The sequence below is a fragment of the Bufo gargarizans genome, chromosome 5, assembly GCF_014858855.1.
Source record: "Bufo gargarizans isolate SCDJY-AF-19 chromosome 5, ASM1485885v1, whole genome shotgun sequence".
Taxonomy (NCBI): domain Eukaryota; kingdom Metazoa; phylum Chordata; class Amphibia; order Anura; family Bufonidae; genus Bufo; species Bufo gargarizans.
This window is the reverse complement of record NC_058084.1, coordinates 328,833,106-329,121,463: the sequence shown is the minus strand read 5'-3', so window position 1 is coordinate 329,121,463 and position 288,358 is coordinate 328,833,106. Positions and strand designations below refer to the sequence as shown.

The 288,358-nt window shown below is 43.6% G+C and overlaps 1 protein-coding gene across 6 annotated transcripts; it reads right to left on the bottom strand.

The window, feature by feature from the left end:
• Positions 1 to 107,643: 107,643 nt before the first annotated feature.
• Positions 107,644 to 275,814, bottom strand: HIVEP1 (HIVEP zinc finger 1). Of its 6 annotated transcripts, none has more exons than XM_044292939.1 (9): positions 275,320 to 275,441; positions 243,740 to 243,888; positions 167,784 to 167,837; positions 153,204 to 158,890; positions 151,950 to 152,074; positions 151,372 to 151,547; positions 138,372 to 138,473; positions 117,106 to 117,581; positions 107,644 to 109,386 (listed from the first exon to the last, which is right to left on the bottom strand). In XM_044292939.1, the coding sequence occupies exons 2-9, from the start codon at positions 243,777 to 243,779 to the stop codon at positions 108,253 to 108,255; spliced, it is 7,794 nt and encodes a 2,597-aa protein (XP_044148874.1). In that variant the 5' UTR covers positions 243,780 to 243,888; positions 275,320 to 275,441; the 3' UTR covers positions 107,644 to 108,252. The 6 variants fall into 6 exon arrangements, with proteins under 6 accessions (XP_044148874.1, XP_044148876.1, XP_044148875.1 ...); XM_044292941.1 differs by lacking the exon at positions 275,320 to 275,441 and adding an exon at positions 244,843 to 244,866; XM_044292940.1 differs by lacking the exon at positions 275,320 to 275,441 and adding an exon at positions 244,114 to 244,253.
• Positions 275,815 to 288,358: the final 12,544 nt, after the last annotated feature.

Here is a 288,358-nt window from a genome sequence, read left to right as displayed (position 1 = left end):
TACCGAACAGCAACGCACACACCCGCGAATTCGCCGGACCCAAACACAAAAAATCATCTAAATAGTGAATGATGGATGAACAACCTGCTACATCCACCACTACCCATTACAAAAACGAACTAAACCGCTCAAAAAACGTGCAAGACACCGAACAACCCATAGGTAAACAATGATCCACGAAAAACTTCCCTTCCCAACAACATCCCAACAAATGAAGGCTATCTGGACTAACCGGCATCAGGCGAAACGCTGCCTCAATGTCCGTTTTAGCCAATAGCGTCCCAGGACCCAACTTCCGCACCTAGCCCACAGCCGCATCAAATGACGTATAAACCACCGAACAAATGTCGGGGTCAATACCGTCATTGACCGACGCCCCTTTCGGAAAGGAAAGATGGTGAATCAACCGAAATTTATTCGGCTCCTTCTTCGGTACCACCCCGAACGGTGAAACCCTCAAATTCTCTAACGGAGGTGCATCAAAAGGCCCATCCATCCTTCCCAACCGAACCTCCCCTGCCAATTTATCCGCCACCACCTGGGCGTGCTCTAACCCCGAACGCAAATTTTTTCCCCCCCAAACCGCCGGCAAAGGATCCGACGGAATTACAAAACCCACCGTAAACCCCTCCCGCAACCATTCCGCCACCTCCCGGCTAGGGTATCTATCTAAGAACGGACCCATCCTTTCCACCCACACTGGCGTCTGACCCTTTTCCAGCACCCTCTGTGGCGAAACCAACCTCGCCACGGTGTTTTGGAGGGGGCTGTTTGCCAGCCTCCTGCCCTGGGATTATGGTCCCTTAAGTTATTGGGTCTTAAGGCACTTGGGACTGAGCCCTTTGTCCCTGGATTGCATCATTTGCCTTACTTGCTTGGATTTTACTATTCCCATGGTGAGAACAATGGATGAAGCACATAGTGAGAACGATAGATAGCGGCCATTTTAACTCACAGACACTGTTCTGACTTTTCAACACGGTGCTATCTTGCCTGTATTTGGTGCACAGAGACATCATTCAGTAGTTTGAAACTACCAAACAGAGGACACATTTATTAGTGACTATTTTCTGTATAACTTGTACATTTTCAGTGTAACTGGCATAAAACTGTATCTTCCAAACTACTGAACGGATGTGGGTGAATTTTGGATATGTGGTTCACCCAGATCCCCCGGTTCCGAGGATATATTGGTTATGGGGTTATTGCATGTTTTGGGGTTCCTGTGATATGTTTTATAATACTGTATTTCTCTGCCTTTGATAATTATATTCGCCAGTGTGTTCAATAATCATCATCGGCAGAGGGGAGGATTTTGTGTGGGTGTGTTTCTATTGTCCCATTGTGTGTTTAAATGGTGATGTCTGTCCTGTTGTCTCCACATGTGTATTGGCGATCTCCCTTTTGTCCTGAGAGATAATTGGATTGCCCTCGGTTGTCTCCGGGACAGAGAGGAGGAAACCATGATGCATTGTGGGGATGTGTTGTATCTGTCCTGTATTTGCAAAACTGTAATAAAAACCAGGCTGGGTGTGCCAGCACGTCAGACCACTGCTGGACCCTCAACACGGAGCCTTGTCTCGTCATTGGGGGGATTCCCTGTATGCTGTTGGAGACTGATTGCCAGGAGTGTAAGCTGACTGTATGCTTTTCCTGTTCGTCTGCTGGCAGCTATTCGCGAGGTTCCAGTTTGGAGTGCTATTTTGTATCCAGTTCGGGAGTTTGGTGTTCTGCAGTAGCTGTGCCAGTCTCTCAGAAAGGGGCATATCGCCTAAACGGATCTTAACCCCTTGTCTGCTGAAACGGTCCGTTACAATTGGTGGCAAGCAGCGGGATCGTTCCTACAGCCAGAAGGACAGCTACAGGAGACACCATTTCTTTGGAGTTTACAACTTAAGGGCAACGCATGTCTCAGTACAGCACCCTAAAAGCACCAGGATGGAACCAGCAGTGGAGTACAGATACTCTGTTGAGGAATTTGACCGTATGATGTAGTTGCGGCTGAACTTCTTCGGACCCAATCCAGCTGAGAAATACGTGAAGTTCGTGAGGAGTCTAGTGTTCAAGACCCTACTATACCGGGCAAAAGGAGACGGTCAGCTGCCACGTTGGGTGGACCTCCATTGGAAGTTACAGTTGCGGGACAGAGGGAGCCCAGTCTCCATTCCCCAGCAGCAGTGTGAAATGCAGGGAGAGGAGAGCAGCGTCCTCCCTCCCCAGCGGCAGACTGAGTTACAGGGGGCAGAGACAGTTGGTCCTGTCCCCCAGCAACAGAAGGATTTGTTGGGAACTGGGAGCCTAGTCTCCATTCCCCAGCGGCAGCTTAACGCACCAGGGGGAGACAGTAAGCCCCACAACTGTGCAGATGGGACCGTGGTCTCTGCACTCACAGCACAGGGAGTAGGGACAGTCGGTCCTGTCCCCCAGCAACAGGGCTGTTTAGCCAAAGAGGAGACAGTTGGTCTCCCCCTCAAACAACCAGATCTCCAGCCATCTCCGCAGGGATACCAGGAGGAGGAGGTAAGCGAGCCCTCCCCTTCCCAGCTACTTTCCAACCGAGTTCTGGGGGCAGGGGATGAGCCTGCAATACCCACTGATCCCTTCCCAGCGGAAGAACTGGCATCAGGGCAGAGAGCCGCTAGCCTCTGCTCCACCGACCCCCTTGTTACAGGACTGGCTTGTACCCCCCTCACCCCAGCGGAAGAGCTGGCATCTGGGCAGAGCGCAGTCGGCCTCTGCCCACCAAGTACCTACAGCTCCAAGCTGGAGAACCACAAAGCAAGGAGTAGCAGATGCACACTCAACAGCTGGGGACCTACAGAACAGAGCCAGGCCCCAAAATTCAACAGGTCCAGTATTGGGTTGTGGGTGGGCTGCCAGACTAACTCAGGTACCGACCGGCGTGAGGTCAGGTATCTGGTTAGTCTTCCCTGGGGGGGGGAGATGTGTGGCGAAACCAACCTCGCCACTGTGTTTTGGAGGGGGCTGTTTGCCAGCCTCCTGCCCTGGGATTATGGTCCCTTAAGTTATTGGGTCTTAAGGCACTTGGGACTGAGCCCTCTGTCCCTGGATTGCATCATTTGCCTTACTTGCTTGGATTTTACTATTCCCATGGTGAAAACAATGGATGAAGCACATGGTGAGAACGATAGATAGTGGCCATTTTAACTCACAGACACTGTTCTGACTTTTCAACACGGTGCTATCTTGCCTGTATTTGGTGCACAGAGACATCATTCAGTAGTTTGAAACTACCAAACAGGGGACACATTTATTAGTGACTATTTTCTGTATAACTTGTACATTTTCAGTGTAACTGGCATAAAACTGTATCTTCCAAACTACTGAATGGATGTGGGTGAATTTTGGATATGTGGTTCACCCGAGGATATATTGGTTATGGGGTTATTGCATGTTTTGGGGTTCCTGTGATATGTTTTATAAAACTGTATTTCTCTGCCTTTGATAATTATATTCGCCAGTGTGTTCAATAATCATCATCGGCAGAGGGGAGGATTTTGTGTGGGTGTGTTTCTATTGTCCCATTGTGTGTTTAAATGGTGATGTCTGTCCTGTTGTCTCCACATGTGTATTGGCGATCTCCCTTTTTTCCTGAGAGATAATTGGATTGCCCTCGGTTGTCTCCGGGACAGAGAGGAGGAAACCATGATGCATTGTGGGGATGTGTTGTATATGTCCTGTATTTGCAAAACTGTAATAAAAACCAGGCTGGGTGTGCCAGCACGTCAGACCACTGCTGGACCCTCAACACGGAGCCTTGTCTCGTCATTGGGGGGATTCTCTGTATGCTGTTGGAGACTGATTGCCAGGAGTGTAAGCTGACTGTATGCTTTTCCTGTTCGTCTGCTGGCAGCTATTCGCGAGGTTCCAGTTTGGAGTGCTATTTTGTATCCAGTTCGGGAGTTTGGTGTTCTGCAGTAGCTGTGCCTGTCTCTCAGAAAGGGGCATATCGCCTAAACGGATCTTAACCCCTTGTCTGCTGAAACGGTCCATTACACCCTCTCCACCCCCCTCTGTCTAACCCCCTTAAAACACTTGTTAGTCCCATGATTCCCCCCGCAACTGGCACATTCATGTTTGAATCTACACTTTGCGCCAAACTTACATCCCCCCCTCGTTAAACAGGAAGCACTGTCCCTTTGCGGAAGCGGACGCCAAGGTAAACTGCCTAGACCCCCCTGACTCCCCCCGAAAGGGCTGCACCTGCCTCCCCGGCGCCGTCACCCTCCTCCATAATCCAATATCCTTATGGTCCCACCGCATATTTTGGCGGACTGCCTTCCGTTGCCGAAACTGCTCGTCGTACCGTAACCATCCGACACCCCCATAAACGCAGTAAGCTTCCCCTATCGCATCCATGTAACAGAACAACGCCGAGCAGCACTCCGGATTCTTCTGCCCTACCACGCTTGCCAAGATTGCAAACGCCTGCAACCAATTCCCAAAAGTATGCAGTATCAATCTGTACCGCCGCTTCTCATCCTCATCCTTCCTCTTCTTGTCTTTCCGCTCCCTATCTAGATTAAACCGCTCCAGCGGGAGGAGAGAAAAAATCTCCACGTATTCGCCTTTCCAAATCCTATCCTTCACTTCTTGTTTCAAATGCGCCCCTAAAGGCCCTTCAAAACACACATACACCTCACCCTGAGCCCCATCACCCACCTTCTCCCCCACCTTTTCCCCCCTGCCTGCGTCTGTACAGAAACCGCCCCACTATCCCGTGGTGCCACCTCGCCAGCCCCACCACCACTCCCTGCCCCGACCCCCCATCCCTGCAACGGGGGCCTACCCGCATTACCCAACCCCGCCAGGCTACCCAACAACTGTCCCAAACCACCAACTAACTTTCCATGCCCCCCCCAAGCCCGCCCCCCCCCCCCCCCCTTGGGCACTAAACAGCGAATTCAGGGATCCCCACAGGTTCTCACCTTGCTGCCCGGATGCTGTGAACCCCGCAGTGTAACTTCCTGCATCCTCATGTTCATCATCCATCTGGGCCATTACACTCCGTCTTGGGACTTGACAGGCGCTGACACTCTGCACCCCAGCAGTCTCCATGCTGGGTGCGCTCCTTTCATCTCTTCTGTTCACCAGGGGGAGCTGGAGAGACGCAGATCTTCCCGGCACCACTTCATCCAGAGGCCTGCGCTCCCCACCATCTTCCTGCTGCGCAGCCTCGTGTGCCACATGCCTCCCGTCCATCCCTCGCTAAGCAGGCCTCCTGACCCCACTAGCAGTGAGGATCCCGCCGTTCCCACTCCAGATCCATCGATGCTCGCCCTGCGCTGGGTGCCGCCTGCCACATGGATTCCTCCCACGCCGGGAGGACGAGGATGCAGACTTCCCAGTATTCTCCCGAGGTGGAGGGTCCCCGGAGGGGCTCCTGACCCGGCGCCGCACCCGGGGGGTCTCACTGGGACTCAGGCGCGCCGGCGGCCGTAACCGCCGCAGCCGTCTACCTTCCGGCGGCGAGCTAACGGGTCCCGCCACCTCCCCCCTCAGTATGCCGGCCATCTGGGAGCTTAACCATTCATGGCCCCATTCCTCCGCTGCCTCCCTGAGCCTAGCCAGCATATCTTCAACGGTAAGTGTCTGGGACATCTTAGCAGTTTTTCTCTGTTCACAAAATGGCCCCCTTCACCTCGCAACACCCCCATAAATAGCCCCCCGAACTCCTCCCTCCCTAAGCGACGCACCCCTCCCCTAGCTACCCATTCAATCTCTTAGCCCCTAACCTCCCTGACTCTCACAACCAACCTAATCATGCTGGCCTCCCCTTAGCTGCGCCCTAGTCTGGCCATACTTGACTGCTGCAGCCAATCACTGCCATCAGCGTTCCACCGCTGAAAACAGTGCTGGAGAAAGGGATGAGTATAAGACTTTTTTTTTTTTTTTTTAAAGCATTGGTGATGTGCACAGTAATATGCCAGGATATGTTTTGTGACAACTGCAGCCAATCACTGTCCTCAATGTTTTACCACTCAGGACAGTGATTGCCTGCAGCCGTGACGTGCCTTTCAGACACACTGCAATAACAGCAATTGAACAAAAGTGAATAAAACCATGAGACACGGCTCATGAAAAGGCTTCTGTTTTTCATGGTCTACCCTATATACAGTATGTATATTAAATTCTTAGTTGATGTAATATGACATTTTACTAAAATGTAATCTAACCTTTACAATTCCTCTACATGAAGAAATGAAATGATGATGTTAACAAGCGGAATCTGACATAGCATCTTAATCATTTTGTGAGCACATGTTACTAATAAACATGTTTATAGATTACTGCAGCACAGCAAAATAGCTCAGATGCTTAATTCTTTGTATTTTTAAGGGTCATAATAGCTGGAATTCAGTGACTTTGTCTATCTTCTGGTAATGGAAACAGATGGGAGAGATTTCGAGAGATCATGCAGAAGGCCCGGTGCATTTGTTTGTTTGCAGAGATGTTACAAGGAATAAGCAGTTACATTTTTCCCGTGTCTGTATAGAAGACCATACACGACAGATGTTCCCACTTTGTAAACATTTTACAATAGGATAATCTGTTTTAATTCCACAGGTATTTGCTGTGATAACATAAATCATAAAGAACTGATGGCATGCATATGTGTCATGGACAATTTCTAAGGAATTCTATCTCAATTCAGCAAAAATTAATGGAAACTTATGGAATGCTTTGCTTTTAATAAGCCTTGTGCAAAATAAACTAATCTATCCTAAAGTCAAACACATTATGTGTACATTTTTCCATTGCTAGAAGTTTGGCTTAGAATATGCTATAAGTTCCACATCTTGCTGTTCATTAACCATCTCTTTACTTACTGATTTTACATTGAAAATTTCTCCCTGGAGAACAAGGTTTAATTAGAATTCATAGAGTTTAAAGGTGACATAGTAGAGGACCCAAAGAAAGGAAAACTATAAAGAAAAAAATGATACTTCTCATCTCTTTTCTATCCTCTCCTGTATTTAGCTCAAGAAACTGCATAAAAAACAAAAAGTTTGAATCCCACTAAAAAGACATCTATGGTACATTTCTATCTGACCTATGTCAGAGTTTACCTCGCATCACTATGAAGGGCTGTACTGGGCGGCTTGCCATACCAATCAGACAAACCCTGGCTGGTGGACCTATCAGTGTGACTGGAAACTGAGCCAATCAGGTTTCTGTCTCTGTGTCCCATCCTACCTCTAGAAGGGACATTTAAGTCAGCTGTGTTTTATCGTTATTGCCTGTGATTGCGCTTTTCTTCTCTAGGCTCCGTACTGTCCAACTGACTACAGTCTTCTCAGTTTTTTTGTTTTGTGTATTGATTATCCTTTTGGCTGCTGATTCTAATTAGATATACTTTCCTGATATTGACTCTGGCTAGTCTCTGGATTTAAGCTCTTGTGTACTGCATTCATTGTGTTTGTCTGTTCTGATTTTTTTTACCCTACTTGCTGTCTTCTCTCGTCATTCTAGAAGGTCTGCTACTAGCGTGCCATCACTAGTATTCTTTTATCAAGCTCTGCAGACATATCCAGTATTCTTTTATCAAGCTCTGCAGACATATCCAGTATTCTGTTATCAAGCTCTGCAAACATATTCAGTACTCTGTTATCAAGCTCTGCAGGCGTATCCTGGGTCCCTAGCAGCCAAGTCCATCCTGCCTCATGGAGGGCTCTGGTGAATACCTAGAGTATCCATAGTTTCATACTACCCGGAAAGGTTTTAAAAGGCTAGTAGCAGATTTTGGGTTCACTGGCGGTGGTCTGGATGGTGACTTAGGTTAGGTTTCTCCAGTCCTATTTTTTTCTGTCAACTACTTCATAGGGCTTGTTCCATCCGGGGCCTCCATGGCAGATTCCATGAAAATGAGCAGACAAAATAGTCTTTCACTCAAAATTTTTGTCAGCTAAAAGAGTACTTCCAAAACTTAAAGGAAACCATTAGAATCAATGGAATCTGTTCAGCACTATTCATTTCAGTTATGTGTCGGCTACAGCACTTATGTTATTTTTATTGTTCTGATCCTGTAATGGAGCAGAACAACAAAATGCACTAGAAGCAATGTGAACAAGCCCTTGCTAGTATGCGCTTCTGTCAAAAGGGAGTTTGACAGATGGAGAAACAACTGAAGGTTTGTTTATAGTTTGTAACCATGAACATACATAGGCCAGGATAGGAGCTGTAGACACAAAACTATAACTACTATATCTATCAGAGATTAGTGATTTTGTAATTACTAATTCATCTTTTTCTGGCTCACATACCTTGCACCACATTTATTAACAGTTTTAGACACTTTTAGACACTTCTTCTGCTTTGTTTGAATAGAGAGCATGAATTAATGGAAAAGAGGTGAGGCTTCATGGAAAATGGCTATGAGGACTATGAATTACAGTTACGCCCTTGCGCTTTACTTTAGTATTGTGCATCAAAAAACACATCAAAAAGATGACAAGTTTTTGAAGTAAAACTAAGCCAACAAATAGGGTGTATAAAGTCAGAGTAGACAAGCTAAAGATGCATCAGATGCAACATTTATCATCGAGTATCAGTCACTATGAAAAATTTGTGCAATTAAAGACTGTCTAAGTTAACACTCTTTCTATTAGGGCTCATGCTCATGACTGTTGTTTTTGTCCACATGTCCAGATGCGGACCCTTTCATCTCAATGGGGCCGCAAAAAATGCAGACAGTACACCGTGTGCTGTCTGCTTCCATTTGTTCGTTCCGTTGCACACTCAAAAATATAGAAGATGTCCAATTCTTGTCCGCATTACGGACAAGGATAGGACTCTTCTATTATGGGCCGGACATTCCGTTCTGCAAAATGTATTTTGGAATACACATGGCCAGTAATTGCGGGTCCGCAATATGCGGAACACAAAAACGGCTAAAGCCGTGTGCATGAGCCCTTCGACAGTGTATGTGGGCCATTTGTTTTTATAAAAATATCTAATCCTAGTTACCAGTGCTACAAATACTAGTCTATGGGACTCCCCACAATCTGAAACAAGAAATAGCAGACAACAGCAGCACCTTAAATTGAGACTGGGGGAAACATATTATTACTGTCCTAAATTTAGACAGATGTGAGGAATACAAATTGTAGGCCAGCTTTCGGAGAAATCTGAGCCAGGATCATTTTGGTTAGTAAATATTTCGCTCATGGGGTGCATTGGTGAAATTTAACAGAAAAAGTAAGACTCTATGGGATGATAAAAAAAATTCACAAGGAAAAGAAGAGAATAAAAGAACGGTATATAATATAGGAGTAAGAGTGCTAAAGGCCCTTTTACACAGCAGCTTATCAGGGCGATTATTGGAAACGATCGTTCTTAAGAATGCTCGTTCCCGGTAATTGGTCTATATAAACATTTATTCACTGGCTGATCATATCTTTAGCTGGCACCAAAAATCCATGTTTCTGGGCAGCACATCGCTTTATGTAGATAGAGATCTGCTGCCCACAAAAAATGAATCTGTATAGAAACAAATGATCACAGTGGCGACGATTCATCCCCATACAGGGGAGGTAATTGCTGCATGTAAATGCAGCTCTCCCCTCTGCTCAATGATCAGGCAACTATTGGGAATGAATGGTTCATTTCCAATAATTTCCTGTGTAAAAGGACCTTAAGAGCAGACCTGTTCTCTCACCTGAGGTGTGCTACTCAGGCTGGTGGGACTACATAGCATGTCATCTATTCTTTTTTTTCCAATCTAGTAGCTCATCATATTCAAGACGATCTTCACTTTCAAACACACTATGATTTTAACGTGTCTGAATAGTGTATTAATAAGGCTTGGTTCTATCTCATTTTTTTCAGCCATGTCCTATATCGGAATGTATTGTGATATAATATGCTGGTCTATTTATTTATTCCATATTTAGAAATGTTCACAGTCATAATGATCTGTCTCCTGAGACTTGTGCAATCTGATATGAAACCTGAAGAATTCTTGGGCATCCTGCCTTGAACTAGATTTGTCATCTTCCATTTCACGCACCTGGCCACAACTAGCATAGCTTCTAGACCACTCCTCCTGAAGGTATGAAGCGACGTGCTCAAACTAATTACTACTGTACAGATACAAAGAAGTGACTTCATTATCTTGCATGTCTGCATGAGATACATTTTTTATTCACTGGTGGAATATGTATTATACTAAAATAATACCGTACACACAATATATACAATACTACACTTAAGAACCTATCATAGTATTGTTATATGTTCATATTACAATGTACATTTCTTTTATTACAGAGGTTATACCCAAAAGCTTCATAAAATTGTTGTGTTCACCATGTTATAGTAATAGCAAAGAGCAAATAATATTTTAAATAGGCATTGACCTCACCAAAACCTCTTCAACATTTACTTTACCATCTGAAAATATTACTGATATACAGTAATATTCCTTTAATATGACATCCAATAATCCAGAAAATCTGATAATCCAGCACTCATTGGTAGTATAGGACTCTAATATAGTATTGGAAGATCGAATTGAACAAAGTGAATTGTATCTGTTTTTATTACACAAGATCACATAAAGCTGGTTGCACCTAATTATAAAGACAATTTAGGTGATTATTGTATACAGTTGTATGATTTATCATTGCCATACATAAATTGCAGATATATACACTACTTTTATATAGCTATAATATAGTACAGCTATTCATAGTCTCCGGGTACATGAAACATACAGGTGAAACTCGAAAAATTAGAATATCGTGCAAAAGTCCATTTATTTCAGTAATGCAACTTAAAAGGAATCGCAATAATGCGGCTTAAAATTAGAATTTTGTAAAAAGGTTCAATATTCTAGGCTCAAAGTGTCACACTCTAGTCAGCTAATTAATCCATACCCGCTGAGCAAAGGGTACTTTAAAATTGTGACTTTGGGGTTTCATAAGCTATAAGCCATGATCATCCAAATTATAACAAATAAAGACTTGAAATATCTCGCTTTGCATGTAATGAGTCTATCTCATATGTTAGTTTCACCTTTTAAGTTGCATTACTGAAATAAATAAACTTTGCACGATATTCTAATTTTTCGAGTTTCACCTGTAGATTCATTTTTCCATTGCAGCTATATAACTTATTTTCTCCACTAGGGGGTGCTTTGCTTTAATACAACCATCCCAAAATGTTATCAGCTATGAGAAGAATTTTATCGGCTAACAGGTGTTCTACTACAACAATTTCTTAACTTTTTTGTGACTAGCACAAATCATAAATCTGAGATAGCATGAAATGTTCTGTACCTTTTTGCAAACCCTCGATTCTATGTAACACATAAAAAGTTCCTTTTACTCTGCTCAATTTACTTTGACTATTTGACTATTGTAATTTATTGTAGATGCTTTGATTTTACTACACAATTTATAGAGCAACTTTTTATTTTAAAATGTGTTACAGGTCAGACCAGACATACATAGTTTTTTATGCATTCAATACATATATTGGTTTACTTTACTCTGATTTACACGTGAGGGAATTATTCATAAACCATTATAATTGCTGGTATATTAATGTGAAAGCTTTTTGTTACTGCTATATATGTGCTGCACGCCAATGACTTACTTTGGACAGGCATACTTTAGTTATTATATTAAAGTATGCCTGTTACAAGCAATTTTGTAAAGAGAGCATAAATCCTACAAAAATGGCAGTATGCATGTATATACATATGTGTGTGTGTATATATATATATATATATAGTTGATATAAAAAGTCTTCACACCCCTGTTAAAATGTCAGGTTTCTATGATGTAAAAAAATTAGACAAAGATAAATCATTTCAGAACTTTTTCCACCTTTAATGTGACCTATAAACTGTACAACTCAATTGAAAAACAAACTGAAATCTTTTAGGTGGAGGGAAGAAAGCAAAAAAAAACTAAAATAATGTGGTTGTATAAGTGTGCACACCCTCTTATAACTGGGGATGTAGCTGTGTTCAGAATTAAGCAATCACATTTAAAATCATGTTAAATAAGAGTCAGCATACACCTGCCATCATTTAAAGTGACTCTGATTAACACCTTAACGACCCAGGACGAGAATGCTCGTCCTCAAACGTGGGCACTTAGCGCTTGAGGACGAGCACTCTTGTCCTGCAGTCGTTCCTCCCCCCACAAGCGGTCCCCCCGGTCAGCAGCAGAGATCTGGCGGTTACTGACAGCCGATAACGCCGATGCCAGTGGATTAACCCCTCATATGCCGCGGTCAGCACTGACCGCGGCATATGGGAGGTTTACGCTCCCTCACCTGATGCATCGGGTTCCCGCTGTGCTGTGGCGGGGACTCGATCGTTACCATGGCAGCCCAAAGCCATTCCGAGGCTTGGGGCCTGTTATCTACGGAAGCCTAAGAGGCCCAGCCCCCACGCTGGGTCTCCTAGGCAACTGTTAGCGTCTTACAGTGTAAGACACTAAGGCTACGTCTACACGACGACATTTGTCGCTCGACAATAAGTCGTGCGACAGATAGGGCACAACTACACTGCAACATTTGTAGCGCAACATTTTGTTGCATTAATGTCGCGCGACAATTTTTATAATGGCAGTCTATGGTGTCGCACTGCAACATGCAACATGCTGCGACTGCGACGCAACAGTCGCAGAAAAATCCATCTCGAATGGATTTTCTGCCTAACAGTTCAATACAGCACAATACAGGATCAGACCCTGTCCCATAGTGGGCCAAAAAATAAAGTGAAAAAAAAAGTTAATAAAATTAAGGTTTCACCAAAAAGTAAAAAAAGTAAAAGCGTCATTTTCCAAAAATAAAGTAAAAAAAAAAATTGTTAAAAGAATAGGGAAAAGACATATAGACATATTAGGTATCGTTGCGTCCGTATCGACCAGCTCTATAAAAATATCACATGACCTAACCCCTCAGATGAACACCGTAAAAAATAAAAACTGTGCTAAATAAACAATTTTTTTGTCACCTTACATCACAAAAAGTACAACAGCAAGCGATCAAAAAGGCATACGCCGACCAAAATAGTACCAATCTAACCGTCACCTCATCTTGCAAAATATTAGCCCCTACTTGAGACAATCGCCCAAAAAATAAAAAAACTATGGCTCAGAATATGGAGACACTAAAACATCATCTTTTTTTGTTTTAAAAAAGCTGTTATTGTGTAAAACTTACATAAATAAAAAAAGTATACATATTAGGTATCGCCGCGTCCGTATCAACCGCCTCTATAAAAATATCACATGACCTAACCCCTCAGGTGAACACCGTAAAAAATAAAAAATAAAAACTGTGCAAAATAAACCATTTTTTGTCACCTTACATCACAAAAAGTGTAATAGCAAGCAATCAAAAAGTCATATGCACCCCAAAATAGTGCCAATCAAATCGTCATCTCATCCCACAAAAAATTAGACCCTACCTAAGATAATCGCCCAAAAACTGAAAAAATTATGGCTCTCAGAATATGGAGACACTAAAACATGATTTTTTTTTGTTTCAAAAATGATATTATTGTGTAAAACTTACATAAATTAAAAAAAGTATACATATTAGGTATCGCCGCGTCCGTATCGACCGACTCTATAAAAATATCACATGACCTAACCCCTCAGATGAACACCGTAAAAAATAAAAACTGTGCTAAATAAACTATTTTTGGTCACCTTACATCACAAAAAGTGTAATAGCAAGCAATCAAAAAGTCATATGCACCCCAAAATAGTGCCAATCAAACTGTCATCTCATCCCGCAAAAAATGAGACCCTACCTAAGATAATCTCTCAAAAACTGAAAAAACTATGGCTCTCAGACTATGGAGACACTAAAACATGATTTTTTTGTTTCAAAAATGAAATCATTGTGTAAAACTTACATAAATAAAAAAATTGTATACATATTAGGTATCTCCACGTCCGTGACAACCTGCTCTATAAAAATACCACATGATCTAACCTGTGAGATGAATGTTGTAAATAACAAAAAAAGAAAACGGTGCCATAAAAGCTATTTCTTGTTACCTTGCCTCATAAAAAGTGTAATATAGAGCAACCAAAAATCATATGTACCCTAAACTAGTACCAACAAAACTTCCACCCTATCCCGTAGTTTCTAAAATGGGGTCACTTTTATGGAGTTTCTACTCTAGGGGTGCATCAGGGGGGCTTCAAATGGGACATGGTGTCCAAAAAAACTGTCTAGCAAAATCTGCCTTCCAAAATCCGTATGGCACTCCCTTCCTTCTGTGCCCTGCCGTGTGCCCATACAGCAGTTTACGACCACATATGGGGTGTTTCTGTAAACTACAGAATCAGGGCCATAAATAATGAGTTTTGTTTGGCTGTTAACCCTTGCTTTGTAACTGGAAAAAAAAATGCTAAATCTGCCAAAAAAGTGAAATTTTTTAATTATATCTCTATTTTCCATTAATTCTTGTGGAACACTCAAAGGGTTAACAATCTTTGTAACATCAGTTTTGAATACCTTGAGGGGTGTAGTTTATAGAATGGGGTCACTTTTATGGAGTTTCTACTCTGGGGTGCATCAGGGGGGCTTCAAATGGGACATGGTGTCCAAAAAACCAGTCTAGCAAAATCTGCCTTCCAAAAACCGTATGGCATTCCTTTCCTTCTGCGCCCTGCCGTGTGCCCGTACAGCAGTTTATGACCACATATGGGGTGTTTCTGTAAACTACACAATCAGGGCCATAAATAATGAGTTTTGTTTGGCTGTTAACCCTTGCTTTGTAACTGAAAAAAATATATTAAAATGCAAAATCTGCCAAAAAAGTGAAATTTTGAAATTATATCTCTATTTTCCATTAATTCTTGTGGAACACCCAAAGGGTTAACGATGTTTGTAAAATCAGTTTTGAATACCTTGAGGGGTGTAGTTTATAGAAGGGGGTCACTTTTATGGAGTTTCTACTCTGGGGTGCATCAGGGGGGCTTCAAATGGGACATGGTATCCAAAAAACCAGTCTAGCAAAATCTGCCTTCCAAAAACCGTATGGCATTCCTTTCCTTCTGCGCCCTGCCGTGTGCCCGTACAGCAGTTTAGGACCACATATGGGGTGTTTCTGTAAACTACACAATCAGGGCCATAAATAATGAGTTTTGTTTGGCTGTTAACCCTTGCTTTCTAACTGGAAAAAAAATATTAAAATAGAAAATCTGCCAAAAAAGTGCAATTTTGAAATTGTATCTCTATTTTCCATTAATTCTTCTGGAACACCTAAAGGGTTAACAACATTTCTAAAATCAGTTTTGAATACCTTGAGGGGTGTAGTTTCTTAGATTGGGTCACTTTTTTGGAGTTTCTACTCTAGGGGTGCATCAGGGGGGCTTCAAATAGGACATGGTGTAAAAAAAAAACAGTCTAGCAAAATCTGCCTTCCAAAAACCGTATGGCATTCCTTTCCTTCTGCGCCCTGCCGGGTGCCCGTACAGCGGTTTAGGACCACATATGGGGTGTTTCTGTAAACTACACAATCAGGGTCATAAATAATGAGTTTTGTTTGGCTGTTAACCCTTGCTTTCTAACTGGAAAAAAAAATATTAAAATGGAAAATCTGCCAAAAAAGTGAAATTTTGAAATTGTATCTCTATTTTCCATTAACTCTTGTGGAACACCTAAAGGGTTAACAATGTTTGTAAAATCAGTTTTGAATACCTTGAGGGGTGTCGTTTCTAGAATGGGGTCATTTTTGGGTGGTTTCTATCATGTAAGCTTCACAAAGTGACTTCAGATCTGAACTGGTCCTTAAAAAGTTGGTTTTTGAAAAGTTCTGAGAAATTTCAAGATTTACTTCTAAACTTCTAAGCCTTGTAACATCCGCAAAAAATAAAATATCATTCCCAAAATGATCCAAACATGAAGTAGACATGTGGGGAATGTAAAGTTATAACTATTTTTGGAGGTATTACTATGTATTATAGAAGTAGAGAAATTGAAACTTAAAAATTAGCAACTTTTTCCCAATTTTTGGTAAATTTGGTATTTTTTATAAATCAAAAATTTTTTTTTTACTCCATTTTACCAGTGTCATGAAGTACAATATGTGACGAAAAAACAATTTCAAAATGGCCTGGATAAGTTAAAGCGTTTTAAAGTTATCACCACATAACCAGATTTGCAAAAAATGGCTTGGTCCTTAAGGTGAAAATGAGCCCGGTCCTTAAGGGGTTAACCCCGAATAAAGTTCAGCTGCTCTAGTTGGTCTTTCCTGAAATTTTCTTAGTCGGATTCCACAGCAAAAGCCATGGTCCACAGACAGCTTCCGAAGCTTTAGAGTTCCCTGGTATTCAACATGATATCTGACCTGGTTAAGTATAATTGTGACCATTAGGTGTGGATTGGTAGGTTATTTATGTGGACAGCATCCACACCAGATGTGATGCAGTAATTATTAATACTGTGAAATCATAGTTATAGTGTCAGCATATACTAATTTTTGCATTTGCACCTCTTACGTGTATGTGATTACAATTGACTATGGCAGCTGAGAGGGTACATGTCTACTATCGGCATCATCGACGATCACAGTCATTTGCTTAAGGTGCCTTCTGTGTTAAACAGCTGACATTTGCGCCTGCTCGGCTCCTGAGCAAGCCCCATATTTAAAGCCCCTGTTTCCACCATATATAGTCGTAAGACAGTAAGGAAGTGGTTAAAAATGGCTGCACTGTCTTTAGCAGAAATACCTATGACCAAACATTTGCAAACAGGCATTGTAAACCTATCAAACCATTGAAGCATTATCTACAAATGGAGGAGAATTGGAAAAGTGATAAATGACCCTAGGAACGGCTGGTGTATTAAAATTACAGCAAGCATAGTGTGACATGTCATCCAAGAAGCCACAAAATATTTGAAAATGCACCTCCAATGAACTTCAGATTTGTCTTGCCTCAGCATAGGTCAGTGCCCATGACTAGTGATCTCTCTAAGCCAAAACAGAGAAGACCCACTTGTAGTCCCATATTCCCTTGCACCTTTGTCATGAGCTGCACAAACGTCTACAATAAGCAACATTTCAGATGTCTATCTCCAGGTTAATAGTCATGAAAATTATTCAGTGATGCAATGAGCCTCCAGCAAGACAGCAACAGTAGAAGATTTGTTACTATAAGAAGAAAGTAGAAATACTCACGTACTACATATGACAAAAATAGCAACCACCTTCCAGGTTGTAGAGATGCAGTTTGCTGACACCACTAAGCATTTTATTTTCCCAACCCATAGATGAAGATAAGTGTCTCTAAAAATAAGGGTATTCAGAGATATTCTTCATTTAGAACTTATCATAGGATAAATGAGGATGTACACGTACTGCACACTCCCGGCATATCATGTAGTCACATATTCACAGTGTCAGCTGTTTAACCTTTCAATAATAGTCCAAAGGGAGGTAGATAAAAAACAGTAGAGCTGAGCTTCTACTTCTTTATTAGATCTCAGACGTGCAGACAAAAACAAAACCACCATTATTTTGCTAAAGAAGCTTCCTAGAAACTTATAATTATTTTTATTACTAGTGCAGTGACCCACTGAGGAGTGTGTGGAGGATGGGAGTGGTGGCCCTGAGGGTGGTTGTAGTACTCACAGATCACGGTGGTAATCTCCCCTCTGGCTCTCCCCTTATGCAGTTACTTGAGAGTGCACCTTTTCTTCCTTCGGGGTACACCCTGGTGGTAGTTGCGGTGCCCTTGAGGTTAGGTGTTGGTTTGGGTGCAAGGCAGGAAAGTAGGTGCAATGGCCAGCAAATGGTGGAGCCAGTAACCAGGCCAGTTGGTATCAACAAACAAGTATTTCTTTACTAAAGTGCAGAGTAGGATAAGTAGTACACCTGACAATAACATGACACAGTTCTAAGTAGATCACAGTGCAATTCCTCCCAATAACAGTGTATGGACAACAGCAATGATGGGAGTTGTAATACAACTTCTCCATGTCTCTCTTTCGCTCTAAAGACTCTCTCTGCAGAATCTTAGGCATGCAATGAGGTTGTTAACTGTTTCTGCATTTCCAGGGCTGAAGGGTGCATATTTAAGATATGGTTGGCCAAATCGTCTGGATGCATGGAAAGGTGAATTAACAATGTTCCCCCCCATAGCAGCAAAGTATCTCTGCCTTTAACATTCACATTACTTTGCTGACTGACTTCAAAGCACAGCCGTGCAGATTCTGGACCTTCTGATTTCCATCTATCTGGAGCACTTTTGATGTTAAAGTAGATGAAGTTTCTCTGAGCTCAAGCCTAGATCTGAAGAGTGTGCACATGTAGGTCCTGCTTGATTCTCAGGCAGAAGTAGACTCTCCATTCACTGACCAGGGGGAGGACCTAGGTCCATCTCCTGGCAACCTAAGAGGATGAGCCAAGGTGGTACACTGTCCATACAATGCTATTAGGCAAACAAAAACAACAAATCAGAACATTTTACTTAACAATATAACATTACAGCAATTACCCAGTAACCCTGTTCTGTGGTACTGTACCAGTATACCTCATTTATCTAAATTACAGCTGTAGTAATTTTTTTAAGGGGTTTTACAGGAGTGAGATGTTGAACACCAAAAAGGAAGAATGGGTGGCACAAAAGAATATGGATAAGTATAAACTTTATTGAGGTCTCAACGAGACAATGAAAATAAAATACAGATAAGAAATAATATTGAGGTGGATACAGAGCACACCGGAAAAAGTATATACATATAGACACGGCACCACTGATGTATAAACACGTACATATATAAAGGAATATCCGGACTAATAAAATCATCCAAATAGCGTCATAAATAACATGAACCGGATAGCTAAAAAATATATATTAAGGCAAAGCCACACTGACAATCCAGAATGGAGATCCAGAATGATACAAACAATATAAAGTGCATAGTGCAACCATATATAAAACCTGGATAGCTACAGAACAACTGCCCACAAAGGAGCCATGGCATAAGTACCTGAGTGGTGAACCGAAACCCCAATGCGCGTTTCACGTAAAGCTTCTTCAGGGGGAGAAGGTATATGTGTGTAGGAGGAGCTATTAGGAGGGCTTTTATAGCAAAATAATTGAGTAGAAATTGGGTAAATAGAAACACGTGTGGCCACACATATGGAGGTGATCCGAGTGCGTTCCAGCCTGGAACGCATCGCATCACTTCCGGTAACCGGATAGAACGCACAAGCGTCGTGGAACGCAAGGCGTCACTTCCGGTACATCGATATGCAGAGCAGAAGACCTACATCTCCGGGAACTGGAGTGCATGTAACAAGTAGATGGGAAGGTAACATAAAGGGGAATGTGAGTGACACCAAGGTGGACCGTGTAAAAAAGAAAAAGAATGTGAGAATCGGACAAACCGGAAGTGCGTGTCATTTGTTGGGGGAGGAGTGAGATGTTATTGACCTATCCTTGGGATAGGTCAGCAATATTTGATCGGTGGGGTTCTGACACCCAGCACTGCCACCAATTAGCTGTTTGAAGATGCCACAATGCTCCAGTGAGTGCCAAGGCCTCTTCACAGCATACCAAGCACAGCACTGTTTATTTTATAGCAGCTGTACTCAGTATTGCAGCCCAGGTCCATTCACTTGAATGGGACTGAGCTGCACCTGGGCCATGTGATCGTGACATCACTGACCTAGTTAGAGTGACCACTGAGTGCCTCTTCCAATAGATGATCAGCACATGTGCTAACAGTCAGACCCCCATTGATTAGATATTGATGAGGATATGTAATCAATATTTTATTTCCAGAAAATTCCTTTTAAACTTGACACAATGCAACAAAAGCTATTTTAAAAATCAAGTGAGAGTACTGCCACACATTTCTGTCTTTACCCCTTGACGACCCAGGACGAGAATGCTCGTCCTCAAACGCCGGCACTTAGCGCTCGAGGACGAGCGCTCTCGTCCTGTAGTCGTTCCTCCCCCCCGCGTGGAGTGTCCCAAGACATTCCAAGGCTTGTGGCCTGTCATGTATGGAAGCCTAAGTGGCCCAGCCCCCAGGCTGGGTCTCCTAGGCAACTGTTAGCATCTTACAGTGTAAGATATTAACAGTTCAAAACAGAACAATACAGATGTATTGTGCTGTATTGAAACAAGGATCAGACCCTGTCCCATAGTGGGACAAAAAATAAAGTGAACAAAAAAAAGTTTATAAAATTAAAGTTTTACAAAAAAATTAAAAGTTTCAAGTAAAAAAATAAAAAGCATCCTTTTACAAAAATAAAGTAAAAAAATTTGTAAAGAAAAAATAGGGAAAAGGCATATAGACATATTAGGTATCGTCGTGTCAGTATCAAGCAGCTCTATAAACATTTCACATGACCTAACTGCTCAGATGAACACCGTAAAAAATAAAAAATAAAAACTGTGCTAAATAAACTATTTTTTGTCACCTTACATCACAAAAAGTACAACAGCAGGCGATCAAAAAGGCGTACGCCCACCAAAATAGTACCAATCTAACCGTCACCTCATCCCGCAGAAAATGAGCTCATACCTGAGACAATCGCCCAAAAACTATAAAAACTATGGCTCAGAATATGGAGACACTAAAACATAATTTTTTTGTTTGTTTTAAAAAAGCTGTTATTGTGTAAAACTTACATAAATAAAAAAAATCTGCCTTCCAAAAACCGTATGGCATTCCTTTCCTTCTGCTCCCTGCCGTGTGACCGTACAGCAGTTTATGACCACATATGGGGTGTTTCTGCAAACTACAGAATCAGGGCCATAAATAATGAGTTTTGTTTGGCTGTTAACCCTTGCTTTGTAACTGGAAAAAAAATATTAAAATGGAAAATTTGCCCAAAAATTTAAATTATGAAATTTCATCTCTATTTGCCAATAACTCTTGTGGAACACCTAAAGTGTTAACAATGTTTGTAAAATCAGTTTTGAATACCATGAGGGGTGTAGTTTCTTAGTTGGGGTCACTTTTATGGAGTTTCTACTCTAGGGGTGCATCAGGGGGGGATTCAAATGAGACATGGTGTCCAAAAAAACAGTCTAGCAAAATCTGCCTTCCAAAAACCGTATGGCATTCCTTTCCTTCTGCGCCCTGCCGTGTGCCCGTACAGCAGTTTATGACCACATATGGGGTGTTTCTGCAAACTACAGAATCAGGGCCATAAATAATGAGTTTTGTTTGGCTGTTAACCCTTGCTTTGTAACTGGAAAAAAATATTAAAATGGAAAATTTGCCCAAAAATTTTAATTCTGAAACTTCCTCTCTATTTGCCAATAACTCCTGTGGAACACCTAAAGGGTTAATGACGTTTGTAAAATCAGTTTTGAATACCTTGAGGGGTGTAGTTTCTTAGATGGGGTCACTTTTATGGAGTTTCTTCTCTAGGGGTGCATCAGGGGGGCTTCAAACGGGACATGCTGTCCAAAAAAACAGTCTAGCAAAATCTGCCTTCCAAAAACCGTATGGCATTCCTTTTCTTTCTGCGCCCTGCCGTGTGCCCGTACAGCAGTTTTATGACCACATATGGGGTGTTTCTGTAAACTACACAATCAGGGCCATAAATAATGAGTTTTGTTTGGCTGTTAACACTTGCTTTGTAACTGGAAAAAAACCATTAAAATCTGCCAAAAAAGTAAAATTTTGAAATTGTATCTCTATTTTCCATTAATTCTTGTGGAACACCTAAAGGGTTAACAACATTTTTGGGTGGTTTCTATCATATAAGCTTCACAAAGTGACTTCAGACCTGAACTTCTAAGCCTTGTAACATCCACCAAAAATAAAATATAATTCCCAAAATGATCCTAACATGAAGAAGACATATGGGAAATGTAAAGTAATAACTATTTTTGTAGGTATTAATATGTATTATAGAAGTAGAGAAATTAAAACTTGGAAATTTGCTAATTTTTCTAGATTTTTGGCAAATTTGGTATTTTTTTATAAATAAAAATGATTTTTTTTTTTACTCAATTTTACCAGTGTCATGAAGTACAATATGTGATGAAAAAAATATCTCAGAATGGCCTGGATAAGTCAAAGCATTTTAAAGTTATCACCAAATAAAGTGACACTGGTCAGATTTGCAAAAAATGACCTGGTCCTTAAGGTGAAAAATGGCAGGGTCCTTAAGGGGTTAATACATTCTCTCCTCCTATGATTTTGGCTTCAAAAACGGCATTAAAAAACAGCACTTCTGATAGCACCCTTAAAAGGGTTGTCTCATATCAGCAAATAGCATTTATCATGTAGACAAAGTTAATATAAGGCACTTACTAATGTATTGTTATTATCCATATTGCCTCCTTTGCTGGCTTCATTAATTTTTCCATCACATTATACACTGCTCGTTTCCATGGTTATGACCACCCTGCAATTCAACAACGGTGGTCCTGCTTGCAAATTATAGCAAAAAGCAGCGGCTTATGCACATTCCCATGGTCCCAGCCACCAGAGGGGCCGGCTCCTATAGTGTGCAAGCGCGGCCACCACTGATGGATAGAAGGGTGGTCATAACTATGGATACCAGTAGTGTATATATAATGTGATGGAAAAATGAATAAAGCAGCAAAGTAGGCAATATCAACAATCACAATACATTAGTAAGCGCGTTGTATTAACATTTGCTGCAGCTGTGTATTTAACAAGTGTGGGGATTTGCTCTGGTAGACAGGCTTGCGGACGCAGTACAGAGGCAACCACAAAGTCTTTAACTTAAACAGTTCAGTGTTTTATTCACACATAAGGGAAAACAAAAAGTAATGGTTTGCAGTCTTGGTGTTTGTTCACACCATAAAAAGTCCACAGAACAAAATCCTTCACCTGGTCAGCAGTTTTTCCACCCGCAGTCCACAGCAGGCTTTTGGGCTTGTTTCCCAGCAGGCGTATCTTAGCCCTTTAGCACGGCACAAGTTCTCAAACACACAGTGACTGACAGCGCTCCACTGTCAGAGAGGAGTAATCCACCCACAGCTGAAACTGCTGGCCGGGTTAATATAGGCCAGTAAAGACCCGGCCCGGAAAGTAGGGAGCAGCCACCCACCCAGCACTTTGGCTACTCCCAGTAAGAGCCGGCCCGGATCGGCTTTACAGCTATACTAACAGCAAACAGTGTCAGCACTAGCTGCCACTGACCCTTGAAATTACTGGCTCTTACCTCACAGAGGCAAGGAACCTCGGTGACACATACCTTCCGTCAATGACGGCCCCTTGAGCCTTCCTACACAAGTTATAAAAAAAATCACCAGGATGACTACATAACTGGGTGCTTAAAGGGATAGTATTAAGTTTGGCCCTGGGCCTGGTTTTTCAGTGTCTTTTCTGAGATTGATCAAACAGTATTCCAGATAGACAATCAGAATCTTACATTGTATTGATGATGAGCGACAACTCTGCAAAAGCATGGTCTCTAAATGTGTGTTTCTGATTTGGCTGAAGCCCAAGTAATAGGTACACTGCATTCACAGTGTTTAGCTTGGAGGCTTTTAACCTGGTCACCAATCCATAGGAAATAAAAATCCAAGCCACCTGAACTTCAGTAAAACATTGATTTACAGGAAAGGCACCTTAGAAACAGTTTTATTTTATTTTGGAAGATTGATTTCTTTTTTTTTCCAAAATCAGTGGCACTCTATTTTAGCCTTACTCCTGCGAATAACAAAATTTTCTTATAACTTAGTATCAGCCACATACAGTAAGCTGTGGCGTATATTTATACCTTGTTACGTTTAAAACAATATTGAATACTAAGAAAAATTTGGATGCTGCTTAGTTTCCTGCAGTTCTGTTGTATCCCAAAAACAGCCATATATCGCCTCCATTTATGATCCAACTGTGTGAACCTAACTTATGATGCCAAAGGACAGACTACACTCACATTACAAATTATAATACCAACTCTGATCATTTCTAATTCATGGGAGCAGAAACCCGGTACTAATCTCTGTAAATTTCCTTTGCTTCCAGCATCGGAATTCACAGCTTTTTTCTACGGTTAACTGTATTTTCTGTTCAGCTCAACTATTTTCCCTAGGGTCTTCCGGAGAATTGCTGAAAACACATTTTAGACTGTGTTCTAACTTGAATATAATAAATTTAAAGGATATCTTATTGTATTACATGTGGCGCTTGTATATCAGGTATCAGTGTTATTGTAGCAGTATAAAAAAAACACGGTACACCATAAAGTACTCTCCTACCTATTCCAGGAGACCCCTGAAGAAAAAAGAAAGACATCTGAATCTACGGTTACTTATTTCTTCTTGCTCCCAACGCTGCTCCCTTCTAGCTGTGCACTGCTCCTCCTGTTCTATAACATGCTTCTGGTAGATCAAACTGCATATTCAATGTTACAGGCTTCATTTAAGTGTTATAATATAGGCTTGTTCAAGCCATTTGTACCCAAAGAATTCGGGCCCCCCAAGTGCATAGGATAAAACATTGTTTCAATGCTGCGCCTGTGGATGGGGTTGGAGGTGTGTGCAAGCGAGCACAGAATTAGCAGTGAGACCTGCTGTGAGAATGGGCAGAGGTCTGGGCCTAGGGAACAACAGAGGAGTGCACTGGGTGGCTCTAAAAGAAAGAGGCTGGGGAGTGACTAAGGTCTCTTTCACACTTGCGTTGTCCGGATCCGGCGTGTACTCCACTTGCCAGAATTACACGCCGCATCCGGAAAAACGCAAGTGTACTGAAAGCATTTGAAGACGGATCCGCCAAAACGACGTTTAGCTTAAGGCCGGATCCGGATCAATGCCTTTCAATGGGCATTCATTCCGGATCCGGCCTTGCGGCAAGTCTTCAGTTTTTTTGGCCGGAGCAAAAAGCGCAGCATGCTGCGGTATTTTCTCCGGCCAAAAAACGTTCCGTTCCGGAACTGAAGACATCCTGATGCATCCTGAACGGATTTCACTCCATTCAGAATGCATTAGGATAATCCTGATCCGGATTCTTCCGGCATAGAGCCCCGACGACGGAACTCTATGCCGGAAGACAATAACGCAGGTGTGAAAGAGCCCTAAGGGTACTTTCACACTAGCGTTATTCTTTTCTGGTATTGAAATCCGGTAAAGGGTCTCAATACCAGAACGCTTCCGTTTTGTCCCAATGCATTCTGAATGGAAAGCAATCCGTCAAGTATGCATCAGGATGTCTTCAGTTCCATCCCTTGTACGGAATTTGACCTGACAAAATACTGCAGCACGGATTTCCGGATCTGGCAGGCAGTTCCAGCAACTGAACTGCCTGCCGGATTCTTCTAGCACTAGTGTGAAAGTACCATTAAGCCTGAGGAAGAGTGAGCTCCACCTGGATACTGAGTGAACCAAACGTTAGAGAGATTGGTCCTGGAACCCTCAGAGGAAACACAGATAGAAAAGAACTGCAGATGCTGGTGACCTATAGTAAGAGAACCAGTGTTCACGTAACATCTGGAGGCCCCAACAAGTTTGGCAGTAAGACTGATTACACACAGCCTAGAACAAGGCTAAAGGGGTGCTGGTTGGAGCTAAAACAGTAGTTGGTAGCTCTCAGATGCCTTATTGGTAACGGAACGGAGAGGCACTACTCCAGCTCACCAGCATGGGAATGTGTGCATGGCTAGGTAATCCACCTGGGTGGAGAACAGAAAGTGTTTATTAGGTTGTTTCATTCCTGTCAAGGAGTGGAGTGTGGCATTCAGCCTACTGCAGTAGCCACCAGTGTGCACAGATTCCTGAGAGAAGGGCTGTGATTGCAAACGAGTGAGAGGGCTATGCTGAAGTTGAAACCGATAGCCAGGAACACGTACAAAACTGAGACAGACTGTGGCCAGACATTGAAGACACATTGACAGCCAACACCTCCTGCAAGGAGACTGCTGTAAGAAGCTGTGTGTAATGTTCAAGTCTTGTTGCCTCTCCAAGAGATACTGGATAAGTCGATAAACATCTGCTGCTCAATAAAGTCGAGTCTCATTTCCTAGCAACTTGTCTTAATGTCTACTTTCCTGAAATTGTCATCAAGTCATGGACCTTAGCACGAAAAAACACGGGTGGACAGCACTCCTAAGTAAAAATGCTGCGGGTGCTCGTCTCCAAGGGAGGTGGTAAAAGGCCCCCCAATATTAACTACTTGTAGATGTCCAAAAAAAAAATTTTTATTTTTTGGACATCTACAAGGACCTTAGCACGAGTTAGCACTTTTGAGCCTCCCTCTTTTACAAATTTACAGTGGCACACAAGTTCAGGAAAAGGCAATCAGGCATCCTTTGTGCAACTGGACTATTAGGCATCACCAGAGAATGTACAGTTGTTTTACTTATCAAGTTTATTTACCCATCAAGTGTAATAGAAACTATCACGCTTCTGTACCTCTTCTAGAGACTGTAACAAATCTGCCTATATATGAAATAAAAGTCTCAGTCATGGTTAAGGGTATTGTGACTAAAAATAAATATTTAAATAAAATGCTACGCCTTTCAAGCAGAGCTGCAATAATCCTGTAGAACTGTAGTAACTCTGTAACAACCTGGGAGCAATAAGCAAGTAAATGACCATTGATGACTAGATACAAAACCCCTTGGATACTATAGGAGTTGTTCAACACTTTATTACCTAGAGAAGATCTGATCAGCAGAAGTGCAGCATGTGAAATCCCTACCAATCAGATAGTGATCCTGATGATAGGTCAACACTTGTAAAGGGTTGGACAACCCCTTTAAGCAATGCGCTTTAAATACTAGACATCAAAGTACTGGAGACTCAGGACTGGACATTAAAACAAGTTCAGTATGGACTTGTGGTAATGATTTATTTGCCTTTGACATTGATAGAGTTTGCCCCATATAGGAAGAAGGAATTTGTACAAGTACAGTTGCTATGACCTGTTCATGCTTAAAACGGTTTTGAATGTTGTTTCTATTTTAGGAATCACACACATAAAATAAAATGTTTTCTTTTGACATAGCTAAGATTTAATGTAACAATATATCTTGCGTTCCTATGAAGCCAATAATGAGAAAAATGTAGCAGTGCAGAAAACATTAGCAGTCATTTTGCTTAGTCTTTCTCATATTCTCATAAAGGATTGGACCCTCTAAAGCAGACATAATTAATTAGACCACTTAAAGGCAGCATTATAGCAAGCAATCAAATCTTAATAAGTGAAAATTGTAAATGATTCTTTAAAACATGTATCATTTCCTTAGTCACCCCTTTTTTCCCAAGAGGCTGAATAATTATAAGTAAAATGCAATTAAACAGTTGTCATTTTGAGGTTGCCAGGCAAGGTGACTATGCAGAAACCTGGCCCTGTCAATCAAGGTATTAATATATATCATACACAAGATTTAGATTCACCCTTTTTTGCATGTGATATCTAATCCTACATAACATTAATGACAGCTACAAATGTATGGCTTTTTCCATTGTATAATATTAGTTCTGATTGTAAAAACTCTGGTGATGCTTACACCGAGATATCCCATTAACTTGCACATCTAATAAACACCAATCAAACCTGCCTAACTGTTAGAGAGTACTTAAGTCACCGTCTGGACCACAGCCAGTGACCCCCAAAATTGCTACTAGTCTTCCAAAACCACTCCAGATGGCAGGAAACGAAGGCTTCCCCTAAGTTCTTTAACAGAGCCGAGGCTGGATGGACTTTGCTACTAAGGACCCAGGTCACATCTTCAGAGTTGATAAGTTTTGACAAAAAAACTGGTGACCTTCCATAATGACTAGGGAGGTACAAAGGGGAGTAAGCAATCCGGGTCAAAACAAGGAGAAACAGACATAGTCAATGCAGTAAGGTTTATCCAGAGTCAGGCCAAGGTAGGTTACCAGGAGAGTCAATATAAGCAGGAACAGCAGCCACAGGTAAATGGAAAAACAAGCTAGTAGTCGGTTCACCACAAAAGTCAATAGGAAGTTGCACAGTTTGGAGCCATGATACAAATAAAATCGTAGCCAAGCCAAGCAAGAATCAGCATTCTAAAATACCCTGCCTAGCTTCTGGATTGGACACAGAGTCAGAAGCCTGATTGGCTTGGCTTCCAGTCACACTGACAAGTCAACCAACAGGGGCTTGGCTGGTTGGTACTGCAACTATCGCAGCACAGCAATACTTGGTTTGGCAGGATGAATTCCTGACACTACTATTGTATAGGTCCCTTCATGCCGCTAAAACAGCCCAGATCCGTCAAGGCGTGGACTCCACAATAATGTTGGGCTCAAATATTCGAATTTTAATAGCGAATATTGCCACTTCTAGAATTTGCGAACATTTAGAATATAGTGCTATATATTCGTATTCGCAAATATTTTAGTAACAGTAACCTTCCTTCTTGCTGTGGGCCAATGAGAAGGCTGCAATATCTTTGTCAGAGCTTAGCAACATCCCTAGCAACCAATAGGAAAGTTGCCGACCCTTTACTATATAAGAACCTCCCCAGCAGCCATTTTCTGCAGTTCTGAGAGAGAGCAGTGTCATTGCTGTGCTCTGTGCTTTATTGTTTAATTACATTAGATAGATAGTTAGCTTATATATATATATATAATACAGATAGTCAGTGTAGGTTAGATCATGATATCGTGTAGCTGAGGTTCTGCTGTCCATACATACATGCTACAGACATTGTGCTGTGATGTCACAAGTTCACAGCAATACTTAGTGCACCAATCAGTAATATGTAGTCAAACCTGCTAAAATGTGAAGTTGCATGTATTGCGCAAAAATATGCGCATCATTAATTGCCGATTTGCGCAATTGCAAATATATTGGAGCACTCCATCTGCATATAAAGCTATTGTAATGTTCTGCCATGCCAACCATTTTCTCCGGTGTCAGGAAACTTCCAGTTGCTTGAAAAATTTAGCAACAGTGACCCAAGCCTGTATGTGCAATACGCGCACATTACATTGCCGATTTTCGCAATCAAGAAAATAATCGCAAATTCTTGAATATATATGATGAATTTTCGCCCAAATATTGGCGAATCTGAATATTGCCCTTGCCACTCATCACTACTCCACAATACATTTGTGGTATCTGGCCCCAAGACAGTAGCAGAACCTTTAAAGGAGTTGTCTAACTATAAGGACCTATCACCTATGCACAGGAATCCCTTAGTGAATGGAGAGATGGTTGAGAAAGTGTGTTGAAGCTCCATTCATTCTTTATGGGACTGCCAGAGATGTGGTGCTATACTCAGCTATCTCTACATGTGTGACCACGCTCCATTCACCCCAGGACTCCATTCTCGTGATTGGTGAGGGTCCCAGCTATGAGATATTTAAGTTTTATGGTGGGACAACTCCTTTAGGTATTGTAATTTGCACCACATCCCAATGATGCTCAATCGGATTGAGTCCTGGGGAATTTGGAGCCCAAGTCAACACCTTGGATTTTTTTATTGATCACTTTTTTTACAGTGTAGCAGGGCACATCATCTTGCTGAAAGAGGCAACTGTCATTATGTTATACCGTTACTATGAAGCGTTGTAGTGGGAGGATAACAATGTGCAGGTAGAATGTTTCAAAATAACATCCATAAGAATGTCAGATTTCCTAGCAGAACATTACCCAAAGCTGGCTTTCTTTCTTCCCATACGGTAGTAGATGGGCAGTTGGGGCACAAACACTTCTAATATAGTTATTACTGCAGAAATTTGTGCCCCCAGTGTGCAGTGCTTCTTACAGTAGATCAATATGCAAGTTATGAGGTTATTTTGAGCAGATCTGTATTTACCACAGGATGAATTGATCTTCTGCAGTAATGCCACTGGGCAGTATTTAAAGTTGGAATTCGGCAACAAATTATTCCCCAGAAAATTCAGGTGAAACTTACAGAATGTACAGTAAGTTTCACTTGAAGCTGTGGGTGACGCCAGGGAAGGAGTTGTTTTATCTCAATCAATCAACTTTAATGTCATGTATTTTCTCCATGATTTTGAACCACAAACTTGTGTTAATTTTGGCAATAAGCCACAGTGTCACTGCACTGTCTGAATACTCTCTTTAGGGACAGAAAGGTGGTGCTGCTGGCGGGGGGGGGGGGGGGGGGCAATGCACTGTGCCCTCAGATATCTTTCTACCATAATTAACATGAACTTATTCAGTATTGTGTGCTGCATTAGCTCTTCTGTTGTATTGGAACAGATGGGCTAGTCTTGACTCCCCTGTGTATCAATGAGCCTTGAGCATCTATGACTGGCTCATTGGTTGTCTTTTCTTGGACTACTTTTGGTATGAACTAACCAATGAATTCTAGGAACACCCTACAAGACTTGCAATTTTGGATAAGCTCTTATCTAGTTCTGTACTTACCTGTCACAGTTGAGGATGGGGAAAACCCTCAGCCGTGCGATGCCTGATGATGGTAGTCACGACTCGGCCAGGAAGACAGAATTAGGGAGCAGGTCACCTCCTAAAGCTTCCCTAATCTGACCCTAACTCCTAGCGGCATGAGCCAACCTTGAAGGTAGGAGGACTCATGCTCCGGAACCTCGGGTCCCTACTAACCCTCCGCAGGTCCCTAAGCTAGGAGCTGGGTAGACTACCTGTTCCTCCTGGACATGGAGAAAGAGGAGCCTAAATTGGCCAAGCTGCAAATAAGGGGAAACCAATACAACTTATGGCAATGGCAGGTACGTGGAAACTAAAACCTCACCTAGCTGCCACAGACACACAGCCTGGAACCCATGTACAAGTGCTGTTGTCCACAATAACAGAAAGGACACAGCACACACCACACATCACACGGTAAACCAGGAAACCATAAGGTGCAATAAACAAGCAACCACATACACATCTGCATAACATCAGACAAGGTATTATTTATGACCACAAGGGTGGCCCTCACTGGCAGATGATATATAACCAGGAGGATGACTCCAGCTAACTACAAGGCTGGAGTACCCCTCAGACATCAGGTCTTAACTGAGGCTTTATAGCCCATGTAGTCACACCCACAATCAATTAACCCTTCTCACACCAGGGAAGGGAAGATAACCACTTAAAGGGGAAAGTGCACAGAAAACATGTAACAGCCCGTGCACACCGATAAAAGGCACACCTAAAAAGAAAGGTTGCCAGGTGCAACCGCATGCACATAGCAGCAAGCAGCCTAGCACCAGCTCAGGCTGCAATACTGCGACATACAAAATAACATGTTGCCAGCAGCAACCACAAGTGATGCAACATACTAGCGGCCCTCATCTGTGGTTGAACAACGAAACCAAACCGCCGGCAACAGCATGCGGTTCAGGAGTCACGACCATAACCATGGTCGTGACATTACCACTTACTGCAGCATGTCATATTGCTGTACTCTTCTTCTGCTGATCACCGTCATTCTGGTCTTCTCAGTGATGCTGGCAGAGGGTTTGGCTAGTCCATGCAACAGTTGACCTGGTTGCTGTGCCTGGTTCATGTGTTGTGCTGGTTTACTCAATGGATATCCTGTGATTTTGACCTTGACTTTTCTCCTGACCATGTCTTCTTGGCTCCTGGATACTTTATTGAATTAGCCACTATTTTGTCTAACTGTTTTTGTTTTTGTTGTTCTTCTCTGGGTACGACCCAGCTAGCTAATCATTGATCCTGATTACTCATACGTTCCTCTATCTTCGATGTACCCTTCTGATAATCCATCAGGCACTGAATATTTTGTGGACATAACCTGGGGCTCAACAGCAGTAAAGTCCATCCTGCATTGTGGTGGGCTCTGGTAAAAACCTGTTTTAGCCCTTAGAATCTCTGCTAACCAGAGTGTCCTGTGCAAAATATGTAAGTCTTACTGGGGGAGACTTATCAGACTGGTGTAAAGTAGAACTGGCTTAGTTGCCCATAGCAACCAATCAGATTCCACCTTTCATTTTTCACAGCGTCTTTGGAAAATAAAAGGTGGAATCTTATTGGTTGCTATGGGCAACTAAGACGGTTCTACTTTACACCGATGCAATAAATCTCGCCAGCTTTGTGTCACCACTTGACATGTGCCATTGTAACAAGATAATCAATGTTATTCACTTCACGTGACAGTGGTTTTGATGCTACAGCTGATCACTGTCCCCATGGATGTCTTTGAATCAGGAATGGCTGTGAAACCCCTCAGCAAAACCCACAACATAGCCGATTCATGTTTACCCTCTTAAAGGGGTTGTCCAGCCTTTTTTAAGTGATGGCCTATATACAGGATAGGTGATCACCAGCTAATTGCTGGTCAGCTGTTCTGTGTCGCTCCATCACCTGAAGTAGGCACTTCTGGTGCTGACTTCCAGAATGAATATACACAAAACAGCCAATATGCGGGGGTGCAGGGTGTTGGAACCCTGCTGATCAGCTAGTGATGGCCTATCCTGAGGAGGATAGGACATAACTTAAAAAAGGCTAAGCAACCCCTTTAACGCAATCTTACCTGCTACTCCTGATAATACGGAACTTGCTGTGTAATTCTTTGGAGAAATATGCACCATCATTCTGATAAGTTGACATAGTTCAGGTTCGTTCCAAACTTTGCGAGTTCCAGTACCAGGACCCGAAACCAGACTTTTTCACTGAAGTCCGGGTTTGGGTTTGGTGGATTTTATTATTTTTCGTTTTAACATGGTTATATCGGAAAATAATAGTATTCTTAAGACAGAATGCAAAACAATACAGCCATTTAAGGGTTAAAACAACAACTCACCTCATCCACTTGATTGCGCTGCAGCAGCTTCTTCTATCTTCACTGAACAGGACCTGCAATGTGTGCGTTGACGTCACCGCGCTCTCCCACGTGGTGACATCATCACAGGTAGGTAGCAGATCCTGTTCAGTGGAGATAGAAGAATCTGTTGCAGCGAGATCAATTGGATAAGGTGAGTTTTTCTTTTTAACCCTTAAATAGCCATATTGTTTTGCATTCTGTCTTAAGAATGCTATTATTTTCTGATATAACCATGCTATAACGGGAAATAATAAAGTGAAGTTTGGGTCCCCATTGACTTCAATGGGGTTCTGGTTCGGGGTCCGAACCCGAACTTTGACCTGAAGTTCGGCCGAACCTAGCAAACCTCCACGGGTTCGCTCATCCCTTTGGATTAATAGATGTCCAAATGACAACAGACCAGACAGAAAAGATCCAAAGCTCCATAGCCTCACTCTACATAACTTTCCTTTATAACTTACCATGAATTTTACTTTACAATGTAGTAGTAGTAAGGCATCTGCAATAATGGATTGCAGAGCAATGAACTTATTCTGTATTAAAGGGTTTATAATTCATTTTTTATATACTGTAGCTAATGCAGACTACATTCTCATCATGAAGTTCTTGACACATGCCACATTCTTGTTTTGTACAGCAAGGATCATATTTTCCTGTTGGATTGAACATTCCAATATTTAATCTCTCATAACTTCTTTTATTGGACTTTTGCTGCCAACGTGAATTTAAAGCTATCGCTGAGCTGGACCTCTATTATACCGTAATTTACATTATTCTAGGACATAAAACTTAATCTTCAATCAATTATTGGAGGTGGCAGAATATAAAAAGTCAAATGTCTTGATAAAAGGAGGCTTAATACATTATTTTTAGTTATTGACGCAAAAGTCACTTGTAAAAGTGTCAAAAGTATTTCTGGCTAAGTCAGGAACTCTGGTCTAGGCCCAGTTCTGGGAAAATATTGGTCATGTAGCCAGTTGTTTTTATATGTCTGCAACTCGGCTGGAACATGTGGAATAAAATACTTCAATGTTCTGAGATGTGCTGAAGTCATCTACAATTTACTCATTGTAGCAGCGTGCAGAGAAGCAATGTGAGTAATTTATGGTTATCCCAGGGTACTGGTGTTTCATGACAACTATCAGTGTATTCTAAGCATAAGTTTCAGTACAGATACTTATTGAAACAGGAAGCCTTGCAGGTGCTTGGAAAACAGTCTTTTTGTATAAAAAAAAGTCTCTGTGGAAAGTGTTCTTGAAAGAATAAGTTGACCGGTAATCGAACATACAGTTGAAACCAGAAGTTTACATACACTATATAAAAAGACACATATGTGTGTTTTTCTCAATATCTGACATGAAATCAGAATAAACCTTTCCTGTTTTTGGTCAATTAGGATTACCATAATTATTATTATTTGCCAAATGCCAGAATACTAAGAGAGAGAGAGAATGTTTTGAGGCATTTTTATTACTTTCTGCAAAGTCAAAAGTTTACATACATTTCATTAATATTTGGTACCATTGCCCTTAAACTGTATGACTTGGGTCAAATGTTTTGGATATCCTTCCACAAGCTTCTCACAATAGTTGGTCAGAATTTGGGCCCATTCCTCCTGACAAAACTGGTGTAACTGAGCCATGTATGCTGGTTGCTCGCACCTGCCTTTTGAGCTTTGCCCAAAAATTTTGATTGAGATCAATGCTTTGTGATGGCCAAAACATTGATCTTTTTATCCTTAAGCTACTTTGGAACTAGTTTGCAGTATGCTTCGGGTCATTGTCCATTTGGAAGACCCATTTGAGTCCAAGCTTTAACTTCCTGGCTGATGTCTTGAGATGTTGCTTCAATATTTGCACATAATCTTCTTTCCTCATGATGCCATCTATTTTGTGAAGTTCACCAGTCCCTCCTGCAGCAAAACAACCCCACAACATGATGCTGCCACCCCCGTGTTTCACAGTTGGGATGGTGTTCTTAGGCTTCCAAGCTTCTCCCTTTTTCCTCCAAACGTATCGATGGTCATTATGGCCAAAATGTTCAATTTTAGTTTCGTCAGACCACAGGAAATGTCTCCAAAAATGTAGGTCTTTGTTCCTGTGTGCATTTGCAACCATTAATCTGGCTTTTTTATGTTACTTTTGGAGTAATGGCTTCTTCCTGGCAGAGTGGCCTTTTAGCCCATGTTAATACAGTACTCGTTTCACTTTGAATATTGACACAATTTTACCAGCTTCTGCCATCATCTTCACAAGGTCTTTTGCTTTTGTTCTTGGGTTGATATGCACATGTCGGACCAAAGCATGTTCATGTCTGGGACACAAAACCCGTCTCCTTCCTGAGCGGTATAATGGCTGGACATTCCCATCTTGTTTGTAATTGCGCATAATTGTTTGTACAGATGAACGAGGCACCTTCAAGTATCTTGAAATTGCACCCAAGGTTGAGCCAGACTTGTACAGGTCCACAATTCTATTCCTGATATCTTGGCTGATTTATTTACACTTTCCCATGATGCTACACAAAGAAGCAGTGTGCTTAAGGTGTGCATTTAAATACATCCAGGTGTGTCTCTAATTAAGGCTTCATGCACACGACTGTTGTGTGCATCCGTGTCCGTTGTTCCGTTGTCCGTGATTTTCTGCGGACCCATTGACTTTCAATGGGTCAGTTGAAAACTCGGAAAATGCACCGTTTGTCACCCGCGTCCGTGATCCGTGTTTCCTGTCCGTCAAAAAAATAGGACCTGTCCTATTTTTTTGACGGACAGCGGTTGACGGACCCTTTCAAGTCAATGGGTCCGTGAAAAAACACGGAGGCACACAAGATTGCCATCCGCATCCGTGATCTGTAGACTACTTTAGCACAGACGGATACGCAGATCCGTCTGCATACAGCTTTTTCAGAGCTGAGTTTTCACTTCGTGAAAACTCAGATCTGACAGTATATTCTAACACAGAGGCACTCCCATAGTGATGGGGACGCTTCAAGTTAGAATATACTAAGAACTGTGTACATGACTGCCCCCTGCTGCCTGGCAGCATCCGATCTCTTACAGGGGGCTGTGATCCGGCACCTGAGGGGTTAATTGTGCGTATCATAGCCCCCTGTAAGAGATCAGGTGCTGCCAGGCAGCAGGGGGCAGACCCCCTCCCTCCCCAGTTTTTAATTCATTGGTGGCCAGTGCAGCCCCCCTCTCTCCCCTGTATTAAATTCATTGGTGGCCAGTGCGGCCCCCCCCCTCCCTCCCTCCCATGTATTAAATTCATTGGTGGCCAGTGCGGCCCACCCCCGGCCCCCCCTCCCCTGTATTAAATTCATTGGTGGCCAGTGTGGCCCCCCCGTCCCCCCCTCCCTCCCCTGTATTAATTGGCAGCTGAGAGTTCCGATCGAAGTCCCAGTTTAATAGTTTAATCGCTGGGGCTCCGATCGGTAACCATGGCAACCAGGACGCTACTGCAGTCCTGGCTGCCATGGTTACTTAGCAATTTTAGAAGCATTATACTTACCTGTGCTGTCTTTGACCGGCCAGGCGCTCCTCCTACTGGTAAGTGACAGGTCTGTGTTATAAGCAATGTGCCGCACAGACCTTTCACTTACCAGTAGGAGGAGCGCCCGGCCGGTCACAGACAGCACAGGTAAGTATAATGCTTCTAAAATTGCTAAGTAACCATGGCAGCTAGAACTGCAGTAGCGCCCTGGTTGCCATGGTTACCGATCGGAGCCCCAGCGATTAAACTGGGACTCCGATTGGAACTCTCAGCTGCCAATTAATACAGGGAAGGGGGGGGTGGCTGCACTGGCCACCAATGAATTTAATACAGGGGAGGGTGGGCCACACTGGCCACCAATGAATTTAATACAGGGGAGGGAGGGAGGGGGGCCGCACTGGCCACCAATGAATTAAAAACTGGGGAGGTGGGGAGGGCGGTCTGCCCCCTGCTGCCTGGCAGCACCTGATCTCTTACAGGGGGCTATGATGCGGCACCTGAGGGGTTAATTGTGCGGATCACAGCCCCCTGTAAGAGATCAGATGCTGCCAGGCAGCAGGGGGCAGTCATGTCCACAGTTCTTTGTATATTCTAACTTGAAGTGTCCCCATCACCATGGGAACGCCTCTGTGTTAGAATATACTGTCGGATCTTAGTTTTCACGATGTAACTCAAATCCGATGGTATATTCTAACATAGAGGCGTTCCCATGGTGATGGGGACGCTTCAAGTTAAAATATACCATCGGATTGGAGAAAACTCCGATAGGGACTCCTGACTTTACATTGAAAGTCAATGGGGGACGGATCCGTTTGCAATTGCACCATATTGTGTCAACGTCAAACGGATCCGTCCCCATTGACTTGCATTGTACAGACGTGGACAAAATTGTTGGTACCCTTTGGTCAATGAAAGAAAAAGTCACAATGGTCACAGAAATAACTTTAATCTGACAAAAGTAATAATAAATTAAAATTCTATAAATGTTAACCAATGAAAGTCAGACATTGTTTTTCAACCATGCTTCAACAGAATTATGTAAAAAAATAAACTCATGAAACAGGCATGGACAAAAATGATGGTACCCCTAACTTAATATTTTGTTGCGCAACTTTTGAGGCAATCACTGCAATCAAACGCTTCCTGTAACTGTCAATGAGACATCTGCACCTCTCAGCAGGTATTTTGGCCCACTCCTCATGAGCAAACTGCTCCAGTTGTGTCCGGTTTGAAGGGTGCCTTTTCCAGACTGCATGTTTCAGCTCCTTCCAAAGATGCTCAATAGGATTGAGGTCAGGGCTCATAGAAGGCCACTTTAGAATAGTCCAATTTTTTCCTCTTAGCCATTCTTGGGTGTTTTTAGCGGTGTGTTTTGGGTCATTGTCCTGTTGCAAGACCCATGACCTGCGACTGAGACCAAGCTTTCTGACACTGGCTAGTACATTTCTCTCTAGAATTCCTTGATAGTCTTGAGATTTCATTGTACCCTGCACAGATTCAAGACACCCTGTGCCAGACGCAGCAAAGCAGCCCCAGAACATAACAGAGCCTCCTCCATGTTTCACAGTAGGGACAGTGTTCTTTTCTTGATATGCTTCATTTTTTCGTCTGTGAACATACAGCTGATGTGCCTTGGCAAAAACTTCGATTTTTGTCTCATCTGTCCACAGGACATTCTCCCAGAAGCTTTGTGGCTTGTCAACATGTAGTTTGGCATATTCCAGTCTTGCTTTTTATGATTCGTTTTCAACAATGGTGTCCTCCTTGGTCGTCTCCCATGTAGTCCACTTTGGCTCAAACAACGACGGATGGTGCGATCTGACACTGATGTTCCTTGAGCATGAAGTTCACCTTGAATCTCTTTAGAAGTCTTTCTAGGCTCTTTTGTTACCATTCGGATTATCCGTCTCTTAGATTTGTCATCAATTTTCCTCCTGCGGCCACGTCCAGGGAGGTTGGCTACAGTCCCATGGATCTTAAACTTATGAATAATATGAGCAACTGTACTCACAGGAACATCTAGTTGCTTGGAGATGGTCTTATAGCCTTTACCTTTAACATGCTTGTCTATAATTTTCTTTCTGATCTCTTGAGACAGCTCTTTCCTTTGCTTCCTCTGGTCCATGTCGAGTGTGGTACACACCATATCACCAAACAACACAGTGATTACCTGGAGCCATATATATAGGCCCAATGGCTGATTACAAGGTTGTAGACACCTGTGATGCTAATTAGTGGACACACCTTGAATTAACATGTCCCTTTGGTCACATTATGTTCTGTGTTTTCTAGGGGTACCATCATTTTTGTCCATGCCTGTTTCATGAGTTTATTTTTTTACATAATTCTGTTGAAGCATGGTTGAAAAACAATGTCTGACTTTCATTGGTTAACATTTATAGAATTTTAATTTATTATTACTTTTGTCAGATTAAAGTTATTTCTGTGACCATTGTGACTTTTTCTTTCATTGACCAAAGGGTACCAACAATTTTGTCCACGTCTGTAAGTCTGGATGGATCTATTTGGCTCCGCACGGCCAGGCGGACACCCGAACGCTGCAAGCTGCGTTTGGGTGTCCGCCTGCTGAGCGGAACTGGAGGCCAAACGGTGCCAAACTGAGGCATTCTGAGCGGATCCGCATCCACTCAGAATGCATTGGGGCTGTACGGATCCGTTCGGGGACGCTTGTGAGAGCCTTCAAACAGAACTCACAAGTGGAACCCCGAACGCAAGTGTGAAAGTAACCTAACCTACTTACCTACTCCCGGGGCTGTCTGCACTGCACTTCTGTCAACATGCACATAGACTGGGTCATGCATACTGCTGCTGCCGGTGATGCATCCCATCACGTGCTGTTTGGGTACATTCATTGGCTGCCGTGTCACACGTCAGGACGAATCCGTTTGGCTCCGCGCGGCCAGGCGGACACCAAAACGACATTTTTTTTAAACTTTCCTTCATGTCTGGTGATCCTCCAAAAATCACGGAAGACACACGGAAGAAAAAACGGACACGGATCACGGAACAACGGAACCCCGATTTGCGGACCGTGAAAAAATACTGTCGTCTGCATGAGGCCTAACTCAGATGTTGCCAACAAACCTAACAGAAGCTTCCAAAAACATGACATCATCATATGGGCAGTCCAGAATTGTTAAACTTAGTGATTGTAAACGTTTGATATTGATGAAAGTAATAAAAAATGCCTTAAAACATTCTCTCTCATTAGTCTGGCATTTGGCAAATAATAATAATAATTACAGTTATCCTAATTGACCAAAAACAGGAAAGGTTTATTCTGATTTCATGTCAGATATTGAGGAAACACATGCCTATGTGTCTTTTTATATAGTGTATGTAAACTTCTGGTTTCAACTGTATGTCCACCACCGTGCCCTAAGCAGACAGCGCTATTTAATATGTTTAAAGAGGACCTTTCACCGATTATGACACTGTGAACTAAGAATACAGACATGTAGAGCGGCGCCCGGGGATCTCACTGCACTTACTATTATCCCTGGGTGCCGCTACGTTCTCCTGCAATGCCCTCCGGTATCTCCGCTCACTAAGTTATAGTAGGCAGAGATTTCAGTCACTAAGTTATGGTAGGCGGAGTCTGCCCTTGTTCTGCTTTAGCGCTGGCCAATCGCAGCTCAGAGCTCACAGCCTGGGAGGTTATTTTCTCCCAGGCTGTGAGCTCTGCAATGCGATTGGCCAGCGCTACAGAATAACAAGGGCAGACTCCGCCTACCATAACTTTGTGACCGGAGATACCAGAGGGCATAGCAGGAGAACGGAGCGGCGCCCAGGGATAATAGTAAGTGCAGTGAGATCCCCGGGCGCCGCTCTCCATGTCTGTATTCTTAGTTCACAGTGTCATAATTGGTGAAAGGTCCTCTTTAAAAGTCTAAATTAAAGGAGCTGTCCTGAAGTTTTTAAAATTGTTATGGAAGCATACAGGCTTAAGAAAGAAATAAATAAAAAAAGCCTAACTCACCTGCTAAAGGTGGGCTTCCAGTCCCCGTTAAAGCAGAACGCATGACATTATGTTCATTGTTCACTTGCCATTCATGAAAGGTGGATGTGATGTCATCAGTTCCAGTCCAAAGAGGACAGGACCCACAGTGTTGGAACAGATGGATCTTTAGCAAGTCAGTTAAAGCGACCCTCCAGTACAAAAAAAAATCATATTGACTAATGGAACACTTACCTGGCGCCCTCCATTTAATCTTTTTCAGTTGCAGATTCTCCAGTTCCCATGCTCCACTTCTGCCATCCCAAGATGGCCACACCGCTTCTCACACTAATGCATAGTATGCAAAACACTTCCTGCTGTCCTTGGATTGGCCTGGACTGGTCATGTGTGCAGTCTGGGCAATCCAAGAGCGGGGTTGGATAAGCAGGAAGTGTCTTGGACTACCAACTGTATCCATCAACTACAGTAGTCTCAGAAGTGGTGGGTCATCTTAGATGACAGAAGAGGAGCCAGAGAATGGGCAGAACAATAGCTGAAAAGATGATCACCAGATTAGTTTTCATTCCCTAATTATTGTTTTTTTTTTATTTTGTTTTTTCGAACCGTAGGGAGGCTTTAAGTTTTTGTTTTCTTTTATAAGCATGTCTGCTCCCATTAGAAATTTAAAATCTGTCAGACAACTTTACCCCGGATCAGGGTACTTTGTATAAAATATTAACAAGTTGCATAAATGGTGATTCCCAAATGTAATAGCATTGAAAAACATGCATTTAGGGGATTTGTAACATCACCCGACTGAGGTTTCCAATGTCTGTAGGCCAATAATGTTATTCAATGTTATCACATTACCTCACTGTAGATGAACCATCACTTTACAACTATTGCCCACTGATTTTTAAGGGCAGGTTTGGAACAACAGCATGTGCAGAGTTGCAGTCATTCCCTGCCCTCTCCCATAACAAAGCATGTCGAGGTCCTTTCACAGATCTTGCATTTTTTTCATTTTTATTTGGGATCCAGGAGCGTCAAGTTGAGCCTCTGCTTAAGGTATCCAATGAATAGCATCTAGGAACCTATACTTACACAAACATACACATGAGATAACTGAAAGATAAATTTTGACTGACAGCTATTTCTGCTGACTCCACCATAAACATACACACTTCTCTCCAAGTAACCATGATTGTTCCAATAGGGAGAGGAGAAAGTTTGACTTATCTTCTGCAAAAGAAACTAGGGATCTGCACATTCTTTGATAACCCCATTCAGTGTATCTCTTGGCATCTATCATCTATAGCGAGGTACAGGAGTATGGGGAGTAATATTTTGCTACTGAAAGTTTTTTTTTTCCAGAAAATCATTTGTAGGTAAATAGGGGGCAGATGAAATACAGAAATTATGTTGCTAGGCATTTGGCAGTCAGTTCAGATATCCCTGAAATGAGCTGGGATTTCCCTTCATTGCAATGTTTGTAGATAGGTCACAGAAATGTGCAGGTGCTTCTGGTAGATGTTGGTTTAGCTGGCCTGAAAGTGAGTATGGTCAAAGTTAAGCCTTGTGAAGCCATATTGAATTCTTACTTTACTAAAATGGTTGTTGAAAAATTTCTGTGAAATATGCTTGTCGTGAGTCTACAACTAACAATATTAAGTAAATATTTGCGTAATGTCAGAAACAGAATTCATGCCATTTTATCTATTGTGCTTTAGAAATTGCTGACGTATGTGAGAAGCTGGCATTCATCATGTAATGTTAACTCAACAAATAATTCTTTACATATTTATTTTTACACTGCGAAATGCAAATTTCAGAAATACTTTTCTTTTTTCTTAACCTTATTATTTTATGGCATATGGTACGCTATTCTTATCGTTTCAGGTAAGCAAGAGAGATGCAATCTCTGCTGTTATCTTTACGGCTTGTGTAGGTCTGTAACTTTATGCTTTTAGTGTAATGTATACATTTTTGTATATTAACCATGAACACAAAACTCTATCTAGCAATTACAAATATATGTTCTAATTAGTGAATATTACATGTTTTGCAATCACAATCGGGTACAATATTATTATTATTGTAATAATTTTTCAAGCGCAATTAATCCCAGGCATACATTATTCCAAATACAATAACTAACTGAATGACAGAATAGTAGGGCGAGAGGGCGAATGGACAATGAGGGCGAATTGACAATGCAGAGTTTGTTGGGAATGTCACTGTTCATTAAACGCTTGGTAATAGTGATCACAATATAATTATATTTCCCCTAAACTATAAATAACAAAATGCCAATTTCCCCAAGTTGAGGGTTGCATTTTAGGACATAAACTGGAAACAGGGAGCAGATGATAAATGGGTGAAAGCTATATTTTGGGTAATTATAGTTCTGCCCTTATTCCTACAGTTAATAAGTATAAACAACTAAAAGTAAACCCCATATGGCTTACAGCTACAGTTAAAAGAGCAATAAACAAAAAAAAAGGCATTTAAAAATAAAATCGGACCTGAGATCCCCGAACACCCCAAAGAGACACACCTTTGGAGAGGCTGGAAATGGCATCTTACAGACCTCAGATAAGGCCTTACATATCTCTCGCTAGTAGGAAGTAATCTTAGTGCAATTCCACCATAAATGGCTGTGAGTGCCTACGTTCTGTTCACATCTCCAACAGTTTGGGCTGCATTCAGGGAACATGCGGTTAATTCTTTGTGGCGTATAGTACCATTGAGTAAGTACCTTATAGCTATTCTCTTGTAGTTTGACACACCTGGACACCCCATGAGGAGCTTTCAAAACACTGTGTATTTCCTTCGCTGAAAATTGTACCGCCTTGAGCAGATAGCTCAATGGGAAGCCCGAACACCACACAGATTTGAGGCGATATGGAAACCTTGGAAGAATTATAGAGGTTTTTCGAACTGAATTGCATAGCATTATGGTTCTCGTGAACATCAAAGGTATTATTGCATTAATTCTTTGGAACAAGTCCTACCATTTTGCAACATGAGAGATGCTTTCCCCCCCCCCCCCCCCCCCCCCCTCCATCCCTTTCCTTCCCTCGGACCTTCCTATGTCCCTTCCTCTTTTTGTTTGTTATTCTGTGATGCGATTTTTCCCATTTGATTGTACTATATCAGATGCATTCTTATATTGGCGCCCTTGTAGGGCAAGTAAAGAATGTACGTCCTTACTGTTGTAAAACCAATAAAAAACTATTTTAAAACAAACAAAATCGGAGTAAGCTGAAGACTTTGAAAATAACAGAGCTTATTAAAATTTGTTAAAAATAAAATCTGCTAAAATAAAAAAATAGGTCACTAAAGAGAAGAAAACAAATCCCCCAAAATGATTTATATATGTAAATGTTAAAAAACAATAAGGTCAGAGGGTAGGTCTCCTAAATAGTGGTAGCTGGGAGTCATGGTCACTGGAGTTCAGGAAAAGGTTGAGGCACTAAATATTGTTGTTTTTTTAGCTATATATACAAAAGCAAAGAAAGGACATGTGCTGTTAATACAATAAATAATATACTGAAGTGGCTGAATGTAGATATGGTCCAAGCAAAGTTAAAGTAAATGTGAAAAAGGTTCCATGTCCAGATGGATTACCCCCAATTAATCTGTTGTGCCCCTGTTCATAATGTTTAGAGATCCTCTAGTGAATAGTACACTGCCAAATGGCCAGCACTAGGCAAATGTAGTACCCATTTTCAAAAAGGGTCCTAGGTCTTCCCCAAGTAATAATACACCAGTAAGCTTAACTTCCATTGCTGGGAAATGTTTGAAGAGCTAATAAGGGATTATATACAGGAGCATGTGACCATAAATAATATTCGGTATTAATATGGTTTTACCAAAGACAGAAGTCAGACTAACCTAATTTGTTTTTATGAGGGGGTGAGTAGAAGCTTGGACAGAGGGGTGGCTGTGGATATAGTATTCTTTGACCTTGAAAATACTTTTGATCAAGTCATTGAAACAATCAGTGAAACCAGTTTTAGATTAGCAATATAGTAACCAATTCACGATGAATAAGAATATAGGGGGTCATTTATGAATAGATATATGACAATTTTGCGGGCAAATTTTCTATGCCTAAATCTAATCCAGCAAAGGAGCTGGTGTAGATTTAGGCAGGTGGGGGGTGCACCTAAGTTATGTAGAGGCCAGTGCCAGTCTTAATAAATAACCCCAATAGTGTTAAAATATCTACCACTACTTTTAGAAGATCAAAATATAAGGCATATTCTGCAGGGAGGTTGTCAGGTGGTATATAGGACACCACCCACACTTGGGAATATGCTCTCCTCAGTACATTTGGGATTCCTAAGAGAAAGTTTACTTGGTTACAATGATAAGGCTTCTACAAATGTAGGACATGTACTTGTATGGTATGTCATTTTGTTCAAACTAAATGCAAAATTTAGATATTTTTGTGATTTAATGTGCTTGGTGCTTTAACAGTCTTAATTCTTTCAGCGCCTTATTCTTTAATTGCACAAACTGACACCAAAATAAATTATCAAAATTAGTTCCCTATTTAGCTTTGGCGATAATTAGGGATGAGCGAACACGAACTGTATAGTTCGGGTTCGTACCAAATTTTGGGGTGTCCGTGACACGGACCCGAACCCGAACATTTTAGTAATAGTCCGGGTTCGGTGTTCGTCGCTTTCTTGGCGCTTTTTGAAAGGCTGCAAAGCAGCCAATCAACAAGCGTCATACTACTTGCCCCAAGAGGCCGTCACAGCCATGCCTACTATTGGCATGGCTGTGATTGGCCAGTGCAGCATGTGACCCAGCCTCTATTTAGGCTGGAGTCACGTAGCGCCGCACGTCACTCTGCTCTGATCAGTGTAGGTAGAGGTTGCAGCTGCGACGTTAGGGCGAGATTAGGCAGTGATTAACTCCTCTAAAAGACTTCATTCAGTGATCGATCTACAGCTGTGGATCACTGAACTGCTGCTATTCAATTGCTCACTGTTTTTAGGCTGCCCAGAGCGTTTTTCATTCACTTTTTTCTGGGGTGATCGGCGGCCATTTTGTGTCTTGTGGTGCGCCAGCACAATAGTGTGGTTTAACCATCAATAGTGTGGTTATTTTTTGGCTATATCCTACATATGGGGCAAGCTGTCACCAAGTGCATTTAACCATCAATAGTGTGGTTATTTTTTGGGTATATCATACATCAGGGTCAAGCTGTCATCAAGTGCATTTAACCCTCAATAGTGTGGTTATTTTTTGGCTATATCCTACATATTGGGCAAGCTGTCACCAAGTGCATTTAACCCTCAATAGTGTGGTTATTTTTGGCTATATCCAACATATGGGGCAAGCTGTCACCAAGTGCATTTAACCATCAATAGTGTGGTTATTTATTGGCTATATCCTACATATGGGGCAAGCTGTCACCAAGTGCATTTAACCATCAATAGTGTGGTTATTTTTTGGGTATATCATACATCAGGGTCAAGCTGTCATCAAGTGCAGTTAACCCTCAATAGTGTGGTTATTTTTTGGCTATATCCTACATATGGGGAAAGCTGTCACCAAGTGCATTTAACCATCAATAGTGTGGTTATTTATTGGCTATATCCTACATATGGGGTAAGCTGTCACCAAGTGCATTTAACCATCAATAGTGTGGTTATTTTTTGTCTATATCCTACATCAGGGTCAAGCTGTCACCAAGTGCATTTAACCCTCAATAGTGTGGTTATTTTTTGGCTATATCCTACATATGGGGCAAGCTGTCACCAAGTGCATTTAACCATCAATAGTGTGGTTATTTTTTGGCTATATCCTACATATGGGGCAAGCTGTCACCAAGTGCATTTAACCATCAATAGTGTGGTTATTTTTTGGCTATATCCTACATCAGGGTCAAGCTGTCATCAAGTGCATTTAACCATCAATAGTGTGGTTATTTTTTGGCTATATCCTACATCAGGTTCAAGCTGTCACCAAGTGCATTTAACCATCAATAGTGTGGTTATTTTTTGGCTATATCCTACATCAGGGTCAAGCTGTCACCAAGTGCATTTAACCATCAATAGTGTGGTTATTTTTGGGCTATATCCTACATCAGGAGCAAGCTGTCACCAAGTGCATTTAACCATCAATAGTGTGGTTATTTTTTGGCTATATCCTACATCAGGGTCAAGCTGTCACCAAGTGCATTTAACCCTCAATAGTGTGGTTATTTTTTGGCTATATCCTACATATGGGGCAAGCTGTCACCAAGTGCATTTAACCCTCAATAGTGTGATTATTTTTTGGCTATATCCTACATATGGGGCAAGCTGTCACCAAGTGCTTTTAACCATCAATAGTGTGGTTATTTTTTGGCTATATCCTACATATGGGGCAAGCTGTCACCAAGTGCATTTAACCATCAATAGTGTGGTTATTTTTTGGCTATATCCTACATCAGGGTCAAGCTGTCACCAAGTGCATTTAACCCTAAATAGTGTGGTTATTTTTTGGCTATATCCTACATATGGGGTAAGCTGTCACCAAGTGCATTTAACCATCAATAGTGTGGTTATTTTTTGGCTATATCCTACATATGGGGCAAGCTGTCACCAAGTGCATTTAACCATCAATAGTGTGGTTATTTTTTGGCTATATCCTACATCAGGTTCAAGCTGTCACCAAGTGCATTTAACCATCAATAGTGTGGTTATTTTTTGGCTATATCCTACATCATGGTCAAGCTGTCACCAAGTGCATTTAACCATCAATAGTGTGGTTATTTTTTGGCTATATCCTACATCAGGGGCAAGCTGTCACCAAGTGCATTTAACCATCAATAGTGTGGTTATTTTTTGGCTATATCCCACATCAGGGGCAAGCTGTCACCAAGTGCATTTAACCATCAATAGTGTGGTTATTTTTTGGCTATATCATACGTCAGGGGCTTGGCTGTGCTTGCTATTTTATTGAGGGGTGAAATACAATTGCCAAAATAGCAGTACCCTAAATCTGGTGTTTCAGCTGTGGCCAGCCAATTGTAATACTGTCTGCTGTCTGGCAAAGGATATATTTTTGTTCAGGGTTGAAATACAATTCCCAACTTAGCAATTTCCTAAATTAGTGGTTTCTGCTGTATCAGGGCTACGTTAAATCTATTCATTAACCACTTCAGCCCCGCTAGGTGAAACCCCCTTCATGACCAGAGCACTTTTTACACTTCGGCACTACACTCCTTTCACCGTTTATCGCTCGGTCATGCAACTTACCACCCAAATGAATTTTACCTCCTTTTCTTCTCACTAATGGAGCTTTCATTTGGTGGTATTTTATTGCTGCTGGCATTTTTACTTTTTTTGTTATTAATCAAAATGTAACGATTTTTTTGCAAAAAAATGACATTTTTCACTTTCAGCTGTAAAATTTTGCAAAAAAAACGACATCCATATATAAATTTTTCGCCAAATTTATTGTTCTACATGTCTTTGATAAAAAAAAAATGTTTGGACAAAAAAAAATGGTTTGGGTAAAAGTTATAGCATTTACAAACTATGGTACAAAAATGTGAATTTCCGCTTTTTGAAACAGCTCTGACTTTCTGAGCACCTGTCATGTTTCCTGAGGTTCTACAATGCCCAAACAGTAGAAAAACCCCACAAATGACCCCATTTCGGAAAGTAGACACCCTAAGGTATTCGCTGATGGGCATAGTGAGTTCATAGAACTTTTTATTTTTTGTCACAAGTTAGCGGAAAATGATGATGATTTTTATTATTTTTTTTTTTTCTTACAAAGTCTCATATTCCACTAACTTGCGACAAAAAATAAAAAATTCTAGGAACTCACCATGCCCCTCACAGAATACCTTGGGGTGTCTTCTTTCCAAAATGGGGTCACTTGTGGGGTAGTTATACTGCCCTGGCAATTTAGGGGCCCAAATGTGTGAGAAGAACTTTGCAATCAAAATGTGTAAAAAATGACCGGTGAAATCCAAAAGGTGCACTTTGGAATATGCGCCCCTTTGCCCACCTTGGCAGCAAAAAAGTGTGACACATCTGGTATCGCCGTACTCAGGAGAAGTTGGGAAATGTGTTTTGGGGTGTCATTTTACATATACCCATGCTGGGTGAGAAAAATATCTTGGTCAAATGCCAACTTTGTATAAAAAAATGGGAAAAGTTGTCTTTTGCCAAGATATTTCTCTCATCCAGCATGGTTATATGTAAAATGACACCCCAAATCACATTCCCCAACTTCTCCTGAGTACGGCGATACCAGATGTGTGACACTTTTTTGCTGCCAAGGTGGGCAAAGGGGCGCATATTCCAAAGTGCACCTTTCGGATTTTGCAGGCCATTTTTTACAGATTTTGATTGCAAGGTACTTCTCACACATTTGGGCCCCTAAATTGCCAGGGCAGTATAACTACCCCACAAGTGACCCCATTTTGGAAAGAAGACACCCCAAGGTATTCGCTGATGGGCATAGTGAGTTCATAGAATTTTTTATTTTTTGTCACAAGTTAGCGGAAAATGATGATTATTTTTTTTTTCTCTTTTTTCCTTACAAAGTCTCATATTCCACTAACTTGCGACAAAAAATAAAAAATTCTAGGAACTCGCCATGCCCCTCACGGAATACCTTGGGGTGTCTTCTTTCCAAAATGGGGTCACTTGTGGCGTAGTTATACTGCCCTGGCAATTTAGGGGCCCATATGTGTGAGAAGTACTTTGCAATCAAAATCTGTAAAAAATGACCGGTGAAATCCCAAAGGTGCACTTTGGAATATGTGCCCCTTTGCCCACCTTGGCATCAAAAAAGTGTCACACATCTGGTATCGCCGTACTCAGGAGAAGTTGGGGAATGTGATTTGGGGTGTCATTTTACATATACCCATGCTGGGTGAGAGAAATATCTTGGCAAAAGACAACTTTTCCCATTTTTTTATACAAAGTTGGCATTTGACCAAGATATTTTTCTCACCCAGCATGGGTATATGTAAAATGACACCCCAAAACACATTTCCCAACTTCTCCTGAGTACGGCGATACCAGATGTGTCACACTTTTTTGCTGCCAAGGTGGGCAAAGGGGCGCATATTCCAAAGTGCACCTTTTGGATTTCACCGGTCATTTTTTACACATTTTGATTGCAAAGTTCTTCTCACACATTTGGGCCCCTAAATTGCCAGGGCAGTATAACTACCCCACAAGTGACCCCATTTTGGAAAGAAGACACCCCAAGGTATTCCGTGAGGGGCATGGCGAGTTCCTAGAATTTTTTATTTTTTGTCGCAAGTTAGTGGAATATGAGACTTTGTAAGGAAAAAAGAAAAAAAAAGAAAAATCATCATTTTCCGCTAAATTGTGACAAAAAATAAAAAATTCTAGGAACTCGCCGTGCCCCCCACGGAATACCTTGGGGTGTCTTCTTTCCAAAATGGGGTCACTTGTGGCGTAGTTATACTGCCCTGGCAATTTAGGGGCCCAAATGTGTAAGAAGTACCTTGCAATCAAAATGTGTAAAAAATGGCCTGCGAAATCCGAAAGGTGCACTTTGGAATATGTGCCCCTTTGCCCACCTTGGCTGCAAAAAAGTGTCACACATGTGGTATCGCCGTACTCAGGAGAAGTTGGGCAATGTGTTTTGGGGGGTCATTTTACATATACCCATGCTGGGTGAGAGAAATATCTTGGCAAAAGACAACTTTTCCCATTTTTTTATACAAAGTTGGCATTTGACCAAGATATTTCTCTCACCCAGCATGGGTATATGTAAAATGACACCCCAAAACACATTGCCCAACTTCTCCTGAGTACGGCGATACCAGATGTGTGACACTTTTTTGCAGCCTAGATGCGCAAAGGGGCCCAAATTCCTTTTAGGAGGGCATTTTTAGACATTTGGATCCCAGACTTCTTCTCACACTTTCGGGCCCCTAAAAAGCCAGGGCAGTATGAATATCCCACATGTGACCCCACTTTGGAAAGAAGACACCCCAAGGTATTCAATGAGGGGCCTGGCGAGTTCATAGAATTTTTTTTTTTTTGCATAAGTTAGCGGATATTGATTTTTTTTTTGTTTTTTTCTCACAAAGTCTCACTTTCCGCTAACTTAGGACAAAAATTTCAATCTTTCATGGACTCAATATGCCCCTCACGGAATACCTTGGGGTGTCTTCTTTCCGAAATGGGGTCACATGTGGGGTATTTATACTGCCCTGGCTTTTTAGGGGCCCTAAAGCGTGAGAAGAAGTCTGGAATATAAATGTCTAAAAATGTTTACGCATTTGGATTCCGTGAGGGGTATGGTGAGTTCATGTGAGATTTTATTTTTTGACACAAGTTAGTGGAATATGAGACTTAGTAAGAAAAAACAAAAACAAACAAAAAATTTCCGCTAACTTGTGCCAAAAAAAATGTCTGAATGGAGCCTTACCAGGGGGGGGGGGGGGTGATCAATGACAGGGGGGGTGATCAATGACAGGGGGGTGATCACCCATATAGACTCCCTGATCACCCCCCTGTCACTGATCACCCCCCCTGTAAGGCTCCATTCAGACATCCGCATGATTTTTTACGGATCCATGGATCGGATCCACAGAACGCATGCGGACGTCTGAATGGAGCCTTACAGGGGGGTTATCAATGACAGGGGGTGATCAGGGTAATCAGGGTGATCACCCCCCTGTCACTGATCACCCCCCCTGTAAGGCTCCATTCAGACATCCGCATGATTTTTTACGGATCCATGGATACATGGATCGGATCCACAGAACGCATGCGGACGTCTGAATGGAGCCTTACAGGGGGGTTATCAATGACAGGGGGTGATCAGGGTAATCAGGGTGATCACCCCCCTGTCACTGATCACCCCCCCCTGTAAGGCTCCATTCAGAAATCCGCATGATTTTTTACGGATCCATGGATACATGGATCGGATCCACAGAACGCATGCGGACGTCTGAATGGAGCCTTACAGGGGGGTTATCAATGACAGGGGGTGATCAGGGTAATCAGGGTGATCACCCCCCTGTCACTGATCACCCCCCCTGTAAGGCTCCATTCAGACATCCGCATGATTTTTTACGGATCCATGGATACATGTATCGGATCCACAGAACGCATGCGGACGTCTGAATGGAGCCTTACAGGGGGGTTATCAATGACAGGGGTGATCAGGGTAATGAGGGTGATCACCCCCCTGTCACTGATCACCCCCCCTGTAAGGCTCCATTCAGACGTCCGCATGATTTTTTACGGATCCATGGATACATGGATCGGATCCACAAAACGCATGCGGACGTCTGAATGGAGCCTTACAGGGGGCTTATCAATGACAGGGGATGATCAGGGTGATCACCCCCCTGTCACTGATCACCCCCCCTGTAAGGCTCCATTCAGACGTCCGCATGATTTTTACGGATCCATGGATACATGGATCGGATCCGTAAAAATCATGCGGACGTCTGAATGGAGCCTTACAGGGGGGTGATCAATGACATGGGGGTGATCAATGACAGGGGGTGATCAGGGAGTGTATATGGGTGATCACCCGCCTGTCATTGATCACCCCCCTGTAAGGCTCCATTCAGACGTCCGTATGCTTTTTGCGGATCCGATCCATGTATCCGTGGATCCGTAAAAATCATACGGACGTCTGAACGGAGCCTGACAGGGGGGTGATCAATGACAGGGCGGTGATCAATGACAGGGGGGTGATCAGGGAGTTTATATGGGGTGATCAGGGGTTTATAAGGGGTTAATAAGTGACGGGGGGGGGGGTGTAGTTTAGTGTAGTGTTTGGTGGGACTGTACTGACCTACCTGAGTCCTCTGGTGGTCGATCCTAACAAAAGGGACCACCAGAGGACCAGGTAGGAGGTATATTAGACGCTGTTATGAAAACAGCGTCTAATATACCTGTTAGGGGTTAAAAAATTCGGATCTCCAGCCTGCCAGCGAACGATCGCCGCTGGCAGGCTGGAGATCCACTCGCTTACCTTCCGTTCCTGTGAGCGCGCGCGCCTGTGTGCGCGCGTTCACAGGAAATCTCGCGTCTCGCGAGATGACGCGCCGATGCGTGACTGTGCGCCAGCCTGCCACCTCCGGAACGCACATGTGCGTTAGGCGGTCCGGAGGTGGTTAAAAGGGTATATAAAATTCAAGGTTATTAAAATTAGTTCCCTATTTAGCTTTGGCGATAATTAGGGATGAGCGAACACGAACTGTATAGTTCGGGTTCGTACCAAATTTTGGGGTGTCCGTGACACGGACCCGAACCCGAACATTTTAGTAATAGTCCGGGTTCGGTGTTCGTCGCTTTCTTGGCGCTTTTTGAAAGGCTGCAAAGCAGCCAATCAACAAGCGTCATACTACTTGCCCCAAGAGGCCGTCACAGCCATGCCTACTATTGGCATGGCTGTGATTGGCCAGTGCAGCATGTGACCCAGCATCTATTTAAGCTGGAGTCACGTAGCGACGCACGTCACTCTGCTCTGATTAGTGTAGGTAGAGGTTGCAGCTGCGACGTTAGGGCGAGATTAGGCAGTGATTAACTCCTCCAAAAGACTTCATTCAGTGATCGATCTACAGCTGTGGATCATTGAACTGCTGCTATTCAATTGCTCACTGTTTTTAGGCTGCCCAGAGCGTTTTTCATTCACTTTTTTCTGGGGTGATCAGCGGCCATTTTGTGTCTTGTGGTGCGCCAGCACAAGCTGCCACCAAGTACATTTAACCATCAATAGTGTGGTTATTTTTGGGCTATATCCTACATCAGGGTCAAGCTGTCACCAAGTGCATTTAACCATCAATAGTGTGGTTATTTTTTGGCTATATCCTACATATGGGGCAAGCTGTCACCAAGTGCATTTAACCCTTAATAGTGTGGTTATTTTTTGGCTAAATCCTACATATAGGGCAAGCTGTCACCAAGTGCATTTAACCATCAATAGTGTGGTTATTTTTTGGCTATATCCTACATATGGGGCAAGCTGTCACCAAGTGCATTTAACCATCAATAGTGTGGTTATTTTTTGGCTATATCCTACATCAGGGTCACGCTGTCACCAAGTGCATTTAACCCTCAATAGTGTGGTTATTTTTTGGCTATATCCTACATATGGGGCAAGCTGTCACCAAGTGCATTTAACCCTCAATAGTGTGGTTATTTTTTGGCTATATCCTACATATGGGGCAAGCTGTCACCAAGTGCATTTAACCATCAATAGTGTGGTTATTTTTGGGCTATATCCTACATATGGGGCAAGCTGTCACCAAGTGCATTTAACCATCAATAGTGTGGTTATTTTTGGGCTATATCCTACATATGGGGCAAGCTGTCACCAAGTGCATTTAACCATCAATAGTGTGGTTATTTTTTGGCTATATCCTACATCAGGGTCAAGCTGTCACCAAGTGCATTTAACCCTCAATAGTGTGGTTATTTTTTGGCTATATCCTACATATGGGGCAAGCTGTTACCAAGTGCATTTAACCATCAATAGTGTGGTTATTTTTTGGCTATATGCTACATATGGGGCAAGCTGTCACCAAGTGCATTTAACCATTAATAGTGTGGGTATTTTTTGGCTATATCCTACATCAGGGTCAAGCTGTCATCAAGTGCATTTAACCATCAATAGTGTGGTTATTTTTTGGCTATATCCTACATCAGGTTCAAGCTGTCACCAAGTGCATTTAACCATCAATAGTGTGGTTATTTTTTAGCTATATCCTACATCAGGGTCAAGCTGTCACCAAGTGCATTTAACCATCAATAGTGTGGTTATTTTTGGGCTATATCCTACATCAGGAGCAAGCTGTCACCAAGTGCATTTAAACATCAATAGTGTGGTTATTTTTTGGCTATATCCTACATCAGGGTCAAGCTGTCACCAAGTGCATTTAACCCTCAATAGTGTGGTTATTTTTTGGCTATATCCTACATATGGGGCAAGCTGTCACCAAGTGCATTTAACCCTCAATAGTGTGATTATTTTTTGGCTATATCCTACATATGGGGCAAGCTGTCACCAAGTGCTTTTAACCATCAATAGTGTGGTTATTTTTTGGCTATATCCTACATATGGGGCAAGCTGTCACCAAGTGCATTTAACCATCAATAGTGTGGTTATTTTTTGGCTATATCCTACATCAGGGTCAAGCTGTCACCAAGTGCATTTAACCCTAAATAGTGTGGTTATTTTTTGGCTATATCCTACATATGGGGTAAGCTGTCACCAAGTGCATTTAACCATCAATAGTGTGGTTATTTTTTGGCTATATCCTACATATGGGGCAAGCTGTCACCAAGTGCATTTAACCATCAATAGTGTGGTTATTTTTTGGCTATATCCTACATCAGGTTCAAGCTGTCACCAAGTGCATTTAACCATCAATAGTGTGGTTATTTTTTGGCTATATCCTACATCAGGGTCAAGCTGTCACCAAGTGCATTTAACCATCAATAGTGTGGTTATTTTTTGGCTATATCCTACATCAGGGGCAAGCTGTCACCAAGTGCATTTAACCATCAATAGTGTGGTTATTTTTTGGCTATATCCCACATCAGGGGCAAGCTGTCACCAAGTGCATTTAACCCTCAATAGTGTGGTTATTTTTTGGCTATATCCTACATATGGGGCAAGCTGTCACCAAGTGCATTTAACCCTCAATAGTGTGGTTATTTTTTGGCTATATCCTACATATGGGGCAAGCTGTCACCAAGTGCATTTAACCATCAATAGTGTGGTTATTTTTGGGCTATATCCTACATATGGGGCAAGCTGTCACCAAGTGCATTTAACCATCAATAGTGTGGTTATTTTTGGGCTATATCCTACATATGGGGCAAGCTGTCACCAAGTGCATTTAACCATCAATAGTGTGGTTATTTTTTGGCTATATCCTACATCAGGGTCAAGCTGTCACCAAGTGCATTTAACCCTCAATAGTGTGGTTATTTTTTGGCTATATCCTACATATGGGGCAAGCTGTTACCAAGTGCATTTAACCATCAATAGTGTGGTTATTTTTTGGCTATATGCTACATATGGGGCAAGCTGTCACCAAGTGCATTTAACCATTAATAGTGTGGGTATTTTTTGGCTATATCCTACATCAGGGACAAGCTGTCACCAAGTGCATTTAACCATCAATAGTGTGGTTATTTTTTGGCTATATCCTACATCAGGTTCAAGCTGTCACCAAGTGCATTTAACCATCAATAGTGTGGTTATTTTTTGGCTATATCCCACATCAGGGGCAAGCTGTCACCAAGTGCATTTAACCATCAATAGTGTGGTTATTTTTTTGGCTATATCCTACATCAGGGGCTTGGCTGTGCTTGCTATTTTATTGAGGGGTGAAATACAATTGCCAAAATAGCAGTACCCTAAATCTGGTGTTTCAGCTGTGGCCAGCCAATTGTAATACTGTCTGCTGTCTGGCAAAGGATATATTTTTGTTCAGGGTTGAAATACAATTCCCAACTTAGCAATTTCCTAATTTAGTGGTTTCTGCTGTATCAGGGCTACTTTAAATCTATTCATTAAAAGGGTATATAAGATTCAAGGTGCAGATAGGGTCATTCTCAATAACTTCACACACACGCTACTGTGCAATTCCAAGTCTAATTCTGTGTGTAAACGTATACCTGTCACCCAGCGCCTAAATACTAGGCCTCAAATTTATATTCATATAAATCTGTCATTATTGCTGAGGCTGGTCAAGTTATTTAGTGTCCGTCAAAGCACAGTTTTTGATCTGGGTTGAAATACAATTCCCAATTTTGCAATTCTCTAAATTAGTGGTTTCTGCTGTATCAGGCCTACTTTAAATCTATCCCTAAAAGGGTATATAAGATTCAAGGTGTAGATAGGGTCATTCTCAATAACTTCACACACACGCTACTGTGCAATTCCAAGTCTAATTCTGTGTGTAAACGTATACCTGTCACCCAGCGCCTAAATACTAGGCCTGAGGCCTCAAATTTATATTCATCTAAATCTGTCATTATTGCTCTAGCTGGTCAAGCTATTTAGTGTCCGTCAAAGCACAGTTTTTGTTCTGGGTTGAAATACAATTCCCAATTTTGCAATTCTCTAAATTAGTGGTTTCTGCTGTATCAGGCCTACTTTAAATCTATCCCTAATAGGGTATATAAGATTCAAGGTGCAGATAGGGTTATTCTCAATAACTTCACACACACGCTACTGTGCAATTCCAAGTCTAATTCTGTGTGTAAACGTATACCTGTCACCCAGCGCCTAAAAAATAGGCCTCAAATTTATATTCATCTAAATATGTCATTATTGCTGTGGCTGGTCAAGTTATTTAGTGTCCGTCAAAGCACAGTTTTTGTTCTGGGTTGAAATACAATTCCCAATTTTGCAATTCTCTAAATTAGTGGTTTCTGCTGTATCAGGCCTACTTTAAATCTATCCCTAAAAGGGTATATAAGATTCAAGGTGCAGATAGGGTTATTCTCAATAACTTCACACACACGCTACTGTGCAATTCCAAGTCTAATTCTGTGTGTAAACGTATACCTGTCACCCAGCGCCTAAATACTAGGCCTGAGGCCTCAAATTTATATTCATCTAAATCTGTCATTATTGCTGTGGCTGGTCAAGTTATTTAGTGTCCGTCAAAGCACAGTTTTTGTTCTGGGTTGAAATACAATTCCCAATTTTGCAATTCTCTAAATTAGTGGTTTCTGCTGTATCAGGCCTACTTTAAATCTATCCCTAAAAGGGTATATAAGATTCAAGGTGCAGATAGGGTCATTCTCAATAACTTCACACACACGCCACTGTGCAATTCCAAGTCTAATTCTGTGTGTAAACGTATACCTGTCACCCAGCGCCTAAATACTAGGCCTGAGGCCTCAAATTTATATTCATCTAAATCTGTCATTATTGCTGTGGCTGGTCAAGTTTTTTAGTGTCCGTCAAAGCACAGTTTTTGTTCTGGGTTGAAATACAATTCCCAATTTTGCAATTCTCTAAATTAGTGGTTTCTGCTGTATCAGGCCTACTTTAACTCTATCCCTAAAAGGGTATATAAGATTCAAGGTGCAGATAGGGTCATTCTCAATAACTTCACACACACGCTACTGTGCAATTCCAAGTCTAATTCTGTGTGTAAACGTATACCTGTCACCCAGCGCCTAAATACTAGGCCTGAGGCCTCAAATTTATATTCATCTAAATCTGTCATTATTGCTGTGGCTGGTCAAGTTATTTAGTGTCCGTCAAAGCACAGTTTTTGTTCTGGGTTGAAATACAATTCCCAATTTTGCAATTCTCTAAATTAGAGGTTTCTGCTGTATCAGGCCTACTTTAAATCTATCCCTAAAAGGGTATATAAGATTCAAGGTACAGATAGGGTCATTCTCAATAACTTCACACACACGCTACTGTGCAATTCTAAGTCTAAGGCTAGGTCTACACGACGACATTTGTCGCGCAACAAAAAGTCGCGCGACAGATAGGGCGCAACAGTTGTCGCGCGACATTTTGTTGCACCAATGTCGCGCGACAATTTTTATAATGGCAGTCTATGGTGTCGCACTGCAACATGCGACATGTTGCGACTGCGACGCGACAGTCGCAGAAAAATCCATCTTGAATGGATTTTCTGCGACTGTCGCATCGCAGTCGCAGCATGTCGCATGTTGCAGTGTGACACCATAGACTGCCATTATAAAAATTGTCGCGCGACATTGGTGCAACAAAATGTCGCGCAACAAATTTCGTCGTGTAGACCTAGCCTAATTCTGTGTGTAAACGTATACCTGTCACCCAGCGCCTAAATACTAGGCCTGAGGCCTCAAATTTATATTCATCTAAATCTGTCATTATTGCTGTGGCTGGTCAAGTTATTTAGTGTCCGTCAAAGCACAGTTTTTGTTCTGGGTTGAAATACAATTCCCAATTTTGCAATTCTCTAAATTAGTGGTTTCTGCTGTATCAGGCCTACTTTAAATCTATCCCTAAAAGGGTATATAAGATTCAAGGTGCAGATAGGGTCATTCTCAATAACTTCACACACACGCTACTGTGCAATTCCAAGTCTAATTCTGTCCATAAACGTATACCTGTCATCCAGCGCCTAAATACTAGGCCTCAAATTTATATTCAGCTAAATCTGTCGTTACTGCTGTGCTTTATTAGTGTAATACGGTACCTAAATAGATAGCCAGATAGTGTTAGGTGTCTGTAAAAAAAGGCCTGAATTTGAATTCAATACATTGGGCCAAATAATATTTTTCTTATTGTGGTGAACGGTAAGAATGAGGAAAACATCTAGTAAGGGACGCGGACATGGTCGTGGTGGTGTTAGTGGACCCTCTGGTGCTGGGAGAGGACGTGGCCGTTCTGCCACAGCCACACGTCCTAGTGTACCAACTACCTCATGTCCCAGTAGCCGCCATAATTTACAGCGATATTTGGTGGGGCCCAATGCCGTTCTAAGGATGGTAAGGCCTGAGCAGGTACAGGCATTAGTCAATTGGGTGGCCGACAGTGGATCCAGCACGTTCACATTATCTCCCACCCAGTCTTCTGCAGAAAGCGCACAGATGGCGCCTGAAAACCAAGCCCATCAGTCTGTCACATCACCCCCATGCATACCAGGGAAACTGTCTGAGCCTCAAGTTATGCAGCAGTCTCTTATGCTGTTTGAAGACTCCGCTGGCAGGGTTTCCCAAGGGCATCCACCTAGCCCTTCCCCAGCGGTGGAAGACATAGAATGCACTGACGCACAACCACTTATGTTTCCTGATGATGAGGACATGGGAATACCACCTCAGCACGTCTCTGATGATGACAAAACACAGGTGCCAACTGCTGCGTCTTTCTGCAGTGTGCAGACTGAACAGGAGGTCAGGGATCAAGACTGGGTGGAAGACGATGCAGGGGACGATGAGGTCCTAGACCCCACATGGAATGAAGGTCGTGCCACTGACTTTCACAGTTCTGAGGAAGAGGCAGTGGTGATACCGAGCCAACAGCGTAGCAAAAGAGGGAGCAGTGGGCAAAAGCAGAACACCCGCCGCCAAGAGACTCCGCCTGCTACTGAACGACGCCATCTGGGACCGAGCACCCCAAAGGCAGCTTCAAGGAGTTCCCTGGCATGGCACTTCTTCAAACAATGTGCTGACGACAAGACCCGAGTGGTTTGCACGCTGTGCCATCAGAGCCTGAAGCGAGGCATTAACGTTCTAAACCTTAGCACAACCTGCATGACCAGGCACCTTCATGCAAAGCATGAACTGCAGTGGAGTAAACACCTTAAAAACAAGGAAGTCACTCAGGCTCCCCCTGCTACCTTTTCTGCTGCCGCCGCCTCGGCCTCTTCCTCCGCCTCTGGAGGAACGTTGGCACCTGCCGCCCAGCAAACATGGGATGTACCACCAACACCAGCACCTGCGTCACCAAGCATCTCAACCATGTCACACGGCAGCGTTCAGCTCTCCATCTCACAAACATTTGAGAGAAAGCGTAAATTCCCACCTAGCCATCCTCGATCCCTGGCCCTGAATGCCAGCATTTCTAAACTACTGGCCTATGAAATGCTGTCATTTAGGCTGGTGGACACAGACAGCTTCAAACAGCTCATGTCGCTTGCTGTCACACAGTATGTTGTTCCCAGCCGGCACTACTTCTCCAAGAGAGCCGTGCCTTCCCTGCACAACCAAGTATCCGATAAAATCAAGTGTGCACTGCACAACGCCATCTGTGGCAAGGTCCACCTAACCACAGATACGTGGACCAGTAAGCACGGCCAGGGACGCTATATCTCCCTAACTTCACACTGGGTAAATGTAGTGGCGGCTGGGCCCCAGGCGGAGAGCTATTTGGCGCACGTCCTTCCGCCGCCAAGGATCGCAGGGCAACATTCTTTGCCTCCTGTTGCCACCTCCTCCTACTCAGCTTCCTCCCCCTCTTCTTCCACCTGCTCATCCAGTCAGCCACACACCTTCACCACCAACTTCAGCACAGCCCGAGGTAAACGTCAACAGGCCATTCTGAAACTCATATGTTTGGGGGGCAGGCCCCACACCGCACAGGAGTTGTGGCGGGGTATAGAACAACAGACCGACGAGTGGTTGCTGCCGGTGAGCCTCAAGCCCGGCCTGGTGGTGTGCAATAATGGGCGAAATCTCGTTGCAGCTCTGGGAATAGCCGGTTTGACGCACATCCCTTGCCTGGCGCATGTGCTGAATTTGGTGGTGCAGAAGTTAATTCACAACTACCCCGACATGTCAGAGCTGCTGCATAAAGTGCAAGCCGTCTGTTCGCGCTTCCGGCGTTCACATCCTGCCGCTGCTCGCCTGTCTGCGCTACAGCGTAACTTCGGCCTTCCCGCTCACCGCCTCATATGCGACGTGCCCACCAGGTGGAACTCCATCTTGCACATGCTGGACAGACTGTGCGAGCAGCAGCAGGCCATAGTGGAGTTTCAGCTGCAGCACGCACGGGTCAGTCGCACTGCGGAACAGCACCACTTCACCACCAATGACTGGGCCTCCATGCGAGACCTGTGTGCCCTGTTGCGCTGTTTCGAGTACTCCACCAACATGGCCAGTGGCGATGACACCGTTATCAACGTTACAATACCACTTCTATGTCTCCTTGAGAAAACACTTAGGGCGATAATGGAAGAGGAGGTGGCCCAGGAGGAGGAGGAGGAGGAAGAAGGGTCATTTTTAGCACTTTCAGGCCAGTCTCTTCGAAGTGACTCAGAGGGAGGTTTTTTGCAACAGCAGAGGCCAGGTACAAATGTGGCCAGCCAGGGCCCACTACTGGAGGACGAGGATGAGGTGGAGGAGGATGAGGATGAAGCATGGTCACAGCAGGGTGGCACCCAACGCAGCTCGGGCCCATCACTGGTGCGTGGCTGGGGGGAAACACAGGACGATGACGATACGCCTCCCACAGAGGACAGCTTGTCCTTACCTCTGGGCAGCCTGGCACACATGAGCGACTAAATGCTGCAGTGCCTGCGCAACGACAGCAGAGTTGCCCACATTTTAACATGTGCGGACTACTGGGTTGCCACCCTGCTGGATCCACGGTACAAAGACAATGTGCCCACCTTACTTCCTGCACTGGAGCGTGATAGGAAGATGCGCGAGTACAAGCGCACGTTGGTAGACGCGCTACTGAGACCATTCCCAAATGTCACAGGGGAACAAGTGGAAGCCCAAGGCCAAGGCAGAGGAGGAGCAAGAGGTCGCCAAGGCAGCTGTGTCACGGCCAGCTCCTCTGAGGGCAGGGTTAGCATGGCAGAGATGTGGAAAAGTTTTGTCAACACGCCACAGCTAACTGCACCACCACCTGATACGCAACGTGTTAGCAGGAGGCAACATTTCACTAACATGGTGGAACAGTACGTGTGCACACCCCTCCATGTACTGACTGATGGTTCGGCCCCATTCAACTACTGGGTCTCTAAATTGTCCACGTGGCCAGAGCTAGCCTTTTATGCCTTGGAGGTGCTGGCCTGCCCGGCGGCCAGCGTTTTGTCTGAACGTGTATTCAGCACGGCAGGGGGCGTCATTACAGACAAACGCAGCCGCCTGTCTACAGCCAATGTGGACAAGCTGACGTTCATAAAAATGAACCAGGCATGGATCCCACAGGACCTGTCCGTCCCTTGTCCAGATTAGACATTAACTACCTCCCCTTAACCATATATTATTGTACTCCAGGGCACTTCCTCATTCAATCCTATTTTTATTTTCATTTTACCATTATATTTCGAGGCTACCCAAATTTGAATGAACCTCTCCTCTGTCTGGGTGCCGGGGCCTAAATATATGCCAATGGACTGTTCCAATGTTGGGTGACGTGAAGCCTGATTCTCTGCTATGACATGCAGACTAATTCTCTGCTGACATGAAGCCAGATTCTCTGTTACGGGACCTCTCTCCTCTGCCTGGGTGCTGGGCCTAAATATCTGACAATGGACTGTTACAGTGGTGGGTGACGTGAAGCCTGATTCTCTGCTATGACATGCAGACTGATTCTCTGCTGACATGAAGCCAGATTCTCTGTTACGGGACCTCTCTCCTCTGCCTGGGTGCCTGGGCCTAAATATCTGACAATGGACTGTTCCAGTGTTGGGTGACGTGAGGCATGATTCTCTGCTATGACATGAAGACTGATGCTCTGCTGACATGAAGCCAGATTCTCTGTTACGGGACCTCTCTCCTCTGCCTGGGTCTAAATATCTGACAATGGACTGTTACAGTGGTGGGTGACGTGAAGCCAGATTCTCTGCTATGGGACCTCTCTCCAATTGATATTGGTTAATTTTTATTTATTTTATTTATATTTTTATTCATTTCCCTATCCACATTTGTTTGCAGGGGATTTACCTACATGTTGCTGCCTTTTGCAGCCCTCTAGCTCTTTCCTGGGCTGTTTTACAGCCTTTTTAGTGCCGAAAAGTTCGGGTCCCCATTGACTTCAATGGGGTTCGGGACGAAGTTCGGGTCGGGTTCAGATCCCGAACCCGAACATTTCCGGGAAGTTCAGCCGAACTTCTTGAACCCGAACATCCAGGTGTTCGCTCAACTCTAGCGATAATGATGATAATTTTGGTTGGCGTGGGTATTTTTTTAATTTATTTATATTTCATTCTATTTTATTAGATTTTTTACTTTTCTTTTTAATTTATTAATATTTTTTATTTTATTTTTATTTTAAGAGGTCATAAAAAGACCACTGGGAAAAATGACACTGCTGTAATGACAACGTCTTTTGTAGTTTTTCTACTGTAACTGGGGCATCCAGTTACCCAGGAAGAAAGCCCCTGTGGGGGCATTTGACACCGAAAATCACTGAAAATGGTGCACTTCAAATTGTAGATGCAATTGACAATATATGGCTATCCCTCATACTGATATTAAAATGAGACTTTGGACTTTGGTGGAAAAAGAAATTGATAGTATACGGGAACAGATACAACGGGCGGTACCAGCTAAAGCCTGTGCAGCATTTGATGGTGAATTGGAGGAGGATCTGGTGAGATGGGAAAAAGAAATCCAAGGCCTTAAGGTGAAAAAATTCCAGAGAGATCTGGTTGATTTTCAGAATAACAAGGTGTATCGGTGGCACATGACAAGAAGCCGTACACGAAATTCATCACTCTCTTTATCCACAACTTCCACAAACAGTCAAGGATGTGGAGAGCATTTTTTAGAGGAGCGTCGGGGATCCGGCGAGGGAGGCGGCAAGGAAAACTGGACCTCCCGCTTAAGAACCCCATCTACAAAGCGAAAGACAAAGCAGAATTATGCCCTGGGGAAACGAGCAAAGAGATATTAAAGGTAATAAATTTGTCAGATATCGTCCTCACACAGCCCCAGCTATCCGTCTTGCGGAGGGGTCTGACTTTTTCACCGACGGGAAAATTTGATTTTTTCCTGTCGGTGAAGGACTTGGAACACCTTCGCAAGAAAATTGTGTTTTAAAAAATATTTGAATAGGGGTGGGGATCATTCTGATCTCTCCCCTATTGACATACAAACTTTAAATGATTTACAATCACTATTAGACGAACAGGAATCTGATGTGTCCAAGGTTCCCGTGCACCTGCACCGCCGATCACAACATTGGCCCCCTACAGCCTCATGTCCAGCAGTTGATATATTTGTAAAATTAGTTAAACAATATCTTGAAAAATTATGCGATAATAGATCGTATGATAATCTCAGGAGAGAGTTACGACTGGCTCTAAAGGAACTCAAAAATATGAAAAATATTATCATAAAACCTGCGGACAAGGGGGGCAATGTTGTGGTCTGGCCGGTGCGGATGTACGAGAAAGAGGCCTTTCGACAATTGGGGGATATATCCTGTTATCAGAAATTGGAATCTAACCCTATGACACAATACAAGAGTGAGCTGGATGGCATCCTGAGGTATGCATATGACAAGGGCATTATTAGTGCGAAAATGTGGGAGGGTTTGACCACCGATTTTACGGTACTTTCCACATTCTATCTATTGCCGAAAGTACATAAGGATCCCAAAACACCTCCAGGCAGACCAATAGTGTCTGGGATTGGGAGCCTGTGTGAGACTGTCTGCCGCTTTGTGGACTTTTATTTACAAAAATGTGTAGAGACCCTGCCCTCTTTCGTACGTGACACCACTGACGTCCTTCATAGACTCAGTGGTGTACATTTGGACAAAAACATGGTTCTGGTCACGTGCGACGTCGAGTCCCTGTACACCTCCATCTGCCACGACCACGGGCTGCGAGCGTCACGATTTTTTCTAAATACAACTAAACTAGACAGCGACCTGGTTGATTTAATCATGACGCTGTTGGAGTTTGCATTGAAACACAATGCTTTTACGTTTAAGGATCGCTATTTCCTACAGCTCCGGGGAACGGCGATGGGGGCGACTTGTGCGCCCTCATACGCAAATCTTTTCCTGGGGCTGTGGGAGAGGGAGATTGTCTTGAATCTGGAAGGTCATGACGCCGTAGTCTCGTGGTCGAGGTATATTGATGATGTGTTGTTCATCTGGCAGGGCTCGACAGTCGCACATGGAGAAGTTTATGGGTGATCTTAACTCTAATGATCAGAACATAAAGTTGACGTGGCTTTATAGTGGCGAACGTGTCGATTTTTTGGATCTTGCGATTACTGTGGAGAATGATGGCCTCCTGGTCTTTGATATACATCAGAAGCCCACGGCTACAAATTCATTACTGTTCTCCTCCTCCTCGCATCATCCACAGGTCGCTCGCACTATACCCATTGGACAATTTTGCAGAGCAAGGAGAATTTGTTCCAGTGAAGTAAGTTTCGAGCGGGAGGCAGCGGATCTTTCTAGGAGACTCCGAGAGAGAGGTTATAGCCACAAAGTAATCAAAAAGGGCTATGATAGGGCCAAAAACTCCTTGCGGGATAGTTTGCTTAAACAATCCTCACGCAAAAAAGAAAAAGAAAAAGATTTTGGCTTTCCCAGGTTTATTACCAACTTTAATGCCCAATGGAGACAAATGCAGGATATCCTCCATAGACATTGGCAGGTCCTTCGTACAGATAGAGACCTGAAAAAGGTCATTTCGGATAGGCCGCTGGTTACTTGGAAGAGAGCTAAAAGCTTGAGAGATATAGTGACCAGGAGCCACTATGTAGCCCCTACAAAGGGAGGGATATTTGGAGATAAGGGCCCACAGTGGGGTTTCTTCCCCTGTGGTGATTGTACTGCATGTAAATACATGATTCGATCAGACAAATTTACTAACACCAACAGGGAGAAGGAGTACAAAATTGTGCATCACATCTTCTGTAAAACAGAGGCGGTGATCTATCGTGCTGAGTGCCCCTGTGGGCTGAACTAAATAGGTATCACCACGAGGGCACTCAGGACGAGAGTCCTGGAACACATTCGTGATATTAAGGCGGCTGCCGAGATTACGGAGTGTGATAAGCTTAGAAAGTTAAAACCAGTGGCAAAACATTTCAGGGAGGTGCATGTCTGCAACCCTAGGGGCATTCTCTTTAAAGGGATAGACCATGTACGTCTGGGGATTAGAGGGGGCAACATAAAACGCTGCCTCCGCCAAAAAGAGACAAAGTGGATGGTTCTGCTCAATACAGTGACTCCTCATGGATTAAATGAGGCTTTGAGTTTTAAATCCTTTATTTAAGGTAGCGTTGTTACTGAATTTTTCAGTAATTTTAACTGCTTTTTATTCTATTTAGTTTTCGTGTGGTCATGGTATGAGGAGGAGTGGAGGTGTGCGAGTAGAGGAGCAGTTTCCACATGGGCCGGAAATTCGGTGATGCAAATCAAAAAGAAGATATCAACATAAAGAAAAATCATGACATACGCACTTGAAAGGAGTGATATATGGGACTCTAAATACGCACACTTTGGGTATTTTTTCATTTATGTGGTTGGAGTCATGATTATTTGACAAGGAATCTGCTATGACATATGGGCTAGATTATTGTGGAATCTTTTTATTTTTATTTTTTTCTCTGAGGAATTGACTTTAAGGTAATGGATTCACATAGGTTGTACTTGAAACATGATACCTTTTAAGGTTTTTTGCACATTTTTGGGTGATGATGTGCCTGACTGGGCTGGTATAACCACCATTGATGGTACCCAGCTGGATTTGGGCACACCTATCACCCCTTAGTATGAATTATTAGTTTTATGCATATTTATTATTATGGAATTTGGAGTTTTTACTCCGATAATACTTTTGCACAGGACATGTCACCGTAGGTTGCAATACAGTCCGTATTAGAAGATGTTGTCGACTATTATGGTCTTTTTGTATGAGTATAGATGGTGTTTTTTTCACAATTATGGTTTTGGGATAACTGATTGTGTATGTGTCCAGTATTGTTGGGGCGTGACGATGGGCCCGACTGCACTGGACCCACTATGTTTAGGTGGGCCCAGTTGCACTCGGGTCCATCGATCATCCCCTGCAATGCTCCACATTAATTATGAATTTTCTCCTTCTGAATGGTTGTGGGATCTTTTTATGTAATGTGATAAATTGAATGGGTCACTGCAATCTGCTCTGAAAATATTTATGTGGGAGTATAACTCCATATGGTCTATGCAGATTTCTTTTGAATGGGCTGGATAGGACGCGACTTCTATCGAATAGGGTCTACACTTCTATAGAATGAATTGTTGAATGGGTCACTTAAATTTGTCTTAGATAATATTGGTATGAGAATAATATCACCTCCGTTTTTGGAAAATTATTGTTCTCCTCTATACATATACATAATTGATGTACACACATCATGTCTCAGAGGAAATATATATTATATCACATAATCATGCACATAATGTTTGTTGATGATAAATTGTTGTAATTTTGTATGGAATCATGGTGTCATGGATATGTAAATTTATTGTTAAAAACTATGGGATCCAATTTATATAAAATCATGTTACTTCCTATGTATAAATTCATCATGCTAAATTCTTGTAAACCTGTTAAAAATCATGGGTTTCAATTCATATAAAATCATGCTACCCTTTATGTATAAATTTATTATGTCAAATTCTTGTAAACTTGTATGAAATCATGGAACTGTGGAATTATAGTTTTACTATTCAAATCTCCCATAGAATCATGATACTACCGATGCATTAATAGGATTTTTTGCATGATTATGTGACCGTGGATACGTATAACCATAATTTAAACATATGGTGAGGATTTTCTGTTTACTTCTTGCTGATCTCTCCTTTTCTTTCTTTTCCTCCATTTCTCCCCCATTTTGGTTCTTTTTTATTATCCTTATTATGAGCTATGTGTACTCAGCGGTCCTGTGGCATTTCCGGACCTTATATACCCCATGTAGATTCCATTAAGGGTTAAAATCATTCCCCATATACTTGAATGGGCTCTGACATTTTCAGAGCCGCTTGGCAGGTTTGCCGGATGAGTTGATACAGCGCTTGGCCAGGATGCGCTGTGCACCGGGACACGTGGGGACGCCGCTGTGTTTCCTTGGGAGGCGGGCTGGAACGCACGTTTGCGTTCCACCCCTCCTCCTGATGAATGCGGCGCCTCCATGATGTCCTCGGCGTGCATCATCGGGCACAAGCGCTCGATTAATAGGTATCAGCTGAGTTATATCAACTATATGTGTAGCTACATGATGGGTATAAAGGGGGAGCCATGGCCACATTCTCATTAACCTCCTGACGAAGCTGAGGCGAAACGCGCGTCGGGGTTCTTGCCTGCCTTGTGTTCGGTGTCCTAGCCCTTCATCATGTCTGTGGGTATGTTCACGTTCCCAGTGGGTACTTTTGTGTAGGAGTTTGTTATTTTGCAGCCTGCTATTTATGATCTGTTGTATATGGGCATATCTCATCTGGATTTATTAAGTGGATGTTATGTGATTATGTGCTCTATAGTATTACTATTTTGGGCTGTATTATTACACATTAACCCTCCACTGGGCTGTGCAGTGAGTTGAACATCACAGTCACTTGTAGCGGATATTTACTTGATACTTTCTACTTGTGAATCACCTCACTGCATATTGCACAGACATGTATTCCATCTGTTTGGCGGGTTTTTGAGGCACCGACGGGGGGGACTACTGAATTCAGGTTGTTTTGCTGATTATTCTCCATAGTAATTCTGTGTAACATGTCTTATGAATTTTTTGATCAATTGATGATTCAATAAAGTATTTATATTTTTATTGGGCATTCCATGGTTGTTTTTCTAGCAACACTTTTGGGTTTATATGATTGGTTCTCTGTTTGCCCTTACTTACGGTATTATAGGGAGGCCTTTTTTCCTCTTTTTTCGGTTCTATGATATTAAAATGAGACTTTCGCCAATATATTCTTATATCAAGAACATAATGGAGCCCGCGCACCCCGTCAAGGTCTCTCAATATTGTACGGGACCTAATGCTAACCTACCTATGCCGTATGGACAATTTATGATAGGTGCATAAAATTCGACACACAGCCAGAAGCTAACAGTTACCTGCAGCGTGAAATCACACATACAATGAGAGGAGGGAGGAGGCTGCGAGTCCCACCTATAACTGGCTCATGTGATGCAGGCTGCCCAGCTGCACCTGAATGTTACCCATAGATCAAAATTAAGGCACATTCAAACCTGAGGTTGCCCCACCTCTCCAGGCATACATTTACAGACAAAATCACAGAATAAAGTGGTCTAAAAGGCAAAAGATGCTCAAAACCCTAAGTACTGTAGCGCATTTCTACCCGCATATGGGGTTTTGAGCATTTTCTGCTTTTAAGACCTGCTTTTAAGACCTGTGTACATGTCTTTTAAGACCTGCTTTTAAGACCTGTGTACATGTGGTCCGTTGCCAGCATTCTCCATTGTATGCATTTTGGCTGGGGATTGCTGTTATCAACGGATCACATGGGCAGGATTTGCTGCCCCGGGTAGAAATGCGCTACAGCATTTGGGGTTTTGAGCATCTTTTGCCTTTTAGACCACTTTATTCTGTGATTTTGTCTGTAAATGTATTCCTGGAGGTGGGGCAACCTCAGGTTTGAGTGTGCCTTAATTTTAAAATATATGGGTAACATTCAGGTGCATCTGGGCATCATATAAGCCAGTTATAGGTGGGACTCACAGCCTCCTCCCTCCTCCTATTGCATGTGTGATTTCACGCTGGAGGTAACCGGGAGCTGCTGACTGTGTGTCGGACTTTATACAATTATCATAAATTGTCCATACGGCATAGGTAGGATAGCGTTAGGTCCTGCGCCATATGGAGAGACCTTGACGGGGTGCGCGTGCTCCGGTATGTTCTTGATTAGTGTTGATCGAGCACCAAAGTGCTGGGGTGCTCGAGTAGAACACTAAAGAGCACCCGAGCACAATGGAAGTCAATGGGAGAACCCAAGCATTAAACCAGGCACCCCCTGCTCTGTTCATAGGAAAAGGTCAGAAATTGATGGAAACACCACTGAAATGGCTCGGGAACAGCATGGGGAGGATGTCTGGATGCATCTTGGACTCCCAGGTCGCTGCTGGGAATGATTTTGTCTGAGTAGTACGCTACTTTTACAGACTGACAATAATACCCACCAAACCGAATATAGATTGATAGATCAATTTTAGAGGAAAAATTATTTTCTTTATATTTAACTGTATATAAAGTGCAAGTGCTGCCAAAAAATACAAGGAAGAGGCACTCCGATACAACCTGTATATCACATAAAGAAGGGCATCATATACACCCTTGAAAAATTATGATTGGTGGCCTGCTGATGACCCTTGTAACAGATCTCCTAGCACCCCGACCGGGTACCTCCGTCGATAGATGCTCCTAGTGCTTCCAGAGATCTCCAAGCACTCCACTTGACACCGTAAGCGCTGCAGACCCCACGAACCACCGAAGCTTGGTTGAGGCCTCAGCGTCTCCTACCCACCCTGGACCTACGACAAGGCTCCAGGCTCCAGTGGGTGAACCTTTCCTACAGCCAGAGAGCAGGAACAGCTCTTACAAGAGCTAGTAGTTATGCCAGGGGAGTATAGCAAATCTTCAGCGTATAGCAATCCCCCAGTGTTGATCAGTTACCCAAACACCAGCCTCAACATGATGAAGGATAAAACAGGCACTCTTTATTGTGGGCTACCTGCCCGTATTTATGCAGGTCCCCATCTGGTGGACACTCCCCTAGGGGACCAGATGGAAGACTGTGACACAGGACAGATATGCAGCAATTCAGGATACACAGACACAATACATCCCACAATGCATCATGGTTTCCTCCTCTCTGCCCTGGAGACACCCGAGGAGTAATTGAATTATCTCTCAGGACAAAGGGAAATCGCCAATACACATGTGGGGACAACAGGACAGAAATCACCATTTAAACATACAATGTCACAACCCTTACAGTAAACACAGACATTTAACATATCCCCAGATAGCTCAAGTCTGAGTGCATATTATTAGGTGAATGGCACTCAGACTACATGAATACAATAAAATTAGCTATCTGGGTACCCTCACATAACATAAAATACAATTCCAAAGACAGATTTAAGCTGTGCGGCTGGTCTGTCTTATCCTTTAAAGTTAGTATAGGCCATAATCCTGAGGCAAGAGGCTGGTAGCCAGGCCCCTCCAAAACCCAGTGGCGAGGTTGGTTTCGCCACACATCTCCCCCTCCCAGGGAAGACTAACCAGATACCTGACCTCATGCCGGTCGGTATCTGAGTTAGTCTGGCAGTCCACCCACAACCCAATACGGGACCTGTTGAATTTTGGGGCCTGGCTCTGTTCTGTATGTCCCCAGCTGTTGAGGGGGCATCTGCTACTCCTTGCTTCCTTGTTGCTCTCTAGCTTGGAGCTGTAGGTACTTGGTGGGCAGAGGCCGACTGCGCTCTGCCCCGATGCCAGCTCTTCCGCTGGGGTAGCCTGTGGGAAGTCCGGCTCTGGAGAAGAGGATAGGGGAGGGCAGAGGCCAACTGCGCTCTGCCCAGATGCCAGAGCTTCTACTGGGGTAGCCTGTGGAAAGTCAGCCTCTGGAGAAGAGGATAGAGGACTACAGAGGCCAACTGCGCTCTTCCCAGATGCCAGCTCTTCGGCTGGGATGGGGTCAGGGAATCCTACCCCCAGGACCTTGTTGCGGATCAGCTGTGAAGAGGAGGGATCGCTTACCTCCTCCTCCTGGCATTCCTGCGGGGTTGGTGGGGACTCTGTACCGGCCGTCCAGCATCCCAGTAGGCCTGGTGCAGAGACTGCGGTGCCATCTGCATCATTGGAGTTAGGGGTGCTGTCCCCCTGTGGTTGGGGAGAGAGACCGGTTGTCTCCTCTCCCTTCAAAGTACACTCTTGCTGGGGAGCAGGACCAACTGTCGCTACTCCCTGAAACTCCGGCTGCCGTTGGGGATCTGGGCCGACTGCCCAGCATCTCTGTAGGGCCGGTGGAGAGACCTCGGTCCCATTTCCACCTGCCATATGGGGTTCCCCCCAGGACCAGTCTATGAGGTCCCCTACCTGTGTAGCTGGTACTGAAGCAGGGGATACTTCAGTCGGGTCTTCCCAGCAAACCTCCACAATATCCTCCCAGCTAAAGGGCTCTGGACCTGGGTCTGACCCTCTGCTCTCTCGCTGAGCCCTCTCAATGGAGTAGAAGAGATCTCTGTAGTCCTGCTCCAGTTCCCACTCCAGGGTCACTAGGTGAGCCAGGTCTTTCTCTACCTCGTGGGGGTCATACCAATCCTGCCTAGCCTCCCTCTCGTAGTAGATGTTCTGAAGTCTGGACTGTGCAGGGCTCCCGAAGTCAGGCTCTGCAAAGGACTCCCATAACAAGCCAGGACCATAAAACTCCTCTCCCTCTGGCTTGTCATGCTCAGCTCTCCAGGGTATATACTGTGCCACATACCACAAGAGCGCCAGGTAGGCCTCCTCCAAACATAGCTCCTGCCATACCCGGTGCTCTAGTTCCTTCACCCATTCCTCCAGGGGCTGCTCTCCCAGGAAGGGCATCCGCAGGGCCACTTGCTTCTGCAATCGCTGCTATACACTGGGGAGACTCTCACCTCGCTGGTATTTTACATTACCCAGGGCCTGGCAGCAGATGTCTTTCCTTAATGCATCCCGGCAATCCAGGTCTTCCTCATCGTAGTGGAACGCTGTTTGAAGACTAGTCGATTCCATCCTGCTGTAGCCAGGGGCGCTGTACGGATACTAGCGTTGCCCTCAATATACTCCACGAACTGTGTCTCCGAGCTGCTTCTCCTCACACTAGGACGCCATCCCACTGCTTGCCACCAAATGTAACGGATCTCCTTACACCCCGACCGGGTACCTCCATCGATAGATGCTCCTAGTGCTTCCCGAGGTCTCCAAGCACTCCACTTGACACCGTAAGCGCTGCAGACCCCACGAACCGCCGAAGCTTGGTTGAGGCCTTACCGTCTCCTACCCACCCTGGACCTGCGACAAGGCTCCAGGCGGTGAACCTCTCCTACCGTCAGAGAGCAGGAACAGCTCTTACAAGAGCTAGTAGGTATGCCAGGGGAGTATAGCAAATCTTCAGGGTATAGCAATCCCCCAGTGTTGATCAGTTACCCAAACACCAGCCTCAACATGATGAAGGATAAAACAGGCACTCTTTATTGAGGGCTACCCGCCCGTATTTATGCAGGTCCCCATCTGGTGGACACTCCCCTAGGGGACCAGATGGAAGACTGTGACACAGGACAGATATGCAGCAATTCAGGATACACAGACACAATACATCCCCACAATGCATCATGGTTTCCTCCACTCTGCCCTGGAGACACCCGAGGAGTAATTCTGTCTCAGGACAAAGGGAAATCGCCAATACACATGTGGGGACAACAGGACAGAAATCACCATTTACACATACAATGTCACAACCCTTACAGTAAACACAGACATTTAATATATCCCCAGATAGCTCAAGTCTGAGTGCATATTATTAGGTGAATGGCACTCAGACTACACAAATACATAACCCTCACATAACATAAAATACAATTCCAAAGACAGATTTAAGCTGTGCGGCCGGTCTGTCTTCTCCTTTAAAGTTAGTATGGGCCATAATCCTGAGGCAAGAGGCTGGTTGCCAGGCCCCTCTAAAACCCAGTGGCGAGGTTGGTTTCGCCACAACCCTCAAAAACATTAGGAGCAAGGGCCTGCTGGTGACTCTCTAAAACATTAGGGGCAAGGGCCTGCTGCTGATCTGACCATCTAAAAAATTAGGGGGTGAGAGTCTGCTGCTGAGCTGACCCTCTAAAAAATTAGGAATGAGGGTCTGTTGCTGAGCTGACCCTCTAAAACATTAAGGGTGAGGGTCTGCTGATGAGCTGACCCTCTAAAAAATTAGGGGTGAGGGTCTGCTGCTGACCTGACCCTCTAAAACATTAGGGGTAAGGGTCTGCTGCTGAGATGACCCTCTAAAACATTAGGAGCGAGGGCAGCCTAGTGAGCATGTTGATATGATGGAGGAGGACGAGAAAATTAAGATTGAACCATATACCCTTTTTTGTGGTGGAAGGGGTGCATGGGAATACAGTGTATTCAATACACCATAAAAGCCACATTTAAAGTGCCTATGTTCAGCTGCTTTTGTCTGGAGGAGTAGAGAAGTCAGGGGCAAGCAATCCAGGCCTTGTTCATTTTGATAGAGTCAACCTGTCAGCATTTTCAGTTGACAGGCGGATGCGCTTATCAGTTATTATGCCCCCAGCAGCACTAAATATCTGCTCTGACAAAACGTTGGCAGCAAAGCAGCCCAGCACCTCCAAGGTGTAGAGCGCTTTTTCGTGCCACGTGTCCAGCTTGGACACCCAATAGTTGTAAGGCACAGAGGGATCATTGAGGACGCTGACACGGTTTGCTACGTACTCCTTCACCATCTTCCAAAACTTCCCCCCTTGTGACAGTAGGCTGCGCATCAGGGTGAGGGTGCTGGCAGGGTGTCATGAAACTTTCCCAGGCATTGGAGGGTGTTGCCCTGCTTCTGTTGTAACTGCTGTGTGTTCCCCTTGGCTCCCCTCCTCGGTTGCCCAAGGAACTACATACTCTGCTGTCAGCGTTGTCAGCTGGAAATTTTTGGAGCAATTTTTTCACAAGGACCTTCTGGTATTGCACCATTTTGCTAGTCCTCTCCACCACAGGAATGAGAGCTGAGAAGTTTTCTTTGTAGCGGGGGTCGAGAAGGGTAAACAACCAGTAATCAGTGTTGGCCAAAATGCATATAACGCAGGGGTCACGGGAAAAGCAGCATAACATAAAGTCAGCCATGTGTGCCAGAGTCCCAACAGACAAGACTTCACTGTCCTCATCAGGAGGATGACTCTCAATCTCCAGATCCTTTTCGGCCCATCCACGCTGAACAGATGGAATAAACCTGTTATGGGTACTACCCTCTGTAGCTCCTTAACATCATCATCCAATTTGAGCTGAGAAGACGAACGGAGGGTGGTCTGGCTATCACCCCGTGTACTGCCTTCCCCCATTTCCACCTCTTCCACATTGAAAGCGTCCGCCTTCATTGTGAGCAGCGAGCGTTTCAGTAGACACAGAAGTGGGATGGTTACGCTGATAATAGCGGCATCACTGCTTACCATCTGTGTTGATTCCTCAAAGTTGCGTAAAACCTCAGACATCTATGCCCTGACTGGAAAGGCGACAACCATGTTGCAGCTGGTATTCCACTACTGCCCTCTGCTGCTCACAAAGTCTGGCCAACATGTGGAACGTCAAGTTCCAGCGCATGCTCACGTCGCACAACAGTTGGTGAGCTGGCAATTGTAAGCGCTGCTGCAGCATTTCCAGACTGGCAGCAGATGTAGATGACTTTTGGAAATGGGCACACACACGGCACACCTTCACCAGTAGTTCAGGCAAATTGGGGTAGGTTTTGAGAAACCGCTGAACCACTAAGTTGTACACATGGGCTAGGCATGGTATGTGTGTGAGCTCCAAAGCCGCCACCAAGTTACGGCCATTATCAAACACAACCATGCCTGGTTGTAGGTTGAGTGGCGAGAGCCACAGCTCAGTCTGGTCCCTTATACCCTGTGGCGGTGTGCTGTTTGTCACCTAAGCAAATTAGTTCAGCTAGGCCTGTTGCCACTTCTCCACTGCAGTGCTACACTGCTTCCAGCTATTGACTGATGGCTGACTGGTGCTGCAAGATGAGAATTCAGAGGTGGAAGTGGAGGAGAATGGAGGGTTGCAGTCACTAATGTAGGTGGTGGCGGAAATCCTGATGGAAGTAAGGCCCACAATCCTTGGCGTCGGTAGCACCTGTGCCATCCCAGGGTACGACTCGCTCCTGGCCTCCATAATGTTCACCCAGTGTGCCGTCAGGGAAATGTAGCGTCCCTGGCCAAAAGCACTTGTCCATGTGTCAGTCATTAAGTGGACATTTCCAATAACTGCGTTGGTCAGGGCATGGGTGATGTGACGGGACACATGCTGGTGTAAGGCGGGGACGGCACACTGGGCAAAATAGTGGCGGCTGGGGACTGAGTAACTAGGGATGGCCGCCGCCATCAGACTGCGGAAAGCCTCAGTGTCCACAAGCCTAAATGGCAACATTTAGAGGGCCAGCAATTTGGAAAGGTGTGCATTTAGTGCTATGGCCTGTGGGTGGGTGGCTTCGTATTTGCTCTTTGGTTCAAAGGCCTGGGGTATGAACATCTGTACGATGTGCTGGCACACAGAAGTGGATGTGCTAGCTGATGGTGCTTGTGAAGGACCAGGTACAGGGCAGAAGGCATCTGGGCCTGCATCTTGGACAGGGGATTGGCCAGCACACAAATTGTGAACCAAGGCGTTCGGCCCACCTATTAGGGTGCTTTGATGCCATGTGGCGGATCATGCTGGTGGTGGTGAGCTTGCTAGTGTTCAAATCCCTGCTCATTTTGGTATTGCACAGGTTGCAAATGACAATTCTTTTATCGTCCGCACTTTCCTCAAAAAAGGGCCATACTGCAGAACGCCTACCCCTTGGCAAGGGAGGTTGCCGCAAGGCGATGCTCCAGGGAACAGTTGCGGGCCTGTTTGGTGTGGTCCGCCTTCTCACTTTTGCCACCCCACTGCCTCTTCCAACCTGTTGCGGATCCCAACCCCTCTGTACTGCTGTCCTCGCTCGGCTTGCCACCTTCCCAGGTTGGGTCAGTGATTTCATCGTCCACCACCTCCTCTTCCTCACTCTGGTCATCCTCAGTACTTGTTTACCTAACAAGAACCTCACTTATTGACAACTGTGTCTCATCCTCAACCTCTAGAGACACTAATTGCATTTTACTTATTGGCAACTGTGTCTTATCATCATCCACCTCATGAAACACCAATTGCCGTTCTCCACCGTCATCTTCTTGTGACTGTGGATGCTCAAGAGTTTGGGAATCAGTTCACAAGATCTCTTCATGTCCCTCTTCAAGAGGGCTTGGCGAGAGACCCAAATCACGGAATGGCATTGAAAAGAGCTCCTCGGAATATCCGAGTGTGGGATCACTTGTTTGCCTAGACTCTTCATGGTGGGAGGAAGGATGATCAGGGTGAGGATTCTGTTGACCAGACTCTTGGAGACTGGACTTTGTGGAAGACAGGGTGGTTCCTAACTGACTGGAAGTTTATCTGCTGCAATCCAACCGACCACCTGGTCGCACTGGTGTGAGGTCGAGAGTGGTGTCCTTCGCTGCCCTGCAAGCTGGGACATGAAGCTAGGTATCGTGAGATGAGTGTGTTTCTTGTGCTCTGGCAGCAGGCACAGTTTCACCGCGCACAGGGCCACGGCCTCTGCATGCACCCTCAGCAGCACAGCCACTTCCCCGTCCCTTACTGTTCACTTTCAGCATATTAAGTGGTATATATGCTTGCAAATATATCACACGTACAGTAGCGTATGTTTTGTAAGTGTATGCGCAAATAAATTAGAGTGAATGTCACTGATATTTAGGATGGGCAAAGGTTATACAGGAGATGTAGCACAGGTAATGTCGCTGCCACCAGCAGTGAAAAAATTTGACTGAATGTCACTGATATTTAGGATGCACTAACCTTATGCAGGAGATGTAGAGCAGGTGATGTCGCTGTCACCAGCGGCCCCAAAAATTACACTAAATGTCACTGATATTTTGGATGTGCTAACGTTATACTGGAGATGTAGCGCAGGTAATGTCATTGTCACCAGCGGCCAAACAATTGCGCTGAATTTCACAGTGCAAATGTAACACAACAGATGTAGCAGAGGTTGTGTCACTGTCAGCAGCGGCCAAACAATTGCACGCAATTTAGCGCAGGTTGCGCTAATAATATATATGGCAGCCAGATAAAACAATAGTCCTTAAAAGGACTTTTGGGTCTATAACACCTATCACCAGTAAACCCTGCCTAAAACAAACAAACAATTCCTGTCCCTTCTGCTGCAGATCTCCTTGACTAAGACTGAGCAGAACCATGTGTCATCAGGTGCTATATAGCACCCGATGATGCGTTCCGGCCATCCAATCACTGTAATGCCAGTAGCCAACATGGCTACGGCATTACAGTGAGTACCAGTACCTCTGCGCACGTTTATTGGCTGCATAGCAGCCAACAAACGTGCGGGAAGGAGACTCGAGCATCGCGGCCGAACACCGCAATGTGCTGAGCATCGTGATGCTCAAGTAAAAAAGTGTTTGGCCGAGCATGCTCACCCAACACTATTCTTGATATAAAAATATATTGGCGAAAGTCTCATTTTTTTATTTTTATTATTATTTTTTGACCCTCAATGGTTTTATTCTTTCCTCGAACTGTCTTTATAAGCACTGTTAATAAAAGTCATACTCCAACTCTTCTGTTCTGCTTGGCTCTTTATTGCTGTCTTGGGCTGTTGAGTAACTCCTCCACACATCTCTACACTGCTTGTTCTTTTGCTTTGCTGTGTCGCCTTTTTAGTATTATCTATAAATGGGATTATATATGAAGATTAAAGATAAAAATAAAAACATGGCAGATGTTGCCCATAACAAATAAGTGCAGCATTCCTTCCTTAATTATGGCCTGGGTGGTAATATGGGGTGCCGGCACTTGCAGTTAAAGGAGTTGCCCCAATTGGCCTCTTCCATAGTGCGATGGGACTAAGGGCTCATGCATACAAACATAAGGGCTCCGTGTGCAGTCCTTGCTGTGGATGCAAACCCATTGTCTAGAATAGGTCCGCAACCCGCAAGATAGGGGCAAAGATGAGAAATGTCCTAGCGGAGCGGAGGCATCGATCGGAAGCCCACGGAAACACTACAAATATAAGAGATGTCCTATCTTTTGATGTATCTTGCTAATCGCGGACCCATTCGAGTCAACGGGTCTACAGCCGGTGCCCGTGCAGCACTGAGCCCTTACATTCGCGTGCATGAGGTTGGCCCTGGGTGGCTGGGTTCAAGGAAATAGCCAAGTGGCTTCCTCTCTTTCCGTTACTCCCATTGTAGTGAAATGGGAGCCACTCAAACAGCAAAGCAACTCACAACATTCGCTTCCTAAAAGCCGGTAGAAGTTCCCCGCTAGGATGGCTGAATTACTTTCAAATTACCCTAGCTCCCTTTCAAGTCAGAGAGTAGATACCATTCCGTGTATTGAAAGTTTTTCATAATCTTTTGAATTTTAATTTCGGAAAGCTGCTTACTAATGTAAATCTTCCACTTTCCAAAGAATTGTGATGTTTTACTAGACTTTTGTTTTTCCGCATCTAGTTGACCCATTAGCATAAAAAATCTCATTTGTACTTGAATCCCTGAGATTGTGGGAACTCTTGGTTGTAACCACGAGCTCAATAAACATCTAAGTGCCACCACCAAAGCTCCATCCAGTAACTTGGGTATCACCAATGTATCCGGGAATACATGAAACAAGACCACCAGAGGTTCAAGTGGCAGATCTATTTGCCATATTCTTCATATCCAAGCCAATGTTTCCTTCCAGAATATTTCTACCTGTGGGCATTCCCAGACACAATGGTTCAGATCCGCTTTAGGTAGATGGCACTTAGGACAGTCTGTTATCCTATCAGAAAGGTTGTCTTTGAAAGGAATGTTAAAGGCATATATCGCCCTGTGTAATAGTTTAAAGTGGGACTCTCTCCACTTTTCACACGTAACTGCTCTCCTTACTCTCTCCCATCCTCCCAAGAGTTTATCCCCACAATCACTAGAGCCCAAAAATGCTTTCCATCCCTGGAATATTTTGCTAAACATTTTATCATCCCCCTTCTCTCTTAAAATTCTATATACCTCAGAGAGTGATATTTTTATTTCCTTTCGTTTCAACAGAATGTCAAAAGGGTTAGAAACATACTCATATTGCAAGTCCTTCAATCTGGACCTGCAAAAATTTATGACCTGATAATATTGCAAAAATTGCTCCCTAGATAACCCAAATTTTCCATGAAGCTCTTCCAATGACGCATACCTATGGAGTAATATGATGTTTTATTCAGCCAGTCTCTACAATGTCTGAAAAGACATGCCAAGTTGTAGCTCCTCACATCCGGCAGTCTTAACCCTCCCTTGTTTATGGGGGCCCACAGTTGTTTTAGGGCTATACGTGGTTTCTTCCCCGACCAGATGAATTGAGTAAAGGCCTTATTAATACCTACCACGTCCGAATGTCTAAGTAAAATCGACATAGTCTGCATGGGATACAGCAGTTTCGGGAAACTAATCATCTTGATTAGGTGACACCTACCTATTACTGACAATGGTAACGATTGCCACCTCTTCAGTTCCTGCTTCACCTGTATGAATAATGGTGGGTAGTTAAGGTTATATAGAGAATGCGGCGTACGACCTATCTTAATCCCTAGGTACGTGATGTGACTTGTAACCAAGGATACCGGGCAGTTTCCTAGGACGAATTCTCTCCTACGGGGTCCCACCCCTAAAGTCATCAGTTCACATTTGCTTTGATTCACTTTGAAGCCTGAGAAGGAGCCAAAGTTCCTCATGACATCCAAAATGTTTTTAACATCCCTTTGCGGGTTTGACAAGAACATGATGATGTCATCTGCGAACAGTGAGAGTTTAATCTCCTGTTTGCCTATACGAATACCCTCATAGACATCTGTGGACTCCAGCAGTCTAGCTAATGGTTCAAGCGCAATATTAAATAATAAAGGAGATAAAGCGCATCCCTGTCTCGTCCCCTTTAAAAGTGGAAAAGAGGTGGATAAAAATCCTGGTATAGCAATCTGCGCCCTGGGGGATCTATACAGAGCATCGACATAAGTCCTAAGGACTCCTGTAATCTGCATTCTATCCATAATCTGCATTCTATCCATAACATTTCCCAATCAACTCCAGCTTATATTATCGAAAGCCTTCTCTGCATCAATAGTTAATAAGGCAGGTGACGATATCGTATTTTCCCTCCTGTTAACATGGTCCAGCACAGATAGAACTCTACGGATGTTGAACACCGCCGCTCTCCCTTTCACGAACCCCACTTGAGATTTTCCAATTAGCGATGGTAAAATACTGGCCAACCTGTCTGCCATTATTTTAGAAAGTATTTTGACATCTACATTTATAAGGGATATAGGGCGATAGGATGCAGGTCTTTCCCCGGTTTGGGCAGTAATTTGATATGTGCTAAATTGCTCGTTTCCGTCAGGTTTTGGCCACCTAATACATTATTGTAATTTTCTACTAGTATCTGTGTAATGTCCTCTCTAAGAATCTTAAAGAATTCCCCAGAAAAACAGTCAGGTCCCTGACTTCAGGTTTCTTATAGTGAACATCACTTCCTCTGTAGAAATAGCCTGATTGAGTGAGGCTAGCTGATCTGCCTTCACACTCGGAAGAGAAACCTTATCTAGAAAGGATGTTGGGGGATGAGGGGCCTCAGGATCTTTAGTGTACAACTTCTGGTAAAATTCTTTGAAGATCTCCACTACCTTCTTGGGTTCTTTTTGAAGGTGTCCCTGTGAATCTTTTAATATCGGGAGTCGGATGGGTCCTCTTGTCCCTTTGGCCAATCTTGCTAGTATTTTCCCTGACTTATTCTTTCCTCGAACTGTCTTTATAAGCACTGTTAATAAAAGTCATACTCCAACTCTTCTGTTCTGCTTGGCTCTTTATTGCTGTCTTGGGCTGTTGAGTAACTCCTCCACACATCTCTACACTGCTTGTTCTTTTGCTTTGCTGTGTCGCCTTTTTAGTATTATCTATAAATGGGATTATATATGAAGATTAAAGATAAAAATAAAAACATGGCAGATGTTGCCCATAACAAATAAGTGCAGCATTCCTTCCTTAATTATGGCCTGGGTGGTAATATGGGGTGCCGGCACTTGCAGTTAAAGGAGTTGCCCCAATTGGCCTCTTCCATAGTGCGATGGGACTAAGGGCTCATGCATACAAACATAAGGGCTCCGTGTGCAGTCCTTGCTGTGGATGCAAACCCATTGTCTAGAATAGGTCCGCAACCCGCAAGATAGGGGCAAAGATGAGAAATGTCCTAGCGGAGCGGAGGCATCGATCGGAAGCCCACGGAAACACTACAAATATAAGAGATGTCCTATCTTTTGATGTATCTTGCTAATCGCGGACCCATTCGAGTCAACGGGTCTACAGCCGGTGCCCGTGCAGCACTGAGCCCTTACATTCGCGTGCATGAGGTTGGCCCTGGGTGGCTGGGTTCAAGGAAATAGCCAAGTGGCTTCCTCTCTTTCCGTTACTCCCATTGTAGTGAAATGGGAGCCACTCAAACAGCAAAGCAACTCACAACATTCGCTTCCTAAAAGCCGGTAGAAGTTCCCCGCTAGGATGGCTGAATTACTTTCAAATTACCCTAGCTCCCTTTCAAGTCAGAGAGTAGATACCATTCCGTGTATTGAAAGTTTTTCATAATCTTTTGAATTTCAATTTCGGAAAGCTGCTTACTAATGTAAATCTTCCACTTTCCAAAGAATTGTGATGTTTTACTAGACTTTTGTTTTTCCGCATCTAGTTGATCCATTAGCATAAAAAATCTCATTTGTACTTGAATCCCTGAGATTGTGGGAACTCTTGGTTGTAACCACGAGCTCAATAAACATCTAAGTGCCACCACCAAAGCTCCATCCAGTAACTTGGGTATCACCAATGTATCCGGGAATACATGAAACAAGACCACCAGAGGTTCAAGTGGCAGATCTATTTGCCATATTCTTCATATCCAAGCCAATGTTTCCTTCCAGAATATTTCTACCTGTGGGCATTCCCAGACACAATGGTTCAGATCCGCTTTAGGTAGATGGCACTTAGGACAGTCTGTTATCCTATCAGAAAGGTTGTCTTTGAAAGGAATGTTAAAGGCATATATCGCCCTGTGTAATAGTTTAAAGTGGGACTCTCTCCACTTTTCACACGTAACTGCTCTCCTTACTCTCTCCCATCCTCCCAAGAGTTTATCCCCACAATCACTAGAGCCCAAAAATGCTTTCCATCCCTGGAATATTTTGCTAAACATTTTATCATCCCCCTTCTCTCTTAAAATTCTATATACCTCAGAGAGTGATATTTTTATTTCCTTTCGTTTCAACAGAATGTCAAAAGGGTTAGAAACATACTCATATTGCAAGTCCTTCAATCTGGACCTGCAAAAATTTATGACCTGATAATATTGCAAAAATTGCTCCCTAGATAACCCAAATTTTCCATGAAGCTCTTCCAATGACGCATACCTATGGAGTAATATGATGTTTTATTCAGCCAGTCTCTACAATGTCTGAAAAGACATGCCAAGTTGTAGCTCCTCACATCCGGCAGTCTTAACCCTCCCTTGTTTATGGGGGCCCACAGTTGTTTTAGGGCTATACGTGGTTTCTTCCCCGACCAGATGAATTGAGTAAAGGCCTTATTAATACCTACCACGTCCGAATGTCTAAGTAAAATCGACATAGTCTGCATGGGATACAGCAGTTTCGGGAAACTAATCATCTTGATTAGGTGACACCTACCTATTACTGACAATGGTAACGATTGCCACCTCTTCAGTTCCTGCTTCACCTGTATGAATAATGGTGGGTAGTTAAGGTTATATAGAGAATGCGGCGTACGACCTATCTTAATCCCTAGGTACGTGATGTGACTTGTAACCAAGGATACCGGGCAGTTTCCTAGGACGAATTCTCTCCTACGGGGTCCCACCCCTAAAGTCATCAGTTCACATTTGCTTTGATTCACTTTGAAGCCTGAGAAGGAGCCAAAGTTCCTCATGACATCCAAAATGTTTTTAACATCCCTTTGCGGGTTTGACAAGAACATGATGATGTCATCTGCGAACAGTGAGAGTTTAATCTCCTGTTTGCCTATACGAATACCCTCATAGACATCTGTGGACTCCAGCAGTCTAGCTAATGGTTCAAGCGCAATATTAAATAATAAAGGAGATAAAGCGCATCCCTGTCTCGTCCCCTTTAAAAGTGGAAAAGAGGTGGATAAAAATCCTGGTATAGCAATCTGCGCCCTGGGGGATCTATACAGAGCATCGACATAAGTCCTAAGGACTCCTGTAATCTGCATTCTATCCATAATCTGCATTCTATCCATAACATTTCCCAACCAACTCCAGCTTATATTATCGAAAGCCTTCTCTGCATCAATAGTTAATAAGGCAGGTGACGATATCGTATTTTCCCTCCTGTTAACATGGTCCAGCACAGATAGAACTCTACGGATGTTGAACACCGCCGCTCTCCCTTTCACGAACCCCACTTGAGATTTTCCAATTAGCGATGGTAAAATACTGGCCAACCTGTCTGCCGTTATTTTCGAAAGTATTTTGACATCTACATTTATAAGGGATATAGGGCGATAGGATGCAGGTCTTTCCCCGGTTTGGGCAGTAATTTGATATGTGCTAAATTGCTCGTTTCCGTCAGGTTTTGGCCACCTAATACATTATTGTAATTTTCTACTAGTATCTGTGTAATGTCCTCTCTAAGAATCTTAAAGAATTCCCCAGAAAAACAGTCAGGTCCCTGACTTCAGGTTTCTTATAGTGAACATCACTTCCTCTGTAGAAATAGCCTGATTGAGTGAGGCTAGCTGATCTGCCTTCACACTCGGAAGAGAAACCTTATCTAGAAAGGATGTTGGGGGATGAGGGGCCTCAGGATCTTTAGTGTACAACTTCTGGTAAAATTCTTTGAAGATCTCCACTACCTTCTTGGGTTCTTTTTGAAGGTGTCCCTGTGAATCTTTTAATATCGGGAGTCGGATGGGTCCTCTTGTCCCTTTGGCCAATCTTGCTAGTATTTTCCCTGACTTATTACCAAATTTAAATAACCTGGATTCTTTTTGGGATCTATACATGTCTTCCCACCTCACAAACCAGAGTTCGTACTCTTTTTTCACCACTTTCCATTTTAAGCTAGTTTCACTTGTGGGATTGGCCAAGAAAGAGACGTATGCCTTTCTCAAGGACAATGCATTTTCATCCAATTTTGTCTTAGTCTTCTTTTTTAGAGAGTGCACATAAGAGATAATTCTCCCCCGTAAAACAGCCTTCGCTGTGTCCCATAGCAGAGAGGGATTGTTTCTATGTTCAGCGTTGTCTTGTAAATACTCCATTACCCACCCAGTTAGCAAATTCCTAAAATTTTCATTCTCTGACAGGAAGGAGGGGAATCGCCAGATGAAGTCAGATCCCCTCTGAGTCTGCTCTTTTATATCTATCTGTACTGGAGCATGGTCGGAGATTGCAATATCTAAAATTTTGGAATGATGGGCTCTGTGTTGGACAGAATTTGTCACAAAGATATAATCAATCCTGGACCACGAATTGTTTGGCGGGGAATAAAACGTGTATTCTCTACCCTCGGGGTTTTCTAATCTCCAGAGATCCACTAGATTATTATCATTTACGAAGTTTGCTAGAACAGTGTCCCTAGTCCTTTGTGAAATTGCCTTCCCAGATGTAATCCTTCTATCCTCCCTACTGTCTATACCAGCATTCAGGTCTCCTCCCACAATGTACTGTGTTAAGGGATCTTGTCCCATTAAGGCACTCAACTCTCTAAAGAAAGATCCGTTTTCCCGATTTGGGCCGTACACATTAACCAAACATATTTCCCCCAAAGGAGATTGCATTTTCAGCTTCTGATACCTTCCGTTTACATCCGCCTCATGGTGCAATATTTTATGATCTAGGTGTTTACTTATCAGGATTAATGTACCCGCCTTCCCGGCTATAGAGGACGATCCAACTACTTTCCCGACCCACATCTTTTCCATACGAAAAAAGTCCCCTTCAGCTAAGTGGGTCTCTTGCAGCATAGCTATGTCCGGTTTGAGCCGGTGCAGACATTTAAGTATCATATTACGCTTAGCTGGGGAACGTAAACCTTTGACGTTCCAAGACACTATGCGCGTCATGGGATCTTCAGATGGAAAAAAAATATGAAGGGCCCTGCGATACACATCCTGAAAATAACAGTCTCATAATCCCCCGAAAATCCCCAAACAATACATAAACACTGCCTAAAGGCAACTAAGCAACATTTCCCCGTCTGGGAATACATTGAAAAATCTCTATTCCTCCCTCCAAAAATAAATTGTAAACTGACTTCACTTTTTTCCTGCCTATGTGCAATATTACACACAAAGTTTTCTCTAAAATATTACCTCTAAACTCGGTCCCTGACCTTTGGTAAATTACATGGCTATCTATAACCAAACTTTTAGAACTTTCTGCTAACCTGGATTATCTAGAGAGCTCCTCCTAGATTTTTAGTATCTAGACATGGCTATTTATACAACCCTGCAGCAAACAATAGGACTCCTTGTGCTAGAGTCAAGAATAAACAATACAAGGTATACTTAAGTCTCTTGTATCTTCATCCGGAGCCCTTGGCGGCACCATACTGATTGTCCAGATCTCTCCTTTGTCGACCCACGTATCTCTTCGGGCTTGCAGGGCGATCAAAATCCTCCTCCTTTCCCCTAATTCGCTTTCCTGGGCCCCGATCCGAGGAGTCCATCGTGATCTGTAAGACTTCAGCCGCCTCCTCCGGATTTGAAAAGGTCTGCGATGATCCGTCTCCCTTGAAGACTTTCAGCAAAGCTGGATACAATAACGCAAACCTGGTATGTCTCTGGTAAAGCTCAGAGCAAATGGCTACTCATTTTAATATCAGTGTGAGGGTTTAGCCATATATTGTCAATTGTATCTACCATTGTAGTGCACCATTTTCAGCGATTTTCTGTTTCTTATAGCCCCATCCGCACATGTGTCTTACATGTGGTCCGCTGCCGTCATCCTCCATTGTATGCATTTTTTCTGGGGATTGCTGTTAGCAACGGATCACAAGGGCAGAATTTGCTCCCCTGGGTAGAAATGCGCTACAGAATTTTGGGTTTTGAGCCTCTTTTGCCTCTTTGACCACTTTATTCAGTGATTTTGGCATTTGACACAGGCATAATTCTCATTGACCGCTATATACAGAAGAAGGGGGAGGCAGAAATGGTGATAAACTCCACCAGCTCCTGCTTAATTTCATGAGCTTTATTCCAGCACCGTACATGTACAGCCATCTAGATTAAGTTCCAGCACCAAGCGCGGCACATGTATGACTCTTGGTCGCTATCAGGTTAAATGCAACTTGGATTGTGTTGTGTATATAGTTGTCTGCATAGAATGTTAAAAGTTGTATGTAAGTTGTATGACGAGACGCTTGAAACCCATACTTTGGAACATTTGAATGATGTAGTCAATCCACAGAACTATAATATATCAAATACATCTAAGCATTTTATTAAAGTGTACCAAAACTTTAAATTAAACTTTATTAAAATGTATTCTAAATGTGTTAGGAAACAAAAAAAAAAAGAATATGACAAAATGTTTATTATGTCAGCTGTGTACTGGAATACAGATTCCACTGGTGCCGCACTGCGTTTAGTACTGTCAGGAGCAAAAATCGCTGCTCCAGCTTGTACCAGCTCCACTTTATAAAAGCTCGGCATAACACATCATTGAGTAGCGATGTGCTATGTAAGCTCCTGCCTGTCGTCACTCCACTCTGCTCCAAGCCTTTCGTAGTACATTGGTACAGGCTTTGAGCAGAGCGGGCTGGGCCAGGCAGGAGCTCACATAGCACATTCCTGCCCCAACCTGCGTAGACAACACTACAGCCTGGCATAATACATCGATGATGTGTTATGCAGAGGTTTAAGAGAGAGGAGCTGGCAGAGGCAGGAGCTACTATGTGTGTCAGCAGTATACAAGAGTACGGATTCCAAAGCACTCATTCATTAGGGTAATGGGAATTGAAATGGCGAAGAAACCATTTAGAGGGGGAGATCTCAAAACTGCCTTTCTCAGTCAAGAGGTCTATTGGACATTCATTTTGAACTCTAGGGCCCCATATATTTAAATATGAAGAGGGAAATTATGCTACATTATTGATAAAGGATGTATTTGTATTTGACAATAAATACTAAAAATACTTTGAATTGATCCACCCATATGTCAATATGTTCAGGTAGGATTACATTTAACGTTGCTGTCCATGTGATGTTTTCTTATTTTTGTAAGACTACAAATGGGAATATGATTATTGAACCTTTAAGGAATTGCTACTTCTTCCTTTTACCACATATAAGAGAAAAATTTAATGACAGCAATATGAGATACAGAGACATAAATGATAGATATGAGATGCACTGCAAAGCCACTTTATTACAGACACCCATCTAGTAGCTGATAACACATGACATCACAGCATTCCATGACATCATAATGATGTTTCTTGTATAAGAACACCAGACACTATTGTGGCTGCTGATTCCTTTGAAGTAGGGGAACCTTCGTGGTCAGAGGCTACAGTAGTTATGTATGGACGTTCTTCAGCTTCCTCTTCACGCACAGGACACACTGGGGGAATTTATTACTAGGGATAGATAGATACCGTAAAAATAATTCTATGGCACTCCCAAAAAAGTTCAGTAGCAGTGTTCTTTAATCGCAAGCAGTACAGTAAAAGTCCCAGTAAGAGGACTGAAACATTGTACTGGTGATGAAAGAACGCTACTACTGAACTTTTTTGTGAGTACCATGGAATTTTTCTCGTACTCATTTGGAAGCTTGATCACATCTGCAGCTACTGGCATACCATTCTTACTTGAACATAGCGGTGCAGCTCAGATTTTCTGTTTTTATACAGATAGATATGAGGTGCACCGTGGGGCATAGACACTTTATTACATGCACCCATGTACAGGTGAAAAATTTGAATAGCGTGCAAAGTTCATTTATTTCAGTAATGCAACTTAAAGGGAACCTGTCACCGGGATTTTGTGTATAGAGCTGAGGACATGGGTTGCTAGATGCCCACTAGCACATCCGGAATACCCAGTCCCCATAGCTCTGTGTGCTTTTATTGTGTAAAAAAACCCGATTTGATACATATGCAAATTAACCTGAGATGTGTCCTGTCCCTGACTCCTCTCATGTACAGGACTCATCTCAGGTTAATTTGCATATGTACCAAATCATTTTTTTTTACACAATAAAAGCACAGAGAGCTATGGGGACTGGGTATTGCGGATGTGCTAGTGGCCATCTAGCAACCCATGTCCTCAGCTCTATACACAAAATCCCAGTGACAGGTTCCCTTTAAAAGGTGAAACTAACACATGAGATAGACTCATTACATGCAAAGCGAGATATTTCAAGCCTTTATTTGTTATAATTTGGATTATTATGGCTTATAGTATAGTTTATGAAACCCCAAAGTAACAATTTTGAGGTACCCTTTGCTTAGGGGGTATGGATTAATTAGCTGACTACAGTGTGACACTTTGAGCCTAGAATATTAAACCTTTTCACTAAATTCTAATTTTAAACTGCATTAATGCAATTCCTTTCAACCCCTTAAGGACTCGGCCCTATTTCACCTTACGGACTTGGCCATTTTTTGCAAATCTGACCAGTGTCACTTGAAGAGCTGATAACTTTAAAACGCTTTGACTTATCCAGGCCATTCTGAGATAGTTTTTTCGTCACATATTGTACTTCATGAGACTGGTAAAATGAAGTAAAAAAAATAATTTTTATTTATAAAAAAATACCAAATTTACCCCAAAAATTTTTTTAATTGCAAATTTCCAAGTTTCAATTTCTCTACTTCTATAATAGATAGTAATACCTCCAAAAATAGTTATTACTTTACATTCCCCATATGTCTACTTCATGTTTGGATCCTTTTGGGAATGATAGTTTATTTTTTGGGGATGTTACAAGGCTTAGAAGTTTAGAAGCAAATCTTGAAATTTTTCAGAAATTTTCAAAAACCCAATTTTTAGGGACCAGTTCAGGTCTGAAGTCACTTTGCGAGGCTTACATAATAGAAACCACCCAAAAATGACCCCATTCTATAAACTACCCCCCTCAAGGTATTCAAAGCTGATTTTACAAACTTTGTTAACCCTTTAGGTGTTCCACAAGAATTCATGGAAAATAGATACAATTTCAAAATTTCACTTTTTTGGCAAATTTTCCATTTTAATCCATTTTTACCAGTAACAAAGCAAGGGTTAACAGCCACAAGAATTAATGGAAAATAGATAAAATTTTAAAATTTCACTTTTTGGGCAAATTTTTAATTTTAATAATTTTTTTCCAGTTACAAAGCAAGGGTTAACAGCCAACTCAATATTTATGGCCCTGATTCTTTAGTTTACAGAAACACCCCATATGTGGTCGAAAACTACTATACGGGCACACGGCAGGGCGCAGAAGGAAAGGAATGCCATATGGTTTTTGGAAGGCAGATTTTGCTGGACTGTTTTTTTTGACACCATGTCCCATTTGAAGCTCCCCTGATGCAACCCTAGAGTAGAAACTCCATAAAAGTGACCCCATATAAGAAACTACACCCCTCAAGGTATTCAAAACTGATTTTACAAACGTTGTTAACCCTTTAGGTGTTCCACAAGAGTTATTGGCAAATGGAGATGAAATTTCAGAATTAAAATTTTTGGGCAAATTTTCCATTTTAATCCATTTTTACCAGTAACAAAGCAAGGGTTAACAGCCAAACAAAATGTCCCATTTGAAGCCCCCCCGATGCACCCCTAGAGTAGAAACTCCAAAAAACTGGCCCCATTTTAGAAACTACGGGATAGGATGGCAGTATTGTTGGTACTAGTATAGGGTACATATGATTTTTGGTTGCTCTATATTACACTTTTTGTGAGGCAAGATAACAAGAAATAGCTGTTTTGGCAGTTTTTATTTTTTGTTATTTACAACATTCATCTGACAGGTTAGATCATGTGATATTTCTATAGACCAGGTTGTCACGAATGCGGCGATACCTAATATGTATACTTTTTTTTATTTATGTAAGTTTTACACAATGATTTCTTTTTTGAAGCAAAAAAAAAAATCATGTTTTAGTGTTTCCATAGTCTGAGAGCCATAATCTTTTCAGTTTTTGGGCGATTACCTTGGGTAGGGTATGATTTTTGCGGGATGAGATGATGGTTTTATTGGCACTATTTTGGGGTGCGTGTGACTTTTTGATCGCTTGCTATTACACTTTTTGTGATGTAAGGTGACAAAAAATGGTTTATTTAGCAGTTTTTATTTTTTACGCTGTTCATCTGAGGGGTTAGGTCATGTGATATTTTTATAGAGCCGGTCGATACGGACGCGGCGATACCTAATATGTATACTTTTTTTTATTTATGTAAGTTTTACACAATATCATTTTTGAAACAAAAAACATGATGTTTTAGTGTCTCCATATTCTGAGCCATAGGTTTTTTTTATTTTTTGGGCGATTGTCTAAGGTAGGGGCTCATTTTTTTTGCGGGATGAGGTGACGGTTAGATTGGTACTATTTTGGTGGGCAAACACCTTTTTGATTGCTTGCTGTTGTACTTTTTGTGATGTAAGGTGACAAAAGAATTGTTTATTTAGCACAGTTTTTATTTTTTATTTCACGTCATGTCGATACAGACGCGGTGATACCTAATATGTAAACTCCCCCCCCCCTATTTTTTTTTTACTTTATTTGGGGAAAATGACGTTTTTATTTATTTTTACTTGAAACTTTTAATTTTTGGGGGGGAAACGTTATTTTTTCAACTTTTTTTTCCACTTTATTTTTTGTTCCACTTTGGTACTTGAACTTTTGGGGGTCTAATCCTTTACAATGCATTCCAATACTTCTGTATTGGAATGCATTGGCTGTATGAGTAATACTGTGTGTATTACTCATACAGCTTCTGGCCTGTGAGATCCAGGGGGCTGGATCTCACAGGCTCGTCACCGGAAGGCAGCGCGCTGCCTTCCTTAGACATCGCGCTGCCTTCCATGCCATCGGGTCCCCCCCACAGCCCCATGGGGACCCGATGGCACCGCCCGCCGCCACCACCGCAGGTAAAAGCCGCAAACCGCAGGTCTGAATTGACCTGCGGTTTGTGGCGATCGCCGATACGGGGGGTCACATACCCCCCCCGGCGTTGTGACAGGATGCCCGCTGAAATGGGCATCCTGTTCCTATTAACCCCCACCGCGCCACAATCTACTTTTATACTTAGGACGTTCCGGTACGTCCTAAGTCCCTAAGGGCTTAATTTACTTTACTGAAATGGACTTTTGCACGATATTCACATTTTTTGAGTTTTAGCTGTAGTAGCTGGGTAGTAATTATATGGGTTTTCCACAGTTTAAAAGACAGAAGATTGCCTGCTGCATATGCAAATGACCCCATGACATAACAATGATGGCTATTGTATAAGAACACCAGACACCATAGACAACTCTACAAACCTCAGCATTGTGATTCCTGGGAGTAAGGGTTTTCAAATGACAGCAAGAGAGAGCTATAGCGTGTCTGAATTAACTATGATGCATTGCCCAAATAATTACAAATGTTGGAGTTGCTTTCTCTGAGAAAACTACAGTATATCTGAAAATCTTCCTTGTTTCTGGTTTTACTAGTAGATAGTTGAACATTTTTATTAATTGCAGTAGAAAATATCCATGTTCTGCTTATACTCTCATGTGACATGACAACATATTGACAAGAGTAAAACCTTGAGGCCCTCTCATTCTGTAAAAGCGCTTGGTTACATCCTGGCATTTGCCATAGAAAGCACTAACCTGGATATCCTTTTGCTTGTCTTATAACACGTTCAGCGTCTGCAAACAATTCAGCTTCTTCTTCTGTCTACTTTTTTGTGACCGGACCCCTGAAGCACTTTTCTTATCTGTCTGCACTCTCTCTTTCTTTGTGACAGAGTCACCACTTCTGGTTTCAGATGTCAACTCACCACTGATGAGATATAAATGTGTTTTTCAACACCCAGCTTTACACCTGCATTTTTAAAATAAGATCTGAGTAGCTTTTTACTTGCTATTCAGGGTTAAGCCATTATGAATGGAGCACTTTGCATCATACAGAGCTTCTGAGCAAGTAGCTTTTGTAGCACCAAACTCCCAATATAGATTTCCCTATAGATGACCAGTCAGTCACCAATATTACTCCATAACACACATCAATGGGAATGTTTCATTGACACGTCTGTAAATAATATCAGTATAAACCTCACATTCTGATGTCAGAACCTGATAAGGTGAGCACCACTACATAGGCCCTGCACATCTATTCCTCCAGAAGCAGTCCAACCCAGATTGCTTTTGAAGAAACTCCCTTGTCCAATGCCAACCACTGAATAACATGTAGTCCTCTGTCTTTATTTTTTTTTTTAAAAAGGGGGTTCTTCAGCAGTTCCACTATATATAATACAGAACTATGCCCTTGTTGCTCCAGAACATAATAAAGTAGCCACAGAGCTTCTACAATGGCAAGGAATCTTGCATGTTGCTTTTGTAGGTTCTACAGCAGCTTAAATATTAGGTGTGTTTTACAATGATGAAGATAATCTCTACTACAGTATATAATATAAGGAATATTAGAAGTTACGTGACCTGCATAAATGTACACAGTTACATGGTCAGAGACCTGCTCTTTTATTTCTAATAAGGGTACTTTCACACTAGTGGCACGGACCTCCGGCGGGTGAATAGCCTGTCGGATCTGTCCTGCCGCTAGTGAACGCGTGCCCCCGAACTACCACTCCAGCCCCATTGACTATAATGGGGGCGGGGCGGAGTTCCGGCGGCACAACGGTAGCGCATGCCGAGAGGCCGTCGGAATAAAAGTACGACATGTCGTACTGTTAATCCGGCGGCCTCTCGGCATGCGCTGCCGTCGGAACTCCGCCTTGCCCCCATTAAAGTCAATAGGGCCAGAGCGGTAGTCCGGGGACACACGTTCACTAGCGGCAGGACTGATCCGACAGGCTATTCACCCGCCGGAGGTCCGTGCCGCTAGTGTGAAACTAGCCTAAGGGGTACATAGTCCTATACAGTTGCAGCAGAGCTAAATTTAATGGTTAGAGCGTTGAGTAAAGAATGGCAAGAAAAAGATATCTAACTTTTCAATGGATTTCAATGGCTTTTGTCAAGATAACACTGTGCTTGGCTACAGCTGTATATCATTGCATTAGAATTTCAGGACCACAATGCCCTATATTCTTCCATATCTAAGTGTCATTCTTTGTCATCATGGAAATTATAACTTTCTTCTTTCATGGCTAATTCGATGTAGATCGTGTTCATTTTTCTAATCCTGGTTAGGCTTTAATTCAGTGTGCTGCCTCATTCCTGTATCTAAATACCTTAGTGTGGCTTATAGATGCTCCCTCAGGGCACCCACCTGGGACACATGCCTTACCAACACTTGCCTCCAGCTATGTTCCTGTCTGAAGGTTTTACTGCCATCCATATGTCTCTAAAGGTGGCCATACATATTAGACAGAAGTAAGTTAATGGATAAACAGCAGATGAACAATCTGGCGAACATTCGTTTCACAGAAACGGCCATACACATTTTAGTCTATATTAGCCGTTACAGTTGTTTAAACTGCGTATATGTGTTTAGTGAAACTGGGCGATGGACAAAAAAATTCTTTCTGGGAATGTTCTTTTACAGAAAGATCTTTCATCCGAGAACCACTTTTAACTTAAAGATCTTTCATCTTACTGTAGGATGAAAATTTCAAACATGGCCGACTTCTTTTCATTTGTCAATGGTCTGTCATCAGTCAGCTACAAAGATAGATTTTTGATAAATTTCACCCGACGAACAAGTGTTTTGATTAAAATGGTCCATTTTCATCAAATTTAGAGTAACCTGTATGAGTACCTTAAAGGGGTTGCTCAACCTTGGCGTGCTTTTTTTCAGACTCCCCCAACCAACATGGCCAGACCAATGATGGTGAGCTTATTTACCTGATCCCATCACTGGGTTCAAGCGCCATTGCTCCTGTTGTGGAGGTCACGTAAACCACATCAAACAAGATTTGGGAGACCCATGACTTGTGATGCCCAAGGTGTAGAGATGGAGCTGGAACCCAGCGGCAGGGATGGGGGGTGGGGCTGAAAAAAAATCACGCCAAAGGTTAACAACCCCTTTAAGACATGCCTATATTCAAACACATTTAATATGAAATGCAACCTCTGGATACACCAAAGGCACAGATAATAAAACATGTTCTAGTTTATCAACGGTAATCTTCATCAGGTAATTAAACAATGAGAACTATTTACATGAAATACTGTATATGTAACTATGATGATGCAAGAACTTACTATAATTTACTGTTTTTCTTACGGTTTAAAGCACGCTAAACACAATTCCCTTTGAAGATTCAATTAAACTAAGCTAAATTCCACTATTATACATCTAAAGGACTTAAAAAAGGAGAGTAAAGTTTGTTTTATCACCAGCTCTGCCACTGAATTAAACAGGTCTTAACATTTGACCTTGCTGGGCAAAACAAACCTGCTATTACCAAGGAAAACTAAGCAAGCCTAGCTAATTAACTGATCCTGGGCTGGCTTTTCCTTACATGACTGAGTCCCAGGAATGTACTGCTTTTCTGCTTTTTACAAACAAGAGGTATTTTAGACCTCCCATGATAGAAAGCTATGGGTTGCATTAGCTTTTTTTCGAGATCTTAAAACTGCATTTTTACATTTCACTTATTAACTTTGTATTGTTATTGTTGTTCTTATTATGCTGTAAATTCAAACTAAAAATTATAAAATGTTAGCTTAGCTAATTCTATTAAAATGTGTCACGTTGAAACACTTTTACAAGATGAGAATATACTCAGGGTTCTACTCAATTTTTGAAATCTGTAAAGTTTGTCATGTTGTACAACAAAGCTAAAAGTTAAAGTGATAACATTTGCTGAATGATTTCTGCCAGAATCTGTCCGAGTCTGGGCTTCCATTGATGAGATAAAGATCTGTCCATTGGCACCAACGACTTTCCAATGACAGCACCAGCAAAAACTGAAACATTCAATGCAGCAGATCAACCTTTAGACAGAAACTGGCATTCTCTAGGCATTTACTTGTGTCACAAAAAGGTGGTATTGGTAGCAAAAAAAATTGTCTAAATAGGTCTTTCAAAAGTCCTAGCGCAGTGATGGTTAACCATTTAGAGATCGTGTCCAAACTGCAACCCAAAAACCACTTATTCATCGCAAGGAGCCATTTAACCTGAATACTACAGTCCAATAGTATCTCTTCCATGTACATTATCATGTAGCTATAATAGGCCGTCTACATTCAATGCACTGCATAGTGCGCCCTGCACTGATAAATGGCAGGAAAAGGGTAAGGCTACTTTCAAATAGCTCTTTGGCTTTCCGTTTCTGAGTTCTGTCATGGGCTCTCACAAGCGGTCCAAAATGGATCAATTTTGCCCTAATGCATTCTGAAAGGAAAAGGATCCGCTCAGAATACATCAGTTTGCCTTCGTTCAGTCACCATTCCGCTCTGGAGGTGGACACCAAAACGCTGCCTGCAGCGTTTTTCTGTCCGCAATGTGGTGCGGAGCAAGACAGATCCATCCTGACACACAATGTAAGTCAATAGGGACGGTTCAGTTTTCTCTGACACAATTGAAAAAGGATCCATCCCCCATTGACTTTCAATGGTGTTCAAGACTGATCCGTCATGGCTATAGAAGACACAATACAACCGGATCCGTTCATGACGGATTCATGCGGTTGTATTATTGTAATGGAAACGATTTTGCAGATCCATGACGGATCCACAAGAAGCGCTGGTGTGAAAGTAGCCTAAAGCATATTGGTACACCATAGACTTTTTCCAGGGTACGGGTGCCCACAGACAGGGCTCTAATTGCCGCCTGTGCTATAGGTTTGCCACCACTGCTCTAGTATATGGCCAGATTAAATCTCTAGGTCAACAAACCATCTCTAATTATATAGTAACTATAACTTATTATTAAAGTTGTATTAAAAAGTGTACTCAATTATGAGTTCAGCAAAATTTGAGCAAAAAGTATAGTGATGTACAATTCTCATATGTATCACATAGATAGAGGGGGTACAAACATGTTAGATAGCAGTCCCTCAATGGCATTCAACTAACTGTCTCCCAGAACATAGTGGAAATATAAAATCTTACTTTTATTTCATATCCTATAAAACAACTATAATATATCATCCTGCATACATAAATACCTTTTATTCTACTATTTTCTGGTTGTTAGGGAAGGATAATTAACTATCACATGGATGATATACTTTTTGGATACCCTAATATGGTGGTTACAGTGACACTAATCACTATATTAGGGTAGACACAGAATATATTGTCCATTTGCTAGTTATCCTTCTCTAAAAAAACAGAACAAATAGAAAGAAAGGCATTTACGTGAGTGAGACGCTATATATGTTTTTTACGGGATATGAAAAAAAAAGTTAATTTTTATTGTTTCAACTACATTCTACGTGAGTGGGACGCTATATAAAAGTTGTTTTTTACAGGATATGAAAAAAAAGTTAATTCTTATTGTTTCAACTACATTCTGGGAGATTCGTATGTACAGTATAGTATGCCAGAAAGACACTCATTTGGTATATGTTTTACTAACGGAAATCTATAAACTGTGTTTTTTTTTTTTAAGAAAACAAGATAACATTTGGCAGAAGTAATTTGAAATCCAATCCAATATTAAAAACAAAAATAACTGCACTAAACTACTACTGATAACTGATAGGTGCAGCCATTACTATGAATATGTAAATCATTGTCTATATGTGGTGTATAGAAGCTTTCGGACTGAGTATTGACATGACATTAGTGCATTCACTGGAACATGATTGACAGGTAGAGTGAGCCCTGGCACAATTGACCGTGTGTAAGGTTGACCTTTGCCAAGCTAATTTTCTTCCTTGTCCAAATCATAATTGTACGAGTGAGTTTAAATTAGGTAGATCTGAGAACATTTTAGACCTGTCTCTAGGCCAATAGTCAAGGCAACTATCAGCTACTTAAAGGGTTTTTCCAGGATTTTTATATTGATATCCTCAGGATAGGCCGTCAATATCGGTGTGACACCCTGCCCCCCTGCTTATAAGCTGTTCCCAAATAGAACCGTCCAGCAGAGTGCCCACTGAAGTGAAAAGGATCAGCAGTGCAACAAACAGCTCTATCTACTACGATGATCAGTGGCCTAGGTTTCTATTGATGGAATGGACAACGATTAGGATGGCATGAATGGCTTTCCAAGCATTGGCCACTGTTGAAATTTTCTGAGAAATATTTTCAATCAGGCTGTGACACAGTATTTTCTATTGTAAAAAGACAGAGCGAATAAATTCTGAAATAAATGGCTTCATATGACAACATGAAATTCAAAACGAAGACCCTAAATGCGACCCAGGATAATTTCAAATTGTCAAATACAATAGTCTAAGGCTATGTTTTTTTTAATCTAAAACGTAACATTTAATGTGTATTTGTTTAAAATGTACAACCCAAAATAAATAAATAAAAATAAACAAAGTTAAAAATGTTAGTGACCTTATGAGTTTTTTTTGCTATGAGAGGCCAGCAGGGATACCATCTTCATATCCCCTTTGATCACTGTGCTGTGGCACACATAGGCGTGTGATTATTTTAATAAGAAGCCTTATAATCTGTGGCTAACATTGTTACAACTCAGTTTCCAACCTTAATCACACTGTTGTCGACAGCACAGTAACAGATTTGTAATATGTAGCTATTAATCCTAATTTGTCCTATATGACAAAATGACTATCAATTTGTCAACGTTGAGAGGGGGAAACCCACAATAATGAGTCCAAAGGGGGAGGCAGAACCACAGAGGGATTTCAGATGACACATAAAAAGGAAATACTTACTGCGGGATCATGGCTAATAAAATTATAGACATCCAGGTCTCCAGATTGTTTAGTCTAAAATAGAGTGGTATTATTTACTTTGGACATGGTATGTCTCCAACAAATTGAGAGCCAAGTGATGAACTACACATATGAAAAATGAATTGGTAATATAATGTTCATTTAGGCACACACAAGTTTGTTCTGTTCCTTTGTTGTTTGCAGCCAATTTGACATTTTCTTCGTGCACGTGTTTATTAGGACAGGTCTTCTCCCCGTTAGAAAGAAACGTCAACTTGACACTGAGGATAAATATGAAGTTACCAGAAATGTGCATAATAGCAATAGCTTTTCTGAATGTGAACAATGTTAAGAACAAGTTAATACCATACGTGAAAAATACGAGTATTTTGAATATTTCTTTCTTTTGCCCAGCAATCATTCTGGTTAATGATAATTTCACTGATAATGGGTACAAGGTGCTTTTAAAAAAATAAAAACAAAAACAAGGTTATGAAAACAATTTCGATTTTTCTAGACACAATCTTCCCCTTTTGTGAATTAATAGTTGGCAAGCCATGCAGTGACAAAAGGTTGTGTTAGCTAAATCCAACAGCCAGGCATTAGTCCAAAGCCTCAAAATGAAAGGCATTTCACAAAAGAGATTCCAGATCCACACATGGACAACACTTTATATTTAACCTCTGACATGTATTTCTGCTGGGCTGTAGGTGTCCTCCTTAAGGTAGACTTACACAACTCAAATAATTAACAATACATTTATGTATTCCTGCCACAATCAATGGATCCTTGCCCCTCTAAAGGTCTGAAAGTGTCACGCAAAGAACTTAAAGAGGACCTTTCACCACTCCTGACATGTTTTAATACCTAATAGCTCATGCATCCCACCCATGTAATATCAATTCTGGAGCATTTATTCTCATGGCTCTATGTTGTGCCATTCCTTTAGATTTCTACTAGAAGTTATGAATGAATTACTAGCAGTCTGCAGTAAGGGCACAGAGGGGTGGTAAGAAGTTGGGCGTGTAGCTGCACAGTCTGAAAATGGCAGCACTGATTGGATAGAGTGAGTGTATACAGGTAAACACCCCCAACTTGTTACCTCCCCTCTGGACCCTTACTGCAGACTGCTAGCAATTTGTTCATAACTTCTAGGATAATTAATACAGAAATGGCACAACATAGAGCCATAAAAATAGATGCTCCTGAATTGCTATTACATGAGGAATGCATTAAGCTATTAAAACAGGCATGTCAGGAGGTGTGAAAGTTCCTCTTTGCTGTGGGCAACACTAAGTCTTTCACAAAACAATTCCGAAGAACGTAAGGTGTCCCTTATTCTGGACCCTTATCTATTGGAAACTGTGAATAGTGACGAAATAGAGCAGCTCGCCTTCTGGAGAACCCAGCATATCCATGCATTATATAGACAACCCATTGATTTCAAGGCAAACTGTGTAATGCTTCATTTCAACTATGGTGGTACTTTAGATTCTTCTGCAGAGAACAGCTGATCACTGAATATATTAGTAGGGTACCTCACAAAGAAAGACTGCCTAAAGTGGACTGTCCCTTTAATAGTACTTTTTGCCATATATTTTAACACCAATGGTACTGGCCAAAAAAAGGGAATCTTGCTGGCAATAAGTTATAAACATCTAGTAACATTTAATGTCTCTCATGAAATGGTCCGTATGAGATTCAAAATAATCATTTTCCAGAAACAGGGCCACTCTTGTCCATGAACTGTATCTGGTATTCCAATTCAGCCATTACTAGGTCATTTGGCATATACAGGGTTAGTTTTCCTAATTACTGGGATTAACACTTGAAGAACAGGATGTGAGGGTGTTTTCAATTTGTGAGTTTTATGGGAAAGACTGTGAAATGAGTAGGAACATGTGGTTGGTCTGAAACGTGTTAGCGTATTTTCCAGTATGTATTCATGTCCTGCCTTTTTTATGCTTTTAATCTGATGGAATAAAAGTTCTTTTTATCTTTGGAGAAGCGTGCTGACAACAAAAGTTGCATAAATTGTATTATATCTTATAAAAGAATATGCCACTTCCTCCACTTATCAGCTCTTTTCCTCACCTTTCCTAAACTAACATTCATTCTAAAATATGTGACAAATGAATCTTGATAATGCTGTACATGTATGGCATTAGCATGCAGGGGATTTCTAAATTGAGCTCACATGCTGAGCTCGCTCCATAAATGGAAGTTGCCTGGTGTATAATACAGCAGGCACCTGGCCTAAACGACCCTGTTCATTTAACCCCTCAGATTTTACGAGGGGTTTGTATATTACAGCGTTTAATGTGTGAAAAATGAAATTACATTATTTTGTGGGTCAATATAATAATGGCATTACCAGATGTGTAAACTTTTTATTTTGTTACTTTGTCAGGTATAACTTTTTTTTTATTTCCATCCATAGAGCCGTATGAGGTCTTGTTTTTTGCGTAACTGTAGTTTTTATTGTATGTATGACTTTCATCAGTGTTTTTCAATTTTTTTGGGGGGGGGGGAGACGGTGACAAAAAAAATGGCAAATCACGTTATTTATTTATTTTTTTCCATTAAGATGTATACCTTGGAGGAAAAATATTTCAATATTTTAACAGTTCAGAAAAAAAATTTGTGCGGGGATGCCTGTTATTTATTTTTTTATTGCTTATTTATTTTTATATGTAAAATTGGGAAAGGGGGTGATTTTATTTTTTTTCCATAATTTTTAGCCTCCTTAGGGGTCTAGAACCTGCGATCTTCTGATCCCTTGTCCCATAGACCATAATAGAGAACTATTATGGTCTATAGGATTCTGATGCTCTTCCTGCTGAGCCGTACCTTGTGCATGGCTTTACAATCAATTTATCGTGACAGGCCTGGGAACCTTCAGCAGACCCCAAGGCAGTCATGGTAACTGATCAGAGCCCCCGCGATTTCACTGTGTAGGCTCAGATCAGAAGGCAAAGGGAGGCTCCTCCCTCCGCCTAACTCCACAGATGCCACGATTGCTACTGACAGCATCATCTGAAGAGTTAAATAACAGGGTTCAGAGTCATCGCCAATCCCAGTCATTGCCGCCATATATGTTGCCGGCTCTCTATAAAGCCCCTTACACATTACAACGTAAATGTACGTGAAGGAGTTAAACCTGCTCACAAAGGGGCAGGTTTAAGATGGTGACATTGTAGCAAGAAAAAGCTTTTTGCTTGCTGGAATTGGCAAAATTTGGTATATGTGCATAAAAACTGCATTTCACGTTAGGTGAAGCAATTTGAAACCACCGGCTGTTTATGTCATTATAAAGTCTAGGCCGGCCAAAGACTTCGGAAGAGTCAGTGAAGAGGATAGTCCTAGAAAGTCAATTAGGCTGACTAGTATTGAAGAAAAAATAAAAATAATGAGTACAGCTCATCTGCTGGTGATATTTTTGAGATGCATAGAACCATGCATGGAACCAGCTAGGAAGCTGTCTTACATTTACAACAGAAGTGGCGGTAGATCCACTGAAGTTATGAAGAGGCCTGTACCTCTTCATAACTTCGGAGGATCCACCGTCAGTGTAGGGCCTTATTAAAACCAGCGTCTAAAACGCCAGTCTTAATAAATGTGCCCCTTAGTTTTGAGCTGTCGGTTTACTTCACTTTCTATCAAACAATATTATATGTCTATTGTTTCGCCAGCAACATCACCCTCCATGAACATTTTGTTAAATCTAGTGAGGGTGATGCTGCTGGGGATTTTTTGATGAATGACAGAAATGGGATGGTCTGATTTTCAAAACTTATCATTGATTCCATCTTATTCCACTAGGGCAGGAATCAGCAACCTCTAGCACTCCAGCTGTTCTGAAACTACAGCTCCCAGAATCCTCCTTTCATTTCTATAGAAGTTACAAGAACAGCAAAGTAAGTGTGAATGTTGGGAGCTGTAGTTTCACATCAGCTGGAGTGCCGAAGGTTGCTAATCACTGAACTAGGGAGACTGTACCTTGTTTGTTGAGCCAGCATCAATATCTGCTCTGCAGCATTTGCTAGTGCATTCTGCGTTCACTACACCTAATTCTAGATTTTAACTAGCACAAACTTGGTCTTCCTCACTTAACCACTTTCAGGAGTTCGTAGAGGGTGTTCTCATCTCTCTACATGATAATCTTCATAATCAATAGTTTTTCAATAATTTATCCAGGGGTGGACTGGGGATTTAAAGTGGCCCTGGAAAAAAAAAAGTGGCCCCATTTCATAGGTGGGTCCAAATTCATAGAAGGGGGGCAACACAAGCAGGTGGGGCCAACATATGTAGGCAGATCCAGCATTACCATATATATGCTCCAGCAGAACCAAATACTGACGCCCCCACTGCAATATTCAACTGTGAGGATGATGATACAGTTGAATTCAAGAGGGCACCTGCTGTTGCCAGCAAGGTACATAAGAAAGCATCTGTTCTTTATGTACCTGGGTGGCGGCCGTGAGTAGGGCTTGGGTGGCACCCTGGGCATCAATTTCCTGTAGGAGCTACGGCTAGTCTGCCCCCGAATTTATCACATGCTGAGAGACGGGCCTTGAGGAGTTAAAGCAGTTAGATGAAGTTGTTATTCATCAAGTGGACAAGTGGGAGTTCTGTGAACTAGTTGAAAAGGGTTTGAAAAATAGAATCTGATTACATTTTTGTGGATATTATTGTGTCCGCTATATTTCTCTTTACCAAATATACACAAACCAAATTTTACACCACCTCTTTGACCTATAGTGTCAGGCATCGGCTCACTCAACGAATATCTATGTGAGTGGGTCAATAGACTCTCATTCCCCCAATATTGGGATATATTCATGATAGTAGGTAAGTAAGTATATATTGAATGCGTGTCAACATTTTACATGGGAGGAACATTTCCATTCTGTATAACTTACCTCTGGAGGCATTGAAATGCTTCCTCTTGCATTTCAAAGTATCATTGGCTCGGCAGTGTGGTATTTATTACAACATAACTATTTCATGTTCAATCAACATTATTTGCAGGTGGTCGGTGCTTCAATGGGTTTCCAGGTTCTCTTCTTCCGTGGCTAATATTTGAATGGCCTGGTGGAAGAGAATTTTGTACTAATCAGGTAATCCTCTCTTTGATCGCCTGGTATGGCCGCTACATCGACGATCTGAACTTTATCTGGTCAGGCGGTGTGGTTGTCATACTGGATTTTGGGACATAATTTAAATTTAGATTTTGCAGTGGTACATCATTCTACCTCTATATGCTATCTGGATCTTGTTTTACAGGTGGATCATTTTAATCAAGTGATTAATGCTAACACATTACGTAATAATATGGCTAGTAACACCATTCCATTTGCTCAGTCCTGTCATTCCCGAGTTATACATAATATTCTGGTCAAGGAGATTATTAGGGCTAGACGCAACTGCTCAGACAAGGTGTCTTTTCAATCCGAAATCCATAACATGATATCCAGACTTTGTGAGAGAAAATATCACTTTTGGGCTTTAAAGAGAGCCCAGATGATAGCTAGAGATAGACCACGTGGTTCCCTTTTGACATCACAAAGTCAGAGGCATCAGCCAAACATCAGCCTCCACGGCATATAGTTTACAGTGCACCAAAATTTGTATGTACAGATCTTCCTATATTGCTTCAGAATACAGACTTTGCTGAAGTTTTAAGACAAGGGTGCAGATTTGCATCCTGAAAAACACGTACTGAGGGACAAATTTTATCACTAAGCCATTGTGTAGAATCGAAGAGAGGCGTGTCCACGTGGTTGCTGTATCATGGGAATTTTAAATGTTGAAATCAAATCTAATAGTTGCAGAGCGATGCAGGTTTCTAAGCAATTTCAGTACAGCTGGATACATAAGATGTACAATAGTAAAATATATATAAAATTGTAACACCTATGTAATTTAATCACTTGCACTTCTTGTCATCTTCAGTATGTGGGTTGCACGTCTAATTAACTGAAAGTACTAAACACTGGTCTTATGACTCATGCTGCTGTAAGAAATGTTTCATCAGTATCACCAATATTCATAAATGAAAAAAACTGTTCGAGTTCAAGGTATTGAATGGATGTGTGTCCACAATCGCCAAGATATCACACTATGTGACTTCTTTCTGTGGGGCTACATCAGGAACTCCGTGTATCTGCCCCCCAATCACAGGATCTGAATGACCTGAAAACGTGGAGTCCATATCTGAGGATATGCTAGCACGCATCTGGACAGAACTGGACTACTGCCTAGACATCTGCCGTGTCACCAATGGAGATCACATCGAACATTTGTAGTGTATAGAATTTTTTTTTTCCTGTTAATACATTTGTGTTATGTTCCCAGTTATGGACACTGAGGCTATAATTTTACACCGTTCTTTTGAATCACCCTGCATTTCCTTGTGGTCTTGAATTGATCCTTATTGCTCTCCATTAAGATTATGCAGCTAAACAGGAAAATTCAGAAGGACATCCAGTAAGGAGCTCATCCTACCATCCAAACTAAGAATTCAATTATCTCCATTTGAAAAATGTGAAAGCATTATCTATTTAATTTCTTTGACTTCTGTATTAAAGGGAATCTCTCACCTCGATTCTGCACTACTATCAGCAGTAATACATGAGTAGTGCCAACATAAGGAGTCCAGTTTGCCATCTATTTTCCTATTATTCCCAGTTAGGGTTGTCACGACACCAAAATTTTTATTCGATTTCAATACCACGTGCATTCCACATTTTATGGAACGTCTGGCTCATAATAGAACAGTCCTATCCTATTTTTGGGGGGGACAAGATGATAAGAAAAATGGCGAATCGCGCGTTTTTTATTTATTTTTTTCTGTTATGGCATTCACCGCATAGGAGATATTTTTTATTAGTTCACACTATTTTTGGGCGTGGCGATATGTAATATGTTTATTTATTTATTGTTTATATATTTTGTATGTAAAATTGGGAAAAGGGGCAATTTTAACTTTTTGTATTTGTGTTTTTTTTTACTTTTTAATTACTATTGGCCCCCTTATGGGGCTAGAACCCTTGTCCTATTCATCCTAATAGAGATCTATTATGGTGAATAGGACTTTACAGTGTCCCTGCTGCCCTGTGCACACAGAAGGAGCTTACCATGGCAGCCAAGGCTTCAGTGTAGGATGCGGGTGCCGGCAGTGGTATCACATACCCAGCTTCTATGACAGGGCACTGCGATCCCCGTCAATTAACCCCTTAGGTGTGGCACCTGAGGAGTCAATTGCCGCGGTTCGCGGGATCGCATACCCTGTTATTGAGGCCGGGTATGTGATACCGCCACCGGCAACCGCAGCCTACACTTGAATTAATGGGTTAATTATATTCATTGGTGGCGCAGTGGCCACAACCACTTCCTTCCTCCTCAGTACTATGTTCTTATTGGTGGCAGCAGCGGCACAGTGGGGGAGGGACTCCCTCCTCCACTGTGCTGCTGAGGACATGGGGCGCGCTGATAGCGGGGCATGCCATGTTCTCTAACTAATACTATCGTTAAATAGTAAAACCCGGTAGTGTCGATCCGGGTCTAAAAGTATCGATTGGGTATCGATACTTCGATACCTGGTGCAACTCTACTCCCCGTTGTCAGTACTCCAAGCAGTGCTGAAATACACAGTCTGAACTTCTGTGCTAATGGAGAGGGCAGTCATGACCATGTATTTCAGCGCAGCTTTAACCCCTTCCGGACATTCGCCATTACACATACCTGCTCACCATAACCATCAGGTTTTAATCAGCAGAAACCCAAGGCTAAAGTCTGTGATTGGAGATAATGCTAATCACAGACATTTAACCCCTCAGGTGCTGTTCTCAATTGTGACCACGGTATCTGAGAGGTGCTTCCCCAGGAGTGATGTGACCCTGGGGTCTGGGAGGCTTCCCCGCACTGAGTTTGTTCACTATGGCAGCCTCGAGCCACAGCAATACCCTCTATAAAGTCCACAAAAAAATGCAGACAGCGCACAGACCACATCCGTATTTTGCGGATCTGCAATTTGCAGACAGTTAAACGGATACTGTTGTATGCATGGGACCTAAAGGAACTGGCTTCCAATTAAGTTAATTAGACAACACTTTTTCACAGACTCTGTGCAGCAATTTGATGCATGGAAGCTAACTAACCCACTGCAAGATGGTAGCTCTGTTAAAGGGGTTGTCCAAAATTAGAAAAACATGGCTGCCTTATTTCCAAAAACAGCATCACACCTGTCCAGTGGACTAATGCAGCATCACAGCTCAGCCTCATTCACTTTAATTGAGCTGGGATGCAATACCAGAAACAACCCACAGGAAGACATAGCACATCGTCTGGAAGAAAGCAGCCATAGTTTTTTAATCTAACAACAAACGATAATTTCCAATGAAAACCAGCAGAACTCTAAATGCCGCTCTGGAATTAGACTGTAAAACAGGATTAGCACAAGATAAGTAATGCAATGTATTTTAAAGGGAATGTGTCATCAGAAAATGACCTACTGCTTGCATCAAGTTTTTACGTTAAACATTTTTTAAGAATTTTTGGTGATGTCACTTTTCCATGTTACTATCGGATTAAAATAAATCTTTGCAATCTATAGTTTTAACACTGACCACTAAGCCTAATAACAGACTGAAAATTCCTGTTCTCTAGTGATCACAGGCAGAATTGCAATGTAAGATAATACCTCTGCATAGAGCACAAATAATCACCTATTGTGAATGGTGGATGAACACAGCTTATATACTCCCCGTCCCTGCCTAATGAAGTCTGCACAGGTAATAGAGCATGCCTAGAAATCTCTTCCATAGAAGTCAACTGCTGTCCATTGTGCCTATGGTCCATGTAGCTGCTGTGAAATCTACAATCAGAAAATAAAACAGATTAAAAGGAAAAGAATGTGTTTCACTATCTGGTTTTAATTAGTAAAAAAATATAGGGGATACATTCCCTTTAAGTTTTAATGCAGATTATATGTAAAATGAAATATGGTGCTCAGAAACAGGTATACCCTTAAAAAGGTAGGCACATAACTAAAAGTTGTGAAATAATTGAGGAAACCATTATGTCTTTTTCAGACATAAACTTCCATAGAAGAAAGCAGAATTGCATCTAGTTTCACAGTATACTCTTCTGGATCAGGTGCTCTATACATTCAATAGATTATTTTTCTACACAACACAAGTAGAACCAAAAGTAAAGTCAGTAATAAAAGATTTACTTGAACATTTGTTAACACAGGATTTCTGTTTTTAAGTGTAAAGCTACCGTCTTGCACACAAAGATGGACAGAACCATTTTCCAAGACTAATATGGACACAATAAATATGGAGTTGTACATACAAGATCTGTACACAAAGCTGCCCCACATCCATAAAAAAATTACATTTAACAGTGCAACATATACATATATAACTCTATAATTTAATTATTTTACTCAACATGAGATATGGATGTACGTACTAAACACAAGCAACTACCTTGGTTATGTACATATATAATATTTATAGATATTTATATTTTATTCTCCGATATGTACAAATTTCTACACATAAAATTCCGAAAGGCACAATTGTCTATACAACATGTACAAAAATGGCAGGAGCAGACAAAAGAATTAACAAAAAAAACGACACTTATTGGTCAAGAGTTCATGATTGCACAAATAATGTGTAAGAAAAATGTGCTTTAAAGATACCAAGGTTTGGAAATAAACCTCAAAGTCTCTCATTATATACCCTTCCCTTCCCACAAAAAAAAAAGTAAAAAAATACTGTACTGGAACTTAGAGGAAAATAATTTGTCTTTAGGTTGCTATAACCAGTCTGCCTTCATCATCATCGCTGCTTGAATCGCTGAACTGCACTGTACTCTGTCTTGAAATTAGCTCAGTTCTCCTCTGATGTCGAAGGGGTGGAAGAGCGTGACCTACAGACGATCGATTTGGAGGTTGAGAATGAACCTTCAAAGAGAGATCTGGTCTGGCAGATGTTTTACTCTGACTGGTGCTGATGTTAGGACTCTGCTTCAGTTGACTGTCTCTTTCAGTACTCGTACCACAAGTTGTAGCTCTTTCCTCAATGCCTGGAGCCTCACCTGATGCTTTTGGGGATTCCTGAATCCTTGACGAAACTTGTTGAGACTCAGATTGCCTCATATTTTTGGCATCTGCCCCAGGAATGTTGGCTAGACCCTGACAAGGTGCTGTGCTACATGATGGAGATTTATCAGGATGTCCTTGGGCATCAACAGATAGAGGGCTAATAGATGGAATTAAAGTAGGCAATGCAATGTTCAAAATTTGTAGGCCTGGAATGTGAGCTTGAGGACTAGGATTTCTCTGGGATCCAGGGCTTGTTGTTAAAACCTGCAATCCAACCGCATTTAGAGTTAGTCCTGAGGGATGAATTTGAGGAGTAATGCCTGGGTTTGAAAGACCTAATATGTTTACGGTTTCCATGCTGAGTGGCTGAATGGATTGTAAGCCTGATGCACTCAGACCGGGCACATTGACTTGACCAATTGGAATACAAGGTACAACACTATTTACTTCAGCTACTCCTATAGGACTTGGTGTGCTGGGTACTTCTGCAGGCTTGTCACTGTGAGCATTTGCAGTCCGGTGAATCACCCCAACAGCCGGTATAGTCAGCTGCACTTGACCAGTGGGGAAGGGTACAAATGTGGAGTATGCTGTTAATCCAGCTGGGACAAGCTGAATTCCTCCTACTGGGATCATGCTGTAAGGTGACCTTACAGGTTGCTGTGAATGCAGAGGCAAATGACTGAATAGATGTGTTGGGGCTGTAGATATCTGAGCAGGCCGTTGTGCCATGTCAACAGGTTTTGATTGGGAACTGTTCGAGTCTGTTACAGACGAATCCATGGTCTGTGTGCTCTGGTCAACTGGGGAAGATGGTGTGTTGACAGTTACGGAGTCCTGTAACAACAAAATAGTAAAGAGGAAAATCTATTGATAAAATGTATCTTGTGACAAAAATACAGTTTCATTATAATGATAATAAGAGGTAATAAAAGGTATATAAAAGAATCAGGTTTTTAAATATAATTAATAAAAAAAGTCAAGGATTTTTTTTTTTAAATGGTGACATGTGAACTTCACAGAAGTTGGGTTCCAATTTTGGCATGTCCCTTGGTAACTTCCCATAATCCCCAGCATCTTGTGTGGCTCTGACACTGTACTGCTACCAGGGATAGTCATCAGTGCTGAGTTCAGTCAAAATCTCATGGCTCTGACACCGCATGCCGGCCTGGGATTATGGGAAGGCACAGGGTCAGGAATTTTGCATAAAGTGCACTCATCACATAAAGCATTTTTATATATAAAAAAAATGCATCTGATAGTTGAAATATTTTGTTTAATTGTTTATCATTTCTTAGCAAGTGAGTTAATTTACATTAGCCACAGAGTTAATTGTTGTGTGCAATGAACATAGGAAGGAACCACTAATTAAAAAATTATATGGAACCAATATTCACTAGGTGTAGGGGTGGGTGGGGAATTTATCTTGCACTGTACTCCAGAATTCTAGCTTCAAAATGTCGCAAAAATAGGCTTTTTAGTGACTTTTTGTGCTAGTTACTTGCCATAGTTCTGCGAAGCGAATAGGAAAGTAGGTGCAGTTAGCATAGCTATGTTAATTAGTTTCAGTCCGGGGGGTGACAAATACTGGAGTCGCCTTTCTAGGCAAAAATATTAGGCACAAAATGTTATAAAACAACATGCACCATTTGATACATTCAATGCAAATAAGTGAATAGAACTAAGCTGAAAACAGGTTTGAGAGAACGTTGTCAGCAAGGTAAAAGGAAGTAAAACACACATTTTGGATTTATTCTCCAGCTTTACATGTCAGATTGCTGTTAATATAAACCACATAAATAAGAATTGTACTACTTCTGCTGTGACCACTTGAGGGGTCTACGTTGTGGAGCCTGCTCTTTGTAAAGCATACATAAATCTAAGAGAAAATAGCAGGCATGGCATGCAACAGGCAACTTTGTGGAATCTTTATTTTGAGAACAAACTGTACACTGGCAAAGTAAGGGTAAGGCTTGGCAAGGAGCTAGGTGTGGTGTATGTGTTGATTTGTGCAGGCGTGTGGGTGTACCGGGTTTGGAACAGATCAGTAAAAGAAAGAGATCCAAACTTGCCGCAGCTAGCATCACAGAAAAATACAGTGGTGGATGGAGCACGTGGAAGATCAACATTTCTTAAGGATATTCTATAGCAAAGGGACTGCCTTGCCAAACCTACAGTAACACACTGATGTACATAACAAAGACACCTCCAGCCGCACAAGAGTCAGGGAGGCATGTAGTAGCAGCATTAGGGTACTTTCACACTTGCAGCAGAGGATTCCGGCAGGCAGTGCCATCGCAAACTGATGGCATTTGTCAGATGGATACGGATCCGTCTGACAAATGCATTGAAATACCAGATCAGTCTCTCCGGTGTCATCTGGAAAAACAGATCCGGTATTAATTTTTCTTTTGCATTTTTAAAGGTCTGCGCATGCGCAGACCGGAAAGCCGGATTCGGTTTGCCGGAACACTTAATGCCGGATCTAATACACTTCAATATAAATCAATGCTGGGGTCGGCATTCCGGCAAGTGTTCAGTATTTTTGGCCGGAGAGAAAACTGCAGCATGCTGCAGTATTTTCTCTGGCCAAAAAACGTAAGAGGGACTGAACTGATGAATCCTAAACGGAATGCTCTCCATTCAGTTATTTTCCGGTATTGAGCCCCTAGGACGGAACTCAATACCGGAAAAGAAAAACGCTAGTGTGAAAGTACCCTTATTCCGGCAGAAAGCCGGCATGCATGAAGGAAACCAGACGGATCCCATTATAGTGAATAGGTATCTGGCCGGCACCTGCAGTGTCTGGCTATACCAGATACAGCAATTCCAGTATTCTACTCTTCTACCAATACAGAATACCGGAACCCCATACACAGATGTGAACGTGTAGTCAATGATTCCCCAGAAAACACTGCAATATCCAAAATATCCAAGTTACTACAAGTTCCTCAATGTTATGCAATATTACTAGAAATGCTTGCACATTCTTAACCTAATATATATGTGTCAGCATGTTCCTCACACAAGACTGTAAGTACGGATGTGGGAATACCCATTCCTGAAGCTGCAGAGAAATGCTGCTGTATGTAAGAAGAAAGCAGAAGCAAAATGTCTGACTCTGGAAGGTTGAATCAGGTGGTGTCCTGGTATTGCATTACCTGTACCTACATGTACCAAGTGCTACCCCAGTGGGAGGAAAAGCGGATGTGGTTTGCTTGTCAAGCTGGTTTAAAGGGGTGTTCAGATAAAAAATACTTCTTATTTAATGTCTGCAGCCTGTCTCCATAAAAAGAAAATTCACATTTACCTGCTCCTCGCCACTAAGGTCCTCTGCTGCATCCATGTTCCAATCCCTGGAATGCTTACATCTGGCGCTGCATGGACACGGTCACATGTTATGCTGCAGCCAAAAACTGGCTTCAGCAGTGATATTGCCACAAGCCGTATAATCCCGCTGATGAGTTTTTGCCTGCAGTAGAACAGGTGACCGTGTCCATGCAGTGCCAGATGTAACCACTCCGGAGATTAGAACATGACACAGCAGAGGCGGCGCAGATTACTGTAGCAGCGGGAAACAGGTAAGTAGGAATTTTCTTTTTCAGGAGACAGGCTGCAGGCATTACATAAAAAAGTGATTATTATCGGCATACCCCTTTAAAGCCAGATTGATCTCGGAGTCACAAATGGTCTCAAACTCACTCCATTAAAGGGAACCGCCCCTTCGCTGTGACTGACAACGCTTATGCGCGAGAGTTCGGCTGGCTTTGCCGAACTGCCGGCTGTCCGTGACAGCGAAGGGGTGGGGAAGGGGGCCCGGTTACCGTGACTTGAAGCAAGGAGGCCGCTGCTCCCTTGACTACAAGCATGACTAGAAAATCGTGCGGGCAGGGGATAAAGGAACGTTTTCAGAGCTTTTGCCGCATCTGCCTTCAGGAAGAAAATGATAGTCAGAAACACACTGCTCGCTACTCTCAGGTACTGGATGGTTTTTGGAGGCTACAGGTTCCCTTTAAAGGTGTGGTGTAGAAAGCAGAGAAACATCTCAAGACAGAAGTGTTAGACCAAAGATGTACCAAATTTATCAAACATCATGTGACATTTGATAAAGCAAGCCTAAATTACAGCAACACAGACCCTTGCAAAAGCGACTAGAGAAATGTTTGTCTGTCGGCTGAGAGGTTATGATGTCATTAAAGGGAATTTGTCACCCAGATTTTGGACTATTATCTACAGTAATACTTACATAATACTGTAAATATGGAGTCCAGACCACTATTTATTGTCTTCCTACTGCCCCCGGTTTCCCCACTGTCAGCACATAAAAGCGCACTGAAATACACAGTCAGGACTACTGTGCTGTTCTAACATAATGGAGAGCACTCAGTCCTGACGGTGTATTTCCACTCAGCCTTGAACGCTGACAGTGGGGGAGCGGGGGGCAGTAGGAAAATGATAAACAGAGATCTGGACTCCATAGCTGCAGTACCACTCATGTATACTTTAGATAATGGTCTAAAATCGAGGTGATAGATTCCCTTCAAGCGATATCATCAGATCCAGTCACAGGAATGCCATAGCTGAAAGGCCATCAGACAGCAGATTTGTACCTCTGAAACTCACTGACCTGTGGCACGTGTGTTTGGCAGCTGAAGGCCTCTGTGTTGGTCTTATGATCATATGTGCCCGCATATATGCAAATGAGCCTCTAGGAGCAACAGGGGCGCTGTGATTACTTCTAGACTGCACTTTGATTGACAAGGCCAGGCAGTGAAAACATCATCACACCAGGCCCTGTCAAATGAAGTGCAGAGGATGCGGCGGTTGCATAGAGCTGAGTCCCTAGGTGTAACGGCAACGCCCCCATTGCTCCTATAAGCTCATTTGCATATATTAGAACATGATTTTTCTCAGTAATGCGGGTACATGGGAGAACATGAACAAGAACGTGGGACCAACACAGAGGCCTTTAGCTGCCAAGCGCACAACAGGTCAGCCAGTTAGGTACAAATCTGCTGACAGATGCCCTTTAAGGGATCCATTTTATGGTTACTACATTATTTAGCTGGTAGTAAGGTGATATTAAGCTGATGTGCACACTGGTCACTTCCATACTAAAATAAAAAGTAAACCCTGAACTTGCAAAACATCTGCTGTGGCTAGTTCCTCTGGGCTATTTTTGCAGGATTGTTATTTACAGAATCTACAAATAAAGGGGTTTCCTCTTTCCCATCTATCACAATGCTGCATATACTCTGAATGGTACAGTGTCCTTAAAAGGATTTTCACTCTTTAGATACGGGTGACATGTCCTCCGGGTAGGTCATCAATTTCAGATGGTTGCCGCCCTCACCGGAAAACAAAACAGTGCCTGGAGCCTTCTGCTTCCAGCTCTATCCAATGTATATTTTCTGGCATGAGTGGCTGGCAGAAGCAGTTGATTGGTAGAGTTGCCGGGGACTAGATCCGAAATTGATGACCTATTCGGTGGATAGGTCATCAATATAAAAAAAGCTGGAATGCCCCTTTAAAACCAATAAAAGAAGCCACACACAGTACATTGGGTACGCATGAGTGTGTATGTTCTCAGTGTGTAAGAGGGACCGTGTTTATAAAGTAGCGTTGTAGTGGGCGCAGATCGGTGTGTGTGTGATAGGGGACAGTGAATTAAATATTGCGGAGCGTGACCTATTAGGGTCACCCCTATTTTCACACTAACACGTGCATATTGGAAGACTAGTAGCAGTAGGAAGCACAAGCTCCTTTCTATCGAACACACACAGGGTCGTCCAGAAATATAATATTAGTATAATACACGGCCATCAGAAACACTGATAGGCCTATTGAGGTCACGTTTTTGGCATCAAGCCACACAGTACCATTGCCCACTCATGCAAGGAATACCCTAGGAGCATGCTTTGACAAGGCTCCGTTATCGTTAATAGAGCATCGCCAATTCCCCGTATCAAGCCTGATAGTTTTAATTAAATTATAGGTAAGACCCCTACAGGGATTTCCCAGTCATTGACCGGCATAGTTCTTTTTGGTATATATCCCGAGGGTCTTAACCACTTAACCAGGGCCCATTCAGAGTCAACGGTCACTTGTTGACACGTCATGGCATTGCTGGAGTTCAGTAAATACAGACTTTGTAGGGAACCGTTGTATCAGGAATGTCAGGGAATTTGTAATGTGATTATTACTCCACTTGTTATTTTATACGATGATCAAATTTATGGGGTTGGATAATCCCTTTAAGCCAGACTGAGCATAAAAGAGCATGTTATGTATGGGAATTTACCAACCCCTGGGGAAGGTGACTACAAGGAGGGAAGGGGTCTAAAAGGTTAATTCAGATGTGGTTGATTTTCCATGTGGATTCCGTGAATTAATGACTGTAGAACACATGCGGGAGGGGTTTTGAAAATCCCATACACATAGCTGAAATTTTCAGTGCAAAAAAAAAATATTTCAAATCAGTTACATGAACATTCTCTTGTGGATAGTACGTAGATTTTCACCATGGACATCGCCCCTTTTTATTATTTGTATAGGGTGAAATCCGCAGTAAGGCTGCCGTGGCAAAATATATTTTTTGGGCGCAATCATAGTCAGACTGCTGACTAATATAACTGGCTTGCACTGGGGTCCAGACCCTCAGCATGTTGTAGCTGACCTCTATGTTTTGGAGTTGGTTCCTAGACCTAAGTTTTGACCAAGGCTGCATTAAAGGGGTTTGCCCATCTCAAACATTGGTGGCATATCGGCCCTCGTGACACGCACTTATCTCGTGGAGGAGAGTGGACCGTGCATGCGCATCGCCCTTCCTTCATTTCTACGGGCGTGCACTGGCCTGGCTCGGCTATTTCTGTCAGCCCCATAGAAGTGAATGAAGCGGAATGGGACTTCCGAAAACAGATGAGCGCACTGCACGTCTATTTTCGGCATGCCAATTGAAAGGAATGGAGTGTTCTGGTATAGAAATAGGTGCGGGTCCCAGAGGTGAGACCCGGACCTATCAGAGATTGGTGGCACATCTTTGTGATATGCCACCAATATATGAGATGGGCCAACCCCTTTGGGGCATGGATCCAGGAAATCAAAATACACTGCAATGGAAATTTTCCATTTATAGGTCTGTAAAAAACAGTATTCGGATGTCAGAACCTAACAATTATGCAGAGACAAGTGGTGCTACGTAGCTGCCACTTGTCCAGATCTCATTTCCAGGTAGCGTTTTATCCCATGTCAAACAAATTGCCATGTAGTAGCTGATTTACTCTTTTTTTTTTAAAGAGGTTCTTGAGCAGCTACAATGTGTTTTATGCAGTGCCGCACCCCAGCTGATGTTTTGCAGTTGTGTATTATAAGAAATAATGCTGCCCCCCCGCTATAAACTCTTAACAGAAGAAGACAGTTCGGTGGCCTATGGACTGCTTTTATATGGTCAGCAAATGTCTTCACCCCTCTCATACTGGTAGAATAGATTGAGTCCACTAAAATCTGGAAGTAGCATGGTTGATATGACCAGTATTTACCTCTCATGTATGCATTTTTCGATGGCTAATCTCATACTTTAGTTAAAGCGCTGACACAAGGGTAAACATTCTCAGCGAGAATGGATCACAAATACTCATTCACCAGCAATATGCTGAGAATATCTCGACAGTGAGTTATTAATAATCTTGGAAAGGTCTATTTTCTCACCATGAGTACATTAACATTTCAATGGAGACCACATTGAAATCAAAACACTCGATAATAAGCCCTTCACAGAAAAGGCCCTTTCATCATTGGATATTATTGAAATCCTGCAGTATGTAATCTCACTGAATGAGCTGAAATCTTACCACGGGGAAAATGTATTTTTGTGATACTTTACAAGCAGCTTTTTTTATTCAAGCATGCTTGGAAATTCATCTTTGTGAATATATAAGCACTGAAAACATGCCCTAAATGCTATTGAGCTTATAGTGAACCTGTCAGATAATTTCAGCTGCTCTATGTGACACCATCATTTGATGAAAAGATGGCACTGTTCTTGGCATCACTGCAACATGGCAGGATGTCTACATGCAGAACTTCCTGTTTCCATCAGCTTTCTGCTGGGTTTGCTAACCAAACCCAGTAGGATACGCTGTGTAATGTTTCTCAACGTTCGCTCCACCTGACACATTGTTCCCTCTGTAGTAGTCATCTCTTCTAGGCACAGCAAGTCCTGTGAAACATTTTAGAGCAAAACATTATGATTAATAATCTCAGCAGGAAGCTAATGAAAAACAGGAAATTCTGCATGTGAACAACCTGTCAGGGTGCAGTGGTGTCGAGAACCGGGGTGAGGAAAGTTCTGACATGAAAAGCAGTGTTTGGGGCATTATGGGCAGTTAAAACAAAAAATTTCATCATGAGATCGGAGAATCTCTTTAAGCTCATATGCTTCCTCTAGCTGTTTGGTTGTAAGCTCAGATACTTAACTATACATCCTTTAATCCCTCATGTATACACACACAATCTTCATATACTACTGTATGTGAACGGTACTGTATGTGAACTTACATGTGATCCATTAAGGCTTTTTGACCTTACTGCGCCATCAAGTCCAACATCTGTAGCTGGATAATCAATGGACATCTGATGACAAAGGGATTTGGAAGATGATGTTTCACTTTGAGGAGGCACAGCATTCTGCAGGACTTCATCTCCTCTCTCCTTGTGACCTGCTGGCTTGCATGTGGTTGATGTAGTCAATGCTGTCATCCTTGTGATCAAAGCTTTTGGAAGAATATCCATCGAATTAGCTTGAGACAAAGTATTTGAAACGCGACCATCTTCATCAGCGCTAGATGCTTCTTGCTGGCTGTTTCGGAATGGATAATGCTGTGGACTTGCTGTAACAGATGGAGTGGCAGAAAGGACCGACTCTGCTTGACTGTCTTCATCCTCATCCTCATTATCATTGTCATCGTCTTCTGCCCCATCTGAATCATCACCATCAAATCCTGACCGCTCTCCGGTATACCTTTGCCTCTCACCTGCACAAGGGTATAAGAAAGAAGGTCAGAGGCACATATAGTTCATAATGTATACAGCTCCCAAAACCGATTCTTTAATACTTTATTAAAGGGATTCTCCCATAAACAACATTTATCAGCCGTACACATGACAGTTGATAAATATGATCGTGGGTGGGGAATTCCTGACACTTGTGATCACTAGTCCCCTATGGTGAATGGAGCGATGGTGAGCATGCGTTATGATTACAGCATTCTGCTAATTCCTCAAATCTCACAGAAGTCAATAGAGCACAAATGCGCACTACTGCTTCATTCACACAGGGCACTACGGTACCCCTTTCTTCTGACTGGTATCCCTAGCAAGCTTGCATTTATCACTTATACTGTGAAAAGGTGATAAAGGTTGTTTCTCTGAAAACCCCTTCAACATTTCAAAAGTACCTACCGGTAATTATCTTTTATACTCTAGGTTTATAAGTGATAGAAAGAATGATCAATTGCAAATAAAATTATTTTCTTACATACAGCTTAGCAGGACAGCAACAGTTGAAGAAGTTTGTGGTGAAGTAAACTGATACTTGACAACCCAGATCAACAGTGGTAAGTGCACCCTCATTGCAACTCTAGATTAAGAGTCAACGTAAGGAGATCTATTGCACAGTAACGGAAGCAATGCTTGCTGGAATGTACTTTTTTTCACTGCACTTTGCCATCAGCTAAATCACGTTACACAAACAAAAATGGCCCATTATGTGTAAGCATAATAGAGATGAACAGATTGCTGCCAATTCGTCATATTGTCAATTTAGTAAAACATTCGGCCCTATTTGTTGCCAACGTATCTCCCAGTTCCGCTAAAAGATGGTCAGTGAGTTATTATTGAGGACTTTTCTAACAGAGTACATCACATATTTTTTAAATATCAGAATTAGTAACATAAAAATGACAAATAAAACTGCAATTTCAGTATAAGATCGTGTAATAAGTGCTAATAAATTACAGAGACTACAATGGCAAAAAGATATATGAAGTAAATTTCAAGATATCGAGATGCATTTTTATTTACTTGCAAGGATATGAAACAGAAAAGGACTTGGGATTTTTAGTTAAGTCTGTAGTATAAAACTACAATATAGAGCTAGAACCGCTGCAGGAGAACTCTAGAGAAGCTACACATGTGATCGAATAGCTGCATCGTTTCTGCTTGTAATACTCAGGCTACTTTTACACTACACTAGCGTTAATATTTTCCGCTATTGAGATCAGTCATAGGGTCTCAATCCCGGAAAAAAACCGCTTCCGTTTTGTCCCCATTCATTGTCAATGGGGACAAAACCTAACTGAACAGAACGGAGTGCTCCAAAATGCATTCCGTTCCGTTCTCATACCGGAGAGCAAACCGCAGCATGCTGCAGTTTGCTTTCCGTCCTGGGATGTGGACCAAGACGGATCCGTCATTACCACAATGCAAGTCAATAGGGACGGATCATTTTTCTCTGACACAATAGAAAACGGATCCTTCCCCTATTGACTTTCAATGGAGTTCATGACTGATCCGTCTTGGGTATGTTAAAGATAATACAACCGGATCCGTTCATAATGGATGCAGATGGTTGTATTATCAGTAACGGAAGCGTTTTTGCTAAACCCTGCCGGATCCAGCAAAAATGCTAGCGTGACAGTAGCCCAATTCTGTACAATTTATGTATAATTACTTTTTATATTCTTTTCTACCTTGATGATGTCTGTTTTTTTATCCAAAGCTAATAAATATTACTTTTTAGGTTTATTCACACAGGGTCCAAGTGCAATGTTTCGCTACATATTTAGTCATTATAGTGACTTTTATGTAGCTTTTTTTTTATTAGTTTAAGTAAATTCTGAGACTTATTTATTTATATTGCTTTTTCTAGACCCTTAACACTGGACAAGAAGCTAAAACTAGCCTTCTCGTAAAATACCAATATATACTTGATAGGTTTGTTCAGACTTTTTTCCCCAAACCCCATAGCTCCAATAAATCCAGGATAGAAATAGGAAGCTTATTAGATCTTACCTAAGCAGGGTGACCCTATCAGGTGTCCCTGTAATGCCCTGTCCTACTAATGGGTTTCCTCCTGGATTAGTGCTGGATTCAGTTGGGGGATAATGGGGGCCCAGAGCTCGGGATACTAGAGTTTTCTACATGTGCTCCCAAAGACGTTGCTAAACTCCGATTAAGCTTCTCATGCCACTGCACCAATATCCTGATCCTAGATTTCCCCTTCACTAATGGAGGAAATGCATCAAAACGACAGTATTTTACAGGGACACGGGCAAAATGTTCCCGATAGGGCCGTCCTTCACAGAGCAATCGCTCTCTCTTTTGAACAGTAGTGGAAGTACAATTTTACTATTATAGGTGTGCAAAAAGAAGAGAAGAAGAAGAGAATTAGAAGTGGCTCCCTAAGAGTCAAGATCCAACTTTCCAACAAGCCTTTGACAGGGGAATATAGCCATGGGAAATTTCAGATCCCATCTTCAAGATTCGTAACTCATTTGAAATGAGCTTCTACCTGGTCAAGCTATGTCTATGGAATGACACTGAACAAATAGCCTGACACAAACCCTGACCCCCCAATTGCCTCTTCTCCCCTGAAGCCGCACAGCTGCCTATGTTTGTGGACAAAACTAATCTTACACAATAATTCCCTCTTTGATCCACAGCACTGAGTAAAACTAAATAGGCCTTTGGTTCTGGGTGACTGGCAGCAGACAGTTGCTCGGTGCACATCCCTTTCAAGTCGGCTTTCAAATTGTACATACTGCTTGTCATCCAAGGTATCAACCCCACAGGGAAAGGGCTTGCTTCCTTCAGCGAATCAAGCATGAAAAGCTAAACATAAAAAGTCACTCTGCCTCTTTATATCACTTATCACTTTGCTGCGTGCAGACCTATTTCTCATGTTGCACCAGGTAACAATAAAAAGGACACGTTCAGCTAGGGGAACTAATGACAAACAAATGACTTCAAGCCTGTCACATCAGAAGGGCTGATCATTTAATGACCCGGCAAGTACGGACTGAGTTCTTGTTCCCATACAAACAATAAAGAGATTCGGCCTCCTTCATTGTCCATGTTCATTAGAAACACACCAGGTTATTGTCTGTATAAGCATTAGATAGACAAGCATGCTGATGTACTCTGCTATGTGGTAATGTAGTTATTTTGGGCCCTATCACACGGGCAGAAAGAGCAGATGATTGTCGGGAGGGAAGCGTTCCCTCCCGTCAATCTGCTGCTCATTAGAGGAGGAGAAAGCAGCCATCAGTATAGGGATGAGCAATCGCTAATGCATTGCTCGTCCCTATACCGTCTCATTGTTGGCCGGCAGCAGAGCGCTTATTGCACAGCGTGATCTGCTGCAGGCAAACCAGGATTTTTTTTTTAACATGTTCAAAGATCCCGATGAACAAGCTTTTGCTCATTCATTGGATTACATATAAACGCTCGCTAGCGATCATCTTAATAATAATCTACCCGTTTAATAGGGCCTTTTAACATCAACATGTGACAGACATATACATTGGACAAACAGTGGCCGAACACGATGATTTCAGCAGGTTTGGATGGCAATCTATAGTGTATGGGGCAGTGTGGATTTGATTTAAATCACGATTTAAATCACTAGTCAGTAAGGCTTGATTTAAATCATAGTTTTTTACATAAAGATTCATATTTATAAAAAATTTCTGTTGTACTTAGGAAGGAGAAAAATAATCATTACCTTAATAATAACAATTTAAATAGGATTTATTCAACTGAAACAATAACATTACAGCATGTTATTTGCTTAAACATCCATGTTTGTTGCAGTGTTTGCATTTTGCACGCATGCCTGCCTTACCGATAGGTAAAGGAACTTCATTAAAATATTGCCAAACTGAGTCTCTTTTACGGACTGCTGCCATTATAGTTTTTTTCCTCCAAGGAAAGAATGTGATAAACCTCAGGTCATACACACAAAAAGATCCAAAGACTTGTCTGTCTGTGGCTGTGCAGTACTGTGCTCAGAAAGTTTCACTTTCATTTTGTAGTACTCCTTGTCTGCTTGCCTTTTCCGCCTTACACTTAGTTTCACTTTCTTCTTGTGCAGATCTATTCCACTCCAAACAATCAGAAAAATATTGTTTATATTCTATTCACTGAACTTTAAACTTAGCACTGAAGGGGTTGATTCTGTATTTATAGGTTTATCTTTTTCTCAACTCCTTTCATGTTATAAATTCAGTTTTGAGAACTCCAAAATTAAAACAAGCATCTGTGATAATATCTTGTAGGCAGAGAAACTACCCAGTAATCTTACAAAAACCTCTGGAAGAGCATGACATTGTGAATGGATTAATGGAATTTATACAGCCTTATTCTACATAATTAAAAAAGTAATCTTTATTTCATAATAAAATAACCTTTGGATGGTAATATATTTTCCTCAAAAAGCATTTTATATAAAATAAATCAGATTTAAAAAAAAATAAAAAAATCTGATTTAATTAAAAGAAATCCGATTTAAATAAAAAAAAATCAGATTTAAATTAAAAAAAAAGATTTTTTCAATTTTAAAAAAAAAAAATCATTGATTTTTATCCACCCTGGTATGGGGTCTCCTAACTTTCCCCTGATGGCAGGTTTTGGTGGGCAATAAGGGTTGGGCAGTTGGATTTTTAACATGCCCGATTCGTGTGTTCTCTGTCCCCATTAAGGACACATGCATGCTCAGCCAAACTGAGAGACAGCATTTAGCTGAATGAGCGTTTGACCAACAGCTATCTATTGTGCATGTCCAGCCTAAAGGCCCCCATACACGTTAGTGTATTCCTGCCCAATCCTTTTGTATTCCCAGGAGATAAGAGGTGTCTGGCAGTGGCTTTCTCTGCTCTCCCCATAGAATACCCATACACGTTCGGCCAACAGCTATTGAATGTGTACGCCCAGCTTTAGGTATCAAGAGCCCTGCAGCACAGCACTTTTGCTCTAATATATAATCCCCCTATACAAAAGCCAGAAGTGGATCCAGCAGGAACGAGAAGTTCTTCCATTTTATTTTTCATTCCCTTCAAACCCACTTCTGGCTTTGGCTAAAAAAAACTGCATCAAAAACTGGCACAAAAAGTTGTGTGCGACACCACCCTAAAACTTCTTCAAAATGATGGGTCTTCTAAAGTTTGGTATGCTGAAACTTGTTGTTCCATGTATCTAGAGAACTACCTCCCCATCTAAAAAAATACCAAGCATCCAGAGTAATAGATGTTAAAAATACAAAAATAGGCAAAAGGCTGCAGAATAAAACAACAGATACAAGTGCCGTACAGAAGGAATCCTTCCCTTCCCATCTTTACTATCTTAAAATCTTTTGTTTGTTTTCACTTCTTTAGTAAGGAAAAGTGTTAATCTTTTGTGTTGTCTGGGTTGCCATTTTGCCCCTGTGCAAACTAACCTCTATCATTTCTTTGCTTTTAACTGATTCAGCTTCAGTGACCTAACACCCCTCTTCAGCAAACAGAGCCATGACCTGTGACCCCTACAAGCCCAATAGTACTAATTACGGCTTAATCTCCTTGAACTCACAGCAAATTCAGAGGTGAAATACCTCTTGCCAGTGACAATGGCAGACAGACAATATTGCAGTGGATTTGCTCTGCTCCCATGTTTTCCTTCATGCTAGCATATAAAGGCTAAAACAACACAAAAAAAAAATACTGCTTTAAAAATTTGCATTTGGAAGCCCAGGAGCTAGACAGTTTGTATAAACTACAAGTGGGGATCACAATGGGTAAGCAGCAGTAATGGAAATACTAGGCACATGCTGTGCCGACAAGAACGCGACTACTCACCAAGGTAAAGCACGGCTCTGGGAGAGTCGCAGAGCACACAATTCTCCACTACATCAGAAGAAAGTGGTTTCAAAACAATGTTGAAATACCGACTGATTGAAGAGTAAAGTGTCAGACTAAGGCTGGGCTCACATCATGTTTTTGCCTTACATTTTAGGCTACTTTCACACCAGCATTTTTGCTAGATCCGTCATGGACCAGCAAAAACACTTCCGTCATGATAATACAACCGTCTGCATCCGTTATGAACGGTTGTATTATCTTTAACATAGCCAAGACGGATCTGTCATGAAATCCATTGAAAGTCAGTGGGGGACAGATACGTTTTCTATTGTGTCAGAGAAAACGGATATACATTAAATGTAGGGCAAAAACGTGATGTGAACCCGGCTAAGGCCTCTTTCACACCCCGGTTCCCATTAAACATACCTGTTTTTACTTGAAAACATCTGAAAAATTGATGCATTTAACCGACGCACAGGATTCTAATAAAAAAAAGGCATGCCAAAAGGGTTTACGTTTTGTCTAGTTTACGGTATGGGAAATAAAAACTATTGAAACTAAAAGGAGGATCCATTAAAAAAACTGCATAAAATAGTATCCATTTTTCCATCAACTTAATAGATCTATTTTTTTATGCCTCCCACGGACACATCATTTGTCCAAAAAAGGCTACAAATTCAGCCAATCACACAATCCACATATTTATTTTTCAATTATATTTTGTTTCCAGGTAAAAATGTGAACAATGGATCAATAAAAAAAAAACACAAAAAAAACTAAAAACATGCAAATGGACACAACGGATCCATTCAAATCAGTTACAAAAATTGACATTCACAGTTTGCATGCGTTTTTGAGTGGATCTGCTGGAAATAAAAAAAATAAAAAATGTGTGTGAATGCACCTTTAAATGCAAAAGCCTTTGGGCCCCCTCGGACACCAGGGTCAGATGCGACTAACCTCGGCAAAATATAAAAGGTACCTTTTCTGGCTTTCACAGGCTTGTGCACATTAAAGTTTTCCATTACAGCAAGGCAGGAAAGAAGTTTAGGACCTGAACATTGCGTAGAAGACAAAGTGCAAGAATAGCTGACCTATGTGGAACGGTTGTCCTGTGCACCTGCAATTGTGTGCGTCAAGACTACATACACACAACTACTGCTGTCAAGAAAACATATTACAACACCCTGTTTTTTTTTGTCAGTCTACAGAAGGTGGAGATATAGATAGATACAGCTGAAAAAATGTATACGTCACAATGAAATCATAGTCAATTCAGTACTGGCCATTTTTGTTTGCAAGTGGCAGTAGGGCAGCCTGATTTTTCTTTTAAGGGACTTCTAAAGCGGCAGAATCTAGAGAAGAATTGACTTAGGTCCAAAAGATGCCCCCTATTAGCGCACCTTCAATGGAGGTAGACCATGCAACTGCCATGTGGACTGGGGAAGGGGCCCCAAAAGTAGCTCAACTTCTCTTCCCAACAAGAAAACTAGGTGGCGCTCAGTGCGAATACATTATTAACCCCTTAATGACCAGCGCCGTACATGTATGGCGCTGGCCGGCTCTTCAAAGATGGTGCCGGCTCCTGAGCGCTGCGGGCGCCATAGCCGCGGGTGGCCACCTGCTTCTTATAGCAGACACCCGCGGCTCTAAAACCGCAACTGGCAGTAATGCCGATAGCGGATATTTAACCCCTCAGATGCCATGGTCAATCCTGACCACGGCATCTGAGCGTGCTGAAAACGCTAGCTTTCAGTGGTGCTCCGGCTCCCCCATGTGGCGACTGGAGGAGCCGGAGCGTGTGCGCAGCAGCCCCTGTCTTGGTAAATGACACGAGGCTGCTGCATAGTACAGTCCTGATCAAAAGTTTAAGACGACTTGAAAAATGGCAAAAAATAATATTTTACATTGTTGGATCTTAACAAGGTTCCAAGTAGAGCTTCAACATGCAACAAGAAGAAATGAGAGAGACAATTTTTTTTTTTATTGAGCATTCAATTAATTGAAAATAACGATTAAACTGAAACAGGCTGTTTTTCAGCTGATCCAAATTTTAGGACCACATGCCTTTTAAAAGGCCAAATCTGTGCAAAGATGTGGATTCATTGTCATTTTCTGTCAGGTAGTCACACGTTGTGATGGCAAAGGCAAAAAAACTCTCCCTTTTTGAACGTGGTCGGGTTGTTGAACTGCATAAGCAGGGTCTCTCACAGCGCGCCATCGCTGCTGAGGTGGGACGCAGTAAGACAGTCATTTGGAATTTCTTAAACGATCCTGAAGGTTTTGGAACAAAAAAGTCAAGTGGAAGACCCTAAAAAATTTCATCAGCACTGAGCTGGAGGATCCAATTGGCTGTCCGTCAAGACACTGGACGATTCTCGACCCAAATTAAGGCCATTACTGGTGCTGACTGCAGCCCCATAACCATCAGACGGCATCTGAGACTGAAGGGATTCAAAAACAAAAAACGTCTTCAAAGAGCTCGTCTCCTTGAACGCCACAGAACTGCTCATTTAGACTTTGCAAGAGAGCACCAAACATGGGACATTCAAAAGGTGGAAGAAAGTTTTATTCTCTGATGAGAAAAAATGTAACCTTGATGGTCCTGATGGTTTCCAACTTTACTGACATAACAAGCAGATCCCACCTGAGATGTTTTCTACGCGCCACAGTGGAGGGGGCGCCATAATGGTCTGGGGTGCTTTTCCTTTAGTGGAACAATGGAGCTTCAGGAAGTGCAGGGGCCCTCAAACGGCCGCTGGCTATGTCCAGATGTTGCAGAGAGCATTCCTCATGACTGAGGGCCCTCGTCTGTGTGGTAACGACTGGGTTTTTCAACAGGACAATGCTACAGTACACAATGCCCGCAGAACAAGGGACTTCTTCCAGGAGAATAACATCACTCTTTTGGCCCATCCTGCCTGTTCCCCTGATCTAAATCCAATTGAGAACCTTTGGGGATGGATGGCAAGGGAAGTTTACAAAAATGGACAACAGTTCTAGACAGTAGATGGCCTTCGTGCGGCCTTCTTCACCACTTGGAGAAATGTTCCCACTCACCTCATGGAAACGCTTGCATCAAGCATGCCGAAACAAATTTTTGAAGTGATAAACAATAACGGCGGAGTTACTCATTACTGAGTTCATGTTTGGAAGTTGAATTTCTGTTTTGGGGGTTTTATATTTTTTTTTGGAGGTGTGGTCCTAAACTTTTGATCAGATGAAAAACAGCCTGTTTCAGTTTATTCGTTGTTTTCATTAAATTGAATGCTCAAAAAATGTTTAGTCTCACTCCCATTTCTTCTTGTTGCATGTTAAAGCTCTACTTGGAACCTTGTTAAGATCCAGCCATGCTAAATATGATTTTTTGCCATTTTTCAAGTGGTCTTAAACTTTTGATCATGACTGTATGTCCTATGGAGCCCTTGCCTGTAACGGAAACTAGTAAAATCATCATAGATTCTAATGCAAGTGCTTAGGAGTCTATGATAATAGCAATCTAATGATTGCATGTTTTAGTTCCCCATGGGAACTATAAAAAAGTGTAAACATAAAATAAAATTCAAATCACCTTCCTTTTCCCAAAATAAAACTAAAAAAAATGTAAAAATACACATCATGGGTGTCGCGATGTGCGAAAACGTCCATAGTATAAAATTATATTCCCATACTGCAAACAGCAAAATGGAAAAAAACACCCAAAAGTCTGATTCGCTGTTTTTAGTCGCTTCATTTTCTACAAAAAAATTAAATAAAAAGTGATCAAAAAGTCATACACACCCCAGAATGGTATCAATGAAAAGTTTAGATCGCAATTTCACCCCATTTGGAGTTTTTTCCCGCTTCCCACCACATCATATGCAATATTAAGTGGTGGCGCTGGAAAGTACAACTTGTCCTGCAGAAATCAAGCCCTCATATGGATATGTGAACAGACAAATAAAATTATGGCTCAGGGAAGGCAAGGAGCGCAAAACGAAAACGCAAAAAATAACACTCTGGGGCTGAAAGGGTTAAAAAGCTTCCATTGCAGCCAATGATAACTGCATAAATTCCTATGCACTAAGCCCCCCCCGCCTAGTGGTGGCTGCAAGCAGCCATATTTCTGATATATTATTTAAGGGGAAGTTGTGATTTAGAGCTGTATGGGGGACATTTATCAATGTTTTTATGACAGCTGTCTTCTGTAAATACATTGAGAAATATGGATAAGGTTGGACAAAGTGGGTTGGGCCAATTAGCAACTTTGTAAGTACATTTTGTTGAATAAAAATTCCTCAACCAAAAATCTTGGAGTTGTCTGGGAGTGATTGACACACACATACTTGGACACTTGGTGGGGCAGGCTGACCCATAATAGGTTTTACTATGGGGCACTATGAGATTGCTGTACGGTCCTGCAGTACACGCCAATACATTGGTGCAAGCAGGGACCAAAGCGAGTGTAAAGTAAGAAAGTAAGCCTTTTGAGTATTGTCTGGGCAAAAGATGGAAGACTAGAAGACAGAGAGAACACTATGTTTAGTTTATACAGAGCAGAACCCCAATGAAGTCTGGCAGGAATATCTAGCGGACAATGCAGAATCCAGAGAGGGACGGTATGAAGAAGTTTTCCCTTAACTTAATTTTTATCACATATGAGCAGGGGACACAGCTGAAACAAAAAATACCTGTGTTTGAGGAACGTTTACTGACAAGAGTGCCTTGAAAAACCTGCAGACCTGTTAGCACAAAAGGATACGTTCCCTAGTTAGCCAGAGTGTCCTGGTCTTCTGCTTTCTAGCGTGCCCGTGTCAACTACAGAAGTACCCAAAGGTCCCTTTACAAGAGTAGATAATTGGTTCAATCGAGCTATAAGCCGCACACACCACAGAGTGGAGCTTTATTAATCGGATGGCTAGAAAAAAGACATTACTAAAAAAAGATAAAAATGATTCTCTTGTCAGATGAGTCCAAAAGTGAACTTATTGCCCATCATCGGAAATACTATGTGTTGAGCAAGCCCAACACTTCCCATCACCTCAAGAACGTCATTTCCATTCCATTTTAAAAAGGAAAGGAGGCTTCAGCACCAAGCATGGACGTAAACGAAATTCCCAATCTTTATTCAGCAATATTCCATATGTACAGCAATCAGTGGCACAGGCTCCCGCTTAATCCCAGGAAAAGATTTCCTGGGATTAAGCGGGAGCCTGTGCCACTGATTGCTGTACATATGGAATATTGCTGAATAAAGATTGGGAATTTCGTTTACGTCCATGCTTGGTGCTTAAGCCTCCTTTCTTTTTGAATCCACTACACGGGCTGACTTGGGTCCGCCTCGTGCACAGCTACATTGGACATCTGAGGTGAGCTGGCTTTTTCTCCTTTTGCCTACCATTCCATTTTAGACTGAGATGGAGGTTCACCTTCCAGCAGGACAATGACCCTCAATATAAGGCTAAGGCCTCATGCACACGACCGTTGTGTGCATCCGTGGCCGTTGTTCCGTTTTCCGTGATTTTCTGCGGACCCATTGACTTTCAATGGGTCCGTTGAAAACTCTGAAAATGCACCTTGTTCATCCGCGGCCGTGATCCGCGTTTCCTGTCCGTCAAAAAAAGACCTGTCCTATTTTTTTGATGGACAACGGTTCACGGACCCATTCAAGTCAATGGGTCCGTGAAAAAACACAGATGCACACAAGATTGTCATCCGCGTCAGTGATCCGTGTCTGTAGGCTACTTTCATACAGACGGATCCGAAGATCCGTCTGCATAAAAGCTTTTTCAGATCTAAGTGTTCACTTCGTGAAAACTCAGATCCGACAGTATATTCTAACACAGAGGCGTTCCCATAGTGATGGGGACGCTTCAAGTTAGAATATACTACGAACTGTGTACATGACTGCCCCCTGCTGCCTGGCAGCACCTGATCTCTTACAGGGGGCTGTGATCAGCACAATTAATTGTGCGTATCATAGCCCCCTGTAAGAGATCAAGTGCTGGCAGGCAGCAGGGGGCAGACCCCCCTCCCTCCCTAGTTTTAATTTCATTGGTGGCCAGTGCGGCCCCCCCTCCCTCCCTCTACTGTATTAATTTCATAGGTGGCCAGTGCGGCCCCCCCTCCCCTGTATTAATTTCATAGGTGGCCAGTGCGGCCCCCCCTCCCCTATATTAATTTCATTGGTGGCCAGTGCGGCCCCCCTTTCCTGTATTAATTTCATTGGTGGCCAGTGCGGCCCCCCCTCTCCCCCCCCCCCCATCATTGGTGGCAGCGGAGAGTTCCGATCGGAGTCCCAGTTTAATCGCTGGGGCTCCGATCGGTAACCATGGCAACCAGGGCGCTACTGCAGTCCTGGTTGCCATGGTTACCTAGCAATATTAGAAGCATTATACTTACCTGCTGCGATGTCTGTGACCGGCCAGGCGGGCGTTCCTCCTACTGGTAAGTGACAGGTCTGTGCTATAAGCAATGCGCCGCACAGACCTTTCCCTTACCAGTAGGAGGAGCTCCCGGCCGGTCACAGACAGCGCAGCAGGTAAGTATAATGCTTCTAATATTGCTAAGTAACCATGGCAACCAGGACTGCAGTAGCAATTAAACTGGGACTCCGATCGGAACTCTCCGCTGCCACCAATGATGGGGGGAGGGGGGGGGCCGCACTGGCCACCAATGAAATTAATACAGTAGAGGGAGGGAGGGGGGCCGGGGGCTGCACTGGCCACCAATGAATGTAATACAGGGGAGGGAGGGGTCTGCCCCCTGCTGCCTGGCAGCCCCTGATCGCTTACAGGGGGCTATGATATGCACAATTAACCCCTCAGGTGCCGCACCTGAGGGGTTAAATGTGTGGATCACAGCCCCCTGTAAGAGATCGGGTGCTGCCAGGCAGCAGTCATGTACACAGTTCTTAGTATATTCTAACTTGAAGCGTCCCCATCACCATGGGAACGCCTCTGTGTTAGAATATACTGTCGGATCTGAGTTATCATGATCTAACTCAAATCCGATGGTATATTCTAACATAGAGGCGTTCCCATTGTGATGGGGACGCTTCAAGTTAAAATATACCCCGACTTTACATTGAAAGTCAATGGGAGACGGATCCGTTTACAATTGCACCATATTGTGTCAACGTCAAACGGATCCGTCCCCATTGACTTGCATTGTAAGTCAGGATGGATCCGTTTGGCTCCGCACGGCCAGGCGGACACCAAAACGACTTTTTCCTTCATGTCCGGGGATCCTCCAAAAATCACGGAAGAAAAAAACGGACACGGATCACGGAAATACGGAACCCGTTTTTGCGGAATGCAAAAACGGTCATGTGCATGAGGCCTAAAGCTTTACTGGAATGGCTTACGGGGAAATATTTGCATGTCTTAGAATGGCCAATTCAAAGCCTACACCTCAATCCAATTGAGAATCTGTGGCACGACTTGAAGACTGCTGTACACCAACACAACTGATCTAACCTAAAGGAGTTGGAGCAGTTTTGCCTAGAAGAATGTGCAAAAATCCCAGTGTCTAGTGCTAAACTAACAGATACTCCAAGAGACTAGCATCCGCTATGGCACAAAAGGTGGCTCCACAAAGTACTGACCTTCAGGAGGTGAACACCTCTGCAAATTAAAGTTCTCTTTTTTTGTCTTAGGCTACTTTTACACTTGCGTTCGGGGTTCCGCTTGTGAGTTCCGTTTAAAGGCTCTCACAAGCGGCCCCGAACGGATCCGTCCAGCCCTAATGCATTCTGAGTGGATGCGGATCCGCTCAGAATGCATCAGTCTGGCACAGTTTGTCCTCCGCTCCGCTCAGCAGGCGGACACCTGAACGCTGCTTGCAGCGTTCGGGTGTCCGCCTGGCCGTGCGGAGGCAAACGGATCCGTCCAGACTTACAATGGTAGCCAATGTAAAGTCTGGACGGATGTAAAGTCTGGACGGATCCGTTTGCATTATCATGATCCGTTTGTTCATGGTAATGCAAACGGATCCGTTCTGAACGGATCTAAGTGTTTGCATTATAGGTGCGGATCCGTCTGTGCAGATACCAGATGGATCCGCACCTAAACGCAGGTGTGAAAGTAGCCTTAATTATTGTTTGTGTCACAGTAAAATCTACATCACACCTTTACGGTCCATTCACACGTCCGTAAGTGTTTTGCGGATCCACGGATCCGCAAAACACGGACACCGGCAATGTGCGTTCTGCATTTTGCGGACCGTACATCGCTGGCACTAATAGAATATGGCTATTCTTGTCGGCAATTGCTGACAAGAATAGGACATGTTCTATTTTTTTTTTTTTCGGGAACGGAAATGCGGACCCGGAAGTTCGGGTCCGCAGTTCCGGATTGAATGGGACCGCAATTCCGTTCCGCAAAATGCAACAAAACATGAAAAACACTGTGAATACTTTTGCAAGGCATTGTATGAGAAGGACCGGAGAAACAGCTGTCCGACAAGCGAGAGGTAGGCCAACAGCTATCTAATGTGTATGGCCACCTGGATATATCTGGAGCTCCACCAGGAAACAAAGTCCTCTGCTGGTCAAGCATGTTGTGTGACACAAATATGAAAAATATGTTCCTGCTGTTTTTTAGTAGAATCCAGTCTCCAAACGTAACCTTCCCATTTATATCTTTATAAATTCATATCTTGTCAAACATAAAATGCAGCAAAATATCTGGTGTGACTGACTGTCAGTGCAGCTGTAGACGCAAGTTATTCTTAGAGGTGATTTTTCATCTTCCTCTGGAATCAACGTGGGAGTAGTTAAAAAAAAATTCATTTCTGTCAGCTCAGCCTACACAAAAGATTAGTGGACCCAGGTGCTTTATTTAAACAGCAGGGAGCCTAGCTGCCGCACTTAATGTGTCATTGGCAACAAATACAAAGAGCATAAACAAGATGCAAAGATCAACTTTCTCACAACGGATGAGCTATGAAGTAATTACAAGGATATACGAGCCATTTCTTAGAATGTTATACGTGCCACTATTTGGGCGAAAATCCTGGGATTTGCACTTAAAAATGCTCATGGAGCTATACAGAAGCTTAGTCTAGATTCTTCCACAGACCATAATGGGTGGAAGTGAAATGTGAGAAATAATTGCTTTTTTTTTCTTGCTGGTGCACAAGTCTGACTATAAATAATCCACCAAGCTTTCTAGAATTACTCTAGAATTGGCAAGTATGCACATGTCGTCATCTACCGTCATAGTTTAAGACACTCTTTCAGAAAAGCAGAGAAGCTTGTATTATTACATACATGCAAACAAGTGACCGCAGCTTCATGAAAATACGTTAAGCAGGCCAAACACATTACATCTATGTCAGCCGAACCCATCAATTTGGAGGGCTTTAGCCGAAGATCTAATGTGTATGGCCTCCACCCAACTCTTCCCCAACGGCTGATGTCAGAAGAGACGTGCATGTTGGGATTCAACTGCTCAATCCTTTTGTTCCCTGGGAGATTAGCTGCGGGAAGAAGCTTTCTTTCCATTCACTACATATGCCATTACTCACCTGGAAGGGCAGCTGCTGGCCGCTGCATCTGGCCAGAGGATACATGAAGAGGTGGACAAGTGGGAGAGTTACGGAACTGGGTCCCAGAGTGTCTGCTCGGTCGTTTCTTAAACTCCCATAGAAGTTATGGGGGAGAACCATACGCATGCACGGCTACCTGTCTATACATTCTTACCCTGGGTGTGGCAGCTGCCTCACCATGTAGGTCGGGTACCCCCATCCTGAACATAGGTTAATTTCCCAGAGGTATGACCCGTGTCTATCAGAAGTTGGGAACACCTCTGTAAACCATTTATCACCATTGTACATGTCTAGACTGTTGATTTACATACAGATCGCCAGCAAAGTAGATGGATCCCTGCAACTCAACAAAATCAATTCATTCCACACGACATGCATACAAAGCTGCAGTATACAATAAAAAATATATGTATGCTTAGCTTTTTTCACACGTTATGCTAAAACTACTAGTGAGCTGAATGCTAAGCACATTCCTGCCAATATTTGCTTGAAAGGTGCCCTGCAGCAGTGCATGAAAAGTCTTTGAAGCACGAGCACGTTTTTGATCTTGCATGGTTCAAAAAACACACAACCACATTTGATCAAAATTCAGGATATGAGTTCAATCCGACCTGACAGCAGAAATGACAGGTTTTATCAAGCTTCACTATTCCTGTCCAGGGTTTTAGCTAAAATCCAAACATGTTAAGATGCATTTTACAAATTTGTCAGGCACTAAATCCCGGAACTTGCATGTACCTGATCATTCCACAGCTTAAAACCATATCATGTTATTAGGCTTGTCAATTCTTGCAATTAAGCAAGTCCAGCTCCAATCCTTCGCACGGTTTATGGATATTCAGCAATTAGGCTCGCAAATTCCATTTGTTTAACATTTCAAAATGTTTTCTGTAAAATTTCCGTCAACAAGAAGGAGCTCAAGCGAATGCTCACGTGCGGAATAGCATATTGGTTCATTTGTCAGAATAAACAAGTAGTAAAGGTGCAGTGTCATAAGAGATCCGGAGCAGGCTGCTCTTTGTGGAAAAGGCTGCCACCTGCTGGGACAGTAGGGTAACACACTATAGGAAGCAGCTGGGCAGCAGAAAAGGTAGTAGATTAATTCTAACCAAAAACACAAATAAGGTTTTTGTCCTAATGAGAGCAGGTATTACATTTAACAGTAGATGCTGTAAAAGAGCATTGTACTTGGCTGTCCCAGTCAGACCACTGCTCCATCCAAACTCGCCCTCACTTTATTGGGGTACCTGATATACTGTACACAGCTATGGTAAGGAACCTGTGAGCGGAGATTCTTTTATGCAAAGCTCAAATCAAAAGACATTAAACAATTTTGAAAAGTCGTTCTGGAAAGTGCAGGATCAGGGGCTGCTTTCAGTAGTGCGATTACAGTTCCAAGCCAATTCCACTCTGTGGGGTCAGTCAAGGAACCTCCATGTACATGAGATGGTTGGCCATGTGCACGGTAAGTATGAAAGAGAGAAGATCACAAGGAATAACCATCTCATAGTCGTCTACACTCCCAGCTCCTTTCAGATTCTATTGAATAAAATTATCGAAAGTGAATGAAGAATTAGGCCTCATGCGCATGACCGTATCTATTATGCGGAACGAACCCATAAAATTTCAATGGGGCAGCAAATAATGTGGACAGCACACAGTGTGCTCTATGCGTCCGCCCCAAAAAATTATAACTAGAACATGTCTTATACTTGTCCATTTTGCGGACAAGAACAGGACATTCTATAGAAGCGGGGGGGGGAAATGGCGGCATGCACATGGCCGGTATCTATGTTTTGCAGATCCGCGGTTTGCGGACCACAAAGCACATACTGTTTTTGGTGATCACAGGATTGAATTCTGTTTCTGAATCATAGAGAAAATTTTATTTCTGCACACCTATTGAAAATATAACATTATACATGTTCGATAAAGCGTGGCAAAATTGTGCCAACACTGGCAATATCCTGTAGGTGGAAAATTCAACTGAAAAGAATCCAATTCACTTTTACACATCCCAATCAGTACTGGACTTTATAGAATGACCCGTCTCTGTTACAAATTGGTCATCAGCTTTCTCAATTATCAGAGACCCTGAAACAGGATAGTCACAGTTGCATTTTGTCATGCTAAATGGTTCACCTGGACTGACAGTTTCATTCACATATTAACATTCCTGACATTGTGACCCTGCACGGTGGTGACACAAGCATCAGACGATGTGTGGCAGATAGCCATGGGGATGATTCCACACACAAAAGGTAAAAGCAGGCAGCTATTTACTAATGCCCCAACCATGACAAAGTCAAAGACAATAAACAGCTTACGTCCGGAGCTACACAATCGTGCTGCCGTCCCCTGTTCTTCATAGTATGAAGAGTCTTCTTAAAAAATGAAACCATATTGCCTCCATAGAAGAAATATTATATCTATATAGATACACACCGTATTTACTGCACTATAAGATGCACCGGACCATAAGATGCACCCCAGAAAATTAGTATAAAGTATTTTCTACTTATAAAAGCTTGCCAAGTGGTTGCACTACATATACGCAGGAGATATATTATATAGAGCACTACATATAAACAGATATACACTATACATGGCACTAAATATACTCAGGTATAACTATATATTGCACTACTTATACACAGATAAAGTATACACTATACATGGCACGCCATATACAAAGGTATACATTATATTCTGCACTACAAATGTACCTACTTGCTATGCCATGCCTTGAGAGAGTCAATCTGCCCCTGCTGATATAGGCTCGTGAGAGCAGGAACTTCTCCTTAGAGGAAAAGGGCCAGTTTATGATACCAGTGATCCCAGGACAGGAAGAGGATGGGGCTGCTGCTCTGGGGAGTCAGTATGATGAGGATATCCACCGAGGACAGTCCACCTCCTCCTATGCTGGGCACAAATAGCAGCCAGTAAGATGGGTCTGGTCACACGGGCAGCCGGCCATGTATGTACTCACAGGAGGTACAGGCTTCCCCAGAAATGACATGCGTGTGATAACTGCCCACTCAGTCTTTCCAGCAAGCAAGCGAGGAGAGGAGAGGCGCTGCACACACGGGACAGCTCTGTCCTTCCAGCACTCTCCCTCAGCTATTACCACCGCTGCCCCGTATCTTTCTCTGCTGCTTCTCTCTCCCCTGGCACCACTGCCACATGCGGCCGCTGATGAGAACATGGCGTGCGCCATGTTCTCTAATGGGAACTTCTCCTAAGCTGCAGACTATAAGACACAGGCACTTTTTAGGAAGATTTTCTTTTCTTGCTAAAAAGTGCGTCTTGTAGTCTCAAAAATACGGTATTCATTTCTGTCAGACAGTCAGCCTAGTCTTATATAACCTCTGTGTTAAAGTCTTGGACAGTAAGTAACTCTTTTCTATAGTATATAAACCCTAAAACTGGTGAAGGACAGAAAATAATTAGAAATTATGTTGAGTGGATACAAGAGGCACCAAGCCGGCTGTAAGACCTGGCCCATAAGTGCCTTATGTCTTTGAAAGTCAACATTGAGTGGCTTGCGGGCATCTGTTATAGAGAACAAACCACCGCATAGCTTCTTCTAAAAATGAACCTTTTAATTCTGACTTGTTCTATAGCACAAAAAAAAGCTGATAAAATAGAACATTTTGTGGTTTTTAGCTCTTTAAGTCACTGTAGCTCTAACTTCATACTGATATCAAATATTGCACGACTGCATAAGACTTATGGACCAGGTTTCGACTTTAAAGGTAACTGCACAAGATGTGCATTATGTGCAGTTTTTCAATGTGGATTTTCGTGCAGAAAAACTGCAGCGTATTACAGTACCACCAAATCTCATGTACGCTTTGCACATTTTTTACATGAGGAAATTGACCTGCCATAAGGATTTTAAAATCCACAGTATGTCAATTATTCCACACTTTATATGTAGCGGTTTACTCAAAATACTTTTTGTTAAAACAAACGGAAAACCTCCAAAATCCGCAACAAAAACACAGTTTCTAAACATGTCTGCATTCCTGCTGCAGTTTTCCCTCCTCTTTCAAGATATTGCTACTGTAAAAATTCTCGCTCAAGTACTGAAAACTGGCAGCCATCTTTTCCTTGGGGATGCAAATCGTTGGTAGAGCAATATCAATTTACACCCCCGGCATTTCTGCTTTGCAGTGTGCTATCCCCACATGTACAGTTTGCTCCAAAATATTGCAAGAAATGTCTGTATATGCCTCATAAAAGCTTATCTAAAGCTGCACCTAGGAGAGGAAAGGCCCTAAAAAGTCAAACATTACATTAAAATAGTATCGGAAACGTAAATTTACTACATAACTGTAAATGATATTATGGGAAATGTTCAAACCCAAAATGTATTTCATTATCTACGTCACTAAAATATTTACTTCTATAGAACCAATTTAATCTGAATATAATACAAATTTTGAAATTAAGAGAATGCCGGCAAAAGCCATTCCCCACAGATTCATACAATACATCATAAAACGATCCCCCTTTCCAGTTTTAGGACCTAAGAATATGTGTTTGGAGAATTCTGCACATTTAGCCTTCACTGTCACCACACTATGGCCTCATGCACGCGACCGTATTCTCAGTACTCATCCGATCTGTGTTTTTTGCACATCGGATGCGGACACATTCATTTCAATGGGTCCACAAAAGACACCATGCGCTGTCCGCATCCGTATGTCCGTTCTGCAGCCTCTCAAAAAAGATAGAACATGTCCTATTCTTGCCCGTTTTGGACAAGGATAGGACATTTCTACAGAAGCTTTAAAAAAAAAAAATGGTGGCATGCACACGGTTGTGATTTGTGATTTGCGGATCACAAAACAGATATGGTCGTCTGCACGAGGACAGAAGGAGTATTTCTTCTATCTTGGTCATTTGTGGCATATCCACATGATGTGCCGCAAGTGTCCAATAGGTGCAGGTCTCACCTCTTGTGCCTGCAGCTATCTCCAGAACAGCGTTTCCCCAGCCCCTATTGTGCAGTTGCCGTGAATACAGAGGTGGCCATGACCTACTTCCTAGCTCTCTCCATTCACTTTAATGGGAATTCCGAAATATATGCTCCCAAGTCAGATCATTCACAAAAGAACAGCAGAGAGCTTTAGAGGAAGAATTATTACAGATTTATTTCTGACTGAAAGTGATGCAGTTGATTTGTGGAGTGATTCCACTGTGGATTTAGTAACAGATGATTAATTAGTCTGCCTGACCACCATTACCATCTACAAGATAAACTAATGAGATTTCCAGAATTGTATTAATTATGGAAAGTAAAAATGTTAACTTGTTTCTGAATTATATATAGGAGCAGTCTACTCTTCCCATCCAATAATGTAGTATATTTAACATAACAAGTGGGCGATTTCTCACCAGAATCATCTGTATCCTGATCATCTACTGGACCGACTGCTATTCCCATGTCCATGCACTTCTTGCTGTGAGCTTTGGATTTCATGTGCTTTGTCAAATTGCCTAGAACAGAGCATGTATATAAATGACTGCAGGTAATACATAATGCAATGAAAGATCCACAGTAATGGTCAGCTGGCCTGCTGCACACATTGGGCTATGAACTTTAACCATATATTTATTTTTGTAAAAAGGCTTTTATTTAAAGGGGTTTTGTCAATTCAGCAAATGGTATTGATCACGTAGAGAAAGATAATACAAGGCACTTACTAATGTATTGCGATTATGCATATTGCCTCCCTTGCTGGCTGGATTCATTTTTCCATCACATTATATACGGTTAATTTCCAGGGGTTACGTCCACCGCTGCAGCACAGACACAAGGTGGCCGGGACTGGAGCTGATGCGCATGCATGCACCCACAGTCCCAGCCACCAGAGAGGCAGGAGTTTTTTCCTGTAGTGTGTAAGGATGGCCACCGCTGCTGGATTACAGGGCGGCCATAACCCCAGTGTGATGAAAAAGAAAATTAGGCCAGCAAAGGAGGTAATAAAGACAATCACAATGCATTAGTAAGTGCCTTGTATTAACTTTCTCTACGTGATAAAGGCCATTTTCTCAAGTGAGACAACTTCTTTTAAGCACTACTGATGGTTACTAAAATGTTATATATATATATATATATATACATACATACATACACACACACACATACACACACACAGTACAGACCAAAAGTTTGGACACACCTTATTCAAAGAGTTTTCTTTATTTTCATGACTATGAAAATTGTAGATTCACACAGAAGGCATCACAACTATAAATTAACACATGTGGAATTATATACATAACAAAAAAGTGTGAAACAACTGAAAATATGTCATATTCTAGGTTATTCAAAGTAGCCACCTTTTGCTTTGATTACTGCTTTGCACACTCTTGGCATTCTCTTGATGAGCTTCAAGAGGTAGTCACCTGAAATGGTTTTCACTTCACAGGTGTGCCCTGTCAGGTTTAATAAGGGGGATTTCTTGCCTTATAAATGGGGTTGGGACCATCAGTTGCGTTGAGGAGAAGTCAGGTGGATACACAGCTGATAGTCTGACTGAATAGACTGTTAGAATTTGTATTATGGCAAGAAAAAAGCAGCTAAGTAAAGAAAAACGAGTGGCCATCATTGCTTTAAGAAATGAAGGTCAGTCAGTCAGCCGAAAATTTGGGAAAACTTTGAAAGTAAGGGCTATTTGACCATGAAGGAGAGTGATTGGGTGCTGCGCCAGATGACCTGAACCCAATCGAGATGGTTTGGGGTGAGCTGGACCGCAGAGTGAAGGCAAAAGGGCCAACAAGTGCTAAGCATCTCTGGGAACTCCTTCAAGACTGTTGGAAGACCATTTCAGGTGACTACCTCTTGAAGCTCATCAAGAGAATGCCAAGAGTGTGCAAAGCAGTAATCAAAGCAAAAGGTGGCTACTTTGAAGAACCTAGAATATGACATATTTTCAGTTGTTTCACACTTTTTTGTTATGTATATAATTCCACATGTGTTAATTCATAGTTTTGATGCCTTCATAGTCATGAAAATAAAGAAAACTCTTTGAATGAGAAGGTGTGTCCAAACTTTTGGTCTGTACTGTATATATATATATATATATATATATATATATATATATATATATATATATAAATCCAGAAAAAGGACGGCACTCCGTTCTTGTTGAAGTAAAATTTAGTCTTTAATCAACCTTGCGGTACAACGTTTCGGCTCCAATACTGAGCCTTTCTCAAGCACAAATACAAATCAAGTGTCTGCAGTTATATGGGTGAGTTAATACCAACCTTCCTATGCTACAACAGCTCCCATCCTAGGAGAATGGTGCAGTCACTACCCTTCTCACAGTTCCTGAGGGTAAAACGGGTCGTCTCTGATGAACAGAAGTCTAACACAACCCTGGAGTCCATGGCAATGAGATTCCGTGAAAGGGGATACCCTAAACGCCTGCTAGATCAACACATGACCAAGGCACGCAGTATGGATAGGGATACATTGCTGACCCAGCGGAAGACTGTGCAGAGATCAGCCAGGATTCCGTTCGTGTCAGTGTATAATGAACTCAGCCCATCTATCAACAGGGTTGTTAGGAAACACTGGGATCTCCTTGGATCTTGTTTCAAGGGGATACCAGAGTTTCAATGCCCACCTTTATTCTCCTACCGCCGGTCAAGAAATCTTCGTGACCAATTGGTCAGGGCCGACATTGGCCCCAAAGGGTCCTGTAGACAAACCACATTGGCGCAACCGGGCCTGGGGTGTTTCCCCTGCCTGGGGTGCGTCAATTGTAGGTACATTCGCAAAGGGAGAACATTCATACATCCTCTCACAGGTGAATCACATGGTATATCGTTCCATCTTACGTGCAATTCTAGTTACGTTATTTACGTACTTTCATGTCCCTGCAAACTACTCTATGTGGGTGAGACGACAACTGACCTGAAGACCCGCCTTAATAATCACCGCCTGAGCATTCGGAAGAAACGCCTTGATTTACCGGTCTCCAAACATTTTTCTGAGGCTGGGCACAGGGAGTGTGATCTGAAGGTTTGGATCATCAACCATGTACCCCAGCCCAGACGTGGCGGTGACAGGTCTAAATTAGTTAAACATAGGGAACTCTGCTGGATCCACAGGCTTAACAGCCTTAAACCCAATGGATTGAACATTGAGTTCAACTTTGGAGAGGTGTTGTGATGAGTGGCTTGCCCTCTGTGGCATGCAGATTATGCCTAGGTGTTTGTGTACACGCAGAATATGTATTTATTAAAAACTGTTGAATCAACAGTAAATTTGATTCTTCCTCTTTTTTCTTCTTTTTGTCCACAGATCACCAGCACTTACCATGCGGAGGGGTGGAGTCTGAGGACGAAGTTGACACATTATTATATACAGGAGGCTGATACCTCTGACAGTTATGCTTTTTTTCCTTTTCTTTTTTGTTTTGTTTTCATATTGGTATTTTTCACTGTTCGATCTGGCACGCACCAGGGGCACCACGGCTGGGCCGACATGGTGTCACGGCTGTTCTATCATCTATCTAGTTTAGATTTGCTCCCTGTAACACCTGGGTACAAATTGGAGGAGAACCCTCTTGGGTATGTAAGCGACCGGACACCTGTGATGGATAACCCCCTATACATAACGTTTATCGTTGTGATGGTGGACTCCAATCTAGGCATGGCATGAGGACAATCTGGTTTCCGGGCTGTCCGTGCCGGTCTGGTCTGCTATACCCTGATGTACCTCATTATTGGTGTACAGATACGGGTAAAGGGCATCTTTCCAGTCTCTAAGATGGCGTCCCGAGATGGGACGTGAACGGGACGTGCGCCGTGAAGCACCTAGGCCGGATGCAATGACGTAGTGGTGACGTAGCGGAGGGCGGTCTTTGATGACTCATGGCGACTGACAACAGACATCATCCCCTTCCTGGTGCCAGGCCGAGACAGCAGTGAGTTGGATACGGGACCCAGCGATCGCACAGCTGCGGTTTTCAATTTACATAGGATCCAGTGATTGCATAGCTGTGGCTTTCAATTTTTAAGTGTCCTTTGACTCGTCTCTCAGCTCCTCCCTCAGCATGTCTTACACGCTTTGGACGCATCCACCGGCTGTGTACTTGTTTAAGTGTGCAGCCGATGGGTCCGCCCTCTTCCTTTTTTTTATTCATTATAAGTTTGCAAATGTCTGATGCACGCACTTGATTGGTGTTTCACACTGTATCAATATCTGATATATGTAACTGATGACATTCGCTTTACTTTTTGCACATGTATTTTATGTAACCATGTTTATGTATTGGTTAGCTTTGAACACGCCCCTTGGGGTGGGACGTGTAGTGATCACATGATTTGTAATTCAATTAACTCACCCATATAACTGCAGACACTTGATTTGTATTTGTGCTTGAGAAAGGCTCAGTATTGGAGCCGAAACGTTGTACCGCAAGGTTGATTAAAGACTAAATTTTACTTCAACAAGAACGGAGTGCCGTCCTTTTTCTGGATTCATTGATTGGGGTAAGAGGTCGATTCCCCCGGAACGTGCACCCACTTTTTCCATTTTTGCAGTCAGTGCCGCCATTTTTCGTATATATATATTTTTTTTTTATTCTACAAATGGTATTGTCAATTTATATTGCAGCCATGATTGCTATGGTGGATCTGTTTTAATGGGGGTCTTTCGAGGTTCAGAGACTGTGCTAATTTTGCTGTAAAAAGGCCTGTGAAACTCTTGTGTGGTCTGGTGAACACAACTGATATATACCGTATTTTTCGCTTCATAAGATGCACTTTTCCCCCACAAAAGTGGGGGGAAAATGGCAGTGCGTCTTATAAAGCGATGGTGTCATTTTTACATGGCTCGCACTGATGTATCGTGGGCCGGTGTGCTGCACAGCGTGGCTGGCGATACATCAGTTACAGTTAAGCGGGGCGGGAGGACGGGCTGGAGGCTGGCAACTCGAGATGGGGCCCGATGGAGTCACTGTGCAGCAGTCTCTTTGCATGTAAAGTCTATTTCATTAATGCTTAAGCAATCGCTCTCCTTTGATAAACTAGCCTAATCGCCTGAAACAGTCCTCACTCTATGAATGCAGCGGTCCGGCCGGCGCGTGACGTCAGTCAGTCAGTCGCGCTTCTGATGCTGCTTCATTAATAAAGTGGGAGGAGCGTTACTGACTGAGTGATGTCACGAGCCGGCCAGACCGCTGCATTCATAGTGAGTACTGTTTCAGATGATTAGGCTAGTTTATCAAAGGAGAGCGATTGCTTCAGCATTAAAGAAATAGACTTTACATACAAAGAGACTGCTGCACGCGGGGCCTGGTGTAATACAGGTCCCCCATAACAGTGTGTCAACCACAGATCCCCCATAACAGTGCGTCAGCCACAGATCCCTCATAACAGTGCGTCAGCCACAGATCCCCCATAACAGTGCGTCAGCCACAGATCCCCCATAACAATGGTATCCCCAGACCACCATTAGTTCAAAATCCACCAAAAGCACACCTTTTGGTTCAAAATATTTTTCTCCTCAAAAACCTAGGTGCGTCTTATAATCAGGTGCGTCTTATAAAGCGAAAACTACTGTAATTTTGCCTTTTGTGCCATTAAAAGTCCATTTACAGAGGACCCAGCTCAGCTATATTGACATATGTGGCATTAAGAGCTCCTCTGGTTGATTAAGAACCAGCAGTTCTTAAAATAGTGAACACCAACATGTGACAACAGGCACATTAAGACCCTGTTCATTTGACATAAAAACCTTCTGTCAAACATACATGTTAAAGGTGTATGTTGGACAAAACCACTAACAGGTGGCTCTGTATTCCACTCTATAAGCCTAGGCAGACTGCCATGCAAAAAAATAAAAATAAAATAAAATACTGCATGTTACACGATATAAAGATATACACTTTTACACACCGTTGGATGAACGAAGCCATTTGGATATGTGTAGCATATATGCTGAGAGCTCTTCCTCACGTTTATGCGGAATGCAGGGCTTAAGGTGATCTGAACAGGGCCTAACAGTCATGTGTATACAGAGATGGAGATTAATGCAGTCACCATTCACCATGCAACACTTAAAGGGAACCTGTCACCAGTTTTATGGTGTCCTAACTAAGGGCAACATAAATAAGTGACTGATTCCCTTAGCAAAATGCTGGGTCACTTTCTTTAATTGACTCAGTCAATCTGCCAACATCTTGTATTTAAAAGCTCTAGCACATAATTATGAGTCCTGAATATTCATGAGCTCCTGACTTTCCCTGCCTACCTGCTGCTGATTGACAGTTTTTTTTCCATATGAATCAGCAGCAGGTGGGCAGGGGAGTGGCTATAGCTCTGAATTATAAAAACTCTGGACTCACTGACATCACGCTGGACTCAAATCAGCATGCGGCATCTTTGTGGGTCTATTATGAGGTAACCATCTGTCGCACCAGTAAGTGAATACATCTAAGGTACTTTTTAGTAGTTAATGATTGTATATAGTTATAAATAGAAGTGTCCCTGAGGCTCACCAGTCGGTCAGTATGGATAGAGGTGCCCAATCACCGGTACAAAAACCGTGAGGATATATTAAATTGGAAAAGAATTGAGCACTGAGGAAGGGACCAGAAAGTGTCCCGAAACGCGTCTGGTCTGAGGAAGCAGTGAGGACCATAAGGAAAACAACTATATTAAACTGAAAATAATCGGATGAAAATATTCGCCACCGCAATATTCTTTGAAATTTCCCACAGCTAAGAAGATTGACCAATCAGGAACCAACTACCATGTGACGTCAGGCCGCATCACCATCACGTGCAGCATCACATGGTAAGGCAAGTGATCACGTGGGACGCCACGCAGGTCCTTGCAGAATGGAAGACACCGTAACAGATTGAAGAGGGGTAAAGTAAATTACACCTTTTACTGTTCCTCCGTATTACAATATATGTACTTTGCCAACAATAACAGCTATATGTAATAAGAATATCGGGAGAGTTTACATCTAAATTCAAGTGAATTAGAAATCTAACAGGAGAGTCGCTCTCTCTTTAAGGCCTAGTTCACACGAAACGTTTTTTTGGCAAGTGTACGGGCCGTTTTTTTGGGTTCTGTATACGGAACCATTCATTTCAATGGTTCCGCAAACACATTCCGTAACCGTATTTCCGTTCCGTTGAAAGATAGAACATGTCCTATTATTGCCCGCAAATCACGTTCCGTGGCTCCATTCAAGTCAATTGGTCCGCAAAAAAAACGGAACACATACGGAAATGCATCCGTATGTCTTCCGTATCCATTCCGTTTTTTTCTGAGCCATCTATTGAAAATGTTATGCCCAGCCCAATTTTTTCTATGCAATTACTGTATACTGTACATGGCATATGGAAAAACGGAACGGAAAAACGGAACAGAAACGGGAACACAACGGAAACAAAAACTGATCAGTGAAAAACGGATCACAAAACACTGAAAAGGCCATACGGTCGTGTGAACTAGGCCTAAAAGGCGGACGCTATAACACTTGAGAACCCGGTGAATACAGGACCCAATACTGTTGTATCCACACCGGCAGCTACTCTATAACGTTGCAGTATATGAAGATTATCTATATGGTGTGTGTTTCACGGTTTTAAGAACATGCTTTTAAGAACACTTGTATGCTAAAGAGTTAATATTTTATTGTGCACAACGTATTTTACTCAACTGAGCATTTTTTTTCTATTTTTGCACGGCTTTTTGCCCTATAACTTATTGGATCCTTTATGCGAATATACTGCACACCTTTCAAGAACATCACTACTTCACAGAAGTGAACCAACATCTACTGTTCGGCTTATTTGACTGTATACTTGTATACTTACTGATTCCAGGACCTTCTAAAAGAACTCTTTTAAACATTTGGACACCAGCTCCAATCCTAGGGAAACCTAGATCCCGTCCAATATTACCCATTGGAATATACACCTTTGTCCAATAGACTTTAAATCAATAAACACCTTGAGTAGTCACTCTACCTTATCATATATTTTTATGCCAACATTTTTTACTCATTTATTTATTTTTTATCAATTTTCTTTTTATATTGACCTAAACAAATATCATCCTTAATCGAATATTTTTAACATTAAATATCTCTTAATTCAATCCAAATGGGAGTGTGCCATCACAATTCTTTTCCAATGATTGTATATAATTAGTTAGATTATAATCAAATATCCACATGACAGGTTCCCTTTAAAAAATGTTAAACTCATCCCAATTAGTCTATGGAGTAGTGTCACCACCTGTATACAAATGTGGCTTTTATGGATGGCTGGAGAACCCTTCATATGTGGTAGATGGAGAAGAAACCTACCTGAGGGAGGGCTTTATGGTTTTGTGACCCCCTTTGGTTTTATGAAAGTAAAACCCCCAATACCACAGTGCAGAATTCTAGCATATTGTGTGCGTCTAAGGTTAGCACTACACTTTGCGGAAAGGCCCGTTGTTTTTCCACAATTAAAATGTCCCTCTGAATAAAGCAAGCCCATAAATAAATGTTAATGTAAAATCTGCTTCTATAAAAATGTTATTGTATTCAGAGGAATTTACTAATGGGTTCTTTATTTGGAGGCATGTTAAATGTTATATTTCAGGAAACAAGTGTTGTGTAAGGCTGGATTGAGGGAAGAAAGGGATGCAAATGAGCTCTTAAAGGGGTTGTCTGAGTTATGGAAAAAGATATAGCACTGTAAATCTGATGGTCAGCGATATAGAACTAAGCTAAGCAAGTTTTAGGCAAAAAAATATCTATTTCCTCTTTTCCCTGGTTCTCTTCTGGCCCTATGTTTACTTGCAATAAAAACAAACAAACAAACAAACAATCTTTGCCCCTCCCCCTGCTCTGCTAAGGGAGTGAATACAAGAGCTGCCCTGAGTGACATGTCTGCCTGCTGGGAGACTCAGCAGCATGTTGTATGTGTAGAACTACAAGTCCCAGCTGTATAAGGACACTGCTACACACAGAATCTTCCCCCTACCTGCAATGCTCTGCAGAACTTCTCTTTCAGCCCCTGTGCCCAGCATTTGTCTCCTCACTGCCTGCAGCTACACAGTAAACACTTCAGCCCTGAGTCTGTGCAGCTGAAGGGGTTAAGAATCGTGGGAGAGAGCAATAAACTGCAGCCAGCAGTGCAGGGGGCGTGGCCAGCACAGTGACGTCTCGTGTACAGATCTCTCTGCCTTGTGCAGGAACATTATCAGAGCAGGGAGAGAAGCTGACATCACAGGTCATGTGACCCTCAGTGAGATCTGAGAAACCAGCCACTGGAGATAAGGTGAGTTAATTGGAAAGCTGTTACATTTGCCCAGTTAGAAACATAGAAAGAATAAAAAAATAACTCGGACAAACCCTTTAACAAGCTCTGCCTCTAATGCCACCAGATGTAGGGCAGCTATCCAATAAGTCAATGTTCAAACCTTTAAATAGGCCTTGAGACAGGACTGATATTAAATAAGCCAGCACCTCATCTGCAGACAGCTGTTTCGGGGTGATTGCCCCTCATCAGTGCAGAGCAGAGAGTACTGGTTTAACTGGGCGAGAGGCCTAGGTCAGGATTTAGACATGCAGCAGTTGAAGCAGATTTCTATTAGTAGGGAAAACTATGAAGGAAATGCATAAACACTCAGACTTTCTGGTCAGATGGCAAATAATTTAATATATTTTTTGGAATGTATTTTCCAATTGGATCCCAAAACCTGCTCTGTTTATGGTGAGCATCAAAATGTCTGTATTTGATATGAATATTTTAGTATAGCATGAGAAGAGGTCACTCTTAAAACTGGAAATATGAAAAAAATTAGCTAGGCAGCATGGTGGCTGAGTGGTTAGCACTGGTGCCTTGCAGAGCTGTGGCCCTTGGTTTGAATCAGACACAAGGACAACCTCTGCATGGAGTTTGCACGTTCTCCCTGTGCTTGTGTGGGTTTCCTCTGGTTACTCTGGTTTCTTTCCACACTCCAAAGACATAGGCCTCTTTCACACGGGGCGAGATTTCCGCACGGGTGCAATGCGTGAGGTGAACGCATTGCACCCGCACTGAATCCGGACCCATTCATTTCTATGTGGCTGTGCACGCGAGCAGTGATTTTCACGCATCACTTGTGCGGTGCGTGAAAATCGCAGCATGTTCTATATTCTGCGTTTTTCACACAACGCAGGCCCTATAGAAGTGAATGGGGCTGCGTGAAAATCGCAAGCATCCAAGTGCGGATGCGGTGCGATTTTCACGCACGGTTGCTAGGAGACGATCAGGATGGGGACCCGATCTTTATTATTTTCCCTTATAACATGGTTATAAGGGAAAATAATAGCATTCTGAATACAGAATGCATAGTACAATAGGCCTGGAGAGGTTAAAAAAAAAAATATATATAATTTAACTCACCTTAATCCACTTGTTCGCGCAGCCGACATCTCTTCTGTCTTCTTCTTTGAGGAATAGGACCTTTGATGACGTCACTACGCTCATCACATGGTCCGTCACATGATCCGTCACCATGGTAAAAAGGGTCATGTGATGGACCATGTGATGAGTGCAGTGACGTCATCAAAAGGTCCTATTCCTCAAAGAAGAAGACAGAAGAGATGCCGGCTGCGCGAACAAGTGGATTAAGGCGAGTTAAATTATTTTATATATATATTTACCCCCTCTAGCCCTATTGTACTATGCATTCTGTATTCAGAATGCTATTATTTTCCCTTATAACCATGTTATAAGGGGGAAATAATACAACCTTGAACCCAAACCTGAACTTCTGTGAAGAAGTTAGAGTCTGGGTACCACATTCAGTTTTTTATCACGCGCGTGCAAAACACATTGCACCGGCGTGATAAAAACTGAACAATGGATTGTAATCGCAGTCAAAACTGACTGCAATTGGATACCTACTCGCGCAGGTTTGCCGCAACGCATCCGGACCTTATCCGGACATGCTCGTGTGAAAGAGGCCATACTGATATGGACCATAGATTGGGAGCTCCATTGGGGACAGCGTTATGCTACTGTCTCTAAAGCACTGCGGAGTATGTTGGTGCCATATAAACAAATAAAATAAATAAAATACATTCTAAATCTGTCCCACCAAATGACGTACTATTACAACATGGTAAGCAGGTCATTACTCTAAAATAACACTGAGGGACTAAAATAAAAGGTTAAAACCAAGTTAAAGGGGCTGTCTCATCTTAGGATTTATGGCATATCACTAGGATATGCCAAAAATGCCATACAGGTGTAGGTCCCAGAGGAGGAATCATCACCTATCTCCAGAACGGGGACCCAGAAGAGAAGGAGAGCACACTTCGCATGTGCGGTGTCATCTCCATTCACTGCTATGGGAGTCCAGGAAACAGCCACACAAAAGAAAAACAGTGTTTTTAATCAGGTGAACCACAGTTATGTGTCTATGCAAACAGTTTGATATGCAGGTCGCTAGTGACAGATTCCCTTTAAGGGGTTAAAGTTGCGATGTGATGTGTTGCTTTGTGCTCAGTTTGGAATCACGGCATGTTCAGTGTTATCTGTAATATTACTGTATCGTATAGTAGGGATCGACCGATATTGATTTTTTTAGGGCCGATACCGATAATTTGTGAACTTTCAGGCCGATAGCCGATAATTTATACCGATATTCTGGGAATTTTCATTTTTGAAAAAAAAATAAAAATTCCCACAAATCTGCTGAAAATTAATGTTTATTGTTAATGTGTATTTTTTTTTGTAAATCTTTCTTTTTCATTTATATTTAATATTTTGGTGTTTTTATTTTTATTTTTGTAACTTTATTTTTTTTTAACTAACTTTTAGCCCCCTTAGGGACTAGAACCTTGTCCTATTCACCCTGATAGATCTCTATCAGGGTGAATAGGAGCTCACACTGTCCCTGCTGCTGTGTGCTTTGTGCACACAGCAGCATGGAGCTTATCATGGCAGCCAGGGCTTCAGTAGCGTCCTGGCTGCCATGGTAACCGATCGGAGCCCCAGCATTACACTGCTGGGGCTCCGATCGGAGGAGCAGGGGAGAGGGGATCCTGTGGGGGGGCGCACTGCGACTGGGGTGGGGGGCCCTATGCGCCACCACTGCTTAATACTGGGGGGGAGGGGGGGCGCACTGCGCCACCAATGCTTAATACTGGGGGGGGGAGGGGGGGCGCACTGCGCTTAATCTCTAATTTATTCATATACAGGAGGCGGGAGCTGGCTGCCGGCTCCCGACCTCTATGAGCAGTAGCTGCGATCCGCGGCACCTGAGGAGTTAACTGCCGCAGATCGCAGCTACAGCTCATAGAGGTCGGGAGCCGGCTATGTGATTCTGCAGCTCCCGCCTCCTGTATATGAATAAATGAGAGTTTAAGCTTCATTGGTGGCGCAGTGGCCATAGCTCCTCCCCTCCTCTTGTCCCCTGTCCTTTCATTGGCGGCAGCAGCAGCAGCACAGGGGGAGGAGACACTGCTCCTTCTCCCCTGTGCTGCTAAGGGGAACATGGAGAGCGCTGTCAGCAGCGCGATCTGTGTTCCCCATATGCTATCGGAATATCGGCAAAATAGATGCCGATACCGATAGCGCTCAAAATCCTGAATATCGGCCGATAATATCGGTAAATCCGATAATCGGTCGATTCCTATCGTATAGAGATCTACATTTACTAATCTGGGATTAAATTCTGTCTCAAAGTATACCAACGAATAGATGGTATAAAGTTAGACAAAAGTGTCTGGCCATGTACCAGTTTTATCATTCAACCCAAGCCCCTGTTATAAATTTGGTACGTGTCTAGACAGCCTGTCCCAGGTTATGCCATCTCCAGAATAGGATTACTAAATGTGCCCGATATTTCCTTGGTTTCCTGTCACCATCAGTGGTTTGCCACTTGTCAGTGAACTACCAGCATTATTAAAAGTAATAAGATAATTCTGATGTGATGGTCTGAGAGCCCTAAGAGTAACTGGCAGCTGTTATAGGAGATACTGCCAGCCAGTAGAAAGAGGTAAAATAAATAATAAAGAGACAACCTGGCCTTTATGTCTGTAATATTAGTTATCGCACATTATCTTTTATTTAAAGGGGTTCCCTTTTGATTTGGCCAGGCAGGGTGCAGGGTGTAGGGACCAGAAGTCTGGCATATCGCCTGTACACATATGACCACTACCAGCCAATCAATGGCTTCAGTGCTGCCCCTGCTGAGGTCATCAGGGTCTGGAAGCAGAGAAACCGAGCGACCAATGACAGGTGATTATTTTTTTTAATCCCTGATCTCTGCCCACATGAAAAAGGGGTTCCTGGTCTTCGAGAACTCCTTTAAATAGATACAGAAAACAAATCTGCTACCACAGAAAGTGAAGAAAATAAAATGTGAATTAGCACACCTTTTGTCTTGAAGGAGAAGTTACAGTAGTTGCAGTGGTATGGCCGGACATCCGTGTGCGTACGAATATGCTTCTTCAACATGCTAGGCTTTTTGCACCTTATTCCGCACTCTTCACAAATATACTTTCCTCTCCCTCTGCCACGCACGTAAACATATTCTTCATTTGACTTGTACCTATTGTGACATGATATCTCCATTAACATAAAAGGTGAAGGATTAACAACAAGATGAGAGTAAAATCTTGCATAGATCACTTAAAAGGGTATAACAGAACACAATCATTACTTATCCACAAACTGCTGGGACCTCAACTGATTGCTAGAGCAGGGACCCAGTCCCCGTCCCTCTAGCCACATAACTGCGGCAAGGAAGTGTTTGGATGAAACAGCAGTTGAGCGGGTTTGTGGCCACTCCATTAAAACTATGTGAGTGAAGGAAATCGGACAGATCAGGAAGCATTTGGGGTGTTTTTTGTTTGTTTTGTTTTTAAGAACTCCATCCTTAACTGGAGCAAAGAAATGAGACCAATATCTGAGCCTACACACATGTACAGTATGCACAAAAATAAAGACTTGCCCTCCATCAAAAATCTTCACTCTTCTTGGCTCACTTCGATTTTGGAAAGGTTCTTTATCTTGTTCTGTACTCGTATCGACACTTTTTTGACCATCCAGCAGATTGCAAGGCTTGTGGTGAGGGGACTATACAAGAAATTTAGAACAACAGTTATGGAGGCAACACACTATTATTACAAATTGTAACTTAGTCAGATATGGTCATTGAAGGGAACAGGAAAATACAAAGATCTCTGCAAAACATACTGTAGATACAAAACTTATTCTGAATTCTTATTTACGGATATATAGCAAATGCGCTCTACCAACAGCAATATAATAAATCAACATATCCAATCCTTAATGTGGTTCTCAGAGAATGGGAACCCCTTTCCATATGTGCAGCAGAGTAGAGCAGTTAAAGGGTTTCTGTCACCCCAATTTTCGCTATTAAACAGGTTGACATTATAGATGTGAAAATGTCACCTGAATTTAACTCTGCATTTCTTTTATTTAAGTCTGCCCCCGTTTATTTAAGTCTGCTCCTAGAGGCTCCGTTCGCCCACCTCATTTCCACGCCCTTCTGTCTTGATTGACAGGGCCAGGCCAGCGTTGGTTCTACTGCTGGCCCAGTCTGCCGTGTAAATCTCGCGCCTGTGCCGTCCCATTCAGTGTTCGGTGTAGGCGCAGTGAGAAAGCCGGCCGCCAGTGCCGAATACTGAACGGGATGGCACAGGCGCGAGATCTACACGGCAGAGTTAAATTCAGGTGACATTTTCACATCTATAATGTCAGCCTGTTTAATAGCGAAAATTGGGGTGACAAACCCTTTAAAACTGCCTCTCCGGTTCCAGCACCAAGCTCCCTTCTCCTCCATGGTCCGCTGGAATGAAAAGTGCTGTCTACACACAAGTCACTCCTGCCACTCTATTGCCCAAGTGCCCATTTCTGTACACAGCACATCACACTTACGGTGAATCGGGGACCAAAAGCAAAGAAGAAGGGAGCTTGGAGCAATGAAAACACATTTTTTAACCCCTGCACATACAAAGTGGTCCTGGTCTCAAAAAACCTTTCATGCAAAGGATATATTTAACAAGCCAAATGAAATCAAAATTATATATATATATTTTTTTTTTATAATAAAGAGATGTACCCAGAACACAGATATTTATGGTTTATTACAATGGTGCATGTAAATTAAGAACTTCAGTCTATACCAATACTGAACTAAATCAGACAATATATACATATATTGTCACAGTGGGACAGTTACCTTTTTTGAATTGCTTTTCCATTTGCTTGAATATACCAAGACGTCGTGTTTTTGATGGGAGTTTTTCACCAAGGTGAAGATGAACTTTTCACCCTTTTGCTTTGAATTAAGCAGAGAAAGTGCCACCTTGGTGGGTAAACCAAGTGGATTGGGGTTATTGGAACTAATAGTCCAGGAAGCATAGGCAGAAGTCTTTTGGTCAGTTTGAGAAAGGTGTATTGGCTTTCGCTTCAATAGGTAACACCAAGTAAAACTTGTTGATGTTTTGAGACTTGGAAAGGACAGACGGTGCATATCCCCAGCATTAACAGAAGAAATTGCAGCAGTGAGTTTTACCTGGCCTTGAATATGAATTGCTTTAGAAGTAACAGGTGATCTCCTCTCTTGACTACTATATGAAGACTTTAAAGAACTTGTCTGTGTACTTAGAGGAAAAGGCTCTGGTGACATTCGTACAGTTGGAACTGCTTCTATAGATTTAACTTGCTCATACTCTTCTATCTCTTTCCCATCAGAGACAGATTTTGGCGATGAATGGAATTTGGTCAGCTGTCCTCCAGGAGAATGATTCTCAGGACTAGATCTCATTTGGGAAATATCGCTGTCTAAGCTTTCACCAGGATCTGTAGTGCAGAATTGTCTAACAAGTGTTGGCTTTCTTGGCTTGACAGGTTCAGCTGCCTTCATACTCAACAAATGCACCTGTTGGCTATTCGTATTGCATGCAGCCCCACTTTCATCTTTTACACGTTTTTGCTGTTTTTCCATTGCAATGTCCAGACTGTTTGCAGGTGAGAGCATTCGCTTACTTGAAGCTGAGGTCTCTTGCTGGGGAACAAGACCAGCTAGTGGCACTTTTTGTGGCACAGATGGAGGAAGACAATTTTCAAAATTTCTAACAGATCCAGCCAATGCCCTGCTGTGCTCTTCTTGAGACTTTGGCATGTACATTAGGTCTACTGTCTCTGCTACAAGAGTTGAACTCACTTTGCAAACAATGGGATTTCCTTGATCTTGAGTGACTAAAATCTCAGGAACAGATGTAACCGCAGAAAACCCATAATATAAAGAACTGCTATAGTTATGGACTGGCACAACTACTGACTGACTAGACTGATAATTACAATACAATTTATTTTGTTTTTGAACAGTAGGACAAATATTGGACAAACCATCTGTAACAGCAGCCTTTAAATTCTGAGACGCAATGCCACTCTCTCTAGAAGGACTATTTGGCAAAATTATGGTAACAGGCTTGATAGAACAGAATTGTCTCTCCTGAGGTTTTGGACATTCTAGTTGATATTTTGGAGTAAAATTTGGCTTACATTCATATTTCTTATGCGGTAGCACATTCTTCTCTTTATTGTCTCCTTTAGTTGTATTTTGCATACCAGTTGGAAAATCTGTTTTCAATGAACTTACAGAGCACCTGCTGTCAGAAAGTTGAACTTTGGCAAGCTTTGACTTATCAGCTAATTGTTGGTCAATTACGTGTGTATGTCTACTGTTTTCTTTAGAGCATACACTTACTTCTGTTAAAGTTCGGTTTATATTATGTACATTTTGTTGTGTTAACGCAGGATTTTCTGACAGGGTAACATTGGATTTACCTGGAGAAACACTTCTTTCTGAGATATTTAAAGATATCTGTTTTACAAGTGGTCCCCTCCTCCTTTCTAACAGAGGAACGTGCCCACTACTTGCGCTACATACGAGAGAAGATCTTGAAGTCATAATGTTTATTGGAGACATAGACCGTGAACGGGACATACTTCCACAGTCAAAGGATTTACTTCTATAGTCCGTGACTTCCATAGATGATTGTGTACAGTTTATTTGCTCTGAGGCTGCTCTTCTCATTTCCCTTGGAGTACCAAATGCATTTAAGCCAGTTGGAATTGTAAGAAATTCTGATGATTTATTTATGCTCTCTGTTTTTGAGAAACTTTCTGATTTTGAAGATTCATCTTTTTCAAATGAAGCTGAAAAACTCGAAGTGCGAGATAAACTGCTCTCACGACTTAAACTTCTTGAAATAGTTGACTCAAAACTAGATTCAGCAGATGAGTTATCTAGATCAGCAAGCCGAATTCGTTTCTTTTTTGGAGGGAGCTTTTCTGTCGGCAAACTGGAAAGACTCCCACTCCGTTGTGGCCATGTAAATTTTTCTTGGAGTTCTGGATCATTAGTTTGAATTTCTGGATCTTTATCCGGTTCTTCTGTAACCAAGATCTCTGGAACCTGAATGTTATGCTGACGAACAAGACGTGATTGAGAGGCGCCAGTTCTTTCTGCAAGCACAGCATGATGATCATTGGTGTCGTCAGGCTTACTTACGTCAAGTGATCCACTAGTACTAATCTGAGAAGTAACAGTAGTTCTCTCTTCTTGAATGATGCCAACTGCATTTAAGGGGCTTTTTACATTACTTTTTTGAATTTCACTTAACGGCCCAGGTGAAACACGCTCAACAGACTCTGATTTCTCAAATGAACTTGGCCTGCTCAATGAATTTGTGTGTTGAATTACGGAAATACCAGTTCCTTGACATTTCAGTTCAACATTTTCCTTTAGAACTAAATTATTATTTTTTTCCATGGCAGACACCTGGACATTAGTTTTGGGTTCTGTGCATCGTGATACTAACTGTATTTGTTGATTTAGCATTGATACAGAACAGGACTGTGAGCCTAATATGGTAATTGTGGATGAGGCTTTGACACTGGGTAAGCTTGGGGCTTCCATATTTTCAGGGACAGAACGACATTCACTTGGCTGGGGTTCATCATCATCCCCCACACTTTTCATCTTTCTACGTTTACGGATAGGGAGTGGCTGCTCCAAAGTACCTGTATTATTAGCAACTCTATAATGAAACATTTGAGACTGGGAATAGTTTGATGGTACACTATGATCCGTTTCTCGGGCAGCTGTTTTGCTCTTTGGTCCATGTAATTCAGAGCAGTAAAACTTTTTATGATTTTCAAAATTTTCTAATTTTCTATATCTGTTTCTGCATGTCTCGCATTCAAACATCGTACCCCGACCCTGATGGGATTTTTTTATTTTGTCTAGACTGGTGCCTTGAACAAAAGACTTACTTCTAGGTAGCATAACATCCTGTATAGATTTGCTTGTAGGATAACTTTCATCAACAGACCGCGCAGGTCCCAAGCCACAGTGTTCAGTGGCCGAGTCTTCCACAGCAGCCTGTCTAACAAGTGTACGAGGGTGGACTGTATGTTGAGGTGTAGAAGGTCCTGAAACAAACACATCATCGCAAAGAGAACCTATTTTGTCATCAAATGACTGACTACCTCTGAGAGGATGAGAGGCTGGTATTACTGGAGGAATAGCTGAGTACCCAGTTGTGGGCATAGAATTGCTTCTTGTAATTGGCAAACAGTCAATAGAAGGATATTGTGATGGAACAGAAAGAAAAAAAACTTGCTTTGATTTTTCAGTTGGAGTGAATGGGGACTTTGGTATATCTGAACTTGAGCTAGTGCGTCTTCCTGCAGGTTTTAGATCAAACTGGAAGGAATCTTTAAATATATAAGACTTTGGTGAATCTATGCTGCCTCTTCTGGACAAAGATGTTCTCCTTGGCTTTACACTGTCTAACTGTTTGTCATCAACTACAGCCTCATTGTCCGATATTAATTTTGAAATACGCTCTTCAAGAGTTTTTGTTCCCATTGGTGGCCTCATTATTCCAGTGACAACAGGTGGATTCTCAATACATGGTTGTACCAATACTGCTCCTGTGACATGTGTGTGTGTCATGGTGCTTACATTTTTGGAAAAATCTTTCTCAGATGAGGGCAGACGTTTTATAAAAGGGGAAGGAGAGATCATTGCTTGATCTGCACTCTCTGACCCTGACCGGGAGAAATAACCAGAGTCAGTGCTCCCCAAGCTTCTTGGGCTCAAAAGACATTTGCTCTGTTGATCTTGGGAGCAATCTGTGGCCTGCTGTCTCTGCAGCTGTGCATGAGCATTTATGCTAGTTGGCTGCTTACTTTCGTCTTGAATTAGTTTGCACATTTTATGAGAGGATTGCTCTACTTGACTTAATGAGCACATTTGCAAAACATTTGGAGTCTTATTTTGTATTTTTAGGTCTGGCATTTGTGCTATGAACTGTTCGTTAGTACACTCTAAAACTTTAGGACTGTCGGCTCTTAACGGAGAAACACTAACAGGATAAACAACAACTTTTGGTAATTCTGCTGGTTTTACTTCAGTTTGCTTCTCTTGCAAAATATTGTCTTGTAACATTGCTACAGGGCTATTTGAGGAAGACCGTCCTTCTTTTAGACTCTCGGATGACATTTTTACACTTTCTGGGAACTCTACACAAGGAAGATTTTGATCTTCTTGCCTTTCTTCTGATGTATACTCTTCATCACTTTCGCCACTATCATCTACATCTGAACCAATAAAAAGTGCTTTTTCAGAATCTTGTGAAAGGAGCATACCTCCTGTTTCTGTACGCACGCCTAGCCCAAGCTTAATGGCATGTGCATGGGACTTTTTGTGCTTGTACAGATTGCTTTTCGTCTTGAATGAAAACCCACATGTCACACAAGGGTATGGGCGTTCTCCAGTATGCGAACGAATGTGTTTAAGGAGGACACTGGGTTTTGCACAAGCTCTGTTACAATATTCACATATATATTTACCTTGTTTTTTAGGTTTTTGATCCTTCAAAACAATATTGCACATTTGCTCCCCTGTGATACGTGAAGCTACTTGAGTTACACTATATGTGTTATTTAACGAAATATTTGAAGAATTAGCTATAGAAGAACTTCCTGGCAATGAAAGAACCTGAGTTACTGGAGAAGTATTTACTACTGAAGAAGTTACAGCTATATGGTAAACCTGACGTTTGGTAACGTCTACAACACTAGAGTAGTTGTGACAGGTAGGAGGTTGCTGCTTTTGAAATTCTTCCTCACCACCTGAATGAACCTGGGTGTGTGGGGAGCTCTTGGCTGATGTACAAGACTGATCAAGTTCAGCAGTTCGATGATGATGGAAATAGCTAGCACTTGTCTCCCTTTCAGAAGATGGAGTGGAAGATGAATGCGTTACTAAAGGTGCTTCACTCTTATGACCTTGTTTTTCAGTCTGGGTACCACAAGGAGCCCGTGACTGATTCAACGAGTTGAGTTCAGGCTCCATGGCCTTTAATAAGACATCAAAAGCGGAATTTTCACTCAGGTACTGCTTATTTATATTCTCAGAGGTGATATTTGCACTTTTCATATTTACTGGTATTGAACCGGCAGTAGAGCTTTCCTTTATTAAAGTCATTTTGCTACCAAAGTTAAAGTTTTCACTTCTTCCGTTACATAAGTCTGGCGGAATAGAGAGTTTTCTAGCCTGCATTGAAATGCCAGACTTTACAGGCCGATTGTTAAGCCCAGCACTTGTCCCTTTGCCTTCCTTGGTGTTTTGATTGTGCAGAAAGGGTTCTTTGCTTTTTGAATGACTAGATCCTGATGGAGCAGCACTTTGTGACGTGCAAACTTCTATATCATGCTTCTGCTTCTCCTTAGAAATATTCCTTAGTGGAGATTTCGGTATTTTCTTCAAATGATTTTCTGTGACAATTTTTTTCCTTTTGACACCTTTAACAGTATCAAAACAACTTCGGGAGCCAACAGCAACTATTTCTGCAATGTGAGAAAAAAAAAATGGTTTGTTAGAAGAGGTCACCAGCAATAGTTGTTAAAAGTAAGAAAGTGAATACCAAATATAAAAATTTTCAGAGCAATCATAAAAAGGACAATGCCACTACACAATTCCAGCATAATTAAAGAGAGTCTGACCATGCAAAGGTAGGATAGGGCCACAGAGAGCAGAGTGAATATATAGTACTTTCTGCAAAGATTTACTATCAGGAGTAGTGCGAGTATGAACTTTTATTGTGCTAAGCTGTGCTCATGAAGGTGGAGGTTCACTGTGAAGTACTGATTCACAGCCCTACCCCTTTGCTCGGAGTGACAGCTGTAGTTGTCTCCTGGTTGGATGGTACAACTGTCACTCAAAATGGCAGTGCTGCGAAGCAGCTCAATGCAGAGGATACTTCATAGTGAAGCTCACTCTGTATCAGCACTTGTAAAAGATGCTAAAATAAATTTTTTAATAGGTTTACATATTCATATCTGCCGCCACAGCTTGTCAAACTCCTGCATGATGGTGTAAATACAGTGGGCCATGATGGGCACCGGAGTGTACACAGATATGCAGCAGGGTGAACAGTGGCAGCAAGGGAACACTACTAAAGTAGTACTGCATTTTTTGGACTATAAGACTTTTTTTTTTTTTTTTGTAGGAGACAATCTTGTTAAAAAGTGCCTATGTCTTATAGTGCACAGTCAGGGTGGTCCAGCAGTGCCAGACCGCCCCATTTCCTTAATGATCCAGCAGAGCGCACATACAACACTTTTCAAGATCAATGATAGGGGCATGCATCTTCACACCTCTCTCTCCCTGCTCGACATCAATCTGTATGATCAGCATATGCAGGAGAACTATCAGCTGCACTAAAAGGAGATGAAAACTCCAAGTAAGAGCACTGCAGGACCTTTGATGATGTCATCAGTAGGATAGGCCAGAACCAGGAGGAGGAGAAATGTGAGACTAGAATGGAGTATTCCTATTGAACATGTGTGTGTGTGTGTGTGTGTGTGTGTGTGTGTGTGTGTGTGTGTATGTATGTGTGTATGTGTATGTGTGTGTGTGTGTGTGTATGTGTGTGTATGTGTGTAGTATGCATATGACAAACCTGCATGTGTATGTTGCAGACTTGTGTGTATGTATGCAGCAGGCTGTATGTGTATAATAAGTGTACTGCAGAGTTATATGTGTATGTAGCAGAGTTTGTATGGATGCAGCAAAGCTGTGTGTCTATAATGTAGGTACTGGACTGCTGTGTGTGTATAATATGCATACTCCAGAGCTGTGTGCGTGTGTATCAAGGCTGTTTGTCTATGTATGCAGCAGAGCTGTGTGTGTATATAATGCGAGTGCTGCAGAGCTGTGTGGGTATAATGCGCGTGCTGCAGAGCTGTGTGTGTGTATAATGCGCGTGCTGCAGAGCTGTGTGTGTGTATGATGCGCGTGCTGCAGAGCTGTGTGTGTGTATGATGCGCGTGCTGCAGAGCTGTGTGTGTGTATGATGCGCGTGCTGCAGAGCTGTGTGTGTATGATGCGCGTGCTGCAGAGCTGTGTGTGTATGATGCGCGTGCTGCAGAGCTGTGTGTGTATGATGCGCGTGCTGCAGAGCTGTGTGTGTATGATGCGCGTGCTGCAGAGCTGTGTGTGTATGATGCGCGTGCTGCAGAGCTGTGTGTGTATGATGCGCGTGCTGCAGAGCTGTGTGTGTATGATGCGCGTGCTGCAGAGCTGTGTGTGTATGATGCGCGTGCTGCAGAGCTGTGTGTGTATGATGCGCGTGCTGCAGAGCTGTGTGTGTATGATGCGCGTGCTGCAGAGCTGTGTGTGTATGATGCGCGTGCTGCAGAGCTGGGTGTGTATGATGCGCGTGCTGCAGAGCTGTGTGTGTATGATGCGCGTGCTGCAGAGCTGTGTGTGTATGATGCGCGTGCTGCAGAGCTGTGTGTATGATGCGCATGCTGCAGAGCTGTGTGTATGATGCGCGTGCTGCAGAGCTGTGTGTATGATGCGCATGCTGCAGAGCTGTGTGTATGATGCGCGTGCTGCAGAGCTGTGTGTATGATGCGCGTGCTGCAGAGCTGTGTGTATGATGCGCGTGCTGCAGAGCTGTGTGTATGATGCGCGTGCTGCAGAGCTGTGTGTGTATTTGTATAATGTCATGTTCATGGAGACAACAAAAAAAATTTAACAGGACACTACAGAGCAAGGGAAAAAAAATTAAAAAAAATTATATATATATTATATATATATATAAATAAGAGTGCAGCTGATAAAAGCCACAAACCATCCAGCTAACTGTGGTATATAACCATGTCTGCATTCTGCATTACAACATGTACTAGCCAAGACTGTATAGGCTGGCATGGACTGCATTTGTACAGTGCAAATTCTTTTGATTTTTTGTAAAACGAGAAGCAGAAGTATTAATTCTTGTAAATAGCAACGACTAAATCAATAGCATTTGAATGTATTGCTTGACTGGGGACACAACAGCTGTCTACCTCCCTTCCCTAAGGCTTTCACTACATGGATATTGTACATTGTGGGACCATGGCACTGATCACAATATTACTGACCTTATATTTACTAGAACACTGCAGCACATTGTACTGAATGCAGTAAATATTTATTATATAAACATTACAAACAAAAAAATATATATATATAACTACACTCAGGATTGTATAATGCTACACACGCAGTATGATACAGTATAACACAGAAGTTCTGAACTACACAACTATACAAGCAAAAAACGGAAAACGGAAGATTAAAAAATTTCCATGGAAAATAGATAAAAGGACGCAAATAAATGTGTCTTCTCATTATGTGCACAGTACCATACGCACCATTTCTATTTGTTATGAACATATTATACATACATGTGTAAAGCCTTTTGTATATGATATGTAATAAAGGAAAAGTACCTGTTCTGCTCAGGTGCAGATGTCTTCACACATCCTAGTCCTATGCTCTTACAGTAGTCATTCTCAGTGCAGCCAGTTCTAGCCTACTCAAGCCCACGCACTATTAGAACACCTACCTTCCTCCTTCCCAGCGTTCCCATCTCTCGCTATCCTGCTCTCGCTCACTATGCACGGAGTACAAAGAGACAGTGCAGAACAAAAATGCAGCAAATTCAAGGTAACATGGACAAATACTAGAACAAAACACGCGTCCCCACACGGCTCTGTATGTAAAGGAAGCAGTATACACTTCATCTCTAAAAACATAGGGCAACTGGAGAACGGTACAAGAGACTGTATGCCACTGCGCACTGCATCGTATAAAAACACATCGGAAGACCTGATAACACCTAACATGTTGAATGGGAAATGGGATAAATGTTTCATCCTCTAAAGCTTTCAACAACAAAAAAGCAACTGTTCATTTGAAAACGGCTTGAGACATTTCATCAGACAAGTTGAGAACAGAGTCAGGGACACAATTTCACAGTTTACACGCTGTATTGAATCTCTTCCCAAGAAACTATGTCTGCTCAGCTCCTCCTGCTCTATAATCGGCTGCCTGCCTCTAGGACTGCATGTGACAGGTTCCAGTCATCAAAAATTATCTCCGATCCACAGCATAGTTCAGATCAATAGGGGGTGGCAAATGTTGAGAGCTGTAATGATCAAAAAGAGTGGGGGTCCTGTTATTCCATTAGAATGGAGGGGCAGGCCCAGTTTAAAGTTTCACTGTACTCTCAGAGAGAAGGGTGCAACTAGCAAATTTCTAAATCATTTAATTTAAAAATCTGCCTGTATCCACCTGAAAAAAGCTGTAAAGTCATGGCCACTAGGGGTCTCACTTTCACTTAATTTGTAGTCCACTGCCTGTTGTAAGCCAAGATCCATCCCTAGTAAGAGAGAGGACGGCTCACAGGAAATGAAGGTGCGTCAGAGCTCGCTGTGCTTCTGAGCCTGATAAACTAACTACTTTTATTAACGATCCGTGAAACACTGACGCAACACGGACCCATAGACTATAATGGACCTGATGGATCCGTGAACACGGACAAAATAGAGCATGCATCCGTGCTAAAAACACGGACCCATGGACAGTGCTAAAAACACTGATGTCTGACTACACACATTAAAATCAATGGGGACGTGTGCTGTCCGTGGAGAACACGTAGAGCACACGTCCGTGAAATACTGATGTGTGAATGAGGCTTAAGTATGATCATAGTGGAAAAGTAAGGGAAAGGACCTCACAGCAGTACAGGGCTCGCAGACTCTACAGAAGGGAGACGTCCCCTGCTTGTGAGAGAAATCTTTTCCCACAAAACTATACATCAATCTGCTCAGCTCCTTCTGTTCTACAACATACTGCCTGCAGATTGAACAGATAATAGCACTAAAACAATAAAATATCTTATTTACTTAAGAGGGAAGATGGCAAAGCATTTTGTAAAAAAAAGATTTGCTTCATAAGAGGCATTGATGAAGTATTAAAGGGGGTGTTCACCTTTTCTACAGACTATGGCTGAACCCGCTGTGGTAATCATACTTACACGATTTCCCCACACTGGATTCTGGCTCCAGTGCTGCCCCATTGGTTCTGCAGGTTCCCAGCGTCAACATCCGGTTTGACACTGGGTCACGTGACCGCTGCAGCAGTGATGTGTCACCCATTCATCTGCATCATGTGACATGACACATGGGTGACACATCACTGCTGTGACCAGTCATCGGCTGCAGCAGTTAAACGGGATGTTGATGTGGCGAGACCCAGGACCTGCAGAGCACAGCGGGGGGAAGGGAAAATCAGGTAACGGTGAAAGACTGAAAGTAGACCAAGGATGTTTACCACGGCTGGTCCGGCCACATTAGTGGGTCTGTAGAAAAGGTCCCCAGCAGAGAACAACCTCTAACATTTACATCAAGGTGCAATTTGGTAAGCATTAGGTCAATGACTTGTTAGGTGGGCATCCAGGTATTGTGGGTACTTTATAAATTATGGTTATTTGACTTGTTTATGGCGTTATATACCCTGTAAGCAAAACACTGACTAAAGAAGCTAAAGAAGCCATCATGCAAATGGTGTTCCCTGCACTACAAACAGAATGGGCTATTTGCATATGTCAAATATACTGATTTACATTTCATGATTAATGTAAAGGGAATGTAAAGGGAGCCAGAGCATGAAGTTGACAAGTGAGGCAGTAGAGTAGGTGCAGACCTGAGGCAGCAGCACTCCTCAAAAGGAAGTGGAGCGCTGCGGTAATCAATACACAGGATTATCACGGATGCTTTAGACCAGTGTTTCCCAACCAGTGTGCCTCCAGCTGTTGCAAAACTACAACTTCCAGCATGCTGGGAGTTGTAGTTTTGCAACAGCTAGAGGCACATTGGTTGGGAAACACTGCTTTAGACATTATATTTTCTATGATGCACAATATTACAAGGCTGCGCATTATCCAGAAAGTTATATTTCATCTACACTGCTAACCCTACCGACAAAAGATTAAGAAATTATCAAGGTATTATAGGAGTGGCATTATTGTCTAATTAACATAGTAAACGTCACCTATTTGGGATTATAAATAAATCATTAAAGGGAACCTGTCACCGGGATTTTGTGTATAGAGCTGAGGACATGGGTTGCTAGATGGCCACATAGCTCTGTCCCCATAGCTCTGTGTGCTTTTATTGTGTAAAAAGAACGATTTGATACATATGCAAATTAACCTGAAATGAGTCCTGTCCCCTGTCCCCTGTCCCCGACTCCTCTCACATACAGGACTCATCTCAGATTAATTTGCATATGTATCAAATGTTTTTGTTTTTTTTTACACAATAAAAGCACACATTCCAGTGACAGGTTCCATTTAAAAGGAAAAATGTATTGTCCCAAGTGGAAATCCCTGTCCACAATTTAAAGACACGAACATCATAGAGGGAGGTACTCCGCACCGAAACCTATTATATTATCCAGAATGAAAGCCTAGTAGCAAGAGGGGCTCCCTCTCTGGCCAACATACTGCAACCATGTATTGAGGTTTTCCAGGGGCATATTAAAAAAGGTTGGAAAGAGTTAGAAAAAAATCAATAGTCACACTGATCCCTCCCCAGTTACCGCTGCTCTCTACCTCCTCGACCTAGGCTCAACACACAGGCAATGGCAAAAATCACTTGCTGAAGTGGGCAATCCTTGGGGCCATTGACTGGCTCAGTGGGCAGTTCAAGCTATTTTGGGGTGTCAACCCCAGAGCCACGAAGTGGATCACAATGTCGGAATAGCAGCTGTGGGGCATTGGTTAGGTAAGTAATGATTATTTTATCTATTTTGAACCAATTCTGTTAGTTTTCAGATTCCCCTGAGAATTCCTTTAACCGCCTCCGGACTGCCTAACGCAGGATCGCGGTCCGGAGGCAGCTGTCCCAGGCAGAGTCACGCATCTACGCGTCATATCGCGAGACTTCCTGTGAACGCGCGCACACAGGCGCGCGTTCACAGGAACAGAAGGTAAGAGAGCGTATCTACAGCCTGCCAGCGGCGATCGTTCGATGGCAGGCTGTAGATGCGATTTTTTTTAACCCCTAACAGGTATATTAGACGCTGTTTTGATAACAGCGTCTAATATACCTGCTACCTGGTCCTCTGGTGGTCCCTTTTGCTTGAATCGACCACCAGAGGACACAGGTAGCTCTGTAAAGTAGCACCAAACACCACCACACTACACTACAACCCCCCCCCCCGTCACTTATTAACCCCTTATGAACCCCTGATCACCCCATATAGACTCCCTGATCACCCCCCTGTCATTGATCACCCCCCTGTAAGGCCCCATTTAGACATTTTTTTGGCACAAGTAAGCGGAAATTTATATATATATTTTTTTTTTCTTACAGTCTCATATTCCACTAACTTGTGTCAAAAAATAAAATCTCACATGAACTCACCATACCCCTCACGGAATCCAAATGCGTAAAATTTTTTAGACATTTATATTCCAGACTTCTTCTCACGCTTTAGGGCCCCTAAAATGTCAGGGCAGTATAAATACCCCACATGTGACCCCATTTCAGAAAGAAGACACCCCAAGGTATTCCGTGAGGGGCATATTGAGTCCATGAAAGATTTACATTTTTGTCCCAAGTTAGCGGAAAGGGAGACTTTGTGAGAAAAAATAAAATAAAATCAATTTCCGCTAACTTGTGCCAAAAAAAAAAAAATTCTATGAACTCGCCATGCCCCTCATTGAATACCTTGGGGTGTCTTCTTTCCAAAATGGGGTCACATGTGGGGTATTTATACTGCCCTAACTTTTTAGGGGCCCTAAAGCGTGAGAAGAAGTCTGGGATCCAAATGTCTAAAAATGTCCTGCTAAAAGGAATTTGGGCCCCTTTGCGCATCTAGGCTGCAAAAAAGTGTCACACATGTGGTATCGCCGTACTCAGGAGAAGTTGGGGAATGTGTTTTGGGGTGTCATTTTACATATACCCATGCTGGGTGAGATAAATATCTTGGTCAAATGCCAACTTTGTATAAAAAAATGGGAAAAGTTGTCTTTTGCCAAGATATTTCTCTCACCCAACATGGGTATATGTAAAAAGACACCCCAAAACACATTCCCCAACTTCTCCTGAGTACGGCGATACCACATGTGTGACACTTTTTTGCAGCCTAGGTGGGCAAATGGGCCCACATTCCAAAGAGCACCTTTCGGATTTCACAGGGCATTTTTTACAGATTTTGATTTCCAACTACTTCGCACGCATTTGGGCCCCTAAAATGCCAGGGCAGTATAACTACCCCACAAGTGACCCCATTTTGGAAAGAAGACACCCCAAGGTATTTCATGATTGGCATAGTGAGTTCATGGAAGTTTTTATTTTTTGTCACAAGTTAGTGGAATATGAGACTTTGTAAGGAAAAAAATAAATAAATAAAAACTTGTGACAAAAAATAAAAAGTTACTATGCCCATCAGCGAATACCTTAGGGTGTCTACTTTCCGAAATGGGGTTATTTGTGGGATTTTTCTACTGTCTGGGCATTGTAGAACGTCAGGAAACATGACAGGTGCTCAGAAATTTTTGTACCATAGTTTGTAAACACTATAACTTTTACCCAAACCATTTTTTTTTTACCCAAACATTTTTTTTTTATCAAAGACATGTAAAACAATAAATTTAGGGAAAAATGTATATATAGATGTAGTTTTATTTTAAAAAATTTACAACTGAAAGTGAAAAATGTCTTTTTTTGCAAAAATTTCATTAAATTTCGATTAATAATAAAAAAAATGCAAAAATGTGAGCAGCAATGAAATACCACCAAATGAAAGCTCTATTAGTGAGAAGAAAAGGAGGTAAAATTCATTTGGGTGGTAAGTTGCATGACCGAGCAATAAACGGTGAAAGTAGTGTAGTGCAGAATTGTAAAAAGTGGTCTGGTCATTAAGGGTGTTTAAGCTAGGGGGGCTGAGGTGGTTAAAGCAGTCCCACCGACCTAAACATTGGAAATATATTCTCAGGATAGCTTATCAATATCTGACAGGTCCAACACCCCCTCCGATCAGCTGCTTGAAGAGAAGGCGAGGCTCCATGCGAGCACTGCTTCCTCTTCATTACACTGTGCGTCGTCTCCCTTGCAGTGGTGGCGTAGTGTAATTACAAGTACTCACTCTATTCAAGTGAATGGAGCAGGTACTTGTATTTACACTGCGCTCCCGAGATGACGGGCAGTGTAATGAAGAGGAAGCAGCGCTCGCATGGAGCTCCGCCTCCTCTTCAAACATCTTATCGGTGGGGGTGCCGGGTGTCGGACCCCTGCAGATCAGATAATGAGGACCCATCCTGAGAAAGGTCATCAATATAAAACCCCTGCACAACCCCTTTAAGAAACTAAGTAGAAATAGAAAGAAGAGGTGTATTACCTTTTTGGGGTTCCTCAGGACTGTTCAGCTTTTTTTGTGCTTCTTCTATTTTATCTAAAATAAATCCAAAAAAATCTTAATGTTACAGTATATTAAAAAGAACAATATACAGTCAAACATGAAAACATATGATTTTATCTTTCATGGAGATCATTAAAGGGGTTTCCAGGATACATTTTTTTGTTAGTTAAAACCCCCTCAGCCAGACGGATCTCTGGAGAGACCTTCACCTGCTCCCTGATAGGTGGTTTTGGCTCCTGGACTTTCTGCACTGCATTTCCGCTCTCAGTCTGTCAACTTCTGCACGGACGACGTCACGTGTGCCATGGCAGCCAATGAATGTACCCAAGCAGCACATGATGGGATGCATCACCGGCAGCAGCAGCAGCATGCATGTCCCAGTCTATGTGCATGTTGACAGAAGTGCAGTGCAGACAGCCCCGGGAGTAGGTAAGTAGGTTACTCTCCACAGGTCCTGCTGGCTAGAGAGAATGTTACAAAAAAAATAAACTTTTATGGGGTCATTTATCAAACTGGTGTAAAGTAGAACTGGCTTAGTTGCTCATAGCAACCAATCCGATTCCACCTTTCATTTTGCACAGCTCCTTTGGAATCTGATTGGTTGCTATGGACAACTAAGCCAGTTTTACTTTAAACCAGTTTGATAAATGACCCCATTAGTGTATAATAAATAGACAAACATTAACATATGCTACAAAAAAGTATATATACACAGTACAGACCAAAAGTTTGGACACACCTCATTCAAAGAGTTTTCTTTAGTTTCATGACTATGAAAATTGTAGATTCACACTGAATGCATCAAAACTATGAATTAACACATGTGGAATTATATACATAACAAAAAAGTGTGAAACAACTGAAAATATGTCATATTCTAGGTTCTTCAAAGTAGCCACCTTTTGCTTTGATTACTGCTTTGCACACTCTTGGCATTCTCTTGATGAGCTTCAGGAGGTAGTCACCTGAAATGGTTTTCACTTCACAGGTGTGCCCTGTCAGGTTTAATAAGTGGGATTTCTTGCCTTATAAATGGGGTTGGGACCATCAGTTGCGTTATGGAGAAGTCAGGTGGATACACAGCTGATAGTCCTACTGAATAGACTGTTAGAATTTGTATTATGGCAAGAAAAAAGCAGCTAAGTAAAGAAAAACGAGTGGCCATCATTACTTTAAGAAATGAAGGTCAGTCAGTCCGAAAAATTGGGAAAACTTTGAAAGTGTCCCCAAGTGCAGTCACAAAAACCATCAAGCGCTACAAAGAAACTGGCTCACATGCGGACCGCCCCAGGAAAGGAAGACCAAGAGTCACCTCTGCTGCGGAGGATAAGTTCATCCGAGTCACCAGCGTCAGAAATCGCAGGTTAACAGCAGCTCAGATTAGAGACCAGGTCAATGCCACACAGAGTTCCAGCAGCAGACATATCTCTAGAACAACTGTTAAGAGGAGACTGTGTGAATCAGGCCTTCATGGTAGAATATCTGCTAGGAAACCACTGCTAAGGACAGGCAACAAGCAGAAGAGACTTGTTTGGGCTAAAGAACACAAGGAATGGACATTAGACCAGTGGAAATCTGTGCTTTGGTCTGATAAGTCCAAATTTGAGATCTTTGGTTCCAACCACCGTGTCTTTGTGCGACGCAGAAAAGGTGAACGGATGGACTCTACATGCCTGGTTCCCACCGTGAAGCATGGAGGAGGAGGTGTGATGGTGTGGGGGTGCTTTGCTTGTGACACTGTTGGGGATTTATTCAAAATTGAAGGCATACTGAACCAACATGGCTACCACAGCATCTTGCAGCGGCATGCTTTTCCATCCAGTGTGCGTTTAGTTGGACTATCATTTATTTTTCAACAGGACAATGACCCCAAACACACCTCCAGGCTGTGTAAGGGCTATTTGACCATGAAGGAGAGTGATGGGGTGCTGCGCCAGATGACCTGAACTCCACAGTCACTGGACCTGAACCCAATAGAGATGGTTTGGGGTGAGCTGGACCGCAGAGTGAAGGCAAAAGGGCCAACAAGTGCTAAGCATCTCTGGGAACTCCTTCAAGACTGTTGGAAGACCATTTCAGGTGACTACCTCTTGAAGCTCATCAAGAGAATGCCAAGAGTGTGCAAAGCAGTTTTTAAAGCAAAAGGTGGCTACTTTGAAGAACCTAGAATATGACATATTTTCAGTTGTTTCACACTTTTTTGTTATGTATATAATTCCACATGTGTTAATTCATAGTTTTGATGCCTTCAGTGTAAATCTACAATTTTCATGGTCATGAGTTCAGGTCATGGAGTTCAGGTCATGAAAATAAAGAAAACTCTTTGAATGAGAAGGTGTGTCCAAACTTTTGGTCTGTACTGTGTGTGTTTATATATATATATATATATATATATATATATATATTTATCCCCCCACACATATACATACAATTACTTTCAACTGTGTGGTTCAATCAACAAACTATTACTGTACCTACAAAGTTTTTTTTACCTATTGTAGTAATTTATTTCTAGCAAAAGGTTAACCATGAAAACCAAGCCTAAAATAGCCTGCATAAGGAGGATGACTAATGTGTCTCTTAGTGTCCAGTAGGTGGCAGTCATATCAATATATGTGTAGCTGATGAAGCTGGCCTCCCGCACTTCTGTCTTTCCGTGCAATCACTAAAGCACCTTCTATATAAAACTCGCATCGCTACCGTGTCAGAAAAAGTGGCTTCTTTCATTTCATTCAGCTAACTACAGAAAGAAAAGTTGTCTGATAAACCTCAGAACATTGCTGGGTTCATGTCAGGACTGAGAGAGATTCTGCATATATACAAAACTATAAAACTGCCAAAAAGCAAATCGCACCTTGCACAAACCCATCTGGCATCAGCACTGAGCAAAACAAAAACTTTCAGATTTGGCAAAAGCAAAATGTCCTTCGGTGGCTGCCAGCCTACTGGTTGCTGAGAAGTTTACTCGCGGTCATAATGAATGTTCTAAATACTTATGGATAGGAAAAGATACCTGCCGTGTAAGACGTAAATGCTGCTAGGAGTCTGCTCTGAATCTCAGGACTGGGGTGTAAGTATACTGTGCAACAGATAAATACTGTATTCTTAGATACCTTACAAAGACATTCTTCCCTAGAGCGAATATATACAGGTTCTGTGGGCACCAGCTGGTTGGGGGACAAGTCACTGCTGAAGCCAGTGAATGGTTGCAGCAGAGCACGTGACCACAGCATGGAGGGGTCTCTGAGCTGGAGCACAGTGGCGGTGAATAGCCATCCTCTTTCATAGCCAATATGGATTTAGGAGCCGGACATTCCCTTCAAGTGACAGGATTATGATGCATTCTTCCTTTATACTAAAGGGGTTGGCTGGGCTTTTCATATTGTTGGCCGTTCCTCAGGATAGGTCACCAATATCAGATCGGCGGGGGTCCAGCATCTGGCACCCCCACCGATCAGCTGTATGAGGAGACGGCGTGCGCAGTGTGCATATGCCGTCTCCCGTCTCTCTACCTGTTCACTGCTGCTTTGCCATAGACTGCACACTGCTTGCGCCGTCTCCTCATACAGCTGATCGGCTGAGGTGCCGATCTGATATTGATGACCTATGCCATACTAGGGCTGCAACGATTCATCAATGTAATAGATGTAATCAATGCAAAAAAATCCTTCCCTGCATCGAGCATTCGTTTAAATCATGTGACCACAGGGCGTGAGTGAAGAAAAGCCTCTCACTCACCGCTCCGTGGCCTCCCGCCCGCACCGCGCTGCCAGAGCCGTGCACGCATCGTCAGCGCGCTGGCTGAAGTCAGGTCCCACCCAGTGCATGCCGGGAAGTGGGAAGAAGATGCAGTCCGTCTCCTGCGGACTCCATGTCAGCGCACTGCCAGGAAAGGTAAGTATAAGTTAGCAGGGGCCCTAATCTGGCGGGGGTTGGGAGCATCTGTGATTTGAAGGGGCTAATTGCGCTGGGGGACATAGATCGAAATGGCATGGAGGAGCTGATGGCGCTGGGGACATGGGATGAAGGTGCTGATCTGATGGCACTGGGGGAGTCTGGGACATGGTGGATGGCATGGAGGCACTGGGGGAGGAGGAAAGATGGCACTGGATGGCATGGAGGCACTAGGGGAGGGGACATGGCAATGGATTACATGGAGGCACTGTGGGAGGAGGACATGGCAATGGATGGCATGAAGGGGCAGATGGCACTGAGGTAGTGGGGGACATGGCATGGAAGGGCTGATCTGATGGCAGTGGGGGACATCACATGGCAATGGATGGCATGGAGGCACTGGGGGAGTGGGGGACATGGCAATGGATGGCATGGAGGGGCTGATGGCACCAGGGGAGTGGAGCTGATGGCACAGGGGGAAGCGGATGGCACTGGGGGAACTGATGCACTTGGGCTGATCGTACAGGGGGGAATGAAGGGTGTTGGGGACTGATGGCAGGGGGTCTGATGAGTTTTTATAAAGGAAAACTGTCTATTAATTCATTTTTCTTATTAGAGTACTCGATTAATCAGAAAAATAAATCGGTAGAATACTTGATTACTCAAATAATCGTTCACTGCAGCCCTATGCCATACACTAGTGTTTAAGTCATAAGAAACTGTTAAATCACCTCCAGCTTACGTTAGATAGAATTGCCCCCATGGTGCCCACAGATAGCAATGTAAACATGCACCAGCGTCCACAACCTATCCAAGGCGTTTCCGGAGAAAAATCTGCAATGTACTTCTGTTTTGGATACAGGTTTCACCCTGTACTTTGCAAAAAGTAAATACATCTAAGGCTAGGGCTTTTATAATGATAGTTTATGGTGTCGCAATGCGACATGCTGCGACTGCGACACGACAGTAGTAAAAAATTCATCCATGATCGATTTTTGGGCGACTATCGCATCGCAGTATGTTGCATGTCGCAGTGCGACACCATAGACTATTATTATAAAAATTGTCACAAGTTGCAGTGTGTGTCGCGCGATTTATTGCCGAACGTAGGGCTCAACGATTCATTGATTTAATAGAGGCAAAAAAATCCTGATTCATTTAAATCACATGACCACGGAGCTTGAGTGAAGAGAAGCCTCTCACTCACCACTCTGTGGCCTCCCCACAAGGCACAGCTGGTTCTATAAGTACTTCAGAGGCCGCTGAGGTAAACCAAAATGGCCGCCGCCATCCTGCCAAACCTATCTGAACAGCAGACCGTGGGCAGAGCCAGCGCATCACCTGACCCTTACGAGTCACCATGGAGCCCGGCTCACACACTTCTGGCAGTTCCTATAGCAACCAGTAACGCTTTTTCTGGTTTCCGGTCCAGTGTATTTCTCCTGGAACCAGAGACGGGAGCCGGGCGGAGAGGCGAGAGACGTTTGTATTATCTTAAACATAGCCAAGACGGATCAGTCTTGAACACCATTGAAAGTCAATAGAGGATGGATTAGTTTTCTATTGTGCCAGATTGTGTCAGGGAAAACGGATCCGTCCCCATTGACTTACATTGTGTGCCAGGAGGGATCCGTTTGGCTCAGTTTCGTCAGATGGACACCAAAACGCTGATGCAAACTGATGCATTCTGAGCGGATCCTTTTCCATTCAGAATACGGTACATTAGAGCAAAACTGATCTATTTTGGACCACTTGTGAGAACCCTGAACAGCTCTCACAAACTGAAAGCCAAAACGCCAGTGTGAAAGTAGACTTACGCACTGCCTCCGCTGTCTCTATTTTGCGGTCCCTGCCCTGTTTACAGGGCTGTGCATGGACATGGTCACATGCAGTGACTGGCCTCAGCGGTGATGTGGTCACAAGCAGCATGTCAGCACTGAAGCTACACATTGGCAGGAGCGGTGCATGTGACCAGGCCCACGCACAGCCGGATTTAAGGCAGGTAAGTATGACTCTTCTGTTTCAGTAGGCAGACTGCAAGCACTTCCTAAAAAAATAATATAGCAAGCAGTGGTGCAGCAGGAAGTCGTCGGCTCCCGCCATTGGTAGTTGAGCACAGGTAGGCGAGATACAATGACGTAATCACGCCTGCTTTGCTAAACCAAGACTGGAGCAGACATGCTCCGCTCTGTTCACTGGGGGAACATTGGGTGGGTGAGTATTCAAATTGGAGGCAGTAAGGGGCATCACCATTACAACCAACAGGCTTCCAGCTATGACAGATGCAGCCAGTGAACTCCGGCAGTCTGATCCTCCACCATCCTCCATCCATTCTGAATGGAGAGCAATCCGTTCAGAATGCATCAGGATGTCTTCAGTCTTTTTGCCTTTTCAGGACAGAGATAATAAACGGTTTTATCTCAGTCCAAAATTCCGGAACACTTGCCGGAATCCAGGATCCGGCATTTTTTCCCATTGACATGCATTAAGTGTTCCGGCAAAACGGATTCAGCATTGCGGTCTGCACATGCTCAGACTGCAAAAAATATTAATAAATAAATGCCGGATCCATTTTCCGGATGACACCAGAGAGACGGATCCAGCATTTCAATGCATTTGTCATCAGTTTGCATACGTTTTGAAGGATCCGGCAGGCAGTTCCGGAGACGGATCTGCCTGCCGGAATTATCTGCCGCAAGTGTGAAAGTACCCTTACTCGATTAATCGTAAAAAATAATCGATAGGATACTCGATTACTAAAAGAATCACTTGCCGCAGCCGTAGTCGAACAACACATTGTTGTGTAGCCCTAGCCTAAATGCTGCTCATTTTCACCTGCAGCATGTGGATGCAATTTTGCTAAATCTCATCGACTTTGCTGGCACTGTAGTACGATTCTGTGTGCTTCTACATCCGTGTGGCCGCGGCACAAAAGATAGGACATGTCCTACATGTCACTGCAACATGCATACCATGGACCCACTGAAGTCAATGGTTCTGCACCAGCGTGCACACGGCTGGTATCCATGTTTTGCAGACCACAAAACTCTAACAGTCGTGTGAACGCACCCTAAATGCGGTGCCTATGTAAATAGGGTTACACTATGACACGATTCCAACTGCAGAGAGTAGTTTAATCTAAAGAAGATTGGGTGGAACCAAATATATAGCTCTGGGACAATCTTCGGAAATTTGCATAGAAACCAAGCAGCATCTTTGAGTTTACTGGAAAAAAATATTAGATCCGGCATTCCCCATTTTTTCATTAGATCTTTTACTCCTACACAGCTCGCTCACATCTCCAGGCTCTTCACCTGGTACACAATGATTCACTGCACAGGGAGATAAGTCATATATACAGGAAGATTTAATAAGGCTGCGTAAAGAGCAATATGTGCGCAACGTGTCTGTTCTGTCTAGATGAATGCTGAGAGAAACTGAATTAAAGGGAAGACAATACTGGTTATTTAGGTTGAAACTACTCAAAGAATGGCCATGTAGCCACCAGTCCTAGCCATGCCTGGTAATTTCAAAGATCACAATTTTTTTTAAAGGGGTCAGAATGTATGAGTATATATACACACACACACACACACACACACATTTTAGAATAATATTTGCAGTTATTATTGATCTTCACACAGTTTAAGTCCAGCGAATAACACACATACTTCTATACATAAACCAAAAACAAAATAAGAGATACCTCACCAATTCCCATTCAGACACTTCCCAGCCCACACCGGTCTCTTTGGTCCCTCTCGAGGTAGGCCACCAGTGTGGCCAGTTACTGGTCGAGCAGTCACGTTTCCTAAAACGTACTCCCACATAATACTACATGTAAACTCCCATAGTACACAAATTATTAATAGTAATACAAGGACGATATTGCCCTTCCTAAACTAGGTACCTTACTGGCTTACTGATCTATTAATTGGTGATCTATCCTCTGTATAGGTAATCAGTATTTGATCAGTGAGGAACAGACACCTTCGCTGATCAGCTTTGTGAGCTCGCAGTAACGAATGGGGCTCAGCGCAATACCTGGAGGCATGTAGCCCCCAGGAGGAAGCAAGGCTAAACGTACATCAGGGTGGTCGAACACCCCCTGGACGATCGGTCTGTATCCGTTATGTCTTTTCCATTATTATGTGTCACCGCCAGTTCTGTGAGAAGGTCTGGCAGACGTTCTTCTCTACCTCTTGCATGACGTTCTTTGTTTTGGTTTCACTTTGTCATCTCCTTTCCTTCTCCCAGGTGTCACCTATTTAGACTAATTGTCTCCCTTTATATTCCCTCCCATACTGCCTCACTTTGCGGTTTATACTACTTCCTGGATGAGGTGTTCACTGCTGGAGGCTGCTGCTTGCTAAGATAAGTCTTTTTCTTTATTTGTGTTTCCTTGCTGGCTTGATTCTAGGTGACCCTGACTCCGTCCGTATTAAGTGCAGGGAGCCGGTGGTCGTGTCCCCTCAATATTATAGGTATCACGATCGGCGTGACTATCACATACGTGACACAGAGGGAGGGAAAGAGGAAGGCCTTGCCCAAGTGAGAGGGAAGGTGGTGACCCCTGACTCACCTTGCGGCTGGCACCTGGCTGCCCTGACGTCCCTAGACGGGTTCCTCACCCGTACGCCGATCACGTGCCTAAAACCCTGGCTTTCCCTAAGATGAGCCCTAGATAGTGAACAGGGCGGTGGGAACACTAGTCCGCACCACTAGCTCTAAAGGAAAACACCAAGGGGAGGACAGACAATACAGACTAAACATATAATCCCAGGTGGGCGACAACAGGAGACAACAAAAAGCCCAACAGGGATCCGGAGGGAAGCACTCTGGAACAACAACCAGGATTCACAGCTCCAGTGGGTCAGTATAGATGTCCAGGCAGGAAGCTCTATAACTGGCAACTAGAGAAGTGTGAGATGAGAATATAAGGAGGTTGGGAGTGGCAGACAAGAAACAGCTGAGGAGGAGAAGCTACGGATCCCTGAGTGAGACAAAAAGGATTGCAAGGCAAACACAGAAAACAATCACTAAGAAACAACGTGATCTTTAGACATAGAGCGCGCAGCCACCCGCTGCGACTTCCTGACCCCGGGTATAACGGAGTCAGACGTGGCTCTTGACACCCTCGTGACAGTACCCCCCCCCCCCTTTCACGAGGGGCCTCCGGACACTCAGGACCAGGTCTCTCGGGATGAGAGGCATGGAAAGCCTGAATTAACCTGTTGGCGTTTACCTCTGACGCTGGAACCCACATTCTTTCCTCGGGACCGTAACCCCTCCAATGCACCAGATACTGAAGAGAGCGGCGGACCCGACGAGAATCAACAATTCTGGATATTTGAAACTCCAGATTACCATCCACAATAACAGGAGGAGGTGGCAGCGGTGATGGTTCTAGAGGTGGAACATACTTCTTGAGTAACGACTTATGGAAGACGTTATGGATCTTAAAAGTCTGAGGTAGCTCCAGGCGAAAAGCCACAGGGTTAATGACGGCTACTATTTTATAAGGACCAATGAACCTAGGACCCAGTTTCCAAGAGGGAACCTTCAACTTAATATTCCTAGTAGACAACCACACAGTCATTCACTCCTAGGTCCGGACCTGGCGACCGTTTCTTATCGGCCATGCATTTATATTTACCACTCATATTTTTCAAGTTAGCTTGCACCTTCTGCCATACCGATGAAAGAGATGAAGAAAACCGCCCCTCTTTGAAAGTACAAAATTGGGGATGAAAACCGTATGCACCAAGAAATGGTGACTTGCCAGTGGATTCCTGACAGCGATTATTTATGGCAAACTCGGCTAACGGTAAATATGATGACCACACCTCTTGGTTTTCAGACACAAAACACCTTAAATATGTTTCTAGGTTTTGGTTGGTACGCTCAGTCTGTCCATTCGACTGAGGATGGAAAGCTGAGGAAAAGGACAAGTGTACCCCCAAACGGGAACAAAAAGCTTTCCAAAACTTAGAAATAAACTGGGTTCCCCGATCCGAAACCACATCGGAAGGGACCCCGTGAAGCTTCACGATTTCACTGATAAACACCTGAGCAAGAGTCTTAGCATTAGGAAGTGCGGGTAGCGCAATAAAGTGTACCATTTTGCTAAACCTGTCTACTACTACCAAGATAACTGTTTTACCCGCAGACAAAGGTAAGTCAGTGATGAAATCCATTGATAGATGTGTCCATGGCCTATTGGGGATGAAAAGTGGCAATAAAGACCCTGCTGGACGTGTATGAGAGACTTTCGCGCGTGCACAAGTAGAACAAGTAGACACGAAATCCATTACATCCTGACGCAACCTTGGCCACCAAAAACGACGAGACAATAGCTCCAAGGTTGCTTTACTACCCGGGTGCCCAGCAAGTGCCGAATTATGATGTTCCTTTAATAGTTCAAGACGCAGGTTTAACGGTACAAACAATTTCTCTGAGTGGCAAGAGGCCGGGGCGTCCCCATGGGCCTCTAACACCTTTCCCTCTAGAACAGAGTGTACAGCAGAGACAACCACTCCTCTTTGTAAAATAGGTACCGGATCACTAACATTACCCCCTCCAGGGAAACTACGAGATAATGCGTCTGCCTTGGTATTTTTTGCCCCAGGACGATAGGTGATTACAAAGTTAAATCTGGTAAAGAATAGCGACCACCTAGCTTGTCTAGGGGTGAGACGCTTAGCCGATTCTAGGTACAGAAGGTTTTTGTGATCCGTAATCACCGTGACGGGGTGGATTGCTCCCTCTAAGAAGTGACGCCACTCTTCAAACGCCAGTTTAATCGCCAACAGTTCCCTATTTCCAATATCATAGTTCTTTTCTGCTGTAGATAACTTTTTGGAAAAGAAAGCGCAAGGACGCCATTTGCCAGGAGACGGACCCTGAGACAATACAGCCCCCACTCCCACCTCTGACGCATCTACTTCAACAATAAAAGGCTGGGAGACATCAGGTTGAATTAGAACAGGTGCCGAGGTAAATCTCTCTTTTAGAGAGGAAAATGCAATTTTAGCGGCGTCAGACCATTTAGAAAAATCAGTCCCCTTCCTAGTCATGTCAGTAAGGGGTTTAACGATCACTGAATAATTTTTAATGAACTTTCTATAGAAATTTGCGAAACCCAAAAACCGTTGTAGAGCTTTAAGGTTCTCAGGAAGATCCCAATCTAAAATTGCCTGGACCTTCCTAGGATCCATACGGAAACCTGAAGCAGATAATAGATATCCCAGGAACTGTATTTCCTGAACGGCGAAGACACATTTTTCAATTTTCGCATATAATTTATTCGTCCGTAGGACCTGCAGTACTTGCCTGACATGTACTTCATGTGTTTTCAGATCAGCCGAATAAATTAAGATATCATCTAGGTATATGACTACAAACCTGCCGATGAGATGACTAAAAATATCATTAACGAAATGTTGGAAGACAGCAGGGGCATTGGTCAGACCGAAAGGCATGACTAAATTTTCATAATGCCCCTCAGGGGTGTTAAAAGCTGTCTTCCACTAATCCCCCTCCTTGATACGAATCAGATTGTAGGCCCCCCTAAGATCAAGTTTGGAGAACCACCTAGCACCCGCAATCTGATTAAAAAGGTCAGGAATGAGAGGGAGGGTATGGGTCTCGGATGGTTATGCGGTTTAGCTCACGGAAATCTAGGCAAGGACGCAGGCCCCCATCTTTCTTTTTAACAAAGAAAAACCCTGCAGCCACGGGTGAAGAAGAGGGTCTGATGTGTCCCTTAGCCAGACTCTCGGAGATATAATCTTTCATGGCTTGTCTCTCGGGACCCGAAAGATTATAGAACCTGGACTTGGGTAATTTTGCACCGGGAATCAGGTTAACCGGGCAATCATAAGGACGATGAGGTGGTAGCTTCTGACAACCCTTTTCAGAAAAAACGTCCTCAAAGTCCGAAATAAATGTAGGTAGGGAAGCTATGGAGGCGATTAAGCAATTGTTATTTAAGCAATTCTCTCTGCAATGCTCACTCCACTCCAATATCTCCCTGGCCTGCCAATCCACCACTGGATTGTGCGCTACCAACCAGGGAAGACCCAATACCACAGGAGAGGGAAGGCCCTCCAGAACGTAACATGAAAGACACTCATTATGGTGGTCCCCTACCCGAAGGTGTAAGTTATGGACAATGTGAGTGAGGTTTCTCTGAGACAGAGGAGCAGAATCAATAGCGAATATTGGAATAGGTCTCTGCAGCGTACAGAGAGACAAACCCATAGTGCGGGCAAAATGGGCATCTATCAAATTTACCCCTGCTCCACTGTCTAGAAAAAAAGAAATTGACTCCGTCTTCACACCAAAAACAATAACCGCTGGCAACACAAATTGAGATGTTCGTATGGAGGAAACGTATACCCCCCGGCTGACATCCTCCGCACAGCCTGGGGTTAGTAGTTTTCCGACGGTCTTTTGTTTTTGAGAAAGGAGGGACAGACATTAATGAAATGACCCCTCCCCCCACAGAAAAAACAAGCCCCCCACCTACGGCGAACCTCAGGAGGACGGACCTGACGAGAAGTTCCTCCTAGCTGCATAGGCTCATCTAAGTCAGTACAGACTAACTGCTGCTTGGGAGAGGTTACCGATTGCTCAGGACTTTTCGATCTCTCCCTAAGACGTCTATCTATTCTGATAGAGAGGGACATAACAGCATCAAGGGAAAGGGGGGTCTCATACAGCGCCAGCGCATCCTTAACCCTTTCAGATAACCCAGAGCAGAACTGACTCCTGAGAGCCGGGTCGTTCCACTGAGTATCCGTAGCCCACCTACGGAACTCTGAGCAATATTCCTCTGCTGGCCGATCTCCCTGTAGGAGTCTCCGTAACTTCGACTCAGCCAGGGCGACTCGGTCAGGGTCATCATATATGAGACCCAAAGCCCCAAAAAATCCCTCCACTGACCGGAGAGCCTGGGAACCAGGGGGTAACGAGAACGCCCAGGATTGCGGGTCCCCCTGAAGCAGGGAAATAACAATCCCCACCCGCTGTTCTTCATTACCTGAGGAGTAAGGGCGCAGCTTAAAATATAATTTGCAGGCCTCACGGAACGTCACAAATTTGTCCCTTCCCCCAGAAAATCTGTCAGGAACAACAACCTTGGGTTCTGTAACAACCTGGTTACCCATAGCAACCGCTGGGCTTGCGGTCTGCTGCATTTGCTGCTGTTGTTGGAGGACAGACGCCTTCAATCCTGCCACCTCCAAAGACAGGCCTTGAAGCTGTTTTGCCAAAGCAGCAATAGGATCCATATTGGATTCTAAGTAGAGAGAAAAAAAATATCACGATCGGCGTGACTATCACATACGTGACACAGAGGGAGGGAAAGAGGAAGGCCCTGCCCAAGTGAGAGGGAAGGTGGTGACCCCTGACTCACCTTGCGGCTGGCACCTGGCTGCCCTGACGTCCCTAGACGGGTTCCTCACCCGTATGCCGATCACGTGCCTAAAACCCTGGCTTTCCCTAAGATGAGCCCTAGATAGTGAACAGGGCGGTGGGAACACTAGTCCGCACCACTAGCTCTAAAGGAAAAACACCAAGGGGAGGACAGACAATACAGACTAAACATATAATCCCAGGTGGGCGACAACAGGAGACAACAAAAAGCCCAACAGGGATCCGGAGGGAAGCACTCTGGAACAACAACCAGGATTCACAGCTCCAGTGGGTCAGTATAGATGTCCAGGCAGGAAGCTCTATAACTGGCAACTAGAGAAGTGTGAGAGGAGAATATAAGGAGGTTGGGAGTGGCAGACAAGAAACAGCTGAGGAGGAGAAGCTACGGATCCCTGAGTGAGACAAAAAGGATTGCAAGGCAAACACAGAAAACAATCACTAAGAAACGTGATCTTTAGACATAGAGCGCGCAGCCACCCGCTGCGACTTCCTGACCCCGGGTATAACGGAGTCAGACGTGGCTCTTGACACCCTCGTGACAATAGGGTCTTCAGGTGTCACACAGTCTTAGGTACGTGGGCATGCAATAGTCTACCATTCAGACCCTTGCATGGGCATAGCAGTCAGGGAGAGCTCTTAGGGTTTTATAGGGCTCACCCATATCCTCCTTAGTTTGGGATCAAGCCAGTCTGATGTTTATTTATAAGTTCCAGCTATCTGCAACATCATCCCTGACATTATGTCAGTTTGGATATATTTTAACCTTGCAGGTATGCTGTTCGCAGCACCCAATACAATGCTGAGTGGAATATATATTCCTGATGTGTTTATTGTAGTGTACTAGTGTTGCCTCTAATCTATGGATTACGGTCATAGATGCAGACCCATTCCTACGGTTGTGCGAGTTCACACGTCAGTGATTTCCATCAGTGATTGTGAGCCAAAACCAGTAGTGAAGCCGACTCCGACATAAGGTATAATGAAAGAGTTGTATGTGTTCTGTGTTTTTGACCCGCACCTTGTTTTGGCTCACAGGAACTGATGAGAATTACTGACCAATAATCTGTGTGGTGAATCTGAGGTGTTTGTGTCAAAAAGTGACATGTCCCTTCTTGACGCAGAGTTCAAATCTGTATAGAAAAAATTTGTAAAAAATGCAACAGCCACAGCTTTAAATAGCAAATTACCTATGATGTTTTTTTATGAGGCAGATCGTCTACACTCCTTTGAACACCTGCCTAATAGTTATCAAATACTCTACACTGAGTTTTATAAGTATCTCCGCATCAGACACTTCCTACACACAAACTTCCCTCTTCAAATTCTGGCCAATCCGGAGATATTTAAAAGGTATGGGCGCTTCCCCCCTCCAATTTCCACGCATCTCCACCCACTATATTTGGCTTTGAGGGATAAAGAGTAATTCACTAAAACGGCACACCAATAAGCTCATGGGAAAAAGAGATAGGCTCAACATCTTTAGAGGAACAATGGATAAATCCCCTAACCTTCATATCTATGAACCTGAAATGTGCTCTTTATTACGAATCTTTGATGAGAACTGTATTGAGATGAGCTTTCTGGCGTGTAATACCAAGTTATATTTTCCCAGGAGCCCCACACCTGTGTTGGAGGGGCTGCAGCCAGAAGGGCAGACTGTGCCACATCCTCTGGTCTTGTCCTTCACTGCAAGGTATTTGGAATATATACGAAAAAAATCATCCCTAAAGCCAGGAATTCCTCCTCTAAATTTGCAGTATTGTGGAACTCCTGGGAAAAATCTACACTGGCAATTCAATCCCTCGATTAGACATAGGGGTGGGTGATATAGGCGATATGCGATATAAATTTGTGCCACAATATGGATTTTGTGCATATCGCCGGACCGCGATATGACCACGGAGCGATAGTGAAGATCGGTTACCATGGCAGCCAGGAGTCACGCTACTGAAGTCCTGGCTGCCATGGTATGTTAGTGAGCAGCATTATACTCACGTGCGCCGTGGCCGCTCCTTCTGTCTGTGCGGCGCATTGCTAATGCTTACAGCATTAGCAATGCGCCGCACAGACCTATGAGAAGGAGCGCCCAGCGGCCACAGCTCACGCGAGTATAATGCTGCTCACTAACATACATGGCAGCCAGGACTTCAGTAGCGTCCTGGCTACCATGGTAACCGATCGGAACTGCCCACTGCCACCAATGATTGGGAGGGGGACGACGATGATCCTGTGGCCACTGCCACCAATGATTAATACTGGGGAGGGAGGGTGGGTGGGTTTGAGTTACCAGAGGGGGCTGAAAAGAGGGAGAGGCTGGGGGGCGGATCAGGGTCTGGGGGGCACATGAGAGGCTGGGGGGGCTGATCAGAGGCTGGGGGGGCTGATCAGAGGCTGGGGGGGGCTGATCAGAGGCTGGGGGGGGCTGATCAGAGGCTGGGGGGCACATATCAGAGGCTGGGGGGCACATATCAGAGGCTGGGGGGGCACATCAGAGGCTGGGGGGCCACATCAGAGGCTGGGGGGCCACATCAGAGGCTGGGGGGCCACATCAGAGGCTGGGGGGGGCACATCAGAGGCTGGGGGGGGCACATCAGAGGCTGGGGGGGCACATCAGAGGCTGGCTGCCATGGTCAGCTCCCTGCTGTTGTGTGCACAAAGCACAGGGCAGCAGGGAGAGTGTAAAGTCCTATTCACCCTAATAGAGCTCTATTAGGGTGAATATGACAAGGGTTCTAGTCCTTAAGGAGGCTATTAGTTATTAAATAAAAAGTTAAAAAATAAATAAAAATTAACTCCCTCCCCAAATATAGAAAACAATATATCGCGATATATATCGCATATGCTTAAAATTATATCGCAATATAGATTTTAGGCCATATCGCCCACCCCTAATTAGACAGTAGCAAAAGCACTACATCTGTAAGTAATGCATACCCTTCTGTTTATTACTTTGTTATTATTTGGTTCTTCTTGCTGGTTTCATCTCCCCTATGTTACTGTATGACATCTTGTCGGTGCTGCCGATGTGGCTATGTAAAGTGCTGACATGTTATGCAACTTATATTTCTAAAAACAATAAAAACGTATAGAATAATAAATAGCAAATTCCATTATTTGATAAGGCGCAGCTCCCCTATAAGGACTCTTTCACATACCGTGTATCAGTCTCTCTGGTCATGACTTCCTCCTGTCTAGTACAACAATGTTGGAGGGAAATGATTGAGACAACTAATCCCATAGACTGCTAGGTTTTGTGTCCGTGGTACCTGTTGTGATGTTGCCTTCTTATTAACGCATTTTTCACGTCTGCTTGCTGTCAGTTTTAATAACAGATGGGACACGGCCCCATACGAGTCAAAGTGGCTATTCACACATCCTTTTTCTTTTAGGGTAAAAGCGTTTTTCTTCCTAGGGGCTCAATACCGGAAAAAAAACTGATCAGTTTTATCCTAATGCATTCAAAATGGAGAGCATTCCGTTCATTCCCTCTTACGTTTTTTGGCCGGAGAAAATACCGCAGCATGCTGCATTTTTCTTCTCCGGCCAAAAATCCTGAACACTTGCCGGAATGCCGGATCCGGCATTAATTTCTATTGAAATGTATAAATGCTGGATCAGATTAGAAAAATAAATAAATACTGGATGCGTTTTTCCCGGATGACAACTGGAAATACGGATCCGGTATTGCAATGCATTTGTCAGACGGATCTGCATCCGACTCACAAATGCATCAGTTTACGTCCGGATTGCCGGATCCGGCAGTTCACTGCCCTGTGCCGACCCAAGAACAGAACAATTTCCTATTCTATTCTGTTTTTTTGTGGACCAGACTCTACGATTAAAGTCTAAGAGGGAGAAGAGGAAAAATATCTGCTGTTTTTCACATATTTTTTATCAAACAAATTAAGAGAAAGCACGAAAACCTTTTTATGCGAAGGAGAAAAATGGATGCCTTATAGAACCTCTCGCTTGTAGTCTATTGACCAAATTGGCTACCTGACATTGCATAAGTGCAAGGTAAACTTCAGAAAAGCGCAAGAAATTTTGAGTGCGCGTTAATATGCACTAATGGTCATCATTTGACCCACAATGAGCAGATTTACTAATTCTCTAGATGGCGCTCTAGACCTGCACCAGACTGATCACAGAGGCGCACACAGGATGTATGGCTGGATGGTTTATCTAACTTTGTACTAACTACTGGTTGTCTTACTTTTGAAACAGAATTTTGCACTAGAATTTTAGAGCAATTTTGGTGCAATATTTGGCATATTAGATCATGAACCTCTTCTAGTGAAAACACACCCCTTTCTTGTTAAGCCACACCCCCTTTCAGACTAGAGATATTTTCTTTAAACTTTGATGCACCAAAGTCTAGGTGCACTCATGTTAAGTAACTCTGGGCAATGTTCCTGTGGGCCAAAGCCAAAGCTGTGCTGGGAAGCAGTTCGGCACAGTGTGGTCTACAGAATTAAAATCAGATCATAAATACATGGGAGCAGGAGTGAGCATCACGCAGGTGGATGTACTTTTCCCTGCTGGACAATCTGAGAAGGCAAATCCGTAAACTGGCATTATTGGAAATGTCTGGCCCGTACAGCATGGCGAGCAGCCATGTCTTTTGTCACCAAACAAAGGAGCAGAACTGTAGCAAGTCCGGCCTGGCGGTGCTGTATTGTGCCTCCACACCTGTTAAAGGCCGGTGCGGCAATGCTAATGTGAGGTCACCCTGTGTGCTGCAGATTAGTACTGAATATACCGCTAGCGGTCACGCTGATGCTAATCTTATGGCAAAGCCCAGACAGCCACTTAATGCTTTTTTCTTTCTCCGAGCAGCTCTTGTAGCCGATAGAGAGGACGCCGGATTCTAGGAAATCCAAATGAGTCATCCTCCTAAATCTACATCTCCCAGTTTTTTAGTCCATATATTATAGCAACAGCGATAACAAGATAGTAAATTCCAAAAAGGACATGGACGGGGACCTTCTCACTATTCCCACACTGCAAAAAGAAAAGAAATCATATAACTGTAATATTCCTGATCAGAGAACAAGAGTCGGTTACCGCTAACGTGGGTCTGTTCTTTGTACAGGCAGCATAGTGTGGAGACGGGTCCGCTCTCCTTTTCTCCACACAGAAGTACACCGGCCAGGATTCTGGCAGTGTAAACTGAGTCTAGACAGTAAAATATGTGCCGGATGCTGGATGATCTATCTGAAGCATCTTTATGGGATGGCTAGCCTCCGGCACTCCCACGATGTACACTTGTCTGGCTGTTCTCAGAACTCCATAGAAATGAATGGAGCATGCTGGGAGTCGTAGTTTCACCACAGCTGGAGTGCCAGAGGTTAGCCATCACTGGTCTAACCTTATACCACCTATTAGTTGCCTTACTTTGCACCACAATTCAGTGTGGATAAAAATAAATGATTTCTTTACAAATAAAAATTTTAAAAAAAGGACCGTTGTTGTGTTCCGTTACGCAAAATAGGGTTCCGTGATCCGTTTTTGTTTCAGTATGTCTTCCTTTATTTTCAGAGGACCACCAGACATACAGGAATGTAAAAAAAAGTCTAAGGCTGGTTTCACACGGGCGTTGCGGAAAAATGTGCGGGTGCGTTGCGGAAACACCCGCGATTTTTCCGCGCGAGTGCAAAACATTGTAATGCGTTTTGCACTCGCGTGAAAAAAATCGCGCATGTTTGGTTCTGAAGATTGTATTATTTTCCCTTATAACATGGTTATAAGGGAAAATAATAGCATTCTGAATACAGAATGCTTAGTATAATAGTGCTGGAAGGGTTAAAAATAATAAAAAAGTTAACTCACCTTATCCCCATGATCGTGTAGATCCCGGTCTGTTCTTTAGCTGTGGACTGAATGACCTTTGGTGATGTCAGATCACATGCTCCAATCACATGGTCCATCACCATGGTGATGGAGCATGTGATCTGACATCACCACAGGTCCTTTAGCCACAGCTAAAGAACAGACCGACCGGGAACTAGGCGATCATGGGGATAAGGTGAGTTAACTTTTTTTATTTTTTTTAACCCTCCCAGCACTATTATACTAAGCATTCTGTATTCAGAATGCTATTATTTTCCCTTATAACCATGTTATAAGGGAAAATAATACAGTGAATAGACTGTCACCTAGAACCCATGTGTGGAAATCGCACCGCATCCGCACTTGCTTGCGGATGCTTGCGATTTTCACGCAACCCCATTCATTTCTATGGGGCCTGCGTTACGTGAAAAACGCTGAATATAGAACATGCTGCGATTTTCACGCAACGCATAAGTGATGCGTGAAAATCACCGCTCATGTGAACAGCCCCATAGAAATGAATGGGTCAGGATTCAGTGCGGGTGCAATGCGTTCAACTCACGCATCGCACCCGCGCGGAAATCTCGCCCGTGTGAAAGGGGCCTAAGACAGGTTTGCCATGCAAATGATAGGAAAAAAAACTGACGCGGACTACAATCTTGTGTGCCTCCGCGTTTTTTTGCGGTCCCATTGTCTTGAATGGGTCCGCGAACTGTTTTCCGCGAAAATAATAGGACAGCTTATACGTTTTTGACGGACTGGAACCCCGGATCACAGACGCGGATGGCAAATGATGCATTAGCCGAGTTTTCAACAGACCCATTGAAAATCAATGGGTCTGCAGAAAATCATGAAAAACAGCACAATGGACACGGAATAAAACAACGGTCGTGTGCATGAGGCCTAATCCTAACTTCTACAAACCTATGAATGCAGAATCAACCTAATCAACCTAATATGAAAAGTTATTATTCTAAAAATCTTCATCTACTTGCATATTATAAGTTATACCAGCAAGAATTAGTCTTATGTAGAAAACTATGATTTAAATCAAGCCTTACTGACTAGTGATTTAAATTAGTTTGATTTAAAGAGGACCTTTCATCGGTCCAAACATTGTAAACTAAGTATCCTGACATATACAGCGGTGCCCAGGGATCTCACTGCACTTACTATTATCCATGGGCGCCGCTCCGTTCTCCCGTTATGTCCTCCGGTATGTTCGGGGACTTGGTTATAGTAGGTGGAGTCTGCCCTTGTTCTCCTGGGCGTCTCCTCCTCCTAGGCTGTAGTGCTGGCCAATCGCAGCGCACAGCTCACAGCCTGGAAGAAAAAAAAACCCCAGGCTGTGAGCTCTGCGCTGCGATTGGCCAGCGCTACAGCCTAGGAGGAGGAGACGCCCAGCAGAACAAGGGCAGGCTCCACCTACTATAACCATGTCCCCGCCTACTATAACCAAGTCCCCGAACATACCGGAGGACATAATGGGAGAACGGAGCGGCGCCCAGGGATAATAGTAAGTGCAGTGAGATCCCTGGGCGCCGCTGTATAGGTCACGATACTTAGTTCACAATGTTTGGACCGATAAAAGGTCCTCTTTAAATCAAATCCACCCTGCCACAATTTAAAGGGAACCTGTCACCTCTACTATGCTACCCTCACTGAGCATTTATAAATGTTAATTGTGTTACCCTAAACATATAAATTAGGCTACTTTCACACTTGCGGCAGCGTGATCCGGCGGGCAGTTCCGTCATCGGAACTGCCCGCCGGATCCGCCGCTGACTGAAAGCATTTGTGAGACGGATACGGATGCAGTTCCGTCTCACAAATGCATTGCAAGGACGGATCCGTCTCTCCGCTTGTCATGCGGACAGACTGATCCATCTTGTATCTTTTTTCACATTTTTACCGGTCTGCGCATGCGCAGGCCGGAAGGACGGATCTGGCATTCCGGCATTTTGAATGCCGGATCCGACACTAATACATTCCTATGGGAAAAAATGACGGATCCGGCATTCAGGCATGTCTTCAGTTTTTTTTGCCGGAGATAAAACCGTAGCATACTACGGTTTTATCTTTTGCCTGGTCAAAACGACTGAACTGAAGACATCCTGATCCTGAACGGATTACTCTCCATTCAGAGTGCATGGGGATATACCTGATCAGTTTTTTTCCGGTATAGAGCCCGTGACGAACTCTATGCCGGAAAAGAAAGACGCTAGTGTGAAAGTACCCTTACACTTTTAATTTCATTTGCAGACAAATTCTATAAGTATTATGCATTTTTGTACTTCCCGCTTTTCATGCAAATTAACATAAAAAAAAAAAAAAGAGTCATATCTTACTTGTGTGAGCAGAGAAGAGTCATATTTTCAAGCTCTGACTCATCTCAGGTTAATTTGCATATGTATCAAATCAGGTTTTTTTACACAATAAAAGCACACAGAGCTATGGGGACTGGATATTGTGGATGTGCTAGCGGCCATCTAGCAACCCATGTCCTCAGCTCTATACCCAAAATCCAGGTGACAGGTTCCCTTTAAGTGCAACATTGTCATATCTTAAAGGGAACCGGTCACGTTGAACTTAACTTCTGAGCTGAAGCCGGCGTATATAGAGCACGAGGAGCTGAGCGGACTGATATATACATTTACAGGAAAAGATTCCGTAAAACCTGTCTTTTATTCATGTATATGGACGCTCAAGGAGGCGGTCCTGTCAGCGATTGACAGCCTTCCCTCTATGACTGGGTATACATGGACACTGATAGGACCGCCTCCTTGACTTCAAAGCCCAGAATGAGCAGGAACAAGGGTTGTCTCACTTCAACAAGTGTCACATATCATTTTTCCCATCGCATTATACATTGCTTGTTTCAGCCGATTCAACTAGAAATTTACTAATCTGACTTCTCAGGCTCTATTGTATGGAGGTTTTCATTCTCAAATTGTGGCTTCTGGGGTGGACTTATTTACATGCCACAATTACACCAATTCTCCTGAGAACATTCTAGGCCTGGTTCAGATCTGAAATCTATTACTTGCCTTTATTATTCTACATTTATTCATCTCTATATTCTATAACACTTGCTATAAAACTGGAAATAAATCACTGTAGCTGGCTTTTCATTACTACAGTTGATATTTGGCAAGTCCTACAAAAGGTTATTTCTTTTCAAAGTCATCGCTATGATCAGAGCCCGACCACAAAGTAGAGGAGGAGAATCAGTCGTGTGGCACTCTCTATTATAGCCTATGGGGAGTTATGGAAACAGCTAGTCACCAGGGAAAGCGCTGGGCAGGATATATACAGGTATGTTCACACAGCTTTTTGTAGTTGATTTTGAGATAAAAAATAAAAAAATAAAATAAAAATCAGGAGCTGAATCTGCCTCAGACTTAGGGAGCATTCATACGGCCATATCAGATCCGAAAAAACGGAAGCGGTCTGCGTGCATCCTGCTCTTTTTACAGGCTCAGTTGAAACAAATGTCTATTCTCGTCAGCCAAACAGACGAGAATAGAACATGTTAAAAAAATTGTGGACCGCACATGGACGACACTCGTATGCTAGCTGCATTATTTGCGGCCCCGTAGAAATAAAATGGGTTGGCATGCAATCTGCAAAAAATGTGGATCGAACGCAGACCGAAAAATATGGTTTTTGGAGTGGATTTTGATGCTAATGACAGTTTTTTTTCTGATTCCCACCAACTGAATAGGATTTGCTGCGCCGATTCTGCCCAAAGATAAGAGCATGACACTTTTTTCAGCTTGCTAAAGAATGGGGTCTTGAGCGGGGATCTTCCCACTATGACTTTTATATACAGGGAGTGCAGAATTATTAGGCAACTTCCTTTCCTTTGGCAAAATGGGTCAAAAGAAGGACTTGACAGGCTCAGAGAAGTCAAAAATAGTGAGATATCTTGCAGAGGGATGCAGCACTCTTAAAATTGCAAAGCTTCTGAAGCGTGATCATCGAACAATCAAGCGTTTCATTCAAAATAGTCAACAGGGTCGCAAGAAGCGTGTGGAAAAACCAAGGCGCAAAATAACTGCCCATGAACTGAGAAAAGTCAAGCGTGCAGCTGCCAAGATGCCACTTGCCACCAGTTTGGCCATATTTCAGAGCTGCAACATCACTGGAGTGCCCAAAAGCACAAGGTGTGCAATACTCAGAGACATGGCCAAGGTAAGAAAGGCTGAAAGACGACCACCACTGAACAAGACACACAAGCTGAAACGTCAAGACTGGGCCAAGAAATATCTCAAGACTGATTTTTCTAAGGTTTTGGACTGATGAAATGAGAGTGAGTCTTGATGGGCCAGATGGCTGGATTGGTAAAGGGCAGAGAGCTCCAGTCCGACTCAGACGCCAGCAAGGTGGAGGTGGAGTACTGGTTTGGGCTGGTATCATCAAAGATGAGCTTGTGGGGCCTTTTCGGGTTGAGGATGGAGTCAAGCTCAACTCCCAGTCCTACTGCCAGTTTCTGGAAGACACCTTCTTCAAGCAGTGGTACAGGAAGAAGTCTGCATCCTTCAAGAAAAACATGATTTTCATGCAGGACAATGCTCCATCACACGCGTCCAAGTACTCCACAGCGTGGCTGGCAAGAAAGGGTATAAAAGAAGAAAATCTAATGACATGGCCTCCTTGTTCACCTGATCTGAACCCCATTGAGAACCTGTGGTCCATCATCAAATGTGAGATTTACAAGGAGGGAAAACAGTACACCTCTCTGAACAGTGTCTGGGAGGCTGTGGTTGCTGCTGCACACAATGTTTATGGTGAACAGATCAAAACACTGACAGAATCCATGGATGGCAGGCTTTTGAGTGTCCTTGCAAAGAAAGGTGGCTATATTGGTCACTGATTTGTTTTTGAATGTCAGAAATGTATATTTGTGAATGTTGAGATGTTATATTGGTTTCACTGGTAAAAATAAATTATTGAAATGGGTATATATTTGTTTTTTGTTAAGTTGCTTAATAATTATGCACAGTAATAGTCACCTGCACACACAGATATCCCCCTAAAATAGCTAAAACTAAAAACAAACTAAAAACTACTTCCAAAAATATTCAGCTTTGATATTAATGAGTTTTTTGGGTTCATTGAGAACATGGTTGTTGTTCAATAATAAAATGAATCCTCAAAAATACAACTTGCCTAATAATTCTGCACTCCCTGTACACCAATGTCGAATATAAATCTACTCCAATAATGATATGAAAACTGGGATATTAATTATGTTTATCCCTGTATTTGGAGACTTCACATTAAGTGGCGTTAATACACCCGACCTTTCAATCAAATGTGCAATTTAAAGCACTTCAGTAGTTGTCACAGCTTACACTGTAATAAGCCTACAGGTCTCGCTGGGAGGTAAATATGATTTCCTTTAAATGTCTGCCGTCTTGGAATATCCTTTTCTTTCCAGTTATTGCTAATACTATTTATAGACGATCTCAAGATCATGTTGGTATCAGGGTCAATCAATAGAAAGCAGACAAAAAATAATATGACAGAAAAACTCAAGAAAATAAAAAAAAGCAAACACTTTTCCCACTATAAAAAATAATGAAAAAAAATAAAAATAAGAGAAAACAACATATGTAAAGAAGAAAAACGATATATGGTGGAGTGATTTCAATGTAATACTGCTGCAATATGGACAAAATATCACAGTGACCAGCACGAACTCATGTGATGTCATCAAGGATGACACATCTTGGTGCTGGGACCCAAAAGCGGTCGGGAACGAGGGGACCCCACTGATCACTAGAAGGGGGTTCCTGAACCTTCTGTTTTTCACATATATCACCACAGTGAGAAGGAATTTGAGTGCAGCAGTGGTCGAGCACGCGCAAAGACTCTCCTCTGAAAACCTATGGGACTGAGAGGGAGACAGTACAGCGCTTTGCGGTTTCAATCATCCCCACAGACTGAATAGAACAGCAGTGCATGTGGAGAAGACACTCCATTGACATTCCTCCTCACTGCAGAGGTGCAGGCAGAAGGAATGTGGGGGGGATCTCAAGACACCCATTAGGCTAGTTGCACACTAGCATTTACCAATCCGGCAAGCTGTTACCGATCCAGCTGGAAAGATCCTGCTGAATCGGGCATTATTAGACACTACCAGAATGCTGTCTGGCCCCATTAACTATAACAGCGTCTGGCGGTGATCTGGCCGCAGCTTTTGTCCTGACAATTCCCGGAAAAGCCTGCAAGAAGGATGTGTCGGCAGTGTGAAACAGGCCTTATAGTGTCTAGTAAATAAGGATCCCAGCAATTGTGCCATTTGTGGGAAAACCCTTATTTATGCTGACTGTAAGTGGTCAGATTCTGCTGCCTGATCCAGCATCAAAAATAGAATAAATGTTTAAAATGGCCATGATTCGTACAGCTAAATAGGAAAAAAAAAAGTTAGCTGCCAAGGCAGAGAGATTGAGCTATAGTAAATTCTTAAGGTGGATGACCACATGCGGAGGATGTTCGATACAACTTGTTTAAATTTATTGCGGCGGTATATCAATCCAAGTTTCCAGTGTCAAATGAAACATTGCAGTCTATATGGCTTGATGTAGGAAGTTGCTTGGCAGTGATACATGCAGGGGCACATTAGCTGCCCTATAGAGGTCATTCATCAAGGCTGGTGTTTGTATGCCGGCCTTGAGATCCTCCTGCACTGCCAGAGGATGCACTTAATCTATGATGAGGCGCGTGCATCCTCTAGAAGTCTGCACGCCTATACTCGCTCATAGCTGGTGTAGAAACCATTCCTCATTTATGCCAAATAAATGTGCTGGGGCCAATGGTGTCACCCCCACCCACTCTTTGGAAAGTGTTGAGGGTGTGATATGCTTGTCCATAATCTTTGGTTACATTTCTATCTGGATGTGCATAGCACTTTATAGGTGTTAGGCCTCATTCACAAGTTAGTGTCCGTGATGACATCAGTGACAAGATGGTCAGTGGTTCATCCGTGAAGATGTTGGTGAAGGATCTGCGTTTGGTTCGTGTGTCTGTTTTTAGCGCTCTTTGTGTCATCTGTATTCCACGGACACTGCTCAGATAAAAATTTATATCAAGAGCATTTCCTAGCAACAATCCGTGAAACAGACAAAACCGGTTTTTGGCCATGTTTTTTCACGGACTGTGACTATAATGGGCGTTATGACAAAAATAGGGCAGGCTTCCATGAAGTAACCACAGCCCCTGGAAATTCACGGATGTGTGAATACACACATTAAGGCCTCATGCACACGACCATTCCGTTTTTTGCAGTCTGCAAACCGCGGATCAGCAAAAAACGGAAGCCGCCCGTTTGCCTTCCGCAATTTACGGAACGCACGGCCCATTGTCGAAATGGCTATTCTTCTCCGCAAAATGGACAAGAATAGGACATGTTATATATTTTTTTGCAGGGCTACGGAACGGAGCAACGGATGCGGAGAGCAGACGGCGTGCTGTCCGCATCTTTTGCGGCCCCATTGAAGTGAAAGGGTCCACATCTGAGCTGCAAAAACTGCGGCTCGGATGCAGACCAAAACAACGGTCGTGTGCATGAGGCCTAAAATCAATGGGTATGGGTGCTGTCCATGGAGAACATGGACAGCAGACATCATGATTCACTGACCTCTGAATAAGGCCTTCCTGCGAATGTCTTGGCCTTTGTTCACACGTATCTTGAACCAAGCTTTCTGGATAACAGATTCATTATCTTTGGCGATGCCGGCCATTTTGCTTCTACATATGGCTTTCTGTAGGGACTGCTCTCATCCGAATGTCACTGGAGGAACATTCTGAGACATCGCTAGCAGGATCACCCGAAATGATATATATCATCCTATGGACTTTCTACAACGTTCATTCACTTCTGTGCACTGGTCTAATGATGTACGGCTAGAAAACCATGGTAGGGTTCACCTAATCCAACCCCCAGTTGCCATCTTAAAGATACGTACAGTAGGTCTGCATGGTAAGAGATGCTAGTAATTGGAATTATCACCATAACAACATGTTCCTAGCACATACAAGTGGTTTAAAACGGCAGGTACGATAATGGGACAAACGCAATATTCGATAAACCAAAAACAAATGGAAACCTGATGGACCCATAAGATGTCTATGGGAGCTGTCATATTTAGCGTCTATTTCCAGAATAAATTGAGTCTTTAAAACATTAAATATGGTAGACTGTGTCCCCGTTTTGTGGCTGTGCTTTGTTTCTAGCAACCGTTGTACACAAAATGCCTCATTTGGCAGAGAAATCTGTGCTGATCAGCTGCTCCTATGACAGGCTGTCAAGGAACATCTACTAGAAGAGACAGCTGTGACTCCCGAGCATTGTCCTTAAGCCCTAGAATTCCAGATATGTCACCAGCAAAGAGCAGTCCCGATTCTGAGGCTGAGCCTTGGAGACTCGTATACCAGCAGCACAAAACCTGACGGCTACTGTTCCTGTGAAGGCTGAAAAGTCTTCCTTCTGATATCCAACCCTAGAGTCACGCACAATACTGAAAGCTCCTATATATACACAAATACTAAATTTGTCACATTTCCATTAATTTTATATTCTAATAGTAATGACAATCCAGGACCAGTTACCAAAGCACTGGATAGAAGAACATAAGGGTACTAATGTCCTCACTCGGGCTGGGGAAAATATGAACAATATTCAGCACTCTTAATTGCTGATCTCCCTCGGTACCGTAGGATCCCCCCCCCCCCCCAAGTCGCTGAATGCCTAGTACATACATCATCCCATTTCCTGTACGGCAGTGGTGATGAAGTCCGTCCTCCGGCTTCACATCATATATAATCACATGAGAACAGGTGAATCAATCATCGGATGAGTCACTCTAACAAACTAATCATGGGGTTATAGATTGGTCTCGTGCCCGGGGGACACCGTACTGAGAACGGGCATTACTGCAGGCAGACTTTTCTCTTTCCTGCCCCTTCATAAAAACACACAGAAGGCTAAAGGCAGACTTTCACATTTCAACACAAAAAAAACTACTATTCTGCATGAAATTAACCCAACCACTACCATGTACCTAGGGTACGGCCACACATGCAGGTTTTTTTTTTTAAACCCACTACTGCTTTTGCTTCAAAAACTGCATTAAAAATACCTGAATGTGTGAAAGCGGCCCAATGTTTCCAATATGTGCCAAGAGCAGCCAATCACAGCATCCCTTATATATACACAATTAGAGTTAATGCATGGCAAATCCAAGTTTTAGGTTTAGTGACTTCATCCAAGACCTCTAAAGGCCCCATGCACATTAGACTGGAAGCGGTGGGCAACCTGCGGCACTCCAGCTGTTGTGAAACTACAACTCCCAGCATGCATACTTTCTCTGCTCTTCTCAGAACTCTCATAGATATAAATGGGGCATGCTGGGAATTGTAGTTTCACAACAGCTGGTATGGCTTGTTCACATCTGCGTTGGAGGCTCCGTTCAGGACCTCTGTCACAGATTTTGTCTGCAGGCAGAACTTTTTTGTTCAGAAAAAAAAAAAAACAGGATCCCGAATGGAAGGAAACTGAACAGACTCCTATGTAGTCAATGCGTTCTGTTCAGGTTCCCCTTATTTATGTGCAGAATCCGGCGTTATTTCCATTGTTGTGGACACCTCTAGTGTCCTGGTCAGTGATTTCCATCAGTGATTTTGAGCCAAAACCAGGTGCGGCTCTAAACAGAACAGGTGCAGATCTTTCCCTCATACCTCATCTCTATGTAGCTCTCACTACTGGTTTTGGCTCTCACTCCTGATGGAAATCACTGACCAAAACACTGACATGAATAAGGCATAAGTGAAATTTTTTGCTGTACGTCAAGTGTATACATTTGCAACCAGTTAAAACGTATTGAAACTTCTTGCTTGATGTACCCATAGACTATAACTGACTCTGTTGGTAGATTTCTGTATAACATAGCATACCACGCTTTTCTGTCCTGCAAAAATAAACTTATACCAGATGGAAACATAAAACATTAAGGGGGTCATATTTTAAGACCAGCGTTTTAGACCCCGGTCTTAATAACCCAGTGCACTGGCGGTGGTCCGCCAAAGTTATGTAGAGGCGTCGGCCTCTACATAACTTTAGCGGATCCACAGATGCTTCTAAACCTATGCCAGATCTCTTGCTGGCGTAGATTTAGACCATTTTTTACACCTAAAACAGGAGTAGAAAATGATGAATGAGACGGGCCTGCCGGCCAATCCCCTTCCACACCACACCCCCTTTTTTAGACCTAGCATGAGCGGGGTAAAAGTCGCAGACTGCGGCTCAAATTAGCTTTGCAACCCAATCTGAACCAGAAATACGCCTAATATAGACGTTAGTAAATGACCCCCTTAGTTTCCATCCGGTAAACTATTCTTTTTTTTCCAGACAGTGCCTTCAGATCTCTAAAGCAAATCTACCACCAGCATAGACACATCCCGGTTCGGATTTGTAATGGAGTATGTTCACGCATGCGTCACTACTCACAGTAATGGCTCATACAGAAAATTTAAGCTACTTTCACATCTACGCTTTGGTTTCTGGATTTGAGATCTGGCAGAGGATCTCAAAACCGGACCAAAACGGTTCTGTTTGATTTAACACATCAGGATGCATCTGTTCCGTTAGGATGCGGTTGTGTTCTATCAAAACGGAACAAACCGGATCCGTCACTAAAACAAAGGAAGTCAACGGGTAAAAAAAAACAAAAAAAAAACTGATCGGACAACATTGACTTACATTGTTTTTAGTGACGGATCCGGTTTGTTCGGTTTTTATGACGGGACACAAAACCTCAGCTTGCAGCGGTTTTGTGTTTGGTCACTAAACGGAAAGCTACCGGAACGGAAGACATCCTGATGTATCCTGAACGGAGCGTACCCCATTCACAATACATTGTCCCTAAACGGAACTGTTCTGGTGCGGTTTCGAGATCCTCTGATCGCAAAACAGGAATGCCAAAACGCCGATGTGAAAGTAGTCCAAGATGGTATTGTGAGACCTACAGCCATCTTAATCTGTCCTCATCGCAAAGAATACATTTTAACACTGCTATACAGCCACAGTACAGATAATATGATAAATAAATGTTCCGTCCGTAGCAGGAAAAAACAATTCGCTCATCACTAATTGAAACATATGCACATCTGTCAAATGTATACGTAAAAAAAAAAAAAAAAAGAGAACCACAAAATTGCATACATTTGTGTGTGTTTTTGTCATGTACATCTAACGTATAAAAAAAGATGTGAACAACCCATAAAGAACGCAGCGATCCGCACTATGTAGTCTGGTAAAATGACAGACGCCATGACAGAAACCCGTGGGACCTCAGTACAGACAAGGGTCATTGCTGTTGTCAGACACGTGACGGATCAATCGCCAGCTTGGATTGCATTGAAAGGCCACGGATGCATTTACATTCTTTATCCTTTTGGTCAGCAAAATTATATATATATATATATATATATATGGTCTTTAAGTAGTATAAATATATATATATCTATCACAGAAGATATCATGCTTTTAGTCTATGAAGCCATCACATTAAATAAGTGCCAGGATCACTATGATTCATAGCCAAATAAACTACGGTAATCTTCTTTACAGGGGTTAGGCAGTCAGATCTTGTGCCCTTCGTATTGATTTTATTGGAAAACATACATTCCATACAGAGCGAGATCAATAGCCATGCCTAAAATAAAGAAGCCATTAGTGAGACACAACTACGATAACTGGACATGATTTGTCTCCTTTCCACATTTAACAGCAATTGGCAACAAGTTGACGGGCCAATCTAGCTTCTAATTTACACGCCTCCAAGCGTCTCAATGCATCGCTTCACTCTAGTCAGGCCTAGTACATCAGTACGGGTCAAAACGTTCAGACGTACGAGGTAGCAAAACAGATTCAGCTCTAACTCACTTCATTATTCAGACAGCATTTGGCTACGGTGTTGTTGGTGCTCCATTCAATATAAGAAGGGGATGTTTGGTCCTTTTACATGTGCTGCCCACAGGAAGCACTAGAGATGTCACAATACCAACATTTTTATTCGATTTCGATACCACATAAAATCAAAAAAATACAAAACACCAAAAATACCCACACATTAACCTCATGTTCCTGAGCAGCACAGCCACCGCTGCATCTCCCATCGTGGGTGACGCTAGAGAGGCTTATCCCCGTCGTGGCCTGCTATTGGCTGCTCCTCCTGTTGCCGGATGTTTTGATCCACACGACGGGGAGATGCAGTGGCAGCAATGCAGGAATCACGAGTGATGCGGGTGCCGGGGAGCGGGGTAAGTATAATCTATTTGAAGGGCCCAGGCATTGGGGGACATGTTTTAGACTTTGGATGACCCCTTTAACTTATCAGCATCCAGCACCGTGGCGAGTTTCTCTCTCCCTTCCTCAAGGACACTCCCATGTCTGGCCACTGTGCTTTTACATTGGTGGCAGTGGCCGGCCACGTCACACGTCTCCACTGTGCAGCCGCTTATGAGAACATGGCGTGCGCTGTGCTTTGCATGCACCATGTTCTCTAATCATCGAAAAAATGCCAATCCCAGTATCGAACCAAGCTGGGTATCAAAGTATTGAGACTTGGATACCCGGTGCAACCCTAGGAATCACTGATTGACAAAGAGGAAGTCCATCAGCGCTGAATTACTGAATTCTTACACAGCTTTCTGCAAAGAGATAAATTATCTCATGAATAGATTATCTTTTAAACTCTTCTCAATGACTTTTCTCAAAGAAGCTAAGCTTTAGCTTCAAGTCTTGCAACTAGGGATGAGCGAATCGACTTCGGATGATTCGCATAAAAACTTTGTTTCAATACTGTACGGAGCAAACACTCCATACAGTATTAGAATGCATTGGCTCCTATGAGTCGAAGTTATTACTTTGCGAAGTCTTGCAAGACTTCGCATAATAACTTCAGAAATGGATTTATACTGTAAAAGACCATTTCCCGAACTCTGGTTCGGTTCCAAGTGGTACCTTGGAACCGAACCTGAGTTCGGGAAATGTTTTTTTACAGTAGAAATTGATTTATGAAGTTATTATGCGAAGTCTTGCAATAACTTCAGCTCATAGGAGCCAATATATTCTAATACTGTATGGAGCGCTAGCTCCGTACAGTATTCAAAGTATTATGCAAATCAACTTTGGGTGTTTCATCCGAAGTTGATTCGCTCATCCCTATTTGCAACCACCAGAGAGGACATTGTCCAGGTGGCGGAATATGTAGAAACTGGCAATCTTCAAGTCCTGCTTTGTTCAAAACAGGACAATTTATAGCAGTCTACAGCAGCTGTATACACCTATGATCTTCAGAAACTCACCATTTATTCTGCAGTCTCTGTTGTGACGGGGAAGCCCCCTCATGAGGAGATCAGTATGTCAGCCTCAGCTTTAAATCATCTATTTTCATCAACTGTCCAGAAGGTTTGCACGCTAGACTTACACCCGGGGCTTAGAGACGGGGCACCTGCTTCCTGAAATGGAGACCTGCACAGAGATCCCCTCCACTCCTATTTCCAGAACCTCCCATATTTTTCCTTTACCATAATATGTGGAAAACCTCACGTGACCCTTTCTGCAATGCAGTTTTTATGGAGGTGTAATGTGAAGAAATGTTATTAATCCTCTGCAGATGGTCTAAAGGAATCTGGATGGGATATTACCACCAGATATACCGCACACGTGACTTGCGTAGAGTCCTAAAGGAGTTCTTTAAAAAATTTCCCAATGCCGCTAAATGTGACAGAATAAAGAATGAAGCTATACTCGCCAGTTACTGGCTTCTGCGGTCTCTTGCCATATACCGCTAAGGCTAGTTTCACACTAGTGGGAAATTCTTCCGGCAGAGAAACAGCTGTATGCGGTTGGACACTACCTGACCCCACCAGTGCCAATTGACTATAACCACATATATTAATTGATCCGGCCCGTTTCTGGCATTAGTGCTGGGATTCAGCATGACAAAATCCGCTGCTTGCAGCTGTATTTGTCTGGCCGAATCTGGACACTAATGCCGGAAACAAGCCGGATCCCTACAGAGTCCCATAATAGTCGATGGGGCCTGGCGGTGCTCCAACCTTTTCCGGCTATGTGGGATACAGTGTGTTCCTTTGCCAGAAGAATTTACCGCTAGTGTAAAACTAGCCTCAGGCCAGTGATTGGTTCCAGTGGTCACATGAGGTATACGGCACATCACATTCCGACAGAAGACGGCAGGGGAGTAACTGCTGGGTACACACTTATTTTTTATTTTCTTTATTACATTTAGTGGTATTGGAGAAACTTTCAAAGGGCTTGACAATACCCCCTTGAAAAATTATAAAGCATTAGAGTCATCCGTGGATTGATTCATTTACAATATTTCACTTATCAAAACCTAAGCATAGGAAAGGTAGAGCAGTTGCCCAGTGACTACCAAACAGGCTGCTGCTTTCATTTGCAAGAGGTCACTGCCGAATGAGAGCTAAAACTTCATTGCTTGTCCAGACCCTGTGAGGTCGCTAACTCATACACGCAGACATTCTGTACATTTGTGTGCGCTCATTTTAACATTGCTATAGACAGTATGATTCAAGAACAAATGGTTCATCCGTAGCGCGAGGAGAGGACTCAATCTAAATCTTTTTATTGAGCCGAATTTGCCCAGGATCTTACACTTTGTATTACAGTGGGTGAAATCCCCACTGAAAATCCGTACAAACAATTCGCATGCTGCATATTTTAAAACCCCAACCGCACCATGTACTTGAGGTGTTGAAAATGTAATTCACTTAGCTGGTACTGTATTAGGCCTCTTGCACATGATCGTTTTTTTTCCCCGTTTAAGTTCCATTTTTGGTGTTCCGTATACGGACCCATTCATTTCAATGGATCTGCAAAAAAAACAAAAAACGGAAGGTACTCCTTTTGTTTCCGTATTTCCGTTCACAGATAGAACATGTCCTATTATTGTCTGCATAACGGACAAGGTTAGTACTGTTCTATCAGGGGCCAGCTGTTCCGGTCCGCAAAAAACGGAATGCACAAGGACGTCATCCTTTTTTTTTTTGTGGATCCGTTATTTGCGGACCGCAAAATACTGAAAAAGCCATACGGTTGTGTGCAAGAGGCCTTACACTGTGGACTTCCCAAACTAAAATCTGTCTGTGCATATGCACCCTGTACCTATACCCTTAAGTGTAGATTACAAATTAAAAGTATTCCTTTGGTGTAAAACTATGACCAAAATGTACGCCAAAACGGAGTACTGTGGTGGTGTTTTTTCTGTAAAGTGAAAGTATCTTTGGCACGGAAAATTGTCAATGTTAGTAATGCATTTTACAGATCCATTAACAGAACGTATAGGCAATTCACCAGCCGTGAACGTCTCATAGTAAAGTGTTTCTCCTGTCATTTTTGCTTGATGAAATAAAGTACGTACAGGGATGGAGATACGTGTTTCGCATCAGTGCAGATGAAATAAGAGACACGTACAAACAATCACAAGCTGTTGACATGTACCACGCAAACACTACGAAAATACTTATTACATAGGCCTCGTGACAAGTTGTGACAAGTATCACAAACAGAATCACTTTACAAAAGTTGCTTTGTGAACAAAAATTGTACAGTAAAAGATTAAAATAAAACAAAACAGACCGGGTAGTAGAGAGGATAAACAACCCTACAGTATGTAGCAGGAGCACCAAGCATATGCTTCTTCAGTTTTTTAAATTCATGCCCAGTTGCACACTGCCTGCCTGAATGAGGGGGCGGCCAGGGCTGCGTGGGAGAAAGCCACAGCAAGCTGCCACGTACTGTCACACAGAGCTCTATTCTGCACTAGGAAAGGAACAATTAGACTTACTGGGGACATCAGAAGGCGACAAGCCAAAACTAAACAACTGGACCTCATCCAAACGGGTCACACAATAAGTGTGTTAAGTGCAGTCATCACAGAGCTGCTACATGTACACATTCACTTCACTATGGACGGACAGCGCTCTAGATATTTCTACAAAGACCAAAAGAACCTTACAAAACTATAGAACAGTAAGGAAATAACCGGCGCAAGTCTCTACTGTGCTGAATTCAGGACCCCGCTCTATTATCCAAATCCCTCCAGGTAGCTGTGGATATTAGAGGTAACGCAGCAGGTTAAAGTGGGTGACCAAGGGAAAATGACTTACTGTTTAAATCATGTTCAAAGTTAGACAAATTTGTAAGATTTTTATCTGTCTTTTAAATTTTCCATCTCATTATCAAATTATTATATTTTTTTTTATCCTGACATAGTTTTCACACTGTCCACTAGGCCTCATAGTAGGCTGACACTTCCTATTCTGTACAGATCACTTTTCAGTATTCATCGTATTATAATCAAATGCAGGATTACAATGAAAGACATCACCTACATATTTATAAGGCCTCTTTCACACGACCGTATGGCTTTTTCAGTGTTTTGCAGGCCGTTTTTTCCAGATCCGTTTGAGGTTTCTGTTGCGTTTCCGTTTTGGTTCCGTTTCTTCTTATGGCATATACAACAATTACATAGAAAAAAAATAGGCTGGGCATAAAATTTTCAATAGATGTTCAACAAAAACAGAATGGATATGGAAGACATACGGATGCATTTCTGTATGTGTTCAGTTTTTTTTGCGGACCCGTTGACTTGAATGGAGCCAAGGAACGTGATTTGCAGGCAATAATAGGACATGTTCTATCTTTTAACAGAACCGAAAAACGGAAATACAGAAACTGAATGCAAACGGAACGCCTTCTTTTTTTTTTGCGGAGCCATTGAAATGAACGGGTCCGTATACGGAAAAAACGGCCCGTAAACGGAAAAATAAAAATAAAAAAATGGTCGTGTAAAAGAGGCCTAACAAAAGGATGACACCATTCACAATTGCTCATAATCACTGCTTATCTACTCACCCTCCCTTAAAGGGCATCTGTCAGCAGATTTGTACCTAGGACACTGGCTGACCTGTTACATGTGCACTTGGCAGCTGAAGGCCTCTGTGTTGGTCCAATGTTCATATGTGTCCATATTGCTAAGAAAAATAAAGTTTTAATATATGCAAATGAGCCTCTAGGAGCAATGAGGTTGTTGCCTTTACACCTAGAGGCTCAGCTCTTTTTGCAACCGCCGCACCCTCTCCACTTTGATGGTGTGATGATGTTCTCTCTGGTGGAGAGGGAGCAGGCTTCAGCTGCCAAATCTGCTGACAGATGCCCTTTAAGGCTCCATTCACACGTCCGCAACGTGTTTTGCGGATACACGGAGCCACGGATCCGCAAAACACGGAAAGCGGCAATGTGCATTCCGCATTTTGCGGACCGCACATTGCCGGCACTAATAGAATATGCCTGTTCTTGTCTGCAATTGCGGACAAAAATAGGACATGTTCTATTTTTTTGCGGAAACGGAAACAAGGATGCGGAAGTGCGGATCCGCAAATGTGGATAAGGATCAGCACGTTCCGGCCCAATTGAAAATGAATGGGTCTGCACCCGTTCCGCAAAATTGCGGAACGGATGCAGATCCATTTTGCGGACGGTGAATGGACCCTAACACTGACCTCCACACAGGTCACAGGGCATGACTACAACACTCTTCCTAGAGGTCAATGAACATCTCCTGTCCCGATTATGCATGTAGCATAGCGCTAAATGCTTTTAAAGGGGGGTTTTGGCATCTGGAAATTACCCTACCTGCACGTATCTACATAGCAGTGGTGGTGCGAAAAGGCTGCAGCCTCTTCAGATGGTCAGTCGGCGGGGGTACTGGACTGGACCCCAACAAATTTCACCCTAAAGGGGAAATCCCTTTGACAGCAGATGGCTGCCCCCATAATCATGTACAGGACATAGAATAAAAAATTAATCAGAAAATAAAAACAGATTAAAAATGAATATTTATCAGTATTCGATTTTAATTATTGTTTAGAATACATTCTCCACATGCAGAGCTTAACGTTCAGATTTTTACCAGTGTGATGATATAATATATGGAAAGGCATATTCTAGCATGCATAAACATCCTAGAGCAGATACGCAGAAATAGCATACAAACACAGGTATGGTACCTAATTAGCGGAGCATTATGTGCCTTGCCTTTGTACACGGTGTGCCTGTTAAGTTCAATGGCTAGACAGCTGTGTAACAAGCACATTAAGCACTGTTAAAAAGCGCCCTTAGAGTGGATTGCGTACTGCTAATTGTAAGGTTTTCTTACAGTAATCACATAATGTTAAAATTTTATGCCGGCGACCCAAGATTTACTCAAATTGATATCTGCTATTGCTCAGTGGGGCAGAAATTGAACAATTAAATGCTAAAGTTATGGGGCTAGCAGGTATTTCTGTACTTGAGGTAAAAGCACGTGGTGCTGCGAATAACAAACTATAAATCGGATTCTTATTGGTGCGCTCATTCTACATACTCATGATATAAAGTAAAAAAATAAATAATAATTCACAGGTGACTGAATACTGTGTACTGATACTCAGCTTTATCCTTCTGAAAGGTCTTTTCAAATATGCGATGTTTCTGACAATTATGGTTAACGAACCAAACATTCCTGATAATTGCCCGATCGTCACCGGAGATGGGGTCTGCATGTAGAGGACTACAGTGAGTGTGTGTCCCCATATCATTGTTCTAGGGCAACAGGTCTGCTACAGAGAAACCGTGACTCTAGCTGTCAGCTGAAAGCCAGGGGCCACCCCAAAAATTGAGTAAGGCCTCATGCACACGAATGTCGTTTGTTTCAGTGTCCGTTCCGTTTTTTGGGTTTTTTTTTTGCGGATAGGATGCAGACCCATTCATTTAAATGGGTCCGCAAAAAATGCAGACAGCACACCGTGTGCTGTCCGCATCAGTATGTCTGTTCGTTTGCCCCGCAAAAAAAATAGTGCATGTCCTATTTTTTTCTAGTTTGCGGACAAGGATAGGCATTACTACAATAGATCCGCAAAAAAAAAAACGGATCTGCAATTTGCAGACCGTAAAACACCTACGGTCATGTCCATGCAGCCTAAATGGAAAAAAGAAAGAAAGAAAGAAAGAAAGAAAGAAAGAAAGAAAGAAAGAAAGAAAGAAAGAAAGAAAGAAAGAAAGAAAGAAAGAAAGAAAGAAAGAAAGAAAGAAAGAAAGGATGTAGCTGAAAGGAGACATGTCATCAGAAAATGACTTATTGACCTATTTTCCATGTCACAAGTTATATTAAAAATTTTTTATAAAACTAAAATCCTGCAGTTTTCAAACTGACCACCAAGCCTAATAGGCACCACTTCTTAGTCTGTATAGTTCACTTAGGCCCCATTTACACATCCATAGAATGGGTCTGCATCCGTTCCACAAATTGCGGAACGGGTGCGGACCCATTCATTCTCTATAGGGCAGTAATAGATGCGGACAGCACACAGTGTGCTGTCTGCATCCACATTTCCGGAGCACGCCCCCGATCTTCCGGTCCGCAGCTCCAGAAAAAAAATAGAACATGTCCTATTCTTGTCCGCAATTGCGGACAAAAATAGGCAGTTCTATGGGGGTGCCAGCCGGGTGTATTGAGGATCCGCAATACACTACGGACGTGGGAATGGAGCCTTAGGGTCCATTCACACGTTCGCAAAATGGGTCCTCATCCATTCTGCAATTTTGCGGAACAGGTGCGGACCTATTCATTTTCAATGAGGCCAATTTGTGCTGTCCGCATCTGCATTTGCGGATCCGCACTTCCGTTCTGCAAAAAAATTAAATAAATAGAACATGTCCTTTTCTTGTCAGCAATTACGAGCGATGTGTGTTCTGCAAAATGCGGAACGCACATTTCCGGTGTCAGTGTTTTGCGGATCCGCAAAAGACATACGGACGTGTGAATGGACTCTTATCAGCAGTCATCTCCTTATCATTACAAGCAGAATTACAATGACAGATATAAACTATAGACTATAGATAGATCGGATTCTCCATTTACAATAGATGATATCACAGCTTATCTACTCCCTCCTGATCTCTGCACAGGTGACAGAGCGTGCCTAGAAAACGCTTTCATAGAAGTCAATGAGGTCGGATCCTGTCCATTTTATCTATGGCCCATGGTGGCTGCTGTAAAGCATATCTTTAAAGGGGTTTTGCCATCTCAGACAATGGGGGCACACACCTCTGGGACCAGCACCTGCATTCGCAGCCGCCCTCCATTCATTTCTATGGGGTCGCCAAAAATGCCCCATAGAAATTAATAAGAGCAGGGGCCGCACGTGCGCAGTGCGCTCCCATTCACTTCTATGGAGCAGAGCTTGGTGGTGGACAGACCCCGGGAAATCTGGGTTCCTCCAGCCACAGCTCTCCCTGCTCCGTTCTCGTTGTAGGTGCAGGTCCCAGAGGTGGGACCCGCACTAAACGGACAATTGGGGAATATCCTAGCGATATGCCCCCATTGTATGTGATGGGAATACCTCTTTAAAGGGAACCTGTCATCAACTTCATGCTGACCGTACTGAGGGCAGTATAAAGTATTGACAGAAATGCTGATGTCAGCGGTGTGTCACTCATGAGCTAAATGTAAGTGATACTTCTCAGGTGGCCGTGACTCTTCAAGGCCTGAACTGCAATGATTATGATGCTGGTTCTCGGCATCAGCATTTCTGTCAATACTTTATACTGCCGTCAGTACGGTCAGCATAAAGTTGATGACAGGTTCCCTTTAAATACTGTTGAAGGGAACCGGTCAACTTTATGCTGATCATACTGAGGGCAGTATAAAGTATTGACAGAAATGCTGATTTCAGCGGTGTGTCACTCATCAGCTAATAGCAAGTGAATGCTGAGAACCAGCATCATAATCATTGCACCACAGACCTTGAAAAGAGTCAGATCTACCTGAGAAGAGTCATGGTTATTCATAATCTCCTGCTCTTACCCATCTGCTGATGATTGGCAGTTCTCTCCTAGAGATAAAGGGAGAAAACTAGGTAGAAGACTGTCAGTCATCAGCAGGTGGTCAGGGAGAGCAGGAATCCATGAATAACCAAGACTCTTCTCAGGTGGCCATGACTCTTTTCCAGGCCCAGTCTGCAATGATTATGATGTTGGTTCTCGGCAACCACTTACTTTTAACTTATAAATGACAGACCGCTGAAATCAACTCACCTGTCTCTACTTTATTCTGTCGTTAGTATGGGCAGCATAAAGTTGATGACAGGTTCCCTTTAACAATAGCTCAGACAAGATGACTGCACCCATAATCATGTTCAAATCATGTGTGACACATTTCTTTTATGATCCGCAGAGAGCCAAAGTTGCACAAAGTTCTGATGCAAAGTAAGTAAACCAGTGCCATACAATTGTGCCAAAAGTGCACCAATTTCTTTCATTCAGTACGAGGCACTTGATAAATCTGGTGCACCTTTAGACTGTCAACTCCAAGTTTACTCCATGGAAATATTTGACAGGAAGTAAATCTGTTTGCAATGGAAGCCTGGCACACTTAACATATGGGACAATGTGGGCAAAGTCTGGACCACAGTACGTTTAATAACAAACACAATATGTTAAAATATAAAAGGTATATTAAAATATTCACTGAAAGCAAATAACACACAGATACGCTAAAAATAGGTAGATATGGTAGCTCAAAATAAGTAGCTGGCAAATTGCTAGATCAGTTTGTTATGCATCCTGAGGCATGGCAACAATGTATCTACTGCTTTAGTTGCAATATGAATCTGGAATCGCAGGAAGAATCCTGATCAGTTTTATCCTAATGCATTCTGAATGGAGAGAAATCCGTTCAGGATGCATCAGGATGTCTTCAGTTCCGGACCGGAACGTTTTTTGGCCGGAGAAAATACCGCAGCATGCTGCGCTTTTTGCTACGGCCAAAAATCCTGAACACTTGCCGCAAGGCCGGATCCGGAATTAATGCCCATTGAAAGGCATTGATCCGGATCCGGCCTTAAGCTAAACGTCGTTTCGGCGCATTGCCGGATCCGACATTTAGCTTTTTCTGAATGGTTACCATGGCTGCCGGGACGCTAAAGTCCTGGCAGCCATGGTAAAGTGTAGCGGGGAGCAGCATACTTACCATCCGTGCGGCTCCCGGGGCGCTCCAGTGTGACGTCAGGGCGCCCCACGCGCATGGATGACGTGATCACATGGCACGTCATCCATGCGCATGGGGCGCTCTGACGTCATTCTGGAGCGCCCCGGGAGCCGCACGGACTGTAAGTATACCGCTCCCCCGCTCCCCACTACTACTATGGCAACCAGGACTTTAATAGCGTCCTGGGTGCTATAGTAACACTGAACGCATTTTGAAGATGGATCCGTCTTCAAATGCTTTCAGTTCACTTGCGTTTTTCCGGATCCGGCGTGTAATTCCGGCAAGTGGAGTACACGCCGGATCCGGACAACCCAAGTGTGAAAGAGGCCTAAAGTGATAGAAAAATTAAATCGATGTATAGCCAATATGGCAAATCCGTTTGTATCAAGTTGGATATATTGTATCTGTGATAGATATAATCACTGGTCAGCAAAGTCTTTTATGCCGATACTGATAACCCACATCTGTGGGCTTACCTTTGTTTGCCCCGGACTGCTCGTCGATTCCAGTTGTACAATCAAGTCCTCGATTGTAATAGACTATGATCGTTTACTTGCAGAAATAACAGTGTACTGTTTTAGATCAAAATAAAGTTTGTTCTTTCGGGGTGAAATTTGTATTTAGATCATAGTTTTTTACCAGACTCGTTTCGGAGATGGCTCTCCCCTTCCTCCGTTACCCTGTGGTGAATAGACTTCCAACCAAACGCGGGACGCCGACGGAGAAACAGCGATAAGAAGACGTCACTGGGCTCTGCGCATCCCTAGTGACACTTCTGAGGCTGTTGCCCTCAGGAGTGGTTGGATCGCACAGGCGCAGGTAGTAGGCACCGCACCTGCAGGTACTGCACCTGCGCAAGATTTCGGCCGGACTAACTGAAGATTCAAGGTGCCTGGCTTGAAAGAATTAACTGACGTAGCAGAGGGGGCGGCGCCGTTAAACTCGACTGTGGGACGTTACTACATAGCGAGGAGGCGTGCTTGGGCTATAAACTAAGGTGGGCTAGGCACTGCAGGGGGGCGTTACTGGGCTCAGAGGGTGATGCTTCTTTTGAGAAATTATTAGCCTCTTAATAAATAAATATATTTCTAATACAATCCACTAAAAAAATCTGGGGGAAAAAAAAACACAAGAGTTCTTGGGGCTTATGATAAGATCTTGAGGTTGCAGTATTAAAGGGGTTGTCTCACATCATGTACAGAAAGTTAATACTTGTCCACTGCATGTGACGCTTTGTGCCATACACCTTTTAGAAAGGCCACAGCAATCACAACGAGCAGAATCTGAGTAAATGACACAAAGCCCAGTTTTAGGGGAAGGTGCACGTGGTGTTACCCCCCCCCCCCCCCCCCAATACACAGGTCAGTCAGGCGTCATGTCCATTTGCAGTGAGCTGTAAACAGCTGTATTATTAATAAGCGCGCCTCTATCTATTCCTCTAACAGTTGACTACATTTGTATTCTGGATTAGCTTGCTGAAAAGCAGTCGATGCAGCCAACAAACCCAAGTTCAAAGAGAAGTCTCCAGGTACTCCAGTTACTGAATCCCATTATCGTATCGGAGATCATCTGCCGGGGAATCATTCAATCTATTACTCCTATATCTTTCTGAAAAGGCCAGGCTATTGAAAATACCGAGCAGTAAATCAAAGTTCCTCTATTCTTTTTCATTTCAGGGCAGCAGAATCTGGATAATTTCGGGCTGTACCGCTATCTACTTCTGCTTTGTTTCTAGACTAATTTGCTTGCAAACTAACTAAGGGTACTTTCACACTAGCGTTTTTCTTTTCCAGCACTGAGTTCCGTCAAAAGGGGCTCAATGCCGGAAAAGAACTGATCAGGCATATCCCCATGCATTCTGAATGGAGAGTAATCCGTTCAGGATGCATCAGGATGTCTTCAGTTCAGTCTTTTTGACTAATCAGGCAAAAGATAAAACCGCAGCATGCTACGGTTTTCTCTCCGGCCCAAAAAACTGAAGACATGCCTGAATGCCTGATCAGTCAGAAAAATGCATTGAAATGCCTAATCCGTCTTTCCAGTGTCATCTGGCAAAACGGATCGAGCATTTTTTTCCATAGGAATGTATTAGTACCGTAATGCCGGATCCGTCCTTCCGGTCTGCGCATGCACAGACTGAAAAAAAAGGTGAACAAAATAAATGCCGGATCCGTTTTGACAGATGACATCGGAAAGACAGAACCTGCAGAGGGCTGGACCCCTGCGGACAGGAAATGGATGGATGGATCCTGAGGCTAGGCCATCAATACCAAAATCCTGGCAACCCCTTTAAGGGGTTATTCCCATTGCTAGGAGATGCCATCAATGTCAGACAGGTGCAGGTCCCACCTCTGGGATCATACTTCCAGAACGGCTCCATGCACAGCCACCCTCCATTCACCGCTATTTCCGGCAGTTCCATAGCAGGAGAGGTGGCCAGCATGAATGGCGCGCTCTCCATTCACCACTATACAACTTTCAAAAATAGCTAGGGGTGCTCCCATAGCAGTGAATGGAGACCACAATGTGCTTTCCTTCACTTCAGGGACCTGGACATAGATGTGGGACTCAGAGATGGGATACGTACCTACAAGTAACACCGATAGCATATCCTTGCTATATGCCATCAATGATCCAGATGGGTATACCCCTTTAAGGATCATTATGGAAGGCTAATATGCTTAGGTACATGTTCATTATATATCATTAATATTTTTGGGAAAATTATAAATACCTGTAAAAAGAAAAGAACAATTTTGACAAGTGCGATTTTACTTTATGTCATATATATTTATTATACAGGTTTTAAAATGATGTGATGAAAATTATAACAAATGTGCAGATGCTTGAAAAGCAGAAAATCTGCTATATTTCTGCAGCAATCCTTTAGCTAAACAGCTATAGGGTCTACAAAGGATTTTCCTAACACAGGCTGCATAGCGTCTGATGTACGTGTAGGCCTGATAAACACTCCTAGTGTGTGCAGTACACACCACCACCAGCGTGTGTCACCACTTCACCGTTTCCCCATGCCTGCCCAAATGCAGAGAAATCATTTCAGGAGTTAAGCACCCTTCGATGCTAGGGATGTACACCGATTGCAAAGTGTGCCCACATAAATGTGCCACCGAAAAAAGGCATTCAACGTAGAACTACAAAACGATTGAAGTGGTATTCCTATTTCAGACTTTTATGAATATAACTGTCAGAAACATGCAGGTCCTGCCCCCACTGCATGTGCTACATCCAGACGGGGCAGCTTTATTCTGGAAACAGTTGATTACCCCTTTAACTTTACAAGATAGTTCATCTTTTCACATGCATGGCTTTACTCTTGTGTAAATTGGTAATATACCGCACACCACACTGTCTTTATGGTGGTCTCACCGGCTAGCCTGCCAGGCAGATGACATTGCTGACGATGGGACTGAGCATCTTCTTTACATTACTCATAGATAATTTTTATTTTCCCCATCAGTGTAGCTTGTTTTTTACAGGACATTTTTTCAATGACACTATTAGGGGGCACAATTATTAACTTGATAAGCAATGTTATGCACTTTTTTGGTCAGTAGCAGTGTATCAGCAGCCTGTTCAGTCCCTGCCGCCTGGTCTTGGCATGGGCAAGGACTGTAGCAGATCCCCCAGGCACCGCGGGCTGTCCACATCCGTATGACTGTTCCACGGCCCTGCAAAAATATAGAACGTGTCCTATTCTTGTCCACAATACAAAGGATAGGACTGTTCTACAGAGGCCAGGACGTCCCATTCCGCACACGGACAGGGCCGGTATCCGTGTTTTACAGATCCACAATTTGCATACCGCAGGTAACGGTCATGTGCATGAGGGAAATTTTTATGTTTGCATTGCCATAATTTGGGCCAAATTTATCAAATGTCAACGAATGTTTGATAAATCTGTACGCTAATTATGTACGCCAAGTCTAAAACGTCTGCCTTGAGATGGTAACAAATCTTACCAGCTCTCCATGCCATCGGATGCACGGACGTGTCGGGAACACAAGGCAGTAGAAAGAAGGGTGGATGTCTAGCTTCCACGTCTTAAAATCAAATGCAGACTTTATTGGAATATATTAAGATGCAGACAAGTTTTTTTTTTCGCTTATGTGTTTCAACTGACAACAGCCGTGTTAGGGCTCATTTACACGACCGTTGCTTGCGGATGTGCAAAACAAGGACACCGGCTAAGTGAGTTCTGCATTTTGTGGGACTGAACGTCCGGCCCATAGTAAAACAGTCCTATCCTTGTCCGTAATATGTACAAGAATAGGACAAGTTCGATATTTTTGCAGGCGTTACAGAGCGGACATACGGATGCAGACCGCACACGGTGTGCTATTCATATTTTTTTAGGCCCCACTGAAGCGAATAGGCCCGCATCCAACCTGCAAAAAATATGGATCAATGCGGACCAAAAATACGTTTGTTTGCATGAGACCCAAGTCGTAATAAGGTGAGGTGTTATAACTAAGGCTGCTGTTGTCAGTCGAAACGCCCCGACGCCAACGGAAACATTCAGAAGCCCTTGCATGGGCATCCAGATTGCCATATGTTGCGGATCGCTGAGCCATTCAAGTCAATGCGGTCCACAACACAGGCATGGAGGCCATACGTCAGTCTGAATGGGGCCTAAGTGAAACACCCCTGTCCTATCTGGACTTTAATATGTTCCAATAAGGTTTCCATCTGATTTTAAGACGTGGAAGCTGGATATTCATTCTTCTTTCTACTACATTGTCTTGAGATGTTACTTCACTTTCTAAGCCACTCTGGCATATACCAGCTCGACAGGCTAACCATGCCACTTCCCTACCCACTTTTCAAAACTGGAGAGAGAGGTATAACAAAGCAAAATGTCAAATAATTCAACTATGCCTATAACGTTGCAAAAGCCTGCAAAAGGTCCAAATTCTGGAGGGAGTGCAGGGCTTGATGAATGCCCCACATAATACCCTACACTACAATGCAGAACCCGCACTAATGGCTGTGCCCCTTGCACCTTTAGATTGGTCAGTTGCAGAAGGATGGGCATTAGACCCCTATGTGCGTCACTGAGCACTGGGCATCTTCCACAATACATACATATTTTTTAAAAAAAGCTAGATTTATTTTTACAGTCCTTAGAAAGCATAAGGGCTTGATACCGCATGAAACCGTCTGCTTGTAACAAGTCAATCAAGGCTCGTGGTTGTAAATATATGAAATGTAATATCGGCGCTGGATAACCATGTCATTTTTCTATTAAATCTTGGGCGCTCAGTTCCACAGGAAATACACATGGCAAGCCAACGTGAAACTCGCTTATTTCTGTGGTTTAGTGGTTTGCCAATAGAAGTGCCATTTACATGGTGGGTTGCGAGTATAAAACGGAGAATTACACAAGTGCCTAAATGCAAACATAAGACCACAAGTGTGCATGCCAAAGGATTTAACATAAACACAATGTGCTTGTAATGAGAAGCGACGGCGTCTCCAGCATCCTGTGCTCAGGAGTCTGTCATTTACTAGGAACCAAAACATTGGTCCATCTGTTAGAAGACAGCTGCCTGTTTCCAGAGAACTTCAGAGTAAGACACAAACATACGTGGCAAGTAAAACTTCCTTCTTAAAACAGAACAAGGAATGGCAGAAAATGGTCACCAGCTCCGAAACTTAGAGAAGCAATCACACGTATCCCGTGTCCACAGGTCTGGGACCCTCCGCAAGTGCCGCTAAACTGCCCTATGAGAATGGAGCGGAGGTGTGCATGTGTGTCCAGGGCCCAATTCACGTCTATGGGACGGCTGCGAGCACTGTACTCCATAGCAGTGATAGGAACTCATGCACATCTCTAGTGCATTCTCATGGGACTATTCAGAGACACTTGCAGAGCCTCGAGATTGTGGTTGCTGAGAGTCCCCGCAGTCGGACTGCCAGCAATCAAACACTTATCCCCTATTCCGTGGATGGGGAGAAGAGTTATTAGTGGCACAACCCCTTTAAGAATTTATAACTGATCCTCAGGATAGATCATCACCATCAGTGGGACTCTGACACCTGGCACCCCTGTTGATTAGCTGTTTGACGCGGTCAAGCGCGGACGCCTCTGCACTGCACACAAAGCACAGTGCCGTACACTGTATAGCGGATGTACTTTATTTGAATTGGACTAAGCTGCATAATGGCCATGTGACTGATGGATGTGACATCGTAGTCCAAGGAATAGGCTGCAAGGCTCACAGGAGTACCACAGCCTCTTCTATCAGCCACGTTAGTCCCCCACTGATTGGACACTGATAATGTAAAGCACATTAATTCAAGTATTCGCAGTGAGTGCCGGCGGCAGTATCACAGACCCGGGCTCAATAACAGAGCATGCGATCCGCCGAACTGTGGCAATTAGCCTCAATAACAGGCCGCACCTGAGGGGTTATGTGCCGGGTCTATGATAACGCCGCTGGCACCCGCTGCCTCCTACACTTGAATTAATGTCTTAATTACATTCATTGGTGGCGCAGTGAGCCCCCCCCCCCCCCCGTATTATAAATTATAACCATTGGTGGTGCAGTGCGCCCCCCCAGTATTAGTATCATTGGTGGCACAGTTGCCACAGGTGGACATGCCACCCCCCATTGTTATATTCATTAGTGGCAGTGAACACAGGGTCCCCTTCCCTCTTCTTCATTGGTAGTAGTGGCAGTTCTGATCGGAGCCCCAGCAGTGTAATCCTGGGGCTCCGATCGGTTACCATGGCAGCCAGGACGCTACTGAAACCCTGGCTGCCATGGTCACCTCCCTGCTGCTGTGTGCACAAAGCACAGGGCAGCAGGGACAGTGTGAAGTCCTATTCACCCTGATAGAGCTCTATTAGGGTGAATAGGAGAAGGGTTCTAGCCCCTAAGGGAGCTAATAATAAAAAAAACACCAAAATACTAAAGGTTTAAATTGCCCCCTTTCCAAAATTTACAAACAATAAAAAATAAACATATTACATATCGTCACGCCTGAAAAAGTGTGAACTAATAAAATATAAAAAAATATTTCCTATGCGGTAAACGCCATAACAGAAAAAAAATAAAAATTAAAATGTAAACCCGCACAATTCGCCATTTTTTGTCACCTTCCCCCCCCCAAAAAATAGGATAGGATTGTTCCATTATGGGGCGGACGTTCCATAAAATATGGAATGCAGACGGCTTTTTTGGCGTTTTTTTTTTTTTTTGTGTGGTATCGAATGGTATTGAGTATTGCAATACTTTTTTATGGTATCGAAATCGAATCAAAATTTTGGTATGCCCCTGTATTCCAGAAACTGGCGTTCAAGAGTTGCAAACATCATTGCGCATGAATGTAGGTGCAAGTGGCGTTTCTATGCCGCCTTTGCCATTTTCTGAAAAGGGGATGTGGAGGGGGCTGTTGTATCCGACACATTCACCATCATTTACAACAGTTTACTGTTTAAATGACGATTGAAATGTACTCTAGCTCCCAGTCATAAATTAAGCACATCCTCCGGCGGCTCAGGAGATAGCAAGCACCGGTGTAAAAGACCCCCAGTATTTCCATACGCAGTGGATGTGTGCAGCCTCTAGTAGGCGCAGTGCCTTGTAATCCAGGATTCAGCTACTTCAGCCAGATTAGTTCTTGAGGGGTGAATATCAGTGTTTTGTACAATCTGCGATGGCAAGAGAATGTAAATGTACAGTTTATGTCTCAAGCAGGAAATATATACAAAGCTCTTCACACATAAAGAATATAGCAACAGTAGGGAATACCAGGCCTCAAGTATCAAAACTATTACCTTTCTCATTCAATCCCGCTGCGTATCCGTGGCAACTGAGCATGCTGGGCAATGTAGTTCAGTGGTGAAATAAAGGAGAAAGTAGTTGCTTTATCATATCCAATTCATCACTTACAATACTTAAAGGGGTTATCCAACCCCTATAATGACCCCACTAATGCCCAGGCACCTCATATAGATTATACTTAAGCTACTTTCACACTTGCATCAGATGCTTCCGGCAGGCAGTTCTGTTAGGATAAAACTGCTCCGTTTTTTTTTCCGGTATTGAGCCCCTGTGACGGAACTTAACACCGGAAAAGAAAAACGCTAGTGTGAAAGTACCCTTAATCGCATTTTTGTACATGCATTTTTCCAGGGGTTTCTTAAGTCCTACACTGAAGCCTAAAATGCCATACCTGAAGCATGTTCTGCGTGCACCACTCACCCCCAAAACTCCACAAAAACCTAAATGCTGTGTATGTACAGGCCCATCTATCTCCCAGACAGAGACCCACCTCACTAATGCAGTCTACTGGAATTGACTGCCTAGAAGTCTGACTACTGAACGAGCCTTGGAACGTATCTAGGGAACACAGCCAAGCCATACACCCATCCGCAGGCAGCTGCTTCGGGGTGTTTCCTCCTCCTCCATAGTTTTCTACAAGGTTAAGAGAGATGCCTTTGAGTAGAGTAGCGTAGCGAGGTACTGGTTCTCTATAAAGGGATTTTTCGAGATTACTATAATTTTTAACAGATCTACTCCTGCACCTTGTGGACATCTTCCCCATGCCTTTTACATTTTAGTTTGAACTCTCCGGACCAACCACGCACAGCTAGTTTATAGCCCCTCCCCCAGCTAGTTACATAGACACTCCCATGGACATAACATCACAGGAAATAAAATAAAAAAAAGCAGTATGGACATGGTCATGTGACCACAGCCCGGATCGGACGATGGGAGCAATAAAGGGAAAAGAGATACATTACAAAATTACAGCAAACTTCATAAATGATTATTTTAAAAGGATGTTGATGCAAAGTGGAAACCGCCTTAAAAGAGTTTTTCCAGAACTAAAATATTGATGACCTGTCCATAGTAAAGGCCATTAAAATGAGATTGGTGGGCCTGGGAGCAGGACTAGAGAAAACAGCACTGTCATATCCAGTAATTTAAAGCAGGGGTGCACAGCCACAGTTTGCGGTCCCTGTCCTACCGTACAGAAACACAGCTGATGGTCTGCCTGTTTCTGAGCGCAGCACGGCGCAGGATTAGGGCTCCTGCAAGTCGGGTCCCCAGCTTTTAGTGACAGAAGCAGTTTATTACTTCCTTTCCTCGGTGCATGGCGCTCAGTGAGAGCTATGCAGCAAACAGAGGAGGCGGCTATGCTGTCACATCGGCTTGAACAGTGCCTCACTGCTGTAGAGTAATGTTCAGGCCGAGGTGACCACAGAGGCCTGTGACTGGCTGCAGTGGTCATGGTACCAACACGGGGACTGGAAGCAGTGGTGGCACCGTGGGCAGACAGGTCTGGTGCACAGGTTCGAACGATAGGAGCTGTCCGCTAGGCCGGACAATGCCTTTAACATCTCATCCACTTTACTGGTACTTTAAAACGCTGCGGATTTGCTTCATGCCACGCGTGAACAGACATTAAGGGTCTGGTCACGTATCGAAGTCACACTGCGGTTTTTGCTACCATGTTTTCCAAATCACAGCAAAAAAAAAAAAAAAAGAAGTGACATGACTAATGTCCGAATACATAATGAAGGCTTAGAATCCCGCACAAGCACTACATTAGCTCCGTAATCCAGCTTTTATTTCCTTTATTCGATGATGCGTCTACAGTGTCTACATTCTCCACAGCGCAACTATCAGATAATATGTCTGACAGCAGCGGTGCAAACTACCAAGTGCAATTTTAATACTGAGTAAATCAGTCTTTCATACGTTTCAGACATTTGATTTGGCGCACACGATACGGTTATAACGTACCGTCAGATTTTGTCGCAGATTAGATGCAGTTTTTTGCATTGGTCAGCTTCTGCAGCGGACTGTGTCTGCCAGGTGCGAAGGCTCGCTTACTTTGCGGGTGCTGTACAACGCTGCAGATCCGCTGCACGGAAATCTACAACAGCAAATACGCAGCTAATCAGTCACTTGTGATCCCAGCCTTACGCTGCGTGGCTTGCGTGTACACCTTACGCTGCGTGGCTTGCGTGTACAAAAAAATGCAACATAATAGAGTACCGGGAAAGGGAGTGAGATTTGACAAATATGATGTACACTTTCCGTATATTTTCTGGGCAGATTTTCAAATCCGTAGTCTGAATTGATTCGGCGGATTTTTAGAGCGGATTTCACCCTTTGAAATGCAAAGTGGCAAATCTGCATCAAAATCCGCAAGTAACACATGCGGAATTAGGGTAGAAACAAATATCCGCACAGAAATTCTGTTGGAAAATCCCACACCTGTCTTACGGTAATGGAAGTGAGACACTGGACCTGAGGCAGTAGCATGCGCTTTAGGCCTCATGCACACGACCGCGATTTGCGGTCCCCAATCCACGGGCACTATCCGTGCGGCTGCCGTGACGGATCCAGGCCCATTCAACTTGAATAGGTCCGTAATCCGTCCGCACTGCAAAAAAAAAAAACAAGTTCTATTTTTTGCGGTGGGGAGGCACAGAGATAAACCTCATGTAAGCACTCCGTAGTGCTTCAGTGGGGTTCCGTGCCTCTGTTCTGCACCGCAGCTCAAGTGATTGGGTCCGTATCCGTGATGCGGTGTACAAACGGCACAGGTGGTGTGCAGGAGGCCTTATTCTGTACATGCAACATATGGCGCAATACAGCAAATACAGCAAATTGTGTGTGGTGTGTCACAGAGAAGAGGCAGGAGCTCCACCACATGTGTCACAGAGAGGTAGGAGCTCCACCACATGTGTCACAGAGAAGAGGCAGGAGCTCCACCACATGTGTCACAGAGAGGCAAGAGCTCCACCACATGTGTCACAGAGAGGCAGGAGTTCCACCACATGTGTCACAGAGAAAAGGCAGGAGCTCCACCACATGTGTCACAGAGAGGCAGGAGCTCCACCACATGTGTCACAGAGAGGCAGGAGCTCCACCACATGTGTCACAGAAGAGGCAGGAGCTCCACCACATGTGTCACAGAAGAGGCAGGAGCTCCACCACATGTGTCACAGAGAGGTAGGAGCTCCACCACATGTGTCACAGAGAAGAGGCAGGAGCTCCACCACATGTGTCACAGAGAGGCAAGAGCTCCACCACATGTGTCACAGAGAGGCAGGAGCTCCACCACATGTGTCACAGAGAGGCAGGAGCTCCACCACATGTGTCACAGAGAGGCAGGAGCTCCACCACATGTGTCACAGAGAAGAGGCAGGAGCTCCACCACATGTGTCACAGAGAAGAGGCAGGAGCTCCACCACATGTGTCACAGAGAAGAGGCAAGAGCTCCACCACATGTGTCACAGAGAAGAGGCAAGAGCTCCACCACATGTGTCACAGAGAAGAGGCAAGAGTTCCACCACATGTGTCACAGAGAGGTAGGAGTTCCACCACATGTGTCACAGAGAGGTAGGAGTTCCACCACATGTGTCACAGAGAGGTAGGAGCTCCACCACATGTGTCACAGAGAGGTAGGAGCTCCACCACATGTTTCAGAGAAGAGGTAGGAGCTCCACCACATGTGTCAGAGAAGAGGTAGGAGCTCCACCACATGTGTCAGAGAAGAGGTAGGGGCTCCACCACATGTGTCAGAGAAGAGGTAGGGGCTCCACCACATGTGTCAGAGAAGAGGTAGGAGCTCCACCACATGTGTCAGAGAAGAGGTAGGAGCTCCACCACATGTGTCAGAGAAGAGGTAGGAGCTCCACCACATGTGTCAGAGAAGAGGTAGGAGCTCCACCACATGTGTCACAGAGAAGAGGTAGGAGCTCCACCACATGTGTCACAGAGAAGAGGTAGGAGCTCCACCACATGTGTCAGAGAAGAGGTAGGAGCTCCACCACCTGTGTCAGAGAAGAGGTAGGAGCTCCACCACATGTGTCAGAGAAGAGGTAGGAGCTCCACCACATTCGTCAGAGAAGAGGTAGGAGCTCCACCACATGTGTCAGAGAAGAGGTAGGAGCTCCACCACATGTGTCACAGAGAGGCAAGAGCTCCACCACATGTGTCACAGAGAAGAGGCAGGAGCTCCACCACATGTGTCACAGAGAAGAGGCAGGAGCTCCACCACATGTGTCAGAGAAGAGGTAGGAGCTCCACCACATGTGTCACAGAGAAGAGGTAGGAGCTCCACCACATGTGTCAGAGAAGAGGTAGGAGCTCCACCACATGTGTCACAGAGAAGAGGTAGGAGCTCCACCACATGTGTCACAGAGAAGAGGTAGGAGCTCCACCACATGTGTCACAGAGAAGAGGTAGGAGCTCCACCACATGTGTCAGAGAAGAGGTAGGAGCTCCACCACATGTGTCAGAGAAGAGGTAGGAGCTCCACCACATGTGTCAGAGAAGAGGTAGGAGCTCCACCACATGTGTCAGAGAAGAGGTAGGAGCTCCACCACATTCGTCAGAGAAGAGGTAGGAGCTCCACCACATGTGTCAGAGAAGAGGTAGGAGCTCCACCACATGTGTCAGAGAAGAGGTAGGAGCTCCACCACATGTGTCACACACAATTACTGACCTGCTCCATGGTCTACCATGACAAAATAGTATGCAACTTGAGATGAAAAATCCAACAGGTTAATGGCTGTCCTCGAGGACACTCATTAGATGTGACAATAGTGCTACATGCACCGGCGCTGAGAGAGTTAACCTGGCCAGTATTTCCTCATGTAACTGCAGAGGGATTTCCAAACTCTTTCCCAACCTCCCCGAGAGCACAGCCCCGTCACTTCCGCGTGCAGCCCGTCCTGAGGGGGACGAGCGCGGCTCCCCCGACCCCGGCTCTAACGCTTCACACCACGCAGCACAAGTTACCGAACAGCTGAGGCCGGGTCATCCCGCGCTAAGGGCCCCCAGACACCCCGGGAGCGCTCCGCCACATCGCGCTCAGTCAGACGTCAGGCTCGGGGAACCTAGGAATCCTCCCCCGCCATCTCTCCATAGCAACAGTAGCTACAGCGGGGCCACCCCCTGCCTGACGCAAGCAGCCGGGAGCTGGAAGGCAGCCAGGAGGCCGAGAATGTCAGCTGCAGTCACAACAAGTCCCCTCCAGCACTTCCTCTCCCAAAGTTAACCCTTCCCAGGCAGCTCCTGGCTAAAAGCATAGCCCTGTGTCACAGCAGAGGCTTTATCACAACTTGTGCCTGTAGACTGACCGTCCATGTCTGTTGCCTGAGCCTTAGGTTCCTATTCGGATTCATGCACACAAACGAATTTTTTTCCAGCATCCTCAGATGCAAATCTATTCACTGCAAGGTGGCCACAAAAATATGTCCGTTCAGCGGCCCCACAAAAAAAAACCATGTACTGTTCTATGCAGAAAGATCCACATGCGATTTTGAAAACCGGCTGTGCGCATCCCGCACTTTTCACAGGCCCCGTTATCACTACTTCTGCAAAACGGACAAGAATAGAACCCGTTCGGTAATTTGTGGCGCGGATACGCACAGCATACAGATGACATCCGTGTGCTGTCCACACATAGAAATGGGGTCAGGGCTCATGCACACGGCTGTAGCCGTTTTTTGCGCTTCGCAAATTGCAGATCCTGAAAACACAGATACAGGCTGTGTGCGTTCCGCATCTTTTATGGCCCCATTGAAGTGAACGGGTCCGCATCCAACCTGCAATAAAGCACGGGCGTGTGCGTGAGCCCTGAGGGTTGTAGTGGTGGTGGACACGATTTCTATAGCACCATACCTAGAGCAGGATATGTTTTGATAAAAACTCCCAGGAACCCAACATTTTCCTACAGGTCTGGTCTTTTTGCGGCTCGGGGGCGGATCCATTCACTTCAATGCGGACACAAAAGATGCGGACAGAACTCCAGGCGCTGTCTGCATCCGTTGCTCCGGAAAATTGATAGATCATGTCCTATTCTTGTCCGTTTTGCAGACAAGAATAGGCATTTCTATAATGGGCCGTCTGTTCCGTTCTGCAAATTGCGGAAGGCACACGGGCGGCATCCGTGTTTTGCGGACCACAAAACACGGCACATTCGTGTGCAAGAGGCCCAATTCATTATATCATTAAAAACCTGCCTAATATGTGAGGTTTCTGGCAGAATTCCTCTCCGCAGATAAATAAACCCTATTTTAGTGCAATTAGTTCCTAAAACCATTTGCATGTGACTGAACAAATTATGACAGCGCTGAGGCTTCTGGTGGAACAACAACACATCAACAACAGCTGTTTGTGGATTCTTCTTGGACCTCCCTCCTCCTACAGCATATGCAATGCAAATCCTTATTTCAAACCTTCCCAACCAGCAAGCTACATCTCTGCCATATTACGGCTTACGCCTTTTTTTGTCCGCATCCAATCCGCGTTTTTTGCAGGTCAGAAGGAGACTCATTCACTTCAGTCCGCATGTTCGTTCCACAGCACCCGCAAAAAAAAAATATATAGAACATGACCTATACTGGTCCATTTTACGGACAAGGAGAGGAATGTTCTGTAGATGGCAGGTTGTTCCTCTCTGCAAAATGCAGAACGCACACAGACGGTATCCATGTTTTGCGGATCCGCAATCTGCGGACAGTAAAAAAAGACTACGGCTACTAACCAGAAGTGAAATAGAGATAAGGAATAATGAAAAGATTTGCAGAAGCCACATTAGTAGTGCCACGTACAGGTTTTAATTATGGGGGTCATTTACAAAGATCACTATGCCATTTTTTGGCATAAAAAGTGGCAAGACCACTTTCTGTGACTTTTTAAAACGCAAGATTTTGTTGCACAGCTTTTTTACGCCGTTATCTCCACAAGGGAGTGGCGGGGCCTGGCAAATTTACTAATATTTACACCTGGAATCAGGCATAAATATTGGCAAAAAAAAAACTACTGCACTCGGACACGGAACGGAACAGCTGGCCCCTAATAGAACAGCACTATCCTTGTCCGTAATGGGGACAATAATAGGACATGTTTTATTTTTTTGCGGAACGAAAATACGGACATACGGAAACAGAATGCACAAGGAGTAACCAGTTTTTTTGGGCGGACCCATTGAAATGTATGGTTCCGTATATGGTCCGCAAAAAATTTAAAAATGGAATAGGCCTGGAAAGAAAATAAATATGTTTGTGTGAATGAGGCCTTAGACTACGTCCCAGGTAGAATCAGTGCAAAACTAACTGCGGCTGTGAAGATTCTACCATCTTGGCGAGTTCCATAGCAGAATATTTTTAATGACCAGGAATACTGGTTGCAGTCCACTCACTAGCTAAAGAATGCCATGTCGCACGCCAGTCCTAGGGAAAAGACCACCATAATAAGTTGCGGTCAGTTACCAAATCTATTGCATTGGTGATGTCCATGCGCCATGAACTACAATCTCCACCAGCTACGCCCGTCTCTTCCTCAGGCGTAAAAGACTTTATCTGAAGACTCACATATTTATACACGACAGTACAGAGGAACAGTACTAAATAAAAGATCTAAAAAGAAGGTTCCTTAGTGGTCGATACTAGGGATGAGCGAATCGACTTTGGATGAAACATCCGAAGTCGATTCGCATAATACTTAGTTTGAATACTGTACGGAGTGAGCACTCAGTACAGTATTAGAATGTATTGGCTCCGATGAGCCAAAGTTATTACTTTGCAAAGTCTCGCGAGACTTCACATAATAAACTTCATAAATCAATTTCTACTGTAAAAAAAACATTTCCCGAACTCAGGTTTGGTTCCAAGTGGTACCTTGAAACCGAACCAGAGTTTGGGAAATGTTTTTTTACAGTAGAAATTGATTTATGAAGTTTATTATGTGAAGTCTCGCGAGACTTTGCAAAGTAATAACTTTGGCTCATCGGAGCCAATACATTCTAATACTGTAAGGAGCGCTCACTCCGTACAGTATTCAAACAAAGTATTATGCGAATCGACTTTGGATGTTTTATCCAAAGTCGATTCGCTCATCCCTAGTTGATACCTTTAATGTATAAATATGTGCATTTTCAGATCTTGTGTTATGCCTGTGGAAGAGATCTGAGTAGTCCCGGGAGCTTGCAATTTTGTCATCACCTTTCCAGTTAGCCATTAAAGGGGTTGTCCAGTTTCAGAGCTGAACCTGGACATAAGCTCCCCTTTATTCATTCAGCATGTATGAGTGGAGCTTTGGAGCATTTCTCGCTGCCTTGCGCAGGACAAGGGCTGTTTCTTTACTGCCGTACCTGGCTTTTTCACAGTATGCCAAGCGGAGGCTTCCGCGGTAATGGGCAGTCTTTCTCGCTGTCCTATCCTGTAAAACAGTCTAGGGCAGCGCTATAAGACTGCCCATTTGTGCCGGTGACGTCACCGGGCTCACTGCTTGGCGGAAGTCCCAGCTTAAAGGGGTTGTCCAGGTTCAGAGCTGAACCCGGACATACCCTTATTTTCACCCCGGCAGCCCCCCTGAGCCTAGCATCGGAGCATCTCATGCTCCGATGCGCTCCAGTGCCCTGCGCTAGATCGCGCAGGGCACGGGCTCTTGTGTTTTCAATAACACACTGCCGGGCGGTAACTTCCGCCCAGCAGTGTGTTCGGTGACGTCACCGGCTCTGAGGGGCGGGCTTTAGCTCTGCCCTAGCCGTTTTACTGGCTAGGGCAGAGCCAAATCCCGCCCATCAGTGCCGGTGACGTCACCGGGGTTCCTGTCAGCCCCATAGAGAGCCCCGGTACGTCACCGGAACTCAGAAAAATGCCTTTGCCCTGTGCAATTTAGCGCAGGGCAAAGGAGAGCATCGGAGCATGAACTGCTCCGATGCTCATGTGAGGGGGGGCTGCCTGGGTGAAAATGGAGGTATGTCCAGGTTCAGCTCTGAACCTGGACAACCCCTTTAACATACACATGCATCACTGCTGACCCTTACAACCTTCCGCAGTCTCGTGCAGGGTTTGTGCTCATTCGGACACCACTTCTACACATGCATGATCGCCGATCCTTAGAATATATTTTAGATCTTGGCATCTCGATTATTGCATGTATATACTTCATCTGCACCAGTTGGGCTGGAAACATTTAGAATATATTTATATATATTCATAATACAGCCCTCTGGGACACATTTTCTATTTGGCATCCTGTGGCGTTATATTCTGGCTAGCTTTCGATATGAATGGAGATAGTTCTGCCTTGGCATCCCCTTACCAACCTTGAGACTCTTTCCCCTCTTAACCCTCCCTACCGATGAGCGGTAGAAAGGCATCTATATCTCGTATCGGGCCCCAAAAACGAGATTGATTTAAGGGATGGGTGCACATAGGGGTCACAGCTGGTAATGTCGGAGATGGCGCATCCAGCGCACTGATGCTGTCCAATACCCAAGGACATACTTGAATAATTTATTAGTGCAGCAACACATAAGGCGTGTTGTATGACAGGTTGTAAACTTCTTTTAGTACAGCTACGTGTGGTAGAGTTTTCATCTGCCCATTGACATATGTGCCATTACCCAGGGCATTTCGAACTAATTTACCCACCCCTTCCCACATTGCCTGTGCTAGGTACCATATATTTCTGGTGCTTCCTTTTTAGTTCTTGATATTTTTTACTTTTTTTTAGGCCAGTTTCACATTTTAAGTTTGAAGACAACAACAGAGCGCCTTTCTGTACTTACTCTAGAAGCTGGAGTAGATTTCAGTCTAGGTGCACGGACTACGCCTCATCAGAGATTTAGGCCTCATGCACACGACCGTTGTTGTGTTCCGTTCCACAAAATGGGGTTCTGTTGTTCCGCGATCCGTTTCCGTTTTTTGTTTCCGTGTGTCTTCCTTTATTTTTGGAGGATCTCCAGACATGAAGAAAAGTAAAATAAAATCTAAGTCAAGTTTGCCATGCAAATGATAGGAAAAAAACGGACGCGGACGACAATCTCGTGTGCCTCCGCGTTTTTTCACTGACCCATTGACTTGAATGGGTCCGCGAACAGTTTTCCGTGAAAAAAATAGGACAGGTTATATTTTTTTGACGGACTGAAGCCACGGATCACGGACGCGGATGACAAACGGTGCATTAGCCGAGTTTTCAACGGACCCATTGAAAGTCAATGGGTCCGCAGAAAATCACGAAAAACTGAACAAAATGAAACAACGGTCGTGTGCATGAGGCCTTAAGCACATCCTTCGGTGGAGTAAATCGCCAGTCTTTGGTGAATGACCCCCAGTGTGTCTTACGCCAAGGATTTTTATGCTGTTTTTCCCCTATAATTAAGGTATTGGTAAAACATCTGCAGAGCTCCAAAAGTCACATGGTCAAAAAATAAATAAACGTATCTCCCATAGACCTTTGGCTAACATCTGGACCTGGCAATGTTACAGCTAAAAATGCCACTAAAAACACCAAAGTACATAAAAACACCACTTTTTTTGTCTAGAGGATTTTGTGTTTTGGTAGCACATGGATGGAACTTTACTTGTAAAGCTGCAACTACAAATTTTTCCTATATTTATTCTTAAAAATCAGCACCCCTTAGGGCCCATTCACACGTCCGTTGTTTCTTTCCTGATCTGTTCCGTTTTTTGCGGAACAGATCTGGACCAATTCATTTTCAATGGGTCCTGAAAAAAAAATAAAAAAAATCGGACAGCACAATGTCAGATTTTTTTTCAGGACCCATTGAAAATGAATGGGTACAGAACTGGTCCAGATCTGTTCCGCAAAAAACGGAACAGATCAGGAAAGAAACAACGGACGTGTGAATGGACCCTTATTGTTCTGCTGGCACATGTGATCTTTTCATTTGTGTACAGTCTCTACCTGCAACTGAGCAAAATAAAGTAACATCACCAAACTGCCTGCTAAATGGTTTGCATAATCTGTTCAAAATGTTAGTAGCTATAGCAAGGAACAATGACAGCCTAATGTCTTCAGATTATTGTCATGTTTATGTTCACTTTGCTCATTATAAAGGGGCCTCTGTCGCAGCTTTCATCATATCTGAGGGAAAAACAGCACTGCATGCTGCTCGGTTTTCCCTTTCAAAATAATGGGCAGTTTGGCACAACCAATCCGATTCACTATGGGGCCCAGCCCTGTGGTATCTGCCATACAACGGATCTGGTGAGGAGTCTTGGTTATTCTGGCGTCAAAATACCTCATTAGTGAGGACCAGTTTCCCAAACCAAGAGGATGTGCCCAGCATACAAGCCCAAGGACCTAAAATGAACTGTACGTAGCAAGCGCTATGTGAGAAAAGTTTCTAAGCCACATAGAAGGGCCCCACATTTCAGGTTATACCGTCTCCCTTTTATTTTAGAAGCCTATGGCCATCTTATGAATACTTAGCCAAGGCACCACCTCCCCACCACCGGAAAAAACTGAGCCTGTGTATATATGTTACTTTCATGTAACATGTGTATACACGGGGGGGAAGAAATGCTAAAGTTGGCGCTCCTTCGTTTTCTATAACTTAAAGGGGTTGTCTCATGACAGACAATGGGGGCATATCGCTAGGATATGCGCCCATTGTCTTATAGGTGTGGGTCCCACCGCTGGGAACCGCACCTATATCGAGAACGGAGCCCCGAAAGGGAAGGAGAGCGCACTGCGCAGCCGCCCTCCATTCATTTTCTATGAGGCCGCCGAAAATAGCCAAGTGTTGGCTCGGCTATTCCCGTCGAGCCCATAGAAGTGAATGAAAGCAATGGTAGGTCATGCGCGGTACGCTCCCATTCAATTCTATGGAGAGCCGGTTTGGTGGTGGCCAGACCGGAGTCCTCCAGTCACTACCTTGCGGGGCTCTGTTCTCGATATAGGTGCGGGTCCCAGCGTGGGACCCGCACCTATAAGACAATGGGGGCATATCCTAGTGATATGCCCCCATTGTCTATGATGAGACGACCACTTTAAAGGAGTTGGCCACTTTCTCGCTATTGTTTACCAATGTGTATGTAAGATGATTATATGGCACTAACTAATATAGCCTTTATTGAAGTTCCACATTTCATAAACTATGTCCCATTGTTGGGGAAATCTTCTGGGCTGTCTGCATTAAGGTCCTGCTCATAAGGCTACTTTCACACTAGTGTTTTTACTGGATCTGGCAGGGCTCAGCAAAAGTGCTTCCAACGGGAAAGGGGTTCTCGCACTTCAGTAAGTTGCATTTATCATGTAAAGGAAGTCAATACAAGGCACTACTTACTAATGTGCTGTTATTATCCATATTGCTTCCTTTGCTGGCTGGATTCATTTTTCTATCACATTATACACTGCTCGTTTCCATGGTTACGACCACCCTGCAATCCAGCAGCGGTGGCCGTGCTTGCACACTATAGGAAAAACCTCCAGCCTATCTGGTGGCCGGGACCATTGGAATGTGCCTAGATCGTTTTTCTTTCCTATAGTGTGCAAGCACAGCCACCACTCCTGGAAAAAATGACACCAAATAAATTTATTAATAAAAAAAAAATTGAACATTGACTAAAAAGAACAAAAGTTTGTGCAAGCCCATAGTAACCAGAAAAATGTATTTAAAATGTCTTTAGTTTAAAATGTAAGAAGTATGTGAGCAAAAAATAAATAAAAATAATAATATTGAAAAACAAAAAAGCTAGAGATGTGAAGAAGCAAAAACAAACCAAGAAAAAGGAAGAATAGGAGTAAGGCCCCTTTCACACGGGCGAGTTTTCCGCGCGGGTGCAATGCGTGAGTTGAACGCATTGCACCCGCACTGAATCCGGACCCATTCATTTCTATGGGGCTGTGCAGATGAGCAGTGATTTTCACGCATCACTTGTGCGTTGCCTGAAAATCGCAGCATGCTCTATTTTGTGCGTTTTTCATGTAACGCAGGCCCCATAGAAGTGAATGGGGCTGCGTGAAAATCGCAAGCATCCGCAAGCAAGTGCAGATGCGGTGCGATTTTCACGCGAGGTTGCTAGGAGACGATCGGGATGGGGACCCGATCTTTATTATTTTCCCTTATAACATGGTCATAAGGGAAAATAATAGCATTCTGAATACAGAATGCATAGTACAATAGGGCTAGAGGGGTTAAAAATAAATTTAAAATAATTTAACTTCCCTTAATCCACTTGTTCGCGCAGCCGACATCTCTTCTGTCTGGTTCTGTGAGGAATAGGACCTTTGATGACGTCACTACGTTCATCACATGGCCCGTCACATAATCCATCACCATGGTAAAAGATCATGTGACGGACCATGTGATGAGCGTAGTGACGTCATCAAAGGTCCTATTCCTCACAGAACAAGACAGAAGAGATGTCGGCTGCGCGAACAAGTGGATTAAGGGGAGTTAAAAAAATTATTCTTTTTTTAACCCCTCAAGCCCTATTGTATTCAGAATGCTATTATTTTCACTTATAACCATGTCATAAGGGAAAATAATACAATCTACACAACCTAGAACCCAAACCTGAACTTCTGTGAAGAAGTTCGGGTCTGGGTACCACATTCAGTTTTTTATCACGCTCGTGCAAAACTGAACAACGGAACGCAATCGCAGTCAAAACTGACTGCAATTGCGTACCTACTCGCGCGGGTTTGCCGCAACGCATCCGGCCTAAGGCCTCTTGCACACGACCGTATGACTTTTTAAGTATTTTGCGGTCCGCAAAAAACAGATTCGCAAAAAATACGAATGGCGTGAATTCCTTTTTTTGCGGAATGGAACAGCTGGCCCCTGATAGAACAGTAGTATCGTTGTCCGTTATGCGGACAATAATAGGACATGTTCTATCTTTGAACGGAACAGAAACGGAAGGCATACGGAGTACCTTCCTTTTTTTTTTTTTTTGCTGATCTTTTGAAAATAATGGTTCCGTATAGGGTACGCAAAAAAAAGGAACGTAAACGGAAAAAAAAAAAACGTTTGTGTGCAAGAGGCCTAAGACAAGGGAAAGTACTTACCAGTTTCTGGTATGAAAAGCTAAAGGTTATAAACTCCACAGCTACAATGTCCGTCAACATTTCTAACTATTTTCAAACTTTGCAAGAAGGAGACAGTGTGCAGCAGCTGCTGACACTGGTGTCACATCAAGCTGTGCTTCTCATGCTTTATTTGCTTGGAAAGTACCTAGTGTTTATGAGCTAGTCATAGTGAAAGAGCCAGCGAGTTCCTCCCTGTGATCAGCTGTGCTGGCTAACTGAAAGTAAACTTTACCAAGAAGTCGGGGCCTTTTCAGACACATACATAAACAGCATTTACAGGTTTAGATTAACTCACTTTCAGGCTCCAAAGTCTGTGCATGAGTTTGTCCCTGGGGATATCAAACATCAAAACAACAAGAAGTTGAAAAAGTGATCTGGTCACATTTTACACTCTGGGTTAAGCGGCTTCACACGCCTGAGCATGGTTTATACCAACTGGAAGAATAAATATTATTCTTTGCAAATGGTTCAGCCCTCCTCCCTTTAAGTGGCACAACTGACACTGAGGTTCACCACTGCTGGCAATTGGAACCTCTGCCACACTTCTCGTGACCCGTTTCCATGAAGGTACCGTATGCTGGAGATGTACGGATTCTAGCTAATCGCTGCAGAATCATTTGCTGTTTAGTCTGAATATATTGTAAGACTTAGGCTTATTGAACACGAACGTGGCCATATTGCGGACCTCATTTGTGGATCCGCAATACACGGGCACCGTTCCATGTGCATTTCGTATCACCGATGTAGACCCATTCACTTGAATGGGTTCGCAAATGCAGAGATGGGGAACGGAAGCACTGAACGGAACCCTACGGAAGCACTACGGAGTGCTCCCGTGCGGTTTCGTCGCCTACTTCCGTTCTGCAAAAAGATAGAACATGTCCTATCTTTTTGCGGAACGGCCGGATCGTAGCCCCATTAAAGTGAATGGGTCCGCAATCCGCTGCGGCTGCCCCACGGTGGGTGTTCGTGCATTACGGCCTGCAATTTGCGGGCTGCAGCACGGCTACTGGGCGCACAAGTTATTGGCTTTTTCCCTATTTTGCGGTCCACAAAAAACGGATCCGCAAAAAAATACGGATGACGTCTGTGTGCATTCAGTTTTTTGCTGAATGGAACAGCTGGCTCCTGATAGAACAGTACTATCCTTGTCTGTTAGGGTCCATTCACAAGTCTGTAACGTGTTTTGCGGATCCATGGATCTGCAAAACACGGACACGGCAATGTGCGTTCCACATTTTGCGGGCCACACATCGCCGGCACTAATAGAATATGCCTATTCTTTCCGGAACGGAAATGCGGACCTGGAAGTTTCTGGAGCCGGTCCGCACATTGTGCGGCCCCATAAAAATTTATGGGTCCGCAATTCCGTTCCGCAAAATGCGGAACGGAATTGCAGACGTGTGAATGGGGCCTTATGCGGACAATAAAAGGACATGTTCTATCTTTAAACAAAACGGAAATACTGAAACGGAAGTAATACAGAGTACCTTTAGATTTATTTTTTTGCGGATCCATTGATATGAAAAAGCAGAACGCAAAAAAAAGAGGCCTTACCCTGGGTTCACACCTGAGCGTTCCTCAAACGCGCGTTTTAGTCGCGCGTTTTTATGCGCGTTTTTTGTAATAGTAAACGCGCGTTTGACGCGCGTTTGTGTCATTGACTGCAGTGTCCTATGGCCACAAACGCGCGTCAAAACGCCCCAAAGAAGCTCAAGTACTTGTTTGAGCGTCGGGCGTTTTACAGCGCGTTCGTACGCGCTGTAAAACGCCCAGGTGTGAACCCTTCCCATAGGGAAGCATTGGTTTTCATGTCTTAAGCGTTTTACAGCGCGTTTGAACGCGCTGTAAAACGCTCAGGTGTGAACCCAGGGTTAGGGTACTTTCACACTAGCGTTTTTCTTTTGCGATATTGATTTCTGTCATAGGAGCTCAATACCAGAAAATAACTGATCAGTTTAATCCTAATGCATTCTGAATGGAGAGCATTCCGTTCAGGATTCATCAGTTCAGTCCCTCTTACGTTTTTTGGCCGGAGAAAATACTGCAGCATGCTGCAGTCTTCTCTCCGGCCAAAAATTAAGTGTTCTGGCAAAACGGATCCGGTTTTCCGGTCTGCGCATACCTTATAAAAATGCAAAAAAATAAATAGCAGATCCGGTTTTCCGGATGACAACGGAGAGACGGATCCGGTATTTCAATGCATTTGTTAGATGGATCCGCATCTAGATCCGTCTGACAAATGCCATCTGTTTGCGTCCGGATTGCGACGGAACTGCCTGCTGGAATCCTCTGCCGCAAGTGTGAAAGTACCCTTAGGCTCTGTTCATACTTGCCGTGCCGCATCCGTCCTTCAACAATCCGAGAGAAATCCAATGGAACCCCTTGATATATAATGAGGTGCGTCAGAATTCTGTCATGGTTTCCGTCATTTTGACGGAGCTTCAGACAGGGCCTAAGACTCTATTGCTTTGCATGTTGAAGTCCAGAACTTCCAGCCTCCATTAAAATGCATAACAAATACAGAAGACAGCAAAAAAAAACTGGCATGCTATCATGATATGAAAATTTAGGACCACGATTGTGGTGAGGTGCTTCATCAAAGCTATCAGCACACATATCAAGAGATGGAACTGCCCTTCAATGAACACCTCAAGACCACTTAGAAAAAGTATACAGTAAAATGTCACAATTAGAGATGAGCGAACTTCTGTTTTAAGTTCGGCGTCTAAAGTTCGGGTTTGGATTAGCGGAGAATCCCGATCTGGATCCGGATATGGATTCCGACTTCCGTTGTGGTCCGTGGTAGCGGAATCAATAATGGCCGATTATTGATTCCGCTACCACGGACCACAACGGAAGTCGGAATCCATATCCGGATCCAGATCGGGATTCTCCGCTAACCGGAAGCCGAACTTTAGACGCCGAACTTAAAACAGAAGTTCGCTCATCACTAGTCACAATAGGACATATTGATAATGATCGAGGACAGCCTATCCCATTAGCCAAAGGGCGGCTGCAAACAAACTCCTGAAGACAGGCCATCAGTATGAAAGACAACCCCTTTAAGGCTTGAGAATAGCACAGAGTTTCATGTTCAAAAGGGTTTTCCAGGCTTTTACTATTGATGACCTATCCTCAGGATAGCTCATAAATATCAGATCAGCGGGGGTCCGACACCCGAGCGCCGTCTCCTCATGCAGCTGATCGGCGGGGATGCCGGGCGTCGGACCCCTGCTAATCTGATAGGATAGGTTATCAATAGTAAAAAGCCTGGAAAATCCCTTTAAGGGCTTATTCACCTTTGTGTCCATTTTGCAGACATGATAACTCGGATTGTCCGGCATCTGCAAAGGTCCAAGTTCGTTGTTCATCGGCAGCTCTGAGCGGTTGTAGATTTCTGGTAGGATGCACCTAATTTATGACAAGGCCTGAGCGTCGTCCTAAATTAGGCGCATCCTCCAGCAGTGGCACAGAAAGCACCAGTGTTGACATATCTCCCCCATAATCTCCTACTGCTCCAATAAACACACTAAAATCAGTGAGAAGACTTCACGGATGTGTGAATAAGCTCTAACACTGTTCTCAGAAACAAGACCAATGTTGACATTTTGCACTTTTTTTCTGGAGTTGGTAGTGAAACTGAAAAAACTCGTTTACACTTGTTTTTTCCATTTTTTAATTTCCATATGTGATTTTAGGTTTCTATTTTATGAGGACATTGGTATCAAAGTAACAAAAAAAAAAAAAAAGACAGAATTTTACTCAGGGGATACAATTGCATTTTTAACCCCTTAAAAGGGTTTAAGATTTTTTTTTTTTTTTACTGATGACCTATCCTGTGGATAGATCATCAGTTTCTGATCATTGGGGATTCGACACCCAGGACCCCATCAGCTGTTTTGAGAAGGCAGCAGCACTCCTGTGAGCATCGCTGTCTTCTCGCAGCTTACCAAGCACAGCGCCGTACATTGTAGAGCGGCTGTGCTTGATATCGCGCTCAGCCCCATTCACTTGCATCCGCAAAACCAGCCACAACCATAATAGAAGATGCCTATTCTTGTCCGCAGTTTTACTCCTAACTTGTTTTCTAACAGCTATATCTCCTGATGCTGTGGTTCTAGTCTTGTTTGAAAGCTTGGAATGCCAGCTTTCAAACAAGACCAGGCCCATTTCTGTGCCTTTAGACTGCTTGGTCCTGTCATTCAAAGTGTAGTGGGTGCAGCAGCTGCAGAGCCTATAGGTGTAACAGCAATGCCCCCATTGCTCCTAGAGGCTCATTTGCATATATTGCAACTTCATTTTTCTCAGCAATAAAGACACATATGAACATGGGACCAAACAGATGCTTTCTGCTGCCAAGTGCACATGTTACAGCCAGTTTCATGGGTACAAATCTGCTGACAGATGACCTTTTTTCACCCCACACCCCAAAAGTCTTTCTTCTTTTTTTTTTTGGCTACTTATAATCCCTATACTGCAATATATCAATCTATAATGCTATTACTCATTTTGGTTCAGTAGTTAAATAAAAAAAAATGGACTTTTACAATATGCAAACTACCCGTCTACCAGCAAGTAGGGCAGCTACTTGCTGGTAGCAGCCGCATCCTCCTTTCATAAAAACGCCCCCTCCTTATGTTGATTGACAGGGCCAGCGAGTCCTCTGCTGGCCCTGTCTGCATTCAAAATCTGGCACCTGCGCCGTACCTGTCTTCAGTCGGCGCAGGCGCACTGAGAGGAGGACGCTCGCTCGGCCGCTTCTTCCTCAGTGCGCCTGCGCCGGGTGTAGATGTGACGTCATCGGCGCAGGCGCATTGAGGATGGAGCGGCCGAGCGAGCGTCCTCCTCTCAGTGTGCCTGCGCCGACTGAAGACAGGTACGGCGCAGGCGCCAGATTTTGAATGCAGACAGGGCCAGCAGAGGACGAGAGCGCTCGCTGGCCCTGTCAATCAACATGAGGAGGATGCGGCTGCTACCAGCAAGTAGCCGCCCTACTTGCTGGTAGACAGGTAATTTGCATATTATAAAAGTCCGTTTTTTGAATTAACTACTGAACAAAAATAAGTAATAGCATTATAGATTGATATATCGCAGTATAGGGATTATAAGTAGCCAAAAAAAAAAAAACTTTAGTGGGGTGACAGAAGCCCTTTAAGAGTCACAATTAATCATGATCTCCTGCTCTCTCCGTCCACGTTTTGTTTCTTGAGTTGGTAGCGAAATTGAAAAAAAAATCGTTCACGCTTGTTTTTCTATTTTTCATTTCTACAGCATTTACTCGGGGCATATAATGGCATTTTGAGTTGTCTCATTTCAGCAAATTGCATTTATCATGTAGAGAAAGTTAATACAAGGCACTTACAAATGTATTGCGATTGTCCATATTACTTCCTTTGCTGGCGTGAATCTTTTTTCCAACACATTATACACTGCTCGTATCCTGGGGTAACAACAACCCCGCAATCCAGCAGCAGTGGCTGTGCTTATACACTATAGGGGAAAAATAAAATAAAATTGCTGACCTCTCTGGTGCCTGGGACCACACATAGGCACTTGCCTCCCATGGTTCTGGCCACCAGATAGGGTGGTGCTTTTCCCTATAGTGTGCAAGCACACCCACTATGTGGCGCTCAGTGAGGGCAGCATAAAGCTGATGAAAGTTCCCTTTAAAGTTTTAACTAGACGGTTTTATGGATGGTTTGACCTCCATGTCAATGTAAAGATCAGTAACTTCTTGTCCAAATTGTAATTTAAGGGATACTAAATATGATGCTTATTCAGCTCTATGATGCTGGAATTTTCTGCTCAGAGGTCACACCTACAGTTGATTTCTAAAGCATCAGGGCTGTAAAGACTTGCCAAAGTAAACAGGTAGACTGGCACTTGGAAAGGCAACACTCATTCACCGATGCATAAGCTTCTGCAGGTGGAACCACATTTCTCATACTTTCCTTAGGAAAGATTATGGGAGGTGTATGGTATATATTAAATAGTATGCCACCTCTTAATGTATACCAGAATGTCCTCAATCACCAACTGGATGGGTACGTGCAGATGTTTTCTGGTAGATAAGACTAGAGCTGGGCACTGTCAGTGCAGTCCTTCAGCCACGATCCTGGGAATCCACTGGTACTGATGTCCATCTTTTTTTTTGCCTTCTCCCACATGTATATCCATAACGTAAGTCTATGTAAGAGCTGCACACATTAAAAGGGTTTTACAGAAATAAAGTTTATTCAGTCTATAAAGAAAAGTACTCGAATAATCGGGGGGAGGCGGGGCAGCTGTAATAATAATGCTGCAACTACATTCTACTAATGGGAACTCTATTTTGTCTACTCCGTGGGCTGAATGGCAAATCCTCATGTAACTAACACCAGGCCGGCACATTCCCCACTCTTCCACTTACAGTGTATGCGGTGGACATTTTTTTCAATCATTCGCCAACCATACCATGTGGACTTGGTCCTAAGTTCCGTAGGGTAAACCAGGAGTAAATAAACTACTGTCAAGTTCTGGAGATACTCTAGGTCATTAAAGGGGTATTCCGGTTACAGAACGTTATCCCCTATCCACCGCTTTTCTGTCCAGCTGCTCCATGGGTGCGGGGCCCCCGTTCTCATGAGTGGTGGTGGTACCCGTGATTATATGCTGGAACACTCTGCCAAATCAGGTAAATGGAGGTGTAAACCTACCCCAAGAGTTAGACCACTCCAGATGCCAGTTTACCATCAGGTGATCTCACTGAAATTAATGGCGTTTGACTATTTTTATCCAATTTAAAAGGACAGTTTTAGTTTCCTCTTGCAGGCCCAATGCATTTAGAGGGCCTTTTACATTGCTCAATGAAAAGGGGAAAAGTGATAATTATTATGATTTCTCTGCCCCCAATTCACTTGCATATTGTTGGCAGCACATTCCCCGCTTTCACATGGTGATGCCAATAATGATTTTATGTGCCACATGACCAAGAAAGCTTTCATCGCCTGGCTACTAAAAAAAATAAAAATAAAATCAGACTGGCCCCTTAAGGGCCCTTTCACACGAGCGAGTTTTCCACGCGGGTGCAATGCGTGACGTGAACGCATAGCACCCGCACTGAATCCTGACCCATTCATTTCAATGGGTCTGTGTACATGAGCGTTGTTTTTCACGCATCAGTTCTGCGTTGCGTGAAAATCGCAGCATGTTCTATATTCTGCGTTTTTCACACAGCCCTGGCCCCATAGAAGTGAATGGGGCTGCGTGAAAAACGCATTGCATCCGCAAGCAAGTGCGGGTGCGATGCGTTTTTCACTGATGGTTGCTAAGAGATGTTGTTTGTAAACATTCCGTTTTTTATCACGCGCGTGAAAAACGCATCAAAACGCATTGCACCCGCGCAGAAAAAACTGAACAACTAAACGCAATTGCAGACAAAACTGACTGAACTTGCTTGCAAAATAGTGCGAGTTTCACTGAACGCACTCTGAACGCATCCGGCCCCAATCCGCAACGCCCGTGTGAAACCAGCCTAAGAGTAAATGCAGGAGTCTTCAATGATTTAGCAGTAGATCTTTGTTACATACCAATGTGCCATTGATTTGGCTAATCCTCATCATAAATTAGCCAAAATTATACGGCAGCGCGAGCTGTGGGGACAAAGACCAGCGTAAAACAGAGGTCTTTCTGAATGACTGTGGATTTACCTATGGAACACGTCAACAATGTTACAAAAATATACATTCTCCTACACCCTACCATCTATATCTAGTGGGACCATTAGGTCATGGTCAGATGTGGCACATTGCAGATTTTATAACTACATATAGCACCATTTAAAACTCAATTCAGATAAAGTGAAAAAACAGGGAATGCTACCGATTTCACTTCCACAGCATGCCTATAAGGCCTCATGCCCACAAACACATTTTTGGTCTGCGTCCGATCCGCCTTTTTAGCAGTTTGGAGGCAGACTCATTCACTTCTATGGGGCTGCTAAACATGCAGACAGCGCGCGGATGTTATCCGTGTGCTGCCGGCATCCATTCTACAAATTATAAAATATTCGTGTCTGTTTTGCGTAGAAGAATAGGCATTTCTACTATTGGGCCAACGAAAAATGTGACATACACGTGGCCGGTGTCTGTACTTTGCAGATAAGTCGTGTGCATGAGGCCTTAGGCTGTGGATTTGCACTACACATGGGGAAAGATCCATGGCAAATCTACAAATAACACAGATCTGCTGCAAAATCAGTGGCAGAATAAAAAAAAAAAAGATATATATCAAATGCATCTAAGTTTATTCTTGGACCACGTTCATGAGACAGATTTTCCTAAGGCTTTTGAATGGAGCTAAACTGCAGACAGACACCCACCGAAAACAATGGGAGGTGGACTCCACTAGCTTATTGGCTCTGAATCTGTGCTAAAGTACCAGCATCAGAAGTGAACAGGTCCTTTTGCAGGAGCCAGTTAGATTTTTTTTTAGTAGCCAGACAATACAAATTCCCTGGACATTGAGAAAAGAAAACACAATGAAAAGTTAGGCACTACCAACAAATTTCTAGGGAGACCTGCTAACCTGGATTTGTCTAGGCCTGGAGCAAAAGGACAACGCTATGCAAAAAATGAAATTCCACTCTGAGTGGGGTCATTAGGAAAACCATCCTCAAAAGCAGAACTCCGAGATCCCTCACTGCAAAACAGATATCTGTTCTATCCTCTTTAATGGCTACACTGGCCACTCCGTAAGAGGCAGACGGACTACCAGGGGGTCCACCAGATAAAACTTCAGTGGTTTGTTCAGGTATGACAATTACAAACAGAAGTTCAGTGTACAGGGTGAAGAAGCGGCGGCGCGGGGAGCGGGGTAAGTATGTGAGGGGCTCGGCACATGGGGGGGGGGTGTATGTTTCTGAAATCGGTTAACCCCTTTATAGCCCAGGAATTTTTTTTCACTTTTTCTTCGTCGCCTTCCAAGAGCCATACCTTTTTTATTTATTTTTCTGTCGAGGTAGCCGTATGAGGGCTTTTTTTTTTTTTTTTTTTTTGGCGGACAAGTTTTTTTTTAATGGAATTATTTTGGGATACACATAACTTACAGATTAAGGCCTCATGTACACAACCGTATCCATTTATGCGGACCGCAGATACCGGCTATGTGCGCACCACATTTTGCGGATGGGAACTTCTGGACCTATGATAAACGCCTATTCTTGTCTGCAAAACAGACAAGAATAGGAAATGTTCTATTTTTTTTTTTTTTTGCGGGACTGCGGAACGGACGTGGACACCAGACAGTGTGCTGTCCGCATTTGCGGCCCCGTTGAAATGAATGGGTCCGTATCCGATCCACAGATGGGGGCTCAAAATATGGTCGTGTGCATGAGGCCTAACTTTTATTAACTCTTTTTTTGGGGTGGGGGAACAGCAATACTGCCAGTTTTTAAATTTTAAATTTCTACAGTGTTCATTTTTCGGTATAAATAACATGATTTATTCTCTAGGTCTGTACCATTACAGAGATACCAAAGTTTACTTCACATTTCACTACTTTTGCACAATACAAATTCTTTATTTAAAAAAAATAAAAAATTATATATATGTTTTGGCATCGGGACATCCTAAGACCCATAACCAAAGAGCTGGGTCAGGGCTTTATTTTTGTGGGACATCTTGTAGTTTTCATTGATATCATTTTGCAATACAAAACACTTTTTGATTGCTTTTTATTCAGTTTTTTTGGTGGTGAATAATCAAAAAACAGAAATTCTGGATTTTTTTGTGGCATTAACTGCATGTGATAAATTACAAGGGAGAAGATTTTTTTTGCTATTTTTTTCTTTGAAAAGCTTTTTTTTTTTACAATGGAAAAATATGTATTTTTTTCTTGGAAATTGTTATTTAAAAAAACATTTTTTTAACCCTTTTTAACCATTTACTAGTCCCACAAAGGAGACTTTAACAAGCAATCTTTTGATCGTTTCTATAATACCCTGTACTACTTATGTATGTTATGTATGCAGAGTATTAAGCTGTCAGTGCTATAACTTTAGTCACTAGGAAGCTTTGTTAGAGAGATTTAGCCCATTGGCGATACACTGCAGGCAGGTCTAGGGCCTTCATTAGGCCTCAGGCTGCCATGCCAAGGCAACGGCACCCCTCAATCTCATTCACTGGGTGCCAATGGAAGACAGAGGGAGCTCCCTCCCTTTAAACCATTTAGATGCCACAGTTGCTATTGACCACGGCATCTAAGGGGTTTAACAGCCTTGATCAATGTGTCTTCCAGTCCTTACCATTAGAGCAAGAGCCTGGCTCCTATGTGAGATCTAAGCCTCCACTCTCTATTGTACAGGAGACCCAAGCAGCCCTTAGACAAAAAAAAAAAAAGTGACAGCTGTAAAAAGGTGTATGGGTGGTCACTAACAGGTTAAACAGCAAAAAAAAAAATCTTTATTCTAACATGGACTGCCGTGATTAAAGCGGGCCATACACATGAGATAACTGCTGACGATACTGGCTTGATTTCTCCCAATCCTCCCATGCTATACATATGTGTAGAATGGGTTGAGGGGAGAAATCTGCTCCCCAGGATCAAGTGATGAAATCCAACCTGCCAAATTCTTATCTTGCCCAACATCAGCCATTGGGGGAGTTAGAGTAATCTGGCCCCAGACATATAGGAAAGGTTCAACCAACAGAGATCTAATGTGTATGGCCAACTTTAGGCCTCTTTCACACTTGCGTTGTCAGGATCCGGCGTCACTTCCGTTGATCAGTCTTCAAAATGCGTTCAGTGTTACTATGGCAGCCAGGACGCTATTAAAGTCCTGGTTGCCATAGTAGTAGTGGGGAGCGGGGGAGCAGTATACTTACCGCCCGTGCGGCTCCCAGGATGCTCCAGAATGACGTCAGAGCGCTCCATGCGTATGGATGACATGATCCATGCGATCACGTCATCCATGTGCGTGGGGCGCCCTGACGTCACTCTGAAGCGCCCCGGGAGCCGCACGGACGGTAAGTATACTGCTCCCCACTACACTTTACCATGGAAAACAGGACTTTAGCGTCCTGGCAGCCATGGTAACCATTCAGAAAAAGCTAAACGCCGGATCCGGTAATGCGCCGAAACGACATTTAGCTTAAGGCCGGATCCGGATTAATGCCTTTCAATGGGCATTAATTCCGGATGCGGCCTTGCGGCAAGTGTTCAGGATTTTTGGCCGGAGCAAAAAGCGCAGCATGCTGCGGTATTTTCTCCGGCCAAAAAACTTTCCGGTCCTGAACTGAAGACATCCTGATGCATCCTGAACGGATTTCTCTCCATTCAGAATGCATTGGGATAATCCTGATCAGGATTTTTCCGGCATAGAGCCCCGATGACGGAACTCTATGCCGGAAAAGAAATACGCAAGTGTGAAAGAGCCCTTAGGCTGGTCATACACATTAGATAGCTGATACCTGAACCCGCAGACAGCTATTTCTTCCCCATACACATGTATACTTGGCTCAGCCGAGCATGCATGTATTCTGAATCTAGAGCGGGAATAAGCTGCTGCCAAACACTTCTGGTGTCAGCTTACCTCAGTAAGAGCAAAAGGATCGGATATTACCCTTCTTGCCCCCCAACATGCCACCGGGGAATAGTTGGGACACCCCATACATATTAGGTAGTCAGCCGGTCCTGCTGAAAGTAGAAAGTTCAGTTGACAATGTTATATGCATGGCCACCTTTAAAAGAAAGCATGTTTCTGTGACAGTTGTGATTAGTTTACGTCACTTTCAAGCACGTGTTCAAGGTCATAGCATTGACAGAAACCTGATAAGTATCTTGCCCCAATACAATATATCCCACCCTATAGAATCCAGGAACCAGAGGCATGTAAGGGAGGCACCACTTGTTGGATGCAGGGTGCACAGCTCTCACCAGATACTAATACAAGGTGACATAGCGTACCTGACACATTGCAGCTCAGTGCGCATCTACATCTTTCACAGTTGCACAGACGCAGGCTCAGACTGTTTTGTTTGTAAAACCATCTTAATCATTATTGTACATTAAACAATAATTACAAGGCAAATTAAAAGTTGGCAGATTTATCTATGTAATTAGAGAAAAAATATACAATGTCCCTGCTGTGCTTGCACACAGAAAATATGCATGGTAAGGCCAATTTCCAAGCATTCATACCATTGTGATCTGCATATGCTGAAGCCCAACAGTACATCCTAACGCTGGCAACGTACCACTTGACATCCAGGAGCCCATGATGCCATGCCAATGGTTTCTTCTCACAATGCAATGACATGCACTCCACGTAATACACTAGTCCCATAAAATTAAGGGCGCAATCTTCTAGAATAAAGTTATCACATGCTTGTCGTCAGCCGAGTGACCCCTGCCCCCCGGACTGACCTTAGCCCTAATCTAGTGAATGAGGCCTACAAGACCGGTTAGGTCGCAGGCCGTGACAGCAGTGGAGATGTTACACAAGTCTTCTGTGACATAATCAGGTTGGCCGTAAAACTTATAATTCAATGTGAGTTAGCGCCTTTGAGCGGCACTGGAGATAGACAATGGATATTCCACGCTACATATCTGGGGGTCATTGTACACTTTACAATCTCCAGCTTTGGCTAAGAAGCTGCATGAAATGACCAGCTCTCCTCCTGACTCCAGGACCAAACAATGACATGCTGCAGAGCATCTCCCTCCCTCGCTGCCACCTTTACTAGGTAAGCAGCTGGACGCATCCCTCCGAAACAAGCACACAATCAAAACAGAGGAACCATTTGCTAACCTCTTAGGTTTCTGGGGTGGATCTGTTTTGTCCGAGGCATGATCCTCCTCCTCCTCCCGAAGCCTGGTTTTTCCTTCTCAAAAATGGAGAGCAGGGCTGGCGGAGAGGAGCCTCCATATACCCGCCAAGTGGATCAGTTAATCCAGCAGCTGAACAAGGGAAGGAGAAAAACAACATGAGGGAAGACAAGACTAAGGGGAGCCAGGATGCACTGGTCTGGGACTTCGCTCCCCTCCCACCCCCCGTGAAACATACGGCACTGCATAATAAAGACAGAATGGAAACTAATAAATCGGTTTTAGGAAAAGAAAAGAGGGACGAGGTCTTGAAGGGAGACTCCAGCCGCCTTCCACACATATACACAGTACACACACCTCCTCCAGGGCAATGCAAAACAAAACAGCATCATCCTGCACATGAAGATCTCGCTGGCTGCTCGCCTCTGGATCATTCATGGTTTTATGAATCACATGCGATGTGCACAGCCCACTAATGTGCCTGCTTTACAAATCGGGATGCCTGGTCGTCCTATTGCAACACTGCAAGCAAGTATACTGGGGAGGAAAAGAGAGAGAGAGAGGGAGGGAGAGAGAGAGAAAGCGGGAGAGGAGGAGGGAAGGGGGAGGTAGGGAGACAAGGGGTGACAGAGGAGAGAGGGAGAAAAGGATAACATTAGCTAGCCTGTGAATGAAAGCTCACATGCACAGAAAGCATTACGTCTGCCTCCACACGGACAAGGGACCTGACCAGGCTCAGCAGCACCAGTGCTGGAGGGGGAGGGAGCCGATTAGATCATTGCCACTCTGAAATGTGATCTTCACATAGCTATGTATATAATGCATTGCGTCCCATTATTCACTTGCCACAGGCGAATGCAGCAAAATGCAGCACGCTGTCCTAAAATAATGGACCTGACACCCTGCCTTGACACTGACGTCCTGCCAGGGTGTCAGACAGGAAGGCTTCTCCACTTCACCCAGCAGTCCTTATGTGGGTTAATTCTCCTCTCTTGATTTGAGGGTTAGTGCTGAGATAAAAAAATAAAAAAAAAGGCAGGGTGCCATGAGCACAGTCTGAAAGCATGAGGGAGGGTGGGCTTTTACCAGTGCTGAGGGGGCTGGATCAAGCAGGACTCATGCACTTGACAGTTTGGAAAAGGACAAGAGGCGATACAGGACGGCTGAATAATGTGCAGCAAAAGGGGGAAGGAACTGAGAGAGGGAAAAAATATGAATGAATCCGGAAGGAGGAGCTTGGGGAAACCCCTGTGCAACATAGAGCGCCTTACAGGAACCCAAGAGGATTAGAGCTGCGGGAGGCTCTCCGCTCCATGCTGCTAGCCCGGGCCTCTCACACAGCACCCCAACTGGAAACCCCGAGACACAAGGACATGGCAAGGCTTAGCAATTCAGCTCACATTTTTACAGCAAATACTAATAATATAATAATACTGATCTAATAGTGGCTTCAGAATCAGCATGTCTAGCAGTGACTGGAGGAATAAATGAAGAAGGGAAGCTCTGGGTTATTAATCCCTGGTCAGGGGGAATCCTGTTTCTTTCAGTATAGGAAATGTAAGAGCACATAAACCTAATTCCACAATGTACCAGACTCTTTCACTGCTGGGTTATACTACATGGTAGACAAGGTTGTCCTGCAGTGCTGCAGTCAGTTTTCTTTATCAGTAACTACAGGGCTGCCAAAAAAAAAAAAAAAAAGTGTCCATGGGAACCTGCACACGTTCATACAGAAATAGGGCTTCCTGTGTGGAAAAAACGCAGCGTAGTACAACAGTACCAACATTAACAAATCTGTGTACGCTTTACAGATTGACTTGTAGAGCTGATTTCCAAATACGCAACACGTCGATTATGTTTGTGCCTCTGATTTCACGTTTTTCAAATGAAGGGTGAAATCAGCGGTAAAACAAAAGCAAAACTGCTCCAAGAACAGCAGATTTCTGGTGCAGTTCAGGTGCATAAAAAGGCACAGAAAGTCATGTGGATCTTCTGCGCGTTCGCCCACATCCATGTGCAGGTGGCCTAAAGCTCTGTCACATCTGTGTGGTAGAACTTGCCAGAGTCCAGAGAATTGACAAAGACCCCTGTGTGTGTCGATACGTGGTGTTACATATATTGGTCAGGATTAGTGTTGAGCGGACTTGTGTTTTAAGTTCGGCGTCTAAAGTTTGGGTTATCGAAGAATCTCGTTATGGATTGTAAATTCCGTTAAGGTCCGTGATAGCGGAATCCATAACGCAATTCTTCGATAACCCGAACTTTAGACGCCGAACTTAACACACAAGTTCGCTTAAGGCCTCATGCACACGACAGTTGTTTTTCTCGGCCTCCGTTCCGTTTTTTTGGCGGATAGGATGGGGACCCATTAGTTTACATGGTTCAGCAAAAAAAAAAAAAAAAATGATGATAGTTCATCCATTTGTGTTCTGCGTCCGTTGTCCGTGTCTCCCTTCAGCACTTTTTTCCCCATTTGCGGACAAGGATAGGCATTTATTACAAGGGATCTGTGGAAAAAAACGGACCATCCGTTTATTTTTGCGGACGCAAATAACAACTGTCGTGTGCATGATGCCTTCAACTAATCAGGATGTTTTGGTTTTTTTTCTTCATTTTTCTGACAAAAGTCTGGATGGAAAACCAGACAGTTTGCAAAGTCACCGGTGTCACAAAATCAAAGTCTGCCTTAGGGCTTAAGCACACGAACGTTGGATATTTTGCGGTCCGTAAACTGCAGTTCTGCAAAACACGGATACCGGCTGTGTATATTCCATATTTTGTGGAACGGAAACCCCAGCCCCTAATAGAACAGTACTATCCATGTCCATAAAGCGGACAATAATAGGGCATGTTCTGTTTTTTTGCGGAACGGACATACGGAAACGGAATGCATATGGAGTCATTTTAATTTTTGTGGGGGGCCCCATTGAAGTGAACGGTATCGCATACAGGCTGCAAAAAATAAAAAAAAAAACAGAAAGCACACGGAAAAGAAATACATTCATGTGCATGAGCCCTTAGATACAGGACACAGAGACTATGCATGCAGACTGACTACCAGCAGGCCAAAAGGGGCCATGATCACTGCTATACGTCCAGGACAAACATGAACTAGTGCCAAGTGCTAAAGGCCACGCTTCGACTCCAGCTCTGGCTCTTTAATAAATGGCTGACGTATACTAATTAGTAATAATTCATTTAGTAAGGGTGTTTAGAACCGCGCTGCTCGAGGCTATGTGGTCCGTTTCGCCAGTGGATATGGCAGGGCACCCGCGTCTCTCCTCTTCACCTAAAGGGGATCCAATCCTTCACAGACCGCCTCCTCTACAAGGTCAAGAAGATTTCGCACAATAGTGAAGTACCCTCCGTTATGTTGGTTTTAAAAGGTTTTATTATACTCACAAGAGTTCACAGAAAACAGGCATAAAACACAAAAGAACCGTCTCGTTCCTGCCCGACCCGGGTTTCGCTCACTAGCTTCCTCAGGGGCGACAAGGGTTGTCGCTTCCTCAGGGTTGTCGCCCCTGAGGAAGCTAGTGAGCGAAACCCGGGTCGGGCAGGAACGAGACGGTTCTTTTGTGTTTTATGCCTGTTTTCTGTGAACTCTTGTGAGTATAATAAAACCTTTTAAAACCAACATAACGGAGGGTACTTCACTATTGTGCGAAATCTTCTTGACCTTGTAGAGGAGGCGGTCTGTGAAGGATTGGATCCCCTTTAGGTGAAGAGGAGAGACGCGGGTGCCCTGCCATATCCACTGGCGAAACGGACCACATAGCCTCGAGCAGCGCGGTTCTAAACACCCTTATTCTTTGATCATTTAGTGTGAACTACCTACCACACCATATTGGGACCAGCAGCGCAAGTATTTGTCCTAGTTGGGACTCAGGATTGACTTTTTTTCTTTATATATATCTTGTATATATTGTTTTATATTTATTAATAATTCATTTAGGCCTCATGCACATGAACGTGTGCCGGCCGTGCCTGTATTGCGGCCCACAAAGAGCAGATCTGCAATATACGGGCCCGGCAATTTTTGCACCTTGAATGGGTCCACAATCCAGAAGGTCCGGTGCGGAAAGGAGCCATGGAACCACTACAGAGTGCTTCCGTGGGGTTTCTCTCCGTGCCTCAGCAGCGCAAAAAAACAGTAGAACATGTTCTATTTTTTTGCGGTGTGGACAGATCACGGACCCATTCAAGTTAAATGGGACTGGATCCGTCTGCGGAATCTGCACCGATGTTGCCAATGGCCGTGTGCATGAGCCCTTACTGTAGGAAAATCTTGGTAACATCCAACTTTTCAATGTTTTCATCACCATCATATAGTCAAGGGATCAGCAACCTTCGGCACTCCAGCTGTTGTGAAACTACAACTCCCAGCATGCACACTTACTTGGCTGTTCTTGTAACTCCCATAGAGGTGAAAGGAGGATTCTGGGTGTTTTAGTTTCAGAAGAGCTGGAGTGACGGAGGTTGCTGATCCCCGCTATAGTATCTGAATGAAGGTGGTGTTGGAGTCTGTACCTTTCTATCAACTCCACAGCTCTGCAAGTAACGCATACTTACAATGACTAGTATACTGTATGAGAAGAAACCAGTGGCAGAATGTACTAACTGGCAGAATGTCATTTCACATGGGCAGATTTATGCCACTTCAAGGGGTTGTCTCATTTCAGCAAATGGCATTTATCATGTAGCTACAGTTAATATAAGGCACTTCCTAATGTATTGTGATAGTCCATATTGCTTCCTTTGCTGGTGTCATTCATTTTTTTTATGATATTATACACTGCTCGTTTCCATGCTTACCCCCAGCCTCTCTGGTGGCAGGGACCAGAGGAGTACGCATAGGCCTGTGCTTTTTCCTATAGTGAGCAAGCACGACCACCACTGATGAATTGCAGTGTATAATGTGATGGAAAAATGAATCAAGCCAGCAAAGGAGGCAATATGGACAATCACAATACATTAGCAAGTGCCTTGTATTATCTTTCTCTACATGATAAATGCCATTTGTAGACTGAGACAACCCTTTTAATGAGCACATGTCGATTGGTGCCATTTAAATGTGGCAATATGATCAATCGTTCCCGTACAGATTGCATGTGTTGGCAGCACATTCCCTGTTTACACGAGGAGATGTCATGCCAGCAACAGATGATTTTTAATGCCCAATAAAAGAAGTGATCTGGGCAGCACGGTGGCTCAAGTAATTATCACTGACACAATGTGGTGCTGGGGTCCTACTGCAGGTTCAAATCCAACCAAGGACCACATCTGCGGCGAGTATATACCGTATTTTTCACCCTATAAGACGCACTACGTCACGTGCCTGCTCCGCCAACTTTATGAATGAAGCAGGCGGCGCGGGCGCGTGACGTAGTAAATTAAAATTACGCTGCCAGTGCCCGCCCAGCCTCCTGCCTGCTATGGATGTAAGTACAGGCTGCTGGATTGAAGATATTCTATAGTTAAACATTGCCTGCAGTTAGATACGATTAGTACAGTGAGCGGGGCCCGGTGCAATAGAATACAATGACTACACTAGGCCCCGCTGCCATTACAAAACTAGTGTAGATGTCAGCCCCCACCCCCGTATTGGGGGTCATTCACAATACACAGGGACACTGTTATGGGGGGGGGGGGGGGGGAGATCTGTGGATGACAGATCTCCCCCCCCCCCATAGCAGTGCCATACCATCCACAGATGCCCCCATAACAGTGCGTCATCCACAGATGCCCCCATAACAGTGCGTCATCCACAGATGCTCCCATAACAGTGCGTCATCCACAGGCTACCATTAGTTCAAAGCCCACCAAAAGCACACCTTTTAGTTCAAAAAATTTTTTTTCTTATTTTCCGCCTCAAAAACCTAGGTGCGTCTTATAGGGCGAAAAATACGGTATGTTCTCCTCAAGCCTTCCCACGTGGGTTTACTCTGGGTACATACTGATAGAGAATTTAGATTGTGAGCTCCACTGGGGACAATGAATAACAATAATATCTTTAAAGCACTGCAGAATATGTCAGCGCTATATAACATAAATAAGTGATGGTCCAACATTACACCGAATAGTGTTACACTAGGAATGACGTCACCTTTTCCACAAGAAACATCACCACTGATTCCCTTTGTTCCTTATGAGTCTGTGTACCCGCTCTAACCACATACAGTGGGATTTGCATACGTATCACACTCTTTGTTTTTTATCCAGCAAGGCTGGTGTAATGTTATATGCCATGTGAGAAAATAGGGACCAAAGATCCAGGCGTCTTTCATTTCAGATGTGAAGATGATTTTCAAGGACAATGAGAGGAGACTGCCTCATTCCCACCTCTCTGCACTGAGTGTTGAGGATGGGAGGGACAGTGTGGAGCACCAGGCATTAACACACTATCTTCTGGTATGCTAGCTTTCTGCTAAAGAATTTGGCACATCACTGGAGCTTGCTAAAAATCCTTTATTCTTTATACCTATGGAATTAGAATGGAAAAGGATATCTCCTGCATTCTTGCATAGGAAGGGATAAAGGCATAGCTTGTATATGTATGTAGCGATGTATGGTATGTTTGTGCCCAGGGAAACTGAAAAATACCAAAATATGAAGTGTGCAGACAATATGATTACAGTCAAACTATAGTAGCGTGAAATCAGTGGCACAACAGGCAGAGACACCCCAAGCTAACAGTATGGTGCTCTGTAGCACTGTACAGTAAGGCCATACATTAACACTACAGCCAATTAAGCGGCTTGGTATTTGGTATTCTGAGCTCATGGCAACCGAGGTCACTTTGGCTTTCTGATGGATTATTATTCTTTTTACACACAGTTTAGAGCGCACAAATGCACCCGTAGTCAATGAAATGGAGCATTTGTAAAGTATCTGCCATGAGCACCTTGACTCTACCTTACTTAAAGGGGTTCTGCAGTTTGTTTAAACTGATGATCCATCCTCTGTATAGATCATCACCATCTGATCTGCGGGGGTCCGACACCCGGGAACCCCCGCCGATCAGCTGTTTGAGAAGCCAGCGGCACTCCAGGAGCACCTGGGCGGGGCTAAACTCCATTCAAGTGAACAGAGCTTAGCCCCGCCCAGGCCAGTTGATACTAGTCGTGACATCACTGGGCCTGCCGTAAACAGTGAGAAGGCCGCGGCGCTCCTGGGGCGCCGCTGCCTTCTCAAACTGCTGATCGTCGGGGGTCCCCGGGTGTCAGACCCCCGCCGATCAGATGCTGATGATCTATCTAGAGAATAGAATAGATCAGTTTAAACAAACTGCAGAACCCCTTTAAATTTTACCCAGCAGTAAAGTTTACTGAACAGTAGTAATGGATAAGTGGCTAGGCATATATAAACAGGATAACAGAGCATAAATCAAACAGTAACAGTAATACTGCCTAATGCTAAACTAGCTATTGCAAAATATTCCCCCACAGTCCATAAAGCAGCCTGGCTGTGCCTGAATGTTCCTGAGCGAGCTTTGTCTTTGGGGTGCACCCGTAAGTATTGCGCAATACTATTTGTAATCCAGCAAAGTGAAATCTGTATCCTGCCGCTTTCTTATATGTCCCCAAAGTATCACTGGTGCAGTACAACGAGGTGAGACGCAGCAAAACCACACTGAGTTCCTTGGGTAGTTTGGTAAGTTTTTGGTACTTTTCCCTTGATCCCCTGGTCCACTCCAGAACTGGACCGTACAGCTACGTGCTTCTCGGATTCGTTGCAGTGAATCTTCCCTCAGGGCTGTAGCCAGAATCCACTGTAAGCCAAAATTCCTCTTCCAAGCTCCACAGCAAGTCCTTCCTGACGTCCTCAGCATAAGGCCTCTTTCACACTACCGTTTTTTTTTTCCGTTTTGCGGTCCGTTTTTTGCGTTCCGTATACGGAACCATTCATTTCAATGGTTCCGCAAAAAAACGGAATGTGTTCCGTATGCATTCCGTTTCCGTATTTCCGTTTTTCCGTTCCGTTGAAAAGATAGAACATGTCCTATATTTGGCCGCAAATCACGGTCCGTGGCTCCATTCAAGTCAATGGGTCCGCAAAAAAACGGAACACATACGGAAATGAATCCGTATGTCTTCCATATCCGTTCCGTTTTTTGCGGAACCATCTATTGAAAATGTTATGCCCAGCCCAATTTTTTCTATGTAATTACTGTATACTGTATATGCCATACGGAAAAACGGAACGGAACAACGGAACGGAAACGGAACCACAACGGAAGCAAAAAAAAACTGAAAAACGGATCCGTGAAAAACGGAACGCAAAACACTGAATTCAACATACTGTAGTGTGAAAGAGGCCTAACACAGAGACTCGCTCCCCTTCCTGCTCTGCACCGACCCCCCCCCCCCCCCATTTCCTGGGGAGAGTGTGATGCAGCAAGTGATTTGCCAAGTGCAGTCTCAAAATTGCAATTACAGTTCGCCATAACCCTTCTGAGAGTCCTAGTCTGCCCCTAAATCATCGGTATTTTGACTTTGCAAGGTAAATGTATATAAGAATTTTCTCTATAGTAAACTTCAATGTAGATTAGTCCTTTACTGCCATTTACTGACCAAACGGATTATAGCAGGCAATTTACACTCTACATTCAATAACATTGGTAAATTTTGCTTACACCCTTACAGATGAATACAATGGGGGGAATATATCATGAGAGGGATATCTGAAGTCAGTTTTGTGTTGGAGTACTTTATGCCACAATTATCAAATGTCACATGTTTGATAAATTTGTCTTGGGCCTCCTGCACACTGCAAATTGCAGCTCCACAAAACACGGATACATCCCGCAGGTCCCGTGCCAAGTTAAAAATGTCTATTCTTGTCCGCAAAACAGACAATAGGGTTAGGGTATGTTCTATCTTTTTATGGGGCCACAGCAGGAACTACAGATGCAGACAGCATTTTTTGCAGCCCCATTGAAATGTGGATCGGATGCAAACCAAAACTATGGTCATGTGCATAAGTCCTTATCCTTACACTTGTCTAGAAAAATTACTCCAGTTTTCCTACTCCAGGTAGGTAAGAAAATTTTATTTGTCATTGGGTATTTCAGGAATTATTCAATTCGCCTAGAAGCCGAATTTCCTCGTGCTTCGTGTCAGCAAATCGATTAATCCTGAAATTCAAACTTACCACCTCCATTTGCGCTGGCCGGCGTGATCTCGCGCCGCACTTGATTTCGGTCGAGATCTTCAAGAAAGATGGCGGAGGCCGGCCCGTCGCTTGCAAATTGACGCAGTAAGTTTGATGTAATTTTTTATTTAATTTTCATTTCACACTGTTTGTACACTCAAACGCCGCGATTGCAGCTCCCTGTCATTGCACCCACTATTACAAAAAAAATGCGCTTCATGGCGAAGTAATTCGTCACAAAGCGAATTTTTTGGTGAAATATGGCGAATCAGCCGGATCGAATTTTCAAGAAATTCACTCATCTCTAGTCAAGGCATACGCGGCACATTTTTCTCAAGAATGCTTTGGATTAAGACCAGGTTTTAAGTGCCAGTCTTAGTAATTTCCCTTTTGGGCCTGGTGTCTGAATTCACTATTTTTTTTTTTTTTTTTTTTGGTGATGTCCGATTTTGATGGACACATTTCCCAAATCGAACTCTGCTCCTCTGACAGAACTCACAACATCATAAAGATTTATGGCGCTGCAAATTCCTGCCTGACTACGGTTCTTGTGCACTATAGTCATAGTATTCTGTGTGTACAGTACAGTAGACCCACAATCGGACAAGAGCTTGATAAGAGGAGCAGTCTTCAGTCCAGGAAATGCAGCAATCACACGAAGCATGTTCCTCTGACCAAACACGTTCATGTTAATCTGGCCTAAGTCTTTGATCTGGAGTCTGAATTTATTTTGGTGTCAGAGTCTGGGGTCTGCACTCATTTTGTGGTGTAAGGTGTGAAGAAGGTCAAATGCACTACTAATGTACGCATACAGGGCCAATATAAAATTGGTCCGACATGAACGAATGAGCTTTTAATACTGAACTACTGGTAAGGGCTCGTTCAGACGACCGTATATTTGAGTCGGCATCTATTCTGCAATTTTGCGGAAGGAATGCAGACCCTTTAATTTCTAAGGGGCCTCAAAACATGCACCTTGTGCTGCCCACAACCGTGCTTTCATTCCATTGCCCTGCAAAAAAAGATAGAACATGTCCTATTTTTCTCCATAATCGCAAAATGCAGAACACACACAACCGGTATCAGTGTTTTGCAGACTGCAAATTAGATACAGTTGTCTGAATGAGCCCTATGTATGTGAAGGTTCTCATTCACCCAGGTCATGATACATCACTAGTAATAAGTCAGAGCAACTAGACATCCAAATTAGAGTTGTTGCGATATCAAATTTTTTATTCGATTTCGATACCATAAAAAAGTATTGCGATACCACGTGAAAAAAAAATAAACCCAAAAAAGCCACGTGCATTCCACATTTAAAAAAAATGGCGAATCACGCAGTTTTTATTTATTTTTTCTGTTCCGGCGTTCAGCGCATAAAAAATTGGAAAAGTTGTCTTTTGACGAGATATTTATCTCACCCAGCATTTGGTATATGTAAAATGACACCGCAAAACACATTCCCCAACTTCTCCTGAGTACGGCGATACCAGATGTGTGACATTTTTTTGCAGCCTACGTGGGCAAATGGGCCCACATTCCAAAGAGCACCTTTAGGATTTCACCGGCCATTTTTTACAGATTTTGATTTCAAATTACTTACCACACATTTGGGCCCCTAGAATGCCAGGGCAGCATAACTACCCCACAAGTGACCCCATTTTGGAAAGAAGACACCCCAAGGTATTTCGTGAGGGGTATGGTGAGTTTATGGAATTTTTTATTTTTTTTGTCACAAGTTAGTGGAATATGAGACTTTGTAAGAAAAAAAAACAAAAAAAAAAACACATCAGTTTCCGCTAACTTGGGACAAAAAATAAAACATTCTAGGAACTCACCATACCCCTCACGGAATACCTTGGGGTGTCTTCTTTCCAAAATGGGGTCACTTGTGGGGTAGTTATACTGCCCTGGCATTCTAGGGGCCCAAATGTGTGGTAAGTAGTTTGAAATCAAAATCTTAAAAAAATGACCTGTGAAATCCGAAAGGTGCTCTTTGGAATGTGTGCCACTTTGCCCACATAGGCAGCAAAAAAGTGTCACACATCTGGTATTGCCGTACTCAGGAGAAGTTGGGCAATGTGTTTTAGGGTGTCATTTTACATATACCCATGCTGGGTGAGAGAAATATCTCTGCAAAAGACAACTTTTCCCATTTTTTTTATACAAAGTTGGCATTTGACCAAGATATTTATCTCACCCAGCATGGGTATATGTAAAATGACACCCCAAAACACATTCCCCAACTTCTCCTGAGTACGGCGATACCACATGTGTGCAACTTTTTTGCAGCCTAGATGCGCAAAGGGGCCCAAATTCCTTTTAGGAGGGCATTTTTTGACATTTGGATCCCAGACTTCTTCTCACGCTTTTGGGCCCCTAAAATGCCAGGGCAGTATAAATACCCCACATGTGACCCCATTTTGGAAAGAAGACACCCCAAGGTATTCAATGAGGGGCATGGCGAGTTCATCGAAAAAAAAATTTTGGCCACAAGTTAGCGGAAATTTTTTTATTTAGTTTTTTCTCACAAAGTCTCCCTTTCCGCTAACTTGGGACAAAAATGTCAATCTTTCATGGACTCAATATGCCCCTCACGGAATACCTTGGGGTGTCTTCTTTCCAAAATGGGGTCACATGTGGGGTATTTATACTGCCCTGGCATTTTAGGGGCCCTAAAGCGTGAGAAGAAGTCTGGAATATAAATGTCTAAAAAATGTTACGCATTTGGATTCCGTGAGGGGTATGGTGAGTTCATGAGAGATTTTATTTTTTGACACAAGTTAGTGGAATATGAGACTTTGTAAGAAAAAAACAAAAAAAAAAAAAAACTATTTCCGCTAACTTGGGCCCAAAAAAAATAATGTCTGAATGGAGCCTTACAGGGGGGTGATCAATGACAGGGGGGTGATCAGGGAGTGTATATGGGGTGATCACCCCCCTGTCACTGATCACCCCTCCGAAAGGCTCCATTCAGACGTCCATATGTTTTTTACGGATCCACGGATACATGGATCGGATCCGTAAAACACATACGGGCGTCTGAATGGAGCCTTACAGGGGGTGATCAATGACAGGGGGTGATCAGGGAGTGTACACTACGTGCAGAATTATTAGGCAAATGGGTATTTTGACCACATCATCCTCTTTATGCATGTTGTCTTACTCCAAGCTGTATAGGCTCGAAAGCCTACTACCAATTAAGCATATTAGGTGATGTGCATCTCTGTAATGAGAAGGGGTGTGGTCTAATGACATCAACACCCTATATCAGGTGTGCATAATTATTAGGCAACTTCCTTTCCTTTGGCAAAATGGGTCAAAAGAAGGACTTGACAGGCTCAGAAAAGTCAAAAATAGTGAGATATCTTGCAGAGGGATGCAGCACTCTTAAAATTGCAAAGCTTCTGAAGCGTGATCATCGAACAATCAAGCGTTTCATTCAAAATAGTCAACAGGGTCGCAAGAAGCGTGTGGAAAAACCAAGGCGCAAAATAACTGCCCATGAACTGAGAAAAGTCAAGCGTGCAGCTGCCAAGATGCCACTTGCCACCAGTTTGGCCATATTTCAGAGCTGCAACATCACTGGAGTGCCCAAAAGCACAAGGTGTGCAATACTCAGAGACATGGCCAAGGTAAGAAAGGCTGAAAGACGACCACCACTGAACAAGACACACAAGCTGAAACGTCAAGACTGGGCCAAGAAATATCTCAAGACTGATTTTTCTAAGGTTTTATGGACTGATGAAATGAGAGTGAGTCTTGATGGGCCAGATGGCTGGATTGGTAAAGGGCAGAGAGCTCCAGTCCGACTCAGACGCCAGCAAGGTGGAGGTGGAGTACTGGTTTGGGCTGGTATCATCAAAGATGAGCTTGTGGGGCCTTTTTGGGTTGAGGATGGAGTCAAGCTCAACTCCCAGTCCTACTGCCAGTTTCTGGAAGACACCTTCTTCAAGCAGTGGTACAGGAAGAAGTCTGCAAGGTAAGAAAAACATGATTTTCATGCAGGACAATGCTCCATCACACGCGTCCAAGTACTCCACAACGTGGCTGGCAAGAAAGGGTATAAAAGAAGAAAATCTAATGACATGGCCTCCTTGTTCACCTGATCTGAACCCCATTGAGAACCTGTGGTCCATCATCAAATGTGAGATTTACAAGGAGGGAAAACAGTACACCTCTCTGAACAGTGTCTGGGAGGCTGTGGTTGCTGCTGCACGCAATGTTGATGGTGAACAGATCAAAACACTGACAGAATCCATGGATGGCAGGCTTTTGAGTGTCCTTGCAAAGAAAGGTGGCTATATTGGTCACTGATTTGTTTTCGTTTTGTTTTTGAATGTCAGAAATGTATATTTGTGAATGTTGAGATGTTATATTGGTTTCACTGGTAAAAATAAATAATTGAAATGGGTATATATTTGTTTTTTGTTAAGTTGCCTAATAATTATGTACAGTAATAGTCACCTGCACACACAGATATCCCCCTAAAATAGCTAAAACTAAAAACAAACTAAAAACTACTTCCAAAAATATTCAGCTTTGATATTAATGAGTTTTTTGGGTTCATTGAGAACATGGTTGTTGTTCAATAATAAAATTAATCCTCAAAAATACAACTTACCTAATAATTCTGCACTCCCTGTATATGGGGTGATCACCCCCGTCACTGATCACCCCCCTGTAAGGCTCCATTCAGACGTCCGTATGTGTTTTGCGGATCCGATCCATGGATGCATGGATCCGTAAAACACATACGGGCGTCTGAATAGAGCCTTACAGGGGGGTGATCAATGACAGGGGGTGATGAGGGAGTGTATATGAGGTGATCACCCCCCTGTCATTGATCACCCCCCTGTAAGGCTCCATTCAGACGTCCGTATGCGTTTTGCGGATCCGATCCATGTATCCGTGGATCCGTAAAACACATACGGACATCTGAATGGAGCCTTACAGGGGGGTGATCAGGGAGTCTATATGGAGTGATCAGGGGTTCATAAGGGGTTTTTAATAAGTGACAGGGGGGGGGGGGGGTGTAGTGTAGTGTAGTGGTGTTTGGTGCTACTTTACACAGCTACCTGTGTCCTCTGGTGGTCGATCCAAACAAAAGAGACCACCAGAGGACCAGGTAGCAGGTATATTAGACGCTGTTATCAAAACAGCGTCTAATATACCTGTTAGGGGTTAAAAAAAAATAATCGCATCTCCAGCCTGCCAGCGAACGATCGCCGCTGGCAGGCTGGAGATCCACTCGCTTACCTTCCGTCCCTGTGAACGCGCGCGCCTGTGTGCGCGCGTTCACAGGAAATCTCGGCTCACGCGCGATGACGCCAATCGGCGTTAGGCTGGGTTCACACCTGAGCGTCCTGACCTGAGCGCTGTGTATGCGCGATTCTCCGGCGTCTCACCTACGCGGCTCCAGTAGTATGCGAACGCCCATTGTCGCGCGTTCCCGGAAGTCTATGTACGGGAACGCGCGACAAGACGCCCCAAAGTCGCTCATGTACTTTTTTGAGCGTCGGGCGTTTTACAGCGCGTTCGTACGCGCTGTAAAACGCCCAGGTGAGAACCATTCCCATAGGGAAGCATTGGTTTCTCCTTGTTGAGCGTTTTACAGCGCGTAGGAACGCGCTGTAAAACGCTCAGGTGTGAACCCAGCCTAAGTGTGACCTGGGAGAGCCGCCGCAATGACGCCTTTCGGCGTTAGCGTGGCGGCAAGCGGTTAAGCAGCAGGCTACACAGAGCGGCGCCCAGAGATGTCCCAGCGCTTACTATTATTCCTGGGCACCGCTCCGTTCACCTGCTGTGCCCCCATTACGGTCTCCTGCTCCATATGCCAATTACTATCGGAGCAATGGGGAGGAGACATCAGCTTCTCCAGTGGGCGTTCCTTCTCCCTGGCTGTAGCGCTGTCCAATCGCAGCGCAGGGAGAAGGAACGCCCACTAGAGAAGCTGATGTCTCCTCCCCATTGCTCCGATAGTAATTAGCATATGGAGCAGGAGACAGTAATGAGACACAGCGGGCAAATGGAGCGGCGCCCAGGAATAATAGTAAGTGCTGGGACCTCTCTGGGTGCTGCTCTGTGTAGCCTGCTACTTAAAGTCTGGACCCAGGAAAGTCCGATCATTGGTGGCGCAGTGCACCCGCCCCCCTGCACCCTTCTCTCTTCATTGGTGGCAGCGGCACAGGGGGGAGGGAGAGACTGCTTCCTTCTCCCCTGTGCTGCTGAGGGAACCAGCGCGCTCATGTTCAGAGATACTAGACTGCGCAGCCCAGTATTGAAAAAATGGAAATCCCGGTATCACAAAAGTATCGATTGGGTATCGAAATTTCGATACCCACAACAAATCTAATCCAAATGGCTTTCTCAATTAGAATGGCTTTATGATAATTCTCTCTCATTAAATACTGGTGACAAATGTTAAGGCCCCATGCACACGGCCGTTGTTCACAGCCGTGTGCGGGCCGTGGAACCGCGGCCTGGATCCCTCCTGAGAGCAGGAGCGCACGGCGTCACTGGTTGCTATGACGCCGTGCGCTCCCTGCTGCCGGCACAGTACAGTAATACACTGGTACGATCTATACCAGTGTATTACTGTACTGTGCCGGCAGCAGGGGGCGCACGGCGTCATAGCAACCAGTGACGCCGTGCGCTCCTGCTCTCAGGAGGGATCCAGGCCGCGGTTCCACGGCCCGCACACGGCTGTGAACAACGGCCGTGTGCATGGGGCCTAAGGGTGTATTTTTGGGTGCCCATCTGTTCCGCAATTTTGCGGAATGGGGTCAGACCCATTCATTTCAATGGGGCCGCAAAAAATGCGGACAGCATACTGTGTGCTGTGCGCATCCGTAGTTCCGATCCGCAGCCCCGCAAAGATAGAGGATGTCCTATTCTTGTCCACAATCACAGATAAGAATAGGCATTTCTGTCACAGGGCCGGCTACATTCACACGGCCGGTATCTGTGTTTTGCAGATTCGCAATTTGCGGACCACAAAAAAATATACGGTCGTGTCAATGTAGCCTGAAGGGGTTGTGCAGCCTGTTTATATTGATAACCTATCCTCAGGATAGGTCATCAATATCTGATCAGCAGTGAACCGACACCCAGCAGCCCCGCCGATCAGCTGTTTTAGGAGCAGATGACGCTCCATGCGAGCGCTGTCTTCTCTTCAGTATACTGCACATCATCTCCCATGCGGCAGCGATGAAGTGTAAATACAAGTACTTGCTACATTCAAATAAATGGAGCGAGTACTCGTAATTAGGCCTCATGCACATGACCGTTGTGTGCTTTGCGGTCTGCAAATTGCGGATCCGCAAAACACGGATGGCGTCCGTGCGAGTTCCACAATTTGCAGAATGGCACGGACAGCCATTGATATAACTGCCTATTCTTTTCCGCAAAATGGACAAGAATGGGACAGGTTATATTTTTTTTTGCGGACCACGGAACGGAGCAACGGATGCAGACAGCACACTGAGTGCTGTCCGCATCTTTTGCGGCCCCATTGAAGTGAATGGGTCCGCATCCAAGCCGCAAAAAACAGCGGTTTGGATGCGGACCAAAACAACGGTCATGTGTATGGATGATTGATGGGGGGTGCCGGGTGACAGACCCCAGCCAATCAGATATTGATGGCCTATCCTGAGGATACAAACAGGCTGCACAAACCCGTCAAGTTGGAGAAACTAAGCTTGAATAGAAAAGGAGGAGTGCAACATCTATTGTCTGCCACTTACAGTGCAGCTCTAACACCTCTCCCAGCAGTTAAACCACACCTAATAGCTCCAGTCATGCAAATTAAATTAATACCTTACCTCCATGACTTAAAGGGGTTGTCTGGGCTAATATCAGATCGGCGGGGATCTAACACACGGGACCCCAGCTGATCAGCTGTATGAGGAGACGGCGCGCACAGTTCACACGTGCCGTCTCCCCTTTTCTCTACTGCCGTCTATGACCATAGACAACAGCGTTGAATAGGAAGAGAGATGGGCGAAGGCACATGCGCACTGCGAGCGCCGTCTCTGAGGATAGGTCATCAATAGTAAAAGCCCGGACAACCCCTTTAAACACAAGCCACTGGTATTTAATGCGGGAGAATTCTCGTACAAGCCATTCTACTTGAGAAAGCCAGTTGGGTGACTAGTAAAAGATCTTCAAGAGAAAATACCAGTCCAGTTGCTCTGACTTAACACTGGTAAAACTTTTAAACATCTGAGCATTTTTCCTGATGAAATGTTGGAAATCGAATGTTCCATTAATATGCCTGCAAGTTACTGCGGTTTGTGAATTTATCATTCCGGATTGCTTTCACACTGGTGACACTGATATACGAGTTTTGAAAGTACCCTGAAAAAATAAGATACACACATAAAAAGAGAATACTGCTGACGCTGCGCTACAAAAGCCACACAAACTGCAAGTTATATGACTGATGACTTTACAAAAACGAACTGCAAAGCCTGACACAACTAAATAATCTACACACGCAGTAACACGGTAACAAAACAAGGCTCAATCCAACAGAAGGTCACAACCAAAAGGATCAATGCGCATGTGCTACACTGATCAGCATGTGAAACCCTCCGATTTCCAAGTTTCATCAGTCACTTTCCACAGAAATCAATTTGCCCAATTTCTCCTCCTTGCCTAGCCCCCCACCTACCGCAAGTGCTTCTATTGTGAAATGGAGAAACTGCTAAGCTGTGAAAAAGTAGGCCAATTTATGTAACATATAAACTAGCTTCGACAATCAGCAAGAACAGATGTAGCTCATCGTATTAGGGATCACAGATTATGCGGGGAAAAAAAAAGTTATACAAAACCCCCTACAGATGTGTTTTTTGTGCTGCTGTTCTAGGTCAGTGATGTTTTTCTCTTTATCAAGAGACTGACTACTATTCTAGTCATAAAGTCCCTTTTTTGACTGGCCATTTTAGTCACATGGCCAGTTTTACGGTGTGTTCGACAGTTGAGTGGTATGGGGGCGTGTTGGGGCCATGCCGGGGCTGGAACCACGGCCCTGGCAAATTTTCTAACATTTACACCTGCTGACACAACGATTTTAATTACAGCAGTCTAAATCGGGTCTTAATTAAAAGGGTTGTCCGGTCCCCTATATTGATGACCTATCATCAGGATAGGTCATCGATATCAGATTGGCAGGGGTCCAACTCGCGGAACCCCCGCTACACAGCTATTTCAAGAGAACGCAGCGATCGTGCAAGCTCTCTTCACCGTTTACCTGCTCGCCACATCAGTGAGCAGTGCAATTACAGCTCCTCTGTCCCATTCACTTGGATGGGAAGGAGCCGTTGTGGTCACACGCTGTCCCATTTAACTGAATGAGAAGGAGGAACTGTAATTATACCAGCTTGCCACTACAATGCCAATGCTGCATTCTCTTCAAACAGCTGATCGGCGGGGGTGCCGGATGCCTTGTCCAAAGATGTAACAGGAGTTGTGAAAAGCACACCACCATTTCTCTCTGGACCAGGGGAAACACCATTTTTAAAAGCGATTAATGCCATTTCACCACTTCGCAAGAAAACTGGGTTTGGCTTGGAGGCTTAGGGTACTTTCACACTTGCGTTAGAGGATTCCGGCAGGCAGTTCCGTCGCAAACGGATGGCATTTGTCAGACGGATCCGGATCCGTCTCTCCAGTGTCACCCGAAAAAAAAATGGATACGGTATTATTTATTTTTTCTATTTTTAAAAGGTCTGCGCATGCACGGACCAGAAGAACAGATCCTTCAATGCGGCAATTTTAATGTCGGTTCCAGCACTAATACATATCAATGGAAATTAATGCCGGATCCGGCAAGTGTTCAGGATTTTTAGCCGGAGAGGAAAAAAAATACAGTATGATGCATCCTGAACGGATTGCTCTCCATTCAGAATGCATTAGGATAAAACTGATCAGTTCTTTTCCGGGATTGAGCCCCTAGGACGGAACTCAATGCCGGAAAAGAATAACGCTAGTGTGAAGGTATCCTTCCACAAATACAGATATCCAAACAATAATCTGAGGCAGTTTGCAGGGTTTTGGCATAAAGTGAAATCCAAACGCTAAAACATAAACTAGAGAATAATATGAGGAAGGCTCTTAGCTGTTCAGTGCCCTTCGAATAACCTTGAAGATGCCTAAAACTATTGATGTATGGCCCCTACTAGAGATGAGCGAATCGATTCATAACAGGGGTATCACTATAGCTAAGGGTGTTCCCCCTGCCACTTGATTACAGGCCCTGACAATCTCCCGCCTGCGCCGCTGCTCCGAGTAGCGGTCAAACACATAGGCTCTGCTTCAACCAGCAGCAAAAAGACACTTGTGAGTTTCATATTTCCCACAGGAACTTCAGCTAATGTCTAGAAATGCCATTTTTACCACCAAAAAAATAAATAAAAAAAATAAAAAATTTGGGTGAGCAGTGACTTGCTGGGGACATCTGCATTTGGAGGACTCCTAAGCAGGGAAACATGCTGATAAGGAACAGAGGAACCCATACTGAGGGAATATTGGGGTTTCTTGACACATAAACCAGTCTGACGTGCTTAGGATTGATCATAAACATGAATACATCTGAATATGACTATCAGCCTTTAGTCATTTCAGTATTTGTCCGAATAACCCTTTAAAAAAGAATAAAAGGGCAAATGGAGATCTTAGAAACCAACCGAATAATAAAAAAATAAAAAAAATCTTACTGACAACCTTACTGAAAACACAGTTTTTTTTTTTCGCTCAACAAATGACACATTCTGTACAATAAGCAACATCGCTTGACTTTTGGTCATCAGAGTTGAATGAAATTGTTGGGGGAAAAGGGCATTTTGGGGGGAATCAAGAGGCATTCAATACACGTGTGTCTAATGTTATAAAGGCCGGTTTATTGTGCCGACGGATACACCGAGTAACACCTACAAATGGGCACGGGAATAACTAACTAACTATCTGTACACGTGGAAAAGCACAGCCAATTTTCAGAACATATTCAGCCATGATTTCAAAGGACTGACAAGCAGCAGCAGTGTGCGACTTAAGGCGGCTGCACAAACACAATGAAGACGAACATTTCCACATACACTATAATTTGTAACTGCGCAGTGCGATTCAGAAAAGAGCTTTGATGCATGTGTTGGTGGTGCTGTCACAAAAAAGGGTACATTATTATTGGTGTGACTTTCATCATTACAGTCTTACCAAGCTCTAACCTTTTCATACTTGTTCCATTTAACAAAAAAAAAAAAAAAAAAGAATAAAAAAAAGTAAGTTGTACTTGGTGACGTTTAACCATAGCGTTAGGGTGCATGCACACTTTGCGGAATATGTGGGTTTTTTGTTTTGTGTTTTCCAGAAAAACCACAGCGTAAAACAGTACCAGCAAAGAGAATAAATTTTAACAAATCTCATGTGCACTTTGCATATTTTTAACCTGCCGTGCTTATTTTAAAATCTGCAGCATTTCAATTGTTTCTGAGGATTTTCAGGATTTTGTTCCTGTAGATTTTGGTGTGGAAATGCAGAGAAATCCACAGGAAAATCCACTTGTAAATTCTGTTTCGAAATCCACCCCCGTGTGCAGGTAGCCTTAAAATGGTGTACACTATTTCATACAAAGCACACACTATAAAATTACCATAAATACTTGGGGAGGAGAAATGAGGTAGCTCTACTCCGCAGATAATATAGTCTGGACACAGAACAGTCCTCGGAATTATCGGGCTGCGCAGCACAGCACACAAAACTAGCGGGTCACAAGAATAACATCAGAAGATTGCTTTTATGGACTTTGGAAATAAAGACAAACAGCGGGCGATGATGGCCGTTTCATGTGGATACACACGCCACGCATCAGCGCCATACCAAGAGTACAAAAAATAAATAAAAGCCTTAAAAAAAACATAGGTCGTCCAAGTGCGCTTAATGTGCCGGTTCAGGTAATCCACGGTGCTTCTTTCTAAGCAATATTTTGTGGGCATTTTGTGGCCACTGGCTCTGGTTATTTGTGCCCATTCGATACCTGTAAAGCAGTACAGTACTTCTGGATTTCTATTAAAGGGGTTATCCCATCTTAAACAGGTGCCTCTGGGACCCGCACCTACAAGGAGAACGGAGCGGAGAAAGTTGCGGAGGGCACACGGTGCGCTCCCATTCACTTCAATAGGAGAGGCAGGGAGCTGCACCTGGTGGTGGCCGGACAACGGTAAACCCGGGGTCCTCCAGCCACAACTCTCCCGGCTCCGTTCTCCTTGTAGGTGCGGGTCCCAGAAGTGGGACCAGCACCTATCAGATAATGGGGGCATATCCTAGCCATTGTCTAAGATGGGATAACCCCTTTAAGCATTACAAGGTGAGTAATCACAACTAGTGAAAGTGAATGGGGTTGTCCTGTGACATGCAAGTTGCTATCACCACATAACAGTTGCAAGAAATGCAGTGGGGTTGGATGTCCCATGACTGTTGTGCCGTGGTAACTTGGGGGTCACAACATGGCTCCATACACTTACATCTACTCACTTGCAATGCAGGCAGCACTACACTGCAATCTTTGGCCATGTGGTGTGTCAAGGCCAGGTAGCCTCAGCATAAGGCCTCATGCACACAAACGTTGTTTGAGTCCACATCCGAGCCGCATTTTCTGTGGCTTGGATGCAGACCCATTCACTTCAATGGGGCTGAAAAAGATACGAACACCTCTGTTCCGCTGCCCCCCAAAAATAGAACATGTCCTATTCTTATCCGTATCACAGACAAGGAAAGGACTGGTCTACTGAGGGCCAAACCCTGCGTTCTGCATTTTGCCACTGGCCAGTATCCGCGTTTTGTGGATGCACGATTTGCGGACTGCAAAACATGGTACGGCCGTGTGCATGAGGTCTGATTCTCCAAAATGGAAAAACAGCCTTTACCTTTTGCCAGTGTTGGACTGGAGTGCCTAGGGGCTAGCAGTAAAAAATATTGTACCCCCTTCACAGTAGTATTGCCCCCATTGTACAACTTTCACAGTAGTTTTGTACAGATGTGTGCCCCCCTTCACGGTAATAATCCCCATTGTGCCCCCCTTCACGGTAATACTCCCCATTGTGCCCCCCTTCACGGTAATAATCCCCATTGTGCCCCCCTTCACGGTAATAATCCCCATTGTGCCCCCTCCATAGTAATAAAGCCCTCTGTGCCCCCTCTGTATTAAAAAACAAATACACAGTAACTACTCACGTGTGGGTGAAGCTTATGCAGATTTCCGAGCTGCAGGCTCCACCCACACAGGCTGGCAGGGCGATCTGTGTCGGCAGGCTGAATGGTGGAGCGGGGAGAAGTCTTCTTGCTTTACCAGAGTGACACCGGCCTGAAGGAGGGGAGGAGCGCGGGGAGCTGAGCAGTGAGTGACAGGACACAGCTCCAGCAATGAGCGCTTCCATCTGTATTGATGGAAGCGCTCATTGCTGGTGGCAACCCCGCCACCGCCAACTAAGTATGCCACTGCAGTAGAAACAACAAGACGCCACATGAAGATCGATTATGGAGTCCCTGCAGGACTCTGGGGAAAGAAGATAGAGGCTGACTCTCCTCTGTGCCTAGAAGTATCCTCAGCCGCCTGATGCATCCATAATAATAAACTGGATAGTTTGTTAAATAATCTACCTAGTTTTTTGTATATGACCATAGGATGCTGCCTATCAATATGTAGTGCAGTCAGTCTACTGTGCAGAAGAGGGGGGACTGGGGGACCAGGGGATTCACCTGTTCCCCTGTGGGAGAGTCCAAACCAGCTTTCTGCACCTGCTGTTTGCTTTTATGTACTTTTCGAATAAAGGCAACGAAAAGGAAATGTTGAGAGGTGCAATTAGATTTTCGACTAGAATGTCCTCTTAGACACCCTGATTAGTTGTCTTCACATGGACAGTTCCTTACTGTGACTACTGGCAGAGCGGTTGCTCAAGACTTGTTGTTAGGGGTCACTCCTGGGACAAATGGCTGGGTACTGGATTGGGGGATTCTTGGGAAGAAGTATGAGACACATTTCAGCCTTACAAAGAGCAGACTTGAACTACGGAAATGAGTCAGACCATCAAAAACAGCAACATGCCAGTAATTGGTCGTTTCCGTCGGCCCTGTAAATGCATATAGGAGGCTAAGGCCTCTTTCATACGGGCGTTGCGGGAAAAGGTGCGGGTGCGTTGCGGGAACATGCACGATTTTTCAGCGCAAGTGCAAAACATTGTAATGCGTTTTGCACGCGCGTAAGAAAAATTGGCATGTTTGGTACCCAAACCCGAACTTCTTCACAGAAGTTCGGGCTTGGGATCAGTGTTTTTCCTCTAGATTGTATTATTTTCCCTTATAACATGGTTATAAGGGAAAATAATAGCATTCTGAATACAGAATGCATAGTAAAATAGCGCTGGAGGGGTTAAAACACCTTATTCCACTTGATCGCTCAGCTGGCATCTCTTCTGGCTTCTTTCTTTGCTTTGTGCAGGAACAGGACCTGTGGTGACGTCACTCCGGTCATCACATGATCCATCACCATAGTAAAAGATCATGTGATGGACCATGTGATGACCAGAGTGACATCACCACAGGTCCTGTTCCTGCACAAAGCATAGAAAGAAGCCAGAAGAGATGCCGGCTGCGCGATCAAGTGGAATAAGGCGAGTTAAATTTTTTGTAATTTTTTTTTTAACCCCTCCAGCGCTATTTTACTATGTATTCTGTATTCAGAATGCTATTATTTTCCCTTATAACCATGTTATAAGGGAAAATAATAATGATCAGGTCCCCATCCCGATCATCACCTAGCAACCATGCGTGAAAATCGCACCGCATCCGCACTTGCTTGCGGATGCTTGCAATTGTCACGCAACCCCATTCATTTCTATGGGGCCTGCGTTACGTGAAAAAACGCACAAAATAGAGCATGCTGCGATTTTCACGCAACGCACAAGTGATGCGTGAAAATCACCGCTCATGTGAACAGTCCCATAGAAATGAATGGGTCGGGATTCAATGCGGGTGCAATGCATTCAACTCACGCATCGCATCCGCGCGGAATACTCGCCCGTGTGAAAGGGGCCTAAGGCTTCTTTCACACAGCCGTTGGTAGTTCTGGCAGAGAACAGCCCGACGGAGCTCTCTGGATCCAGCACAGCCGGATGTTACCAGAATGCCTGAGAGCCCTATTGACTATAATAGGGTCCGCCAGAGATCCGGCCACTAACCAGCAAATATGCAGGATCCAGAGATCTCTGGCAGGCTATTCCCTGCCAGAACCAGTGGGAAAATAACCTAACTTCACAGGTTATCCCTCTCGCTCCGGGGGAGAGGTGTAGACATGTGGCACCTATGGAAACCAAGACAATTTTAACACTTGAGACATGTACTAATAAAGTTTAAATACATTTCACTGTAAACTCCTATACTTACGGTACCTATGTCTTACAAATCTTACATTTGCTCCAAAAACTCATATTCAAGCATCTACAGCAACCAGAACTTGTGCTCTCGAATACACCAAAACAGAGGCCATGCGATATTTGGCCTTCAGCCACATGTGGGATAAGAAATATAGAAAACTGCACAAATAGCGACTGCGCTACCAGACGCCACTCATAATACACTGCATACAATTACATACACACAGCTACCTTCACATCCAACTTTGCACAGAACAGTATTAAGCAATAATTGCACAAAAATCCAACTTTGCAAGTAAAATACTTATCCCAGATGAACCTTAAAGACGAGCAATCTGCTCCACAGTATGGGGAGAAGTAATCGTCAATGCCATCGCTCCTCCCCTTACAGAAGCCGTCAGCAGAGGCGATTTAGGTGTCTGCACAAATGATCATCTTATTGTATCAGACCCCATCAAGCCGATAATGATGGCCCACAAGCATAGGCCATCAATATTTAAGTACGGGAAAGCCCCATTAACTAGATTTTTTTTTTGTGGCACTAATTGGAAACTATAGTATGGCACTTCTGTTTGACTGGATAGGTGATAAGTGTCTGATCGGTGGGATATGACTGTTGGGACCCCCACAATTATGAAAAGGGCGGGTATAGCGTCCCCATTTGAATGGGGCAGAGGTTCAGCACTGCCTCTCTTCTAATGGACTCTAAAAGCAAATATTGGCAAGTGCTCATTCCGGAAGTGATGCCCTGCTGCTCTGTACATGCGCCCCTGTTAGGCCTCTTTCACACTACAGTGTTTGGTCAGTGATTTCCATCAGTGATTTGTGAGCCAAAACCAGAAGTGGAGCCTCCACAGACATGAGGTAAAAGGGAAAGATCTGCTCCTGTTCTGTGTTTAGAGTTGCACCTGGTTTTGGCTCACAAATCACTGATGGAAATCACTGACCAAACACTGAAGTGTGAACGAGGCCTTAGGCTACTTTCACACTAGCGTTCGTCGGTCCGCTCGTGAGCTCCGTTTGAAGGAGCTCACGAGGGGACCCGAACGCCTCCGTCCAGCCCTGATGCAGTCTGAATGGAGCGGATCCGCTCAGACTGCATCAGTCTGGCGGCGTTCAGCCTCCGCTCCGCTCGCCTCCGCATGGACAGGCGGACAGCTGAACGCTGCTTGCAGCGTTCGGGTGTCCGCCTGGCCGTGCGGAGGCGTGCGGATCCGTCCAGACTTACAATGTAAGTCAATGGGGACGGATCCGTTTGAAGATGCCACAATATGGCTCAATCTTCAGGCGGATCCGTCCCCCATTGACTTTACATTGAAAGTCTGGACGGATCCGTACGAGGCTATTTTCACACTTAGCTGTTATATGCTAAAATAATGCAGACGGATCCGTACTGAACGGAGCCTCCGTCTGCATTATTATGATCGGATCCGTTCAGAACGGATTCCGATCGAACGCTAGTGTGAAAGTAGCCTAAAGTGCACAGCAGAGATTTATCAGTATTATCACGGTATGGTGCATGTGCTACAATAAATGTGACACACATGTCGGGCACAGCCTCATGGCTGGCCTACATATACACGAAAGACTCCTTTGAGTTACACCCTATTTCTCAACACTTTGTAGGAATAAAAAGTGTCTAAAAGGCATATACCATGCATGCCATTTCTTTGGCACTGTGTTAGTAGTAAATATCGGGCACTATAACCAACGTTAGTATACAACATGTGGTGTAATGCACCAAGTGCCGGTCCCAGGATTTACTTTTGGGGTCCCATTCAGGCAAGCAGAACATTTCTTTGTACAGATGTAAGATGAATAAAGACAAAAACATAAACCAGGTCAGTCTGATATGAAGGACACACACAAAAGAGAAAATCCAGCATGTAAAGCAGTCAGTATGACCTTGTGCCTGCGCAGGGGGAGGTAGGGCTGCATTTAGTCTGACACTATGAAAGCTTTTGGCAGGCCTTCAGTCATGTGATTCTGTGGTGGAGGGGCGGTCAGGGGGATCCGTCTGGCCCTGCCTACTGTCTATTGCTTAAGCTTTCCGATGACGTCATTGGGCTTCCCCTCCCCTCCATGCACTCCTAGCATTCCCTCCCCTAGCATGACGCTCTGAACCAAGGGCTCACTGAGGGAGGATTAGGAGAACACAGGATATCCCTTTATATACTGCATATTTCACAAATCGACGTTATTTCAAAATAAACACAGTCTATAGTTACACAGGAAACCGCAGAACAAAAAGACGCGACGCAGAACGACGTGAAAGCCTTCCCTAGGCAACAGCATGACTTCCACACAAAACTCACATGCAGGCTGAGGCAGTTTAGCAACAATATTAACATAAGGAGCGCTCAGACCTATCACATGCTAAGACATCTGCCCGGACAACACAGGGTTAGGGCTCATGCCCACAAACGTAAGGGCTCCCTGCCCGTGCTGCGGACCGCAAATTGCATGCGGATCGCGGACCCATTTACTTGAACCGCACCACATCTCCGGTTTTGCGGACCTATTCAAGTGAATGGGTCCGCATCTGTGATGCGGGGTGCACACGGCCGATGCCCCGTGTATTGCGGACCCGCCGTATGCGGGCCGCAATACGTTCAAGGCGGGGCAATGGCCGTGTGCATGAGCCCTTAGAGGGCATCTGTCAGCATGATCAACCTTAGTAAACCAGGCATGCTCCCTGGTGCAGCTATACCTCTGTTACAGCAATCAGGTGTGATTTTTTTATTTTTATGTTAATTAGGTGCTCTGAGCACCAAGGGAAGGACCTATCCCCTGAGAGCACCACTTCACTCCCGCCCTTCTCAGATGCTGGGCCCTGAAATCTCATGCATGTACTGGCGACAGTAGAGCCACCACATGTGCATTTCGGATATCAGAGTAGGGCCAGGCATCCCAAAGAGTGAGGATGCCTGGCACAGATGAACCTGGCCTAAGTGTTATTGATCTATTCTAGGCTATTATTTTTCCTAACAGAATTGGACACCTGTAAACCACAGATAGAAAACTGGGTCCAATGGGGGGAGGGGGGTCAGGTTTTGCAACTTTATATTTTTTTTTTCAATGCCCATGCAACAATATTTTGTTTCACTGGCATTTTTTCTGCTGTGTTTACCACCTGGGGGGGGGACGTGGAGTAAGGTCTTACTGACACATCTGTATCCATTTTTCGGCATACTGCTGAGGACAATGATTGGCTGCAGCAGTCACATGCCATATACCTGCACATCATTGCTGCACTCTGTAAACAAGCAGCGGCAGGAGAACTGGCAGTGCAAAGAAAGGCACTGGAGAAAAAGGTAAGTATACCATCCAAAGGCACCGGATTAGTGGTAGATATAGTAACATTCAACCCTAGCTCTAGATATAAAATATACACACATACATAGCCATAGGTATATTCTAGGGCTTTACAGTATATGGTTATAGTGGCAAAGCAAGACATATATAATAAATAAAAAAAATGGTGTGCAATTTGATAAGCACAATATTGCATTTCACAAAAACAGTCATTAAAGGGGTTTTCCAGTAATTATGACTAAGCTAAGGATCCCTACTTAATGGTCTTCCACGCTGCCTCCGGTGTCACCATGTTCCAGTTCCTGCAGCATTTACATCCGGTGGCACATGGTCACATGCTCTGCTGCAGCCAATCAATGTCTTCACTGGTGATGTGACCACAACCTGACACCAGTCATTGGCTGCAGCAGAGAATGTGACCATGCTGCGCTATTGTGAAGGCCCTTATAAACGGGCTGATCATCAGGACAACATTTTTAGGAACGTTCACCCCAATAATTGCCTTGTTTAAAGGTGCAGCTGATCACCTGGCACACAAGCGACTGCTCATTCATCAGGCGGTAGTATCTTTCAGCTTACACCTCAAATCGTTCCTAGGCAGCACATCTCCCACATCAAATCTGCAGGGTGGCAGTAGTTCATCCCCATACAGAGGAAAAGATTTCAGCATGTAAATGCAGTTCTCACCTCCACGCACAGTCAGGCAATTATTGGGAAAATTTTGTTTCTGATAATTGCCTGTTAATCAGCTTCATCTGCATCTCCACTGGGGCCTCCAGCACAGAGTCTGTTGAAAAAATGATGACAAAATAACACAGCATGGGTGTTACATTGTCCAGGACACCATGATAGAAGCCAACTCCAATAGCGAAAATTCAGCGACTGAAAATCAGTTCCGTTCATTTGAATGTGGCAGCAAGCACATGGATTTCTGCACGCTCCATAAGGGTCCATTCACACGTCCGCAAAAGGGTCCGCACCCGTTCCGCAATTTTGCGGAACGGGTGCGGACCCATTCATTCTCTATGGGCCCGGATGTGAAGCGGAGAGCACACTATGTGCTCTCCGCTTCCGCATGTGCGGAGCACGGCCCCGAACTTCCGGTCCGCAGCTCCGCAAAAGATAGAACATGTCCTATTCTTGTCCGCAGCTGCGGACAAGAATAGGCATTTCTATAGCGGGTGCCGGCCGGGTGTGTTGCGGATCCGCAATTTGCAAACATGCGCGATTTTTCTCACGCGAGTGCAAAACACATTACAATGTTTTGCACTCGTGCGGAAAAAACTCGGGTGTTCCCGCAACGCACCCACACATTTTCCCGCAACGGCCGTCTGAAAGAGGCCTAAACACATAACAGGTGCAGATCTTTCTCTCACACCTTATGTCTGTGGAGACTCCACTTCTGGTTTTGGCTCACAATCACTGATGGAAATCACTGACCGAACACTGACTGTGTGAATGAGGCATAATGCGGACAATAATCGGACATGTTCTATTTTTTTGCAGAACGGACATACAGAAATGGAATGCACACGGAGTAACTTCAGTTTTTTTTGCGGACCCATTGAAAAGAATGGTTTCGCATATGGTCCGAAAAACAAACGGAACGGACACAAAAAGAAAAGAAAATAGTTCATGGAGTCCTAACTGTAAGGACCCTTTCACACGGGCGAGAATTCCGTGCAGGTGCAATGCGCGAGGTAAACGCATTGCACCTGCACTGAATCTGGACCCATAAACTTCAATAGGGCTGTTCAGATGAGCGGTGATTTTCACGCATCACTTGTGCGTTGCGTGAAAAATCGCATGTTCTATATTCAGCGTTCTTCGCGTAACGCAGGCCCCATAGAAATTAATGGGTCTGCGTGAAAATCGCAAGCATCCGCAAGGAAGTGCGGATGCGGTGCGATTTTCACACATTGTTAGGTTGTTAGATGATGTAAGTAAATTGATAAGTCAATTTACTGTATTATTTTCCCTTATAACATGGTTATAAGGGAATATAATAGCATTCTTAATACAGAATGCTTACTAAAATGTGGCTGGAGGGGTTAAAAAAATAAAAAATTAACTCCCCTCTTCCTGTTGTTCGCGCTGCCGACATAGTCTTCTTTCTTCTACTTTCAGGACCTGCAAAAGGATCTTTGATGACGTCATCGCGCTCACCACGTGGTAAGCGCAGTGACGTCAGCACAGGTCCTGCTGAATGAAAATAGAAGGTTCTGTGCTCACCACGATTACGTTATCAAAAGGTCCTGTGGCAGGTCCTTAAAGAAGAAAGAAGACTATGCCGGCTGCGTGAACAACAGCAAGAGGGGAGTTAATTTTTATTTTTTTTTAACCCCTCCAGCGCTATTTTACTATGCATTCTGTATCAAGAATGCTATTATTTTCCCTTAAAACCATGTTATAAGGGAAAATAATAAAACATACAGAATGCCTAACCCATACTTCAGTGAAGAAGTCTGGGTTCGGGTCTGAGTACCACATTTAGTTTTTTATAATGCGCGTGCAAAATGCATTGCACCCGCCCAATAAAAACTGAACATCGGAACGCAATCGCAGTCACAACTGACCGCAATTCTGTACCTACTCGCACGATTTTCCCTGATCGCAGACGCAACGCATCCGGACCTAATCCGGACACACTCGTCTGCAAGGGGCCGAAGGGTTCATGCACACAAATGTATTTTCTTTCCGTCTCAAGTTTTTTGCAGACCGTATGCGGAACCATTCACTTCAACGGGTCCGCAAAAAAAAAAAAAAAAACACAACAGAAGTTACTCCGTGTGCATTCTGTTTCCGTATGTCCGTTCGGCAAAAAAATTAAATTATAATAATAGAACATGTTGTTCTATTACTGTCCGCATTACGGACAAGGATAGTAGTACAGTTCTATGAAGGGCCAGCTGTTCCGTTCCGCAAAATACGGAATGCACACCGATGTCCATATTTTTTGCGGATCCGTTTTTGTGGACCGCAAAATACATACGGTCGTGTGCATGAGCCCTAAAAATTCACACAGTACACGCATGTTTTTATTTCAGTTGCGGTGTGTTTTTCTGTGCTCCGAGTATGGGGGGGAAAAATTATGAACAAACAAAAAACGCTCGTCAGATGTGTGAACAAAAAAAATGCCATAAAAGTGCAAATAAACTGACCAAACATGTGGCCCATATGCTATTATTTTACAATAAGTCCCGAGCACAGTGACATCACCGCAGAACGATTGACAGCTACAGTGACATCACCATTATTGCACTGGTGACATCACAGAAGAGTAGTAGAATCCCTGCAGATCCAGATGGCCACACATGCCTGGCACTTCCCTGTGTGGAAGCCTCACACGAACACATGACACTTCCTGTCACTGCAGAAAGCCCAGGCGCTGAAGTCTGTCGGAAATCCCTCAGTGCGCCCCCTGTGTATGGTGCCCTCCCCTCACAGCCGCGCTACACATCCTCATTAGGGCAGCCGGAGATCCCGGAGGTTCCTCTCCGAACGTCTACTGTGCCCTCCGCTGCCATGCTGTGCCCTCACACCGCTCAGCAGCCATTACACTTCCACATAGAGTCACCCACATATTGTTCCCGCCATGTGAGCGCCCCTCCAGCAGTGAAAGGGTCGCCGCTACCTACAGACACACCGAGACTTAGGACCTACTCACCAGAACTTGCACGGGGTTTCCCGTACAGACCCTCATGCTGGAGCTCCCGGCCCCCTCCTCCGGGGTGCGGGACAGGAAATGGACGCGGCGCTCCCTCAGCGCTCATGGACCGCACTTTCCATTAGTTTTCTTCTGCTTTGTCATTTATTGTGAGAGGAGGGAGCCCTGGTTTCCTCTGGTGAGGAGGGATAGCATGGGGTGGAGCAAGGGGCCGGACCTGAGACCTACAATGGGCATGGAGGGCTGAGGGATCCCCTCAGAGCATCCTCCCCTCCAGGCTGAACTGTCACCTCACATCTAGTCACCTATGGGTGTATGCGTACTGGGTGGAAATTTCACCCTCGCAAAGGGTGCGCTGCATTTTTTCTGCACGCAATTCCTTCCAGCCCACTCCTTGTCCGCTTTGCTGCTACTGTATATGCTGCATGGTTTAACACACACAATTCCACCGCGTAATACGGTAGCAGCAAGAATTTTTAAAAACTTCAGCCGCACACTGCAAAAAAAAATTCTTCACACATAACTTTGCGTGTAACTTTATGCTGTGGGACTCCGCCGTGGATTTCACCGTGTCAAAGCTGTGACAAACCTGCAGCATTTACACGATGAATTCCGAGACAAAATCTGCGCCATATACCCTGAAAGGAGTGAAAATCTGCAGGAAAAAAAATCTATAAATTTGACGTGCTGTGGTTTTTAAAAAGATACGTTCATTTCTATGTGTCCGCAAAAAAGACAGAGAACACACGGATGTCATCTGCGTGCTGTCCGCATCCGTGTGTCCGTACTGCAAATTATACATGTTCTATCACAGACAAGAATATTGAGGGTGAGGGAATGCAGCCAAGTCACCCATCACCAAACACCCGCAAGGGCAGTATCCCCTACTGTAAGTGCTGCCTGCCTCCAAATACTTGTTGGCGCCAGAGAAGAATTGCACTAAAGCCTGCTGCTACTGTATTTCAAGTTCTGCATTGCACCTCATTCTTCAGTACTATAAGTCCACTGCGCTGAGCCCCAGGGATCAACGACCTGAGGGAGTTCACCGTGACACACTTCATCGGGGCCACTGCCACCAGCTCCTCAGGGGGTCACTGCACCATCAGCTCAGAAATGGCAGAAACCAGTGTGACCCAGGTACACCCATCTACTGTTCGGAGAAGTCTGGACAGAAGTGGTCTTCGTGGAAGAATTGCAAGGCCAAGCGACTGAACTACGCATGAAAACGCAGGGTGCAGAAATATGGCACCAGGTGTTCTGGGCTGAAGAATCAAAATATGAAATATTTGGCTGTAACAGAAGGCCCGGAGAACGTAGTACAATAATGAGCATCTTGCAAGTTTGGGGCTGCATTTCAGCAAATGAAGTCTGGGATTTGATCAGATTAAGGGTCCATTCACACGTCCGTTTTTTCTTTCCTGATCTGTTCAGTTTTTTCAGGAACAGATCAGGACCAGATCTGGACCCATTCATTTTCAATGGGTCCTGGAAAAAATCGGACAGCACAATGTGTGCTGTCCGTTTCCGTTGTTCCGTTCCGCATGTCCGTTTAAATATAAAACATGTCCTATTCTTGTCCTGAAAAATCGGATCCTGGTACAATACAAAGTCAATGGATCCGCAAAAAACGGATGACATACGGAAACATTTTCAGGAACAACGGATCCGCAAAAAACGGACAGAAAATCGGATTATAGAAAAAACAGGACGTGTGAATGTAGCCTAAGGGCTCTTTCACACCTGCGTTATTGTCTTCCGGCATAGAGTTCCGTCGTCGGGGCTCTATGCCGGAAGAATCCTGATCAGGATTATCCTAATGCATTCTGAATGGAGTGAAATCCGTTCAGGATGCATCAGGATGTCTTCAGTTCCGGAAGGGAACGTTTTTTGGCCGGAGAAAATACCGCAGCATGCTGCGCTTTTTGCTCCGGCCCAAAAAACTGAAGACTTGCCGCAAGGCCGGATCCGGAATGAATGCCCATTTAAAGGCATTGATCCGGATCCGGCCTTAAGCTAAACGTCGTTTCGGCGCATTGCTGGATACGACGTTTAGCTTTTTTAGAGTGGTTACCATGGCTGCCGGGACGCTAAAGTCCTGGCAGCCATGGTAAAGTGTAGCGGGGGAGCAGCATACTTACCATCCGTGCGGCTCCCGAGGCGCTCCAGAGTGACGTCAGGGCGCCCCAGGCGCATGGATGACGTGATAGCATGGCACGTCATCCATGCGCATGGGGCGCTCTGACGTCACTCTGGAGCGCCCCGGGAGCCGCACGGACTGTAAGTATACCGCTCCTACTATGGCAACCAGGACTTTAATAGCGTCCTGGGTGCCATAGTAACACTGAAAGCATTTTGAAGACGGATCCGTCTTCAAATGCTTTCAGTACACTTGCGTTTTTCCGGATCCGGCGTGTAATTCCGGCAAGAGGAGTGCACGCCGGATCCGGACAACGCAAGTGTGAAAGAGGCCTTATGGCGTCCTCAATGCAGAGAAGTACAGGCAGCGGAGCCAATTAGCCAATCAACAACGGAGGCGGAACATTTCAGTGACCAATCAACATGTAAGGAGCCGGCTGACGTCATCCCCCTGCGCCAGGCCTCTCCATTAACGTCATCACAGGCGTCACGATGTCGCAGAGGGCATGCGCCAGAACTCCGACATAAGATCTACGCTGGAGCGGCTTAATGCGCATGCGCGGCGAAAACATGCGCGCGCATGTTTTCGCCGCGCATGCGCATTAAGCCGCTCCAGCGTAGATCTTATGTCGGAGTTCTGGCGCATGCCCTCTGCGACATCGTGACGCCTGTGATGACGTTAATGGAGAGGCCTGGCGCAGGGGGATGACGTCAGCCGGCTCCTTACATGTTGATTGGTCACTGAAATGTTCCGCCTCCGTTGTTGATTGGCAAATCTCTCCTGTCAATCACGAGGACACCATTTAGCCTTCCGGTACATTATTTTCATTCATTGCTGCCCGTTACCCCTGATGAAGCCAGCGAGACTGGTGAAACATGTTGGGGGGCAGTTCTAGGTTTTAATTAGCAGACAAGTGGCCCCCATCTGCTAATCACCACTAGTGACTTAGTTTCTTTACACGATTAGTCGTATCTTAGGAGAACAGCAATCCTGCTGGTCCCACACACACCAGATGAATGTCTAAACAGTATAGCGATCGCTTGTATTTAGGGACAAACTGCACAGTGATGGTGTTTTGGTTGTAGTGAGAGTGGATATCATAAATCCTCCTCAACAAAGGGTCACTTTGCGTCACTTGCCACTTCAGGTGCTATTAGGCAAATTTGCTGACAATAGCATTTTGATATGTTGGCACGCATCTAGCCAGCAACAAGCAGTGGCTTGGCCCGTTCAGTGACAACCTCTCTGTATTGACAGTGAGCATTTATAGTGCTGGTTTGGACAGATTTGGCACTTACCAGTAGTGTACATGTTCCATTTATCACAGCCAATGCCATCATCTACGTGCTAGTGTCCCTTTAGTATGTCTAGTGTATGGTGGGTGGGTACCAAAAAATCCCTCCATACATTCAAGGGCTAATAATCTGTGCGATTTGTCGCCTACTGCTGCCAAAAATTTGTTGTTGGTAACAGCACACAGACACGTGGTTAGCCACTCTGCCAATAAATAATAGTGGCTGTGTCTGGCTTATGGGCAATTTTTTGGTACTAGCGGGTCCATACACCCTTTCAGGGTAGTGTTTTATGCTGGCAAATAGTAAATTGGCAAATAGTCTATCACTATATAAGTGGTACGATGACATCAGTCTCCCACTATTGACATTTGCCACTATCAAACAAACTTTGCCGGCAGCATCTTATATCACTCCCTGCGGGTATATGAAATTGGTTCTGTTCTTCCCTTCGTATTTGGAGTGAGCAATCCAGTATATCACTTTTTATTGACACCTATAGCATCTTTGTGGTGGGCCACTACTGTGTTTTTAACACCCTAGTAGTTATTTTGTGTTTTGTCTGTGTTACTTCAAATGTGGTTCACTATGTCTAGTGACACTTTTTAACAATGTGTTCAATAAAAGTGAAGTATTAAAATAACCCGGGCCAAGATAGGTTTCTATTGCCTAATTAGGCATTTGTAAATATAAGTTGAATTAACCTTGCCCAGGTTGGTCCTGTATTTATGGTTTTCTTTTATTGTGCAAAAAACAACTATTTGATACATATGCAAATTAACCTGAGATGTGTCCTGTCCCTGAAATGAGTCCAGTGTGAAGGAGCCCAGCACCGCCCCGCATCCTCAAAATCTCCTCCTTGCTCCCCGACGTCAGAAAGCTAGAGCGCCGTAATCTCGCGATGCGTGAGCTAGCGCATGCGCAGTGTCATCATAGTGTTTCTTCCCTGTGCTGGCATCAGCCTCAGGGAACAAACTGCGCATGCGCTAGCTCGCGCATCGCGAGATTACGGCACTCTAGCTTTCTGACATCGGGGAGCAAGGAGGAGATTCTGAGGATGCGGGGCCGTGCTGGGCTCCTTAACGCTGGACTTATCTCAGGGACAGGACTCATCTCAGGTTAATTTGCATATGTTTCAAATAGTTTTTTTTACACAATAAGAGCACACAGAGCTATGGGGACTGTATATTGCGGATGGGCTAGTGGCCATCTAGCAACCCATGTCCTCAGCTCTATACACAAAATCCCTGTGACAGGTTTCCTTTAATTCCTGGGATTTTCTGCCGGAATTCAGAAGGTGTTAAACTAGCTTTAGTATATTATCCAGCTTTGTGGCCAGAACAGACACTGCACTATTTTATTTTTTTAACATAAGTTGTGGTATTGAAAATTTTAACAAAAATCACCAAAAATTTTAAAAATATGTTTTACTTAAAAATGTTATTTAAATAACAGGTCATTTTTCTGATAACACATTTCCTGATCAGTTGTAACATTGCACCTTAATGCCTTCTACCCCAGGCCTGACGTGTCACTTTATATGTTAATAACTTTGGAACACTTTTATTTATCTAAGCCATTCTGAGATTGTTTTCTTGTGACACATTGTACTTCATAAATTTGAGTCAATATATTTCACCTTTATTTATGAAAAAATCCCCAATTTACCAAAAATTTTGAAAAATCCGCAGTGGAATTTTGGAGATGAAATTTCTAAATTTCAATATTTTGGCAGATTTTCCATTTTAATCCATTATTTCTTTAACACATTGAGGGTTAACAGCCCAAAAAACCTCAATATTTATTACCCTGAATCTGCGGTTTACAAAAATACACCACATGTGGTTGTAAACTGATGTAAGGGCATATGGCCGGGTGCAGAAGAAAAGGAGCGCCATATGGTTTTTGGAAGGCAGATTTTGCTGGACTGATTTTTAGATGCCATGTCCTATTTGAAGCCCACCTGATGCACCCTTACAGGGGGATAAGGTGTCAGTTTTATTAGTACTATTTTGGGGTATATATGATTTTTAATTGCTCTATATTGAGTTTTTTGTGAGGCAAGGTAAAGTTTTTTGCAGGAAGAGTTGACGTTTTTATTGGTACCATTTTTGGGTACATATGATTTTTTGATCACCTTTATGGGGCAAGGTGACTTTATGGCACAGTGTTTATTTATTTATTTTTACAGCATTTATCTGAGGGGTTAGTTAATGTGACATTTTTATAGAGCAGGTCGTTACGGATGTGGCAATACCTAATATGTATACTTTTTCTTTTTTTTTACATTTAACACAATAAAAGCATTTTTGAAGCAAAAAAATATGATGTTTTAGTGTGTCCATAGTCTGAGAGCCATAGCTTTTTTATTTTTTGACCGATTGTCTTAGGTAGGGTCTTTTTTTTGCGGGATGAGGTGACAGTTTGATTGGTACTATTTTGTGGGACATACACCATTTTGATCGCTTGGTGTTGCACTTTATGTGATGTTAGTGTCACGGCCACGGTTATGGCCGTGACTCCTTGGGAGCCGCATACAGTTGCCCGCGGTTTGGGTAGTTGTTTCAACCGCAGCTTGAGGCATGATGTTGTTTGCCTCAAGTGCGGTTGCCGCGGACAACAGTGATGTGTGCGGTTCCCTTGGAGTTGTGTGCGTGTGTGTATGCACGTTTGTATGTCTGGTGTGCACTTTGTGTTGTCTGGTGTGCACTTTGACACTTTCCCTTCACTGTGGCTGCCCGTGGCAACGTTTGGTATGTTGTACATGTGGTGGCAGTGTCCCGGCCTTCGGGCTGTCTCCCAGGACGGCTGCCACCCATGTCGTTGCCTGCGGCAACAGCCACAGTGTGATCTTAGTTTGGTCACTTCCCCTTTATGTGTGTTTCCCTTCTGTGGTGCTGGAAGGGTTAACTCCCTTCCCAGTGTGTGTGTGATGTCACTGGGTGTGTCCGACTGTGGGGTGTGGCTTCTTGGCCTATATAGCCTTGGTGTTTGGCATGGCTCAGTAGGTTGCTTCAGTCATGCTTGGCTGGAGCAGCCTCCTGTGCATATTACCTGCCAGTGAGAGCCACCCCTGTGGTCATAAAGATATTGTCGTTATGTTTATGTCTTGCTGTGTGTTGATGTTGTATGTTATGTTCTGTTGGGACCTTCCTATGTGATTTGGTGCAGCTTACGGTTCTGGATTCCTGTTTGCACAGGGATCCAGTCAGCAAGGCTGTGGCAGGTTGGTGGAACTACTAGTTCGCCTGCCATACCCGTAAGGCTGTATGAGTTCCCCTTTTCCCAACAGCTTGGCCATTGAGACTCCTGCTCCTCCGTTCCTAGGAGGAGTAGGTCGTCTTACCCAGCTCCTAGCTCAGGGATCTGCGGAGGGTAAGTCAGGGCTCCGAGGTTCCTGCGCATGGGTCCTCCTACCTTAAAGGTCGGCCCATGCAGGTAGGAGTTAGGGTCAGGTTAGGGATGCTTGAGGAGGTGACCTGCTCCCTATCCTGTTCTCCTGGCCGAGTAGCCATTACAACATCTGGCATCACACGGCTGAGGGTTTCCCCCATCCTCAGCCGTGACAGTTAGGTGACAAAATATGGCTTTTTTGGCACAGTTTTTTTTTTTTTTACGGTGTTCACCTGAGTTGTTAGGTCATGTGATATTTTTATAGAACAGGTTACGGACGCAGCAATACCTAATATGTCTACTTTTTTTTATTTCACTTTAACACAATAATAGCAGTTTTGAAGCAAAAAAAATCATATTTTAGTTTCTTCATTGTCTAAGAGTCATATTTTTTTTATTTTTTGACTGATTGTCTTAGGTAGGGTCTCATTTGCGGGATGAGGTGACTGTTTGGTACTATTTTGGGGGGCATAAGCCATTTGGATCACTTGGTGCTGCACCTTTTGTGATGTAATTTGACAAAATGGCTTTTTTAACACAGTTTTTTTTTGTTTATGGTGTTTATCGGACGGGGTGGATCATGTGATTTATTTATAGAGCCAGTCGTTAACCCCATCACGTCTGCAATCTGTATATATACGTGATAGCTGCACATACCCCGTGCAGCTACCACGTATATATACGTTCTGGCAGCTCTTTAATCCAAGCGCTGCAAAGCGCTTGCATTAAAGCTTCTGCCCCTGCCCTGCTGCTGTCACAGACAGCATACAGTGCAGTAATGCCGGCAAGGGACCAGAGTGGCCCCTTGCCGGCAATCTGTGCAGACTAACCAATCGGATCGCGGCAGTGTTAAAATGCCGGTTTCAGGCTCTGATCTGCGCTCTGCAGATCAGAGCCTGAAATCGGTAATGTGTCCTGAAGCCCCCGATCTGTGCCCCCTTGAAGCCCCCGATCTGTGCTCCTTGTTCTTGATCTGCCCCCGATGCGGTCCGCCCCCTCCTGCCCCGATCTGTGCCCCCTTCTTGTCAATCTTCTTATGCTGACCAGCCCCCCCGATGCGGTCCGCCACCTCCTGCCCCGATCGGTAAGTAAAATGCTGCCCCCCTCCCCCGTTTCCAGCGCTGCCCCCTGTCCGCTGTCCCCTGCCCCCGATGCGGTCCCCCTTGTGTGTGTGATGGCGGCGGCTCCATTCCTGAGCCGCTGCCATCAGCTGCGTGTGTCAGCTCTATGCTGACACTGCTGCAACCCCATAGATGCCGCAGTAGCGGCATCCATGAGGTTAATAGAGGGAGGGGGCTCCCTCTCTCTCAACCATCAGGGCTGCTGCGATCGCAGCGCCCGATGGTTGCCATGGCAACCGGACGCTTTGCAAAGGCGTCCGGTTGCCATGGTATAGGCGTCCAGTGCTGCCACCTACAGGCATCTGATTGTATTATACTTTGCAATGCAAGAGCAAGAGCATTGCAAAGTATAGTACAACCATCAGCCCCACTGGATCTTCAAGATCCAAGAGGGAACTGGTAAAAAAAAAATGTGAAAATAATAAAAGTAAAAATAAATAAATAAAAATGTAAAAAATAAATTTCCTTTTCCTATAAAAAAAAACAAAAAAAAAACAACACACATATTAGGCGTCACCGCGTCCGTAACGACCATCTCTATAAATATATCACATCATCAACTCCGTCCAATAAACACCATAAAAAATAAAAACGGTGTAAAAAATAAGCCATTTTTGTCACCTTACATCACAAAAAGTGCAACACCAAGCGATCAAAAAAGGTGACTATACCCCAAAATAGTACCAATCAAACCGTTACCTCATCCCGCAAAAAATGAGCCCATATTTAAGACAATCGCCCAAAAAATAAAAAAGCTATGGCTCTCAGACTATGGAGACACTAAAACATCATTTTTTTTGTTTCAGAAATGCTATTATTGTGTAAAACTTAAATAAATAAGAAAAAGTATACATATTGGTATTGCCACATCCGTAACGATCTGCTCTATAAAACTGTCACATGACCTAACTCCTCAGATGAACGCTGTTTAAAAAATAAAATAAAAACTGTTCCAAAACAGCCAATTTTTTGGCCACCTTGTCCCATAAAGTGTAATAATGAATGATCAAAAATTCCTATGTACCCAAAAATGGTACCAATAAAAACCTCAACTCTTTCTGCAAAAAATGAGCCCCTGCACAAGACGATCGGTAGAAAAATAAAAAACATATGGCGTTCAGAAAACCAATCCAGCAAAATTTGCCTTCCAAAAACCATACGGTGTTCCTTTCCTTCTGCGCCCTGCCGTGCGCCCTTACATCAGTTTACGACCACATGTGGGGTGTGTTTGTAAACCGCAGAATCAGAGCAATAAATATTGAGTTTTATTTGGCTGTTAACCCTTAATGTGTTAAATAAAAAAATGTAATAAAATAGAAAATCTGCAAAAAAAGTGAAATTTAGAAATTTCATCTCCATTTTCCTTTAATTCTTGTGGAACACCTAAAGGGTTAATAACGTTTGTAAAATTGGTTTTAAGTAACTTGAGGGGCGTAGTTTCTACAATGGGGTCATTTATGGGGGGTTTCCACTATGTAAGCCCCACAAACTGACTTCAGACCTGCACTGGTCCTTAAAAAGTGGGTTTTGGAAATTTTCTTAAAAATTTTAAGAATTGCTTCTAAACTTCTAAGCCTTGTAATGTCCTAAAAAATTAAAATAACATTTCCAAAATGATGCCAACATTAGAGACCTGTGGACATGTGGGGAATGTTATGTAATACATTTTTTATGAGGTATCACTTTCTGTTTTAGAAGCAGAGAAATTGAAATTTAGAAAATTGCAAATTTTTTAAATTTTTGGGTAAATTTGGGATTTTTTTTAAAAAAAAGGAAATATATTGACTCAAATTTATGACTGTCATGAAGTACAATGTGTCACGAGAAAACAATCTCAGAATGGCGTGGATAAGTAAAAGTGTTCCAAAGCTATTACCACTTAAAGTGACGCATGTCAGATTTGTAAATTTTGACCTGGACACTGGGGCATCAATGACCTTTGGTCATGAAAGGGTTAAGGACGCGATGATACCTAATATGTGTGTTTTTTCCTTTTTTTCTATTTTTTATTATAAAATCAAGGGAGAGGGTGTTTTTTTACTTTTTTTTAATTAAAAACACTTTTTTTAAAACTTTATTTCTGTCCCACTCTGGGACTTCAACTTTTGGGGGTCTGATCCCCTCTGCAATGCATTACAATACATCTGTGTTATAATGCATTGCCTGTTAGTGTATTACACTGAGTAATACACTAACAGGTTGCCTAGGAGACCCAGCCTGGGGTTGGATCTCCTCGCCCCCCGTAGAAGGCAGGTCCCAATGCCGTGCAAGGCATTGGGCAGCCTGTGCATGGCATCGGGCTGCCTTGTCACCCATTGGGTCCCCGCCACAGCAGCGCGGGGACCCGATTGGCTCCCTCATCCGCCGCATGCATCTTCTATGCCGCAGTCAGTGCTGACCGCGGCATAGAAGGGGTTTATTCTCCGGCATCAGCTTTTACAGCGATTCCAACGGATACAGGGACTGCCGGGCCCCTGCAGTGATCGAGCAGGCACCCCTCGGGTGCCTGCCCGATCACCATGACGTAATAGTACGTCAAAATGCGGCAAGTCACTTGCCGCCATGACGTACTATTACGTCATATGTCGGAAAGGGGTTAAATATAACCATACAGGGCACAAGATGCCATAGAGGTAGGATATCTACCTTAGGCCTCATGCATATGACCGCGCCATTTCTTGCGGTCCGCAAATTGCGGATCTACAAAACACAGATGCAGCCTGTGTGTGTTTTGCAATTTGCGGAACAGAATGGGCCGCCCATAAAAGAAATGCTATATAGCCATGTACAATATTAGAATGTATTGGCTGCGATGAGCCGAAGTTATTACTTCACGAAGTCTTGCGAGACTTTGTGTAATAACTTCGTAAATTAATTATTAATGTAAAATACCTTGATACCACTTGGAACCAAACCAGAGTTAGGTACCTAGGGTTATTACAGTAATAATTAATTCACTAAGTCTTGCGAGACTTCACAAAGTAATAACTTCGGCTCAGCAGAGTGAATACATTCTAATACTAGTCAGAGCTCCCCCTCTGTACAGTATTACAACAAAGTTTTATGCGAATCAACTTCGGATGAAGCACCAAAGTCAATTCGCTCATCCCTAGTTATGGTACACGGATAAACTTAAAGGTAATCTCCGGGATGGATTTAAAATGGCTGCAAGCAACCTGTCCTAGAATGTGAGCAGGACAGGTTGCTCCACTTGGAGAGCTGCCTGAGAGGGCAGAGCCTCACTACACTCTGGCATTTTATATACTACATTTTAGTTAGTGTTCCTGTCAGGCTGCTCAGCCATGATGGCATATTATAGGCAGAATTGCATCATTACCATCAGTGTAGCAGTGTAGTGAGGTCCCATCCTCCCTCCATCCAGGCATCTCTGCAAGTGGAGACAACCAGTCCTCACATTGTAAGACAGGTTTCTTGCTACCATTTTAAATCATTCTCAAAGAACCAGTTTAAAGGGGTTCTCTGGGAATTATGTAAATAACATTTCTGAAAATACTTAAATATTACTTTATTCTAAATAAATTCCCAAACACCTTTTATTAGTCATAATGGCTTGTTTTGTCTGGGGAGCAATTATTAGGAGAAATCAAATAGCCGCTGTCCTATTAGTACACCCAGAACCTGTCCTAATCACACAGCAGGACAAGTTACTTCACAACACTGAGGTAAATAGCTGCCTCGTCCTCCTCTCTGTTCTACTTGTCAGGGATTATGACCCTGAATACAGTTTATAAGAACTTTAGCTGAATCTCTGTAGGAATGGAGTTTATGAGGAGACGTTAAGTACGTACCGAGAGGAGGGTAGTGGTATAGTAATGAGCAGCAGCACTCGTATGCTGGCTCCATTACCACAGTCTGTCTTGTCCATCCTCTCTGTACTTTATGTCTCCTCAAGAACTCCATTCCCACAGAGGTTGAGCTGAAAATCTTATCAGCTGTATTCAGGATCATAATCACTGACTGGAGGATGAGGCAGGTCTTTAGCAAATTTTTTTTTCAAGTAACTTGTCCTGTTGTGTGATTAGGACATGTTTTGTGTGTACTAATAGGACAGCGGCCATTTTGTTTCTCATAATGATTGCTCCCTAGACAAAACGAGCCATTATAACTAATAGATTGGAAATATTTTTATAATAAAGTAATATTGAAGTATTTTAATTTTTTTCTAATTCTCAGAGAACCCCTTTAAGCTATGGGTGAGCAATGGTTCCTTTTTTTAAATATTATTTTAGACACTTAGGCCAATTTTTTAAAATCCCAGACAATCCCTTTATCCTGTTGTGTCTCAAATTACAAAATTAAATTGCAAGCAAGATGTGGGTGCTGATAATTCCTATACATCACTGCTGAACATATTGGTGCAATATACTGTATGCCACAAGTAATACAGTATAAGCCAGGCACAGGACCAGACACCGTTTAGCTATTGTTCGTGTTAGTTGAATGGCTAAAACTTTTTTTTTTATTGGGATAGCTCTATACTTTTTTTCCATTTTTCAGTAATAATTATTATTATTATAATTTATTAAAGCGCCATTCATTCCATAGTGCTGTACATATGAAAAGGGGTATACCTACATAATACAGACAATTGCACTAAGCATAAACAAGACGAGTTAAAACTGGTACAGAAGAAGAGAGGGCCCTGCCCATGAGGGCTTACAATCTACATGGTATGGGAGAAGGACACAGAAGAAGAGAGGGTAAAGTTGGTCATGGCGGTATAGAGGCAGCAGGGTCACTGGTTGTAGGCTTTTCTGAGGAGGTGGGTTTTAGGTATCTTTTGAAGGATTCCACTGTAGATGAGAGTCTGATATGTTGGGGTAGCGAGTTCCAGAGTGAGGTGGATGCACGCACGGGAGGTGATAAGAGGAGAGGAGAGCAGGAGGTCTTGTGAGGATCAGAGATTGCGTGTGGGGATGTATCGGGAAAGTATTTTGAACTGAATTTGCTGGGCAATGAAGACCCAGTGAAGGGATTGGCAGAGGGGAGTGGCAGAGGAGTAACAGGGTGAGAGGTGGATTAGTCGGGCAGCAGAGTTGAGGTTAGATTGGAGGGGTGCGAGAGTGTTAGATGGA

Excerpts from the sequence above, each read along its gene's own strand:
- HIVEP1 (XM_044292938.1), bottom strand. The coding sequence starts at position 275,425 with ATGAGCGCTGAGGGAGCGCCGCGTCCATTTCCTGTCCCGCACCCCGGA. Across the intron at positions 117,582-138,371 it reads TCAGGATACAGATGATTCTG|GTGAGAGGCAAAGGTATACC; the intron begins GTGAGAAATCGC and ends ACCCTTGTGCAG. Across the intron at positions 109,387-117,105 it reads AAAGCCTTAATGGATCACAT|GACTCCGTAACTGTCAACAC; the intron begins GTAAGTTCACAT and ends TTGTTGTTACAG.